Source organism: Podarcis vaucheri (assembly GCF_965113315.1).
Source record: "Podarcis vaucheri genome assembly, chromosome: 1".
Taxonomy (NCBI): Eukaryota; Metazoa; Chordata; class Lepidosauria; order Squamata; family Lacertidae; genus Podarcis; species Podarcis vaucheri.
Window position 1 is genome coordinate 51416236 of NC_138759.1, and position 271338 is coordinate 51687573.

Below are 271338 nucleotides of genomic sequence, written 5' to 3' on the forward strand. Positions count from 1 at the left end.
CCATCCATCTACTGCCTGCCACCTTATTCTCTGCTGTTAATAACTGTTGGCCAGGTTACAGCACGCTTGGAAATGTTTAAAAAGGAACTGACTCTGAAAGTCAAATTTCCTGAGCACCTCTTCTGTCAAACAAGCAGTTCAGTCAATGATACAGAACTTACCTTGAGCTTCAAAAGACCATTCAGACTGCTTGATCTGCTTTTACTTGCTTGCTTGCTTCATTTATTTATGTTTACTGCTTTGGGGATTATTGTGATGTTTATAAGTGCTACAAATAAATAAACGAATAAGTAAGAACCAATTCCTATAAATACACAGTAAGCCCTTAACACTCTTTAAATGCTGTACTACTTGCACAGATAAAAGTTGAAATGAGTTTACATTTAATGCAACCCCCCAAAGAATCTTGAAAACTGTGCATTAAACATCATTGAAGTTCATCCTAAAAAGGTTAATTTCCAACCTTAATTTCCCACTCTAAATCATGGGCTATTGCAGATGGAGAGTGGGCTGGGAGGGAGGCAGTGCAGAAGGTCTCAATGTCAAAACATGGGTAAGTTCCACTCGATGCTGTGGAAAGGGGAAGAGAGAGCTAGAAATGAAACTGCTACTTATTGCCTCAGTAACATGTTTAACACCACATCTAGTTTGGCCGAAAGACAGACTCCTTCAAGCAAGCATAGGAAACCTGTGGCCTCCCAGATGTTCCTGGACTCCAACTCTCATCATCCTTGACCATTGCCCATGCTGACTGGGGCCAAGATGAGTTGGAGTCCAGCAGTTTCTGTTAGGATTTTTATCTATCTGAGCTGCTCCAGCGAATGGTACTAGGATTTGTATACATCATGTGAGTGTCTGAGAGAGCGTGAGAAAGGAAGTCTGTATTATCTCCTCCTTCTGAGTACTATTGGAAGTTAGTTTCACTTCTGTGGGTGTCACAGTTTTCTGTACTGGTGTTCAGAGAGCAGAGACATACTGATGGAGTCTCTGTATAAAAGACTGCAAATAAAGTAGTTTTAGAATTACAATTGAGTCTTTCTTCTGCTGTGATATGCCAGAAGACTGGCATACTCTTTTCAGGAGAGAAGGGTCGCTTACTTCCAGCTACTCTGGACTGAAGAAGATTTACAGCCAGAGGGGGCCACCGGGGAATGCTCCGGTGGGGACATTTGCAGCCTTGGGACTTGGGACATTTGCAGCCTTCCCAGGGCATGTTTCCCACAGTTTCTAGAGGGCCACAGGTGCCTCATTTCTGGTTTCAGGGATGATAGAAAGATGGTCTACACATCTGGTTAGATGCTGCCCCAACAACAATCTCAAATTATGGGGAAAGTGTGTGAATCATACATCCCATTCCCAAGCAATGATATTTGAACATCAAGATCTGCACAGATACACAGACGCTGTACTTCCTTATATTAAAGTGTGCACCAATAATGTAACAACAGAGAGGTTCATTAGAGTCTGTGGGAACTGCAAACCCTGGATGGCTGCTGAAGTAAGGTCACTCCTGAAAGCTTGGGATACTGTCTTCAAGGCAGGGAACACAGATATATACAGAGGGGCAAGAACAAAGCTCAGGAAAGGCATTAAGGTGGCAAAACAACAATATAAGCTTAAGGTGGAGAATTGCCTAGCCGATAACAACGCGAAACAAGTGTGGCAGGGACTGCAGCACCTAACCAACTACAAGGGCAATACGAGGAACACGGTTAAGGCTGATGATTTGTTGGCAGAGGAGCTGAATATCTTCTTCACCCGCTATGAGGTAAAAAGATCAGGTATCATAGCTCCTGCCTGCCACCCTACAAACTCTCGGCCACTTATTCTATATGACCATCAAGTGAAAGGTGCATTGAAGGCGGTGAATCCCAGTAAAGCTGCTGGTCCAGATGGGGTGCTGGGGATAGTGGTAAAAAATTGTGCCAATCAACTAGCAGGGGTCCTGACAAGGATTTTTAACATCTCTCTGCAAACGGCTTGTGTTCCATAGCGTTTGAAAGCAGCCACCATTTTCCCAGTCCCAAAGGAAACAGCAACTAACTGCCTAAACGACTACAGACCTATTGCATTAACATCTGTAGTGATGAAATGCTTCGAGAGATTAATCCTTCAACACCTTAGGACATGTTTTCCAATGGATTTTGATAAACATCAGTTCGCCTATAGGAGAAATAGGTCAACAGATGATGCCATAGCGACAGCCTTTCACCTTGCAGTGAGTTATCTGAAGAGACCGGGGAATTATGTTAGAATGTTGTCTATTGATTATAGCTCGGCTTTTAATACCATCCTTCCAGACATTCTTATCAACAAGCTGGTGGAACTAGACCTTTCTTCTACCATCTGTGACTGGATTAAAGACTTTCTGAGGGATCGGACACAAACAGTAAGGATTGGGCCTGTTACATCTCCCTCCCTGAAGCTCAGCACTGGCACCCCACAGGGATGTGTGCTGAGTTCCTACCTGTACTCGTTGTATACATATGATTGTAATTTCATCTGATCCACTGTAATTATTAAGTTTTCAGATGATGCTACCATAATGGGTCTAATTACAGGTGGAGATGAATCAGCATATAGGGAGGAGGTTCAACAAGTCTCCACATAGTGCCTAGAGAACAACTTGCACCTTAATATCAGCAAGACAAAGGAGATGGTGTTGGACTTTCAGAAGAAGAGAGGGGTACTAGCCCCGTTGTATACTGGGGGGTGGGGGTGGAAAGAGTCTCTTCCTTTAATTTTCTGTGAGTTTACCTTAGTGAAGACCTCACTTGGAAAAACAATATAACTCAGGTGATTAGGAAAGCCCAACAGAGACTCCATTTTCTCAGGCTCTTGCGAAAGAACAATGTTAAACAACAATTGATGACCACCTTCTACTGGTCCACAATAGAAAGTGTCCTCTCACAGTGTGAAACGTTGGCTTGACAGTCACAGACAGAAAGTCTTTACAGAGGGTGGTGAACACAGCACATGGTATTATGGGCTGTCACCTGAGCCCACTAGATGACATCGCAAGGGATTGTTGTCTTAGGAGAGTGAGAAAAATTCTCAGGGACGATTCACACACCAGCCAGCACCTCTTTAATCTTCTACCCTCAGGCAGGAGATGTAGAAGTATAATCAGTTGTGCCAACAGGCTAAAGAACAGTTTCTATCCGTGGGCTGCTGAACGGAAAATAATATAGTGCAACTGACTTTCGGGGTTGGTGTGTTGTGCGACAAGCACACAGAGTGTAATGAGACTGAGTGTTTGGAGGGAAGCTCAGTTAATTTCATTGTACACAGGTTGTACATTGACAATAAAGGTATGATGATGATGATGATGATGATGATGATACTGTTACTGTTACTGTAACTGTATCTGATTAAAATTACTGGCTTTTTGTATGAGAGCTTTTGGCTTTGAGATATGATAATATGGAAAAAAATTGTATATATGTTTTCATTATTTCATTATTTCAAACCCACTATGTCAGGGAAGAAATAGGCCACTCCTCTTTTTTGTATGGAGAAGCATTCGACCATGTAATGACTCTCCTTCAGTCAGAAGTGATACGACGACAGTTTGAGAACACTTACCACATGTGCAGTACATGTAGTCTGGATCAATCACGGTGATGGTCCTCTGATCTGATAGAACATCACCCTCTCAGATTTTATGTGAAAGGTTGAGTGTTTGAAAGCATCCCCAGTGTGAAAACAAAACTCCACACATCAAAATTTTACTGCCTCACGGACAAAGTCATTCATATGGGATAAGTGATGGCCACATTAAAACTGCGGTGGTACAGTCAGTCCATACATGCAAGGACTGAACCACATAAAAATGAACATGTCAAGCTGGGAGGGAAGCAGTTTTGCAGATAGGCTCCCACCCCAGTGAAAGTAAGTTGGGAAAAGTGGAGAGAGGGTTTTTCAAGCCCGAATTGGTTTTGAATAGTAGTTTTAATATCAACATTTGCTGATTTGCCAAAAACAATCCCCTAAGTATCCAGTAGATGGTGGAAGGACATCACAAATGCTTCTCAGTTCAAATGGTTTTCTAAATGCAGCAGAGTTAAATATATTACAGCAATCTTCTCCCCTATCCATCAATAGACATGTTTTTATGTAAGTAGTTCTGCCATTTTCATCCTCTTCATTTAAATTATACAAATGTATCAGAATATACATTGTTGAATTGATGTCTTACTATATAATCTGATCCCATGAATATTGAGCTCTTACAACCCTCCTGGCATATGATATTTTGAAATCTTATAACCTTCCTATACACTGCACATATGTATCAATAAGACCCCTAGAGGACATATATGTGTTGTGGTGCTGTGAAAGAGAGGGAGGCTTGGTTCACAAGCACATCCTGCTACTGTGTGTGTGTGTGTGTGTGTGTGCGTGTACCATTAGATTGTAACAAAACTAAGCGGCTGACAAGAAATATTAAAAGTATCAACAAAAGCAGTTAAAAGCAAGTAACTAAAAACATTTTAAAACAATTTGAAAATGCAGTAAACTGAAAAGAGATTAAAACACATCGATAGCTACCTTTCTGGGTAGGCTTAACCAAACAAAAATGTTTTAAGCAGGCCCCCAAAAGGATACAGTGAAGGCACCTGCCTGATGGAAGCAGTTCCAAAGTGTAGGTGCTAACACACTAAAAGAACAATTTCTTACAAGTATGGAACACGTATTGTACCAGATCAAAGTGGTCAAGTGGTAAGGTGGTCCTGAAACTAAACAAATCAGCAACCAGTCCAGATCTCTGAGCAGTGTTAGATGCTGGCAGGGTCTTGCTCCTGTCAACAGCAGTGCTGCAGCATCCTGCACTATCTGCAGTACAGTCATACCTCGGGTTACAGCCGCTTCAGGTTGCGTTTTTTCGGGTTGCAGACCGCCGAAACCCGGAAGTACCAGAACGGGTTAGTTCTGGGTTTCAGCGGTCGCACATGCACAGAAGTGCTAAATTGCACTTCACGCATGCTCAGAAGCGCCGAATTGCAACCCGCACATGTGCAGACACGCAGGCGCAGGTTGCGAATACTGCGGGTTGCGAATGTGCATCCCACACTGATCACATTCGCAACCCAAGCATCCACTGTATCCTGATCAAGTGAAAGGGAAGCTTCACGCAGAGTCCACTGCAGCACTGAAGCCACCGCTGCCTGGCCTGCCATGGTAAAGCTCCTTCAGGGGCAGTCCAGGGAGGTTAATGGACCAATTGCTCTATCACATGAACCACTCGCTTACAGTGCCTCTGTCTTGCCAGGATTCAAGTTCAGCTTATTTTCCCTCATCCATCCCACCACTTTGTCCAGGTCCTGCACAGCCTCCCCTGATTCAGATGTTATGGAGAAATTCTAATGACAGCTTCCAGTGGTTTCATATAGATTTCGAACAGCATGAGAGAGAAAACGGCGCCCCGTGGAAATGCCTAGCACAACCACTAGGGGCCCCCAAAAGCACTCTTCCAATGCTTGAGAATAACCAGGATTTGTTCCCAAAGGCAAGACTGGAACCATGTGATTCAGTCAATGGCACTGTAAGCCACATGAGGGACGCGGGTGGCGCTGTGGTCTAAACCACTGAGCCTTGGGTATGCCAACCAGAAGGTTGGTGGTTCGAATCCCCGCGACGGCGTGAGCTCCCGTTGCTCGGTCCCTGCTCCTGCCAACCTAGCAGTTCGAAAGCACCTCAAAGTGCAAGTAGATAAATAGGTACCGCTCCAGCAGAAATGGCTTAGTCATGCTGGCCACATGACCTGGAAAAACTGTCTGCGGACAAATGCCGGCTCCCTCAGCCAGTAAAGTGAGATGAGAGCCGCAACCTCAGAGTCGTTTGAGACTGGACTTAACTTTACCTTTTTTTACTGTAAACCACAGAGAGGTTAAGAAGCAGGAGCAAAGTGACAGTCCCCTTGTCCCGCCTTCTGTAAAGGTCACCCATCAAAGCATCTAAAGGCACACACCTTCATTTCCAATCAGTACATATCCCACAGCTTCCTGATGAAATCCTTTTTGTACCATAGATGTTCCACTTTATTTTTGCCCCACTTTTGTTGTGCAGTACTGCCCCTCCAGACAGCAATAATGTGGTATCTTTGGTGAAGCATCAGAGAACATACGTACTGAAGCAGAATAAATCTACCACTAAACTAATGCACAGTGATTGTGCCAAGTATGCACCCACAATAAAACACCACTCTGGAGGGGACCTTAGTCAAATTTGTGTGGGGTTTTTAAACCCCCATCATTTATTATTTTACCTGCTTGGTAAAAAAATAATAATGTGTGGGCAGATTGTTTCTCTTTGTTTCAAATATATCCAACAACTTGACTTTTAAGACCTACAGATGACACCCTGCTGTTAATGCCCTGCTTCCATGGGGCACAGAGATTTTTTGTTGTAACTGCAGAACTCTATTATTCTGGTCTTTTGTCTGCAGCTTCTGATATTCAGTGCTATATTGCCACTGTACATTTAGCTATTGTCCCACTGATAGACCTAATATCCTCCATGAATCCCCATAAGCCTTTTTTTTAAATCCTTTTAAAATCCTTGTACTGTAATGGGGAGGAGCTGCCGTATTCTAAGTGAAACCACTGGCTCGTCTCACACAGTTCTGGCACTACTGACAGCAGCGTTCCAGGTTCTCAGGCAGAAGTCTTTCCCAGCTCTGCTACCAGAGGTTATTTACCCAGAGATATTAGAGAATTGAATGTCAAGGCATTGTGCACACAAGGCATGCGCTCTGTGACTGAGTTTGGGGCCCATTATACACATGCTTTGCATTTCCTTGGCCTGTGTCGACACAATAACCAGATCTATAATATCTAAAATGTATGTTTGCTCTAAAAATCATTCTCTCCACTGTGTATTCCATTTGAACAGCAATCATAAATGCATACTAGCAGCAAGAACAATCCTCAGAGTTTTTAGTTGGTGTGGGTGCCTGTAAGCCTTCCCCTCTGCAGCTAATAACAGCTTCAGAGTGGGGGGTGGGGGTGAATTTGCACTGGTGAATCAGTAAAACGACAACACCATTAAAAGAAATCACACAATGGTCCTGATCCGAATCCCACATGCACGCATGTGCATGGAGCTTTATTCATGGAACCCACACATAACGTCTACTGTGGCCCTCAGAATCTACACTGGAGTAAACAATGTTTGCTTACTCTTGGGTGTTCTTTGCAGGTAAACAGATTTTTCACATAAAAAGACACTAAAAGGACTCAGCTATACAGCTGCAAATAAAACGTTTAAAGTGCCGTATACAATGTGACACTAAATGGCGATCATGAGCCTTATGGAAAATTCAATGTATTTTTTTAAAACAAAACATTTTCAGAACATTTTTTATATGTGTATAGATTCCACCTATGAGAATTAGGGAAATTCCTTATATCCATCACAAAAGTACAGGGGGAGGTGTATGTAGATGATGTGCTCAATTCAGAGAGCCATACTTATTTTAAGCAAGTACCCAAACTGTAATCAGTGGTCTCCCAAAACAGTGTCTCCTTGTGACCACTGAATCACATATCTCACAGATGGCTGTGAGTCAGAAGCTGTATGTGTGTGCATGCGCATGTAGTGTGGTGGGGAGAAAGGCTGGGTGACTAGGATGGTGTGGTGTTTGTGCTTGAATAACCATTTATGTCTGAAGATAGCAGAGAGCTGCAAGGAGAATATCTGAAAGAATCTGCTCTCTGTGAGTGTAGAAATGGATGCGGAGTGACAAGTGCAAGTTGCAGGTTTACTTAACTGGAAAACTGGTAATACATCTAGAGTTCATGTTGTTATGTGCGGTTCCATAATAAAAGCCATGACATCTTTGAACAGATTTAAAACCCATAGGATCTGGAGAACTATTATTGCAGGTGAATAAATTGTCACCATCATATAAGCCGTCTTCAGCTGTCCATTTTTCCACGGGAGGAGGGGAAAATGAGAATAGCAGCACTCATTCTCTATCGCCTTCCATGAGCTGGAGGGCAACTGTCTCTGCAATGGGGAGTCAACACTGCAAGTGAAAGTTCCCCATGCATTTTAGGACCCTGGTTTTCCAGGACTTTAAAATGCACAGGTGATAGAGCAGGCTAGGAATGGACAAATCTGCTCATTTTTCCAATCTTAAGTTCAGATCTCTACATTTCTGCATCACTTGGTGAGTTAAAAGTCTTCATGAAAACCATGAATGTATTCAGTTTTGCCTAATATTTGCAAGCATTTCCCCCTAATGATGAGCTGCTTGTGCGTAAAATCGTAGTCCCTCAGAGTCTGTGCAAGTTCACAAACCTCTGTCTGTGACGGAGCCCCTCAGACATGGCTGCTCTAGTCACTTGCAGATTCCGACAGTGGTTGCTTTCGGAATCGCTTCCAGCATAAAAGCTCCTTAACGGAAACACGTCTTCTGGACTCGCGGCGTGACAGTTTCCGGCGAGGAGTGGGTCTCCCTATGGGAGGTCCAGAAACCTCCCCACTGTTCTTGCTGGACGTGTCCCTGAGCCCTCCCTCTTGCTCGCTTTCCCTCAGAGATCCACCTCTCCCCCTGCTGGTTCCTGCTTCAGCTGCTGAGTCTCTCCCAGCCTCCGTGAGCCCTTCCACCACCTGTTCCTCCGATGGCAATTCCCTGACAGTAATGCTTTAGTATCCACACCTCTTCCTAATACATGCATTTCTGTGCACATATTTTGGTTGAAAACTGCATGTCAGAATTCAGGAGTTGCTTTTCAGTTCATGTATCATCATGGGAAGTGCAAATTAGATAAGTCTAAATTAAATTGTGAGCCAAGCTATATTTCTTCTTCCATTCTTACTGCAGACATTCACCCTCCAACTCAACTGGAGCCACCCTTAGAAGTGTACATAGTGCTCTTGCTTGGCACAGCATTATCTAACCTCCCTATAACAAATCAGAATGAATGCTCAATAAATAGCTGGTGTCTTCTAACCTCCCTGCAAATTTTGTTCAAACAAATGATGAATGCTTAGTGAACAGGTCACCTGGAAATGATCTCAGGAGTTGTGAATATTTTACAATGCCACTAGTCTATTGGTTGGAAACCTTCCATTTGCTTCATTTGGATGACAAAGTGGAACTCATTTGGCTAATGAAACAGGGTTTCCACATGAACTTCTGGATCTGAGCACAACTGCTCCTTTGTCAGCGAGGTCCCCCTACACAAAAGCCCCCACCCTTCTCATTGTCCTAGAAGGGGTTCCTTATTGGTGTCCTTGCTATTGCCTAGCTTTGAAGTCTGGCTTGTTATTTAGTTATATCTCGGGTTGCAAAAAAATTGATACAGTTGATCCGGTTTCCATTGTGAGGGAATGATTTCATGTAAAGCAAGCGAAAAGGCACCAGTTTATTGGCTGGCTGAGTGGAACTGAGAGTGTGTTGCATGCAACGCTCACTTTAACAATGCAAATCTGGCACGATTCTACAGAGAAACTCAATGAACAGAGTTGAATCAAAACAAAAGTACCATATTTTTTGCTCTATAAGACTCACTTTTTCCGTCCTAAAAAGGGGAAATGTGTGTGTGTGTTATGGAGTGAATGAAGGCTGTGCAGCTATCCCAGAAACCAGAACAGCAAGAGGAATCACTGCTTTCGTTGCGCAGTGATCCCTCTTGTTGTTCTGGCTTCTGAGATTCAGAATATTTTTTTTTCTTGTTTTCCTCCTCCAAAAACTAGGTGCGTCTTGTGGTCTGGTGTGTCTTATAGAGCGAAAAATACGGTATCTCAGTCTAACACAAACCAAGAGGGATCACCTGGTTGCCAGGAGCTGATACATAAAGGAACTGAATCTAAACTCTTGTTATCTTCCTCCATCAGGAAAAACATCGTTTACCATATGATATAGGTAAAGGGACCCCTGACCATTAGGTCCAGTCGTGACCGACTCTGGGGTTGCGGCGCTCATCTCGCTTTATTGGCCGAGGGATCCGGCGCTTGTCTGCAGATAATTTTCCTGGGTCATGTGGCCAGCACAACTAAGCTGCTTCTGGCGAACCAGAGCAGTGCACGGAAATGCTGTTTACCTTCCCACTGGAGCAGTACCTATTTATCTACTTGCACTTTGATGTGCTTTCGAACTGCTAGGTTGGCAGGAACCATATGATATAAGCAGCGGTAAAACATGAGTGATTCAGTGTGCATTCAGATAAGGGTTGAATAACCTTAACCAATTAGAGAAACCAGTAATAATAATCACCAGCCTATTGTTTGGAAGAGTCCTGCAAGGCATCTCAGGAGGAAGGGGAGAGGGCAGTATTTATTTCTTAACTATTCTTTCCACAGCTGTTGAAGTATTAGGAATTTGGCAATCCTATGGTTCTACAGCTAGCATTTCTGGAACACAGAATTATGCTTTAAAAAATCCACACTGCTCCCAAAAAGTAACCAGGATTGGCTGAAACACATAATTTATTTAATTAGGGCTGGGGAAACCCCTGACATTGACTAGCATTAAAATGAGCATATGGTGTTGGCATCCTAGATCACTAGTAGTTTTTACATGAAAGAACCGCCCTCTAACTAATCTTCACTGAAAAACTGAGCTATTTACTGAGAGTGAAAACATCTATCTTTCCACCAAGAACTTTGAAACCAGATACAAGGTATAGGAATATGAACTTCTCATCTTTTGCATTTATCTTTAATACACCATGTGAACCCATAGCCTTAAGACAGCATCAGTCTCAAAGTAAGATTTTAGGTGACAAGCTGCACCCAACATTTTAGGCATAGTCCTTCCTTCTGCACTTAGGGCTCCACTAATGGAATTGGGGGTTACCAAATCCCCCTCCTTCTTGCAGCCCTCCACACCACTGCATCTGCAGTTATTGAGGATTCTTCTAGAACAGGTTTTGCGGGGAAATGGGACCACAGGAGGAATGGAAAATATCACCTTTCTCCTTCCATTAGCACAGGCTTCTGATGTATCAAAAGCCCTTCTGTGGACAGAAAGACTTTTTTCTGTTCATGGAAAGGCAATGTTGGATGCAATCCTTCAGCACCATTAGGCGGAATGGTAGGATACAAATTTAATAAATAAATACCAACATACATGAACACAAATACACTTTCTTCAATTTTAGTGAAATAAGTTTATGGTTTTGTGTTTGTCTTCCAATATGTGTCATCTTTCTGTCCTGAATGTTTTTAAAATTGCATGTGCCTATCCATAATTTGCTACTACTACTGAAACAAGGATTGTGGATGCATGTGAAGAGGATTGGGAGCCAGGATTCAAAGCTCCATACTCAAGTCTTTGGCCCCCAGAAAAGCTTAAAATTCCCCAATTCAACTGAAATTATTATTATTATTATTATTATTATTATTATTATTATTATTACCCCGCCCATCTGGCTGGGTTTCCCCAGCAACTCTGGGGAACAAAAGATTAAAAATACATTAAAACATCCAACATTCCAACAAAAGATTAAAAATACATTAAAACATCAGTCATTAAAAACTTTTCTAAACAGGGCTGCCTTCAAATGTCTTCTAAACATCAGATAGTTGTTTATTTCTTTGACATCTGATGGGAGGGCATTCCACAGGGCAGGCGCCACTACCGAGAAGGCCCTCTGCCTGGTTCCCTGTAACTTCGCTTTTTGCAGTGAGGGAACCACCAGAAGGCCCTTGATGCTGGACCTCAGTGTCTGGGCTGAACGATGGGGGTGGAGATGTTGATATTGCAGAGTCCTGTGCACAACGGAATGACGAACAGTACGTGTCACATGCTTAAAGTTGCTTTATTTTCAGTTCAAAGTTGAGAAATTACAAACATGCATCTTGCCTCTGCTGGAGCAGAGAAGCAACCGTCCTTCTCCTCGGAATAACAAAGAACACCGAGAGACAGAGAAAAAAAAAACAGGAAACCAGTGTACGTCACATCCAGCTTCCCATTCCCGTGGGAAAACCCAACAGTGCTCTGACTGTGGAATGTAAACATTGTCTTGTGACAAGCACTTCGCTGCACAGTGAAGAGAGCAGAAACCAACATCCTCCCCCTTTCTGTGAACATCACTGGGCAGCGTGTTCGTACAATATCAGTACAAACCCAACTTCTGTACATAGGTACAGTGTTGATCCCTTGATACAATCTTGGACAATACATCAGCAGGAATTTCATTACCTGGCATATAGGACACCGTTACGAGTCCCTTCTGAATATGTTCCCTAGCATGTTGCACCTTCAATTGCAAGTGCTTCGTGCTTTGCTTACAACCTTCCGAATTCAGCAAAGCCAAACATGCTTTGTTGTCCTGGTAAACTTGGATTGGACATTTGACAGGAATTTTCATGTCTTTGCACAATTGTAACAACCATTCACAATCCTTAAGTGAATAAGACAGTGCATTCAGTTCAGCTTCACAAGTACTTAAGCTAATTGTTGTTTGCTTCTTGCATGACCAATCAAATAGACCCTGATTGTACATGTAGCAAACTCCAGACGTACTTTTCCTGTCTGTAGTGTCACTTCCAAAACTTGCACCTGCAAAAATCTCAAGACCACCAGACTTCTGATTGTTAAATCTCAGTCTGTAATGCATAGTGCCTTTCAAATAGCGTGCTATGCGTTTCAGAGCTTTCCAATCCTTAACAGTAGGATTGTTAACTTGTCTGCTTAGCAAATTACAGCTAACAGCAATGTCAGGTCTTGAACATCTGGCAATGAAGTTTAGCTTGCCTAGCACACTTCTGTACAGTGTAGTGTCAGAAAATGCTTCTTCAGTGTCTTCTACCTGATAACCTGTTGTCATTGGTGTATCTACAGGGTTAGCATCCATCAGGTTTAGTTTGCTTAACACATCAGCAATTTTCCTTGACTGGTGTACTAGAATGTTACCACTTTGATCTTTCTCTATTTCCAGAGATAGGTAGTTGTTTACCTCACCAAGATCTTTCATGTCAAAGTGCTCTTTCAGTTGAGCTAGGGCGTTATTATACATTGTGACATCTTTCCAAAAGAATAAAATATCATCAACATAAAACAAACAATACAGCTTCTTTTGCCCCTCTCCTTTGACAAACACACATGGATCAGCTTTCCCTTGCTGAAAACCTAGAGAAAACAATGCTTCAGTGAGTTTTGTGTGCCAACACCGTGCACTTTGTTTGAGACCATAAAGGGACTTCTTCAGAGCACAAACAAATCCCTGTTTTACCTGTACGCCATCAGGTGGATGCATATAAAGTGATTCACCTAGAGATCCGTACAAAAACGCTGTATTTACATCGTGGTGACTAATGTGTAGACTCTCCTCTGCAGCTAGCTTGAGCATAAGCCTAATGCTCTCATATCTCACAGTGGGTGAGTAGGTCTCGTGATAGTCTTCACCTGGTACCTGTGCAAAACCTCTGGCTACCAATCTGGCTTTGTGTCTGACTATCTTGCCATTTTGATCAGTCTTCGCTTTGAAGACCCATTTGCTTCCAAGCAGTTTCATTCCTGGAACTACTGGAACTAGCTCCCAAGTTTTGTTCCTTTCTAAGGAATCGAGCTCAGCCTTCATGGCATTTAACCATGGCTCAGCTTCCTTAGAATCCAAATCCTGGATTTCTTGGAAACTTGAAGGTTCAAATACCTTCTTGGAGCTTTTAACAGCTGCTACTGCTGTTTTAGCAAATTCATCAGCAAATCTCTTTGGAGGTCTGCCTTTTGTGGCTCTTTGTGACCTGCGAATTAGCCTTTGGTCTTCAACACTCTCCTCTTCCTTCTTAGGAGAAAAGTGGCCTATTGTGAACAATGGTTCTTCCAATTCCTGATCAGAGCTTTCAGAGGGTCGCATAGAGGCTTCCGCACTCTTGAAATCCTCTGAATTATCCGATTCAGTTTCAGACTCAGAATCAGAACCTTCATCAGTGGGTGCGGGTTGTTGTTGCTTATCCTCAGTCTCATCACTGTCATCAGGATAACATTGGAAAATTCCCACGTTCTCCCCCCACTTGGCATTGTACTCAACACTTCTTGTGAGCCTAATTATCTTAGAGTCAGTCATCATTATTCTGTAAGAACCTTTCTGATAACCTAGAAAGATACCATGCAATCCACGTTTGCCTAACTTGGAGCTTTGTGGTGAGTGAATCCACATGTCAGAACCAAATATTTTCATGTGTTTGATGTATGGTTTCTTGCCAAACATCTTTTCATAGGGGGTACAACCAATCGCTGAAGATAACCTGCGATTGTAACTGTAAACAAAACATGAGAGAGATTCAGCCCAATAACTCTCTGGAAGATTAGCATCATGCAGCAAGGTTTTTAACCCTTGAAGCAATGGTTGATTTGCCCTTTCGCAAAGCCCATTCTGCCATGGCGAGCGAGGACTGGACAAATCGTGTTGAATTCCTTTCTCAGTCAGAAAAGCTTCAAACTGCTGAGAAATGAATTCTCCCCCGCGATCTGTGAAAAGAATTTTTATCTTCTTACCATGCACATTTTCCAACCAAGCACAGAATTCCTTGAACCTTGGAAAAGCCTCTGATTTCTGCTTGAGATTGTACACATAAATATACCTGGAAAATGCATCAATGAGAACCATGAAGAACCTATTGCCACCCAAAGAGGGCGATAGTGGACCAACTAAATCAGCATGAACAATCTGGTATGGTTCTGTAGCTTGCCTACTAGACACCTTACCTTTCGCAGCCATTTTCACCTTGTTTGCTGCGCATGCCTTGCACTTCATGTGGTACCTGCAGGGTTTAATAGTCATACCTTCAACCAAGGTAGGCATCTTAGATACTGCCTCAAAATGCAAATGACCAAATTTCCTGTGAAAATCATGAATACATCCTGCATGCAAACTTTTGTTGGAACCTGCAATGCAACAAGTATCATTCTGCACAACATCATCATAATACAAAACAAACAAACGATCAACACATTCAGCATGCAAAACATAATCGTCTTTCTTTGTGATGGTGCATTTCTTGTTCTTGAAGGAAACGTCAATGTTCCGTTCATTCAGCTGCATCACACTGAGAAGATTGTGTGTGGCATCTGGAACATACAGTACATCCTGTATCTCTAAGTCCAAACTGTGAAGAACAACAGTTCCGTAGCCTTGACTGGGGATCGTGTGGTCATCCGCCTGGTGAATCGCACCTTCCTGCGGTGTAAAAGACACGAACAGTCTCTTATCGTTGCACATGTGGTGGGTAGCTGCTGAATCAACAACGAAGAAAGATCTAGACGTCTTCTGGACCTTTGCGACGTTTGGAGTGAAACGTGAGACCATTGCCTTGTGCTGCGTTGTCCTGGACACTGGACCTTTGCCTTTGCTTTGGCCTTTTCCACGCGATGAGCTTCTGCTGCGCTGCTCTGTCTTGGCCCTGGGATATTTGCATTCCCTCTTCATATGGCCTAGACGTCCACACGAGTAGCATTTCACTGCCTTCAAAGCTTTGGCGCCCTCTGGTGGTTCCACTGCATTCTGGGATGACGTCTGTGAAGACTCCCCCTTACCCATGCAGCTAGCACCCCGGCGATCTGCTTCATTCTGGACCACGGCAGTAACATAGGCTACTGTGAGCTGAGCAGTTGGTTGAACAGCAATCTGAGTGGCAACGGACTCCCAACTTGGACCCAAAGAATGTAGTATCATAAGGGAATACACAGCCTCTGGAAAGTTGAGTCCTCTCTGTTGCAGCTCATGTCTCAGATTCTGCATCTCCATCAGGTGTTTACGCACATCTCCACCTTCAGCAAGAGCCATACCATGCAGCTTGGCATAGTAGTACATTGAGGAACCAGCTTCTGTCCTCAAGTGAGCCTCTCTTAAAGTGTTCCAAATTTCTTTGGCTGTGGTCTTGCCACGCAACAGACAGAGCTCCTCTGGGGATACTATCAACGTAAGCGTTCCCCGTGCTTTGGAATCCTTAGCTGTCCATTCAGCTGTAATTGGAGCTGGGGGGTTGTCTGTAATAACATTAAACAGACCTTCTTTCCGCAGAATTGCCTCTGCATAAAGTACCCACTCCGTGTAATTTTTCTTATTGAGCTTAGGAATCCCAAAAGCATCAGCCAGCTTTGCATTAGCCATCTCTGCTGCTTTAATCAAGCTTCCAAAAGCACTTGTAAAAAGTACTTTCGTTTTCCCCAGCCATCCATGCCTGTTAGCTTGTGCCTTAAACTGTATCGCGGCAAAACGGCTTTAAAAGTACAAAGTCCAGCCATAAAACCATAAACTAGAAACTGGCAGGCTGCTCCGGAGCATGAGCACATACCTCCATCAATCAAACTTGACGCGCAGAGCAGATAACGCGATCGGTGTCTCTGTACCTCTGCCGGCATTCCGACTCAGCTTCTCAGTTTGATTTTCGTCTTTCTGGGCCCGATAACCAAAATGTTGATATTGCAGAGTCCTGTGCACAACGGAATGACGAACAGTACGTGCCACATGCTTAAAGTTGCTTTATTTTCAGTTCAAAGTTGAGAAATTACAAACATGCATCTTGCCTCTGCTGGAGCAGAGAAGCAACCGTCCTTCTCCTCGGAATAACAAAGAACACCGAGAGACAGAGAAAAAAAAAAACAGGAAACCAGTGTACGTCACATCCAGCTTCCCATTCCCGTGGGAAAACCCAACAGTGCTCTGACTGTGGAATGTAAACATTGTCTTGTGACAAGCACTTCGCTGCACAGTGAAGAGAGCAGAAACCAACAGGAGACGCTCCTTCAGGTATACTCGGCCGAGGCCATTTAGGGCTTTAAAGGTCAGCACCAACACCTTGAATTGTGCCCAGAAACGTACTGGGAGCCAATGTAGGTCTTTCAGGACCAATGTTATGTGGCATCAGTGGCCACTCCAAGTCACCAGTCTAGCTGCCGTATTCTGGATTAGTTGTAGTTTCTGGGTCACCTTCAAAGGTAGCCCCACATAGAGTGCGTTGCAGTAGTCCAAGCAGGAGATAACTAAAGCATGCACCACTCTGGCAAGACAGTCCGCGGGCAGGTAGGGTCTCAGCCTGCGTACCAGATGGAGCTGGTAAACAGCTGCCCTGGACACAGAATTGACCTGCGCCTCCATGGACAGCTGTGAGTTCAAAATGACTCTGAGGCTGAGCACCTGCTCCTTCAGGGGCACAGTTGCCCCATTCAGGACCAGGGAGTCCCTGGTTCGGGTTGCGAACACTGCAAGTTGCGAACGTGCCTCCCGCACAGATCACATTCGCAACCTGAGGTTCAACTGTAGTAGAAGGTTATGGCAGTGTGCTTCTAACTGGAGCCCCCAGGTGAGCTCCCGTCATTTCTGACCATAAGTCTAAAAAGGTTGGGATGATGGGACCCAACGTTGAAGAGCACTGTGCAGTCCTGGTTATAGCTGGATTGCAGAGTTGAGAAGACCAAGAGATCACAAAGAGCACATGGCAATAGTCCAGCATCAGTACCTGGATTGGTACACCATGTGACCCAAAGGCCATGTCAAGGCTCAGGTAACCTGGAGCCAAAGGGCAGGTCATTTGGAGAGTCATCCCAGCACCAGACTAAAGCCTGATTGGGCTGCATTTGGAAAATGCATGCATTTCTCTGCAGAGTACTGTTCTGCATATAGTTGAATACAGAAAGGATGCAGGAATTGAAGAGATTTCACAGTGACTAGTTAACAGAGAATGAAGGCAATGAAAGTTACTATAGAATTCATCCGATAGAAGTTAATGTTTAAAAATGGTGAATCAATGAGCCCATTCAAGGTTATTCCCATTGAGGGACTAGAATCACGGAAGCAGACCATGAATCATACCCAAGTAGTATGGGTAACAGTGTAATAGAGAGGTAAATGAAATTATGATTCCACAGCTATGGAGCAGAGATCGACGAGGCAGCCAAAAGCATTATTGAAGATAGAGATCCTAGATCCTTTTCCAATTAGATAACTGTCAACTTGGGCAAAAATTAAACAGCAGCAGCATTTTCACAAATAAAGTCTCATTCCAAAAGTCTTTCCAGACATTTTTGTGGGAGGTATTCTGGAAAAAGGAAATTGGAATATCAAGCACAGCTGATTGATTAAATTACCATAACTGGCAGAACTGGAAAAGTCCCAAGAGTATAGATTGGATGCAGCAGGAATCACTACAGTGGTGCCCTCCAGATGTTGTTGGATTGAAAACCCTACCAACCCTGACTATTGGCCATGCTGCCTGGGACTGATGTAGCATCTGGAAGGCAACACACTGACCGCCTACCCCTGTGATACAAGGTGAGTAAGAAACAGGTCTCTCAATTCCCCCCTCCAGCCTTCAGGAGCCAACATGTAGGAGGAAGTCTTTCAACTTTTGTTGCCTTAATTCATGTAGAGAAGGAGGCCTGAATTACTCACAGTTTCTCCAGTTGGTAACCATCACTTTTAAAATTACTGAAACATAGTTGTTTTTTGTTTCCATGGACATTTTTCTCAGCTGGATGTGGAGAAGTAAATTAAAAATTTGTGCCATGGAGCAAAACGTGACATCCAAATCTATAAGGGCAGCATATGCTTGGTCCCACCAGAAAGCTGTGTGGTTGTACTTGAAGTAACAGATGGCATGACTAACCCAATGATATTCTGAAAATGTTAAGAAGAGAATTAATGTACAGTTCGTTGACAGAAAATACCTGATGCAAGGGACAAAGCCACGACAGAGGGGCTGTCTTGGCAAAATTGCATGGCTCTAATTGTATGGTATGTTTTGGTTTTTTGAATACAAGGAGATAATTATGCATTATAACAACATATAAGAATAAGCTTAAGTTTTCATGGGGGAGCATCTATATTATTATTAGCATTATTTATTTGAAACATTATACAAAAAAAGTCTCAAAAGTGTCTTGCTGTCATGGAATTCTACTCAGTATTGATCCACAGTAGATTCCAATGTATAGTTAGCAGAGTAACAACTTAAACATGTTGCAGGATTCCCAAAAAACAGAGGCAATTGTATTTCATCCAGCAAAGCTTTACTGCTACTGAAGACAAATGAGAATAATGGTCACAAATCCAATACATTCAAGATTGGCACTGTCCATAAGAAATCCAGTTGCAGTAGACTTAATTTAAACTTATAATAACTTATAATAAGTCTAAACTTTAACACTAAGCATACTATATACACCACACCAGAAGGAAGAGAGATAGAAAGAGAAAGTGGAAACCCGGGCTCCTTCAGGCCCTACTTTTATAGTCAGCATGACTTTGACTGAAAGACATAAGAGAACCAGTTTAAACCAGCTGTACTCAGCTTCTCTGAAGGAATAACCCAAACATCATGAACCTTTTACTTGTTTCTTTCATACAGAGAAGCTTCCAGAAGCTTCCAGAACCCTCTTGAATTAATTAGAATAGGAAAGATCTCTACACATCAGCTCAATACTTTCTGCACTAATAAATGCAAACTGACACTTACAACATCATAAAATTAAAAAATGCATAAATTAGTTAAAGAACAAGGAAATCAAAATAAAGTGAACAAATATTTCCTGGAGTGCCCAAGGACACATCCTACCTCACCCCACTAAAAGATGAGAACCACAAAAGAGGCCCAAATCATACTAAGTATCATCCAAAGCTAACAGCCAGAAGCCTGGGGAAACAGGAATGCCATAGCCTATAAGTTAATAATGATGTCGTTGGGTGTATTTTTCTAGGGAAAACATTCCACAGATAAGGAGCCAGCACCAAAATTGGCTGTTCCTGTGTTGTCACCTCCACAGCTCACCAGATCTGCTTCATCAGGTGTATATGAAGGAAATTCAGTTAACATTATCATCAGTTTTGTTCTAAAAGGAATAGCATGTGGAATGCTGGCACTCCCAACCTAATGTGGATGAGAACAGGTTTCTAGGGGGAGAAATTACTATAGAACAGGTATGGAGAAGTTTGGGTCCTCTAGACAGCCCCAGCAAGCAAAACCCATTGCAAGGGATATGGGGAGCTCAGCAACATCTGGAGGCCCCAAGGTTCCCTACATCTGTTTTAGAGAGTCATAATCCTGTAGAAGGACAGATCCTGAAGCTGAGGCTCCAATACTTTGGCCACCTCATGAGAAGAGAAGACTCCCTGGAAAAGACCCCGATGTTGGGAAAGATGGAGGGCACAAGGAGAAGGGGACGACAGAGGACGAGATGGTTGAGCAGTGTTCTTGAAGCTACAAACATGAGTCTGACCAAACTGCGGGAGGCAGTGGAAGACAGGAGTGCCTGGAGTGCTGGAGTCCATGGGGTCACGAAGAGTCGGACATTACTAAACGACTAAACAACAACAACAAAATCCTGTAGACTTCTGAACACAGCAGGTGAGGCTTCCCCTCCTTTGAACTAAATATTACTTATCATTTCTGTGGTGTTCATGGCATTCCTTAGGGCATATCTCTCTACACCACAGACTTAAATTTGTTTAACAGTTATTCATTCTCTTCAGGGAACCCTTGGAACTGTAGTTCTGCAAAGGTGACTGGGGATCTCAAAGAATTCTCAGCAACTCATCATCACACAATTCTCAGTATTCTTTAGGGAAAGCTATGACAGTTCTCCAAAAGCATAAAGCTGATATAATTTTGTAGTGCAAAGTAGAAATTTAGTGTCGTCAACTACAATCCAAGCAAGATCACCCCAAGAAAATGCATTGAGGGTTGAATCCAGAGGAGACCCACTGAAATCAATGGGGCTTAAGTTAATCGTGAATAACCTAAGCCCTACTGATTTCAGTGGACCGATTCCAATCACAGCGAAGTGTGAATCCAACACAGGGCTCTTTCCTTCTCTACATTCTACATCTTATCACTCTGTGTCCTGGTTAGCCATCAGAAACTTTGACGATGGAGTTCCTCATCCTTGCTTAAAGAGTCAAGAAAGATTTCAGATGGGCCCTAGAATTGCCTTTCCACTCCAGGTGTGCTGGACTACAACTCCCATCATCCATGACCATGGGCCATGCTGGCTGGGGATGATGGCTGCTGGGATCCAATATCTGGAGGGCCACGGACCTGTCCATCCCTGTTTTAAAAATAAATCAGAAAAATGATTAAGTGTAATAGAGAAGCTTTATACGATTGCTTAATTAGCATTAAGAGGGCACAATTTTTCTTCCTAAGGATGGAGAACAGCAGGATGAGCTCCTTATAAATGCATATTAATGGCATCAAGCAACATGATTTTATTATGCACTGTAGATGACCCCAGGAAAGCGAAGGAGTCCCATATGGTGTCTCAGCAAGAGAAGACATCATACTACTACTACAGAAGAAGTCGCAGTGACCCACTTGAGAAGGTAAACAGAGGGCAGGCAAGAAAAGAACTGGGTTCCCTACTTTACTGAATATGAAATGCAAGTCCTATGTGACACTTAAGGAATTGTCGTTTTATCAGTTATGATAAATAGAGCAGCTGGGAATGAGATTTTTTTAAAATTCCGTTTTATCCTTTTTCTTTTTATAGAGCTTTTGGGTTCTAGCACAATTGATCGGCTCCTTTGTATTTTGTCTCCAGCAATACCATCTTTGTCATGCGGGTGGTATTTGAAATAGGTTAAGTGCTCCATGTGGTGAACTTAATAATTGTTTCCGATGAGGTTGTTAAGTCACTTTGGGCAAGATAAAATGACTACCAAATCCTAGCACTCCATCATTTTCCATGAGTTTGTGTTGGGAAGTGATTGATCAGCTCTGTAGAGTGTATGTTACTGTTGAACACAGTGGCCCCTTGCTGGCTCTAGAGATAGGGGCTGTGGTCTCCAGTCCAGGCTTAGGAGTCTCCAGCATCTCAGTTACATAAGCAACTTGGCCTCTGGTGTCTCCTGTTCTGCAGTGGTGTTCAAGCCCTCCTTTTATGGAACCACTGGTCCTTCAGCCTTTGAGTGTGCCCAAGTGTGATCATGATTACATATGCAGGCAGACGAGCTAACATGGGGTGGAATGATGAGTGGGATGTAGGCAGCACAGGGGCCATATCCTATACTCCTTCAATCCACAGGCATGCCCACATCAGTAATACAAGCAGAAGTGTTGGTTAGCCAGGCTAGTGGTCCATAAAGCATTCCTCCCGACTGGCTCAGCTATGTATCCTGGATTTGAACCTGGGGCACCACACATGTGTAAAACATGTGCTCTTAGCTCCTCCTGCAGCCACTGTACCCCTAGCATCTATGGCCAGGTACTGAGGTGAGAGAGGCAAACAGCCTGTTATGAGTGTGATTTGGGTCTGCTATTGCGGTTGCGAGGTTAAGTAACTGCTCTGTGAGTTTGAGTTCCTTCTCTTTTGCCTCTGACATTCTGTTTGGTGAGTCACTGGAGGTTGCTACTCACAGTGTGTGTCTGAGTCTGCCCTGGCCCCTTCCTCCTGTTTGATTGCTTGGCAAAAGTGCATTTCCCTCCTTGGGTCGGCCTTGAACCCTTGTCCGAGGAAGACTGTGCGTGCTCTCTGCTGTAGGCATCCTGCCCAGAAATCTTTGTGATTACTCTGTGTTATGTCTTCCACTTCCCTACTTTTTGTCCATTATAAAAAAAGTGTTTGTGAGGAACATAAGTGCGTGTCTTCTGTGCCAACTTTTAAATGCCTGAAGAAAACTTTACTGTTCCACCAGGCCTATGCAGCAATTAAGAGTACATCGCCCACAATGGTTAACTGATGTTTCTTTTTAATTTTATTTTCTCTTTTAACTAGTTTTCAACTTTCTATGATTCTATTGTCTGGTTTTGTTTTTATATTGTTGTAAACCTCTGCAATATATTTTTATGATACAGTGGTATATAAGTATCTTTATAAATAAAAACAGATAAAATAAATTTGAACACCTGCCTTTAGGGATGACTGGAGACTGACAGTACAGATGGTTATTATCTTATTCACATCCCAATCTATCAAGGCCTGTGCTCTGCATTTGCATCAGTGATCTCTTCCTCATGTAGGCTGCCTCGTTTATTTTCATGGCTTTGCCCAGGAAAAGGAATATGCACATAAGAAATCTTTGAATTGAGGTTTTGTTATTCTCTACCCAGAGGCTCTGGGATGAAGAAGAACTACAATAGTAAATAATATTATTATACTCAAGGTATACCAAATTAGAATTGTCTAACATTCTAGCCACTAATCATATGTGACCAATTTAGAATCTAGATGAAGCTAACTGAATTTTTAATCACACATTAACAACCGTAATAGATGCACATTTTGGACAAATGATCTTTTGTGCTCACATTTGTCTGCTGTTAATTACAGTCAGTGTTTGCTCATCGATCATTGTACTTCTGTTACTGCATATTGGTTCTCTGCTGAAGCATAGTGGAAAACACTGTATTTTTGGCACCACTGAAACACCAGCAATACAGCAACACAGAGGGCAAACCTGTCAAACACACTCAGCTCAATTGACCAGAATAACTGCTTTTAGCTAGAAAATAAAAAGGCAAGCTCAAACAACACTGCTCAAGTAGTCCCCTTAGGACAGGGCAAAGGGCAAGCAAAACTCAGCTGCATTCAGGATGGACAGCAGGAGCAATTGTGCTATGTTCACACAGGAAATGACAGGCAGCACCAAAAGCAGGGAGTTACTGCTCCTGGTGTGCCATTTACCAAGATTTTCTCTCTCTCATGTTCTCACTCTATAATGATATGCAAGGGTTTCAACCGAATTTATGAGTTCAGGGTGCTTGGCTTCCACTCTGTGAGACAAACCTTTTCCGCACCTCAGTGGGAGCACTGTTCCTGGCATCTGCAGTTGCATGGTGCTACAAGGTGGTAGAGAAGGAGAAGCTTCAGCGGACCCCAAGGATGATGGCAGAACCACATTCTCATGATGGAGTTAATGTGCTGCTGAAGGGCTCCCCCTCAAGCGAAGTGGCTGTATTATCCAAATCACAGTCCTCCTCAGGTCAACACATGAGGCCTTGAAGCCGAGGACATGAAAATTTATAGCAAGGGGGTGACAAGCCCCTGGGCCAGATCCATTCCTTGAAGGCACTTCTGGTGGTCTGCCAGTCCTTGGTCAAAATTAGTGGGAAGCTATGGGGCCATTACAAAGAGGTAATGGCCAGGAAAAAGAAAGCCGCTCTAAGACTTTCTTGTAATGGCACCCCACCAGAATAAGGCAAGAGAGTGGGCAAGCTTTTCTGCCTCTGTTTTTCTACCCACATGGTGCTGTTGGGCTAGGAGAAGATCTAGCAACTGCTTCATTTGATATCTTAAATCTTTGGTTTTGATTCATTATTCTGATGGTCATAGGATCTTTGAAGGCTAGGAGTACAAAAACCCATCACAGGTTAGGGCCATCCATCCATCAGCCCCACACAAAATAACATGCACAATCTACACATGCCTCCAGTTCCCTGTAGTCTAGTATGTGGAAATTAGAACAAGTTAATAGACACAGATCCAGCACTCAATGACTGTGTCAGTCATTTCAAAGACAACGCAATAAAGTTCAAATGTAGACTGTCCATGATGCTGAGCAAAAACTAAGGTGTAAGGTTGAACAGAAAGAGTAATCTTGGGTGGATTCCTCTTTTTTGTAAGCCATATTACACTTGTGCAAAAGCCACAAGCATGATTCCCCACACAGCCACATGGCAGATGTGGGTAGTAGGTGGCACAGCAAAGTGCCATATACAAATAAAAGTTGGTCACTCATTTGTCTTTCCTTGTTCTCCTCCTTTTGTTAAAATGATGGCCTATTTTAAATGCTTGTGCAGGCCTCAGCTTTGCATCTCTGATAATCTGGAATAATAATTTTATTTTAAAAGTTCTACCTTGCAGAACTTCTTTGTTTCAATTTGCACACTAGATTTTGACTTTAGAGGGGCTGCTAACCGAAAGGGTTGTTAAAAGCGAGGACTGTGAAGAATGTAAGCAGAAGTTTGATCCTTAAGAACACTGCATTCCTCCTCACTCTGAAGGCTTCTGCATCAGCTGCTCCTACATGAATATTTTTGTTGGAACAGAATGCTGGACTAGTTTGGCCTTTGCTTTGAGGCAGTTTCCTTCTCTGTTTCTCTCTCTCACTTAGTTTGTCACCCTTTAACTTTTCTTGCCTTTAACAGCTGCATCAATAGAAATTCAACAGGTCCCACCATGATTACAAAGGATGTGTCAAGGGGTAAGGTAGGTAGCTGTTACTGCAAATACCATGTTCTTTCCCAGGCAGTGTAAGGTAAAAAGGTAAAGGGCCCCTGGACAGTTAAGTCCAGTCAAAGGCAACTATGGGGTGCAGCACTCATCTCCGCTTTCAGGTCGAGGGAGCCGGTGTTTGTCCGAAGACAGCTTTCTGGGTCATGTGGCCAGCATGAATAAACCACTTCTGGCACAACGGGACACCATGATGGAAACCAGAGCGCATGGAAACGCCATTTACCTTCCTGCCACGGCAGTACCTATTTATCTACTTGCGCTGGTGTGCTTTTGAATTGGTAGGTTGGCAGAAGCTGGGACAGAGCAATGGGAGCTCACCCCGTTGCGCGGACTTGAACTGCCAACCTTCTGATCAACAAGCCCAAGAAGCTCAGTGGTTTAGACCACAGCGCCACCCGCTCCCTCCCAGGCAAGGTGGACCCAGCTGCCCCTAAGGATTAGCTTCCCCAAGACCTGGATCTTGGGCATTGCCCCTCCCTTCCTTCTCCTTTCCAGAAGGGCTAGTCATTTGGTGGGTGGAGGCGGGGAAGGATACAGCCTCCTCCTCCTTCCCAAGGACCTGCGCTTGCTTTTGGCAGGCAGAAACCCCTCAGGTTCAGCTTCGCCCCCCCCCCAACGCCACACCTGTTGAATTTCTGCATCAAAGGCGCCTTCCGCAGCACCATTGGAAGGAGCCCTGAGGAAGAGGCACCCCACCACCCCCACGAGCAAGGCGCCGCAGCCATGACTGCCTGGCATGGGAAGCGAGACGCCGCGCCCCGCCCTCCGCGCGCGCCCTTCCTCGGCTCCTCCTCCGGCCCCGGATTTTGCGCCGGAGCCCCGCGCGCGCCGGCGCCCCTTCTGCCCAGCCACCCCGCCCCCGCCCGCCCGCCTGCCTGCCCTCCTCACAGCCGCGGCGCCGCTTCCAGAGCTGTCAGTGCAGCGGCAACAGCAGCCGCCGTCCAGCCGGCTCTCTCCCGCCTCCTCCAGCAGCAGACGGCGGCGACGGCCACTTCAGCAGCAGCAGCAGGTACATGGCGAAGCGCCACCTACAGCAGCGCCCCCAGGGCAGCTTCCATTGGGGGTGCGTGAGAGAGGCAGCCGCCCGAGGTTGCTTTTCCCACCTTTTCTTTTTCTCTCTCCCCCTGCTTTGATACAGTGGTCTCTCCTCCGGAGAGGGGGCAATGAATGCTGTATATGGAGGGTTTGAAAAGGAGGAGGGGGTTGTCCTACTGTGAAGCGGGAACGGGGGGTGTCTCTCTGTAAAGTATTATCCGGGGCAGATGGGATTACCTATTTGATGCATGGCTTATCTTTATGGAGCTTTGTTCTGGTCCGGAAGGGGGAGTCTGGATGGAGCCTGCGGGCTAAAGCCCCGTGCAGAATCCTGGCAGGGAGACGGAGACAGGGAGGCATTTAGCAAGATATAGATGGTGTAGCCCTGGATATAGATAAAGACTCCTCAGCCTTGTAGGTTTTCTTGATCAGCTCCACCCCCACCCCCATTCTAAGGTCCTTACAGGTGACCTCCTTTTCCAGGTGTCCTTCTCCCCACTGATCCACTCCCCCCACCTGTCACTGATCTAGGAAGCCGCCAGATCAAAACGTAAAAAAGAAGGGATGTTTTAGAGTTGTGTTTACTGAGGCGGGGACGCCCCATATTTTCTACGTAAATGTGAAAATCAGTTAATGCCAATGGAGCTAAAGGGATCGATTCATGTCAATAGAACCAAGGTCCAACCTTTTAAAAATGAAGGACACCTCCTCAGTCTGGGATATTTGACCCCCGAGATCTCTCAAGTGGAGCGCTGTTTTGCTAACCTCCTCTCTACACCACAATGATGGGATATCATCTGATTTCTCGTTCTATTTCTCATAATCTTTGGGTTCCCTGACTGCTTTCTCTAGGGTTAGAAACTGAGGCATACTGGAACGTATGTGTGTGTGTGTGTGTGTATGGGTGGGTGGGCATCTCAATTCATGACACAAGGTTATCTGGGAAGGCATACAGAGAATCTCTCTAGTCGGTCTCTGGAGTTGAAACCTGAGGACAGAGTTCTATTCGGCCAATTTTTTCCAGCAGGTAAGGAGCAGGAGGATGAGCAGGGTGTTAAACCCAGGAAACACGTTTTGAGGCTCATTTCTTAACATTTGTTTATTTGCCTCACATTGTGAAGCAATTGCCTTCTGATCAAGAGGCCATCCCGATCCAGGGCGATGTTGCCACAGTCCTTGCTGTGACCTCTTCGTGGGCCCTCAAAGCTCCTACGAAAGTGGGTCAGCTTCTCCTGAGAAATCTATCTATCCGGCACTTTCTTTGTGAGTTTCTGCACTGCCAGCTGGTTAGGAGGCTGCACTCTGGCCTCTGTGTTTATGCACATATTGAATGCGCTTTGCTTCAATTATTCATTTTTGGTGCTACAGTAATTTCCTGCAGCTTCTCTTCTCCAGGGAGCTAGTGCGTAACAAGATTTTAACATACTCTGCTTTTGAGGATATCATCCCATTTAGCCACATGGCAGCTGTCTTTATTTCTGTGCTTAATATCGGATACGTAACCAATAACAGGAAAATCATTCCAGATCTGTCTGAATACATCAAGGGTCTCAATCATAACAAGTGTGGGAGGGAAGTATCTTAGCATTTCAACGTGAGGCTGAATTTGAGGTGAAGTCACATCTAAACCAACCTTTTCCATCTTTTGGGCAGGGGGGCAGGATTACTGGACTCATTTGTATGCACGAATAGCCTGCTGTGACCGTAAAGCAAGTAACTAACAGTAAAACACCAACCAAAACACACACCCCCGCCCAGCCTTCAAACGTTACGACTCTTATATTTGCTGGCTTCACAATTTTGAATGACAGATTGCAAATTCAGTCAAGCTCTGTCCATTACATCAGAGGTAATGGAGGATTTTTATCAGGGTTCATGGGTGTCAATTCCTTTCTGTGTCTGCAATTTCAGCCATAATATATTGGTTGCATGCTACTTATACAAATATCCATTCCCATTTCTTCATCCGAAGTTTCTGCAAACAATGCCCTTTGTACATAAATCATGCATCCCTGAGTTCCAGGTTTGGTCTCCTGACTCGGTTATGCAATCAGATTAAATAGATGCAAATATTCTCAACTTCCTACATTCTGGTGTTTTGCCCATTTAGATTTTGACACTGGATCCATTTAAATTTTCTTTCCAAAGCAGGGTTGAATGATTGGGAATAATATGTGCAGGGAAAGAAGGAAGGGAGGCCATGGTTAGGGGGCTCAGCCATTGCAGAATAGCAGCACATGGGATCATGACTGATAAACTTCTGCTCATGGTGTGGAAGCCTCAATCACTGGCCACTGGAAGCCCCCACAATTCTTTCCTGATTTCTGAGGACCGAATCTAGACAATCTGGGTTGGTTTTGATGCAGTTGCAGTGGAAAAATACTCATCTCTTAATCCCCACATAGTAAAGAGGTGGAGTAAACAGTTTTCAAATGTAGGAAGGGAAGAACCAGGCAGAAAGGTAGCTTAATGGCTGGCATTTGAAACCCCCAGAATGGCGAGGGAGGAATTTAAATCATAAGCTGTTGCAATGATGTCCCAGGCACTGTCCCAATATCAGCCCACAACACCAGCACAACCACTCAAGTCTCCACACAGTATTTGTGCAAGAATTGTGAGACACACATCTTCAGCAACATTGTGCTGTTGTTTAAGCACTTAGAAAATGTGGTTTCTGCTGAAACAGATCAGCTCATCATAGGAAAAACGTCTGGATCGTGTATGGCAATCAGATTTCTACTCTACATTCTGCACAATCTGGGAAGTGCCTTAGCCGTTAGCAGATATTGCCCTCATGTTTCCAAGCCTTTCTTAACAGCCTTGTGGTCTGGACTCCCCCCCCCCCCCCACTCTCTCAATATAAAAGGTGAGATACTTTCGGAACCAAATTTTGCATTTCAACAAAGGAGTCTGTGGATACATGAAATATACACACCTGGCCATGCTTAGAGTGATGCAAACTGACATGGAACAAGAATGGATATTTTTCTCCCCTTGCCACTATAAAACAACACCTTCTAATCTGCCATTCCCTTTCAAAGGCAAACTAAATTATTCCAGGACCATTTCAGGCTACATTGTTGGATTTGAAAAACAGAGAAAGTCAAAGCTCGAAAACCTAAAACCAACATTTCATCATCAAAGCCAGAGTTTTATGGGATTCAAAGCTATTTGCCTACTTTTGAATTCAACAAATTCAAGCATCAGAGCTATGTCTGATTTGAATGTTATGTGTGATTTATTTCATTTACCACTATTTAGCAAAGAGACCCCCTGATAAAACATCATACTGGGGTAGTGCCTTCTCATCCCATTCTTATGCCTCTCCTGCATTAGTTTTGAAGACAGTCTATAATATTTTGGCAGAGTCAGTCTAAGAAGCTAAAGTCTGAACTCTGCTTTATTCCCTAGAAGTAACAAATCACAGGTTTATTCTTTCATTCATTCCATATATTTATATACTGCTTAAAACTTGAGACAATCTCTAATTGAGTTACAAAATGATATGTATACCATTAATGTGGCAAGCTCGTTAATCTCCACCCATTTGTTCTGTGCATCCCTTGAATATTCAGTTCTTAAAAGTAAAGACCAAGCATTTTGAGTGAAGGAATGAGGGCTAAAACAGACAACTAGTGACTATGGAGAAAGCACTATCATTTGCATGCCAGCAGTGGCACCTGCCCTGGTCACTGATCACTGGCATGTTAACCCTACATGAGTATGGGCCAACTCACATGGTAAGTGTGTTAGACACGGTAGTGCATGCATGAAATACTTGCATTGGAAACATAATGTGGGCACACACTTGGCTTATGCCCACTCTCACATCTGCTATCTGCCTCACTTTCTGGATTTCCCCAGAAATTTCAGAGATCACTTGATTGCAATCAGCAATCAGTAGAGGCAGAGATCCTGGCTCTTATATGTCTTAGAAGCTCATTACTCACTGAAAGCCTGAGCCTGTGGTTCCATTTATACATATAATCAGCCTATGCATTGCAAGGGTGAAAGAAGCAGGAAAACTTTTGCTCCGGCTTACCTGAAGCCAGGATACAGTTCCCACGAGGGAAGGTCAGGGAAGATGTACATCAGGAACAAGAGAGGAAGAAAGATTGGCACTGGCATCTGCTGCCCCTGTGGATCTTGCCACCTGAGGCGGTCCCCTCACCTTGCCTCATGGGTGGACTGGCCCTATAAGTGCCCTTATGCAACCCTTCTATGTTGGGGGCTGGAGGCAGTCGCCATAGCAGGACCAGCAGCTTCACTGATAGTATAAGTAAGTGTAGCATTAGAGCAAGGCCACAGTGCTGCAACTTAAGAATCCAGATACTGTACATGCAATGTTATGCTGCTTAACTTTTTTCACTGCAACTTGAGTACTTCAATGTTGTCCAACTGTTTTTATGCAGCCACATGTAGCCTGCTGGAAATTTCTCTCATCCCCCTTCTGTGTGTTCTTTCGTGTGCCAATTCTGGTAGCTCCATAGTCCTCTACTGTCTCTCACCAATGCTTTGTAAATTACTGGCATGCTCTAATCAGAGTAAAGAACAAGAGAGAAAATCCTTGCTGTGCCTGATCAAAGGATTGAGGCTTCCAGTAGGAATCACCCTGCTAGGAGCAGGAACTGATCACAGAGCCAAGCAGCAGAGATATCCATCTAGAGGCTGGTAATTGATTGCAAAGGCTAGAGGAGAGGAGCAGGGAGAGATGAGTTCGTGGTGGCAACCTCCCCCTCAGCCTCCTGTATTTGTCAAATGCTAGAATGTCTACCTTAGCAGTGCTGAGATGAAGACTCAAGAGAGGGGCAAAGAGAGACTGGCGATGACTGTAGAGAGAATATTAGCTGGAAATTACAGCCATTTTTGAAGCTATGCAAATCGATATCAGGGCTTCAAGGTATGATGATGTACTGCCTCTCCCACCTACCCTTTTCCTTGCTTCAGTTTTTCCTGATCCAGTTACAAAGGGCTGGATCTGTTCCAAGGGCATCAGAAATACAAAGCAGGTAATGTGGTATCTTCAAATCAGGGATGGGGATCCTGTAGCCCTCCAGATGTTGCTGACTCCCTTCAGCCTCAGCCAGCTTAGCCAATGGTCAAGGAAGATGGGAGTTGTTTTCAAGCAACATCTGGAGTGCCACAGTTTCCCCATCCCTGCTTTAAAGAGATCCATGTATTCTTACTGTAAGGGAAGCTGCTCCCATAAACTTTATGACACAAACGATATAATTACTTCCTTTGCATCTCTGACATGAATTTGAGCCTCATGTGATCCCACTGATCAGAGGGAGGCCAGCAGGTCAAAACCTTGTTTAATCATGTTAGGGAGATGATTAGTGAGATTCCAGCAGATTACATGTTGGAATTGTAACTGTGCGTCCTAAATCTGAAAGTCTCATCAGCCATGAACTCATCAAGTGGCCATGGGAAGATAACTTTCTCTGTTTTGATTTGTAATATTGGACAGAGAAATGGCAGCCACCTAACTCATAGGCTTGCTACTGGAGCAAATTGAGAGAGAATGATAAAGCATGTTGCACTCCAGAACTACTCTGGAAATTATGAACAGTCATCATATGGATATCTTGATTTGCCCTCACTGGAGGAACAGTTATGGAAGGTGTTTGCTGAAAAAGGAGTGTGAAGTCAATTATATTAACTGGAGGTATTGTGTCGTGCATATATATGTTGCCAAGGGAAAGTATCTTGATCTAGAAGGCATGCGATTAGTTTTTGGTTTTTTGCTTTCCTGAAGCATAGATGAGGAATGTGTCTGAAGAAGAAATCCCATCTGCACCTTTGTCAATATCAGCAAGACTTGTAAAAGGCATTAAAATGTGGAATGTGGAGTATTTTGAGCATTTCATTTTCCATTAAGACAAACCTGATAACAATTAACTGTGCATTGTGTCTTATCCATACTGCATTTTAAGGGCTCATCCAGATTTCATTTTGTGCTGCACTCCTAGACACAGGTCGCGGCTTAATGCTCCATGTTTCAGTGGTTTTTGTTTTGCCTCTGCACTTTCCCCAAGAAAACTCTCGTTTTGCCACTGAATCTGAGCAAATATCAACCTGCAGAGAACCCAATTGCCATTTGCTCTGATTCAGTTTTCCCAGGGGAAGCGCTGGGGAATATACCAAAAAGCTACTTGGAAACAGAGATTTAAAGCACAAACCTGTGCCTGGAAAGTGTGGCACAAAAGGAAATCTGGATGAGCTCTAAGTCTTACAAGAACAGTTACAGATAGGTAGCCGTGTTGGTCTGCCATAGTCAAAATAAAAAAATTCCTTCCAGTAGCACCTTAAAGACCAACTAAGTTAGTTCTTGGTATGAGCTTTCGTGTGCATGCACACTTCTTCAGATACACTGAAACAGAAGTTGCCAGATCCTTCTATATAGTGAGAAGGTGGGGAGGGGTATTACTCAGAAGGGTGGTGCGAATAGGAGATTGGCAGATAGCTGAGATGAGCCTGTTGACGACTCTTAACGACTGTAATAGGTCTTACAGGAAAAGGCAAGGGGTGAAAAGGTGAGAAATGGCTTAGTTATGTATAATGGGATAAGAATCCAATGTCTTTGTTCAAACCAGGTCTTTCCATGGATGTCACTATATAGAAGGATCTGGCAACTTCTGTTTCAGTGTATCTGAAGAAGTGTGCATGCACACGAAAGCTCATACCAAGAACTAACTTAGTTGGTCTTTAAGGTGCTACTGGAAGGAATTTTTTTATTCTTACAAGAACAGTGAACGTAAGATCAACTGACAATACCAATAGTGGAGCAGTTTCAAACCATGGTGTCACACTTAATACTCTGTTAATGAGTTGAAGCCTTCTTTTATGACAGATACCATTAGTGACTCGAACCATCATCTGGAAACTTTGAAGATTATCTTCAGAATGAAAATTCTACATAGTTCAGTTCCTCTTAAAATAAAAACCAAAGATTCCAGAGCATATGTTTTCAGTCTTTAAACAACAATATTATAACTGGAGAGATGCAGAATCTGGAAAGACTCAGAGCTGCAGCCATAGAGAACCTGAAGATATACAGACTGATCATGAAAGTTATTATGTTTATAGGAGATTCATTCACTTTGTATTTTTTATAGGAAATGAAGCCTGAGGATCACAGCCAGTCTCCCTCTCTCATGAATAAAAATCAAAAATTACATGCTAAATCTCAGAAAAGAACAAATCTTTATTGATAATATCAGCAATCAAAGGCTATCTGCATTGAGCGTATCATAATCCTGGCTTAGTAGAGGATGCTTGATGCATTTCTTAACAGAAAAGGAGACAAAATTAAACCAGCCGTACGAGGAGGAGAATTATGAGATAATATCTTTGTTGATAAGGCATATATATATATATATATATATATATATATATATCCTGACTGAGATCCTTTGACTAAACCCTGAAGACTAACTAGTCAAAGAGATGTCTTCTCTAGGTGGAACATGACTCAATAAGAGTGTGGAGTCAACAAATGAGTGTGGTTTAGTGGAAAGAACATTGGGAAGAATTCAAAATAATGTTCTTCAGCTTGCCAAATGGAACACCTGCCAATTCCCTTTGAATGCTGAGGGTTCTCCTGACCCCTCCCTGAACCAGTTTCAGGGGGTGGGCATGTAGGACAGGGGGGAGGGGAGCCCCATTGTGCAAGCAGAAATTCTTCCACAGTGCTTCCGCTGACGGGACCCATTCAGTGAATCGTGCCATTGAGTTCAGCATCATGCAGACTATTCAAGTTTAGAATTTATGATTAATTTACAAATAGCAGCAAGAATGTGAATCAGAAACAAAGGGGATCCACATTTAAAGAGATCAGCATTTGGAAGACAGGTATGGCTATCACAGTGAAACACGCTATCTTTGTGAGAACGCTGACAGCACAATGATAATCTTATGAATAATTGGTCTGAATAGCACCTTTTGAACCGTCAAATATCCTTGCAATTTATTTTCCATGTTGTAAACTCTGTTTGAATAAAAACACATTTGGACAGCCATAAGAAGCTCACTGAATCACTTTAGGCAAGTTCCTGTCTTACCATCTAATGTGGTTGCTGTGAAAATGAGATCACCCCAGGTATGCTGCTGCAGGGTTATTAGAGGAAGGGTAAGATACAAATAGGGTACGCAGGTGGCACTGTGGTCTAAACCACTGAGCCTAGGGCTTGTCAATCAGAAGGTCAGAGGTTTGAATCCCCACAACAGGGTGTGCCACCCTGCCCAAAGAAGCTGTAAATGTAAACTATGATATTATTGGGTATAGGGATGCAAGTGGTGCTGTGGGTTAAACCACAGAGCCTAGGGCTTGCCAATCAGAAGGTCGGCGGTTTGAATCCCTGCGACGGCATGAGCTCCCGTTGCTCGGTCCCTGCTCCTGCCAACCTAGCAGTTCGAAAGCACGTCAAAGTGCAAGTAGATAAATTGGAACTGCTCTGGCGGGAAGGTAAACGGCGTTTCCGTGCGCTGCTCTGGTTCGCCAGAAGCGGTTTAGTCATGCTGGCCACATGACCTAGAAGCTGTCTGCAGACAAACACCGGCTCCCTCGGCCAATAAAGCGAGATGAGCGCCGCAACCCCAGAGTCGGTCACGACTGGACCTAATGGTCAGGGGTCCCTTTACCTTTATTATTGGGTATAAAGTAGGGCCTTATCGGTTGAATACAGGTATTGAAATAACATGGTGATAAGTGTTTCAACAAGGCAATATACCGATGAACAACAGGCTTAACAGCTTCCCAGGAGGTAGCCCAGCTGGACCGATACTTTACAGATAATTTGCAGGCACCCTGGTCTCCTGCTTTGTTTGCTCTCTCCCTCCTCCCTCCTAACCTAAAGGATAAGAAGATAGATAAGAAGATAAGCCCTCACACAAACCAGTAAACACTTGCAGCTTCACCTGTATCTTTCCACTTAGGTAAACAATAGCAAATATAATAACACACACAAAAATTAACAAGATTCTCTGAAATATAACATATTCTCTGGAATATGATGTCAGTTTGCAAACATAATGCCTGGATCTGTGGCAGAGCCATCTAATGTGGTGTCTTCCAAATGCTGTTGAACTACACTTCCATCAGCCCCAGCCAAAATGGCCAATCATCAGGGATGGTGGGAGTTTGTAGTGGCCACTCTGGCTACCTCTGATCTATATATTGTTGCTGTTCATTGCTTTGCATTGCCTAATGGGTCATATCTGCCATTCAAAATGTCATGTCATATTTATGACATGAATAACATATAATATGGCAGGAAAGTGAACTGGGAAATCTTAGGATCTGTGTGAAGAAGGAGGTAGTGTAAATACAAAGGAAACAAGGCAGTGGTCTTCAGATAACTTGCTGCTAATGCCCACTCTAAGGTCCCAAATGAATTAGGCACAGGGGGAAAAATCATTTTGAGTACAAACCTGTTTTGATTTGTTGTTGTTTTTTTGAAAGGCTCTTGAGAGAGTTTGTAGTTTTTCTTCTGCAGGCATTAGCCATTTCCAAACACCTAAAAAGACAGCTCTGGGGGATGTTAAAGATCATCAGGTACCAGGAGGATGAGAAGTGCATTTCTTCCACCAGCCAAAAACCAGAGGAAATCTCTCTGGGACCAGAAGGCTGCAGAACAACTGCTGGAAAGGTGTTTTTTTTATTATTGAATGCACAACATAAACTGAAGCTGAGGAATTAGACTCCTATACTTAAGTCTTCTCATTGAGGCTTTGCCCATTTGACTGTGGCATATTAACACTGAAATCCCATGAGGCTTATGCATTGTTAGAATGCACAAAATTGTATGGAATATTCCCGATGTCATATTCTCTGGGATTTGTAAGACTATATTATTGGGGTGGGGCGTGCAGAAGGATCAGGTATAGTGGAATGGGAAACACTGTAATCATCATTCGTGCACCCCTCAAAAAGTGCCAACCCATATTACTATATAATCAACCTTGAGCTAAGTGTCATAGTGAATACCCTACCACTTGAAATAGAGTCCACATACTGGGTAGTTTTAGTGCTCTGCATTAGGGTGGGCATGCAGCTTCACAGAGGCCACTCTTCTATTTGAAGGGTCCAAGTCTGGTTTAAAGACAAAGAACCCTAAGAAGAATGAGCAAGAGCCTTGAAAGCAGAAGGGCTCTAACTTAGTGGCAGAACGTCATGCAGAAAGTCCCAGGTCCTCAGCATTTGCAGGCAGGGCTGGGAATGTCCCATGTCTGAACCCCTGGAAAGCCACTGGTAGTCAATGTAGACTATGCAGAGCTAGATGGACCAATAGTTGGACTTGCTATAAGGCAGCTTGCTATGTTCCTATGCTGCTGACCATCCAGGTAGGTACACAGGTCACCTTCTCATAGTCTTCCTCACTCAGTTCTAGTTATTATTTCTACAAATGGATCCATGCGTATAGATTGGCATAGGCAAGGCTTATGCAAAAGTGTGTCCTCTTTTTTGGCAATGCAGACAACCAGGCAGGCAAAATCTTCTACCACGAACAGAGCCTTAGTTTCATATAGATTCAGTCCTTCTAAGGTATAATTAACTTTTTCCTGTGATGATGCACGCAAATTATAAATTGCGTCATCATCTGATACTTGGGATCAGCATCCTGTGAATGGAACAGGCAGCACACAGTATCAGGGCAAATCAAAGAAAAAGCTTTATCACGTCTCTGCTAACCACAGGGCATGCAGGCTGCTCATTGTACAGGCTTTTGATGATTCATATAATTGAGACACTTGCAGCTGTCCTAAGACATTAGGGTGATGTGTTACAGTGCAGCCGGCTAGAAAGTACCAGGATTTTTTTTAAAAAAATGTAGCTCACAAGATATTGAGAAGTACTTATATCATTCCGTGCAGCTACATCATTTCATGTGAGTAGGCAGTTCACCTTTTTTCGATCATGGGTCTAATCCATTAGCCATATGTCCAAAGAGTCTGTGTTTGTGGAACATCTGCAGTGTCCAGATTAAAATATAGAACTATCCTGTGCCTCCTCATAAAATTCTGGCCTCATTAATTAGAAGAAGGCTCACCTTTCCATAGCCACAGATTCATTATGGACACCACCTGCAGTCTTAACACCATGAACATAAAAATGCAAGGATAAACTTCACCTACCATTTTGACTTTGCCAGAGGTCAGAAAAACTCCTCTCTAACCAATGTGAGGCTATTGATATTTGTTTCCCTGAGAAAATGGTGAAATACTTAATTTCTGAGAGGGGCTGAAAGTAGTGGCTGAATATGTGAACTGTTAAATGTTTCAGCTCTTGACTTCCCGGTCATTAATTTAATAGCAATAAGATGAGTCACATGTGGGTACACTCTGGGTGCTATAACCACATAAAAATTGCCATCTGTTCATGATTGATGGCCGAGAGGCTGACTTCATTAATAAATAACATTTACAGAGAAATCACCATCTAATTTATGTTCTGGACTCATTTATATCCTGCCTAGTATGCTTCAGAAGATATGCAGCTTTATAACCTGAATGTGGCTGTGTTGGCCCAAGGATTTAAGGTATGCTTTGCACCCTCAAGGGAGCACCTTAATTTGGAGGATCTTATGGATGTTCAAACTGAAATTTCTCTTCTCCTGCACCTTATCTTCTTAGATAATCCAGGCAAAGTGATCCTGCTGATGTCTGGAAGTGGGTTCTTACCTAATGATGGGACCTAGTAAATGCCTGGCTTAGCAGAGAAGGATCTAGTTGTTCAACTGCCTGATTTCCAACCCCTGGAGCAATGTGTCCACATGGAATCTCTTATCCCTTTCACTTCCATGGGAGTCTTCTCAATGGGACACACTACTACCAGAGCTGCACTTTATATTTAATTCTCTTTCTTTCTTTCTTTCTTTCTTTCTTTCTTTCTTTCTTTCATACTTTTTTATTGGGGGAGGGGAATGGATTTTGTACATTAACAACACAAGGATTGGTAAAATAGCCATCAAATGCAGTAAATACCGTAGCTAAATATTTCTAACCAATGTAAACAAATCACATAACCACTTTTACTTTTGTAAGTATTTTCTTATCCGGGGAACATTTGGGAAACTATATTAATATATGAGGACAAAAACCAGTGATACATTCAGATCTGGGTGAGCCTGAGGATAAATAGTGCCCTGGCCAAGGAGCACCTTGGTCACTGTTGCAGTCTTGCCAAGATGTTTGGCTTGGAAAACTGAACAGTGTTAACAGCTTCTCCAGCTTTTCCAGCAATAGCCATGAAAAACTGCTTCATTTCACCCCTAGCTCACAACATACAGTCAAAAAGCACCAGGCTTTGCTCACTGCTCCCTTCCAGTCAGCACACAGGGTGAGCCTGCAGCTCAGTCAGCTTAGAGATGGGTGAATATGTCAATGATGGTTTCTCCATTTTTCATTTTTCCCACTTTTGAATTCAGTTCCCCGCATTTCCACATCAGTTTGGGCTTTGAAAAAAGAAGTCCTTGTAAAAATTTATCGGCATTTAGTACAAATTTCTCCTAATACACACATCTTTGTATGGAATTTTACCTAATATAATCATTTTTGCAAAGCATATTTTCCCTAATGTAGTGCATGTTTATATGACATTTTCACACTTCACACTAGTATATACGCTTTTGTCCATATTACTTGGCCGGAGAAGGGCACTGCAAAATTCAGAGAAGTATGAATCTGAAGGGATGGCTGTGTTTCGGTTTCCATCTTCTTTCAGAAAGTGTGAGTTAAGTAGGTTGTCCTTTAATGTGAACTGAATGTACGCATGTACAAAGGCATTTCATGATATTTTTGTGGTTTAAAAATGTTTGCAGATAAAAGTAGCTCAATAGTCCCCTCTATTTCTGATGAATGACTATTGATTGAGACAGAAGATCAAACCATTCTGACACCTTTGTCAAAGGGAGATTTGGAATTCTGAGAAAATGCAAATAATTTGCTGACTATTTAGGAAGAGCTCTAATTCAAAATGAAACTAAGTGGCTACTTCATCCAAGAGCTGCTGCAAAGCGGCTAAATTTAGCCTTTTCTATAATGACTTTATCCGGAAATTAACACTGAAGCAGTAACAGGGCAGTTGTTGTTTCAGGGACCATGGGGGTCAGCATTCAGTGGAGACGTCTTCAAGTCTGCAAGCCCTTTTTGCATAGCAGCTACCAGCTGCCTCTCTGAGAAATGCTGAACCTGTCCCAGAGAATAAGACGTGCTTTGGAACAATGCTGGCTACATGCTGTCAAGCTCAGTCCTTTGCTGTCATCCCCAGCCTGAGTATGAACAAAGACATAGCAGCCCTCCAGGGCTTCAGTGCAATCTTGTGGCCATAATATCTGAATGCACTAAGGATCCACAGACTGAGACTGGAGACAGTTGAAGGTGGTTTGAAACAGATTGCTTCTCATGACATGTACATTCATCCCATTTTCACCTCTGGTAAACATGCTTTGCAGGGTTTTGCGATTGTTTCAAAGCACCTCTGCATACACACAGTCTTTCTCATACCACTTTTAATGCTCATAGAGACAATTGTGTGGCAGATACAAAGCTGTCCTTCTGCGCCATTCAGAGCTGAGTGGAGCCAGTTCCTGTTAAATGTGGGGCTTGTATTGGGCACTGAATTTAAGTCTCATGTAGGCCTCACCCCCACAATGCATTTAAAGCACTATGGTACCACTTTAAAGAGTCACCATGGCTCCCGCCCCCCCCAAAAAAAATAAACTCCTGGGAACTGTAGTATATTAAGGTGTTGAGAGTTGTTGGGAGACCCCGTATTCCCCCTGCAGAGCTACAATTCCCAAAGTTCTCTGGAACGAGGGATTGACTGGTAAACCACTCTGAGAACTCGGGAAAATGTTAAACCATTATGGGAGAGGAGTGTGGTGAGAGAGTCCCATTTCACGAGTGGAAACTGCTCACAGGATCTGGATTCAACCTTATAATATCTTAATTTAGAAGCAGTTACTTAGATAAAAACTGAAACATGTGGCTTTGGAGTAAAAAAGTGTACATCAAGCAGCTTTGAGTGAAGGCGTATTTTTTTTCCTGTTCTGTGAATGTGAAAATAGTGAATGTGTTTACTATTCTATCGTACCAGAGAATTGAGAGGAAACCTCCTGTAGACACAGTCTTCATAGCTTTGGGGTAATGAGCGTGCAAAGGTTTTACATGAAAGGGGTCTGCTCAAAAGCAGTTGCTGTTTGCAGCACACGGGGATAAAAGAGACCTGATATTTCCCTCTATTTCTAATTATGCAACTGTTGATTTAGACAGATCAAACCATTCAGAAGTCCAGATTTGTGCCTGGAATTTGAGACACAGGCCTGAGAGTAAAGACAACCAGGACTGAAATCCTCACGACAGTATTTTTTCTTCCTACCAGCATCTCTCCCTAGAAGAGGATCCCAACACCTGTAGGCCACTTGCTTTACTTCTGCTTGTGCTTCAGAGTTTCCAGACACACATACACACATGGCGAAGCGTATCTTTTTCATGGTATCTCTAGCACTTTGCCTTTGAAACCCTTTGATGCCAACAGCACAGCCTTCTAAATTAATAGGCTGCCACCTGGCAGTGGGCCAGCTCTGAAGTGACAGACAGTGCAGACAAGAGACCCCAGCCATTGAGCTCTCAGACTGAGTGATGTTTTAATGAGCACAAGAAAGAAAGGACAGTGAAAAGAGCTCCATGTCTGTGCCATGACTGCCAGGTTTGTTCTCAGGCTGAAAGTGCCAATAGATCATGCTTTGGCCTCTTGCCATTAGGATTATATATATTGGAGCAGGGAGGGAAATGCATTTAGTTCTTTCTCATCTGTGTTTCTCGTGGACCATCGATGGTTGTTTATGGTAGGCAACCCAATCTATTTCTATCCTGTAGTTTGGATCCCCCTCCCTTTCACGAAAGGTCTGGTTTTTACTGCTAATATAGACATTGTGCTTTGTGCTTTCTGGTTCCATCCCCTCCTGTGTGTGGAGCTGCATGCAGATTGCCTCATCCAGGGGGGTGGAACTGGATTATCTGTCTGGAGTTTTAGCCTACCAAATGATAAAATCAGGTTTGTGAACAATGGTGTATTCATTTTCATGTTGTCGTCCCCCCCCCCTCACTTTTTTCCTAATTTTCCCAGTGAAATGCCCCTACTGTTTGGCAGTGAAGTAGCCTTTCTGGAACCAACCAGGGAGCAGCCCTAGATCTCAGCAGCTCTGTTTACATTTGCCTACTCCAGAGCTGCTAATAGGCTAAGCAGGACAAAGCCCACACATCTCATCATCACCCAAACCCTTTGATGGGTGACCAAATCACATCCAGCCCTGGCATGCAAACAAGCAAGGCACCTTAGGAAAAGGAGGCAGGGGGGACTAGCAGTCAAAGTCAGAGTGAAATGGGAAATACATTCTAAACCAAGGAATTATTTATCACAATAATTATTATATAAGCAAACCCTCCAGAAATAAATCCTTAATAGGCTAAAACCTCTGCAATATCTTTGAAGATGAGCCAAACCCATTTATTTGATGCTTTGGTGGAGACCGTAAGCAGATTTGGCCTATTAAGGATTTATTTTTGGAGTGCTTGTATATATGATAATTTATTTTATTGTAATAAAGAATTCTATGCTTAAAATACATTTACCTCCACTACCACCCCAAGCTCTGTTTTTGAATCTAGCCCTGTTAACAATAGTTTCCGGACCTCTTGCTCTCAGTGGGCAAAGCATCTTGAATTAGCAATCAGTGTTCCTTAAAACCAGACAGCAGTGTTCAACTGAAAAGGGAGAGAAATGTCAATAGTAGGTTTAGGTGAACAAATACTGGTTAAAAATGGAGAAACAACTAAAATATTGGACAGAATTAGGTTGCCATAGCAACAAATAGAGCTCTGTTTAGAAGTCTGCAGGGCTTGTCTGCAGACACATGTTGAATGGTTGGATTCACATGAAACTCCAGCAGTCTCCTCCACTATCACCCCACCTTCCAACACTGATCCATGATGACTCATGTCACAGCTGGCACTTAAGAAAGTTGGCCAGCCCAACTTCCCCCATGCCACATTTTCCCACATCAAAGGGTATTGTTCTGGATGGTTTTGATTTTAAACAGTCAGAGTTGGATATGCCCTTGGAGTTCATTCCTGTTCATACATAAACGTGTGGGCTGATGCCAGCTGAGACTGGTCAAGGTATGGTAGTCTTACATGGATTGCCACAGGATCTTTGGTGCTTGGATTTCAAATGCTTCCCTCCCTGCTGATAATCTGTTCCAGTTTTGAGTGTGATCAAGCTGCAGCGCTGAACCTGCTCTTACCTTGTTTTGAAATACTTCAACTAAAATGTTGTCCCCTTCACTTTTTTAAAAAAATTCTTTAGATATGACGACTCAACTGAGAACCCAACTTTTGTTTGGCTTCCTGTGTCAAATCACCTGCTCCATTGTCTACGGCTTCCCTGCTGATTCTGGATCTGAGTTCCGGTCTGCTTTCTCCGTCGCTAGAACCAGCAGTATGGAAGGCAGCACTGAAATGGTGATCACCTTTGACAAAGTCTATGTGAACATTGGCGGGGACTTTGACCCCAAAGCTGGATTATTCCGATGCCGTATCCCTGGAGCCTATTACTTCTCCTTCACGGTTGGAAAGTACCCCAAGAAAAACTTGTCCGTCATGCTGATGAGAAACAAGAACGAGGTTCAAGCCATTGTATATGATGAGCATCACCGTAAAGAGCGGAAAGTGGCAAGCCAGAGTGCCATGTTGCAGTTGGACTACGGTGACACAGTCTGGCTGCGCTTACATGGAGATCCCAAATATGCCCTCTACAGCAATGTAGGTCCCTATACAACTTTCAATGGGTACCTCATCTATCCAGACACATCCAGCTATTTTCAAAACAGTGTCGGTTCCCAAGAGCTAGGAGAAACTTCAGGGCCTTCTTCACCTAATGTAATTCAGCAACTTTCAACGAACCAGAACGAAATCTCAGAGAAGCACCTGTTTTCGGACCAGCCCAGCAGATCGCAGGATACTCGCTCAGCCTTTTCTGCTGCCCGTTCGGAAAGCCTCCTGGGGTCAGATGAGAAGCAAACCCAGCACGAGCCAATCACATTTGACACAGAATTTGTGAACATTGGGAAAGATTTCAATTTCTCCACCGGCATCTTTACGTGTCGCGTTCCAGGCGCCTACTATTTCTCCTTCACCATTGGCAAGATGCCCTTCAAAACCATGTCCGTGAAACTGATGAAGAACCACAACGAGGTTCAGGCGATGATCTACGATGACAACCACTCCAAAAGGCGCGAGATGCAGAGCCAGAGCATTATGCTGCCTCTGCAATATGGCGACACCGTCTGGCTCTACAGCCACCAGCACGATGGCTATGGTGCCTATAGCAACCATGGCAAGTACATCACCTTCACTGGATTCCTGGTCTATCCCGAGACAAAGACAAAACCGCCTCCAGATGCCAACATGTCTCCAGGGTCAAGAATCTAAACAGATATATGAAAAGGGCATAAGAGAAGCCAAGATGCAGTAGGCTCTGGTGCAGGTCCTGGACGGACGTCATCTTTCACATGACAATGTTAAGAGCATGCTATTGTATGTCCAGTGCATTCCTTATGCTGCACGCTTGTGTTCTGACTGCAGAGCCATTGTTGTTTCTCCCACTCATTCATTCATAGAATGACCTTCACGGGATATGTGTGTTTTGTTCATTATTGATGTTTGATTTAAGCATAAAGCATGAGGTAGCTTGGGGAGTAGAAGAAATAGGGGCAGTGAAATGAGATGTGAATAAAGGAACTGCTTATGGGAATACTGGAAGAACTTATGAAAGACTCGGCAAGGCACTTGGGAGTTGATAACATCCACTGCAAATGCAGACCAACACTCTGAGAGATGGGTGTCTGTAATGAAAATAATGAACTCAATAAAATCCTGAGAGAAAAGGTACTGGGTTTCCTTGTCTGTTTTGATGTATTAGATTGATTTGTATTAGATTAGATATAGCTACCTCCATCACCAGTTCATGGAACATGGTAGTATGTTTTGAAGCTGCTAATTATTAAAGAATGTGAGGCAGATTGGTTACAAAGAGAGGTATCAATTAACTAACAGGCAATTGTTAATTTACATAAATTTTAATATTGCCAAAAACTCAATATTGAAGGAAGTGTGAGTTAATAAGCATTAACTACTTCCATAAAAAAACTGGAACCAACATAACCTTAAACCCAATAACACGTCTGCCCTTAGTTGGCCCCTGCAATTAAAAATGCCCCCCTCTAATTAATCAACTAAATAGGGTAAATCCAATGGTATTTATTCACTAGCAGAATACAGATGGTGGAAACGATTCCCCTTTCCCCTCTGTGCACCCCATAATCTGCTCTAGATGGTTGGGGCATTGTCCAGAGCAAGAATGGGAGGGAACACAGAAGACTGCATGAGAGACAGGAGAAGGGTGAAACTCCATCATGCATGATGTGGAATGTCACCCACTTAACACTTCTGGCCTCTGTGTGTGCACAGCTGTGTTGTTAACAATGTATTATTGGCTATTGCATATATTGATGACCACAGTTGGTGCCTTCAACAGATAGGTTAGGTGCCTGAAGAGCAACTCAGTTGTCTCCATATTAATAAGCTTTGGAGCTGCAAATGGTTAAATTCTGTTATTGAAGCCAGACATACGTCCACTGGGCAAAGCTATGCGGCTGCCTAGAGCCACTTTAACAGCAAATGAATGGTACCCAAACCCACTGAGTTCTGTTCTGTGGTATAAGTTTTTCTGCTGTTTTAAAAGCATTGTTTCCATGTTTGGGTCTGGGGCATCTATTCCCTGTATGCTTGGCCCTGGCATGCTGCATTTTGACCAATACAACTGGTGTAGGATTGGGATATTCCGGCACAGACACCTGCTGAAGCCCACTTCTGCATACAGGCAATGATTGATTAAGTTAAAAAGCCAAGGGCAACACTAAAGCTATTTCTTGGCTAAGACAATGCTGTCACAAGTATATATATTCACATTTTAAAAGGTAGCATAGCCCTTAAAAGTTTATATCAGGTCCCAACCAGAACATATGCAACACTCTAGTCTTATTTGCTTACAAACTCTGTTAACTAATCCCATACAGACAGCTCCCTAAACGGCACATTCCTTAATACAGTGGTACCTCAGGTTACATACGCTTCAGGTTACATACGCTTCAGGTTACATACTCCGCTAACCCAGAAATAGTGCTTCAGGTTAAGAACTTTGCTTCAGGTTGAAAACAGAAATCATGCTCTGGCGGTGCAGCAGCAGCAGGAGGCCCCATTAGCTAAAGTGGTGCTTCAGGTTAAGAACAGTCTCAGGTTAAGAACAGACCTCCGGAACGAATTAAGTACTTAACCTGAGATACCACTGTACATTCAAAATTAAATTTCCACAAGTGTTTGATACCACAATTCAGTTATGGCTTCCCCAGTGCACTGTTTATCACACAAAGCATATTTGATTCATATATTGAGCCAATCAAGCTTGCTTGCTTATGGTACATTCAGTGGTTAAAGTTGCAGGTCGTGGAACAGACTTACTAAATTTGCTAACTGCTTCCTTCAAATGGTCTGGATGCAGGGACATAGCAAGGGGGATGCGGTAGGTGCGGTCCGCCCTGGGTGTCCCCACTGAGGGGGGTGACAAAATGGTGGGCGACACTCACCACGGGGCCTGCAGTGCACCTGAGCCATGCGTCTCTTCTGGGAGTGACGCGGTGGCTTGAGCGCCCGCAGGCCCCACGCTGCCCCAAACAGTCCGCCCATTGCCTCCCCCTCAGCTGTAGGGTGACTGAGTGGGAGGAGGCAGGCAGACTCCTTGGAGGCCCCGCGGTGCCCCCATGAGCGGCTGGCCCCGCCCCTGGGCACAGGGCACGCGCGCCACCTCAGGTGCCCAATCGGCTTGCTCAACTGTTGTCTGGATGCCAAACCTAGTAGAACTAAACTAACCCTTTTCTGACATAGTGGCTTTTAGGGCAAATTGTACACTGTACCTGAAGACTTTTATGTTCTACAAGAAGAAACACTAAGCTGGAAGGACTGCCCCATTGGGCATTCAGTCTCATCACTTTCTTTCTGACATAAAGCCTCCTGAACTGATGCTTGTCCATAATTTCGTAAAAGCTCCCTTCTAAGAAGATACATGTTCTTTTGGTAAACAGTTCTTACAATTTGTAAGAGTTCCCTAGTGTTTAACATGGATCTGGTTTCTTGTAATTTTCGCTACACACAAAATTGCATTGTAACACATAAAAATGCCAAGAGCAGGGACATGTAACTCCATGTTCCTCAGTAACCCAATTCCAATCAACAGCAAAGTGCTGTCTGAACTGCATGTCCTATAGAGAGCGCAGGGCAGAGGCCTTGAACAACATGCTAATCATAGAAATCCAGTGAAAAGCTAAGCAGCAGCTACACCAGAGATAAGAAAACAGGAAGGGTGACACTTCTGTGCACATTGCTGGAGAATGAACCTAAAAATATATATTTGCATATTAATTTGGCTTAGAGGGACCAAGATTTCCCCTTTATGGATGAGAGGCTCTTTGGGTCCTGGCTAGGCTAGACCGGTAGAATTTCTTCAGTGCAGAAATATAGACAGGCATTTCCTGCCAAGGCCTAGAGGCCAGAAGCTGAACAGAATCCATAGATTCCTTCGAACAGAATCGTTTGCAGAGATCACGGAGTATTTCAATAACCAGCTGAGAGAAAAGGTTGATCCAGAGGTTTTTCTCCAGGCCTTGAATGGAGCGAATTTGGTAAGCACAGTAGACAGTGGTAAAGATGAGCTTCTTGAATTCCAGTGGAGTTATAGGGGTGTCAGACTGTGAGAGGAAGTCCAGGTACTCTTCAATCCCGTCTGGGTTTTTTGGAATCTCATGCTGAAAGACCCGGAGTAATCGCTTGGTGGGACGCAGAGAGGCAAACTCCTCATCCTCAATCCTGATTGTCTCATTGGCCATAATTTCAATTCCTCTCCAAAGTAACTGAAAGAAAAAGAATAGAATTGTGAGGATCAGCAGACAGTTTTTTCTCTGTGGTAAGAAGAGATCATGCTCGAGAATTAATTTTTGCTCAAGGCAGAGTGGCTAATGGCCAGGAGGATAAAATTTGTCTTCTGTTGTTGCATGTGACTTGGCTTGCTTACTTGCTTGCGTATTCTGGGTTGTGTTATTAAACTAATTCCTGACACCATTCAAATGGCTTGTTGTGGACTCTTCTCTATTCACAGCATCTACAATCCAGCTTAGATTGGCTCATGAGAAATAACTGGTGATAAAAAGGACTCTTGGCAGTCCTAGCTTTGGGCCAATGCAGGGATGGGGAACCAATATCCAGATGATGTTGAGCTATAGTTCCCGTCATCCCTAACCGTTGACCATTGGGTAGTGAAGTCCAACAACATCTGGAGGGTCACAAATTTCCATAGCTGTCAACGTTTCCCTTTTTTAAACGGAAATTCCCTTATTTCGAATAGGATTCGAAAAACAAGAAAAGGGAAAAGTTGACAGCTATGCAAATTTCCCGTGCCTAGAGCTAGATTAATTTTATCTCCATTCTAGCCCTGTGACTCCTTATCCAAAGTTTCCTTTGCAACATAGCCTGTACCCATCTACAGGCATGTTGTCAAACTTGGGTGTCTTTTAGACTGCTAGGCATGGCAGATGGAGTGAGGGATCATCAAGAGAATATTGTTCACAACGGCAGGATTGTGGAACTATCCAATACCACATCATTTCTGCTCCTAGAGGAGATTTGTTTCCTGCATTCCTGATTCTAGCTCTTCAACACAAATAAGGGCAGGAAATTCTGATACAGGCTAAGCAAAGCTCACGGACATTAAGTGAAGATTACTGCTCAGATACCCATCTGCATCTGGCTGCTTGAGACCTCAAAATGAATTGTGCTCCAATATAATAAACAGAGTTCATCACTGATATCACCACTGTTTTGGTGGCAATGGTGTGTGTGTATTTAAGATTATTTTTTAAAAAGGAAGGGTGTGGAAGGTTCACACATACAGAGGGAGAATAAATATTAAGCATGGGTTCCCTGTTGAAGGTTAACAGTGGGTTCCAATTCTGAAGGATGAAGACCATCACCTTAAGAAATACTGCTGTTAAAGAAAGTGGTGAAACAGCAAATGTTGGTAGCCCAGTACTGAATGTGTTCTCTTGTCACTCAACTGGGCTGTTGCACAATCAAGAGTTCAGAATCTTTCCATATCTCCTTCCTATAGCCCAGCCAGCTAGCTCAGTCTAATGAGCAGAAGTAGCCCAAGACTGCCATCTTCTGGACCATAGCTTACATAAACAGAAAACAGTGTTTCTCGGGAGTTCCATTTCTCCTCACTGAAGCTTCAACCGGTGCCTTAGCTGAAGTAAAAGAGAACCTGAAATCCTTAGTAATATGGAGCTGCTGTAAAAAAAGGGGGGCATTGTGGAGTATAATGATCTCTGTCGAAACTGAAGAGCCAAGAGAAAACAAATCGGAGCACTAATGTTATTGAGGGCCATTGCTACCATACCCTATACAAAAATTTTGAAATTTGCCTCAAGCATTGGTAACAGTAACCAATTGCTGTGGTAGAGAATCTGCTGGCAGAAGGTCCCAGATTTAATCTCTGGCATCTCCAAGTAGAGCTCGGAATGTCCCCTGCATGAAACGCTTAATATAATAAATAATAATAATAATAATAATAATAATAATAATAATAATAATACTTTATTTATACCCTGCCCATCTGACTGGGTTTCCCTAGTCACTCTCAAAAGCTGCTGCCAACTCAATACAGTGGTACCTCGAGTTACATACGCTTCAGGTTACATACGCTTCGGGTTACAGACTCCGCTAACCCAGAAATAGTACGTCAGGTTAAGAACTTTGCTTCAGGATGAGAACAGAAATTGTGCGGTGGTGGCGCAGCAGCAGCACCAGGAGGCCCCATTAGCTAAAGTGGTGCTTCAGGTTAAGAACAGTTTCAGGTTAAGAACAGACCTCCGGAACGAATTAAGTACTTAACCCGAGGTACCACTGTATATGGTAGATTCCTAAGCTCCTAGATGCACAGTGACCATCTTCACACCTAACACAGCCACATTCCTCAGTACTAAAGAAGGGGCAGAAGTGTGTCCTTGTTCCTACACAATGACAATCACACTTCTCCTCCTGGCACCAACAAAATGAAAGGTTGGATAGCTGTAGGCCAAGAAGTTGTGGCTGTTGCAGTGATATCGGCAGGCCATGCCAAAGGTGAAGGAACCTCACATCCTTTTCTTTGTGGATTTGCTTTTGCCTAAATTACCTCTAGTATGATGCCAGCATTCTCAACCCCATTTGTATCTGGAGCATCCTGGAGGTCAATTTGTTCATCTGGAAAAACAATAGAGAAAATAGTATTTAAATCAACATCTCTTCACCTATCCTCCTTCCCATAAATGCCTGATTTTCTGAGATTTATTTTATTGTGTTCAATATTAACCTGAGGTAAAAATCTCAGTTATAACACTTATTATAAAATAATCTTTCTTATTATTTTAAAAAAATGTATACCACTTTTTATATGAAGATCAGAGGGAGGTTCACAATATAAAAATACAAAATAAAAACACAAAATACATAATAAAACAAAAACAAAACGAATAACCCACTTCCCAGAAACACATTTAAAAGGCCATAGAATGTTAATCAGCCAAACAGCTTGTGAAAGAGAAACGTTTTCACCTGGCACCTAAAGGTAAGTAATGAAGGTGCCAGGTGAGCCTGCGGAGAGAAGTCCATAAATGGGGAGCAATAATGATACAATCTGTTTTGTTCTCTCGGGTACACCAGTAAAGACAGATGCCAAATTTCTTCAATATAATGTGGCTTCATTTATTTAACAATCAGAGCATAGCTTTGATATTTACTTCATCATGGTCTTGTTCTCTCCTAGCTCCCTCATACACAACTCCAACAGACAGTCTGCCACTGGCTGAGGCTCCATCCTTGCATATAAACCTCCCAGAGGGTTTCCCCTTCAAAATGTTTCAGGCCTTTTAAAGCCGGTTGGACTAAGTCAGGGGTTGGGAACCTCAGGCCCTCCAGGCCTTTTCAGCTGGCCTGAGGGATTTCCTCTAGACAATGGCTCCTCTCCAGATCATGCTCCTCACTTATCCTACTTCTGCACCCTTCTGGGTTCTTTGTCTGACTGGAGTGCGTTGCTTGATCTGCAATAATGCCTCATTCTCATCAGGACGGAGAGACATGTGAGTAGGGACTCTGGTTTTTGCAAGGCTGGATTATGCTGTGTAAAGCCAAGCATTACATCCATTCTTCCACCCACTTCTGCCTCTGACTCCACCCCCCCCCCACTGACATGTGACCCCCCCCCACCTTGTGTGTGGAACAGGAAAGACTGCTTGGCTTAGAGATTTGGGGGAGTATTATTATTATTATTATTATTCTGGCCCGTGGAGGACCTTAAGGTCCACAAATGACAACATTTTGGAGGTCCCAGGTTGCAAGGTAGTTAGATTGCTCTCAACTAGGGCTGGGGCCTTTTCAGTACTGGCCCCAACTTGGTGGAACGCTCTGTCACAAGAGACTAGGGCCCTGCGGGACTTGACATCTTTCCGCAGGGCCTGCAAGACAGAGCTTTTCTGCCTGGCCTTTGGTTTGGACTCAGTCTGACCCTTATGTTTCCCTCCCCTTATGGTCTTGATTTATCAGCTACTTTAAAACGAGGCTGCATTTTAAATTGCATTTTAACCTGTATTTTAAATTGGGGTGTTTTTTTTCCTCTCTCTTTTTCTCCTTTTATGTTTTTATTGTGATTTTATTGGTGTTAGCTGCCCTGAGCCCAGCTCTGGCCGGGGAGGGCGGGGTATAAATAAAATTTATTATTATTATTAGGCATTTTCAGTGGGAGGTCTGTGCCCCAGTAGCCCCAGTGGACCAGCCTCCGCTGCATGCTGATAAAGTTAATAAAGTATACTGCAATGATCACAGTAAAACGTAGAACTACTGTATTTTGTTCAAAAGGATGAAATTTGCTGTAAGTGAGGTAGCCTGTTTAAAGGTCACGGAACTTCCTCCATTTCATGTTGTTGTATATTGTTTTAACTTAACATGCTAAGTTATACTGAAGTCTTATCTCGTTATTTTATGTATTCATACTTAGCTGGTTCTGCATTTAATATTTTTCTCTGTTTAGGCATTATTATATATTTATTTATATCCTGCATTTTCCCCTGGCAGGGACTCATGCGCTCCATTGTTACAACCCGTAGGCTAGACCAGAAGTGGGGGCCCCGTGGCCCTCCAGATGTTGGTGAAGTACAACTTCCATCAGCTGCAGCAAACATTGTGAGTGCTCAAGAATGATGGAGTTGCATTTCACCAATGACCGAAGGGCCACTAGTCCCCAAACCAAAAAGTTCAGCTGTTCCCAGATTTCTTTGCTAGGGACTGTGGGAGGCAGCACCAGGCCATATTTTGCAAGTGGAGTTGCATACAGAAGCCGGTCTGGAGTGCATTATACTGTGGAGTCCAAAACTAGGCAAGTATCTTGGAATGGCGTACCAAAGATGAAGAGGTTAAAACTGTGATAATACATTGGGCTAAAAATTGTGGATATAATATTCAATTAGAATCATGGGAAAGGTTATGGAAGGAAGGTATTAATTTTACTGCATGCAGCGCACTTAAAGAAAATGTTATGAAAATGATGTATAGATGGTATTTAACACCAGCTAAACTTGCCAAAATGTATAAGACAAGAACTAATGAGTGCTGGATATGTAAGGAAAAGGAAGGTGTATTTTAGCACATGTGGTGGACTTGTAAAGAGGTAAAGGCTTTCTCGGAAATGATATATACCGTAATGAGTTAAAGAAATTGTTTAAAAATACTTTTGTTAAAAAACCAGAAGCCTTTTTATTGGGTTTAGTGAGTGAAGAGATACTAAGGGAAGATAAAAGACTATTTATGTATGCAACGAAGTACCAACAAAAGAAGAGTGGCAGTTGAAGATGATGGACTTTGCAGAACTCTGACAAGAAAAAATACTGACAGAAGCTGACAGGAAAAATTGAAAACCAACAAGATCAAGTGTTTCAAAAGGACTGGAGTAAATTTATACGATATCTGAAAGATTATTGTAAGCAACTAACATCACTAGCAGGGTTGTTTGAAGTCTTGTAATGAGAAACTTTCTACCTTTCCATATTTATTTAAATTTTGAGTTATTTTGTAACGTGTGTAATTAGAATCGGAAAACATACAAAATGCAATGATATAAAGGTTAATTCTGAAAGCCATGAGGTGGGAGGGAAGGAGGTTGACAGGCTCTAAAAAGCCAGGGACGTAAAGTGGAGTATAATAATATATATACCGTATTTTTTGCACCATAACACTCACTTTTTTCCTCCTAGAAAGTAAGGGGAAATGTCTGTGCGTGTTATGGAGGGAATGCCTACGGGTGGCATGCCTACGGATTTTCCTCCTCTAAAAACTATGTGTGTGTTATGGTCGGGTGTGTGTTATAGAGCGAAAAATACGGTAAACTAGGCAAGTACCCTTGGGAATAAGGCACAGGGAGGCTCAGTGTATTGTCGGAATGAAAAAGCTAGTGGGAACTCCTGATCTACAATATTTTCATTTTTGGCACAGATGTAAAAAGTTAAGGTTCTCAACTCACAGAGGCAAGATAAGAACTAAAATAGAGGTTAGGCTTGCTCTAGAAATGTATTTTCTGAATTTCATCATTGGGATTATTAGATTAAGCTAAGGAGGTGCCTGCAAGAAATATAACCTCTGCTGTTTCTGTAACTTTCCTTATTGCAGACAGCTTCCAGCTTTCCCTTCTAGAGTAATTCTCCCCAGAGTCATGGAGAAAAACTCACAGAAGTTGCTTGGAGAATGAGGCTGTGCACTTTTGCTTAGAAAAGATGATGCCTCTAGCCAGGTTGCAGTCTCCTGATCAAAGCCATCTGTCTTCAATTTTGAATTAAAGCTCAGATTGCAGCTGCATTTCACTTCTCCATAATACATAATTCAGGAAGTCTTTTGAGACTGACAGGCAGGAACAGAAATATTCCATTAAAATAACACTAATGGTGAAGGTAGTATAGTTCTCAACATCTGTTTTGTTGAGTTCACCCAAGTGACTTCCAAGCCTTTAAAAAGAAAAAAGGTTCTGTTGGCAGTGGCAGGCATCCTATGCCTTCAGTAAATGATATGAAAAGCCCTATTTTGTGCTACCTTTAAAAATATTGCTTTTCTCCTGGCCATTGCCACCCGAGGTGTATGTTTTTGGGACCTATCCAATTATTGTGAATGTGGTTTGTTTTAGACGGCTGTATTTTAAATTGTTGTAACTTAACCTTTAACATTTAACTTAATCCTTGTGGTGAAGTATAATAAATTAATAATAATAATAATAACTCTGACACTTTTTTTTAAGGCACAAGAGTTGCTTTCCTAACCAGGACCTGGCAACTTCACATTTGATTACCTTACCAATGCAATCATATCACTACGGTAAATTCAAACTCTTGCTTCTGAGAGTGAGGTATCAAGAAAACGGCTACGGAAATTCAGTATATAAATAGACCAGTCAGAAACTAGCCCTCTCTGGAATTGTTAGTCCAAAACCATTTGCCATTTTGTGAATGCAACAGTGCGAGCAGCAATTGGAAGCAGAATACAGCAACAGAGTAAACCACTGCAGAAATAATAATAAAGTCAAGATTTTCCCCACAAAGCACCTGCCTCATAGCTGCCACCTATGTTTGAAGGCTGCTGGAAAATTCCCAGATGATGTTAACATGCTATTAATTCCAAGAGAGAAGAGCTGCATGAGTGTCCCATACAAACGGATGCTTGTTTCAGAGATTAAACAGAGGAAGAGTCGTTGATACGTATAGCATTCCTTAGAAAGTATGTGAAAGGGGTGTGTGAAAACTCAGTAGAAAGTATCTGTGTCTGCACTCTAGCAAGATCCTGACTTATTTTCTTTGGCACAGTAGCAATCCTTTCTTGAGTTTTATCAGATAACCTTAGTCCTGAAAAAAGCCCATGAAAAACCCTCCACTGGCACTCATGCACAAAATATCCCGAACGGTTGCATTGATAATAACAGAAATATCTTGGCTGCCCACTGCAGAGCAGCCTTCTCCCGTTGTGGGTGAGCTTCCTACCTGTCTGTCTCCGGGATCCAGCAAACACACAGAGCATCAGAGCTGCCCACAGGCAGGTTCCAAAGTGCAGCTGCAACACCTGGGCCATGTCAGGAAGAGTCCTTACCCCTTTCTGCAGATAAAACACTTTGGGTGAACCTGAAGTTATTTACTGCTCTGTAGTTTCTTTCTCCTCTCTTTACAGTCCAAGAAGTTGCTGCTGAGACAGCTGGCCTTTCTCCAATTCCAGCCCAGGGCAGGGCTTCCAGTTCAATTCCCAGTTCCTAACAGTTAGTTTCCATCATAATGCAAAAGAAAAAGAAAAAAACTTTGAAGGCTCAGGCTCCAGATTCTCCAAATGCTCTGCCAATGCAAGCCCCATTTATTTCCACTTGGAGCATCGGGCTGTTCCTTATTTGGTTTTTGGCTCACCAGGTTAAGACTTTTATGATTCTACCCCTTCCCCCAACCAGCTGCGAGCTTTTAAGAAAAGAAAGAACATGCTCTTAATAACCAAGGATTTATACTGACAATTTGAAACGTGCATGGCCATAAACTACTCCTCCTTAGAAAGGCCCATTGATACTGCCTGAAGGACAGTGGAAGTGCAGCTTGTTTCATTTTGCTTCAAGTCATTCTTTTCCCCCTCAAAGTTTGCTTTCCAGCACTGAAATCCAACAGAAATTCTGACATGCCACAGGAGGGTGGGGTTGGCAAATCTATGCCAGAAAGTATTCAGTAGAGAGGAAAGAAAGGTCATTTCTTCAACTCCGTTGCTCTTGGAGGAGAAAGAGGAGTACAGTGACCTGTCAGAAACCAACACACACCCAACCGTCTCCATCAGCCAGCTATCTCCACATGGGAGGACCAGTTTTAAGAAGTTTGATATTATCATCCGTTTCAGCCATTCATAAGAATTTTCCACAGCACTTTCCTACCCCCACCCCTGGATTTCAGGAAAAACAGGATTTATGACCTATAACCCTGCAAATCCACTATGGCACTCCAATTGTTGTTGGGACTACATTTCCCATCATCCCTGATCATTGGCTGTGTGGGCTGGGGCTGATGGGAGCTGGGCCAACAACCGGAGGGCCTCAGGTTCCCCATCCCCTGCTGTAGGATCTCTCTCTTTTAGCACCATCCCAATGTTTTAAAAGGGTTGCTGGATTCTATATATTTAAATAATTTCATGGAGCAGGGGACTGGTAAGAAACTTTCTGCACCTACCCAGTCCCCCCCCCCTTGTACCAATATCAGAAGCTTATCAGGTTTGACCCAATGCTGTGGTTCAGTTTGCACAACAGACGTTTGCATGTGCAATGGAATTCCCCCTTCCTCTCCCCTGCAGCCCCCTCGTGCACCCTCAACATGTATCCCAGAGGGATGTGGGTCCTTCCAAAGCAGATAGGGCAGCATTCAGACGAAGGAGAGGAAGGGTAGTGCCAGTGTGCAAATGGCAATCCACTTGCGCAGTGTTGAAATACAACCCAAATCCCATATTGATACACCAATATCTAGAGGGCCTTGATGTATTTCAAAGCTATAAAGACACCTGCAGTCAAAACAGTATTGTTGCCCACAGTCCTCTTCATTTTCATCTTTCCCAGCTACTGTATCATTTTCAGGTTTGGGGCCTCCACAGGCTGAATCTCTTCTTCCTCTCATTAGGAAGAGAGGCAACAAAAGTGCCACAGTATCTTAATGCTACCCTTCTTTCCAAAACAGGTCTAAGCACACACTAATCCATGGAGTTTGATTCATTGCATCTAAGCCAGTTTTCTGGAAATTTTACCAAATTGGGTACTCCCTAGAGGTGCGTGTGAGGAACCTCTAGAACATGTCTTGTTGACAAAGGATCGCTGAAACATCAAAAATGGCCCTGGACTTGTCATTTAAGTTCACTCCAGTAATTCTTGACAATCTGCAAAGTGTTGCAAAGGCACAAATCCATTGAAAGGAAAATGGCAAATGCTCCCCATTATCTAGAAAAGGGGAAGATGTTTGGGGAGATTCACCCACCCTACTCCCTCCAATGCAAAGTGGAAAGCACTCTGTAGCTGATTAGCTCCACATGTGCTGAACTCCAGCTGCTCAAATCTCTGCAGTGAGCTTTGGCACAACTTCTGTTGTCTCTCAGAAATCCCCCATACTGCTGCAACGGCAGCTTTTTTTAAACAAATGAAATTTAACTAGAACAAAAGCTTAAAACATCTGGATTCCAAACATTGTTCTGGGTTCAAACCCTCAAGAAAGGAAACTTTCCATATAATATATCTGAGGTCAAATTAAATCTATTGTTTGCAGCCCTCCACCCGCTCATCCTCCCCCTTCTCTTATATCACACCCGGTCCTCTATGTTACAGCCTATGCTCAGGGATGGGGAACCTGTGGCCTTCCTGATGTTTCTGGACCACAATTCCCATCATCCCTGACTATTAGCCATGTTGGCTGGGGAGAACTGGGGGTCCAACATCCAGAAGGCCACAGCCTCCCCATTCCTGTCCTGAAGAAGAGTTTGGATTTGATATCCCGCCTTTCACTCCCTTTAAGGAGTCTCAAAGCGGCTAACATTCTCCTTTCCCTTCCTCCCCCACAACAAACACTCTGTGAGGTGAGTGGGGCTGAGAGACTTCACAGAAGTGTGACTGGCCCAAGGTCACCCAGCAGCTGCATGTGGAGGAGCGGAGACGCGAACCCGGTTCCCCAGATAACGAGACTACCGCTCTTAACCACTACACCATACTGGCTCTCAACGATCTATGTCTTGCTCACCATCCTGAGCCCTGCAACGATCTATGTCTTGCTTCTGCAGAGTGTTTGGCTCACTTTTGGTGCTTAATGTTTATTCTCAGTAGAGGGGCAACCAGAAAACCACAACTCATATTGCTCCACATTTCAAAGAGCAGCCTCCTTTATGGCCACATTCATTATTGAGTAACAAAGCCATATGCTTGCGGTCACATTTACTGCAGCATATTGGGGTGGGGGTCACAAATGAATTGGCAGATAGAGACATTAATAAAATGTATCCAACTTCATGGCCTAGAGAATTTCTCAATAACCCGCAGACACTGCTGCCAGTGTCCTCCAACAGCAGCTGCGTGACCACAACTTGTTTGAAGACACACAAATAGGCCTAACAATCCAATAGACTTTGTGTGCAGAGTTCCATGGGACTTCCCCTTCCTCTCTGCTCCCCCATAGCCTCAAAATCGGCTTGAGGGTCTTTCTGGATATTTTGAGGGTGGGGGGGCACATGGGAGAGGAAGGGAAGTTCCACTGTGCACGTGGAAGTCTGCTGCACTAGCAGCTGAATGCGACCCGTTTTGCTTGTTTCAACAAAAAAAATCAGTTTTCCAGCTACACAGAGTATTCAATAATTCTTGAATGGAGCCTTTTACCAAAAGTGAAAAAGCAAGGCTGGAACTTTGGTGCCTGCAGTGTCTCTGGGCAACTGAGGGTCTGTGCTTGCAAACAGTTGATGGTCATAAAGCATGGGATCCTTCTTTCTTGAGGCTTTTGTTTCTTTCCTGAAGGGAAGCAGAGTCTACTGTTCTCATAGTGCTCTTTTAAAAAACAAAAAACACAACCTCCCCAGTTCTTTGTACTCTTCCCTGCTGCTCCTTTGTATACCTTGAACCCTGCTCCAATCTTCTGGATATTAATAACATCTTATGCATGTTTCACAGCCAGTCTGAAAGCTGCATTTCCCACACATATCAGCCAGACAAAAAACCTTATGTCAAGTTTTTTTATTGATATTTAATATATATAAATACTTAGATCAAACAGGAAGGTGGTGACACAAGGATATCTCTGGCTTCCTCTCCTTCTTTTCTGCTGCTATTTCTCATCTCCTTTCTTCTCTCCTGCCTCTATCTTGATGGTTTGCGGAGCCTCGCGATAGGCAGGGAAAGTCTCCCAGGGACTGTTCAGATCAAATTTGCGGAACTCCTGAGACAGCTCCACAGGCTCTGCCACCACTCGCTTCACCTCATCATCATACCTGACCTGAAGGAGGAGAAAAGGCATTAAGATGAGCGATGGTGATGGCAGTCAACTACAAAAACATACCTGCAATTTTAGAATTAAGCTTCCTCCTCATTTGTAGGTTGCTTAGTATAGACCAACAGTCAATTTTCCAGTTAGGCGATAAAAGCAGTTATTTCCAAATCTACAACTCCTATCATGCCTAGCTAACAGGACCAGTGGTAAGGGATGATGAGAGTTGTAGTCCCAAAACATCTGGAGGGCCGCGTTTGCCTATGCCTGTGCTAAAGCTTCTCAAGTGGTTTGTGAGCCCAAAAGTCATAAAGTGTAGGATTCTCAGGACATTATATTATGTAGCATCAAAGGCACTTAATCAAAGGCATGTCTCAAAGGGTGCTTAATACATGGACTTTTGGTCACAGGGCAGGAGACCAGGCAGGAAAGAGTTAACCCACCCACCCACCCCAATCAAAAGCATTGCCAGCAGAGTCAATGTCCCTTCTGAGGATGAAGTTCCTCCCACGTCCAGGACATGACTTCATCCATGCAAAATAGGAACTCATAAACCAAGGGTACAACATGCAACAGCAGAACCATTGCCCTAAGGAGACTAATGAACAAATATCAGAGAACATATCCACAAACAGGTGAGCTTCCTTTCCCTTTTCTTGAATTCTCTATTGCCTGTACGGCAGAGTAAGACTTCAATGTAACTCAGTTATAGGGTTTGATGTTTATTTAATATTACATTTATATCCCACCTTTCAGCCACAGAGCTCATACATGCTTCTCCCCTTCCCTATTATATCCTTCCCACAACCCTGTGAGAATTAGGCTGAGAGCTGCTGACTGGCCTACAGGACCTCCTTGAGCTTCGAACCATGCTCTAGTCCAACACTTGAACCACTATGCCATACTGGGCCTCTGGAAGGATTCTGCAGTTGAGTCTAGCTTTTCCAAATGCTCATACCTCCACATATCCAGAAAGAGGGAAGTCCTTCCGGAAGGGATGACCCTCAAACCCGTAGTCTGTGAGGATTCGCCTCAGATCAGGGTGGTTAGCAAAGAACACTCCATACATATCCCAAACCTATGAATATGGGAATCAAGTAAAGAAACAGCAAAGTATATCAATTTTGGTCATATATATATTCAAATTTTACATTACAAATTAAACATATTTTATTATACCATACATTTATTGACTTCCCTCCCCTTCCAAGGGTCATTTAACTTTCTCACAATTCCTCCATATATTGATATATCCATCTAATTCTATTTTCCTAACTTACATCACTTCAAATTATACTGTTGAATTTACTTTAATACTGTCAGCGTTTTCAATTGTTCACAATTATTTTCAATATACCCGACAAAAAATTTCAATTCCTCCTTGAATACCTGTTCTTTTTATTCTCTTATTCTACTTGTTAGACCCAGTAACTCTGAATATTCTAACATCTTAAGTTGCCAATCCTCCTTGCTGGGGACACCCCTCACTTTCCATTTTTGGGCTAGCAAGATCCAAGCCCCTGTAGTTGCATAATTAAATATTTTTTTCTGTCTCCTAGGAACCTCTGTCTGAATAATTCCTGACAAAAATGCCTGTCCCCCCCCCCCTGGAATGTTGTTTTGAACGTTTTTTTTATCTCATTATATATCATTTCCCAATATTCTTTTACATTTTTGCATGCCCACCACATATGAAATAAAGTTCCTTCTACTTCTTTATATTTCGAACACAAATCCAATTCTACATTATACATTTTAGCCAATTTACACAGAGTTAGATACCATCTATGGATCATTTTCATAGAGTTTTCTCTCAGTGTGTAGCATGCAGTAAACTTCAAATCATTCTTCCAAAGTTTCTCCCTGGCATCTCCTCAGATTATATATTTTTTTGCCTTTTACAAAGCATAGCAGTTTTGACCGATTTATATGAACATTTTTATTACCTCACAAATACAAAGCATCAGGCACTCATTGCTAGCTGGCTGAGACACCTCATAGGCAAGGCAGCAAGTGAGATTCAATTGTATAACTGCTGAAGATTTAAAAATACATCGATCACTTGCTTAAACTCTATTTTACATCATTTATATGCTGCTTGGATAAAACATCTAAGTGGTTTCAATTGTCCTGAAATGGCAACAAACACTCTCCAAATAATGCCAAACAGAAGTTATCCAGGACCTTAAGGCCTATAGAATTGAGACCATGTCATTGGGAAGGAGTGATCACTGATCAACACCTAAAGGGCCATTGAGCCAAAAGGGACAGAATGTGATGTTTGCAGAAAAGGAATGTGGACACAGAAAACTGCGAGCAGCACCAGGCCCTTTAGGGCAACATGGACCACAGGGACTGTGTTCAACTCAAATTAAACAGTGGGCTCCCTCTTCTTCCAAGAAAACATACCAGATCTGTCCCCTCTTCCCAAATGTCAACCACCTTGCAGCTTACCTCTCTTTCATACCAGTTTGCTGCTTGGTGCACTGGGACTGCTGATTCAATGGGTGTCAATTCGTCAGTATATGTTTTCACACGAATCCGGGAATTATAGGCTATGGATAAGAGATTATAGACAATCTAAAAGGAAAAGGTAAAAAACAGCATTGTCATGTATTAGTACACATTATCAGATTGTGACATCACAAAAAAGAATAACACGTATGATTATAGTACAGCCACATAAAAAAAGACACATGGACTTTTTTTTAAAAAAAGTTCCTTAATGTTGAAATGATTTCCAAAGCTAACAGTATATGCAACAAAAGGTCTTGTCTATACATGAAGAAATGGCTACTTCTTATAATGATCATATACAGTGGTTCCTCGGGTTAAGTACATAATTCGTTCCGGAGGTCCGTTCTTAACTTGAAACTGTTCTTAACCTGAAGCACCACTCCTGCTGCTGTGCCGCCGCACAATTTCTGTTCTCATCCTGAAGCAAAGTTCTTAACCCGAGGTACTATTTCTGGGTTAGCGGAGTCTGTAACCTGAAGGGTATGTAACCTGAAGCGTATGTAACCCGAGGTACCACTGTATCTCTGGTTTATTTCCAAGATATACAGATTTCTTAAGAGCCCATCTGTCAAAGTTTGCAGCACTGTGGCTGGAAGTACTACAAACCCACAACATAGATGAAATGTGATACAAATTTAAATACTTTTTGTTCAGTTGGATATTGTATTACACTGATGAAACACAATTTAAACTAATTTGAGCTAGAGAAGAATTTGAATTGCTATATTTAGGTCAATCTATGAAGACATTTATATATGTGTGAATATTTTAACATGGTCGAGGCAAAGAAAAAAGAAGTTATAACTCTGTTGGACTGTACAGAGCTGTCAGATGCTGTTACTAAGAGGGTCCCACAAGTAAAATTATAGCTTCCCTTCTGTCAAACTAATATATTTTCAGGTATATTTATAAATATCCACTTCTGGAAACAGGTGCTGCGGCTTCCCAAGACAATGCTTGATGACTAAGCAGGTCAATTAGCTGTTTAAGCAACAGAATTCTCTCCCAAAACAAATGTCACTAACATCACACTGTTAAGCACAACCACCATTTCTAGATCAGCGACTACATAGATCAACAGAACAAAAACTGAGAAAGTAACCCAGAAGTAATATACTAGTAGTCAGTGAGCATAAAGCCAAGGCACCAACATGGGGGGAAACTAGGATACTCTCACATTCTTGTTTAGCCATGTGAATTTTTTTGGAAGACTGCGTCTTCCTTAGAATCTTCTTTGTAGCATAGCTTGAAGAGCAGCTCCTACCTCAAAGCGGTTCTGTCGAGATGGAACATCGATTGCCGTCAGATCAGCTAAGTTTTTGAACTGGGCGTTGGTGTGATCTTTAAGAAAGGTCAAAACTGGAATGATCCCATCTGGATGAATTAAGATTTCTAGCTCGTTGAAACATGTCACCTGTTAAAATGAGAAATAGTAAAATTTTGTATGGATCAACTTCATCCAAATTCTAAGCACACATACCTAGATAGAAATCTCATTAAAACCAATGAAATGACTTCCAAATAGATGTGTTGAAAACTGTAAAGCAGTTCAGGCTGCAGAACAGCAGACCAAGGAACAATTGTATACCTTTCCAGCTCCTTGTAGCACTCATTAGCTTTCAGAAAAGGCTTAGTACTGCCTATTACAGTTTCAAGAGAGAATGATACAGTTGATGGAACCCACCTGGACTTGTTGAACATACTTGGGCAGAATTTCAGCCACATATTCTCCAAAAGCACACAGCTGCTTTTGTGTCACTTCATCCTTTGGTCTAACAGTAGCTGAAAAGAAAGTTTACGGTGGTGAATTCTAAAAAGAACAGCACCAGCTCATAGCCAAGCCAGCTCAATGTTATTCCAACTGCTATCACAGGGATGGGAGCAGTTCAACACTGGTCAATATGGTCAGATATACCTATTGTACCATTAACTTTTCTGCTGTGTGTGGGGTTCTTTTTTGGAGGGGAGTGGGCCAATCAGCACGATAGAAAACATAATTATTCAAACTCTACAGCAGATTAGTGCATGCCTGACAGATAATATAATGCCTAGTAAGTATTCAGTGTCCACGAAACTGATAGTATTGTCTCAGAAATCAGGGAGCCTCTATAAACATTAAGTTTACCAGGAACTTAAGAATGAATGAGATGAAGTCATTTGCACATGTCCTTTTTAACATCAAACTTCAACTGCTTACAATCAGGTGGTACATAGTTTTCACTTAACAAAACTGTACTTACTGTAATGCAAAATAAAGGATGAGTTGATCAAACACTAAGCAAGTCAGACTTACGTTGAGTCACAGCAGTATTCCCTTCAAACCGAGCTTGCAGTAGCATTGCAGATCGCCCAGAAACTATAAAGAGTGGGGAAAGTGTTAAATTGCCATTATTTACAGCCATAGCATCTACTGATCTCCACAAAGAAGTAGCTTCAAATATACCATAAAAATGTACAAATAATAAAAGCAAGATGGTACATTAATATACATTTCTGCAAGGAGCAATAAACATGGAATTAAAGGTATTTAACCAGACCAATTGTGAGTGGAATTGCAGTCAAGATAATCTAGTTTAGAATGGAGTGCTGAAACATAGCATCTACAGCACTGGTCTTCAACTGGTGGACTAATCTGAAGTATATTACAATAGGAGCACTACCATCATGCAAATATATAGTAAAAGGTTAAGAAATGGGTCCCCAAATGACTGTTTGGGTTAAAAGTGCTTGCTAGGACTGAAAAGATTGAAGTCTACTGTTCGGCTCAGCAGGAAACTGCTGACTAGGATACACAAACTCAGGGCCCAAAAGAATACTTGAAACATCTATATCAGGCCTGCTCCACATTTTACTAACACCTATACATAAAATCTTTTCATCTTTTGATTAAGGGTGGTATAAATATATAAGAAATAAATGGATATACCTTATTTTATTTTTATTTCTTATATTCTTATACCACCCTTAAGAATTATTTTTAAATGGTTTAAAAACCTATGTATAGATTTTATTGTGTGATGACAGCACGTGTGGATTTCATATAGATCCCTTCCATGCATTTTTTTTTAAGTGGAGCGCTAATTACTGGGAACTGTAAAGGTAAAGGTTAAGAAATGGGTACCCCTGCCCGAACGGGCCAGTCTTGACAGACTCTGGGGTTTGTGCGCCCATCTCACTCAAGAGGCCGGGGGCCAGCGCTGTCCGGAGACACTTCCGGGTCACGTGGCCAGCGTGACAAAGCTGCATCTGGCGAGCCGTTTACCTTCCCGCTGGTAAGCGGTACCTATTTATCTACTTGCACCCGGGGGTGCTTTCGAACTGCTAGGTTGGCAGGCGCTGGGACCGAGCAGCGGGAGCGCACCCCGCCACGGGGATTCGAACCGCCGACCTTTCGATCGGCAAGCCCTAGGCGCTGAGGCTTTTACCCACAGCGCCACCTGCGTCCCTACTGGGAACTGTAAGTGGTGTCAAATGCTTGCAGGGTTTCTATAGGCATTTGGCTGATCAGTGTGAGAACAGAATGCTGAACTATAGTTGGGGCTTTAGACTGATCCAGCAGGGTTCTCCTTACGCTTGTAGAAAACCAAGGACTGCACTGTGAACTCACACTGAGAACTGTTTTATAAAACAGGGATCAACTGCAGTTACCAGTGTCCCTCCAGATGCTGCTGAAAAGTTTAAAACCAAAAACCCAGCAAGGGACTGCCTCGGGCCAAGACTGGTATTGACCCGTGCGCTCGTTTTGTGGTTTGTCCATTTATTTGGCATAACCTAAACCAGGATTTCGAGGAGCAAAGTGTGCGGCGGCGGCGGAGACAGCAGGTGGCGGTGAATCGATGGACAGAACGCCAACTGTTTCGCATCGCTTTCTCCATCATGGCGCCCTCCAAAGCATTCTGGGAACTGTGGTTTCGTGAGAGAGCTGAGAACACCGCAGCAAAGCCCGGCCCCCTCCTGACGGAACTACAGCTCCCAGGATCCTTTAGGAAGGAGGGAGGAAAGGAGGCTATGCCCTCTGCAGACAAACACCCCAGCGTCCCCTCACCAGCAACGGCCACAGCCCCTCCAGGCGGGAAGCCCTCAGTCTCCTCCCAACAGACCCCGCCAAGTGGCAGGCTCACCTCTCAGGCCGGCCCGAGCCAGCCCCAGCGCGGCCGCTAACATCTTTGCCTGCTCAGGGTCCGCAGCCGGAGCCTCACAAGGACACCGAGCGAACTCGTAAGGCGCACGCGTGCCATCGAGCGCTCTCTCCTATTGGTCCGACGTAGCAGAAAGCGCTGCGTCCCGCTCGCGCAAGCTTCCACCACCGGAAAACCAATCCGCGCGAGCGGGGCGGGACGAAATGATCCGGAAGTCAGAGGCGCGCGCCGGCGGATCGGGTAGTCGGCCAGCTTCCGGGAGCGCTTAAAAGAGTGGCGTCGGGAAGTGCAGCCCCTTCTGGCGTCCCCCTGAGCCATTCCCGGTGCGAAGTTCCGAGCCGGCGGAATGAAGGGAGGCGCCTCAAGTAAGAGCGGCCGCCCGCCGAGGCCGGGGCGCTTCTCTCCTCGGGGCTCAGCCCTGCCCGTTGCGGGGGCGGGAAGGTTCGGTTGCCGTCCGCCAGGGGGTGGGGCCGCGCACCCGGACGCCGGGAGGCGGCGCCTCAGGGCCCGGCTCGAGAGCGAGAGGCCCTTCGCGACCCGGCCCCGTGAAGGGCTGGGCTCGCTCGGGAGCTCGGCGTCGCCGCACTCGGTGCAGAATCGCCCGGGATCCCTGTTCAAGTTCTGTTCGTCACGATGTTGGGACTGGGCGCCTCCGCTCAGTGAGCAAAAGCATCGAGAGACCTGTTTCCAGATACCGACCCTGGCAACTCATTGAGCCCTAGCTGCTTTAAAGCAGATACCGAAACAGCCGCAGGCAATTTTAGACTGGGCTGCATTGCTATAGAGTACATTGCTTGGTCTAGGTCTCATTGTACTCTAGGGGTCTCACTTCTGAGTAGCCTCACGAAGAATTTCACTGCCTTGCTTTTGATCTGCCCAATGGTCAGCTTTCCCCTTCCATCAGCCTCGGTGGTCTTTAGGGCCTCTTCGTGCACCATAGAAACCAAACGTACCTTTTTAAAGATGGTGTATGCCCGGCAGTCAAACCCAACCCATCACAAACTTCCCGATGTCGGTGTACAACTTGTATACGTCTTTCAAAATGCACATTTGTCATTCTTCATATATTGCAGTTGTAATGCGCTCACCATGTAAGCAGAGCACAAAAGGCTTCTGAGCTTTTTAGTGTTCTGGTGATATCTGTACAATATTTTGGGGATAGTTTTTAAAACAACATAAACTTCCTGCAGTTCATGGGAAAAGGACCCTTGTTAAGAGTACTTCTCTTCAGGTTAGCCAAGTTCCATTGACTCATACTGGGGTGTATTCCCAGTATGTTCCTCATACTCTACGAAGTCTTGTAATCTGTGATTACCCACCATTTAAGGATTGGTCTAACTTTTGAGTTCTTGTAAATATGGTGCACTATGTCACATAGTACATAAATGACTTGATCCTGCTATGGTGTTACTTGGATACAAAACACTGGTACACAAAGAAGTAACACAATCTTTTGGCTGCTATTTCTACATGATAGGACATGTGTTCCTTATCTGTAGCATTTGTTTTTCCTTTCTTTTTCTTTTTATTTGTTTGCTTTAGTTGAGATACAGTACAGCACAAGTCTGTGATAAAAGAATCTCCAATGTCTGTTGTATTTCAGATTACTGGAGGTCAGATCTAAGTGGCAACATGGACTCACTGGAGGAGACTGGAGGTTCCTCAACAGAGGAAACTGGAAATTCCTTAACTGAGAACTACTTTGTAAATTACACTTTCACTGACCGTTCTCATTCAGGCCGTGTGGCCCAAGGAATTATGAAGTTGTGCTTAGAGGATGAGCTCTTTGCAGATGTCACCATCTCTGTAGAAGGCAAAGAATTCCAACTGCACCGGCTAGTTCTCTCAGCTCAGAGCTGCTTCTTTCGTTCTATGTTCACTTCCAATCTAAAGGAGGCACATAACCGGGTGATTGAGTTACAAGATGTTAGTGAGAGTGTCTTTCAGCTCCTTGTGGACTACATTTATTATGGAACTGTAAAGTTGAGGGCAGAAGATTTGCAGGAGACTTACGAAGTAGCAGATATGTACCAACTAACCGCCCTCTTTGAGGAATGCTCCCGTTTCTTGGCTCGAACAGTGCAAGTGAAAAACTGTTTGCAAATTATGTGGTTGGCTGATCAGCACAGTGATGTGGAGCTCTATACAGCTGCCAAGCACTGTGCCAAGTCATACTTATCACAACTTCAAGAAACTGAGGAGTTTCTGCACCTTCCTCTCCGTCTCCTGACAGATATTGTCTCAGGTAGGTAGAATGGTTACTGAGACCTGTGGTTACTAAGGCCTTTCTGAGAGAGATGGATTAGCACCACTGCATTTCAGTTTCAGACCTAGTTTTGAATCCGATGCCTTTGATTGCCCAGGTACATGGCTCTAAAGTGGACAGGAGGAGCACCTTCCTGTTGGATCTGCTGCACCTCTCAGAGGCTTTTGGTACAATAACTTGTGGTATTCCAGGTTATTTAGTGAAGATGAGGCTTGGAAGCACTTTTTAAACAGATTCTAGTCTTTCCTGGAGTAACAGTTCTTTAAGGTGGTACTGGGGCCTCCTTCTCATCTCTTTCGCTTATGAAGTTCCACTGGGCTCTGTTCTGTTCCCCGCCCCCTTTCCCAATTGTAATTTGTTTTACACATTTCTATACCCTTGTTGTTTAGTATCTACATGAAACCACTAGAAGTAGTGATATAGAGATTTGGAGGTCTATGCAATCAGTGTGCAGATTACATCCTACTCATTCATCACATTCCAGGGAAACTAGCAGTTTTAATAGAAATAGAAATCATTAATAGAAATGGGCTGGATGGCAGCTAGTAAATTGAAGCTTCAACTAAATACAGTGGTACCTCGGGTTAAGTACTTAATTCATTCCGGAGGTCCATTCTTAACCTGAAACTGTTCTTAACCTGAAGACCACTTTAGCTAATGGGGCCTCCCGCTGCTGCCGCGCCGCCGGAGCACGATTTCTGTTCTCATCCTGAAGCAAAGTTCTTAACTCGAGGTACTATTTCTGGGTTAGCGGAGTCTGTAACCTGAAGGGTATGTAACTCGAGGTACCACTGTAATAGTCAGTAGTATATCCAACCTAGAACTAGGGGGCAGTATCCACCAAAGTAGAACCACTAGTTACGATCTTAAAACCCTATATGGTTTGGGGACAGGATAAATTTCTCCTGTATTAGCTTACCCATGCATTCAAATGCTCTGCAGAGGCCTTTTGTTGGTTCTACATTCATTTGGTTGGAATGAAGGGGAAGGTTTTTTGTTGGAACTCCCTGGATGTTGATACTGCCCTCTCCTTGACCATCTGCTGCAGTGCAAAGCTTTCCATTTAAAAGGGCTTTTGGCTTTTAGTAGCTGCACTATACTACTGTACTACTGGTATGTAATCTTTCTGTCTCATATATATTTTATTGCTGTTTAATTGCTTTATTGCTCTTTGTTGGGCCTTGTTGTAGTTTATGGGTTATCTGCCTATGGGTGTTAGCAGATCTCTAGACATTGACTTCTGTTCATTCAAGCAGGGCAAACCCATAATCACCAATGCCAAGCAAGCATCTTGCTGTGAAGCCACTAGGCCTAGAATGCAAGATTGCTTGCTATGTCTTGCCTATCATATTTACACCTTCAGAAACCCCACAGCAGCGAGGTTATGAAAGCTGTTTATAACCCACAGCTCTAATTACCCCATCCCCTCAATCTCTGGATTAAGACCTAGCAGCTCTGTTTAGTGGTTGTGTGCTTTTCTGCTGTGGGGAACATGAAACGGACCCTTTGAGCTCTGCTCTGTTATCCTCTCGAGGGAGCTCTTTTTTTTTAGTCCGCTATCTCTAGGAATAGCAAAAATCCATTTTGCTTGCTGTTGAAAGAACCACCTACATCTTGATTCATGTTACCTAGGAGTATGTTTTGATAAGCTGTAAAATGTAGTTCAGAGTGTTTTGTTTTCTAGCTGCTTAAGAGGTTTTGTTACAGTCAAGCAATATGTTACATTTTGTCAAAATAAAATAGCTCCTTTTGGAGATAGGTTTTATAGTAGCCATGCATTCTTCAGTAATGCTATATACTGTTAAATCTCAAATTCTTAAGTTTTATGTGTTTCACATTTGAGTTTAACATAGTTCAACCCTGATAACCACAAATACCCTTTTTGTTACTAATGTTATAAAAATATTTCACTTCATGCATCTAATACACAGCTCTTATGTAGTAAGGGTGTACCCCTTTTCTTCTGCTCTTTATTTTTACTATCGCAAAATTGTTCTATAGGAAGCATTTGTGGACAGAATGCAGTGAACTTGTTCTGTCAGCGCAAGAATTTCTGCTTGTGCAACAGAATTCTCCTCTCCCCCGTGCGCACCCTGCACCCTCCCCAAATCAGCTGCAGAGGGCTAGAGAAAAACCCAGAACAGATTTAGGGGGCACACAGTGGAAGTTCCATTGCACAAGTGGAATTCCTCACACTGACAAAACAAGTTACTCGCATCCTGCCCTATATGTTTAGCCAGGCCTGTGGAAACATGTCAGGGGGAGCCAACATCACCTAATACGTTTGGCTGAGGGAAGGGCGAATTGTATGCAGCTCTGGGTGGTCATGCAAGAAGACAAATCATTTGTCAGTATATCTTTGTGAGGAATTGAATAAATCTGAAATTTGTTGACTGCAGCTCTGGTAAAATTAGCATTGAAAGGGAAATCCCCAGATCCACCAATAGTTAGGATAAATGTCCAGTTTCCTATGGCAACCACTTCTGGCTCTCTTCATCATCTAAAGGTCCAGCCACCTCCTATCTGGTTTTCTGATATTAATGTAGTTACAGAACTTCTTGCTGTTGGTCTTTGTTTTTAGCAATGTGCTCAATTTCTTTTTTTGCATCACTTTTCGTCCACTTGCATTTCTTTTGCTGAAGTTTGTGTTCCCCTTTTGCTCTCCTAATTTGAACAAGGCTTCCATTTTATAACACTTGCGTGTTAACCAAGTGGGCAACCTCTTGGCTCTGGTGGGACCTTTCTTAATCTGAGCATCTAATATAGTGATTTTAAACAACTCCCAAGGAGTAGCATCCTCCTTTCCATGACAGCAAAGGAACGGTCATCCTTGGAGCGTGACGAGCTATCACGCTTCCTGAAGGCCTTGTCCACCAAACTCTCTTCCTTTCTCAGACTCTCTTGGTCAGCTACTTTGGCCTCAAGGGAGTGAATCTGTTCCCTGAGAGCTCACTGCATCAAGAACAAACCCAATTTTTTACACCACATACAGGGGTCAGTAGACTTTTCCAGCAGGGGGCCGGTCCGCTGCCCCTCAGACCTTGTGGGGGGCTGGACTATATTTTTTGTGGGGGGAATGAACAAATTCCTATGCCCCACAAATAACGCATAGGTGCATTTTAAATAAAAGGACACGTTCTACTCATGTAAAAACACGCTGATTCCTGGACTGTCTGTGGGCCGGATTTAGAAGGCGATTGGGCCAGATCCGACCCCCAGGCCTTAGTTTGCCTACCCATGACATAGATGGTGCATGTGACAAATTGTGTAATACACTGGATAGCAACCCCCCACACCTCTGCTGGAATTCTACCTGCATATCTACTTTTGCAGTTTGTTTGGGTTTACTTTATTTAGAATTTGTTACGTGAGAGGGTGGAGGAACAGTGTGCTGAAGAACCTAGAAAGGGATTGGACATTACTTCCTGAATAATTACGTACTAGATTGAAATTGATTTAGAGACTGAAGACCTCGACACACAACTCAAAAATTCTATGCAGCTATGTACTCCAGGTAGTTTTTAATACTCAGTTACAAGGGTCATAATTAGTTACGATTTGTAACATGATAGTTATATTACAAAGTTTATTAAAAATTTAAACTGAGACAATACATTGCTTAGTCTTAAGTATTTATTTATTCAATTTATATCCCATCCTTCCTCCCAAAAAAGCTCAGGATGGTGCCTGATGTATGTAGTTTCCCTTTAAGCAACAGCTAATGCCAGAACTCAGAGCTAGAGGAAACTCAGAAAAAAGCAAGCTTAATGGCCAGCATTAATACTGAATAAAGTTTAAGATTTATCTGTTGTTTGGTCTACTGACCCACTTTTTCAACTGAAATCCCTATTAACTTCTGCTGGTTTCTACAGCCACTGATCTTATTACTAGTAATGGGATTAACCAAGAACCAGCTTTCCCACAGAAGCAAAGGCCTGCTATCCTGAAGAGCAGGAAGCGGAGTACTTAATTGAATCAGGCAATGGAACTGTATTTGACTGGACTTACATCATTGTACTGAAAGCACGGAATATTTAAAATTATTTGCAATGCAATGCAATGCAGTAACTTAAAACATGTCAGGATTTGTAACGTGGTTAAAAGTTTCTTTGTACTCAATACTGTCACCAAAAAATATACTAAATGTTCTGGTGAATAGCTTTTCTAAAATGACAACAAAGTTCATGTCTGTTGCAGCATCACTTCTTAAATGTCATTCTTTGTGAGACATATGACAAGAAAAAATTATTTAAAAAAAAATATAAAAAATTAAGCAGGACAAAATGAAGGCCTAACTGTTTAACTGTGGCAAGCAGAGAATGTAGTCTGGTCCTGTTAATAATCTTGAGGCTATGGTTACCAGATAACAATTTCATTAAGTCGATAGCCTTGGGCAGAAATATTTTTGCTGCTTCTGTAGAATAGGAATGCTAACATGCAAGGGCTCCTGCTCTTGTTTATACCAGCTAAACCTGGTATGTGTTGGGGGGAATGGGAATATTGTACTTGCTATGCCCACGCCATGAAAATTTTATACTTTAAACATTTTTTTTTATCTGCAACCATACAGATGGGGTTCCATGTACACAGAATCCAGCAGCTGCCATAGAAACCTGGATTGGCTTCAATAAAGAAGAACGTGCAGGTTTCTCAGAGATCCTGCGATCAAGTTTAAAGGTACATGACAAAGTAGTCTACTCGGTGTTTCAGCCTGCCTCCCTTAACTGTAATCAATGTAGAAAAGTTTCCTTAGTTAGAAACGTGGGCTGCTCTTGACACTAGAGTGATGTAAGCAGTGGCAATTAGTCTGATGTGATAATAGAATTGTAAGTTCATTTTCAACAGGGGGTGGAGGAGGATCCACTGCTGGGTTGCTTCTCCTACTTGATCCACTAGGCAGAATCAGCCCTGCCCTTTCAGTTCCAGAAGGTACAACAGCTAGCTGTAACAAACCCAAGAAGGAAAACAAAATACCCCATGAAACAGAAGATTAGAATTGCAGAAAGTTAACAACTGCACTATCATAACCTCATTTCACCCAACCATGGATACACTACTGTGGTGGTTCAGAAAATGAACCTATCACTGTAAGTCCAGTGTTCGGTTTTCCTGCAGTGGAGGACGGGATCTGTGGTTGGGATATAAAACAGCAGTAGCCAGGAGGCCACTGCAGGGACCTCCTACCTTGGCACCACTTGCCAAAGCAACTTCCTGCCAAAAGACAACACAGCAGAATTAAACGTAATCCTCATGTAGCGCTTCAATAATGTGAAAACAGGTGGTCATTGCTGCTCTGCAGATGTCAACTCAAGGGGCATTAGTGCTAAAGGCAGCAGTCAAAGCACTCCTGGTAGTGTGATCCAGAAGCTACATAGCACTTAGCTATGCACGTCCATATCCATCAAAACAGAGTTGAGGAGACATTTTTTCTTGCAAAGTGCTTGGCTAAAACAGAATCAGACTGTCTCAACTCCTTTCCTCATCCTAGGTAAATTCACACCAGCCTATGAACATCTAGTGACACTACTTTTCCTTAGGACCTGGCCAAAAATGATGCCAATTAACTTCCTGAGCCCTGTGAAAAATAGAATTCCTTTTAGGAATGAATGTAGGATGAAGACCATTGAATCTGAGTGGAAGATACAGAGTTCTTTCCAAGATGACAGGGCTCTCTGCTCTGAAATCCTTACAGCAGAGGCAATTAACTACCAAGAAAACCACCTTATGGCTCAGACACTTTGAAGGCTATGGTTATAAAACTTGAAATGTGATTTTGCGAGGGCCTTGTTTAGGTCCCAGGTAGAAAAACGATATACCAGGGGAAGTTTCAAGTAACTCCTTATAATAAAAGGATGTGAGGATATGCAACCCTTGCATCCCTGAGACAGAAGAGAGAGCTGCCACTCGCCTTTTTGGAGTATTAGGTGTCAAGCCCCAATCCAGACCATTCTGAAGGAAAGTGAACACCCACTTTGATGTTTGCATGCAATGTGTCCTCATCTTTTCCTGCACCACCTCACAAAGGTTTTCCACATTTTCTCATAGGTGCAACGTGCACGAGTTTTATATTAGTTTAGAAAGGTAATGACTGCTCTGTAATCAGAGCCTTTATGTTCTAGACCCCTCCTCTTTCAGTTGTTAAACAGCAAGGTACAAGGTCTGGGTGGAGAAAGTGTCCCTGGGATCTCTCTTCTCTCTACCAAAAGGATCCCAGTCCCATCAGATTGGAAAATCAAGCCATGCTGCCCCAGAAGGGAGACACAAACAACTATCCCCCCCCCCATACACACCCTTCAAATAACCCTTTAGATCATGGCTGTGGGTGGAAATGTTTATAACCTGCTCACCTTGGAAGTTGGCTAAGGACACAAACAAATTGCCTATATATGGATTCCCTTCTCAGCTGCTGGAAAATACTCAATTGAAATGCTAGTTTAAACTTGCTAGCTACATAATTCAGTAACTGAACCTGCATTTCTTAACTGTTTATCTAGTTTTCATCTTGCTTGTAATATAGGAAGTAGTCTGTAATGATTGACAGCAAGTCTCAAAAATTTCAGGCAAAAGTCTTTTCCAGCTCTCCTTGGGGATGTTAGGGATTGAACCAGAGGCTTTCTGCATGCTAAGCATTGGCCTGGAAAGCTATATACATTATGGTTATAAAATGAAATGAAAAAGTAAGTCACAAAAGACTTCAGTCCCGGCATGTCAGCTATCAGTGGCCTAATACATTGTGGTAAGTGTGGAATAGCTTACTAGTAATTTGAGCTGTGAAACCCCAAGCTAATTTGCCGTAGGTATGTCTTTGCACTTATCATTGGCCTCCTCTTGACTGAATTTCTGCATGCATACCTATGCACAACTTTAATCAAATTTTGTTTTATTGTTTAGGAAATTGGAGAGAACGTTCATATCTACCTGATTGGAAAGGAGTCATCCCGTACACATTCTCTTGCTGTCTCACTGCATTGTGCAGATGATGACTCCATCAGTGTTAGTGGTCAGAACAGTTTGTGTCACCAAATCACTGCAGCTTGCAAGCATGGTAGTGACCTCTATGTTGTTGGAGGATCCATTCCACGGCGCATGTGGAAATGCAACAACACCACAATAGACTGGGAATGGTGTGCCCCCCTGCCCCGCGACAGGCTACAACACACTCTGGTTTCTGTGCCCAGCAAGGATGCGATCTATTCACTGGGGGGCAAGACACTGCAGGACATCCTCTCAAATGCCATCATATACTACAGAGTAAGAGACAATGTATGGACAGAGACTAGCCAGCTGGAAGTTGCAGTGTCTGGGGCTACAGGTGTAAATCTCAATGGTGTCATTTATTTGTTAGGCGGGGAGGAGAATGACCTTGATTTCTTTACCAAGCCCTCTCGGCTTATCCAGTGTTACGATACCAATACAGAGAAGTGTCATGTAAAGCCTTACGTGTTACCCTTTGCAGGCCGCATGCATGCTGCTGTGCACAAGGACCTGGTGTTCATTGTAGCAGAGGGGGATTCGCTGCTGTGCTATAACCCTCTGTTGGATAGCTTCACGCGGCTCTGCTTGCCAGATGCCTGGAGCTCAGTACCATCTCTTTGGAAAATTGCTAGTTGTAATGGCAACATCTACATCTTCCGGGATCGTTACAAAAAGGGAGATGCCAACACCTTCAAACTCAATCCAGCCACTTCTGTGGTGACTGTCACCAGTGGCCTCAAGGTGCTACTCACGAATTTGCAGTTTGTGTTGGCATGAAGGAAGAAAGGTGCAGTGCCAGAACGAAGACATTCCTTTAAACAGCTCAGAGATGTATAGACCCCATAGCTCCAGCTCCTTGAGAAAGATCACAATACTTTAGAGAGTTCCCTGCCCCACCTTCCAACTCCTGCTCACAAGCAGCAGCATTGTAGCCACACATAGGCGGCATCCACATTCTGTCTGGATTACTGCTGTCACTGTGGTCCCCTGCTGGTCAGCTTCTTATGTCTCAGAACCCCACAGCTAAGAGGCTTCTTGGGCCTAAACCCTTTACCAACAAGCCCTATGCAAAATAGATGAAGTATTTATACTGTCTTATGTTGCAGGCTATCTAGTGCAGCAATCTGTCAAGGTACAAAACATCCCTTAGAGCTGCAGCTAGCAGATAAAAGTGAAGGCTCCCTCCTTTATCAGGGCTACGAAGGACAAATCTAGCAAGAGGTACTGAAAGTAACATTAGCAATGCATTGGATATGATTGAACTAGGAATAAAGGAGGCAGCTATCCCTTGACTGTGTTACTACCTGGCAAAAAATGGAAAGCTTGGACCCTTGCCCTCATTTAGAGGGCTCATGCTGTGACATACGGGGGGGAAAGACCATGTTAAAAGAGGAGAATCATGTCAAACCTATTTGTTGATACTGTAAGATCCTTGGGGTGCAAGTCTCAATAAAGGCCTTCCGGAACAACACAAGTTGTTTATAATTGCTTGTATTGGAGAGGGAGCAGCGCTGGCAGTGGTCCCATGCTGGTGCACTGAGATAAGTAGTAAGAGAGACCAGCAGTAGAGGCAAACCATGTTCAACTAGCAGTGATAAAGCTGGAAGCTGCCAGATCTCCTTTGCTCTCATGCTTCAAGAAACTTTGTGGTAGCTGAGACAACAGTCTACCCCTAAACAATATGTTAGGAACCAGATGTTTTCAGTGGACGGTTCTGCACGTTGTGTGTTGGCTTGTTCTTTCCTTGCTGAATCTTTGGTGGCTCTTGCTGTGCAGGAGTTCCAGCAGTTACACACGTATGAAAGTCCTCCAGCAACTTCATTTGCTTTTCACGTATGATTATATGAGGACGTATCTTAAGAATTGTGGCTATTGCTTGTTGAGGGGTACAGTGGTGGAGCTGCAAAGGCAGAAAATCCAAATGAAAAACTATCTAAGCTGGGAACTAACTAGCTTAAGCAGTGGAATGGAAAAACAGATAGTGAGAAAGGGAAGTTCAGAAACAATGCCCTCACATTTAAAAGAATCCCAAATATTTGTTGTCATTTGTGAGTCTGTTGGCTAAAATCTGCTTTGTCTGATCCTAGCAGATTACTCAACAACTGTTATACTTAACTATCTCTTTTTTGCTCCTGCTGGAGGAAGAATGGCTGCTGTATTGCTTTCCATTCAATCTCAAAGCATAATTGATTATATTTGGGCTATATGCTCTAACACTATCCAAGTATCCCAGCATGATGAATGTATACAAGCCTAGACAAAGATCTTATTTTCAAAACTAAATGATGTACAACTGGTAAGGAAAAAATGCACTAATAGTCGTCTATCTAATATCCTATCCTACATTTTCTCCCCACTTTCCAGGCAGCAAGGGGCTTGCAAGTGCAAGCATTTTTCATTCATACTGCCAACTTTAATACAGAAGTGGAAATGACTCCCAAGTCCATCCCAGTCACAGGGAAGCTGACAGTCATACTCATTTTCTCTCCCAGTGAGTACTAAATGAAGTGCTATAACCTAATTAAAGCCAATAAATTAAGACTGTGTTGGAAGCAGAGTAGCAGTCCTCGGAAGAGTTCCGCTTCTCTTATTCTTGTTTAACAGAAGCAGTTTGTGTACAATTGATCCATTACCACTTTCTCAGTGTATTGGAAGCTTTCTTACCTGAATTAAATATGCAGCAACCATAGTGGCACTGCGAAAGCGGCCAGCTTTGCAGTGCACATATACTGAGTTCCCTGATGCACGATGCTTCATCACAAACTCAACACCTTTATGCAGGTTTTCCAATGATGGGACGCCAGTCAAATCAACAGTACTAAGGCGCAACTGTTCTACACCCATTTCTGCCCATTCCTGCAATTAACCCAGAAAACACAGAATCATCCATTTGGAAAAGAGAGGCAATGACCACTGTCACCTTTTCATTGGGCACAATGAAAGTCAAGGGAAAGATGCCACAAGAAAAAATTGCTAATTTGGGCTGCAGTTATCTTCTGAACCCTACTGAACTCCATGAGACTTGGAGTAGACACACATACAATTGCACTGTTAAAAGTTATCGAGGAAAGCTGAAATAAAGACTGCAAAAATGGGACTAAGAAAATAATGTGGGAGACAAAATGGTAAAATTAGGTAGTACAGTGAGGGTAACTAAGTGGGGAAAGGGGGAAATTTATCTGAGTATAATTCCCACTGACCTCTGCATTTATTCAGAAGTATGAACAATTATGTTCAACATGCCTTTCCACCAAGTAAACATGCACATAATTGCAGCCCAAATCAAGACGTTTCAGTGAAAACATGGCCTGAGGCTTGCGCACCATGGGAGGGCAGTTTGGTGCTAATGCAGCAGTTTGCCTTCACCCCCAGAGGCGCACTCCATTGTCTCTCAAGACAGACAGGTGCCAACAATGTCTGTGTAAACATGCACAGATATGGTAGCATAACATGCAGTTCTGATTCAGTAAGATTGTGGGCTGTCCTGTATCCCCCTCAGACAGCATTCTATACTGATGTTTAAATATTCCCTTCTGAGGGAGCTTGTCAGTTGGATCCCCTCTTTTCTTGGACACAATGGAGCTTGTGGGGGGACTCACCTCAGAGGAATAACACAGGAAGCGAGTCTCATACTCTTCGTTCATGGTGACCACTCCTCGGACATTCTGCTCCTCTACCAACTGCAGGAAGAACAGACAACTAAGTCCAGGTCTCAATATATTTCATTATCTAGCCCATCCTCTCCTAATGGTTCTCACTCAATATGTGCCATAAAGAGAAGTTTGCAGACAGAAGGCCATAGAAGCAGGTACCCACTCCCTTTTTTAACCACTTTTGTTGGAATCTAAATTGTTGCTCTGGTTTTAATTTATGCTTTAGTTTTGTCAATATGTTCTGCTCCCATTTTAGCTATAATTTTTGCATATTTTATTTTGTTCACTATTGTTCAGTTTTCTTCTATATAATGTTTTATACATTTATTCTGGAAACTGCTGTGTGATTACCATACAATGAATAGCAGTCTATTATTAATTATTATTATTATTATTATTAAATTTATATACTGCTTAATGCCAAGATGGCTTCTGAGTAGTTTACACCGCATAAAAACCAATTGTACAACATTGTTAAAATACACAGCAAAACAATCCCATAAAGCAATAAAATATAATCATCCACGATGATTGAAATATGCAATCAAACAATTCCATTCAAACAGCACAGCAATTAAAACATGTATCTTCTAAAGCAAGTAGAATGTCAATACAGATGGGGGGGCCTCTTGTATTTCTGCAAGGTATACATGCCTCAGGACTGATACCAGCAGTTAAAAAGTCCATCTCTGCATCATCACAAGCCAACAATCATCAGGTTGTGGCAGGACTAACTGGAATCTTAATGCTTTTACCCGGCAATGGAGCAGAGGTCCACCAGGTAGCCTGGTTCAGGGCTGTTTAGGGCTTTATATCTATCAATCAATCAATCAATCAATCAATCAAAAAACTAAAAACTGGCTTGATAGCCAACAGGCAGTAAGTGTTGATCCCTTCACAGTTGGCATGAGGTGTATCCAATATGGGGCACTACTTGCCACCTGGATCTCAGCATTCTATACCAGCTGCAGCTTCCAAAGCAACTGTCAGAAAAGTTCACAGTGCATTATAGTAGTCTAAACATAAGGTTACCAGTACATATGTCACAGTGACCAAACTACATTGTCCAGACTCCAGGAAAGTTGACTAGGTGCTCTTCACCAGCGAAGTCCCTCAATGCTATTCTCTGAGATCCATCATGCAAGATGGAGCAGAACCACCACAGAACAGTCTATAAACCTGATTTATAAATCTACCGTTGCAGGTTACAAATTGATTTATACCATTAATGGCAAGGGATAATTTATTCCTTCTGCTCAGTGCTCCACTGCAGTGGGCCTTGACCCAAGAGGGGCAGCTGCCCGCGCTTGAGTTGAACCAAAGCTAGAGAAAGCCTTGCTCAGGAACTTTTCCAGGGCTCACTACTCAGCCCTTCACATGAAACAACAGAAGCCAGGATACATTGTAGCTTGTGTGGCCCCTAACGAATAGCCCCAGCTGTTTGCTGGGTTCGAATCAGGATGGGCTTGCAAACCTTGAGCTTCTGTCAGATTTCAGCCTCCATCTCCTTCCATGTTGACAATCCTACACCGGCTACCCTTTTGTTGATGGGGTCTTGATCACTTTTGCTGGCAGATACCTTTGTATCTTTCAACAGCAGAAATCAAAGAGGTAAAGCCACAGAATCTACCGAGCGTGTCCAGCGCAACGCTGCACGTGCCTACTCGGGAGTAAGCCTGCGCCGAGTCCAACATAGCAGCGGGCGCAGGGCTAAAGCCTGAGTTTCTAAAGGGAAGGACGCAGCTAAAGAAGCAGAATCCTCGTGCGCCGTGGGAGCTATTCCGAGGTACCTCGCTGCTCCCCAGCCGAGTGACCCGCGGAGCCAGCCTTGGGGAGAAGGCGAGGAAACGGCGCCTGGCGCTGAGCCGTAGCTCCCGCCCGGCAGCTGAAAGAGCACCCGCGGGCAAGACGCCTGTTCCGCCCGGCCCGGCCTTCCCGTTACCTGGCGGCTGCGTCCCCGCAGAGGCAGCGCCCCCAGCAGCACGGAGCGGTCGACGCGGCTGAACCAGGGCCGCTGCGAGCCGGGCAGCCACTCCCGCACCAGCGTGTACAGCAAGGTCGGGTAGAACAGGACCCGCGCGGCTCCGGGCCCCAGCGCGCTCAGCACCATCGCCAGGCTGCCGGCCTCTTCGGGGCGGGGAGGGCCGTTAGGGCAGCTCATTGCGCTCAGCGGAGAGGGGGCCGGGCCGCAGGCATCTCGGCGGCGCGGACGTGCCCGCGCGTCCAGACGCAGCTACAACTGTCGCGCGGGTGGGCGGGGGAGGGCAGCGAGCGTGCTCATACGCGGACGGAGGGGGCGCGCGAGCGGGGACGAGTCCGCTCGTTCCCTCGCGCGCCTTTATCTCGTTGGTGCGCCTCCTGCCCCTGGGATGGTCTTTCCCGGAAGTGCCGCCATCTTGCGAAACCGGCCTGAGGCGGAGAGAGCCGAGCGGGGCGCGGGCGGATCCCCCGGGGCAGGCGCGAGGGCGGCGGCCGCCAGGAGGAGCCCGGGAAGGGCAAGGAAGGGAAGGCGCGCAGCCGACGGTGAGTCCGCTCAGTCCAGCTCGCCGGCGGCGGACGGGACGTCCATTTCTCCACCTTATTAGGACTCTTCACCCTCTTTTAATTGGGCCTCGTTAGGACCCGAACGACTTTCGCTTCCCTTCCCCGCTGGCGAGACGGGAGTTTGGGCGGCGGGGGGGGGAGGGGAGGCTGCGCTGTCTGCCCCTTTTCTCTGCCTCACAACGGCCACTGTCTTGACGCTGACGGGCCGCCAGCTGCGCGGGTTGCTTGCCTTCCGCGGGTGGCGGGGCGGGAGCGTCTCATGACCAGCCGGAGACTGTCCCAAACCCGGGGGGGGGGGGGGTTGAGAAGAAGGGAGAAGCGGCTCTCAGGCCCTTGGGTGGCGGGCAGCGGCGGGTGTTGACGCTTGTCCCTTCTGGTCTTTGCGCTTCTCCTGAAATAGTTGCTGGCGAGACATTCCGGGGTGGGGGAAGAATTTCGCAGGCTCCGGGGCAGCGCAAGCCGCTGGCGTCGCCATCCCCGGGCCCAGGGGGCGGGGCTCGCCTCCGGGAGACTGAGGGTCTGACACCACACGTCTGTGTCTCTCGCCTCCGTTACGGAGCTCCGCTTTACCTTTGAGATATTACTCTCAACTTCCACTCCCTCGCCGGCAAATTTGATCCCCCGGGCCGTGATGATGACCCGCTGGAAAGTGATTCCGACGAGGGACGGGATGTACGATGTATTCCTGGCGGTTTAATGGACCCCAAGTGGAAGGAAAATGAGGAGGTCGGAATCCCTGGAAGATCGGCCACGTGCTGCGATTTAATGACGACCCCCTGACTCTTGTGAAACGTCTCCCTGGCTTATAATGGCAGCCCCCTTAGCTCTCCCCCGGCCACTTGACTCAGTCAGAGTAGTGCACCACAAGTAGTTGGGGTGTTGTGTTTCGAAAGGCATTTTGCCAGTAGGGGAGAAATAAACGCAGTAAACTTAGAGCAGAGGCAGATGAGTGAAAAGGTAGTCAGTGAAGTACAAATGGAGGAAAGAGGGACATGAGGGAGATGCTTTAAAAAATAAAATAAAGTACGGGTTGTACTAGTACTTTAGTCACGTTATGTGGGTATGGTTCAGTGCTAAACTACACAGATACTTGCATGGTTCATATATGTGCTTTCTTGTGTGGGAATTGCTGTACTGCACTTTCTCCCATAAATTTATTAACTTACTCCTAGGATACTAGTATATGAGAAAATACTGCATGTATATGCTGCTTCCTTGTTCCATGTACTGCTCCATTGCAGGAACATACAGTACTAGAACAGTTTCTCTTGTTGCAGAAGAGGGAAGTGTTGCTGGGAGACCATTTTCTGTACAGTTTTACATGGTCTGGAATTTACTTCTTTCAGTTTGCTATAGCTTGGTCTTTTTTCTTCTTCAAATGCTTCTAGAACTATTCACTTTTGCCACTTACATAAAACATTCATGTAGTTCCTAATGTTTCGTTTCCTTACTATGTTCTGAGTACAATAGAGAAACAGCATATTGGGAAGTGGCTGTCAAGGTGGACAAGAAAAGAGGGCATTGTCTATCCTATGCCTCTGTGTAATGTGTTTTCATTGCAGTATACTATACTGCTATGATGGCTGCTGCTTGCTTTGCCCCTTGATGGGGCGGAAGCATACTGAAGTTGGCTGTCAGACAGAGTGGTCCCTCTGCTTCCTCCAGGGTCACACTACCTGTTTCAAGGCAAGGGGGAAAGGTGTAGTATTGAGGTAGATGAACAGAAAGGATAGGGCACAGAATGGCTTGAGAAACTGATTTGAGGGGGGAAGGGATGGAGTGAAGTGAAGGGAAATAAGGCAATGAGCAAAGAGCACTTCCTCCACCCCAAGGGAAAATGGGATATTGGTTCCTATTTCTAAAAGTGTCTGAAACTGGAAGTGTACGGTATAAATTCAATCTATCAGTCAATAAAAATGCAACACTTAGATATATTACTGAATGATGGTGGAGACTGGCCTCTCTCCTGTGGGGAGGGGATAGAGTTCCTTAGTCCTTCCACTCCAAAATCATAGACATTCTGCTAGTTGATTGCTATACCATTTTGTGGTGGCTTTGTCCACTATTCTAGAGTTGGATTTTTGTAAACTGTAAATGCCCAATTAGTCACTTGATATACATTTGCTTGTATTTGGCAACTGAATGTTTGTGCAGATTTTTGCTGCCCTTACAAATTATTTGTTGTGATTCCTGACTGCATTTTTGTGTGCATCTGGTCATTAGGTTTGTTCTTTCCATACTTGTTTCATCTAGTTAGAACATTAGTGGAGTGTTAAAAGTTAAAACACACTGAGCTGATTTGCATATCATGTTCAAGCCAGGCGTACCTAATCTGTGTCCTCAATTGTTGGTTGACTGCAGTTTCCACCATCTCTAAGAACATAAGAATAGCCTGCTGGATTAGACCAGTGGCCCAACTAGTCCAGTATCCTGTTCTCACAATGGCCAATCAGATGCCTGTTAAAAACCAGGATTCTAACAACTGGTATTCAGAAGGATTGCTGCCTCCTAACTGTGGAGGTGGAGCATAGCCATTATGGCTAGTAGCCATTGAGAGCTCTCTCCTCCATGAATTTGTCTAATAATCCTCTTTTAAAACCACCCAAGTTGTTCACCATCATTGCTTCCTGGGGGAGTGAGTTTGACTATGTGCTGTGTGTAGACTTACCTTCTTTTATCTGTCCTAAATCTTTCAATGTTCAGGTTCATTGGATGTTGATAAGTATTATGTAAAAAGGTAAAGGTACCCCTGCCCGTACGGGCCAGTCTTGACAGACTCTAGGGTTGTGCGCTCATCTCACTCTAGAGGCCGGGAGCCAGCGCTGTCCGCAGACACATCCGGGTCACGTGGCCAGCGTGACGAAGCTGCAGCTGGCGAACCGGCACCAGAGCACCACACGGAAACGCCGTTTACCTTCCCGCTATAAAGCGGTACCTATTTATCTACTTGCACTTAAGGGTGCTTTTGAACTGCTAGGTGGGCAGGAGCTGGGACCAAATGACGGGAGCTCACCCTGCCGCGGGGATTCAAACCGCCAACCATGCGATCGGCAAGTCCTAGGCGCTGAGGTTTTACCCACAGCGTCACCCGTGTCCCTGTAAGTATTATGAGACAGGAAGAAAAAAAATTATCTGCACTTTGTCCATTCCATACATAATTCTATAAGCATCTATCATGCAGCCACAGAAAGCCCTCTCCCTGGTTCCAATTTAAAAAATATATATTGGTGGGAGCAGAAGTAGGACCAGAAACAAATACACAATCTAAGTCCATATTTGTTCCTGCAGCATGGATTAAATAATGTGTCTCTGTTTTGCTTTAAATGAGGCTTGATTATTTTTTGCTTGCTGTCATGCATAGCTGTCAATGCAAAGATAGAGGTAATCCAATCTGTGTCTCAGAATGAAGGCTGATTGGTGGGTTCATGAAGGGATTTTTGTCCTGTGTAAAATGTGATACACCAGAGTGTGTATCATCCCTGGCACATTTTAAAGCATATGGAATCTGGTGCTTTCCATGTGCACTTGTCCTTAATAAATTTCTTGCTGTAAAGTAGCTGCAAAATTGGAAATGCCCATTTTGTTTAATTCAAAAATGCACTGTCCTGAAGATGTCTTCATTACTTCTTCATCTCTGGATGATCTTACAGATGTCTCTGGACACTTTTTTCCAGACATATGCTATTCCACCACCATTTGTGTTTCTGGGTATCTGGGCAATGCTTATTTAACTTACCGGTAAATACAGTACCATTGTTTATAAAGAAGTCAGCGTAGTCCTTGAAGGCCTCTTCTTACCCAGGGTCTAACTTATTTAAGAGCCCAACCATATCAGCTTAAATCCTGCCTTGTTTTTCAGCAATTTTTTCATGCCTACCATCCACTTCCTCTTTTCCCTAGTTTGAGCGTGCTGCATAGTGATTTTCTTGCTGCCTGTCTCTGAAGCTGAGTTTCATGGCAGTGATAACCTCATTGCAAGGCCGAGAACATTGCAAGGCCGAGACTAAGGCTGATACTAGTACAGGCCCCAGAACTAGTATCCTTAAAAGTATTATTATTAAAAAGAATCACTCATTTCTTAATTTTACCATTGTGAAACTGCAAAATATTTTTATGCTGTTCAACCTAACTTTATTTTTAAATTTATGCATGTGCTAAGAAAGACAGTTACCTTAATTTCTGCCCCCCCCCCATTTATTTTTCACAGGAAAGTGAATATCATAATTCCCAGACCAAGCTGTCAAAATTATGCCTGTATTTGTCACCTTGCTCCTGAATTTGTCTGTATCGCTCTGTCTTTTTTATGAATGTAATTATAACTAGTCTGCATGCATGCAGATCCTTGTCTGTTCCATTGTTCAGAAATTTTCTGTAGTATCCACTTGTCCATTAACATTTGAAAAGTGGGTGAGTTTAACACATTTCCCCCTGTCAATTAAGTTTCCTTGCATCTGTTCATGGCATCTAGATTTTTGGTTATATAAACTGGACATTTTCTTCACTAAACATATTTTGCTACATTTCTAAATGTGAAATAGCTTCGTTAACTCTCACTGGGTATGTATATATTAGTGGGCAGAGCAGAATGCTAGTTTCTCTTAGCAACCATGTAAGGGTAAAACCGCTGAATTTTTTGCTCCTCAAGAGAACGTGGAGCTAAAACAGTTCTTCATGTCTTCTGTATTGGTACAAATGCTGCAGACTAGCTTGCAGAGTGGATGGCCTTGTGTGTCGCATTGTATTTCAACCAGGCTTCCAGTCTCTGCATTTGCCAACCTGTTAGTTTGTATGCATTTTTGCTACAACTGGGGGCCCAAGCAAAAGATGATAATATTGGTCTCTGGCAGTGCTAATGGCCTTGGAATATATCTTGCTGATAAAGTAACTAGTCTGTGAATGGGTTAGCTCAGAAGATCAGAGTTTTAAACCTTGAAACGATGTATATTTTTCATCGGGGGTGTTTGAAGACCCTGTCATTGGTTGGGAGAAATATATTTATGAAAGGGCATTATAAATTCTGTAATTATTTGATAATGTGGGCCTATAAACTTTGAGTTGGCATACACACCAACCATTATTATACTTAGAAAACTTGGGAGAGGGGTGAATTTGTGCTTGGGTTGGAGCTACCAAACCAGGGAGACTTGTGCTGCTTCTGCCTTTGAAGTCCAGTGCAAAATGAAAGGCACTTCCCCTTAGGACACTGCGTTCTAAGGTTTTGCACCATATATTTTTACTGCTTGCTTCCTGTGATGGTATCTCAGGAATATAGTGTGCTGCATTTTGATGCAATATTATCTCCCAGATAACCAGAGAGATTTAACATCCATGAGCAGTTCAAAAGCATACTGGCTCGACTAGATAACTAGGTATTACTGTGGCTGGAAAGTAAATGACATTTCCATGCACTCTGGCTTCCATCATGGTGTCACGTTGTGCCATAAGTGGTTTACTCATGTTGGCCACCTGACCCGGAAAACTGTCTGTGGACAAACACTGGCTCCCTCGGCCTGAAAGCGGAGATGAGCATTTCACTCCATAGTCAAATTCAACTGGACAATGGTCAAGGTTGATGGGAGTTCTATTACTACTACTACAGTTTATTATCCCCCCCCCCTTTATCCTAAGATTCCAGAATTAAAATGCAACATTAATATTCATACACTGGTACCTTGGTTTAAGAACAGTCTGGTTTAAGAACAATTTGGTTTACAAACTCCGCAAAACCGGAAGTAGTGTCCCAGTTTGAGAACTTTACCTCGGTCTAAGAATGGAATCTGAATGGTAGAAGGGCACCGGCGGCGGGAGGCCTCATTAGGGAAAGCGCACCATGGTTTAAGAATGGTTTCGGTTTAAGAACGGACTTCCGGAACGGATTAAGTTCATAAACCAAGGTACCACTATACACGATTTTCCACAATATTAAAAACAGTTTAAAACAACTTAAAATTGCGCAAATAAAATGTGTCCTTAAAATATACATCAATTGTCAAAAGCAAGGCTAAAGAGGTGTAGTCCAGAACATATGGGGGACACCAGGTTGGGGAAGGCTGCTCTTTTCCCACTGTGTGTGTGTGTGTGTGTGTGTGTGTAGACAAACATTCACAAACATGCACACTGATTACTTTCCTCACATCTTTTCCCCTATGTTACATGTTAACTGGAAGACAGTAGCCTCTGGGAGGGGCCAGAAGGTTTAGCCTGTAAGCCTTGCCCATGAAAAATAAAAACTTTGTTATAGCTGTAGCTGGTGTCCAGGAGACAGTTCTGTTTAGTTGATTGCTGTTGTTCATTGTAGATCAGTGGGGTGGCCCCAAAGAAGAGATTGCCCCTTTGGCTTGGGTGTGTGGTGAAGGCAGTTGGGTGTGGATGGGCTTGCTCCTACAGCCCTAAGTGAGAGATTCAAGCGAGGCAGGAGGGATGGATATGAATGTACTGGCTTCCAAGTTAGAAATGCAATGCTGGGGGACTTCCGGGGTGGCGCCATCGGTAATGGCGGACTCCCCCTGAACCGGAGGGACCAGCTCCGCGCGAAACGGGTCTTTTCCGCTGCGGCGAAGCGGGGACCCTTTCAGAAATCACAGGCGGATGAAGCCTGTGACCGTGGGACTCGGCGGGCACCTTTAGCGCCCCCCCAACCCGCAAAGGAACCCACTAACGGCCCCCGAAGCGAAGAGGGGGAAGTGGCACGGTGCTGTGAGTCAACTGCTATTTCTGTGGAGTGAAGCCGCACAGCCGTTGCCAGAGAGCGCTGCCTTTTTCCTGGGGAAAATTGGCATCTAAAGTAATCACCCGTGAGTACTCAAACATTGAATAATTGGACTTCAAATAAGAATTGGCGATTAGAAAGGAATTGGACTTAAAAATTTATCTTAATTTGGTACTGAAACGGGAAGGTCTAAACAGGAAGTCAGCCTTCTGTTTCCTTGTAGTCAGAAGAAAGCAAAGACAACGTAAACTAGAGCTTAGAAAATTACTTTTAAAGGATTGTTTTTCACCATCTAAAAGCGTTGAACCCCACTTCGGTAGCAAGAGAAGAAGGGGGATCTTTTTTGGACTGTTTAAACCTGCAGAAGTGAGTTTAAAGTAAAGTAACTTTCCACCGTCCTGACCCTGGAGTGGGGTGTCAGAATTGACATTTTGAAGCTCATTGACCAGAGACAAATGTTTTTGACAGATAGTTAAAAGAAGAATAACATTGTGATCCTACTGTTTCCTTTCGCATTTTAAAGGAACAAATATTGACAAAATATCTTAGAAAAAGAAACTTTGTTGCAATTGTTCTTGGAGGAGAGAGCAACCGGAGGTTTCCCCCTAGAGGGGGACTGTGAAACTGTAACCAATTCTAGGGAGCTTGCAGCTGCCAGATTACAACCATGGGAAAGGACTTGTGACCTTGCAGAACAATGTTTTCAGAAGCACTGTTGGGTGCTTTCTGTAAAATAAATGCCCTATTGAATCAGTTAAGTCAGAAGACGGATTTGATGACTAATGCGGCCAGAACATTTGAACAGGTAGTGGGAAATTATATGGAGCCCACCCAGGAACTTAAACAGGAGTGTGTCCTGACAGAGCAGATGATAGAAGAGGATGTTGCAGAATCCTGGGTGCCAGAGATGGGGGGACTTTGGGCACAGCAGGAAAATGAGCCTTTGGATTTGACAAATGAACTTGGAAAAAACCAGATTTGGAAAGACAAAGTTTGGATTGACTTGGAAATGGGGGGTTGGACTGACCCCCCCCCCCATGCAGGGAAGTTTGGACTTTCCGAGTCTGGCAATGGGCCGTCAGAGGTTTGGAGCTGTTGGGACTTCCAATTTTGGAGGGAATTTGAAACGTCTTAAAATACCACATGGAGTCTAGTCTGGACTATGGGAAAGGGGCTGATTTGTTGAAAAGGGTAAAAAACACTACCAAGCTGGAGTTCCCACGAGTGATAGGAAAATATGAAGAAGAGCTGCGGAAGGGACATGGAAGAGATTTGAAGGCCTCGGATATAAGATCACCAGGTTAATGTGCCAGACCAATGGGACAAAAAGGACTGACAATCCCGGGACCGGGGGGAGGGGACGCTGGAAGAAGATTGGATTGTTTTTATTCTCTTTTTTATCATTAGAAATGTCTTATGAACGTTGGAAAAATGTTGAAATGAAACTACTTGGCTCTTGTAAAAATGTTTAAAGAATTAGGTAAAAAGGTAATGGTTATGAGAAGCTGGTAAAAATAAGATTTAAGTTTTAAGGTTTTTTATAAGATAAGATGAAAATAGAGTAAGGTAATGTAATGACAGAATATTATGAATTATGGAAAGGATTTGCTGTGGCAATTATTAATCAAGATACAAGAGATGGGAGGAGGAGGAGGTCATGGAAAGAAGGTAATGAAAGTGGAGAATTTGAAAATGATGGTTTTATTTTTTCCTTTTTCTATTTTCTGTTTTTGTCTTTTTTCTTTGTAATTTTTTAAAAAATTCTTTTTTCAATAAATATCATTTTAAAAAAATAGAAATGCAATGCTGGGGAATTGTGTCTGTTGTGAGAGCAGATTGCACCTGTGTTATTGGAGATATTTGTTGATATTGTGATCTTATATTGTTTGGCATTTACAGTCGTACATTGGTTTTCGAACAGCTTAGTTCTCAAACATTTTGGCTCCCGAATGCCACAACCGCGGAGGTGAGTGTTCTGGTTTGTGAACTATTTTTGGAAGCTGAACGTCCGGCGGGGCTTCCGATTGGCTGTAGGAGCTTCCTGCAGCCAATCAGAAGCCATGGTTTGGTTTTCGAATGTTTTGGAAGTCAGACTTCCAGAATGAATTCTGTTTGACTTCCAAGGTATGACTGCACAGTACCTTTATACTTTTTTTGAATTAATATGCTGTTCATCACATCTGGGGCTTTCAGATCAAAAGCTGTTTATATACAAATCATAACATGAATATTTGCACACAAACATGCAAGCATTCACAACCATGAAACTTAACAACATCATAACTTACTTTCAACACTCTCCATACCCAGTGCATCTGGTTGAAGGTATGTATGAAGATACAGAGTGCTCTGTGTGTGTTTATACAAATATTTGCCTTCTACATACCCAGTTTGAAATGTTTTATCTCCCTTAAACAATACAGTCATACCTTTGCTTACCTAAACTTCAGGATACGTAAGCGGCAAACTCGGAAGTATATTTCCAGGGTTTTGCCACATGTGCAGAAGTGGTCCCTCCAGTTGCGGAAACTTCGGGATCCAACCGGAGCTCCGGAACAGATCCCGTCCATAACCGGAGGTACCACTGTAGAGAATTTTAACTAGGTCAAATAAAGATGTCCTGTTTGGGTGTGGCCAGTCTACTACGTGACTGGCAGTCTTATGTTATACCATACACACTTGCCTGGAAGTACGTTTCCTTTGAGATCAATGGGATTTACTTATCAATTAGTATTGCACTGATACAGTTATCTACATTACAGTTGTATTCCATCTGAGGACCTTAGTGTTCTAGCTTCGCTAGTTGTCCTGAGAGATGTGAGCTCCTTGTCCCAGTAAATTTCATAAGCGAGTGACCCACTTTCTCCAGCCATAGGCACTGCCCTGCTAGATCACCATCTAGTCTAGTCCATTATTCAGTTTCCAGGAAGGAGAAACAGGGAAGATGGAACAAGCTTTTTCCCCTGCTATTCCAGAGGGTAGGAACTGAGCGATTGGATTCAAATTACAAGATTCCAACTAAGCATTAGGAAGAACTTTATGATGGTAAGAGCTGTTTGACAGTGGAACTGACTCCTTTGGGAGGTAGTGGACTCTCTTGCCTTGGAGGTTTTTAAGCAGAGTTTGGATGGCCGTCTGTCATGGATGATCCCAGGGAGCTGAACTAGATAACCCTTGGGATACCTTCCAACTCCATGATTCTATGAAACCAATTGAGTCCTAGGAAGATTGCAAGCAGCCTTCTTGTATTATTAATCTTCTAGTCTCTGGCATCTTGAGGTATGTTTCCTCTGTCTATGAAAAAGCTGCTTAGCTATCATGGCTGAATTCTGTTAATTTTAAATTATTTTTAAAAGCAATCTAGGCTATTGACTATCACTACGTTGTAATGAATTCTATAAGTTGTTGATCCATTGTGTGGTATGCTGCTTTTTCCATTGGTGACAAAACCTGACCTAGAGTTCTAGGGGAACTCCCCAGAACAGATTGGGTTTTTTGGGAGGTTTCCGGGGGGGCATAAGCAGATTTCTGTTGTGGAAGTGGGTGGACATCATTGGTCAGCTCACATTTTCTATACTGAGATGGCTAATCTGTGGCCGTCCAGATTTTGTAAGGCTACAACTTACATAGGGCTTGTGTGCAGCCAAATCATTTTGCATGTCAAACAACTTCTGCAGGTGCAAAGGAACTTCCATTCCCTCTTCTCTCTGGTGTGAAGCCCCAGTCTGATCTGGGGTTTTCCCCAAGCCTCAGAGCAGATTTGGTGTCAGTGTAGGGGGAGGAAGGGGAGAGGGAGTTCCATTGTTCTCACAGAAGTTGCATACACAGTGATTTAGGTGGAGTCGATCTATAATTGCTGACCATTGTCCATGCTGGCTAGGATTGATGGGAGTATGAAGTCCATCAACATGTGAAGGTCACAAGTTAAGGTCCCCTGTCTACATTATTTGAGTAATTACAGCAGGGCTGTCTTTAGCATATGCACCGCCGGGGTGCAAAGATCTGCCCAGCTCCCCCAATTTTTTTAGGGGGGGCGAACTCAAAGTTGTTGAGCTTTTTTGGAAGCCAAAGTTGGGTAGGAAATAACTGCTTTTGTTTCCTGACTCGTTGGGAATATTTGACACTAGGGGGGGGGAACTTTCGCTCCATTGCTTTTCAGTGCCACCGATCGAGAGAGGGACCGGTATACAGTTGGTATGCATTTGGCGCTCCCCAGAATTCGGTGCCTTGCACCCCTGGGTAAAGACAGCCCTGAATTACAGCTAGTTTAGACACACTTCATTGTATGTGTGAAGTTAGGATTTTTTGCTGTAATGAATATCCCTTTGCTACTCATTTGCTATTTTGTTGCCCATTTAGTATGTGTGAAATTTAGCCAAATCACTGGGGGCTTGATAAAATTGCTGCAAATGCAGGATGTGATCCATGAGCTATCCGTTGACCCTTCTTGCTATGTATTATAAAAGCATGAAAGAATGATTTCTTTGGCATTGCCCAAACCTCATAGGGGACTGTTAACACAAACAACCTGCCACATGGAGCCATACCCACTTGGTTGAATTGCAGGTTGCCATCTTCTTTAGTTTTTGTACATAAACAAGCCATTATCTCTTGTGCACAGACATGTTCCTACGCTGCCAAGCATATTGGACTGAGTGTTGCATTCCCTCCCCCTTTAGTTAAGTAAATTTAATAAGCAGCAGAGCTACTGTGGCTTAAAGGATGTCTAGAGTAGTTTGTAAACTAAAGTTGTAGACTACCATGAACCAGTGTCAGGAAAGTGACTTTGGTTCTATTATGAGAGGTCAGTTCACTGGATCTATAGGTTTTGGTCTCAGAGAGATGGCTCATATATCACAGAGAAGCACACTTGTTTTCTATTGTAACATGCAAAGTGGGACTCTTATTTACTGCTTTTGCTGCAGTTAAATATACTCACCCCCCATTTTGCATGTAATGGCAGAAGCACAACCAATTCATCCTTCTGCTTCCCCCCTCTTGAGTTTAGAATCCTCTGTCTTTAACCTCAATTGCTGATTTACACACCTCAAAAGAGAGGAGTATTGAGTGTGATGGGGGGAAAGATTTAAAGAAGTTGGGTTACATAATCATAACAACATAAGAGACTAGCTGGATCAGACCAAAAGCCCATCTAATCCAACTTTCTGTTCTCACAGCAACCAACCAGACGTCTGTGAAAAACACTCAGGCAGAACATGACACATAACAGCACTTCCTACTTGTGTTTCCCAGCAACTGATATTCAGAGGCATATTGCCTCTGATAGTGGAGATAATATAGTTATTTTGAACAATAGTGATTGATAGCCTTATCGTCCGTGAATTTATCTAATCTCCTTTTAGAGTCATCAGAGTTGGTGGTCATCACTTCTTCAACTTGTACAAGTGAATTCTGCTGTAGAAAACAGTGATTTTATCTGCCCAGAATATCCCACCATTCAGTTTCATTAGGTGACTGGATTCTGAGAGGAAGGAGATCTATTTCCATTTTCTCTACACACTTTAACTTTACACACCTCCATCATGCCCCCCTTATTGCCATTTTTTAAAGCAAAAAGCCCCAAGCCTAATCTTTCCTCACAGGGGAGATGCTTCAACCTCCTAATCATTTTGGTTCTCTGTGTTCCCATCTTCAGTTATTTTTATTGAGGTAAATTGTACTGACTCATACTTCAAAGAAATCCATAAGCGGTTAATCATCTATGTATAACTAGTAAGTTTGAGCACTACAGCTTTAGGACAATGAGCACGCAACTGCCTTTAACATGACAGTCATTCTCCAGAAGTGGTTGTTGAAGCAGTAAATATAAGCCATCATATTACCAGGCACTTAGCTTCTGACCTGGTTTACAAGTAAGAACAATAGAAGTAATAGAGACTAGCCAGGAAATAAGCAAGCTAACTAAATGGAGATTGGTACATTCAACAGGTATCAGAATTGATTTCTACGGTAGTTCAGAATTAGCCTTGAAGGCACCAAGGAACCCGAACTTCATATGAAAGAAGACACTCCATGGTAGGTGTAGGAAAGTTAATATGCATAATTTACCCACCTTTTTTTTTAGAACTTTGTGTCAGTTTGGTAAAACTTGCGTCTGAAGAAGGTTTTAACTAATGTGTGGGAAAGCAATTTTGGAAAAGGAGAAAGGACTTCAACTTAATGCCAGAGCTTGAGAGTTTAACACTGTGAGAATTTCAGACTGAATTGTGTATTGCAGTGAAAAATGCTATTGATGATTTTTTTCGTATCTTGTAGCTAGCATATTAAGAAATGACTTCTTTGGCCAGGAGTCTCTAAATTTCACCTTGTTTTCCAAGTGAAATTGGGAAGTTTACCAATAGGTTCAATTAGGATTTCTCCCTGTTCTATATGCAATACTCAAGGCTGAAGTGAAATGTTGTTCTATTGAAGGAATTAGAAATCTTGCCCAGCCCCACATAGCAAGCATGTTGAGCCTGGTTATATATATGTTGAGCCAGGATTTAATAAGCTTCCACCATCTCATAAAATGTGATTAGTTGACCTCAAACCAGGAAAGCAGTGTAATGATGCTTGGTTTAAGAATATTCTACCTAAAGAAATATTTAAGGGCTCATACTTTTGTGGTAGTGAGTTTGATTGGAAGCTATGAAGCTAGTTTGTGTTCTTTTCTGCTCTGTTGCACACAACTATCTTCATGGATCTGACACTCTGTTTATCTGACAGTGCACTCAGTACTGCTTTGCCAGGGAAAATTGCACAAAACAAGCCCAGTGCATCAGCATTTTCATTGTGTACTGAGCTGAGTCTCTCTTCACATGGTCACATCCCCTTTTTAATCCTGGTCCTCATGTTTCTTTCCCAGTCCAGCCTGTTTTTGTGGTGTCTGTTGCTGGTCTCCCCAAGCTTGTGTTCTTGTGGTTTGAGTGTTATTTTGTGTGGATCACTGTGTTAAGACTCTCAGAAATTAAGTGGTGGTGTTCAATTGGTTCGACAGGACAGTGATCTAGCATTAGTGGTTTGTGGTAAGCAGAGAAGTGATGGCTGCTTTTAAGTTGGATTTCCTCCCAGAAATGATGGTGGATCATTGCTCCTTGAATGCCAGCCCTATGTGAGTATTTTGTTTTCATAGCTAATCTACATTAATGCTGATTGCTTTCAATTTGTTCTTTTGAAGGTAATTGGTGGGGAATTTTATTATTGTTCTGTATTAAGGGAAGAACCAAAAGGCATATAAGACCCTAGAGTTAATTTATGGAAGAGAGCCTAAAAAATGCTTGGAGCTGATACTCCATGAACAAGAACTCAATTGGGGACAGTATGTTAAGTTTGTACCCAGCATAGGATTATGTTCCAGGGTGAGTTAATTTTAGAGAAATACACTTTATTGTTCACATAGCCCTTAAGATACAAATAAATTAAATTCTGCACTATATGTGGCACATCCTTGCAGTTCAGGAGGGAATGCCAAATACATTCTTGTGAAATTTCATAGCTTGATTTGTAACTATTGTACTTTTTTAGCATGTTAGATTTGCAGTTTTACACATTAAGATAATTTTCTGCTCCTTGTATGTGCAGACACCTTAATATACTTCAAACACAATAGTAAAGTTTACTGATCAAAATTATATGGTATGGATGCATGTAGCTATCAAAGCATCATTCAGAGGCATTTAATGGTCGTGGTATTAGCTTCATTGGAATAAACTGTTTTCAGGTAAGTGTGGGACATCTATTTTCTTGATTTTAATCCAGAAAGATCCCAAATGTGTGTTTTAATCCCAAAGGATCCCTATTACAATTGCATTGGGGCTACTTCTGGCCCCTTCGATATCTAACTTTGCTCTGGGATAGCAATTTAACATACATAGTAGAAAGCGACTAGCATGGTTGGTTGCACCATGTGTGTGCATTGTGTTTCAGAGTACAACGGAACAAACTCTACATAGAGAACTTACAAACACTCATAATTCAACACTAGGTGATGATGTAGTGTATTCATTGGAGTCTGAGTGCATGGGGGGAAATAGTATTATTTCAGTAACATGTATTTGGACTTGGTTACAAAAGGGCAAGGAGACACACCTGTTTATACCTAGATCCAAACATGTTGTTTGGGGGTTGTATCCAATTAATTATACTTGGAGTAGACCCATTGAAATTAGTGAACCTAAATTAGTTATGTTTATTGATAACTTTGGTTTATGTTTCATTCGTAACTCTTAGTAGTACCTGCATTGGATACAACCCTGGGAGTCTGAAATCCAGTCAGTTTTGCACAACTGACTGCACTTCTTAATCTATGGATGCCAGAAATCCTGATGCACAGGCCTTTTAAGAATCAGCTATCTGTGTCAGCTGCACTTTTGAAAAATAAGTGGCCTGCCTTGTTCTGATATTTCTTGATTTTACATAATCTTACTGTTCTCTTAGGTGTGGAATGGTGGGTAACCATTTGAGGTAGCAGTGAGATCACACAGATCCAGTTTTCGGAGCATGTCCTAGAAGTGGGATTGAAGGCAGTCCACAAACAGGCAATGCGTGTTGCACACCCAATCCAAATTTGGTTTTATTCTTCTCTCTCTCTCTCCCTTTCTTAAAAAATCTTTTAAAGGTGTGGGTCCCATGAGGAGTCACAGATAGTTAAATGAAGCATATCCACACTTACTGATACTTTCATACAACAATATCTACAGCAGAGTAGCATACAAGTCCATAAAACATACTAGCAGTAAAAAAGGATTTATTTCAGAATAAATCCTTTTTTACTGCTAGTATGTTTTATGGACTTGTACCTGATTATTTAATTTTTTTAAAAAAAACATACAGTCACAAACCCTTTAAAAGCAAAATAAAACACCAGAATCATACCATTTTTGATAGGAAAGGGGTTAAAAATAAGTTACATATATAAAATAAGAAAAAGAACAAAACCACCCAAATCTCTTTATAAAACTTTGCTGTGGAAAAGATAAATCTACATAACCTATAACAGTAGCAGCCTGAAAGAAACATAAATGCTTTTCACTTTGTAAAGTCTTGCTGTCTGGTTGCCTGGAGGCAATTCTTAACTTTCAGTATTGGAGAAAACTAAAAACATTTTTATAGAGTTTATGAATAAATGGGTCAGCCATCCCCTGATAATAATCACTTGAAAATAATGGCACTTAACGTGGTTCACAAGAAGGAAAGTGACAAAAAAAACCGACTGAAGTTAAAAATGTACAAAAAGTTACTCCCTTGCTGTTGCAGCTTGACTTTCAGATTCTGCAATATTAGCTCTGTGTATGTTGTATGAAGTTGGATTGAACAGTGTATGCCTTTGGGCAGCATGATGTTAATACAAGTCTACCTCCTGTCCCTTCACCACAACCTTATTCTCCTTTTTCCTCCCTGTAGCTAGACTGTAAAGCAGGGATGAAAATATGTGTTTCTTCAGATGTCATTGAACACCATCTTCCATCAGCACCAGCCAGCATGGCCAGTGGTCAGGGATGTTGGGAGATGTAGTTCAGCAACAGATGGAGGGTTGCAGATTCCCTAGTCCTTATCTAGAAAAACCACATATGCAAAGGAAAGCTTTGGCAGTTTTTTGGTGATCTGTGGTCCAGATGCCTAATTAGAATCATAGAATCATAGAGTTGGAATAGACCACAAGGGCCATCGAGTCCAACCCCCTGCCAAGCAGGAAACACCATCAGAGCACTCCTGACATATGGTTGTCAAGCCTCTGCTCCAAAGAAGGAGACTCCACCACACTCCTTGGCAGCAAATTCCACTGTCGAACAGCTCTTACTGTCAGGAAGTTCTTCCTAATGTTTAGGTGGAATCTTCTTTCTTGTAGTTTGGATCCATTGCTCCGTGTCCGCTTCTCTGGAGCAGCAGAAAACAACCTTTCTCCCTCCTCTATATGACATCCTTTTAGATATTTGAACATGGCTATCATATCACCCCTTAACCTCTTCTTCTCCAGGCTAAACATGCCCAGCTCCCTTAGCCGTTCCTCATAAGGCATCGTTTCCAGGCCTTTGACCATTTTGGTTGCCCTCCTCTGGACACGTTCCAGTTTGTCAGTGTCCTTCTTGAACTGTGGTGCCCAGAACTGGACACAGTACTCCAGGTGAGGTCTGACCAGAGCAGAATACAGTGGCACTATTACTTCCCTTGATCTAGATGCTATACTCCTATTGATGCAGCCCAGAATTGCATTGGCTTTTTTAGCTGCCGCGTCACACTGTTGGCTCATGTCAAATTTGTGGTCAACCAAGACTCCTAGATCCTTTTCACATGTACTGCTCTCAAGCCAGGTGTCACCCATCTTGTATTTGTGCCTCTCATTTTTTTTGATACTGAGATCCGAAACTCAACTTCCTAAACAATAAGTCCATGGTGGAAGCAACATCTAGTAGGGGCAATCAGTATGTTCATACAAAATTCCACAGAATGGAAGAACCTGAAAGTCTCAGTAAATATATTATTTACAGTCTGTTCCAGTATTCTGAATAGTGCTTCTTCCTTTGTCTCAAATTCACAGATTATCAATAGGATTGACAAACAGTCAGATGACTGACTGTTGTTTGACTTTGATCCAGTAAAGCTAAGAACACCACTGTGGGTTTTGTTATTTTAAATTTTGCAACTGTACACTGGCCCTGGCATTCTATGGTAAAAGTCAAAAGACAAAAACTGTTCAGTGAATTATTTCAGTCAGTAGAAATCATACTTGACATGGTTAAAAGTTATAATAATTCATTATTATTATTAAAAATCCAATGTTTTACAATAACAATTTGTTTTTATAATTAATGTAAGTATTAAATGTTTTGATGATGACAGTTAATTACTAGGTTGAATCTGTGTGCCTTCCGATATTAAAGCAAGGTTGCTATTTTTCTTCTTGTTCAGTTTTGAAAAAATATGTCACAGTGTCTGTGGATTATGAAATACAGGTTTAAATAGGAAGACAATGAATGCCTATAAGTGGAATGATCAAATGGGAAATTCAAATTCCTTTGTACAATGCCCTGCTCATTTAAACCTGAAACTCAGCAATCTACCATTGTAGCACAATTACCCTAAAGTGCTGACTCCTGAGGTTTGGGGCTAGGGGAGCAGGAAGGAAGCTGCTCATCTAGCCACAAATCTGAGTGGTGCAGCGCAGTGAATGAATGTTCCTGTTTTCTTCTCATCCTCCCAAAATATGCTGCCTTTAAGCTTGAAAGGTGAAACAAGTTTGAATGTGCACCTTATAGTGCAGGGGTGGGTAACTTCTGCTTAGCAGGCTAAGTTTGGCTTGCTGCTGGTCCAGTTTGGCTCATGAGGCCGTTTCCCCAAAACCATGCCTGCCAGCCCATCTTATCAACATCAGTTGATAAGCAGGAGGACAGGATTTTATCCTGCATTGGCTGTGCCACTCTAGTGTCTGCAGGGAACAAATCACGCTGCTGAGGCAACAGGATTTAATATCAACTCATTAGTTGACATCACATGACTGACAGGTGGAGAACCCTTGCTGGAGCAGTGTGAAAATGAGGGTGGAGGTGCTTCAGAGAGCAGTTGGCCAAGCCACTCTCTGCCTCTCTTCAAAGAACAAAGGGTCTTAACCTTTGCCCAGCAGCTGATGGGTGAGCCTTGGCTGCACAAACCTCTTCCCAGCTCCCCACCTCTGCCATAGGGGCGCATCTGTGCCCCATCTTCCTTTTTTCTCTGACACTGAATTGATCTTCACATGTCATTGCTCCTGGATGTCTGCTTAGTCCATTGAATTGCCAAAGTATACAGACACAGTTCAAGTTTGTGCAAATAGTAAACTCAGTGATCCTAAGTGACCTATCAAGGATGATGCTGAGTTTGGTATTAGTATAGATATGTGGCACCTGCATGAAAACGTTGCAGTGTGTTGTCACTTCTGAATATGAGTGCTTTTCAGAGTTTCAGCTGGTCTTTTCTTCCATGCAGAGTATTATACCCAAACCAAACCATTGGTCTATTTTTACGATTCCCATTCAGGAATTTTATTTTTATGGTTTTTAAATGTTTTTTTTAAAGTTCTATATGTCTGCAAACATTGGGTTCTCCCAGGCAGGTTGACACCTCCCTTTTGTTTCTCAATGGCCCTGTTTTGGCTCCCATTTTTGTTGACACTCAGCACTTTAGTTTGCTGTTAGAGGGATTGGTGATATTTTTTCATCTTTATACTTACTACTAAATTCATTAGTTTTAGGTACACCAACTTTTAGCTCAGTTTTCCTTTTTCAATAAACCATTATTTACCCTTTATACAAGACTATAATACATTCTATTTCTAAGATGCTAACGTTTCTGGGGGAGAAAATGGCAAATTCGTCTGAGACATTTGAAGGCAATCAAGTCTTTGGAGAAGTGTCTCTTCTCTCTTCCCACCACGTGCCTGGTTTTCAGTGGACAGAATATGTTCTCTGAATATCTCAGATAAGCAACACTTTGAGTTTTAATTATTATCTTTCTAATACATTTGAAGAAGGGTTGGTTGGGACAGAGTCTAGGAGGACCCTTACCATATGTTTCTCATTGACTCATGCAGCTCAAAGAAAATGAATGGCACACTAGACCACCCTGACCAACCGGACATTGATGCCATCAAGATGTTTGTGGGCCAGGTCCCACGGAGTTGGTCTGAAAAAGATCTGCGAGATCTGTTTGAACAGTATGGTGCTGTCTATGAAATAAATGTCCTGCGGGACAGGAGCCAAAATCCTCCTCAGAGCAAAGGTGAGAGCCCTCTCTTTTCTTTTTACTGGAGGTTTTGGTCCAAGATGATTATGCGTCTTATTGACACTTATTACTCTGAGAAAGCATGTCTTTGTGTTGTTTTGATATCACGATCCATGCATGAGCTTCATGTTACTGCATTTGCTTTGGTAGCAAGAAAAGCAGATAGTAGGAAGGTTAGTTTAAATGTCTGTTGTTCTTCACATGCGGATGCAAACTTGGGCATGTCACTACATGTTGACAGTTTTATCGTTGAGCTGTACCTGCATAGTTTGCTTATTTTATAGGTTTTCTCCTGAAAAAGCATAAATGTGTGAAGTAGCCCTAAGTTGGGGGCATAATTCACATAATGTTATTCCATTTGGGTGTCTTACTGATAAGATTCAGAAGCAAGGAGTGTCCACTTGATGTCCATTGAAACATTTTCTACAAGATTGATCTGTCTTTTGACCTGTGCAACTCAGTCTCAAAGTGTGAAACAAGGCTCTCAAGAGTTTCAGGAAGTTGCCACAAAAGGTGCAAGCTCCTGACCCCCCATCTACTTCTGCCTTGAACTATTGACCAAGCCAGGAGGTAAGACTGTAGGAAAAGGTTTACTCTTAGTGTTACTAATAAGCATCTGATGAGGTGAGAATAAGGTGCAACCATCAGCAGTTAACTTGCAATAGTAAAAAAAGGGTTTTATCTGCTGTATTGTGAATTCTGAAAACTAAAGAGTCATGCAGTGGAATGAGACCTCAAAATCCAAATGTCCATAGTGAAGGACATTGCTTCAAGATGCAGATAAAGGGGACTTTTTTTTTTTTTTTTTTGCTCTCTCACTTAAAAAAAAGCTCCCTGCAAGTTGGGAAAAGATACTATTGTATTCGGGATCCTGTATCTTAAAATACAGAGGCATCACCTTGCCAACAAAGGTCTGTATAGTTAAAGCTATGGTTTTCCCAGTAGTGATGTATGGAAGTGAGAGCTGGACCATAAAGAAGGCTGATCGCTGAAGAATTGATGCTTTGAATTATGGTGCTGGAGGAGACTCTTGAGAGTCCCATGGACTGCAAGAAGATCAAACCTATCCATTCTTAAGGAAATCAGCCCTGAGTGCTCACTGAAAGGACAGATCGTGAAGCTGAGGCTCCAATACTTTGGCCACCTCATGAGAAGAGAAGACTCCCTGGAAAAGACCCTGATGTTGGGAAAGATGGAGTGCACAAGGAGAAGGGGACGACAGAGGACGAGATGGCTGGACAGTGTTCTTGAAGCTACCAGCATGAGTTTAACCAAACTGCGGGAGGCCGTGGAAGACAGGAGTGCCTGGCGTGCTCTGGTCCATGGAGTCACGAAGAGTCGGACACAACTAAACGACTAAACAACAACAACATTCAAATGAGGAATAGTTGATTTCTTGTTAGTTCAAGTTCTGCATGCCTCCAGCCTTGGGTCTTGTGAATACGTAAGTCACTTATATAATTGGGGCTGAAGTATGTTAAATAGTGAAGGCATTAGAAACATTAATTTTGATATGAATCATATCCTTCAAATATTCAGACTTCAGTTAGTGGCACCTTTTGACTTAATGCATTCTGCTATCAAATAATTTATGCTGGAATGGATTATTTTTATATTTTATGCATCATGTAACTTGTTTGCATTACAGGATGCTGTTTTGTTACATTTTATACCCGTAAAGCTGCACTAGAAGCACAGAATGCTCTTCATAACATGAAGATTCTCCCAGGGGTAAGACAATAGGCATCATGTATTTAATCTGTTCTTTCAATATTTCTGCATGAATCCACACTCAGGATGCCATCTTTTCTGGGATGGGGTATGTGGAGCCCCTTGGCTTGACTAATATAAATACAGGCAACTCCTCACCTACATGGGGGTTACATTCTGGGCCCCCACGTGCACAAGTGAAAAAACACATACAGTGGTACCTTGGGTTACATATGCTTCAGGTTACATACACTTCAGGTTACAGACTCCGCTAACCCAGAGATAGTACCTTGGGTTAAGAGCTTTGCTTCAGGATGAGAACAGAAATCGTGCTCCGATGGCGCGGCGGCAGCAGCAGGCCCCATTAGCTAAAGTGGTGCTTCAGGTTAAGAATAGTTTCAAGTTAAGTACGGACCTCCGGAACAAATTAAGTACTTAACCCGAGGTACTATTGTAGTTGGGAGTACTCTCTCAACACCCTTTAAACACCTTCTCTGCTGCTCTCTCTTCAATCGGTACCAAAAATAATGTATCCACAGCTAGAATTGAATCCCTGGGGCTGGCAGGAGGACATACGGGAAAGGGGCAGCTGCTGTTGAGCTATCCTGCACATCAGCTGTTAGGTGGGAAGGCTGAGCAGCATAAACAAAGTCCTGCTGCATTTCAGGTCTCTTCAGGTGCTTCCTCTGTCCTCACTGACATCCTCTTCAGGATTCAGGGAGGGTCTCCACGAGGACCCTCCTCTCTCCCGCCATTTCCGGGTTTGAATTGAATTACTGAATTATTTCCCGGCACTTCGTGTGAGTTGATTGTGCAGAAGTGGGGAGACGCCTGTACTGTCTTCTCTGTCCTCTGAATTAGTCTCTGTAAAAATGGACTTCTAAGTTCCCTGGTTACAACAGCTTTGAAAGGAATGTATAGTTGTGGCTGGAGGTGATTTACTCCCCAAAACTTGATTTCCACCTCTGCACCACTCCCAATCCTAATTGCTTTATCTTTGTTACAGATGCACCATCCCATCCAAATGAAGCCAGCCGACAGTGAAAAGAATAATGGTAAGTGTATGTAAAACAGGCTTTTTTCAAATTAAGAAGTCTGTTATATGGAAAGTTCATTGATTTTGACTTAGAAAACAGCATCCAAGTTACCAAAGCATCCCATACTACTACTGCCTTTGTGCATTCATTGCCTTTTGCTTTGCACTTAAGAAGTGAAAGAAGCTGATCCGTCTCCCTTGGTTGAGGAAATGCTAATAATACTTCTACAGGTTCAGCTTCAAGTTCTATAAAAACATATTCATTGCAAAGGCTTCATTGTGATCCTAAAAGAAAAGGGGGAAAGCAATATATTTGCTTTCTCAGAACGATTTTGTTACCTTTGCTGCCTACTGAATGAAGATAATCTCTGGCATATAGTTCTGCATCTAGAATTACAAGGCTGCTCTATATACACAACTTTCTCTTCTCTTACTATAAACCCTTCTGTTCTAAAAGAAGATTATAGTCTATTACCGTATGCAAAGATTTTTATTTTTTTAATGGAGCATTGTATTCAGGCTTGCAAGCTTGTTTCATACTGGAAGTTACTTTGTAAAATCTACCTATGTTAAAGGAGAAATCACTGTCTTCTATTTATATTGAAAGGATGATCAATTTCTCAGTAATAAAAGCTGGTCAGTATTTTTTGCACTGTAGACTACTTAAGCTTTTCATTTTCTGTGGTTTCTGCACCATGAGTGTTGGGGAAGGCCGCTCCCTCCTCAGGCTAATTCCACCAGGCCTAGGGGGCGGGGCCCAGACTCACCTCCGCCACAGCTTTAAGGACACTGGTGCTGCTGCAGCAAATGTTAAAAATGTTTTTATATATTTTAAAATGTTTTAAAGGTGTTTTTACTTTTTACTTTGTTGTACCACCGTGAACAGTGGTTTTTATCTATGTATTTTTATTTTGTTCCGTTTTATTTTGGTTTGGGGTTGAATATTGAGTGGGGTGGGGATTGGTTTTGTTTAGGTATAATTGTTTTTGGTTTGGTTTGTTTTTCTATTTTGTAAATGGAGGCTAGTATGAGGCTTGGGATTGCTACTGTGGAGGGGCGAGGGAGGTATGGCGGTGGGGGCAGATGTTATAGGCGAAGGGGATCGAGATACGGATATGCTCATACCCCTTCCAATCTGCACCCCATCCCGAGGGACGAGGGTAGGGTGAGCAAGGATTACTCACCTCCGTCACTGGTGTTATGCAATGCCAGGTCTATAGGCAACAAAACTGCCACCCTGCGAGATTTCTTTACCTCGCAGGGGGTCGGCCTGGCTTGTGTGACGGAGACCTGGGTGCGCGAAGTGGAAACTGTTACCTTATGAGAGATGGCGCCCCTGGGTTTCTCCGTCCTCCACCAGTCACAGACTGTGGGCCGGGGGGGAGGGGTGGCATTATTAATCCGGGAAGATTGTTCTTTCAGGGCTCTACCATCGCCATCGATCCCCGGCATTGAATGTGTTGGCCTAGTGTGGGGCTCTGAGGAGAGCTTGGCTGTCTGGCTGGTATACCGGCCACCTCGCGCACCAGCAGCCACCCTGTCAGGCCTATTGGAGGCGGTGGTTGGCTGGGCCTTGGAGTTCCCTAACCTATTGGTATTGGGGGACTTCAACATCCATGCTGATGCCACTCCCTCCTCACAGTCTCTGGACCTGGTGTCTTCCATGGCGACACTAGGGCTCTCCCAGTTTGTTTCGGGCCCCACACATCAAGCAGGCCACACGCTGGATTTGATCTTGGGCGTCGGCATAGATGTGATCATGTCTCCTTCGATGAAGGTGCCATGGTCTGATCACTACGCTCTGAAAGCCAGGATTGACTTTCCACCCCCACCCTGCTTAGGTGGCGAGCCAATTTGGGCTCGCCCGCAGAGGCTGATGGACCCTGATAGATTCCATCAAGTCTTGTGGGACCTTGCTCCCCCTGGCGACTCATTGACTGAGCTTGTTTTTTTTTTTATAATCATATTTATTAAAGTTTCCAATAATAACAGAATAGAAAAGATAAAAAGGATAAAGAAAAGAAAGAAAAAGAGAGACTAGCTTAGACCCTTCTTTTCATAACCTTCTTTCTGGGACTTCCTCCTTCCCGTCCCGACTGTATTCCCCTTTCCCTAAGTTGGTTCCACAAGTTCTCATCCCCAAATTTAAGCCTAATATATTTTACTCATAAACCAATTTAAATTTACACAATCTTAACATCACTCCTCGTCTTATAATAAAACAAAATTTTCCCCCAAGATCAGCTCTCATTCCTTCCACGAGTTCCCCCTTTCTAAAAAAGAAAAAAAAAAACGAAAACATATAAGATCAAAGTTATAAAGAATATAAGATAGAATATATAGAAAAGTTCAAAAAATTGGTTACAAAGCCTTTGGATTCTAAGGTTCCCCCTCCCTTCCCCGGTTTTGATTCCCCATGTCCATTTGTCTGTATGTTGTCGGCCTGGAGATCTTAAGTCCACAGCCGAATTTTCTCAGTCCATCTTGCCGGTTTCTTCAAATTTGGTTGTTTTAATAATATTTAACTTCATAAATCCAGTCTAATAGAGGCCTTTAATTTTCCTTAATCTTTTGTTGCTCCTCCCGTTGTTCTTTCCGTGTCGTATTTAGTCATTTACTCTTTTGCTTCTTGTTTTCTCCGGTTTCTGTCTTGTTCAGCTGTCAAAACATTCTTGTTTCAAAACTTAGTGACTCTACAGAGGTTTGTTATTCAGGGACAAAGACTTACGTCCAGTTCCTTTCTTGCTTCAATAGAAGATTCTATTGTATTATGATCACCTCTGTAGACAAAATAATATTTCAGTTCTGCAGCTTTCCCAAGAGATAAGAGTATCCCAGAGTAGTTTTCCACATACGACACTTGTAATGTCCCGAAACCCCTCTAGGGGGATTGCAATAACTTTGTATCCTCTAATCCAAAAGTCAATTTGTTGTTTCTTTTTCCCCGACAGTTTATATCCATATTTATGTCAAATTGTAGCTAAATTAACCAGCAAAGAAAAACTTGTAGCAAAGTCCTCTTTATATTTTCCAGCTTTGACAGCTCCTTTGGCAGCTGTCAAATTCTCCATCTCTCTTCGCCAGGCTCTCCGAATCGCCCCGGTTCCCAGGGGGGGGGGGTTGTCTTTTTCCTCTCACCCTCGACTCTTCTCCTCCAGCACAGTTCTTATAGTTCACATCGTGGAGTTAATAATTTTTGTCATCAATAAACTTCTGAATCGATCTTGGTTTCTCAGTCCTTGTTTTAGCATGTTTACAATCAGGGAGGGGACTGACTTCCTTTTTGGATCCCCTCCCGCTCGTGCCAAATCCGGAAAAAAATTTCTTTTTTCCTCCTTTTATGCCCGGTTACCCAATTACTCACGGGTTGTTGTTAAATGTCCGAATTTTCTTTGGAAGAAGCCAGCGCTCTCCGCCGGATGGCATGCGGCTGCGCCCGGCAGGGGAAGCGGAGGACTCAAAGCACCACGCCACTCCCCGGCGCCCGATCCGTAGCCTTTAAAAAGGCTCCTTCACAAGCCGGGAGGGCGATAGCGGTGCCAGCCGAGTCACCATGTCCACGGGATCCGTTCCCGTGGTTTTTGAGGGTCCCCGCGTCGCCGGCGCAGTAGGACCCAACCCCTGCCGAGCCGACTCCCTCCGGAGCTCGGAGGGAGTCCGCCATTCGGCGATGGCGCTAACCCGGAAGTTCATTGACTGAGCTTGTTGAGGGCTGGAATATCCAGCTCCTGGCAGCCATCGATGAGATCGCACCTAAGTGCCCTCTGCGACCCCACAGAAACCGGGCTCCCTGGTTTACTGAGGAGCTTCGGAAAATGAAGCGGGACCTCAGACGGCTAGAGCGAGTATGGCGGGGTGCCTGTGATGGAGCCTCAAGAACATCTTATAGGGTTTTTATGAAAACCTATGAGATGGCAGTGAAGGCCTCTAAGAAGTCTTACTTCTCGGCCTCCATTACATCCGCTAGCTCTCGCCCAGCACAATTATTTAGTACAATTAGGTCTTTAACGTCCCTTGAAGGACAGCCAAATTTAAATAACAATCCGACACACAGCTGTGAGGCATTTGTGAGCTTTTTTGCGGAGAAGGTCCTGTTGCTCCGCCATGACCTCCCTGCCAATCTGGATACATTAAAGGAACTGGAGGCCCCTCGACTATCCTCGGGTCCAGTATTGGACCACTTCGACCGGATATCCCCAGCCGATGTGGACAGACTCCTCCGAGCTGGAAAGCCCACCACCTGTCCTCTTGACCCATGCCCGTCTTGGCTGATTAGAGCGTGTCCAGACGAGGTGCGGGCCCCCCTGGGGGATATCATCAATTTGTCCCTTGGCACCTGGATATTCCCAGGGGAACTGAAGGAAGCAGTGGTGCGCCCGCTCTTAAAGAAAACATCATTAGATCCCTTAGATCTATCCAATTACCGCCCGGTTTCGAATCTTCCATTCCTGGGTAAGGTGATTGAGAGAGCGGTTGCTGAACAGCTTGGCAGGTTTCTGGATGAAACATCGGCTCTGGATCCATTCCAGTCCGGCTTCTGTGCTGGTCATGGGACCGAGACGGCTCTGGTCGCCCTAACAGATGATCTCCGCAGGCAGTGGGATCGAGGCGGGTCGGGGCTGCTGATTCTTCTAGACCTGTCAGCAGCCTTCGACATGGTCGATCACGAACTCCTGGACCACCGCCTTGCCGACGTGGGGATCCAGGGCACAGTCCTTCAATGGCTGCGCTCGTTTCTCTCTGGTCGGGGACAGAGGGTGGCGCTTGGGGGGGGATTGTCATCGCGCACTCCTTGGTGTGTGGAGTGCCTCAGGGTGCGATACTCTCCCCGATGCTTTTCAACATCTTTATGCGCCCCCTCGCCCAGCTTGTCCGGAGTTTTGGACTGGGTTGCCATCAGTATGCCGATGACACCCAACTCTATCTGTTGATGGATGGCCATCCTGACTCGGCCCCAGACACATTGACCAGATGTCTGGAAGCTGTGGCTGGATACTTACGTGGGAGCCGGTTGAAGTTAAATCCTTCGAAGACAGAGGTCCCTTGGCTGGGACGGGACGATATGGGATTGAGAGGGCAACTCCCATCTCTTGCGGGGGCGCAATTAGTGCCAGCACCGTCCGTTAAGAGTTTGGGTGTAATCTTCGATACCTCCTTCTCTATGGAGGCACAGATTACAGCTATAACAAAGGCGGCATTTTTTCATCTCCGCCAAGCTAAGCAGTTGGCTCCTTATCTCTCCCACCCTGACCTAGCCACTGTGATCCACGCGACAGTCATCTCCAGACTGGATTATTGTATCTCGCTCTACGTGGGGCTGCCCTTGAGACTGACCCAGAAACTCCAGCGGGTGCAGAATGCCGCGGCGAGACTCCTTATGGGGTCTTCGCTGCAAGATCACATTCATCCGGTACTATACCAGCTGCACTGGCTCCCGGTGGAGTACAGGATCATGTTTAAGGTGCTGGTTTAAACCTTTAAAGCCCTATACTGCCTAGGATCCTTGTACCTACGGGACCGCCTCTCCTGGTATGCCCCACAGAGGAACCTACGGTCTGCAAATAAAAACATCCTGAAGGTCCCAGGCCACAGAGAGGTTAGGCTGGCCTCAACTAGAGCCAGGGCTTTCTCGGCTGCGGCTCCAATCTGGTGGAACGCTCTGTCACAAGAGACTAGGGCCCTGCGGGACCTGACATCTTTCCGCAGGGCCTGCTAGACAGAGTTGTTCCACCAGGCCTTTGGTTAGGGCGCAGCCTGACTCCCTCCTCTGGCAACCTGCACAGAATTTTGCTTAACGGTTGCCATCAATTTGATTTTAATTAATTTTTATAATTGAAATGTTTTTAGAATGTTGGATTATTTGATTGTTTGATTACTTGATTGTTGTTAGCCGCCCTGAGCCCGGCTTCGGCTGGGGAGGGTGGGATATAAATAAAATGTATTATTATTATTATTATTATTATTATTATTATTATTATTATTATTATTTTATTTATTATTTATTAATGTGTTACAAATTATGTAATTATATAAAATACAAATATGTGCTCATTTGTCTATCAGCTTGTTAAAGAATGAACAAGTTGTTCATGGTTTAAATTCGTGGTTTAAATTTTAAATATGGTTTTACATTTTTGTGTACTGGAACAGCTTATTAATATTGCCAACAAAAATATGTCAAGTAGCAATGTACAATGAGAAGATCTCTCTATTTAATCAATTCTTAATCTAAGTGACGGTATCCGGTGTTCCTGTTCTGCTAGTCGATTTACACTACAGAACAGAACAGAACTTCCTCTCCCTTACAGCCCCCCTGCCCCCTCAAAATCTGATTCAAGGGCTTGGGGGACCAGATGGAGAAAATTTTGGGTTCATGCGGTGAGGGGTGTGTTTGTAGATAAACTGTGAAGAAATCTAATTATATAATTTTACTTACTTCTTTAGTCAGGGCAGATAAGTGACTTCCCTTTTTGTTCTTCTCTTAGCTGTGGAAGACAGGAAACTGTTCATTGGGATGATATCAAAGAAGTGCAATGAAAATGATATCAGAATGATGTTTTCCTCCTTTGGGCAGATTGAAGAATGCAGAATTCTACGGGGTCCTGATGGCTTAAGTCGAGGTAAGCATGGGGAGCTGGTATGAAACTGTTGATCGTTTTGGATATCTCTCACACCCAAAGTATCTTACTGGAAAGCATTTTAAATCTTTGAAATCAGCAGAATGTCCGCTTTTTTTGTAAAAGGTTTGTGTAAACTTAGCAAGTGAATTTGATCCTACTATCTTCCCAGGATGTGCTTTTGTGACTTTTACAACAAGAGCTATGGCACAAACAGCAATCAAAGCAATGCACCAAGCACAGACCATGGAGGTAAGAAATGTTATTTAGAGTAACTGGGATAGTTTGCATTGGGATAGTTTCCAAGCCTTAACGGTTGGAAAGAGCAGAAGGTTCTGTAACTCTGAGGTTTTCTAAGTGTTGTGGTATTGTTTCTTGGTTTGAACCCCCGCTATTGGCACGCCCACACATATCTCCAATTTTATGATAAATTAGATAAGATGCATTAACTTTAAAATATGGGAAACTGGGCTAGAACTCTGGAAGCTAGGAGATTGCTTTAATAAGATTGGTGTATTTTTCTAAATGATCAGAGTTATTTGTGGCATTTGGAAGTAATGTATAAAGTATAACTATGTGAATTGATATTGCAGGGATGCTCTTCTCCCATCGTAGTGAAATTTGCAGATACCCAAAAGGATAAAGAACAGAAACGAATTGCACAGCAGCTCCAGCAGCAGATGCAACAAATCAGTGCTGCATCAGTTTGGGGAAACCTGGCTGGACTGAACACACTTGGACCCCAGTACTTAGCAGTGAGTTTCTCTGGCGGTTTCTGTGCAAAATCATTTGGTTTATCCACAATAATTACTTGTAGCAGAAGAATCCTTGTGCTGATGTTCTGTTGCAAAACTCGGTGTTTCATGGGCAGGTTGATGAGTGTAGGTAATTAAGTTGCTACCATTTAACAGCATTCATGTGCTCAGGTTGGTGAGGAGGGATCTGTCACTGTTTCATGAGGACTGAAGTACTGGCCTTCTAAAGGTTTTCATTTGGCATAAATACAGAAAGGATCTGTGTTATTTTCTGTGTTTAGTATGTGCGTAGTGTTTTCTGTGGTGTGAGGCATTTTTGCAATTACACAATCAGTGGCACACTAGCCATAAATTGAGAGAGAACATTTTGCATGCAGTTGTGTGGGCAGTGAGATTTCACCCTTTTAATGGTATTTGGGAATGCTATTGCTTTGTGTGCTGCTTGATATGGTCTGTTTGAACAGTGGCTATTCCACTTAGGACGGCGCTCTGGCTGTGGTGTAGTGCAGTGTCTCCCAGCAGTGGAGCCAGCCCTCATTCTCACTCTTGTTCTGTTTTTGGTGTAATGTCTAGCTTTATTTACAGCTCCTTCAGCAGACAGCAGCTGCCTCCTCTGGAAATCTGAACACACTGGGCAGCCTCCACCCAATGGGAGGTGAGTGTTTTCTTTCCTTGTCCCTTGGAATCTCAAAGTAGGTTTGATGTCATATTGAAAAAGAATCATGAGAAGGCTGTAAAGAAAGTGTGGTATGATATACTAATGTCAGTGAAGATGGCTCTCAGTTGCTTGTGACAGAGAAGAGTCCGGAGTTGAATTTTTACTCTTCTCTCTGCACTGCCTCTTTATTATTTCTAGGGATTTTATTTCAAATGTGCAGGAAGTGTTCTAAATGCAGAAGAAGTAAGAAGTACAGTTGCAGTTAGGTGACTGTCCAACTCATGTTCCTCATACTCAGGCATATTTAATATATCTACTTTTCTATCTATTCTGGAATCTTTGTAATGGTCAGACAATAATAGGAAAAATATTGCTTCACTTTATATAGTGAATTTCAAGCTGTGTTTAATTTTAGAATCTACATTTGTCTAGCTCACTAATATGGATTTTTCGGGGGAGGGGAATCAATTGGAATTAATTACTTTTGGGGCGGAGGGGGATTCAGTTTGCAATAGAAAATTTACTAGAGTAACTTAATTTGGCATGCTTGGTTTTAGTTGTATTTCGTAAGTATAGATATAGCTTTAAAAAATAGAAAGTGGCACCCATTCATTGTTACTAATGAATCTGTAAAATTAAGAATATTCACAGAAAAATAAAGCACCAGAAAACTTCAGAATTTTTCCACCTCACATCACTTGTCTAGCATCTATGCTTTTGTGTTTGAGCAATCTTTTTGTTGTATCTCTTACAGCTAATAGCTTCTCTTTTTTTAAGAACGGAGAAAATTAGCAAAATAAGGCAAACAATTCCTGTCCCAGTACCTACAATTTACCATCAGGGTAACAAAAGCTTTACATATTAAATGTAAAGTAATTTTTAAAATACTGCTTTTGAACAAGAGACTACAATCATCAGTGAAGAGCCACAGCTATCTTTAATAAGCTTTCCATTTGAAAGTATTAAGGGTAATAGAGAAGAACCACATGGAACAATATTGTAAAGGATAAAAATGTATAAAATTAGATGGTGCATACCTCATACACTGAATTAGAGGTGGGATGACAGGTTAATGTCAATACAGTGAATAAGGGGAAGAACATACAGCTGTGGTCAGCATTTTTACTCTTCTCTCTGCACTGCCTCTTCATTATTTCTGTGTTTAGTATGTGCGTAGTGTTTTCTGTGGTGTGAGGCATTTTTGCAATTACACAATCAGTGGCACATTAGCCATGAACTGAGAGAGAACATTTTGCATGCAGTTGTGTGGGCAGTGAGATTTCACCCTTTTAATGGTATTTGGGAATGCTATTGCTTTGTGTGCTGCTTGATATGGTGTGTTTGAACAGTGGTTGGACTAGATGACCCTTAGGATCCCTTCCAACTCTGCAATTCTATGAATCAGAATAATTTGAATTCTGCTTTTTCCAGACAAGATACAGTCATACCTCAGGTTGAAGTAGCTTCAAGTTAAGTATTTTTGGGTTGCACTCCATGGCCACCCGGAAGTAACGGAGTGTGTTACTTCCGGGTTTCGCCGCTTGCGCAGACACTCAAAATGTCGTTTTATGTTTACTTCAGAATGCGAACGGGGCTCCGGAACGGATCCCATTCATATCCAGAGGTACCACTGTACTACAGAGTCCCTCTTTAACATGCTGCATTCACATGGATTTCAAGTCATTGGCAGTTGTAACTGGGAAATGTAGGACAGCATGATCAAGAACTTCACCATTTAAGTTAAGTCCCTGGAGAGGTTATGGAATCATAGAATTGCAGAGTTGGAAGGAACACCAAGGGTCATCTAGTCCAACCCCTCGCAATGCAGGAATCTTAACTAGATCATATATGACAGATGGTCACCCAACTGCTGCTTAAAAACTTCCAAGGAGAAAGAGTCCACCAACTCTTGTGAGATTCTGTCCTACTGTAGAATAGCTCTTACCATCAGAAAGCTTTTCGTGATGTTTAGGTGGAATTTTGTTTCTTTTCACTTGAATACATTGGTTCAGTTCCTAAGCTTGTTCTATCTTCCATGTAACTGGCCATTAGATATTTGAAGATGGCTGTCATATCTTCTCACAGTCTCCTCTTACCAAGCTAAACATTCCCAACGCCCTCATAATGCTTGGTTTCCAGACCCTTTATCATCTTGGTCACCCTCTTCACATGATCTAGCTTGTCAGTATCCTCCTTAAATTGTGGTGCCCACAATTCATCCTGATTTGCTTGCACCAGGCTTACATAGCACATAGTTAAAATATGTAACTCACTCCCACAGGAAGTAGTAATGGCCACCAACTTGGATGACTATAAAAGAGGATTAGACAGATTCATGCAAGATAGGGCTTTCAATGACTACTAGCCATGATGGCTGTATTCTGCCTCCATGGTTAGAAGCAGTATACTGAATCCCACTTGCTGGAAACTGCATGAGAGGAAAGTGGTGTTTGCGCTCCGGTACTGCTTGCAGGTTACTCACAATCACCTGGTTGGCCACTGTGATAACAGGATGCCGGATGGAATGGTCATTGGCCTGATCCAGCAGGCTCTCCTTATGTTGTTGCCCTGTAAGTGAGATTATTATTTTAAAAAAATTCTTGCATCAGGAGGTTGTGGTGCTTGAGAATGTTAGGCTTCACTCTCCTCCATAAAGCAACTTCTGAATGCTGTTGCATTCACTAGTGATTTAGTGCTTAGTGGTACCAGAACAGAAACACTATTCATTGATGTGTTGCAGGATTGAATGCAATGCAGTTACAGAACCTAGCTGCATTAGCAGCTGCAGCCAGCGCAGCTCAGAGCACACCAAGTGGTACCACTGCACTCAATTCTTCTAACAGCCCTTTAAGTGTGCTCACCAGTTCAGGTAAGAGAGCCATGTCTTGGTATAATACAGTTTTGCATATCTTAAGGCCACATGACAATGAGCCGGCTACTCATTAAATCATAAGCTTTTTTGTGGGGAGACTTGATTAGTCCTGCCTCCCCAAAACACATTTCTGCTGTTTACACAACATGAAACAAATCAGTGTAGGTGTCTTCAGCATATGTGATAGAAGTGGGTGTATGTTGCATCTGTAAATAAAATACATTTCTGCTTAACATGTGAAGTAGTCCTCAAACATCGATGCCATCTTCCACAAGAAGGTGTTCTTTTTCAGAATATAGTTGATCTTCTCTCCTGTGTTGTGATTCTCCAATTTTCAACTTGCTTTAGAATATTGCAGGGTCAAGTAGAATTGAGAGAAGGGTTGCATGTCATAATTAGTTGGGAGAAGATAATTTGCATTCTGGTCACAGATGCAGGCACACCAGGCCACGGATTGGCGTTTCCTAAGTGCAGTGCTGTACTTTGATACATGGAAATGAATGGTGACTTTGAAGGAAATTAAGGGATTTCATTTAAGGACTTCATGAGAAAGAATGGAAACTAAAGCGGTCCCAGTTATCTAGCAAGTCCGATGCCAGAGTAGGAGTGGGAAACGTTTTTCTACCTGAGGGTCACATTCTCTCATGGGCAGCCTTCTGGGGCCTGCAAAGCGGTGATGAGTGGGATAATGGATGTGACTCTTTACCTTTGTACAGTATGATCAACTACTGAGCAGTCAACTGTTCTGAGGTAGTAGAACTCAAATGTCAGTAATGCAGCATGGTACAAATTCATGTCAGATCAGCTTCCATTGGGCCTGCATCAACATGTCTAGCTGCCAGTTGATCGGGACAAGTGTTCCCAGCCTCTGTTGAGCAAGGCACCCAATACTGTGTAGGTCCCTACCCAGAGGTCTCATTTCTACTGTGGTTTCTAAGCAGGTTACCAAACAACAAAGGTCCCTTCTCAGCAGTCCTGCTGGTTTTTTATTTTCTCCACACACCATACAAATGAGAGAGACTTTCATCTCCCAAGGCATCTGTTCATTTCAGAGATTCTGAGGAGGAAATTGGTGATGACCTCAAATAATGGCTGGCTTGTAAACTATGCCAACATTTGTGGACCCCTGCCTGCCTTAGTGTCTAGGCACAAGGTTAACAGTGAAACAGGCTTTGAGGTTTGCACCCCCAAAAATACACTGCTGTACACAATTGGGGAATTTTAAGTTTTGGTATTTTAACTATCCTTGGTATAAATTACTGAAACCTTCGATGCAACATATTTTAGTGCACATTTTGGAGAAAGTAGTGAGATGTGATTGCGTTGGAAGCAGCTATTGGTGTCTAATGCTTTCATTTTAATAGCAGGATCATCACCCAGTTCCAGTAGCAGCTCCTCTGTTAACCCAATGGCTTCTCTTGGAGCACTGCAAACACTGGCAGGGGCTACTGCAGGCCTCAACGTTGGCTCTTTAGCAGGTATGTTTAGCATGAAGAAAAGAATGAGCCCTTTGTTCCGGTTGCCTCTCAGCTTCCCTTAATAATAACATATGATTTTAAAACTGGTTGACAAATCAGTCATTGACATTTATTCAAATTTTCTGCTTAGGAATGGCAGCCTTAAATGGTGGACTAGGCAGTGGTGGTCTCTCAAATGGCACAGGGAGCACTATGGAGGCCCTATCTCAGGCTTACTCTGGGATCCAGCAATATGCCGCTGCAGCTTTGCCCACACTTTACAACCAGAGTCTGTTAACGCAGCAGAGTATTGGTGCAGCTGGAAGTCAAAAGGAAGGTAGGTGAAAGACAGTGGCGGGAAGGTTGGTTCTCTAAGAGCTAGAGTCCTGTACTTTTGCAAGAGAGAGAAACAATAGAAACTACAGACAAACATTATGTTAAAATATCAAATATTTTGGCTCCCTGGCCTCAAATGGCTAATGTACATAGACTGTTTCTAGTAGCCTTTGGCTACTAGATTGTTACGCATCCAGGTACACATACACTGTCTCTCTCTCTCTATATATATATATATTCCTTTCACTGCTGCATTTAATTTTGAAAACCTTCATAAATTTTGTTTTTATCCCTTCTTTTAGAATCTTTAACAGTTCCAGATTCCTGGGAAAGTGGGGAATGGTTTTCATATTTCAAGCGGTGCATTTCATACACAATAAATTCTGTCTGTACAATAGTCTAGTAAGGTGGTAGGACACTGACTTTATTGAGAATGTAGAGAGCACATTGGTGTGCTCATGATAAATGCATCATTGATGACTGGCTTTGAAAGGTATAGGAACTTGGAAGCTAGTTTTGTGCCCACATAATTAGCTGTAAAGATTCATTTCACATTTGTATGAAGTTGTGAGATTTCCCCCCCTCCCCGCCTGCTGAAGACATGATTTAGAAACTAAGACTGAGAAGACACACTTTTAAAAGCTGCAGTTTTTTGGCAGGAAGTGGACAGATTTTTCACTGACAGAGCCAAGTTTGAGTTGAATGACGCTTAGTACTCTGGAACCATCTCTAGCTCTTGAGAACTGAATGGGTTTTGATCTCTGCTTCAATATTAATAGCCAAAGAGTTGTGCTTTCTTTGAATTTTTCTCTAAATGGATATTTTCAAGGTCCAGAGGGAGCCAATCTGTTCATCTACCACCTCCCCCAGGAGTTTGGGGACCAAGATTTGCTGCAGATGTTCATGCCTTTTGGGAATGTTGTCTCCGCCAAGGTTTTCATTGACAAGCAGACTAATCTGAGCAAATGTTTTGGTATGTTGGGTATATTTTGCAGAAATGTTCTTAATTCCTTTCCTTAAGATAAAATAATATGAAATCAACTTTTGTGTGCATAGCTCTTCACTGCTGTGTGAGCATGATAGAATCACATGAGCCACTTGTATCTCTCAAAACCTAGCTTAGTGAGATTCAGACCATGAAGATTTGTTTTGCTACCTTGTAGGATTTTGCCCCTTCATGAAGTAATATCTGATGAAACTTCTTTGATAACTTGATATTCACCAGTTCATTGATATCTTTGGTAATGAGGACACTCCTGTGCAGCTTCATACTCACCAGTGGGAATGCAGCCCACAAACCATAAAGCTTGGCCTGACCTATGCTTGACAACCCATCCCAATATTTCTTCATGTGTTTAACTTATTTCAAACACATGAAACACCTTTTGTAGATGTATGAGTCTTGTTCTGCCGATTTTGAACCAACTTATCACATCATTGCCTCCCCCTTTCTGTTCTAATGTAGATTGTTTTGACACAGTGGCTTATGTGTAGATTCATTGTGGAGGCAGGTGATACCCTCCAGTATGTAACATAACTTATTATAGCAGAAGTAAACATGAAAAGAATAGTTAATAATTGGCACATGTTTCATATGACATCAAAACTTTATCCTAGTTACCCTTTCAATTACCTTAATACTAGAATTTCTTTGCTATCAGACAGGTCCTCTTTTTGGCATTTTCAACACAATTCCTAGCTTTTTCCAGACCTAGGTAGGTAGCAAAACAAGGTTTATGAAACCATTTTGGATCAGGATATGGTGTTCTGTGTTTGCACAGAGCTTTTCAGTTCCTTCCATCCCACAGTAGTCCGTCAGAGGCCTTTCAGAATGGCACTCCAGGAGGCACCAAGGGCCACTTCCAAAAGGGAAAATAGACCCCACCACCATATCTCACTCGCACTGACACCTCACTCTACGTAATAAACAGATAGTTTTCTAATGCAGTGCACTACTGGCTTAACATTATCTTATAATCTTGTGGCTTTGAGTCCTGACTACTTAAAAAGTTCTACGCAATTCCCATTGACATTGGTGTGACTTGTATGTATTTAACTGGGTATATAATTGCAGGCAGGTATATTTAGTGTTGATGTGTTTTGCCTTCCTGGGAACAGAATTTTAAATTCAGCAGAAGGGAACTTGACAGAATCCTCCTATGCTCTGCAATTTAGTGATTAAAGTGCCTATTTGTTCAATCTCCAAACACACTCTACTCGGTTGTAGCCTTTAGCATTGTACTGAATTCAGCCGTTTCCCTATTTATACTCACTAACACTTTACGTTTTACCAGCTGTCTGCCACTAGTCATCTCAGCTCTCCTTAACACAGCACCCTGTCTGGTGGTCACAATCCCTGGCTGTACTGGGCTAATACTGTACTGAACTTAATGTTTAGAAGCAGCTGGAGCAGAACTTCAAACTCGGCAACTTACACTTCACATAAAATATCACTGTTATGTAAGAAGTCATTTACTATAGCTCAGAAAAGCACCTGCGTACTCTTTCGTTTGAGTCATAAGGAAACTGGCCTCCCTTGTGATTTTTTTAATAAAAAAAAATCGTAGCCCTCTTATATTCTCTAAACCTATGAACAGTTCATACACTTCATGGTTGCAGTACCAATGCAAGCACAGATGATGATGTCAAGATACAAAAACAGAATGGCTTATTCCCATTCCAGTCTGACCATAAATGTTTTAAATGTATGTTTTCCTTTTCTTAGGTTTTGTAAGTTATGACAATCCAGTCTCTGCACAGGCTGCCATCCAGTCAATGAATGGATTTCAAATTGGCATGAAGCGACTGAAAGTACAGCTCAAGCGCTCTAAGAATGACAGCAAGCCATACTGAGCGCCCCTCCCCTCTGGAACTGGAGTGAGAAGGATCTTCTGGTAAGTTGGGGAGGAGTGTGCCTGGTGATTCAAAAACTCTTTAAGGCTGTATTTTTACAGTCACAGAAGCTGATTGATGTCATTCTAACTGGCACATCTTCCCCTGAAGACTCGGCTGCAGCCTCTACTGGGAATTCTTCGGATGGAGGACGAGTTTGTGATTCTGTTTCCAGTGTTTTACTTTGGAGTTTAGGTGCCATATCGCTGATTATTATTATTTTTTTTAAGTTTGCTGTGTTTGTAACCAGTGTGTTTTGAGAAGGACCAATGCCAGCCACCTTGGGGAGATGGGGAGATACCAGGTGCAATTGGAACTGACATGGCATGACTTAGACTTAAGAAGGAGAAAAGACCTATTGCCAGGCCCCAAGTTATATTCATGAAAAGAGGGAGGGAGAGAATCTGAATCCAAATCACTTGGTGGTTGGTTAGTGAACAGACCCTCAAGGAACATTGCCAAATCCTCATTTGCCCAGCTTTACTTAATTAATGCCTTATGGGAGAATGTTATACTGAATCAGTCACTAGGGTGGGAGAAAAGTAATTGGGCGAACAGATTCATGTATTAAAGGAAAACTGCAGTAATTAGGAGTGTGTTGTCAGCTTACAAAATGATCCAATTGTGTTTCTAGAGCAAACATTTACAATCCAGCCAGAACAACCTTTAAAAATTGGATACTTCCAGTTTTCCAGTATTTGTTGTTTAATGGAAACTAGGCAATTTATAATGGAGGTATACATCTTAGCCCCACAATTTGCTCACGATCTGCTGCAAATTCTGTATGTCTTGATTGAATTTCCTTTGCGGCTTCTGCCCCAGTTTTACAGCTTGTACATAAAGATATTACTAGAATCAGTGTTCATAAAGCACTATTTAAATCCTAAGTACTAAACTGACAGATGGCTTCTAAATAAGCTCATGGTTCTTTGATTCCTGACATTCTGCTTTTTTGCGCACACTCTTTAGCTGAACATTCAGAATAATACTGCCCCAAAGATCAAATTTTTTGCTTATATAGTTTGATTTTTCGTATGTTGCTGTTTTGCCACATTGCAGTTTTCCTTTGAGTGCATGGGCCAATATAAAACACAAAGGGCTGAATCTGCTGCACAGGATCTTGATCCTTCTATTGTTTATCACCCAATATATTTTAACTCACAACTCAGAATTCTTCCCCTTCTAATACACACTTATTTTTTTCCACACGTATGAATTTGCCAAAATGTTAAAGGGTGGTTTGTTTTTTTTGTACACACTGATGACATGGGACTAAAGGGAACTTTGACATTCTGGCCTCAGCCATGGCAAGAAGTCAGTGTAGAAGCTAGCTCTAAAGCTACAAAAAGCCACCTCTATCTGTGAGGAAATGAACGGTGTTATATATAGATTCACTGCATTCCTGTGTCCTCAGTTTATTCGTCTCTTTGGCCCTATTTTATTATTATGTTTTTTTCACAGCACCCCAGTCAACCCACAAATTTTGTGTTTGGGAATCGTGTTTAGGGGAGCAGGGAGCAGGTTTTTTTTAAGAAAAGGCTTTCAGTTCACTCTGTCAGGAAGCGCCACAAGGCTTGTTGAGCCTGAAATGCCATTTAAGAATGTGCCAGAAACTTGGAAATCAAACATAACCAGGGACTGGGTCCCCTGGTGTATCAAACCTCAGAAGTATAAGATGTATTGGGCCTTCCTTCTCAGGTTCAAGTAATATTTTTCTTGTGAATTTGGAAGTATTGTTGATGCAAACTGTCAGTATTATAAAGCACACAGAATGGTGGCAAAAAAGGTTGAATGGTCAGATTGCCAAATTTCCCATTTATGCTGGCATATGGTACCCTTCTGTGTTCAGTATTTGGGTCTATTCAGAAGCATATGCATACATTTAGGTGAACTGTATACATTTGAATTTTGTGCACTAGGAAAAGTTGTGTCCTGATATTCTGGGGGGGGGGGGAGTATTGGAGTGTTGAGGCTTCCAGAGTTGTCATGGGATTTTTTTAAAAAAATAAATAATATACTTTTCGGGGGGCGGGTGTCATGGTTGGGAGCAGCTGCTCCATTTGCAACCTGATATAACCAAGAATGTTGTTTCTATTTTTATAGAAGTTTTATACTGCTCCAGGGTGGAGAATATTTATTATCTAAATTATTTCACTGGAAAAAACAGGGTTTTGCATAATCCTGAATGTGATTGTGTTACACATACATACAGCAATGTGCATGATTGAAACTACTGACTTTCAGTGACCTGTCTGCAGTTGGAAAAGCTGCTAAATAGGAAAAGAATTAATGCTGTGAACTAGTGGAGAGGGAAAGCTGTGCTCAAGTTTCTCTATAGTCACTTCTCCCAGTACTTCCTCTCCCCTGCTCCCTCCGTTACATTTTTGTTTTTGTTTTGACTACCCAAATTAGTTTTCTGTGAATTATCTGTTCGCTCACCCTTTTATTTAATGTCCATAATATTCCTAAACAGCATATATGCTCTCATCATGGAAACTGTGAGGCAAATCACCTCCTGTTAAATTAACATGACAGCAAGTGGGTATAGATGGTTTTATAATCTGAGAAGTATGATTTATGTGAGTGCTCTCATCCCACCTGAGAATTGCCAAAGTAAACTTTCCAGGTTAAATTCCAGAAATCAGGACTCTGGTGGCAAAGTTGCTGCGCCTTCCGTGCTGGTTCTCTGAATTACTTTTAACTAGAGGAATTTAACCCCATATTCCTCTCCCCTCCCTCAGTTTAATTCTGATCTGCCCATTCATGTTTTTCAAAACAAGTAATAAAACTAAGTCTCTGGAGTAGGTTCTCTATTGGCAAGGAAATCGCGCGCACAAATTCAGCTTTCCACTTGTAGGATTACGGCCTATTTGTCACATTGTGGGTTGTTCTGCACAGTTTTTAATTTCCTCCATCCTTTTTCTTTTCCAAGTTTGAACAGATCCTTTGACATAAAACCCTGAATGTTACCTTTTTGCCTATCCCTCTGTAGGAGACCAGTTTATTATCTATGTTTGATCCAATATGACAAAGGGATCAAATTGGGAAGCACAGCCAATTTTAGTTGTTCTTTATTAAGAAATACAGGCTGCTATGTATCAACTTAAGTTGTATTTAACCTAAAACAATCATAGATGTATTTTAGATTAAAACAAGTTCTCAGAATAAATTGGGTGTCTGGTAACATGCAGAGACAAATCTGTAATCAATAAAAGAAGAAACGTTGAACTGAAAAGTATTTTGGGCTGACTTTGGCATTCCTGAGGCATATTCCCCCCCAAAGAAAAGCCTTATTCTTGTAATTAAAAAAAGGCTCTCAACAACTGCTGATGAATTTGCCTCACAATAGTGTGCATTTCCTCTGTAACATTTTAACTTGAGTAAATATATGTATATCCTTCAGCCTTGTGAGTGTGTCCTGGGGGCTGGGAGAGAATCTACTTTTCAGATTCTGCTTGATGTACATGTTAAGATCAAAAATCTAAGACAGTAGAATAGCTTAGCACTTGTAAACAGAAGCTCAGTTTTCATTTGGGAATTCACACACACAAATAGAAAAATAAACTTTTTAACACTGAAATGAAATGCAACCGTATGTTTTAAATCAGAATATTATATGCCTTTAATTGTAATTGGAATAAAAGTTACAGTAAACCTAACAAGCCTGCTTTTTCCAGTAATCACATGCTGCCTCAGACAGTTTTCCATGTCATTAACAGAATGCTTAAATGTATTTGTCATGCAAATCACATCTCTTGTGTTGTGCCCTTATTGGAGATTCTATCAATTCTGAGAAAATGTCAAGATACTCAGACAAAATTCCTTCCACTCAAACTGGTAACAGTGACTGTAGAACTTATGAGAGCCCAGAATTCCACCTCACAAAGTCAGGGAGAAGGATTTATTTATTGAAAAAGTTGCAAACGTTTATTTGTAGGTATTAAATAAAAAGGGCTCAGCTGAGGCAAGTCTTGACTTGCAATAAAGTCTTAATTCCTTCCTATTTCAATGGGTTTCACTTCTATTTATGTATCTTATGTCATTTTTTGGTTCTAAAACCAACAGCCAGTATCCTTGTTTCCTAAAGAATAGCTGAAACAGAGGATGGATTTCTTAGGCTACTACTGCCTATGTATGTCGCATGATAGGAAAGAAGAAAGTATAATCAACCATCAACCCCAGTGGCTCCTCCTGTGTCCCCCCATCTCTTAAAATCACCCTGGAACCACATTTTATGGATTCAAGATCTAACAGAGGAGGAGTTCTGTGTTTTCTTCCTCAAGCAGAGGTAGCAGGAGCACTGGCTCAGGGCTGTGGTGACTGCACAGCTGTCTGTATGCCACTAAGCCATACTCCATTCTGTAGCTAGTGTCTAAAGGAAATCCCAGGCCTCTACTTCTATCTGGTTTCTGGTCGTTTTGATATTTATTTGGTGTCTTATGCACTTCAACTTTTACTTGTTTGTTGTTGGCATGTGCTGCCCTTCCCTGTCAACTCCCCTCCCCAAGAGGTCTCATTGTACAGTGCCCATTCTTGTTCTCTCTTTCTCACTCTCACTCTCTTTCTCTCTCTGTTTGGATGTACTGCTCTGTGTAACTCAGTGGGTCTCCTTCTTTCTGGTTTGTTTTTTTTCTAGATTCCTGCCGTTTGTTCATCGTTGTGCCTAAAGCATGTCGATGTGGCGTTCAAGTACATCGTCCAAATCCTTGTCTCTTCAGCTTCTCTGATGCTTGAACTCTCACCTTTGACCTTGTGTTGACTTTTTGATGCTGATGTGTATTTTTATTATGTTTGTTTCTTTTCTTTTCTTTTTTTTCTTTTTTGTGCTGCCAAATTGGTTTTGCTAGAAAGACTGCTGAAGGGGAATATTTAAACTTGCATTTGAATATAAAAGAATTCTATTTTTCTAGAACTTCGTAAGATAACCACTTGATTTTGTGATTCTGATTCTTTGTAACTGTCTTCAGAGCAGCCTTGCTAGCATACCTCGTGGAGTATTGTATTTCTGTGAACATACAGCCAATCACTTTCTAGGCTTAGTTTTTTCTGTGTGCTTAGTTTTAAAACAAATCTTTGAAGGAAAAGGTAAAATGATGCGACTTTAAAAATTTAGGAGGCTTCTGGTCACATTTTGCTGAATCTATTTTCTGTGCTTGAGGAGACAGCATGTATTCTTTGACTTGTGTAGCCTCAGCAGAAAACACTTGAACAACACTTTCTCCTGATTGTAGCTGCATTTTTGCCCTGGCACTTACTGTTTTTTTCCTTCCTGTGTGATTATCAGCCTTTGTCTGCAGTGAAATTTAATCAAAGTTGATGTTGTATTTTGTTAAACCCTAGCATGCTTAGTTTTTTGTAACTACAGTATCCTCATTAAAATGTGAGATTTTGTTTTTTTTTCCCCTTTAAAAACTCAAATAACGCCCTTGTAAACGTTTTGCATGTTTCCTGCTGTGTTCTTCACAACCTTGTGTATATAAACACCCTTCACCTCTGTTTTCTATAGTTTGTGCAAAAACTGAGTAATTCAATAGGCTTCAGCTCTATCCTTTTTTTGGATGCCAGACTTGTGGTCATATGTCACGTAATGACATCTCCTGTGCATTTAGACTGCTTTACACGATATCTGCACCTTGCTCTATCATCACAGCTATTGAAAGGTCTCAGGGGGCTTGATTGCACTGTTCAGGTGGTGGTGGCGGCGGCAGGGATAGAAGGAAAGGTGTGGGGTGTTTGCAGTAATATTGCTTCTAAGATCCATTGGAGCGAAAGCTCTTTTGGGGTAGCCTTAATTTGTACCTCTTGTTTAATATGTGGCTTGCTTTGTGAGGTTTAGCACCATTAAAGCTCAGTGGATGGAAGCTTGATTGCTCTCCAGTCTTTACACTTGAAGTATCATGTTCTGCATATCCCATAGAAGGAATCTGTAAGTTTAGGCACAGAACTGCTGACTCTTTCCCCAAGCGACAAGCACAATATAACAGCCTAATAGCTGTTGCCTGAACAGGGTACCAACCCCGGCTCCTTTTCTCAGGGGCCTTAGCTGGGGGATGATCTCTACAGAGATTTTTTTTTTTTAAGTTCTTAAATTGGGTAAGGAGTCATGCAGTCTTTCTTTCTTTTTTTCTGGCCTGATGAAGAAATAGCACGGATTATCCTTCTCTGGGAAGCATGCATCAGCCTTCCTGCATAAACGACCTACTGTAGAAGCTGAGACTTAGTACTGGGTTTCACAGCACCTGCAAGAAACTCCTGTGGTAGGTGCCTAATCACAAGGGGCAAAGGGTTGGGGAAGCTATAAAGGAACTTCAGACAGGAGAAAGGAATGTGAGCAAAACTTCATAGAGTAGGGATGTTTGGGAGACCTGTCACTAGGCCATATGGAGTGTTCTAGTCTTTAGGACAAAAAGAATTCCTGCTCCATTGCTGGGTGGGTAATATTTCTCCATGCTTGTTAGATAAATATGCATAGGTAGCTGTTCCCTCAACCTTGTGATCTTCAACTTTTGAGGGTGAGAGTTGCTTGCAAAGAGATGATTGCAATATCTGGGTATACAGCTGTGAGATAGTTGCTCTTAGGCTCACAGTCGCAATGCACAGGGATGTCTGATGGCAGGGAATGTGAGACCCTGCAGTGTATTGATTAATTTTGCCAATACATTTCTTTACAATGCGCATATAGTTTCATGAGGAACTCTGGGGGAGCCTGTGGAAACAAAAATCTCTGGAGAAAACCAAAATGCCAAACGTTGGATGTTCCTTTTCTTCTTTCCTTTCTTTCTTTGGTTGTTTTAATTATTCTGTGGTGGTTTTAATGAATTTGAGACAGTAACGCAGCAGCTGCCTTTTATTTCTGGCTGCTTTTTGTGAATAATTTAAAAAAAGAAAATTTACATTTTGGAAACAAACCTGTGGGCTTTTTTATTGGTACACACATTGTATTTAACACTAGGGGTTTTGTACAGTTTTTTGGGCTTTTCTACTAGAAAACAATGTAAAGTGATTCACAAATGTGACAAGAAAACAAATTGCCACTATGACCAAATGTAGAGTCTGTTCTGCAGTAACAGGATTTAATCAACTCAAATTTGTGATTCTGTTGTAGCAATGCTTTTCTTTCCTTGTTTGAGCTGTTCCTTTTTTCTTGTTTGATTTGCAAAATGTCCTTTTTGTGTGAAATTGTGTTGTACTCTGTAGAAAATTATGGCTTTTACTTTAATGGTTTAAAAACAGAAGCACATGTTGCTTTTCTGATCACGGAGTTTGTGTAGTGGATTTAAAAATGAAAGTTTTGTTAAGTTTGGAACAAGCGAGTATGTATTAAGGAATTTTCTTCCTTTTGTGTGTGGTTTCTTTTTGTCCCACTGGGGAACCTAATGCTGTTTTAATTGCACAGACACACAGACAAGAAGTCATTTTGTATATGCCAAGTGTGGTACCTCCCTTTGTTTATTTGCTATTAAACTGTTTGAGAAGAATTTTCTGTGTCATTCTTGTTTTTGCTTGCACATGACTGGCTATGTGGGTACATGAATTCTAGAATATGAGAAGGAGGACTGCTCTGACTGCCAAGACTAGAAGATAGAATAAAATTTCTTAATTGTATAAACATGGGCATAGCCAGGATTTTTGTTAGCGGGGAGCAGTCTTTTGTTAGGGGGGCAGAACCTCAGATATAAATTGAAGTTTATTGATTTGGATTGATTTAGGGGAGCAGCTGCCCCTCCCCTTGGCTATGCCCATATGTATGAAACAGTGGCCTAGTGTTCGTAGGTACACCTTGTAATCTGTCCTTGGTTCTTTATTTTTCCTTGTCACCCTCTCTTAATTTAAATTAACCTCTTGCTGATCACCTTTCCTATCTGTGTGTGAGTTTTACTTCCTTTCATGAATGGTAAGTTTGTCAGACTAAGGATGAGTTCTGTCTAGGCCTTTCTGGAAAGCTAGTACAGTCATACTTCGGGTTACGTATGCTTCAGGTTGCGTTTTTTCGGCTTGCGGACTGCTGAAACCCGGAAGTACTGGAACGGGTTACTTCTGGGTTTCGGTGGTTGCGCATGCGCAAAAGTGCTAAATCACACTTTGCACATGCACAGAAGCACTGAATTGCAACCCACACATGTGCAGATGCGACGCTGCAGGTTGCGAACGTGCACCCCTCACGGATCACGTTCTCAACCAGAGCGTCTACTGTACATCAAATGCAGTCATACCCCAGAGTTTATTTGGAGGGATACAAAGAACAGCATTGCTCTTTGCCCACAGCAGTTGGAATACTTGGTGTGAGTGTGATCGCATATACACTTACACACTTACATTTCCCTGTCTATATGCCAGATTTTTTCAGTCCAGTGATTCATTAAGCCTTGGCATTTTATATTCTGACAATGGCTATTCCAGTGCCACAAAGAAGTACATATGTGAAGCAAGATGGTGCTATTTCCTCCTTTGTCTTTCATCTCCACAGCCTATTAGAAATGGGCATAACATTTCTAAATATAGACTTTGATAGGGCTACGTACAAGCTACCTCTGCTAGTAGTCACTGATGTATCTGTTCTCCATGTTTTGTATTAAAGCAGTTATAATAGGCCATCACAACATTGCTTGATCGCATAAGGCAGTATTTTTTCAAATATGCTGGTTATGACTAATTTAATGTCCTAACTCTTATGGTCTTAATATTCTCATTAATGTCTACTGATGATTTTATAACCATCTAAAGTAAAATGTTACAGATGCTTAAACCCTTACTTATAAGAAAGTATACTCCATCCCCTGATCATCCTAGATGAACTCTGCTGTAACTTTTTTTTGTTAGATAAGGCCATGTATAGCATAAGAATTTCTTCGCCAGTTCAGGCATCTCTAACAAACAAGCACATCCTTGGTATGGATACACAATAAACTTGTATAATGACACTCTGTTGCTTGCTGTTTTTTCCCATCTATTCCCTCATTTCAGATACTGCGTTTTCTTCTTGTAATGCCACAGCAACTCATATTTGTTTTCAGAGTGCTTTCTACTATATCTCATCTTTAGTATTTGCCAGTGTGGTGTAGTGGTTAAGAGCGGTAGTCACGTAATCTGGGAAACCGGGTTCGTGTCTCCGCTCCTCCACATGCAGCTGCTGGGTGACCTTGGGCCAGTCAACACTTCTGTGAAGTCTCTCAGCCCCACTCACCTCACAGAGTGTTTGTTGTGGGGGAGGAAGGGCAAGGAGAATGTTAGCCGCTTTGAGACTCCTGAAGGGGAGTGAAAGGCGGGATATCAAATCCAAACTCTTCTTCTTCTTCTTCTTTAGTAAGTAGTTAGCCAGTTCATAACCCCTATCAGTATTCATGTACAAATAGGAGCATTCATCCTGGAAGTGAACAATTCTGATTTGCATTGAATTTGTCGGTCTGGAGACCACCTGTATTTTTATTGTGCTGATTACTGCACCCTCTGCATCAAATCACTACCAAGTTCTCAATTTATTGAAAAATGGATGTTAAACCAGCTGTTTTCTTTTACAAAATGGCTTTCAGTACATTGTAGGTGCTCCCCAGAAACGTAAAGCAAAGTGGACTCTTTTGCAACAAAATGACTTGCATAAAAATATGAGTATTAGGCAGAATTTCATTTAGAAGCCAGTTGGGACATAAGGAATCATGCTCTTAAGGAAAGTACAGCTAAAATGAAACATCTTACTTTTCTTAGAATCAGGGTCTTCTTGTTTGAACAATTTAGGAGGTATGAATAGCTTTTCCTCTTACTGGATCAACACCTTTAAACATTTTTAAAGCAATGTTGTCAATTTAATTACTGTAACAGTGACTGTAAGGTAGCAATTATTCAGTATTGCATTCCATCCAGTCATCCAGTTCAGCCTTTTAAGCATACCGCAGATGGTTGTATCGCCTTTTTGTGGTACACAAAACAGCAGAAAAACTAATAGCTGTTTAAAGTCCAAGAAGGGTGAGTAGAAGATGGAGGAAGCAACTGAATGACCCATTTCCCTTCAGTGAGAAATGGGAACAAAGCATCATTATGCTCCCTGTGTGTTATTACCAATGTGAAGCTGTATTGCTTGTATAAAAGAAGATCAGCTGAAACCAGGCCTATGTATTAAAACATTCTGGCTGTAGTATTCATTTTCTGTCTGGCTGTAGTATTCATTTTCTGTCGTCCTACCTTGGCTGCATGTTCAGTCCTTCCGAACCTCAAGAATTATTGTTTTGTTGTTCACGGTTGCTCTAGCTATGGAGAGATCAAATGTGTTCCCTCTTTCTGATCTACAAGCAAACAGTTGTCAGAGGTCAAAGGGGCACATTGGTTGCCTGATGTGAATTTTTTTTCCAGCTCTCCTAATCCACTAAAAAAGAAAAGCACCTTGGAGGCCACAAAAAGATTTTGGAGAGGCTATCTGGCCTATAGGCTAAGAGTTTGCCACCCCTGCACTACGGTAAAGAGTTCTGCATGTACATAGCACCACCTACTGAAAAAGCTGGCCTTCACAGTTCAGCCATTTTCATTAATGAAGCTGTGCTGTGAGAGATGGAGAAACTTGTGTCTTTTTCTTCTAGTTTCTTCTAGACCTATTAGTATAGTTCTCTCTTGTGAACATGCTACTAAGAATTTTCTACCACTATGCATGTGGCCCTAATTCACCTAGTAACTAGTCAACCACTAGAGTCCAAGAATTCCAGGATTTTGCTCACAGGACTATTAGATCAGACCAAAGGCCCATCGAGTCCAGCATCCCTTTTCTCACAGTGACCAGCCAGATGCCTTTGGGAAGCCCACAGTCAGGACTTGAGCACAATAGTGCCCCCTCACTCATAATTGCAAGCAACTGGTATTAAGAGGCATACTGCCTCAGATATGATAGTCATAGCCACTATAACTTGTAACCACTGACAGCCATAGGCTCCATGAATATATCTCATTTGTATTAATCTGTACACTAATATGCCACCTTCAGTAAAATATGGATGTGCCACAATCTGTCATGCTGAGTACCAGTCATAGCTATTTTTGTCACGTGCGTATCTGTACTTATATAAAACAGTTTTTGTAATGTAGGGTTTCCCCCCCATGAATGCATTCATTGAGAGGCTGATAACAGGAACTGACTCTTCAGTGTGCACTGGGCCAACCAGCAGTTTCCGCATTACAAAACACATGCTTTCATACAAGTATGGACCGGAGAATACCGAAATACAATGTGAGGATTGGTGCCAAGTTCCCTAAGCTCAGCTTTACACTTGCATGAAAAAGGTCCCAGTTAAGTTCATAGCTGGCAAATAATGTTTCAGAGCCACTTCAAATGTTACACTTTAAATGTACATCTAAGATAAAGTGTGTTCCTAAGTATTAAGAGGATGAGTGCCACAAATACACATAGCAGAGACGTTCACTCATTAGGGAGCTGTGACTGTCAACAGCCCTCTTAGGAATGTATGTTATGTGGCAATCTGAGGTTTGCTGCTGTTTAATGTGCGAAATGATCCTCGGTGTTAAATTCTTCTGCATTTAATACTCAGATTTCCAAGATGTGTGTTTGGAATCCTAAAGAAGGCAGCGTTCTTGGCCATTGTGCCAAGCACCACACATCTCATTTCACGGTTAGGCTACTCATAAACCCTTAGTGCTCTTAGAGTCTGTTTAATGCTAGAATGGAAATGGATGAAAGCCTTAATTTGCTATACCACAGCAGCAAAGGAGGCCTTCTCTGGTATATTTATAAAAGCAACGTAGAGGGAAGGACAGCGGCTGCCTCTGGCTTGCTTTCTGACCTTGGGAGTTACCAAGACTGGCATTCCTGTGAAGTCATGTGACCAGGATTGGCGGGCACAGCTGTCACCAATGGAGGGGAGGGGCACAGGAGTGGCCATTCCGATTGAATTTCACTCCAGCCACTTGAGATTTTTCTCTTCTTTTCTTGCAGTGGTTTTTTTTGTCTTCCGCCTCTTTTGTTCATTGATTTGGGTCTTAGGAAGTTCTAGCAGGACAGCAGCATCCAAGATGCTAGCCTAGAATATTAGGATGGTTGCCCTAAGACCTTGGTGGCCACACTTGCCATCTCCTGCTGACATTCCTTCATCTGAATCGTCCGAGGTTCCTGTGGTCCAGAGCTTCCGAATGGTAAAATCTGCCTTCCAGTTTTAGCACCAACTTTATTGTGTTTCACGGTGTGTCTGCTGTCCTGGCAGGTTAGTATATGACGCTCTTGAGCACAAAGGAGATGGGTCAGGACCAGACAAAGCAGCAGATAGAAAAAGGACTCCAACTTTACCAGTCCAACCAGACAGAAAAGGCCCTGCAAGTTTGGTTGAAAGTTTTGGAAAAGAGCACGGATGCTGCTGGCAGGTTTCGAGTCCTGGGTTGCCTCATCACCGCTCACTCAGAGATGGGCAGGTACAAAGACATGCTAAAGGTAAAGCAGATTTCACGCTGAATGCCTGCTCTTTTCTCTCACTAAAAAGGGGGTGGGAGCTGTGGTGGGCAAGCAGGCTTTGGGGAGCAGTTCAGCAGACAAACTGCAAATACAGTGAGCCTGGATTTGGTAGAATTGCTCTTGAAAGGTCCTGTAAATTGCTTATATTTGTAAATTGCCATCCTGCATCTCTGCTCCCAGTTCTCCATCCCCAGAAATTCTTAGATTGTCCGTCTTTGATGTTTAATTCCCAGGAACGTAATTGTGCTAGCCAAAGCATGTTGTGTTATTGTAGAAGATTGTTCAGTTTTGCAAAGCATTATTTGCGTGTGAAAGTGTGCATAACTGTTCAGGAGGCAATGCCCTGAGGCTATCCTTTGATTTCAGTGACTCATCTGTCATATTATGCAATCTTCAGAAGAAGGGGGTTATACAAATTAAATAAATCAGCAACAATAGCCAGACAGTCCTTTCTTGTTATCATTTTACTAGCATTTATGGTCTGGTGCCAGTAAGGCAGTGACTCCCCAATGGTGCTTCGTCAGGGTTGCCAGAACTTCCCCTAAATGTTCAAAGCACCCTGCATACCTTCTTGTGATGACCTAACCAGGGGGTGAGGGGTAAACAAAAGACGAGCCCTTATAGATCAGACCAAAGAGCGATCTAGTCCAGCATCCCCTTTCCCACAGTGGCCAATTAGATGCTCCTGTTGTTGTTCCCCAGCAATTAGTATTCAGAGACGTGCTGCCTCTGATCCTAGAGGGAAGCTATACAACCATCATGGCTAGTAACCACTGGGTTGTAAGTGCTTTGCAAAAGGCCATCCAACGAGACGAGACTGGAATTCAGATCTTCCAGAATCTCTGTTCTTATTGGCCACTACATGACACTAGTTCTTTTGAAGGCAGGGGTGGTGAATCTGTGAGCCCTCCATATCTCATCAGCCCCAGCCAGTGTAGCTGATATGTGGGGGCTGTAGTTCAGTGGCAGGGAACACCCAGCCCCCAGGCCTCCCCCTTTGGCCTGTGGGGCAGTTTCAGCCAAGCCACAGCCACTTGCCCTGCACTTACGTCTTTTATGACTACAGTGTAGTTCAGCAACATTTGGAGGGCCAAAGGTTAAGTCACCCTTATTTTAAGGCAGTTGTAGGAAAAGTGCAGTGTAGACAGTTGTGGGAGGATTATCTGTATATCGTGGGTTGGGTGCTGGCCAGTGTACCTTCAACAGAGACTCAGCTCCACTAGTGGTCCCTTCAGTAAAATACTTGGGAACCTAATTTCTTGCTAGTGCAGCATGTACTAGTAGCATCTGCAAGTGTTTCATTTGAGGGTTCACTGAGCCCCAAGACCAAGTGATAGCCACACAAGAGATTCTATAGAACCAAAACACTAAAGTCTGAAACATAAACATGGGCAGGTGGATACAGCCCTGCCCCAGAGAGCTCACAGTCCAAATAGGTATGCACACAAACTTAAAAGAGGGGCTGCAGAAGAACAACAATTAGCCACCCCAACAGTTGTTTAATGTCCTTTCCTCAGTTTGGTTTTCATGTTTAATCTTGTCACATCTTCCACAAAGCCAAGTGCATTAATCTCTGTGCAGGCCTCTGAGTGATGCAATCCATCTTGAAGAGCTCACAGCCAGGTGCTTCTTAGGTAAGAACAGATGCATTGGATGAGGAGGTGCTTAATGATGCTCAAACCCATACACAGTGGCCAGGAGCATTCCAGTTTGCAAAGGAGCGCTTTTCTTATATTCTTAAGTGTTCTGGGAGGGCATTCCAGGACAGCAAGGGGGAAAGGGGGAAGGCATTGCAAGGAGCAGGCTCCCTTTGGATGGCTGAGGGTTGTAGGAATGGATGAGTGAGGGTCACAAGAAGGTACATGTTTGGAGATCAGTGCAGAGGGATAGGCAGGAACAAGGCGATGGAGGCTTTGCAGATAAATGGAGAGCAGGAGAGTTCCAAATTGACCAAAATATTGACAGGAGCTTTTAAAGGTTTAATGTCAGGGTTTCCCAAATTTGGGTCTCCATCTGTTGTTGGACTACAACTTCCATCATCCCTAGCTAGCAAGACTAGTGGTCAGGAATGATGGAGCCGCAAGTTTAGGAAATACAGGTTTAAACCACAGAAAAACAAATGAGTCAGCAGGCTTGAAATGACACAGTAGAATCCAATGTTGTGCGAGCAGGCTTGCACTTGAGCAAGGAGACTTCCCTTCCCTCCAATCTCCCCACCCCCGTTATACCCCCAAAATCTGCTCTGGAGGGTGTACCAACTCTTTAGAGCAGATTCTGAAGGTGAGAAGAGCAAAGAAGGTGAAGTCTAGTTGTACGAGTGCATGAGTTCAGTACACACACACACAGAGAGAGAGGGGGGGGAGTGCGCGAGTGCATGCACAAACATGCATGGACAGCATTGGCTTATATCTAATATTAAGCCTTAAAATAATAAACAGGGACGATAACCTGTGAAACATTTAATTTAGCTAAGATGACTTCATCTCTAACGTGTGCTTCATCAAGATGCTGGAAATGATACAGATACCTTGCCTTGAATACTTCAGAGTCTAAATTAAGAGACCTGGACCTAAGTTTGGAGAACCTTCTGGAATAAACAATTTATAAATGGAAAGCCTTGCCAAGCACTTCTGTTCATCAAGATGGCGCTTAATTCTTTGCCTCAAATCTAGGATGGGAGCTGGTTTTAATTAGCTGGGAAAGGACATAGTTGCACCTGTTTAACACTAAAGGAGAGACCACAGGCAAAAGTTCTGGATGACAAAAGCTATGTGAGTTGAAGAGGGGCTGGTCTAGGGTTCAATTCCAGGGATCAGCATCCTGCAATTAATCCCTTTCTTAATGATACACAGAAGGGAAGCAAGTTAATGGAAAGAGTTGTTAGGACTGCTTTACCCAGGACGCGCTTTTCGCTATGGAAGGAAAGCAGCCCACAGTAAGGAGATGTAGCAGAGAGAGAAAAAGAGTTGGGAGTGGTTTGTTTTACTTAATTATATTGCATTTGGGTTTTGACCAGCTTAATTTAAAAAATCAAGGCAGCAATATCCTACCATTTCTGACTCACTTCTTATACAAGAAAGCCCTTTCTTCGCCCAGCGTGCTTCCAGATTACCTGCTTATTGAGCATTCATCCTGATTTCTTTGCAAAGGAGATGAGGCCATGTTGGCTATTTAATGAGCATTCTTTCTTCTTTGCTTGTGGGGAGGTTAGATGTTACCGCATCCCATGTTTCTAGTCACTTTTCTTGCCGCAAAAAGTCCAACCTTTTGGGGAAGCACCTTTGTTTCACCAGATCTCTAAATCAGCTTTAGTTATACCACTGAATTTGCTGGTAGCGCCCTCTGCCCTCTTAGCTTCCCCACACATAACAGTTTTCTTCAGCAATTAGTCCTTTATCCCCGCTAACCTCCACTCAAATAATAGGGTTAAAGCAGAAAGCAGACAGAGTAGCCATGAAAACGATTAGTTTTTCAAGCCAAAAAGCAGCAGACTGCAGTGCAATGGGAAGACTGAGCCAGGGAGGCATGAGAGTGATCGGATATCACAGTGTTTAGTGGTTGAGAGTGGGACCTGCACAGCTATTTAATTATTTAAGAAAATTAGTTTCGTTAAAGCTGTTCAATATTTCATGTAGTTGAAAATAAGCCAAAACAAATTATTTAGGGAGCAATTCAGTCCATTCTCATACTGCTGCCATCTTTCTGAAAATGCCAGAACTGAAATATAAAAAGACAGGGTAGGAGATGGGTAAGGACTCTCGATTTTTTCTGAAAGATATCTTTCCTGAAATTCCCTCACACAGAAACTCTGGTAAGGATAATTGAGTAGGAAGAAAACTGACCTTAGCTAGCAATAGACTGAATGGAATCATTGGAGTTTACAGTAGTATAGCTGTGAGGAATGGGGATTAATTATGATGCCCATTGAGATTCATAAAATGATAGAATCATACAGTTGGAAGGTTCCCCATGCAATGCAGGAATCTCAAGTAAAGCATCCATGACAGATGGCCATCCAAGCTCTGCTTAAAAACCTCTAATGAAGGAGGTTTAAATTCCTCCCTCTCTCACCTTCTGTCTCCTCCTGTGACCATTGGCTTCTCCTCCGTATACCTACTATTGAGGCTTCTTTGTCATGAAGGTCTCCCGCATCTGCTTAAACCACCACCTCTGGCCTTAATTCACCCAGTGTATCATACCTCTGTATTCTTAACTCCAAGCTCCTCAGTGCATCATGCACCTGAATGCATCAGCGGTATCTTTTCTAGCAACAGAGATGGTGTTCCTTAAATGTTCTGTTCTCTGCTGGAAGTTTGCAGTTGTGCAGATTGACACAGCCCGGGAGCTGGAGGATCCGGACTACCTTACAGAGAGCTACCTGAATCTGGCTCGGAGCAATGAGAAGCTCTGTGAATTCCAAAAAACCATCTCCTACTGCAAGACCTGCCTGAACATGCAAGGCACCACAGTGAGCCTGCAGCTCAATGGCCAAGTCAGCCTCAGCATGGGCAATGCCTACCTCGGCCTCAGCATCTTCCAGAAGGCTCTGGAGTGCTTTGAGAAAGCCCTGCGCTACGCCCACAACAATGACGACAAGATGCTGGAGTGCCGGGTCTGCTGCAGCTTAGGGAATTTCTACACACACCTCAAGGTGGGTACTGCTCAGGCAGGAGGTGGAGAGGGACTGCAGTTAAGAGGCTGGACAATATGGCAGGAGCAGAAGGAATTTGAGGCATGCGGACAAATGTCCATGGGCCTGTCCAGACTGTGGTTTGGTCATGTAATGTGCAGGATGAGGTTGGGAAAGTATCCTGGTGACAGGCAGCTACCTTTGCCCCCTCTTAGGCTGCCCCACAATGAGTGTGGGGAGCCATCATGCAGGCTGAAAAGATCCTGACAACCCTTGCCAACAATAACAGGAGGAGAAAGGCACTGATTGCCTAGTTAGCAAAGGTGGCAGTGCCAAGTTGGCAGTCCTTAAAGAAGGGCTTGACTTTGAGGCTGCTCCATATATTACAGTTTTGGTATAGAAAGCCTGCAAATTACGCAGGGGTTACATTCCAGCAATCACTAAACCAAATTTTGGTCTAAACAAAATCAAAACACATTGGGTGCAGTGGCGGGTGGGATTGCCAAAGTCTTTTCCCCCTGGACAGCTGCCCCCTTTCCATCCCCCTTTTATTTATTTACTTATTTGCCAAGCAAATAAAGCTGATTGTGCACAAGGTAAATGTGCTTAAGGGGGACTGTAACATTTATAACTTACTTACACTATCATTTTCAAGGTATAACTGCAGTTATAGCACCTTTTGGTCATGTGGTGTGGTTGTGTCTGATTAGTTGTCACATATAGAATTTTCTGAGAAAGTGAATGCAGTGCCCATCAACATGGACAATGTTTTATCAAATAACTCAATAAACTACTGCCTCACTTGTGTGAATGAATCCCAAAGTACTAGTACTTTTCTTCTAGAAGAAAAAGTACTCGCCATAAAGTTGTTAGAGTAAGTGCCACACTTTTAATAAGTGCTTTTCTTCTAGGGGGAAAAAGGTGCTGGTACTGCGTACCTTTGAGCACCCCCAGGGGGGGAAAGCACTGCTAGTGCCAGTGTTTTCCATTGGAGAGGGTTTGGCAGGTTTCCCCCCTAAAGCTTTACATTTCTGAGAAGGAAATTCTCCCAATTCTGGGGAAAACAAGCATATTCCTATTCTGGGGCAATAGCCCCCCTGACCCTGGGCAACACTTGTTTTTAATGCATTCTCACTTTAAATTTGGGGATTTGTAAAAGACTCAAACCCTTTCCCCAAACTGGTGCTCACTAAAATCTGTACAATGAGATGCAAGTCCCTTTGAAGAGCAACAGCAGTGTGCAGAGTAGGTGGGTTTCCCTAAGTTACTGAAAATAGTTGAGTTTGTAAATCTGCTAAGTTTTATCTTCTAATTTATGAGAGGTCGTGGAATTAAGAGATTGATCAGAAATAGGCATGTCTGCTGTACATACCATACAATGCATGCACCTTACAGCCTGACTGATTAGGGACTAGATTTCAGCCTGCTTGCAGAACTGGAGATAGGTGCTCCCATTATTACCTTGACAGGCTCTTTGCTGCTCCACAAGCAGTCTTAAGGGTCTCATGCTTCTCTCCCGCCCACCTCTGTCCCTGCTTTTGTCTCTTATCTTTTTAAGGACTATGAGAAAGCCCTGTTCTTTCCATGCAAGGCTGCGGAGCTGGTGAATGATTATGGAAAGGGCTGGAGTCTAAAGTACCGCGCGATGAGTCAGTACTACATGGCTGTGGCCTATCGGAAGTTGGGGCGCTTGGCCGACGCAATGGAATGCTGTGAGGTACAAGGTGGTGAGGCGCTAAAAAAAGAGAATGAGAGGTCTCTGCAGGTCAGCAAGGGATGGACTGTAATTCTGTGGCAACAGACCTGCTTTGTGAGCAAAGGATCCCAAGTTCACTCCCTGGCATCTCAAGTTAAAAGGTCAAATAGACCCTAGAGAGATTCTGCCAATCTGAGTGGACAGTATTGAGCTAGATAGACAAACAGAAGGTCTGACATAGTGCAAAGTATATTCCCACATAGATAAAGGCATCTATTGCAATATATGCCCTGTAGCTCATACAAGTATACTCCTGCTTTCTTATTGCCAGCAGATAACATGGGTGAGGGCTCTCCAGTGCAAATGGGGCACAAGACCAATATACAATATATGAACACCCTCACCCCCAAGTAGATGCAAAATTCTTAGAGCAAACTAGATCTATGGTGTGGTTGACAAGGTTTAAATTCTGATTCTGTGACATTTTCTTGCTAGGAGTCAATGAAGATTGCCCTTCAGCATGGAGATCGTCCTTTGCAGGCACAATGCCTGCTTTGCTTTGCTGATATCCACCGCAGCCGTGCAGATATACAGGTATGCAGGCCCATGCGGAGTGGGATGGGGGGCAGCCAGGTACACTTGCCCACGACTAAGCCAGCTGAGGTGCCTTGCCAGAGACCTACTGCTTTTTTGTTTGAGTTTCTGACTTTATTCTAACAAGACTCCTGTCCTGGGCCTCAGACAAGCTCTGCATGCTCCTGCAGGTATGAAACAGGCAAAAGCAGTCTGGAGATGAAGTTATAAGGCTTGGAGAGTGATTGACCTCTCTTATACTGCAGACAGCATTCCCCCGTTACGATTCCTCAATGAGCATCATGACCGAGATTGGGAACCGTCTGGGACAGATTCAGGTGCTGCTGGGCGTGGCCAAGTGCTGGGTGATTCAGAAGGAATCGGACAAGGTCAGTGATAGGCTAAACTGAAAAGCTGAATAGATGACACTTGATTCCCCTTCGATCTCTTCTGTTTCAGTTATTTCCCCTAAATCCCAACAACTTGGCCCTCGCAGTTACCACCTTAAATATTATTCGCACTGGTAAGGCTAGCCTGTACCAATCCAATGTTCCTGTGGCCTGATTTTTATTACATGAATTAAGAAGTAGCCTAAGACACCAGTGTAGCAAATGGGGAGCAGAGGGGGATTGATGCTTATCACCATGGCACTTTATTTCTTCAGTTCTATGCTCATTTTATAGGAAAGTGTAACAGCCAGTTCCGACCAAAGATCCTTGGTTGTGGCTGGGGAAATTCAAAAGTTCATAATAAGGGCAATCTGGAGATAACCGTGAAACATTAAGATTACCTGTTCCCATAATAGATACAGTACGGTGGTTTTTCTTTCAGGGTTAGTGAGCATGAAGAGACAGAGACAATGCCTTCCTGCTCAGATATGTTCACGGACCATTCACAGAGAGTATGACTAAGGATTCCTTCATGGCAGGGGTAGATGGGAAATCTGCAGCTCTCCAGCGTGGGAGGCAGCAGTTACAAGTTACCAGTTTCTGCAGCCACTGTGGGCGCTGTGATTCTCCAGCGGTTTGAGTTCGCCCCTAGAGACGCACTCCATTGTCCCTTGAGACAGATAGATGCCAACAGCGATAAATCAGATGTGGCAAGCAGGACCATGTAGCTGCACCGTAGATTTCCACAAAAGGCCTTACCAAATCGACCATCTTAGTTTCTGTTCCTTCCCTAATAATCTCTAGGGTGGAACTAGGCTTTTTCACTGCCACTGCATGGTTGAGTTGAAGTTTTCAGTGAGCTATCCAATATGAGTATATATAGGAGAAATGCACACAATAGATTGTAATAATTTTTTTAAAAAAATCAAGCTAAAGCCATAGCCTTTTCACCTGAGGTGTGTTTCGGCATGCAACATGAAAGCTGCATAAAATGGATTTATTTCTGTCTCATCTACAGTAATATGCAGCATAGTGAGCTTGTTTCATTTCCCACAGGCGCTAGAAAGTATCGAGAAGGCTTATGAGCTGGCAGAGGGACTAGGAAACAAGGTAAGTCTTCTCACTGCCAATTCCTTGTGCCAATTATGAGGTAATCTGCTCTATTTATTTAAAATATTTGAGTTGTGTCCATCTAAGTCATATGCTGAGGAGACTCGCTGAAATCAATGACCATTGACTTTGATGGGTCTACTCTAAATAAGAAAGGATATAAAAAGTTGAATCCAGCTTTCTGCTTAACAGGCCTCCAAGGCAGCTCCCTAGTGAAAATGAATGCACAATATCACCATAAGAAGACACTTTTAAAAGGCCCTGGTGCTGATGGAAAACTATAGACTTGTAATTGGTTAACAGTCAATTCCTTTCACCAGGGTCCTTTTGAGGGAGCAGGAATAGGAATTCCTAACAGAAACTGCAACACCTCACCAAAATACAATTCCCAGGATTCTTCAGGAGAACACTTTAGTGTAAATTGATAATGTAAGCTGCGCCCTTGGTGGAGGGAGGCCATCTTAATAGAAAAGGAAGAAAAGAGCTATTCCTAGCTTTTTATAACTTTCAGCTTAGCATGGTAGCTACTACACTGAGGAGAAAAAAACCACTCTCGTTTTACAGATGGTTTAGGAGAGGCAATCATTGTAAATGTCCATAAACTTCATTGGGTCTCCTCAGAGTATGGTTAATGTGGGAAATTGTCCACTGAACCTGAAAAGAGGGACATTTTCATCAAGCTTGATTAATATGTATGTTGTAAGATTTTCACCTTACAAAAACAAGAGTTCTAGGTGAGAGAAGACTAACCTGGCAGATGGTAGAGGACAAGGAGGAGCACAAGGGGAGACACAGGAGGTGATAGAGGTGTCAGAAAGTTGTAAAAGAGAAAGTTTTATTGTTGATTAAGGATTCAAATGGCTGGATCCGCAGAAAGCCAGGCTAGTCCTCTGTGATGCCCTTTCCGTCTTTCCCCATCTCCACACAGCTTGGCCTGCTGAAGGTTCACTGCCTGTGTGAAGGCATCTACCGCACAAAGGGACAGCAGCGGGAGCTTCGCAACCATGTGGTGAAGTTTCACGAATGTGTGGAAGAAATGGAGCTTTACTGTGGCATGTGTGGCGAATCCATTGGAGACAAGAACCACCAGCTCCAAGCTTTGCCCTGCTCCCATGTCTTCCATATAAAGTAAGTAACAGGAAGGGATGCATCAGATCATAAGTGATAGAGCTGAATTGACTGGGGGATGTTGGTGAATGAATGAATGAATTCTTTATTAACTAATGAAGGTCTGCTGTTAATGACACAACTCTTGTTTTGTAGTGAAGTTGGTAGGGAGGTATATTGAAGTTTATGACCCAGTAGGAACTAGGTCATATTGCACCACAAACTAGTCGCAAAATGTGGAGAATTGGAAGAAAGGATGGATTGTGCTTGATGTCTACTCCAAAATGAGCAATTAGAATAATAAAATCAGGAAGTAGTTGAAGGTCATCTATTCCAAAATGTTGTCCAAATTTAGCATATGCTGTGCATTAAAAAAGGAGCAGAAGGGGTAATCTGTCGCTGTGAGTTACTAAATGCTGCCTTACATGGTGGGAAATGCAACAGGCAAGTGGGGAGAGCGAGTGAATGGAGCAACTCCATGCTTTGCAGAAGCATGGAATGAAACTAGGGGAGTTCAGGAGTGGTTTGGAAGTCTGATTGTAAACAAAGAGGTCCTGGAGGCCAGCATCAAAAAGAAAACAGCAAATGACCTCATGGATGAGAAATCTTGGCATCCATAATCTGGCAAGGCTAACTTTAGCATGTAGTAAATAGCAGATCAAATATTAACAAATAAAAAAGAGAATGTAACAGGTTGGTAGCATAGCCATGGCTAATGGTTAATGTGAGTGGATAAAACCCACAAATTGCAGCAAATGAGTTGCTTAGTTTTCTTCAATGAAAAAGAAAGCATCCCTGTAACAGATTTGGAAAACAGTGAGTGACTAAGTTATACTCTGAGTCGATACATTGAGATCAGTGGGCTTATGTCCTTTAATTTCAATGAGTCTACTCTGAATATTGATTTGTGTGGCTGTGTTTTTTTAATGGTACCGTTATGTGCCTTATTCCTGTATCTTAAATACTGTACTGAGATAGCTCAGTTGGTAGACCATGAGCCTCTTATTCCCAGGGTGGTGGGTTTGAGCCCCATGCTGGGCTAAAGATTCCTGCATTTCAGAGGGTTGAACTAGATGGTCTTGTGGTTCTTTCCAATGATTCAATTATGAGTATAGGTAATTAGTAATTATCAGGTCCTATTCCTCCCTAAGGACTAGTTATTTAAGTTAGGACCTCCTCTACACTCCAGCTTAAGGTGTTCTTCTTTTTCACTGCAGGTGCCTTCAGACCAATGGGACACGTGGTTGCCCCAATTGCCGGCGCTCATCTGTTAAACCAGGATTTGTGTGATCCACTGAATCCATGATTTAAGAGAGCTCATTCGATAAGTGTCAAATAGCTGGAACATTTTAGGCTCATGGTATGGAGATGGGGAACCAATGGGTAGGAAGAGGGTCTCCTGCAGACTGGATGCAACATGTGGACCTAGTTCTCTGCTCCCTGATATTCCACACATCTGAGTTGTGGATGTCTACCTGGAGTTCTCTGACATCTCTTTCCTCAAAACCAGTTATCACAACCAATATGTCACCTCTGTTCTTTGAAGGGAGTTGGTTAGCATGTCTTCCTGTGATCCCAGTCCTCTCATTCTCATGTTCTGCTGCTTCTGGTAGTTTCTACCAGGTCCAGTTCTGACACTCATACCACACACCTTGTTTTTATTCATTCCTTGTGGGAAACAAAATTATCATGACAACACACTACTTGGATGATGTAGCTATGGAGAGGTACCAGCCATTTCCCAAGTACCGCTTTAAGTTACTTCCTCATGGCATGTATTGGATGCCTAGCAGCAGTTCCCTGTATATACTTTGGGAAATGTATATGATATCCGTAATATAAAATAGGATCCCTTGATGAGCTTACCTGACTTATCAAATTCAAGCTTCTTTTGCCTTAGAATGTTCAGCTCTGTGATGTCTCCACCTGTCCTTCAGCAATGTGTTTGTGTCTGCCACAGTGTGCTTGGGATTCTGCCCAGAGTATTGGATTTATTTGGCTTGAGAGCCACTCTGTTCTGCTCCTGCAGAAAATCCAGTTGCTGCATGGGACTACAAAGAGAAAGCCTCTTGGGCCCAGGGTGAGGGAAGGTGTTTGTTGGGGGGATGTTTCTTTTGTTTTATTCGTTTGCCATAGTATTGTGATGTTACACAAGCAGAAGCAGTTATCTGTCTGCAATTATGTTGTCTTCAGTATATTTATACATTCGGTAAAACTATTTATACTGGAATCAATAAAGTTGTATCAGCCAACGACTCCGTATTTTCAAATTACCTTAACACTGTTCTCTCTCCCATCACCACCGCCCACAAACATTAAAAGCAGTTTTTAACCCAGTAATGCATGCTGTAGTTAGCATCATTTTTTATTAATATACTGTTGCATTTTGTGTTCCTATCAAAACAACAACAAGAAGAAGAAAACCAGAATGTAGAGAGAAGAGAATGGCATTTTTAATGCAAGACCTATTTGAGGAGAATTGGAAAAGGCTTGTGAGCAACCCTAAGTGCAGATGAGGGATTAAATCAGTATGTTTGTTAGGGTTTTTGTGGATTTCTTATGCTACGTGTGTGCAGAATCTTAGCAGATTTCCTAGCATGGGTTGTGGAGGCAGGAGAGCTGAGGCTGAGGGTGGCTTGCAACCATCTCTTAGCATGATGTCACCCATTATTAATAATCCATCTTGCCGATGTGATGGTGGCATGCTGCGAGAGACAGTGGCTTATGTGACAACCCTCTAATGAAGTCCACTTTTAGCATCCCTATATTGCAGACTGCGTGAGAATTTTAACCAAGTGTGGGTCACGATCTCCACCTATCTGATGGGGGACTGAGTGAGAACGACTTGGCAGCGGTCTTTATTGTGGAAACATGACTCAGATCCCGGTCTCAACTGCTCTATTACACAGTAAACACATTTTACGTAGATAACGGCGATTGCAAAGGAGAAGAGCGCTAAGGGTGTTCTTTCGTCTGAACCACCTGACGTTGAGCGCATGGGAACATTGAGACGCTGCCAATTAACTGAGCACTTTAAAGGGAAAGTTCACAGTTAATTGACTGCCTGAATATTATATCCCTAAAAGGCTTTAAAGCTAAGCTGGCCTCCGTACTCATTCTTCCCTCGTCTCTCTCCTTCCCTGTTGCTGGCCCCCGTTTTCCAGCCCTGCCAGCAAACGGTATATAATAACCTCGTTTAATGAACTTGTTATGTCAACCACACGTTTTGGTGGGGACGAGGCAGCATACTGTTAAGAATAAAAAGCTTGCATCAGGTTGTTATAGCTAAGGAAAACCTAGCTGAGCTGTCCATTCCTTCGTTCACATACGCGCAAAATAATACATACCAGGCGCATTTGTGTTTGTTTACCCGCATTCTGAAACGGGGTGTTTCCCTCCTCCTCCTCCCGCAGTGTAAAACCGAAATCGAACTGAGGACTAGGGGAAGGGTGCTCCTCCTGAGGTTTTTATCTCTATGAAGCTAAGTCGTCCGAGGTTTCCGCCGCTGCCCTAAACTAAGATGGCAGCGGAACCGCTCGAAGTTCTACTAAGGAGCTAAGGAAAGACCATCACTCAGCGAATTTGAGCGCGTGGTCACATGACTCCAGTGTAGGGAAATCGCCTATTCCACCTGCTTCGGCAGATTCGACTTTCCCATGTTTTCTCGCTGGGTTAAGGAAAAGGCAACTGTGGTAACTCAGCTTTAAAGAGAGACGGGGAACATTGAGAGACGTCGGTCACCACTGCAAAGAGAGTCATTATCGCTGCTCTCGCCAAGCGCGTCGAATCTGCTGCTTCGAAGGCGGAGCTTGGCTAGTGTGGCTAAAGAAAGATGGCGTCGGTCTGGGATGAAGCGGAGGTGAGGAGATGGGGGGACGGACGGATGAGGGCGCAGGGGGTGAAAGGGGACCCCGTGGTCTCGGTACTGTTCGGCGGCAGAAGCTCCCCCGGTCGGGCCGTCCCGTGGCTTCCGCGGAAGGGTCCTGGGTGGGTGAGGAGAGCCGGGCCTGAAGAGACGGGCTGCTTCTGGCCATGACTCTGTGTTTCTGCCTAGGATGGGATCGGCGAGGAGGTCCTCAAGATGTCCACGGAAGAGATCGTGCAGAGGACCCGCCTGCTGGACAGCGAAATCAAGGTGAGGTTGCGCTGGGCTGGGCTGGCAGAGCCGGTGGCTCCAGGTTGCCATTGTCCCTTTTCAGTCTTTTCTGTTTAGTTCCTGTAATCGAGACACACACACCCGGCTCGCCCTTCCCCTTAAGGCCGTTCTCGTCACCTAGCATACCTGTTCTTAGGCCTGCCTTTCGAGGCAAAATGCCCAGTCACTTAAGTGTGACTTAAGTCCTGGCTGCACTATACATTTAAAGCAGCACCATACCGCTTTAAACAGACATGGCTTCCCCTGAAGAATCCTGGGAAGTGTAGTTAACAGTCCTGAGCATTGTTAGGCCATCCCTATTTCCCTCACAGAGCTACAATTACAATTACTATTAGTCTAATAGTAAATCTGTCTTCCCAGGGAGCTCTGAGAATTATAGCTCTGTGAGAAGAATTAGCTGAGAGTTGTTGGGAGACTGTTCCGTTTTCTTCTACTATGGTCAAATGATTTTTGCTGCTTCTTTTTTTCTCAGCAGATTTGTTTCCTTTTATTTTTTGTTTAGTTGTTCCTCTCTAGACTTGCATGAACATACTTACGCTGATGCTTGTTTTTTGAAGTAATATCTTACTTGGAATTTACAGATCATGAAGAGTGAGGTGCTGAGAGTAACCCATGAGCTGCAAGCCATGAAAGATAAGATCAAAGAGAACAGTGAGAAGATAAAAGTAAACAAAACACTGCCATATCTTGTTTCCAATGTCATAGAGGTGAGTTTCTTATGCCAATAGTAAAATGGATGCTGCTAAGATTGATTGTTTCTTATTTGTGCACATGAGACGATCCTTTGGTGCTTTAGAAGATGGCTTAAGATGGTAGTGCTAAACAGGTTCTGCAAAGAGAACATGGATGGAGTCTGTGGAGAAAGCACTTGGCCTGTTAAAATATGTATGTTTGTTTTAAAAGGCATTATTTCTAATGTTGTCGTTGCTGCAGAGTTCCTTTCATAGTTTTCACTAGCTCAGTTTGATTTCTTGATGCAACTTTTTGGCTGCAGTGCTAAATAAATTTATTAGGTAAACCCCACTGAAGACAATGGAACTTAACTTCCAAGTATATATGAAGACAGTTGTCTCTCTCCCTGTGCTTTAATTTGCTAGTCTGAAAAATAGTCATAAATGAATCAACTGCAAAGAGGACCTACATTTCTTGGCAAAGGCAGCAATCTGCAGTCTCCCTTTGCATTTCTAATGGGGACTACTTTTCATTTTAAAACTTAGGGGAAAATACTGAGACAACTTTTGGACACTGGTTATTAGCTTATATTTTGCAGTGACCTACCCTGGGAGCTGTTTGGCTAAAGGGTGATATAAGTAAATGCTTAATAAATTAAATGGTGTCTGCCTATATTACACAATATTTCCTAGCTGTTGTGCAATAGGCGAAACTGCCTACTGACTTGTACCTATTGATTTCCCCTGCAAAGGAGTGATGGACCAAGATAATTCTGGAGGCCTCAAAGACTCTTAATAGTTGCTGGATAACTTAGTGCTTCTTTCCATTGCTGTGTGTAATTGTCAGCCAGGATTATGATGTGATTAATTGTGGTATGCTTGCACTCCTGTTGGTCTCTTTGCACCTCTAGCTGCTAGATGTTGATCCCAATGACCAAGAGGAGGATGGAGCAAATATTGACCTTGATTCTCAAAGGAAGGGCAAGTGTGCTGTGATCAAGACCTCAACTCGTCAGGTGAGAACAGCTTCTTGAGAGTGCTGTCATTTATACACACATATATGAAGCTACCTTAAACCATTTTAACCGGAGGTGCCAGAGATTGAATCTGGGATTTTGTACATGCAAAAAGGATTGTTGTTTTATTATTTATTAAATTTGTTAGTCACTTTATTTTGCTCAGAACAACCCAAAGCAGCTTACAACCAACCAACCAAACAAACAAACAAACGGATCCATTGAACCCATTGAAAATAGCTATTGAATTTTGCCCCCCCTCCACAAAACACTAAAGATCATGACATTACCTCCCAATAGAAGCTTACCTGGCATATCTTTTAAACCTTTTTTTATTTCAGCAGGCATTTTTAAGCTAGGGCTTTTTTTAGGTTTTAAGAGTGCATTTTAGATTTATTTGTTGTGTTGAGCATTTGGAGAACTGATGGCACCTAGGTCAATACTTTGTTGATGTTAATACTTTTGTTAATGTTAATACATTGCATTTTCTTCAACAGACTTATTTCCTGCCTGTGATTGGGTTGGTTGATGCTGAAAAACTGAAGCCTGGAGATCTGGTGGTGAGTAGTTTCTGCTCTGCGCAACCATAAGCAGCCATTTGTTTTTCATGATATACTGTTGAGGGTAAAGGTAAAGGGACCCCTGACCATTAGGTCCAGTCGTGGCCGACTCTGCGGTTGCGGCACTCATCTCGCTTTATTGGCCGAGGGAGCTGGCGTACAGCTTCCGGGTCATGTAGCCAGCAGGACTAAGCCGCTTCTGGCGAACCAGAGCAGCGCACGGAAACGCTGTTTACCTTCCCGCCGGAGCGGTGCCTATTTATCTACTTGCACTTTGACGTGCTTTTGAACTGCTAGGTTGCCAGGAGCAGGGACCGAGCAACAGGAGCTCACCCCATTGCGGGGATTCAAACCTCCGACCTTCTGATCGGCAACTCCTAGGCTCTGTGGTTTAACCCACAGCGCCGGATAGTTTACCTTAAATGAGGTATCCCTAATTGTCTTGAGAATTATTATGACATTTTAGTAAACTGCCACCCCAGGCAATCTGTTCAGCCAATATTTCTTAGCTGTTTGATTTAAGTCCATAGTAGACTTCCCTTTTAATGCAGCTGAGGTATGTGTGAATGCTGTACAGCAGGGGTGGCTAACCCAAAAGTGGCCCTCCAATAATAATAATAATAATAATAATAATTTATTATTTATACCCCGCCCATCTGGCTGGGCCTCCCCAGCCACTCTGGGCGGCTTCCATAAAAACCAAAAATACAATAAAATATCACACGTTAAAAACTTCCCTGAACAGGGCTGCCTTAAGATGTCTCCTGAATGTCAGGTAGTTGTTTATCGCCTTGACATCTGCTGGAAGGGTGTTCCACAGGGCGGGCGCCACTACCGAGAAGGCCCTCTGCCTGGTTCCCTGTAGCTTTGCTTCTCGCAATGAGGGAACCGCCAGAAGGCCCTCGGCGCTGGACCTCAGCGTCCGGGCAGAATGATGGGGGTGGAGACGCTCCTTCAGGTATACTGGACCGAGGCCGTTTAGGGCTTTAAAGGTCAGCACCAACACTTTGAATTGTGCTCGGAAACGTACTGGGAGCCAATGCAGGTCTTTCAAGACCGGTGTTATATGGTCTCGGCGGCCGCTCCCAGTCACCAGTCTAGCTGCCGCATTCTGGATTAGTTGTAGTTTCCGAGTCACCTTCAAAGGTAGCCCCACGTAGAGTGCATTGCAGTAGTCCAAGCGGGAGATAACCAGAGCATGCACCACTCTCGCGAGACAGTCCGCAGGCAGATAGGGTCTCAGCCTACGTACCAGATGGAGCTGGTAAACAGCTGCCCTGGACACAGATTTGACCTGTGCCTCCATGGACAGCTGTGAGTCCAAAATGACTCCCAGGCTGCGCACCTGGTCCTTCAGGGGCACAGTTACCCCATTCAGGACCAGGGAATCCTCCACACCTGCCCGCCTTCTGTCCCCCAAGAACAGTACTTCTGTCTTGTCAGGATTCAACCTCAATCTGTTAGCCGCCATCCATCCTCCAACCGCCTCCAGACACTCACACAGGACCTTCACCGCCTTCACTGGTTCTGATTTAAAAGAGAGGTAGAGCTGGGTATCATCCGCATACTGATGAACACCCAGCCCAAACCTCCTGATGATCTCTCCCAGCGGCCGCATGTAGATGTTGAAAAGCATGGGGGAGAGGACAGAACCCTGAGGCACCCCACAAGTGAGAGCCCAGGGGTCTGAACACTCATCCCCCACCACCACTTTCTGAACACGGCCCAGGAGGAAGGAGCGGAACCACTGTATAACAGTGCCCCCAGCTCCCAGCCCCTCAAGACGGTCCAGAAGGATGCTATGGTCGATGGTATCGAACGCCGCTGAGAGATCCAGCAGAACTAGGAAACAGCTCTCACCTTTGTCCCTAGCCCGCCGGAGATCATCAACCAGTGCGACCAAGGCAGTTTCAGTCCCATGATGAGGCCTGAATCCCGACTGGAAGGGATCCAAATGGTCCGCTTCTTCCAGGCGTGCCTGGAGTTGTTCGGCAACCGCTCGCTCAATCACCTTGCCCAGGAATGGAAGATTTGAGACTGGGCGATAGTTGGCCATCGTGGCCGCATCTAGAGATGGTTTTTTAAGAAGCGGTTTAATAACCGCCTCTTTCAGCGGGTCTGGGAAGGCCCCCTCATGGAGGGAAGCATTCACCACCCCACGAAGCCCATCACCCAGCCCTTCCCGGCTTGCTTTTATTAGCCAGGATGGGCAAGGATCCAGGAGACAGGTGGTTGGTTTCACTCGTCCAAGCAGCCTGTCCACATCCTCGGAGGCAACAGATTGGAATTGATCCCACTCAACTTGACCAGACAGAACTCTTGCACTCTCCCGCCCCGGCCCTGCTCCCACGGTGGAGTCTACTTCTTCCCGAATCTGAGCGATTTTATCTGCAAAAAACTTTGCAAAATCATTGCAGGAGAACATGTGGCCCGTACTGGGCCCCGATGTTGCAGGTGGTTCCGCTAAATTGTGAACCACCTGAAAAAGTCTCCTGCTGCTGTTTTCTGCAGATGCAATAGAGGCGGTGAAGAAATTCTTCTTCGCCGTCGCTATCGCCACTTGGTAGGCTCGACGTTGAGCTCTAACCTGTGTCCGGTCAGATTCGGAATGAGTTCTCCGCCACCGGCGCTCTAGCCGTCTCAACGATTGTTTCATTGCCCTCAGATCCGTGGAAAACCACGGGGCTGTCCGGGCTCCATGCAATCGGAGAGGGCGCTTCGGAGCCAAACAGTCAATAGCCCTGGTTAACTCCACATTCCAGCGGGCCACCAGGGAATCAGCTGAAAGGCCATCAACATGGGATAAAGCATCCCCTACCACTCTCTGGAAACCATTTGGATCCATTAAGTGGCGGGGGCGGACCATCCGAATTGGTCCCACCTCCCTGCAGAGGGGATGGGTCGCAGAGAAGTCCAGTTGCACCAGGAAGTGATCTGACCATGGCACTTCTTTCGTTTCGCTTTTACTTAGTGTCAGATCACCAACATCCATAGAGGTAAACACCAGGTCCAAGGCATGTCCACGGCTATGGGTTGGGCCAGACTTATTCAGGGACAGCCCCATGGAGGCCATGCTTTCCACGAAGTCCCGAGCGGCCCCTTGTAAGGTCGTGTCGGCATGGATGTTAAAATCCCCTAGGACGACCAAGCTAGGTGTCTCCAGGAGAACATCCGCCACGACCTGAAGCAGCTCGGGCAGGGAATCCTTGGCGCAGCGGGGAGGTCGGTACACCAAAAGGAATCCTGTACTGCCCCTATTGCCCAACTTCCAGAACATGCACTCAGAAAACTGGGTCTTCCCAATAGGACGCCTGGTGCAAACTAATGACTTCCTAAAAATCACTGCAACCCCCCCTCCCCGCCCACATGACCTGGGTTGCTGTGCATAAGAGAAACCTGGTGGACAAGCAGCGGCAAGAACAGGCCCATCTGCTTCATCCAACCAAGTCTCTGTTACACATGCCAGGTCAAATCCTCCATCCATGATCAAGTCATGGATGGCAGTGGTCTTCTGAATCATTGACCTGGCATTGCACAGCAGCACCTTCAGGCTATGTGGTATCCCTTGCTGATTCTAGTATCCGTCCGGACAGGACCAGACCCGGAGGCAGGGATAGTCCTCAGACAACGACTAAACCTGCCTCCTCTGTAATGACATGGTCTGGTCTTAGCGTAACTCCTCCTCCTACCCGTGATCACTGAGATCGGTTGTCCCAGTGCATCCCCCCCTGTGGAACATGCCCCAGCCATTTTGTGGGCTGGGGCCCACTCCCCGGCAGCCCTGACCCCTCCCCCTAAAAACAAAATAACACCTTAAACAAACAAACAAAACCAATACAACAATACAAACAAAAAATATAAAAATTACAAAAACATCAAAATAAAAAAATAATAATTCCCCAAGCCCAACCAAACATCAATCCCACCCCCCACATACAAAAATCCAGAAAATTTTTTTTATAAAACATTTTAAAAACACTCTGTGCCTCTCCGGCAATAACAAGAGTTTTTTGTAGCCTATCAAGACCCCCACCTCCCCCCAAAAGAGAATTCTATTTAAAGAAATATTGGATACTTATGAACACTGAGATTCACTTCACAAAAGTACTGCTTGGTGTCTTATTACGGGGTTCTTGTTTACTCCTCTGATGCTGAATCTTGGTGCATACAAGAATTATTTTTCTTATGCCTCAGACTAGTGGTTATAACATGACTTATGATGACAAATATTCCTTTTCATGAATGTCCGTGGCTGTTCGCTTTTCACAGTTTAGTAACTATTTTCTGCTTTAAAGTAAAGACTAGTCTCTTGTTTGATTTCAAAATGGAGTCCAAAATTAAACCAGTGCAACAGTGCTTGTTGGTTCATCTAATGCCCAGAAATAGTAACTCTAATGTTTAATTGACAGATTCTTGATGGATTTGCAACAATAACACAAGAGAATTTAAAAGGGGGGAGGGGCAGAGAGCATGACCTGAGTATGAAGATGTTGGTTTTGGAGTAAAGACTAATTCCTGAACTTATATCTGCAGGGAGTGAACAAGGACTCTTACCTGATTCTGGAGACCCTGCCCACAGAATATGACTCACGGGTCAAAGCCATGGAGGTGGACGAGAGGCCTACAGAGCAGTACAGTGATATTGGGGGACTGGATAAACAGATCCAAGAGGTGAGAACAAGAGGCGGGGGGGGGGGCAGTCTTTTAAGCTGTAAGCCTGCAAGCAGGGATTGTCTTGTTCTTAATATGTCTGCGGCATTGGATACATTTTAGGTGCTTTATAAATGATAAATAATACCTGTCCTGGAGTGTGGATTAATGGGCAGCATGATCCATGGTAGGGATTCATCATCTCTTTCTGTCTTGGCAGCTGGTAGAAGCGATTGTCTTGCCAATGAATCATAAAGAAAAATTTGAAAACCTGGGTATCCAGCCTCCTAAAGGGGTCCTCATGTATGGACCTCCAGGAACAGGAAAGACACTTTTAGCAAGAGCATGTGCTGCACAGACAAAGGTAAGATTTGATGTTGAATTCCCAAAGTCCAGGAACTGTCTTAGTATTGGGTAGGGGTCTGTATGGTGATTCCACAGCTGCGTAGTCCATGCTTCAAATCCAAATCCTTTCATACTGCATTTGATTTGATTATTTTATTTCAATATTAGTTTTTTTAAGTTGTTTTACTTTATGGAAGTGTATACTGTTAGGATGCAAAATACTGTATTTATTACAAAATATGTTTGCCTGGGATACCACACTTGTGCAGAACCCACAAGCCTGCATATACTTTCCTTTTCTGCTACCCACTCTCTAGGCTACATTCTTGAAGCTGGCTGGCCCACAGCTGGTGCAGATGTTCATTGGAGATGGAGCCAAATTAGTGCGAGATGCCTTTGCATTAGCCAAGGAGAAAGCACCTTCTATCATCTTTATTGATGAACTTGATGCCATTGGCACAAAAAGGTAAGATCTTGGGACTGTATATGATTTGGAAATCATGCCAGGCTCCTTTGTGAAGCCAAATAAGACTGTAATGTACAAGCATTGATAGAATCGTTCCTGATTTCTGTAAGAATATATGTTAGATGAAAAGATGGCTGAACTTTTGTAGTCCTAATTGAGATCCATGGTAGCTGTTGAAAAACCACCCTCCTTATAAGCTAGCTCCGTATACAGGCAACAGCAGATTTGCATGGGGTTTCGGTTCCTGACCCCTGTGTGCATCAGCAGAGCATGCATAAGTCCATTTTGCCCCATCAGGCCCCCTTTTCCATCCACTGCTAGGTTGCTGCGTTCCTAGTCACACATCAATTGGTGGTTGCCTGTACATCAACTACAGCTGTTTTTGGACAGGAATAGTCTGGCCATAGTGATTCATACATTGCTATAATCAAGTCTTGAGGTTACCAATGTGCTCTGAATGGGGCTACCCTTGGGCCTGGTCTGGAAGCTCCAGCGGGGGCTAGACTGTTCATGGGGACAGACTTTCACCAGCACAGAAGTCTGGTGTTCAAAAGCTTGCATTGGCTGCCTGTAAACTACTAGGTCAAGTTCTAGGTTCTTGTATCAACCTTAGCAACTTGGATCCAGGAGACCACAAGAACTGCCTAGTATCTCTGTCCCATCAATGAAGTCTTTGGGGTTATCACTGTTAGTGCTTCCCCATGGCTCGGATGCACAACTTGTATCCACCGGGAGCCATGTGTTCCGCATTTTGGGCCCAAATTTGTGGAACTTCTTTCCACTTGAGGTCAGACAGGTCCCCTCCCTGTTGAACTTCCAGTACCTACTGATGATTGTTGTTACAGCAGGCATTTTAATTGAAGTCAGATAGAATTGTCCTAAATCATACTACTGTTTCCCATGTCAGCAGCATAGACCCAATCACCTATCTTGATTAGCCCATTGATATTGGCCTATTAACACTGGCACAGTAACTAATAGTATGTTTACATGACACATGCAAAATCCATGCTTCTGAAGGTTCAAATGGTGGTTGTGCTACCAGGCCATAGGGGAGTCATTTGCTTCACTGACTATGATGACATTGCAGTAACAATTAGATTAGGCTTATACTTGTATGGTGAACAAGAAAATAAGGTTTCTGCAAGGGATATGCTGTGTAACAAAAGTTGACTTTATACCATGATTTCTTCCAGATTTGACAGTGAAAAGGCTGGTGATCGGGAAGTACAGAGGACCATGTTGGAATTGCTGAACCAGCTTGATGGATTCCAACCTAACACACAAGTCAAGGTAACTTTCCTTTGTTTGAGGGTACGAGGTGGGCATGCTGCAAGCAGAGATTACAGAGTGGCTTTCGGAGCCATTTTGATGAGGAAGATGTTAATAGGTTCACCTGCATCTCAGAGCACTAAAATCACTGTTTCTGGGTTCTCTCTTATCCAGGTGATTGCTGCGACTAACCGTGTGGATATCCTAGATCCTGCTCTACTCCGTTCAGGACGACTGGATCGTAAGATTGAGTTTCCAATGCCCAATGAGGAGGCTAGAGCCAGGATTATGCAGATCCATTCACGCAAGATGAATGTCAGGTATTAAAAAGGAATGAAGTCAGCTTGTGGAAATGGCTGGGTTGCAGGCAATAGTACTCTTCTTTTATTCTCCAGGCCTTGTCATAAGTAAACTATAGAGTGTTCTTGTCTTGGATTCAGTAGGAGCACAGGTTATGCTATTGGGCTTAAGAATCTTGACTTTCTCAGAGCTCAGTTCTGATCTTTATGGCTTTAAACACATGTTAGCGCTGGGTGGTACTTGCTGTAATCTCAGAAATCTAAGAGACAGCCAAGCAATATTTCCAGTGATCAAGTGGGGCTTTAGTACCCCTCATTGCTTCTTTCCTTTCCCTGTGACTTGTCAAATCAGAATAATTAATTCAAATTTAAATACAGTAAGTGTGCTTAATTTTATACAGAGGGCAGGTTTTTTGCTTTATGTGGTGCAGAAATTAATTTTTATCACTGAACATTTCACAGCCCTAGCTTTCACGTTGAAGCATTCTCAGGAAGTTTTTGTGTGTCCTTTCCAGTTGAGTTCTTTTCCCCTTTTTAATTTTGAAAACATAATTTCTTTCTTTGCAGCCCTGATGTGAATTATGAAGAGCTGGCTCGTTGCACAGATGACTTCAATGGGGCACAGTGCAAGGCTGTGTGTGTGGAAGCGGTAAGTAGATCTACCCCACCCCACCCCCAATGTTGCTTCCTTTGAGAAACTGTCCTCGGCAGCTGATGCTGAACTGGGGAGAGTGCCTTCAACACAAAAGAGTGGCAATTTTCTGTGATGCATTATTAGGTTTTTTTCCTGAGCCATCCTTTTTCTCTTTGGATCAGGGGATGATTGCCTTACGGCATGGAGCTACAGAGCTTACCCATGAAGATTACATGGAAGGAATCTTGGAAGTCCAGGCCAAGAAGAAAGCCAATCTACAATATTATGCCTGATTCTTGCACCTGAAGCTTATTATTCAGGCTTTGGCTGAGAAACCAGGATCAAGAGTTGGATCTGGAACTTTCTTACTTTCTATTATTACCTGATGGGCTAAAATAAAGCATTTGCTTTGACTAAGGCAGCTGTTATGTTGCTACACCTTGAAGAAAAAGAATTACCTTCGTGGAATGGTACCCTTATGCATGTATGAGGCATATGTCTTTCTTTTAACCCCTTAAAAACACAAAAATTTGCACACAGAACCTAAATTTGTCACTTGCTGTTTATGTGATTGAATTCTTAATCTTTAAAAAAATTACTCCTTCACCACAGCATTCCAGTTCCTGCTGATGTATGCTTACACCCCCTACAGAGCACTTAAACTAAAGGCACAGGTATACTAAAGTCCCCTAGAGGGTGTAAGGTTGCACCAATCAACCTGCTTATTCTCTGGAAGTAATTTTTATTTGAGGCAAAACTTGTCCCATACACACATTAGGCTTTGTGGGCAGGAACAAGATCAACAGCTGGGATTACGAGGCTGGCTGCCAAATAAGTGACATTCCTGTCTCCCTGCATGACAGGGTTTCTCCAGCAGCTGTGATTGTGTAGAAGTGCAGAAAATTAATGTCAGTCTCTCTTAATGAGATCCAAAAGGCTGAGAATCTCCAGCTTCTCACTGGACCCAAGCCTTTTAATTTAATGCCTCTTGAAACTTACAACTTCCATTTAAAAATCACACTTTCCATGAATACATTGACTTTAGCACTGAGTTATTAATTACATGCCACTTAAAAATACAATGTAAACAGCCCTCCAAAAAAGGCTTCTGTGTAGTCTTTTGAGGAGACAGAAAAGGAGTACAATGAGGAAAGACCAGTTCCTCCCCTTCAGCACCATTGTTGATGTTCCTGAGTTAGGCCCAGCTCTCGTTGTTCACGTGCGTACTGAGTCCATTTAATAAAAAGTGCTTCCTTTTCTGTTAGAAGAGGATGCTACCAAGCGGGCTGTCTTTTCAAGTTTCTGTGCTCATTATCCAAAATGGTAAAGTTCTACAGCCTGGAAGGATTTGAAGCAGCTTGCAAATCTCATTTGCCTATTACAGCAGTTGCCATGACAACATCATTTCTAGGATGGGAGCCCTGGTCCACTTTCTTGCCTCAACCAGAAACCTGTTGTTTTGTTCTTTGTGTTACTTCAAGCAGGAATATCACACGTGACTAAATAACTTAATTAGGTTCAGCCACCCCTGCCATCCCCAAAAATGCTTTTCTGTATGCGTGTGAGTTATCTTGACACTAACTCAGGCCTGATGCCTTGGTGGAAGAATTCCTCAAGCACTGAAGTCTCATTTATTTGCTGCTTGCTCTAACTCCCTATGTGTTATCCCAGAAGTAACCTTTCATGAGCTACTGCTATACATATTTGGCTCCCAGAACTGGCATAGGTTAGATACTGTGTGGTCCAGAGGAAGAACTTGCTAATGTTCCTGTCTGAATGTCTATAAAGCCCCCACTTAAGCTGGTGTCAAAGGCTGGAGCAGTAGGCTGTGTTAAGCCTGTAACAGCATCAGGTCCCTGCTGCAGAAGAGAATCAGTAGGATAGCTCAGTTGGTTAGAGCGTGGTGCTGATAACACCAAGGTTGCGGGTTCAATCCCTATATGGGATGGCTGCATATTCAGGTTGGACTAGATGATCCTCAGGGTCCCTTCCAACTCTATGATTCTATGAATACTGAGACTGGCTGGATTTCCCTTTGGTCTTTACCTCTGACTGGTCCTCAAAGATTCTTGGAAATGGAGTTCCCTGGAGTCACAAGGATGCCAAAGGGAATTCACAGTGGCTTCTGCTCCTAGCAGAAATCTGATTCAGCTTAAATGGTACACAGATCCTACAGCAACACACCCTATTTAACAGAAAAGTTCCCTTTAGGCAAGCCAGGAATAAAGAATTAACCTGATTTGGTTGGTTGTATCAGACAGGCAGGCTGAAGAATCAAAGGAAGGGAGGGGTTCCCCCCAAGTCTTTGACATAGCAGCTGAATTCTTTCGTTTGTTTGCAGTGGGAACCTCCCTTCTTCATGAATTTCAGATGCCCCCACTATTGGCAGTAACCCACTGCCGGACCTGGCCTGGCCTGTGCTTGCTAGAGTCCTTTGCTCCCTTCTCATCACACAGTACCATTTTCCTGTCTGGGTTTCTGTACGACAGTCCGGGGGCTATTGAGAGAGGGGGCCAATGTGCATAAGAATCCTGCCAGAAGCGTCAGTCCCAGGCCTCCCCAAGCACAGAACATGGACCAGCCATAGCCATGACTGATGTCCTCTGGTAACCCGTAGACATAGCGAGGGTAACGAGACAGCTCAAAGTTTATCCCAGCCACACATGTGCAAAGGGAGATGATGCAGCAGGTACCTGAAAAAGAAGAGAAGAAAGATAAAGCCAATATTTCTCAGCTTCCTTGCAAAGGGCTGCCTCAAATATGTAAAGCTCCCATTTTTTGTGACTTGAGGAATTTTGTTGTAGAAGGAAACAAACTTTCACAGCCTATTATCCACAGCATCTGATTCTCAGATTCAAGGGCCTTTTTCCTGCCCCTTTTCAGGCTACTGTCAAATCTGAACTATGCTTTCACATTTGTTTTGATCTCGCTGTTTGATCTCTACAGAGAAAAGAAATCTGTTTTGAATATCTTCTTCCTCATCAGCTGCTTTTCTCTCTAAAGGTTATGCTGCTCTTTTCATGTTGCACTGTACAAGGAAATGGAAAACTAGCTCCTTTGGAAGAGCAGGATATAAATTTATAAAATACATAAAAACCATTAGAGGGTTTCTGGCTTCACCTAAAACCAGTTAAATAAATAAATAAATAAATGCAGTTTTCTACTAGCACACCTATGAAGTAGCCAGTCACATAGCTACAAGCACAGCAGTGGGTATGCTGTGCGCCAGACCCTTATCAGTATTTGACAGATGGTCAGTGCCACCCACTGGTCAATCACATGCTGCCACATGAATGACAGGTGGGTTGTCCTACCCATCTGTCACAATCCCTCATGGGGGTTTCCCAGGGTAGAACTGGTCCAAGAACTGGGTAAGTACCATTATCTGACACATGTTTCCATCCCGGTCCTTTTTGACATTTGAAAGACTTATCACACATTTTAAGTTCATTGAGACAGTCGAAACAATTATATCACCTGTTCCCTAGTTCTTGTCCTGTGAGCCCAGCCCCCCCCCCCAAGGCTTTAATTCATTACATATAGGGCACAATACCAAATGCATTTCTTCAGAAAATGGCTCTCAGCCTATGAAGAAAAAAGAACTCTCACCTCCCATAAGGAAGAGCAGTCCAGCTACATATTGCATGAGCTCATGCTGTTTACAGCAGCCCAGCATACCAATGATCCACCCAAAGAGAATGATGGAAACTGCCATACCAATAAAGCCAGCTGTCATTCTCCGCAGATCTGAGGAGGTGTTGGTGCAAGGAAGAAAGAAGATGGAGAAAGAGAGAGAGAAAAGAGAGTCTGTGAAGAGTAATTTGGAGACCGCAGAGGAAATCAGAGGTGGAGGCTCACATTTGCACCAGTGATCCATGAATATGAGTGCTTCCATCTTGTGAAATCTTATAAAGCATTTAAGAAGGCAAAGTCTCAGCGCTTCCTAAAAATATCATGCCTTTCCGTAAGAACCCCCAAGTCAAGAACATAATCACTTTGGAAAATGAGCCAGATTGTGGAAATTTGCCTTCTATATTTATTACAAGTGGTTTACACTGTGCTTTTATGGCTCTTTACAAGAAAGCACATAAAGAGGCAATCTCTTTGACTATCCATGCCATCAGGCTCCCATTCAGAAGCATGATGTGCTCCTGGCTTACACAGACTGCTGATGTGCTGCTGTTACAGGAGCAAGCTAGGTTGCTATTGACATGTGTCCTCAAAGAAGTCTAGAAAAGTATACATGAAATTAGGCAATGAAGAGGAAAGGGTTAGATACTCATTAGCATATGGCTAGTGGGTTGGTGGAGCAGGAATGGCAGTGAAGAAAGGAAAGTAGTAATTAAAGTACAAGGTATGATACCACCAGAAAGAAAAGCTATATGGGGAACCAGCTGTTGAGTGGCAGTATTTAGCATTGTAAGGGGGTTCCAGTTTGGAGCACAACTGTAGGAAAGCCCTGAACAAAGCTATACAGAATTAAGGTTGTCTCACTGGCTACCATAACTGTGTAGCTCAGAGGTCAGAATAACCACCACTCCAAGAATACCTTAACCGTGTTTTTGATTGCATAAACTGATGGGAAAGGGACGAGATCTTAATTTGGGGCATAGATGGCCTTTTGATCCCTTCTGGCTTTAGGAATATACGAGTAACAATGTCAAAGTCCTCCTACATGCAGCGATGTAGCTAGCCACTCAGGTGCTGGGTGCGGCCTGTGCGTTCTTCAGCCACCCATGGGGGCAGGGCATGCTGCATGGAGCCTCTCTGCTGCCTCCCCCTCAGCTGCAGGGCGGCTGCCATTTCAGGCAGTGTGGAGCCTGCAGGCGCCTAAGCCACTACGTCACTCCCAGGAGAGATGCGTTGCTTGGGCACGCTGCAGGCCCCGCCGTGTGGCACCCAGTGTCAGCCGCGTTTCATTACATTTGTTGACTGAACTAAAAAGTTTTGTAAGCCCATTTAAAAAAAACCCACAACTTCATATTTTTGTCACACACACCCAGTGATGACGCCCGGGGCAGCCCCCACCCCTTCCTCCGCCACTGCCTACATGACCATTTCAACTTTTTAAAGGATTGGCTGACTCAGATTCCGCCTCCCACCCCCCAAGCTATTTTCAGTTCCACAGTGGTAAACTTGCAATCCAATAGGAACATACGCAGCACCTCAGTTACATCAGCACCCAAAACATTGTTCCAGTGCAAAGCTGCTCAGTTCAACTTCCTCTCACTTAGACTGGAATGGAGAACCTTTGCCAGCCTGAGAAAATGCTGGGAGAACTTCACACCAGCATTGGTTGGGTCCAACTGAAACTAGATGTGGTGCAAGTGGGCAGGGTTAGAGTTGGTAGTGGCTAACACTATTTGTTCTTCCATTCAGTTCTCTCTCTCTCTCTCTCTCTCTCTCTCTCTCTCTCTCTCCCCTCTCTCTGACACACACACACACACACACACACACATTCTCTCAATGTAACCTTCCTGCCACCAGCTGCAGTTTTGCATGAAAAAAGGATCCTATTTTAGGAGGCTTTTTCCAAGCCTAACTGCAGTGTGGGAAGTGTTTTCAGCAGCTGTGACCCTCTACAAAACACTGCATTTAGGCTTCAAAAAAGCCCTCCTATTGGAGCCAATAGCAGGTAAAATTCAAGGCTAAAATAAATGAATACAAGGCATGGTGGTCTTGGGTGGGCTCAGAAAGTATTTGTTTACTCCTGTGTATCAAAAAGACCATGTACATGGAAAGCTAATGTGTCAAGAAGAAGGCTCCTTGATATGCTAGCTTTCATGTGCATGATGCTTTCAACAGGAATAGTCAAACGTGTGATTTACCCCACCTGCATTCTGAAGCAGTACAGTTCCAGGAGGTACATGTGATTCTCCTGAACTTTGATGAATTCTGGTAACAAAGATACAAAAGAACTATGTTCAGCGAGTACTTCGGATACTCACGGAGGGCATGCCACTCATCCTGGCGAATAGTGTTGGTAATATTAACAGGCAAGTTGCGTGGCAGGGAAGATGAAGTGTAGTGATACTTCACAGATGTGCAACGCTGTATGACTCCTGAAAGAGAAAAAATGACAAACAGAAACACTATATATCTGACGTTAGGCTTTATTGACATTGCTTTCCGTTTACTGCCTCCTAAACTATATTAGGCTTGCTTTAGTTTGTACTCATAATGCTAAGCCATCATTCAATGCAGGGCCAGGTTTAGGTTTGATGAGGCCCTAAGCTACTGAAGGTAATGGGGCCCTTTATATGTGATATTTTAGGGAGCAGGCTAGCAGGCAGGGGCCATTACTTACATCATAGGACACAACGACACAACACAAAATACTGTTGCTGTATGCATTTTTTTATTTTTATTTTATCTTATATTTTGGAAATGTACATCCAGTTGTTTTTTCCTTTAAATTTTTAGGGGCCCCCCAAAGAGAGTGGGGCCCTAAGCTATAGCTTGTTTAGCTTATACGTAAATCCAGCACTGATTCAATGTGAACCATGTCACTTAATTTCACCTCTGCCACAAATTCAGTACAGAGTATTAGGCAAACCACTGATTCTCAACAAAAGCCCAGCATCTGCAATAAGGGAGCTACAATACAGATCCTATTTATAGTGTTGTAAGGATTGCAAAAAGATAATATATGTAAAGCACTTTTAATATTCAGATTATGATGTATTGTGATTATTATTATTATTATAGATATTATTGTTATGTTTATTACTAATTATCACATTTCATTATTAAAGCACGGCATCAAATAATCAGCAGGACCTATAGTAATATACTCTTTTCTAGGTTGATGTTCTGGTTACAGTGGACAGGAACAGAATAACAGAACAAGATTATTTCTACTATGGAAGAAACACGGAGAAGCTGAAATGGGACCTGAAGTTTCTAAAAAAACTAACAGGATGAAAATTGTGAAGAAAAAATTAGAATGAATATTGTGACTGTGGCCTTTTGAATCACTGTTCATAACCATTAAATAGAGGCAACCTCTCCACAATGTAATCCACGAGTCCCTCCTCTTATATCACCCTTAAGTGGCCTTTCCATCATTTTAATCATAATGATAAAATCTCTATAATATTCCATAGCACAAACTAAAGAGTTATCAATTCATGATTTTATCATTATGATAACAGTGAATTACGTCTTTCAGATAGACCCCCAACTCAAGTCAGTTTCTGGTGTCTTCTGTAGGCTCCCAGGGGATTCTGTTATCACTTGCTAGAGCTCTTTGAAGATTTGATTTAAATAACTGAACTTCTCTTTCCTGAATTTTCATTGTATTTATAATTAACTGCTTAGCCATAGGACAAGGCAAATATGTGCTTAAATGTCTTCTACCGATTTTCACCTGCTTTAGGAGATTAGGGAGTATCAATTTCTTACCCTATCTTTATTGAGACATCAAATCCAAGGTAGTCTCTGCAAACCTACTTTTTATATTGGAAAAAATATTGCTTTGTGACAAGCAGTTCTCTCTCTCTCTCTCTCTAAAAACTCACTTTTAGGAGCTTGAAGAAAATTGTGAAAAAGAATAAACAAGGTTGCATTCTCCCCCCATAGTGGTTAAAAAGCATATATTTCATAGTTCAAACAGGTAAAAATTAATCCTTGCCAGTTTTTCACAAGTAGGAACTGTCACAGAAAATTGATGCATTGCATTTAAATAGCAGAAGTTTAAAAGATGGTTGCATCCATGCTCACCATGGATAAACTAAAGCTTTTAAAGAAAGATACTTCAGTATTGCACAGCAGAATAGGAGACATTTATCTCCAGCCATAATGTAGTGGTAGATCACATGCCTTGCATACAGAAAACTGGCATCTCCAGTTAAAAAAAGAGAGCTGGAATCAGGGAGGGAAAGCCTTGTGCCTGTGATCCTGGAGAACCACCACCAGCCAGAGTAGAAAACACCAGCCTAGCTAGACAAATAATATAAACTGGCCTATCTAATCTCTTATATCTTCTCCTATAATAGGGCCTGTGCATGAAGAAGCAAATAAAGATTCTCATGCCAGCTCAAGGGACCCAATCACAGAATAGGCTTCCCACTGCTTGATCCACTACTCCAGTCTTGTCTCCTTCATCCAAGCAGCCTCCAATGCAGGCAGATCATTCTTCCAGGTCTCTGCACCAAGTGCGAGTGGCTCTTTCATTTACACCTGATGCAGAGATGCAACAGAATTACCTGCCCTCAGAAGAGGCACACTCAGAACAGTGACTCACAGGCATACCTAGCAGGGCTACACTGAAGAGAGATAGTTCTTATCCTTACATGCCTTGGATGAGATCTAAGTTTCCTCTACTTCCCCCTGCAGCCCCACATGAGCTCAAAATCTAGAGGGATCTTCCAGAATAGATGGAAAGCTGGAGAGGGTAAAAAGAGAAATTGGAAGTCCAGTTGTACAAGTGCACTTCTATTGCACAAGTGGTCAGAAATCATTAGAGGTTGATGTTTAGAAGTAAGCCTTTTCAAATGTAAGAATGAAGTATGCCTACAAGTTTATTGATTGATTTATTTTTAAGTGCCTGAGCCATCAGAAGTTTGGAGCACACTGCTCTAGTGACTATAAGTACATGATGAGACACACACATGAGCTCATTACTTTGAATAAGTATTGTTGTTTATAGAGGAACTGACATGGAAACGGAAGATAGGGAAAAGTTGAATTAAGAGACTAGAAGAAGTACAATAATTAGCAGTGCGATACCATACATGCCTACTCAGAAGTATATCCCAATGCAGTCAATGGGGATAGTTGCAGGTAAGTGAATATAGGATTGCAACCTGAAAAAACAAGGCTGTTTTCTTTTATGTGCAAATATATCCACACACAGAAAAATATTAATTATGGCAAAAGACACAAACTATGACCATGAAGAGTTATTTTTGAAGGCATACTAGCCAGGAAGGATGCTGGCCCTCCAAGCCATAAGACAAAGGAACCCATGAAGGCATTTAGGCCACAATCCAACACAAGGGACGCGGGCGGCGCTGTGGGTTAAACCACAGAGCCTAGGACCTGCCGATCGAAAGGTCGGCGGTTCGAATTCCCGCAGCGGGGTGAGCTCCCGTCGTTCAGTCCCAGCTCCTGCCTACCTAGCAGTTCGAAAGCATCCCTAAGTGCAAGTAGATAAATAGGGACCGCTTTCTAGCGGGAAGGTAAACGGCGTTTCCGTGTGCGGCGCTGGTGCTGGCTCGCCAGATGCAGCTTAGTCACGCTGGCCACGTGACCCGGAAGTGTCTTCGGACAGCGCCGGCTCCCGGCCTCTTGAGCGAGATGAGCGCGCAACCCTAGAGTAGGTCACGACCGGCCCTGATGGGCAGGGGTACCTTTTACCAACACAACAGCATGCGTAATCCCACTGAGTTTAATGGGTTTACCCAAAACTAGCTCTGTCTTAGATTGTAGCCCCAATGTCTGACATGAATTAACTTTTCATAAAAGAGAGAACATGCTGAAAACAGTGTTAGAGAACAAGCAACAGAGTTTGTTTTCAATCCTTCTGGAAATAACAGTGGGAGCAGAAGGCCTTTGGCCAAAGTGGAGGAGGGAGAATCAAAGAGATGTAAAACAGCATGATCCATGACAATACTAATTACTATAATGAAGTAAATGAACTGCTTTCAACATGGAAACATAAAAATGCAAAAGATGGATTCTAGTGAATTAAATGCAGGAAAGCAGCTGTGATGTTACAATGGGTTCTGTAAAGAGAATCTACATCTATATCTTAGACATGATACAGGATCAGAAACACCAGGTTAGCAAAATAATATAGCACCATTCATGGACATCAGGCTTCACAAAGAAGAGTTTTGACAGGTTCTCAACCCAATGATGTTCACAACCTAAAAAACATGCTGTGAAGCCTTAACAGAAGCGGCAAAACAGAGGTTAGGATAGGGCATGCTATTATTTTAATTACATGTTACACAATAGTCTATGAGCTGTTCCAAAGGCTTTCTGGAAATGATGAGTTTTGAGGAGAGACCTGAAGGAAGTAAAGGTGTTTTCAGGGGCAGTTCTAGGTGTAACGGGAAGCAAGGGAGTAGATAGTTTATTGGTGTATATATTCAAAGACTTTTAGAGCTAGAACTCTACCTCAAACCATCATCTTGCCATCTCTATATGTATCCTTAAATAATCACTGAGAAAGAGATTTCTCAAAATGCAGGGTATAAAATACATAAATAATTTTAAAACACCCCAGATGTTTCTCCAACAGGCTTTCATTGTTACCAGTTTTAATGAGCAACATCTTTTACCCTTGTTGCTGTTTTTTTAATTTGTAAGTATTGGTTGTAGAATATGTTTTTTGTCATTTTTTTCTAAATTCATTGCTAACTGAACTTTTTACTGATTATGCTGTATGTCATTCTTTTAGCAGACGACTGAAATATATTTTTATTGAGTGATTTAACTATTTCCTATTGTGAGATGGAAATGCCACAATCTCTGCTATTAGCAATTTCTTCAACTGCCTGGAAGACTATACTTGAAATGTAAGGAAATGGGCTGAAGCATCTTGTGCTGCCAGCATCGGAATATTATATAGCTCATGTTTATTGGAAGCATGAGCTTCCATCCTGTTGCAATTTCCACAACTGTTACAGGTAAAGGAAATCCTCTGGAAAAGGTGTGAGATTCAACCACTCTATGTCCAATGCAGCACAATGAAGACAACCATTGCCAAATTTTAGAAGGGTAAAGCAAGAGCTGATTTCTATGTGCAGTTCCTGGGCATATGTCAGGAATGCCAGGTACATTTCTTAGCCTCTCATGGTGGAAAGTGGAACAACACATAGCAGCCACAAAAAGATTTTGCCTGACAATCAAGAGATATACCTGACAGTGACCTGCAGCTGGATATGGTGGAGCCATGTGGCAGTAATGGCGCCCAGCATTCAGGTTTGTCACTCATATATAGACAATGCCACTTACAAGGCAACAGCCCTTTCTGACACCACACTGCACGACTCCGGAATTGTGCATAGCTTCCCTGGAAAATGAAGGCATGTTTTCTTTTGGGGCAATCCTATGTCTAAAGCAAGATCTTCCTTGTGCATAAAGCACATCCCACCCTGGCCAAACAAATTGCACCTCTCACCCAGGTGGGTACAGCACCCCCTGCCCATTTATTTATTTTTAACTGTGTGCACTGCATTTTGTTTGGCAGACCTGACCACCTTTGAGCAGGTGGAAGAATGCATTCCCAGGGAGAAATGAATGGTGATGGACAGCTGTGAACAAGCATCACTTTCCCCAATGGCTCCAACCACAGAAACCCTGGCAGGTTGTACCCATGCCCAGCTGGTTCACCTGAGGTCTTCCAGAGGAACATATACAGGAGGTATCTTGCCCGGGTTATTCTCATGCATAAAGAGGGCATTGTGAGCGTTTGGGAAAGGACCCTAATCCCTGGAGATCTAGGCCGGCGGAGAATCCAGTGGGAGACATGGAAATAACCACCATTTTAGGCAGCCTTGACTTGAGAAAATGCAATTGCCCCCCCCCCTTCCAGCTCTTGTTGAGCCCTCTTGCCACCATGGAAGGAGGAGGAGGAGGAGAGAGCCTGCAAGGCTCTGGGACACCTGGCGCTTGGCTAGAAATCTGTGAGGAGAGCGGGTGAGGAGGCTGCCCTGAGGCGGGGACTCGGCCCCACAGCCCCAAGGAGCTCAGCAGAGGAGAAGGTCCCTGGAGGCGTCTCCCTCCCTGGCCTGGGCGGGGAAGGCAGCTCTGCAGACTCAGCACCCTGGACAGCAGCAGCAGCAGCAGCACCCACCCCACCGACGCCCCTCGAAATGTTCCCTCGACGGGAGCGAGCTCTCTCTCTCACTCCCGCGTGCGCGCGCCCTCGACCCCCGCCAGCGCAGCCCTCCCTCGACCTGTGGGGCGCGGCCGCCGCCCCCTCCCCGCGCACCTTTCTGGATGAGCTCCTCGCTGTCGGGCTCGAAGCCCGCGCGGTGGCAGCGCCGCCAGAGGCCGGAGACGGTGGAGTTGAAGCGGCGGCCGCAGTGCGATTCCAGCGCCAAAGCGGCGGCGGCGGCGGCGGCCCCGGGGAGCAGCAGCGGCTGCGCTGCCGAGGGCGGCGGCGGCGGGGTTTGCCCGGGGAGCAGGGCCCTGGGCGGGCGGGCTCGGAGCGGCAGGTGCGGGCTGGGCGCCGACATGGAGCCGGGCGGGTCGCTGTTGTTGTTGTTGCTGTTGCTGTGGGCGTTGCGCTTGTGGCCGTAGCCGCGGCAGCGCTCGCGGTGTCGCCGCGCGTCCGTCTCGTACCAGGAGTCGGTGCCGATGGCCACGGCCAGCAGCGCCAGGGCGGCGGCGGCCAGCAGCAGCCCGGAGCAACTCAGCGCCTGAGCCGCGGCCGCCATCTTCGCCGCCGCCGCCGCCGCCGCCTCCTCGGAGTCGCGCCGCCCGCCACTGCTCCCCCTGCAGCCCGGCCGGGGGGCCGCAGCGCCAGCCAGCCTCGCTCGCTCGCTCGCTCCTCGCCTCCCGCGCTCTGCAGGAGGCCCTCGTGGCTGCCCAGGCCCGGCCGCCCCTCGAGCAGCGAGCCGGCCCAGCACGGGGAACCCGAGGGGAGGCGGCAGAGGGAGAAGCACGGGGAACCTGAGGGCAGCGACAGCGTGTTCCTGGTCTGGGCTCTCCAAGAATTACTTGGGTTTATTTTGTTCGCAGTCTCAGGGCTCGGCTCTCGGGGTTCATTTTTCAAGCCTTCCTAGTGAATGCTTCCGTGCACGTTTATTTCTCGCGGGTCAAGCCCACGTTTTCCTTCAGGGAGGCCTACCTGTTTCTCTCCCTCCTGGCACAACAACCCTGTCAGGTAAGTTAGGCGGAGAGGCAGTGACTGGCCCAAGGTCACCCGGTGATATTCGTGGCCCAGCAAGGGCTTGAATCATGGTCCCAATCCGACATTCTGGCCATTACACCACACTGGCACAAATTGCATCTTTCCACCACCCCACCTGTCTTGGTAAGAGTTTCAAAGCAGTTGCTGAGGAATTAAAACACTTTCTATGCTGGGCATGTTTGCTGCTGTACTTCCCGGAGCAATCATGTGAAAGGAGAAAGATGGATACACATTCCTAATGGAGACACATGCCAAGAAACTGGTGATCTGTGGCTCCTTGGCATTTCTGTTGTTTCAAGAGCAGGGAAAGGAACCTGTGGCCCGCCAGATGTTCCTTGATTACAATATCCATAATCTTTGATGCAAGTTGAAGTTGGTGGGAATTGGAGACCTCCAAATCTGGAAGGCTACAGGTTTCCTGGCCCTTGTTCTAGAGCAGGCATAGGCAAACTCGGCTCTCCAGATGTTTTGGGACTACAACTCCCATCATCCCTAGCTAACAGGACCAGTGGTCAGGGATGATGGGAGTTGTAGTCCCAAAAACATCTGGAGGGCCAAGTTTGCCTATGCCTGTTCTAGATCCACTCAGCTTTGGGCAAATTCCCTGACTAGGAAAATGAAAGAAATATGAAATGATCATACTTAGAGTCACGAGGGATTAGACCAGAAGCTGTTTCTTCTTGTTCCTTCCAACCATTGAGTAATGGCAGAGATGGTTCTTTCCATGATTTGTCGTTTTTTTCAGTGATATACATTCTGGAGTCCAATAAAAGGGTGAAAACATCTATGCTGATGAAGAAGAGGCCACACTCAGTTTTCTTTATTTCATCTCTCCTGCCTCCATGCCAAGATCAATACAGATGAATGAGAAAATGCACAAGAGCTAGTGCAAAACAAAGCCAGAAAGACAGGATTCTCTCTGCATTTCCTGAAGTGACAAATAGTGTGGAGAAATTAACTGTACTCCCCCCCCCCGCCCCCAATCCCGTACGTAACACTGGGGTTGGCCTCTTCCCTTGGACCCTGAATGGCCACTTTAGGCAAAGCTTCCCAAGATCTGCAAACACAGTCCAGCCCAGGCAGTCTGGGCCGCAAGCCAGAAGCAACAGCTCACAGAGATTAATGAGTCAATGTCACCCACTTTGCATTCCTGAACTGTGATCAGAAAATTCCTGCTGCAGCTTGCAGCCTACGCCAAACCGAACCCTGATGCAAATAACATACGCTTCTGGGTACTCCCTCTTGGGTATGCACCAAAGCCTCTTACCAATGCCAACTGGATTTTTAAGGACAACAAATATCCTGGAAAAATATATTGGGTACTTTGTCTTCCATGGTAGCTTTCCCTCCTTCAAGCCAGGGCTTTGCTAGTCCGCACAGAAGCGTGGCAAATTAGAGTCCTGGAGCAGCACTAACTGCCTAACAGTGAATAATCACACAGGATGCCTGGGAATAGGAAGGGTGTCTGTTTTGGAACAGTGATGTTCTGAAGCTGGATGCCTAACAGCTGACAACAGCTGTTAAAGAAAGGCTACTTTCCATGGGCAGATCAAGAGAGACAGCCTTTTTCATGATGAGAGTCAGTGAGGCAGACCAGATGCATTCACTGCTGCTTTCTGGAAAATATGTGATTGAAACTTTCCTCTACATGGGTACTATAGGCAACCGTCCTTCAGATAAAGCCACCAAAATAATGCAGAATCACAGTGTTCCCATCCCTGCAGATTTAAGGCTGCATAAGCAACAACATATGTTTCCACTACAAAGCAACAGGGAGCAGATGTTTAAATTATTCTCCATGCCCTGCTTAAGCAGAGAGGATGGTGCATGAGGTGATCCAACAGTGGATGTTGTTCCTGCAGCTTATGCAGACTACAACCAAGCAATTGTCCTAACGATTGTTCTGGCATCCCATGACTCAGTAGCACATCAGATGCATATTCACTGTGTCACATGTGAGGTTGAGTTTTGAGCTGCAAGCTGTGCAATCATACAGAAACACCCACCCACCCCTCAGGATCTAGACAGAGTCCCCAAGGGGCATCTCACCTTTAGGCTTCACTAGAACTCACCAAACAAATGATCTGAGGATTGAAAGCACTGAGGAGTAAAAGCATGTTCAAACCCGAACAAAATTCAAGAACTTAATACAGTCTGAACCCATCTGACCTTTCTTTTAAACATCCTAAAACAGGAATATAACAAAAAGACTTGTCAGGACAAAAAACTGCCAGATCATTTGCACTTCCCCACGTGTAATTAGCAGCACATCCACGCTACTGAATTAAAACAAACAGCACATACAACAGATGCCTGGAGTGGAGAATGGCAGCAGAGTTTTGTGCTAATATTCTCCCAGTAGTGTTTTTGAAAGAAGAAGAAAAGTAGATAAGAAAATGGTCATCCATTTGCTGGAGTCAGGATGCAGATTTAGCTGCTGCCGTGGAAACTACTGTTTGTTCTAGGGCTGCTTGTGTCATTGGTGCAACACTGTAAAATGCTGAGGGCAGCTCCCAGGGAGAAGAGAAGCTGGTCATTGCTACAGTCAGGCAGCTTTTAAATGCTTTAATAACAACATATTGAATTCCCAAACCCTTGTGGCACAACGGGTCGGTGTGCCTGGCTGTTAGTCAGAAGGTTGGTGGTTTGAGCCCACCCAGGGATGGCTGTAGGATTCCTGCATTGCAGGGGGTTAAACTAGATCAGGGACGTCCAGCTCCCAAGAGATTGCAATCTTCTCCCAGGAAAAAAAACACCATGGGGGGGGCAGGTCTAAGTTGTTGAGCTTTTTTGGAGGGGGCACCAAATTTGCAGTCCTAATTAGTTAATGGGAATGCTGAAAAACCCTCATCAAAAACAGGGCCAAGCAACGAGCTTCTGTTTTAGCGATCTTGTGTGAATGAATGACACAGAGGGGCTGGGGCCAGTAATGAGCAAGTGTTCGACCAATATCACCCGGGAATCAACCTGTCGATCATGGTCGACTGGTTGGACATCCCTGGACTAGATGATCCTCATGATCCCTTCCAGCTATACAATTCTATGATTCCAAGGAAATGCCTCCTTAGAGGCCCAGTGATAAGCAGGCCTGTGCCCATTCCACAATTTGCTTGCTGCACTATGCAAGTACAGAAAAAAGACACACACGCACAGATGATAAAAAGTTAGGACTACAAAGAAAACCATACATATCTGCAACTAAAACTGTAACTATTCACAGAAAACAACATAACTTCTACAAATAATGATAAAACATTTATTTATAAACAAGTTCAAATAACGAAACAGCTCGTTATATAAATGTAACATCATTGTATTCTTTTATTTTGAAGAGCACATAACCTCACACACAATTTACCTTTGTGCCACTGAAGACAGCTTGGTCAAAATGCATTTGACAACTGAAAGTGCTGTTTATTTGCAACAAGACCATTTAGTCATTTGTTCTTCTGTCTTTCAATACACACGGAATCTCATTGCTGTTTTTAGACGCCATTTCATCTCACTGTTTGGCAACTGAAGGGCCTATTCGAATTAGGCTGTCAAGCTGCGTTTACTTCCATTTTTAAACTAGAAGTTATAACACTTAGTTTACTTGACAGTCCTGACTTTAATCATCTGTGCTGATGCTGACTGGCCAGAAGTCATTCCTCTTTGTTTAACCCTGCAACAGTTGCACATCCAGAAAATCTTCCTTTTCCTCTATTTTTGGTAAAGCAAGCCAGCTCACTCAGCAAGGAGCTACCAGGTCAGCCAAAAGGAATGCAAAATGTGTCACAGGGGCTGAGACAGATCCAGAAAGGCAGAGTCTGCTGCTTCCATACTACCTTACGATTTGAAAGCATGAGGAACTCTTCCCAGTTTAAGCTGTACAGCCGTAAACCAGGCATTATAGCCAGGTTCTTTGGTTAGAGGCAGGCATTGAACAACCTCTCCAAAAGTTTCCAGCGTGAATACTGATTTCAGCTATAATGCTTCAACCCAACTGGATCTTCAGTTACTGCTTAGGGAGAGGCACAGGATCAGGCAGTAGCAGACCTCATCCTAGAAGGTTCAGAAAGCAATTTTATGGCAGGGTGGGAGAAGGTTTCCATAGCTCAAAGGTAGCACTTATGATTTCCATGCAAAAGGTCTCAGATTCAATCCCTACTATCTCTACTTTGAAAGGGATCTTGGGTACCAGAGCCTTCCTTGCCCAAGATCCCAGAGAGCCACTGCAAGTCAGAGTACATAATGCTAGGCTAGAGGGACTAATGTAAGTCTGACCAGGTATATTGTGGTTTCCTATATGAAACAACCAGGTATTTTGGCCAGGGATGGAAGATAATTCTTTCATCTCTATGCTTACATTGCAACCTGCCTTTTTATTCTAGCACACATCAAGTCCAAACTGGCAACACTGCCCCTTTCAGCAAAAGCAGTTCCTCTCTTCATTGCTGGTTGTTGTTTTGTGTTCATTTAAATTATTATTTTTTAACCACACACACACACAACTTGAAAAGAAAAATCCAGCCACCCCACTTTCTTTTCTCAATACTTTGGAAGTCCTGGCCTGTGAAGCTTTAGAAACAAGAAATGGAGTCCAGAACCAGGCTTCCCTGATTTGCCTCTCGTAGCAGCAGCCAAATCCACAGGCACACAAAAGAAAAATTCAATGGTGTCCCTTATTGCTCTGTAACAGTTCAGAATGAAGGCAGCTTTGGGAAGCAGCAGAAGGCAGCCGGAGCAGGAGTCGCTCATTCGGTAGTGAATGAGAGAAGCACCATGACAATGATGCCAGTACACAGGAGGAGTACTTGTTGCACTGAGTTCCTAGGCAAAGGAAAAGAAGAAGAAGAGAGGATGGGCTGAAGATCTGGCATGAGGAGGATCTGGATCCTTCCACCCCCCACATTCTTATTCCTCCTGGGACCCTCAAGGCGGCTTATAATGGCTCCAAGATCAGGAATGGGGAAACTTTGGTTCTTCAGAAGTTGTGTGACTCCAACTCCCATCAGCCCCATCAACACAGTCAATAGGGATGATGGGAGTTGTACTCCAACAATATGGAGGGCCACAGATTTCCCTTTGCTGCCCTGGAAGTTATGCATGGGGTGTTCGCCACCCCCACAAGTTTTTCTTCCCATAAGTAAGATGTGGTGAAGACACTTACCAAGGATTCTTCTCTTCTAAGAGATCGGGCACAACATTTACCAAGGCGATGTATAAAAAGCCCCCCGAGGTAAATGGGAGAATCCAAGCGATGGTTTCCCCTGTGTAGATAGTGAGAAACACATCAGTGAGCAGGAGGTGGCAGGAGAGAACTGTATTTGGGTAAGATGGGATAGATATGTGGGTCTCTCATTCATCCCTTCTGCATACTCCAAGTCTTACCTGTCCCTTTAGGTGACTGAGCACAAATTGCAAAGCAAGCACCGAGAATGCCTCCAAGGGCCGTGGAGAGCTGTAACTTGGCTGCGCTCCAGCGATCAAAGCCAGCACGAAGGAGGATGACAAAATCTCCCACCTACAGCAATAAAGCGGGGACAAAAAAAGAGAGAACTGCACAGAAGCTGACAACAGTCCCAAAGCATGGCACTGCAAGCTCTTTTCCAGAATTGCCATCTACAAAAAGTCCTTTCCTGAACAGATAACTAATTCCAAGCCGCAGAGTTAACAAGTGAGGAAGTCAAACATGGAACATAGTCAGTTAACTCATTTATTCTAGCCTCATAGGGAGGGAAAGTATTCTTTCCAATTATTTGGTTGGCAATAAGTAATTCTAAGCAAACAGAACATTCACCATCTGCTGCCACCACCACCAACACGTTGGCTGAGAGAAAGCCTAAGGATGTGCAAATATACAATATTTGCTTATCCCTTGTCTCTCCCTTCCATTCCATTTACTTCATTCATTGTCAAAATTCAGATTGTAAGATTCTTGGGGCAGGTACCTTTTTGGATTTTGTTACTCTGGAAAGTTTTGTGTATTATTGGTAGTGTGTGTGTGTGTGTGTGTGTGTGTGTGTGTGTGTGTGTGTGTGTGTATTAGAGAGTGTGTATATTACAGAGATTTGCTCACTCTTTCAAACAAAGCCCTGGCCTCCCGCTCAGACAAAACATTGAGACAACTTCCCAGCAAGCCTATTACAGATCTTACTTACCTCATGGGGAATTTCATGCAGAAGGATTGCCATAGTGGTCAGGAGCCCAACCTACAGCCAATGGCAGAAACATGTTAAGACATTCCATATCACTCAACAGGGACACAAGTGCAGCAAAGCAAGACTTTTCTAAACATTTTTTTCCTGGGGGAAAGGGGAGATGCTGACCCTGTCCCCCTCTGAATGGTGATCTGTGCAGTTTTAGTGTTCAAAGCAATTGCAAGGGCTTTTAGTGTTGGGTTTTAAGGAAGAATGTGGAAAAAGCTGTATCTGAAGAAGTGTGTATCTGAAGAAGTGTATCTGAAGAAGTGTGCATGCACACAAAAGCTCATACCAAGAACTAACTTAGTTGGTCTTTAAGGTGCTACTGGAAGGAATTTTTTTATTTTGACTATGGCAGACCAACACGGCTACCTATCTGTAACTGAAAAAGCTGTAGTTATTTAATACATATTATATAGATATTCTGGAGAGTGAAAGTGTTAGGAAAATGCTATAAAGTATTAGGAAAATGCTATAAAGAAACAGCACAGAATTGCTTCTTATTTGTCTATTTGCTTTTAACACCAACCTCTGGGATCTGAACATTAGGGGAGAGTCAAACAGGTCCCCTAAACAGGGAACTTACCTTTCTGCTAACCAAAAAGCTGGCTGCCACTGCCAGGCCATGTGTGAAATTATCTATTGTGTTGGCCAAAAGATTGAGGTATCCGCTGATCTACAGTGGCAGGGGAAAGAAAGAGAAATAAAATCAGAGCATCTAACACCTGAAAGACAAGGAGACCACAGACAAAGGCCATTTTCACAAACAAAGGTAAGAATGCCAATTTTATCCACAAGGTAGCTTATATCAAACTTGTGAATGTGGTTAACGAGGCACATAACATAGTAAGTAGCAGTCTTTAAAGTGACTATCGTATTCTAACAACCCAATGGATGTGGGTTATCCTGTTTTGACAAGCAGATGCAGAAATTTAAAATATGGGTTGTCAGCTGTCAAACAGGAATGCAGCACGGGGCTTTTCTCTTAGTGGATGTGGTCCAGCTCTCCTCTCCTGAACTGGAAAATGGCAGTTATGTTCTTAAAAACACAGAAAGATGTTGAGAGGTGGCATTTTTGTAAAGACGCGGGAATTTTGTTTTTAATGATAGAAACTTTTAAAGAAAGCAGCTTAAATTCAGGTAAAGACTGTGTACATAAAGGATCAAGGAGAAGGCAGGTGAAGGTCCAAACCAAGCAGGCGATGATGGAGTTGAAACCATCATTCAGTGGTAAGATCCAAGGCTCAATCCCTGCCAATTATGTGGGACTGGGAAAAACCTCTGACTTTGACTCTGGACAGCTACTGCCAGTCAGAGTGGATGGGGCTAGACAGCCTAACAGTCTGACTCACTATAGGGAAGATTCATACATGTTTAAGAGGAAAGCATCTGCATGCCTGATCTCCCCTAAAAGTGGGGGTTTGGCTATTTTTTTTTTAATACTGCCTGCCATCTTTGCTTTCAGGAAGTTATCAAACTTCCTTTTGAGTTGTTTTTGCTTAGACACATATCGCATTTTCTCCACTGGCCCATGGACCCCACCCCCACCACCAAATGGTTTACCTTGATCTTCTGGGCTGGTAGCGAAGACAAGTGAGAAGAACCATTACTCTGAGCTGTGCCCAACTTCTTTCTTGGGACTGGACTGGCTGCCTCCTGCACAGCAGAGAAACTGCTCCCATTTGGAATCCGTTTAGCAGGTGCTTTGGAATCACTGACCTAAGTCACGGAGAAGCGGCTGGTCTTTGTCCATGTCCATCAAACAGTGGCCCAGAAACCTTTTCCCATTCCCTTCATATAGTGCTATCCTAAACTCAAAGAAAACTATAGCTACTTCACATCTGATGAACTCCAAAGCAGAAGAATGTTTGCAAAAAAAGGACACAGAAGCCCAGAGGCTGTCATTTTAAGTGGTTTGTTAGGCAAAGTCACACAAATCAGACAAGGACGACCTCCACTTTGCTCATGCAAGGTTGACAGGGAAGCAAACAGATATCCTGCTTTCCTGACTCCCTAACTCTAACCTAAACACACAATTCAAAACTTGAAAATCCCATACTTTGTATTTTGCATAATGTATTCAAATACCATATTGAAAGCATTTATGCCAAATATAGAGGAAGTTATGCCAAGTACAGAGGAACTGTGCACATGGTGGGGGCGGGAACTCATATAGGATAGGGGTGGTTAAATTGTGGCCCTCCATATTTTTGGGGAGTCTAACTCTCATCAGCCCCAGCCAAATGGTGAAGAATGATGGGAACTGTAGTGCAACAACATGTTGGAAGGCCACAAGTTAACCATTCCTGCCATAGGGCATTATGGAGCCCTTCTGTTCTCCTGCTGACCTTCACACCATGAGTTTATGTCATGCCTCCTGAATCACCGAGGAGGCTACTGGGAGGGATAGGAAGTTAAGCTTCATGCTGCGTTTCCAAGATCACATGGCAACATCACAAGTCATAATCAAACTGGGATCTTGTGCCCCTCTCAGAATCCACTCACCAAGCTGGAGCTTCCTTCCTTTCCACTGTCTGGGAACATCTTCTGGAGGCTCAGGAAGGTCAGCAAACCAATGATCACCCAGAGTCCCAGGAGCTTCTGCTGCTGGAAACTCTGCCCTTCTCCTGTAGAGGGGAAAGAGGTAGAATGGACAAGTCTCACCAGAACTTGAAAATCAGGAGTCCCCAAAACCATTTTCCCCACCCAAAAGCAAACAAATTAAAACACCCCCCCTGCTTCATTCACACAAAAGGCAAACTGGTTTCCAGAAGAAACATACAAATCTGGGGCCAGTGCACTCTAGAGCAGGGTTTCCAGACTTGGGTCTCCAGCTGCTTTTGGACTACAGTTCCAATCATCCCTGACCACTGGTCCTGCTAGCTAGAGATGATGGAAGTTGTAGTCCAAACACAGTTGGAGACCCAGGTTTGGGAAACCCTGCTCTAGAGTAATATCAGTGCTGCTGGCGTAAAGTAAGAACCCACACACTCAGCACACGTCTCTGATAAAGCTGAAACAAAAGAGTCTAAGGGTGCTTCCACATGTCAGCTATAGTGGGGATGCCAACTGACCCAGAGCATCAATCACCTGTAAACAACACAGGTAGGCAGGGGAAGGATGGATGAGCTCTGTGCATGATGCTGGAATGGGTGAATCTATAATAAACTGACCCAGCAAAGCTCTTCTGTTCTCAAGCACTCTTCTCAAGTGTAGAAAAAAGAAGCCTTGAAAATAGAAGAGGACTCTGTAGCAAAGGGTGGAAGGGCACCTGTGCTTTCTATAGCTCCCTCTTCCTATGGCTAACACACTCTGTCTCTCGCTGTATATCTCTCCCCACCCATCTTTTCCTGGATACCTTCACGTTCCTAGCTCCCTGCCAACCCACTTCCCGTGACAGAATGTTGATTCCTTGAAAACTCAAATCCTGCAAGCTGGAGATGCTTTACTTGCAAATTCATTAACTCTGAATGTTTTATTTGGAGAACAAAACTGGATTATTATTTTTTTGTGCAAAGACATTAGCAGCCCCTGGTTACAGCCACACGTTTACCAGTCAAATTCTGAAGCTGAGCCTGCCTAAGCTGCGTGCACAGGCATGAAGTCTGTGCTCTGGAGAGCTCATTCCTCCTCCTCCTCCCGCCACACCCTGGCAAAGTTCTTTGCCTAAGGACAAAAGATGTCCTTTTTGATTAGATGGAGTGCGGTCAGCTTCCCACACGCTGTTGAGACTGGCTGTAGGCAAGGGAGAATGACAGGCATGTGTGGGGTGACGCAATCCTGAAGCCCAAAGGCCAGATAAAGGCTGACAAGGCGGGGGAAGTCTTCCAAGGTCACATTTTCAGGAGGCAGCAACACCTGCGGACTCAAGGCAGGCAGCAGCGCAAGGGCAGGTGCCCTTCTTATGGAGGGAGACCTATGCAGACCTTCAAGATCAGAGGAAGTTGTCCTTTACGAATCAAGCAGTTAATTGCAGGGCTGCATGGAAGAGCACCCTTCCTCAAGAGAGGCAACAACATGCTATTCAGAAGCAAAGGCAGCCGTGTTTGTTTCATCTCTTGCATCTATAGAAGAGAATTCCTTCCTCAACCTGGTGCCTGATTGTTGGACTACAGCTCCCATCGACTCCTGCCATAGTGGTCAATGGCCATGGAGAATGGGACCTGTCCAACAACATCTAGAGGGCTACAGGTTGGGGAAGAGGGACAGGGCATTTTCCCTATGATAATCATCCATGAAACTCACTGTGTGACCTTGGGCCAGCTGTTCACTCTCAGCCTAACCTACCTCACACGGTGGTTGTGAGGATAAATGGGGAAGAGAAGAACTATGTTCACCATCTTGAGCTCCTTGGAGGCGAGGTGGGTTACAAGTGCAACAAGTTAATGAGCAATTCATTTGACACAGCTTTGGAAGAAGCATGACTATATTATTAGTATTATTAAGAGTCAAAGCATAGAACAGAGAGAAAACAAGCCCTGGCGTCCAGGCGTCCCCTTTGAAAAGATAACAAAGACCCTAAATGGAACACAACAATCTGTGCAGAAGCAGGGAAAGAAATGGCTGTGGCATGCCTTGCAGATCAGTGCCTGTGTGGTTTCAAGGCATTTGCACAGTTCCAGGCATTACCTGCAGTGGCACTGCAGGTGTAGGCCCAGGCCTCTGGGAGCAGGTGCAGAAAAACATTTCCCAGGAGCCCACCAATGGCAAAGCTCAAGAACTGCTTCATCCGATGGGATCCCTCTGAAAAGACAAAGAGCAGCCAGTCACCAAAGAGCTTGATCTCATCTTGCTATGCTACTTATGGGAAAGCTGAGGGAACAGTCATCTCTTCCCCCATGCATAGGGGTTGCTGCCATAGCAGCTGATCAGGATGCTTTGTCTACTTCCAAGAAAATGCTGAAACTGGGAAAGCCAGTTGAAACACCTAGTACATTGCTCCCACCCAATGGGGCGGTTGTGAACTTGCAAGGAGAGGTAGGGCCAGTGGGAAAACTGTGTCCGCCTAGTGTCTGGAGAAGAGAGCAGGGCTGTGTTTATTCCACAGTTTTGAGCCTGCACCACACAAACACACAACTTAGTGTAGAAGTCAATATCCTGTTTCTAGCCCTTAAGAGTACAAGGATAAAATCAAAACCATGCAAGTGGCGCCAAGGGAAATCTCAAAAGCCACAGAAAGGAGGCATTTCCAACTGGATTTCCAGTGGCCAGAAGACAGGGCTTCATTGTTATGCCTGATGCTTTGCCCTTTCCCATGGCTAGTAGGAAACAAAGGCTTACAAAATACTTATACCTATACATCAGTTACACAAGTCACAGAATCCACCTCTCTTGACATGAAATTTGGTTTACTACTAGAGGGTGAAGGTCCTATTTTAGAAAATCCACCAGCACATGCTCAACACCCTAAACTTAGCCATTGTCCGCCCACCTGACTTCATGGAATGACTTGATAAGAGCATATTGCTCCTGTATTACAATAAAGCATGCCGCATCCAGGTCTTGCATTTAAAAGCTGTGTTGACTGGGATGCTGAGCCAGAAAAAGAAGGCAGAAATCATCAGGGGGTGCTTACCTTCTGACTTCAGTGCTGCCCCTGTCTCGAGAGGAATCACCAGCAGGGGAAGGACCCCACTCAGCCCAACCATAACTGAACCAATCAGAGAACAGATCCAAGCATCCAGGCGCTCCTCGCTGAATATGGCCCCCCAGGACTCAGTCTCCTTTTCACACAGGGGACTAGCCTCATTGTCAGCCTGGGTCAGTGGAAGGTCGTGGGCCTGGCAGGCAGCCGTAAGCATCAAGAAGGAGAGAGTTCCATGGAGAAGCAGTCGTTCCCCCATCATCACTGTGCAGCCTCAGCCTGGCTGATCAATCCCTGCAAGAAAGAGAGAAAAGATGAACAGTCCATGCCTAAGACCCTTCAGTGCTTCTCCTCTTCACCCATCCCTTTTGAAAGTCAGTCCCAAGACATTTGTTCTTTTTTCCCTCCTGAACTGAATTAGTCTTCCCATTGTTGACTTCAGGGGCAGAAAGGATGAGTCATACTTCTTTCTCTCATTTTTTTACTAGATGGAAATCTCATAACGAAGCGAGATGTCCCTGCAACACCTAGGTAGCTACTTATTCTTGTATGTGGGATCTTCATATTGTGAAAAAGAGGTATCAGCATAGATCTCGGCAGCCCTTTTCTGTGACTGAGCTTCACTTTCCTCACATTGGGGCTGTGTGGTTCTGAACCATTCCTAAAAGAAAATTCACATGTCTCCTGTATGTATATACACTTATTGAGCTGGTGGGATTTTTTCTGGTGTGGCCTGCTGGCCCATTTAAATTTGGCCACGTGGCCCAGTTAGACCAAACAAAGGTTCCCCCACCCATTCCAAGCATAGGTGCCAAGGGCATCTGGCAATATACCAACCAACCATCTGCGCTCGTGACAGCCATGGAATCTGAGGTGGAGTGGCAACCTGACCAGTTCACCATGGGTGGCTTGAGGCAACATGCTGACTGATGAGGACATTACAAGGACAGCAGCCCAGCTGGAAACCCATCAAAATGGTAGTACAAAACTAGACCCAGAGTTTAATGGCTTCTGCAGATACTAAAATTATGTAAAAGGGGAATTCAACATGCCACTAAGCAGATCTCTGTCAGCACAAGTATTTCTGCTTACCTAATGGAATGATCCACTCTCATCCCCCACCATGCCATACCCTCCAGTATTCCTCAGATGAAAATAGGGACATTTTCATCTGAGGAATGTCGGAAGGTATGCTGCCCCTTCGGCACCTGTGTTTCTGCTGCCACAGCCCCAGGAGTTCTCACTCTCCCCCAACTGACCCTCATTGACCCCCACTTTTTATGCCCCTCCCCCCAGCCCTCACATAGAGCATTTCCTACCAAAGGAAGTGCAAGTGCCACCACCAATACGCAAATGGATGTATTGCCCTCCACCATCCTGAAAAAAAACCTTAATCCCGATTTTGTTTTGTTTTATTCTTTGGTAGATTTATAAAAATAAAAACACACACCAAAAAATAATTTGAGGGAGGGAGGGGGAAAGCCCCATTGCTATAGCAGAAGTTCTTGCATAGGCTTCTGCTGGCAGGGCCTGTTAGTTGAATCCCACCCTTAGTGGTTAAAGATGTTGGACTTTGCCTGGGGAAGCCCATGTGTAAGTGGCTGTTGATAAGCAACTCCAATCTCCAGACTGCTGTGGCCTCATCATGGCCAAGTATAAACACAGACCTGGGGGATGGGGATAGGAGTGTCAAATCCATCCTTATCAGCAGATGAAGACTCAGAAGAACAGTGAGAGGGAGATGCAGCAGCAATATAACTGGGAACCTCCACAGCCTACAAAGGCAAGCAGCAGGAAGTCTTTACCACCTGGGGGAGGAAAGGTAATGAAAGAGAGAAGAGGAAAGAAAGAGAGAAGTATTCCAGACCCTGAAGGGTGGTGGTGGGGGAGTCAATCAGAAACTGTGAGTTATGGAACACCAGAGAATCAGAGAGAGAAAGTAAACTTTGGAGCTGTATAAGAATTTTAACAATATTTGAAACTTAAGTTCCTGCTGATCAGAAGAGGTTGGGACTACATGTAGGAGAGGGAGACCTTCCCAGCTCTCCTCTAGAATCCTGAGGCCTACTTGAGTCTCTGAAGGAACATAGGCTGCCAAACGTTGCTGGACCTCTCTTGAAGAGAAAGGAAGCAGTAACACCATAACAGATATATTGCAAGTGTATCTTCATATTTTTGTAATCTGGTCAGGGCTGACCTGCTTCCTCCCGCTTTGCCCCTTCTATGCACTTCCAGACAGGTTTGTGGTGGTGTGAGAGAGCCAAGCAGCAGCCAGTTCCACAATGTATGCTCTGTCCTGTCCTGACACATGTATATCCAAGACACCATGTGGTCAGGAAACACCTTTGGGGAAGTCACCGGAGCAACCACTCAGAAACGACAGCTCAGGGGTTTAAGGCTCTTCAACAGGGATAGCCGCAGAATTTTTAAATATTTTATTTAGCCCATCTGTTGGCCCTGCAGTTTGAAGCTAGGAATTTCTGGTCAAACTATTTCTTCAGCCAGTCTGTCCTGTCTACTCGAGTCTGATTGGCATCAGCTTTCCGTGGTCTCAGGCAAAGATCTCTTCCGGTCCCACACTTGCTTTGTAGTTATTCAGTGGAAGTATTTATATCTTGCCTTTCAATCATACTAAAAAGGCAATTAACAACATTTTCAGTAACCCAAGATACTCTTGGCTTGAGTTGCCAGAGATTAATCCTGAGACGCTTTTTGCATGCAAAGTGTGTCCTCATCCAATGAGCTCTAGCCTTCCCCTCTCCACCCTCACATCCCTTCCTCTCCTTCATAGATTTGTATTCTACAATTACTTTCTCCCCAAGGTTTTCTGCAGGCAATGCAGTCAATCTCTCCTGCTCCCCCCAAAAAGTTAAGCTGGCAAACATGGGACTCCCTGCCCCTCTGCCTTCAGAGCAATCCTGTGAGATATGATTAGAATCAGTCACAAGCCTTATTCACTCAGTCTCCCCACCTCCTCCAGCCAATTACCATAACACAAGGGGGTGAGCCCATTCGCTTTGGCTTCTCACCCCTGGCACTGTTCCTACAGCCCCCAATATGCTGAGGACTAACTTCTGCAGTGAAGAGGCTGTCCTACTCATGGGGTCTCCCCATCATGTGATCTAGAACCCCAATCTTCTTAAGACTTCTTAATTGCATGGGGAGCTTTCTGCCAGTGCAGTTTGCCATCTTTTGGGGTTCCTTTTCCAGTCAGCAGTGTCACCCAGAAAGTCTTCCAGAATCTTCCACTTCACAGTTTGGCTCTTCTCTTGGTGAACTCCCATGTGGGAATAAACACCTCACCCATTTTTGTTCTTCTTAAAGTATTTATTGTCGAAGTAACACTACAGTGTATACAGTTACCAGATTTTTTTCAATGAATCCAGGGACACCCCCCCCCTTTTTTTTGAAGCTCAGTAGCAACAGGGAGTCAGTAGTGGGGATGGTGAGGCGAAAGACCCTGGGCCCAAGCACACATGCATACTGTATAAAGGTGCAAAGCCCTTCTTTCACACCCTGTGAAACATAAATGTGCAGAGTTTTTTAAAAACTGGGCAATGGATGCCCGCCCACAGCTCCCAAGCATCCCCCAATCTGTCAAAACAAAGGGGGGAAAGGGGCTCGGGAGTCATGGGCAGGCGGTGCGCCGTTGCCCAGTTTTAAAAAAACTCTGCGCATTTATGTTTCACAGGGTGCGAAAGAAGGGCTTTGCACCTTGCCCAGCAGAGAAACCACGCGCCTTGCACCCCTCCTGGGCCATGGCTGCCCGCCCGCAACTCCCGTGCCTTCCCCATCAGTCAAAACAAAAGGGGAAGGGATCAGGAGATCTGTACCACCACCCGGTTCCCCTTCAGCAGTGGCGGCGGCAGCGGCAGTCACCAGCCCGGAGCCAGCCACAGCCAACTGAGCTACCAGTTGCTGAGGCTTCCGCTGCCACATTTTCCGGGGACAGATTTGCAAATCTGGGGACATTCCGGGGACGGAATTTGACCCGGAACAGATTTGCAAATCCGGGGACTGTCCCTGGGAACCGGGGACGTCTGGTAACCCTAATATAATTTGTACAGCCATACCTTGGAGGTCGAAGAGAATCCGTTACAGAAGTCTGTTCGACTTCCGAAACATTTGACTTCCAAAGCGCAGCTTCTGATTGGCTGCAGGAAGCTCCTGAAGCCAATCGGAAGCCACAGAAGCCCCATCGGACATTTGGCTTCCAAAAGAACATTTGAAAACCGGAACATGCACTTTCGGTTTTCAGTCGTTTGGGAGCCAGAACATTCGACTCCCAAGGCGTTCGGAGTTGAGGTACGACTGTATAACTACTGGTCTAATAAAGTAAAATAAAACTATATGCAGATAATCATCCGGCCATCTGGCCAGAGCAGCAGCCTCTACACCACACACACACTTTCTCATCCAGAGCTTGCCTTATAAAGAAACCTGTTGCTAAGAGCAAAATTTGTTGCTAGGGCAAAACTTTTCAAGGATCATTTCAAGTTATTGTTTAGACTACACTAACACTTTCTCAACATTATGCTCCAACATATGGGGCTTTGCAGGAAAGATAATGAAGATGATGGCAGAAGAGATCAACAGGATGGATGGATGGATGGATGGATGGATGGATGGATAGGGCTACAATTACTGTTTGAAGATCCCTCAGGGAACTTTGTGGCTGAACCAGGGATTTGATTCGAGGTCTTACTCATCCACTGCACCCTTCTGGCTCCAGTGGTTTAAGAGAGGCTTGGAAAGAAACACTCGCCTGATATTACAGAAGAGTAACTACTAGGCAAGGCCATTCTGTCATTTGGGAGACAGCTCTCTTTTCCAGTCTACTCACATCTGCCAAACATAGGACATGTGAACAAGCAGGCAAGGACAAACATTTGTGGCTTAGCAGCCCATATGCACTTGCTTGCAAGGCCCATGGTGGAATCAGTGAGTTATGGAAAATTCCTAGAAGGCAGAGTTCCAGGGCGCTAGAAGGCCTGGGAAAACACTGGGGAGCGGGAGGGGACAGAGCAGGGCTCCCTTAGTCATGCCAGTGCCAACTAATTTGGGGGACCTATGTAAATAACTCCATCTGAGACATGTGAGGTATCAAAATGCCTCCCGAAATCCCTTCTCTGAGTCATCCTAGGTTGAACCTGCATGTGATGCTTTGAGTAATCTGTTGTCCCCATAAGAGCATAGGAAGCTGTCTTATACAGGTCCATCAAGCTCAGTATTGACTGGATGCAGCTCTCCAGCGGTTGAGACAAGCGTCTTTCGGAGCCCAGATGCCAGAGGCCAAACCTAAACAACCACATTTCGCCTAAAGTCAGCACACCTGCTTTCTGCAAACCAAGCAGCACCAGGTGCTCAGCCCACAGAAGCTCCCTGCTCCCTGCATAACATATGGGTGAAAGAAAGCAAAGCTCATGTGGGGAACACACTCTGCACTACTCAAGTTTCCTGCAGGATTCCCTCCAACCATCAGAGCCTTTTTCCTCCCGGGGAATATTTCCCCTGTCACACACACACACTTCTTGTTTAGCAATAAAACGGAACAAGGAAGCACTATTTTTAACTACCACAACGGAAGATGCCTATTTATAAAAGGATTTAACCAGTTCATGGCAGAAGATGTTGATCAATGGCCATTTCCCATTACAGCTCCAAAGGAAGTTCCATTTTCAAAGGGAGTGTACCGGATCGTCAGATGTTAAGGCCAACTATCGGAAGATTTCTATTATGTTCAGGACCTGCTTGTGAGTTTTACACAAGCATCTGGCCAGCAGAAAAAGTGCAGAACTAGGTCAAACGCAGCAAATCAGTTCTTACATTCTCAAGTGGCAAGTATGGGAATAAGGAACCTATGGCTCTCCAGATGATGTTGAACTAAAATTCTCATCCCTGACCACCAGCCATGCTGGCTGGGGCTGATGGGAAATAGAGTCCAACAACACCAGGAGGGCCCACAGATTCCCCAGCTCTTCCCTAGGTGTTTGCCTAGTGACTGTTTGGAACTCTGAGCCAGCGTACAGGTTTTATGGTGTTTTATATTTTGCTGGAGGGATGTGGGTGGCACTGTGGGTTAAACCACAGAACCTAGGACTTGCCGATCAGAAGGTCGGCAGTTCGAATCCCTGCGATGAAGTGAGCTCCCGTTGCTCGGTCCCTGCTCCTGCCCACCTAGCAGTTTGAAAGCACGTCAAAGTGGAAGTAGATAAATAGGGAACCTCTGGCGGGAAGGTAAATGGCATTTCCGTGTGCTGCTCTGGTTCGCCAGAAGCGGCTTAGTCATGCCGGCCACATGACCCGGAAGCTGTATGCCGGCTCCCTCGGCCAGTAAAGCGAGATGAGCGCCACAACCCCAGAGTTGGCCACAACTGGACCTAATGGTCAGGGGTCCTTTTACCTTTGCCTTTATATTTTGCTGGAAGTCCCCCAGAGTGGCTGAGGCAACCCAGTCAGATGGGTGGCATATAAATAATAAAATTATTATTAAATTATTATTATTATTATTACACTTGCCATGAGGTTACCACCCAAAGGCAAGTGATCTCCAAACCAGCAACCATATATAGTAACAGGTTTTAGGTGATCCTCAATGGATCCCCTTTCCACTTCTCCAAGGTACCGCTGCCCACTCACTCTCCCTCTGTGCGCAAACTGAACAGCCTCCAAGGTACGGACAGTGATGTGCAAGGGAAGTGGAGGGTGTTGTTCCATTTCCTAACTCGTCATTGCTTGCCCACTTGGAGAGGACCGATGAACAGGCACCAAAGGCAAGTAGATGGACCAGCAAACTTCAGAGCATGACAGTGGACCCTTTCCTGGAGTGGGGTGGTACCCAAGGATGCCACCTGCTTCTGCCTGGAACTCCATTATCATATTGTGAGCCTCCAAACCTTCAAACAATGAACATGAAGCCAGGGGAGCAGATAGTTCTACATATTATGACAGAGAGACGGAACATTTGTCATGGAAATGAGGGGGGGGGGCATTTTTGGCAACATCCCTCCAGAGCTTGAGTGATGAGGGCCAGCACAAAAGATTCTGCATCTCTCCTCTCCTGCAATTGCAACATGTCACATTAGTAACATAAAGAGGCAATGTGTTTGTGGGATTGAACCATCACAGGTCAGGCACCATGGTCAGAACTTCCATAACCTCTCACAACAACTCAAACTCAATGTTTTTCAACTGAGTAAATTCCCATATCCAGCTATGAGCCATCAAGTATTAAAAAACCTATGTTTTGTGTGTGTGTGTGTGTGTGAGTCCTAAGAAATCCCCATTATTTATTTATTCTTTTAAAAAAGAACTCCAGTCCTTGGTAACTTAGGGAAACAGCTTTAATGCAAAACACATCTGGCCCAGTGACCCTTTCATAATTCCCAGCGAACAGGATTGAGGTCATGACCCACACAATTTTTTTAAAAGTAGAAGCTTGACTCAGAGCACATTCCATCCATTTGGGGGTATTAGAAGTGAGAATTGTCCTAGAGGAGAGGAGACTCTGCTTGCTAGTGAATAACTGTGTTCCCTGGAGGATTATCTAAATTTCGAGGAGCTCCTGAAATAGCAACTGGAGGATGATTGATATACGTAAATTTTTTCCCCCCAATTCAGAATGAGATGCTGCAGGAAAGAAACCCAAAACCAGACAACAATAAACAAAAAAGTCTTTTCATATGGCACATGTAGATGATTGGGGTTGCTATCTGAAAAACACTTCTGGTTAAGCATGCTTAGGATTATATTAACACTGTGAAAAGTCTGCATGCCTCTCTAGACAGGAGACCTACACCCACTCCATTCTCTTGGATGGTAGAATCGAGAGCCAGTGCCACTTGAAATATAAACCTACACCAAGAGAAAGAGAGAAACGGAAAAGGGAAATAGACCAGAATGTTTACTTGAGACATTTCTGAAACTGCTTAGTCTCCCTTGCAAGAGATTTCCAGTCTATTCTAGAAATGGCCTTTATCCAATGCACCTGGAAAATCCAGCTCAGCTCTCCCCACAGCAAGCTCTGTGCAGCGGTCAAGAGTTTCTTCTGCTCCTGCCTCCTCCCCTGACAGCCAGCAGCTTTACCCTTTTGCTGACCACACTGTTCCAGCATTTTTCCAGTCTTGTATCCTACCACCATGCCACTCTTAAAATATATATATTCAGGCATATTCCTCTGGAAGCCCAAGGCTCATCTCTAATTATGCCAGAGAGCCCAGACAAAATGTCATCCTATTCCCCTGCAACGGAAATAGAAACAGCAATAAACAAACTCTCTTCCAGACCCTTTTACGAGTCCAGCAGCAGCAGCAGTAAACGCCTGGAATCCTACTGGAAATCCTGACCTTCTGCCAACAGCTACAAGGCTTCACAGCTCCCAGCCGCACCAATTCCGCCACTGTGGGGTTTGAAGCAACCCACTCACCCTGGAGTGACCCATTCAGAACCAAAGTGTAGCCTGATGCTGGAAGCAGGTCTAGCTGTAGTCTGTGGCTGGATGTAAGTTTGCCTGGGAGCCTCGTTCCCATGTCAGGGTTCCATGATAGAGCTCTGTTAAATAAACAAACTTCTATCCCTGCAGAGACAAACTCCTGTCAAAGAACATACAGATCTGAACTGGAAGAAACATTACAGCTGTTGACATGTTTTTGTGCCACTTCTAATTTTGCAAAGTGCTCCAGATCATATTAGAGTATACAACTGCCTTATGAGGTAGGCCATGTTCCCATTCTACAAGAGACAAAATGGGAAAAACAAGTTTGATTTGTCCATCCAGTGAGTCCATGGGAGTGATGGGCTTGCCCAACATGCTACTTCAAGAGCCATCATGGAATTCTCAAAGCACCTAATTAAAGCCCACCAGGAGCATGAGTCAGTCACAGGTAGGACTGTGTGGACCCTGTGCTAAAAAATAAAAATAAACTTCAATATCCCAAGCAATTCTGCACCAAGAAAAGCAGAACTATCTTTCTTACTTTACCTAATTTATTCTTCAATACTTCTTCTTTTGCATAATTTATTCTGGTTCTGCAGGTCACTGAAACGCAGCCATTGGAAGCCTTATTCAACCAACTCCCTGACTTCTGATATTTCAGCAGACATTGGCTAAACAATCTGAAACATTTTTTGTAGCCATAAGGACCCGAAACTTAAATGGAAGCTGAAGGGAAGGTGGCTTCTGCATGCAATATCACATTATGTGTTTCCCCTCCACTTTCACAAAGTCACAGCAACATACAGGCTTGACTATTATTAGTGTGGAATTTTTCAGCAAGTGGAGACATCTATGAACTCATCCTATGAACAGAAGTGCAGCTAGCAATTCATGAGGGGATATGTTCTGCACCTATTCAGCAACCTCTAAAGGAGGAGAAGACGCCCCCTTTCTCCAAACTGCTCTTTGATGATTCTTCTTCTTCTTCTTCTTCTTCTTCTTCTTCTTCTTCTTCTTCTTCTTCTTTTGCACCTTATTTTGCTAGCAGCGTTGTCCATTAATTTCTCTAACCCCCTTTTACGGCCATCTCAGACAATGGCCATTATCACAAGCTGTAGCAGTGAATCCTATCAAGTGATTACACACTGTGTGAAGAAGTGCTTTATGGTGCCTGTTCTGAACCTAAAAAAGTTCACAGGAGGACCCAAATTCTAACATTATGATGGAGGAGGGAAAAGGTTTCTGTGAGTTTTGTCCACACTATTCATAAACTTCATTGATGCCCCACCTTTACTCTAAAGAGAAGCAATTATCAAATCACCACACCAGCAGTCACTAAGAGAGTGAGAACATAACGAGGCAAATGACAGGTGAACTTGCTCCTACTTGAAAGAGGATCAAGTCATGAGTCCTTCATAATTTAAAACATTTCCACTACATGGGTCCACCATTCACCAGTATTATACAACCTCCATGAAGATACAGCTAATCACAGATCTTTGAACGGCATGTGTCCTTACTTAGCCTCAATGCAGATGTTCCACTGTGTTTCTAAAAACTTGTGTAAGGTCACAATGAAGTATAGTGGGTCATGCCTTCCATAAGTTAATATAAACTACTTGTGACACAGTAACTACTCTGCACCAGACCAAATCTGCCCATTCCAGTTTCCTATCCTATTATAGGTAATCAACTTAGCACAGCTAGGATGATTGGGTTAGCACCCATAACTACTATTGTGAATGGATCACTGTGCTCATCTTATATGCATTTGAGCTTTAACAGACTTGTCAGAAGCTTTTTGCATTTCACGGCCCTTTGATCCCACTTTTTACATTCCACCCTCCCTCCTCTACATATTTATGTATATATTTTATCTGTCAGTTGAGGATAATACATTATGCATCTGGTGAAGTGAACTCCAGGTCACAAAAGTTTATACATGGGTGGATAACCTGTGGTCCTCCAGCTGTTGTTGGACTACAGCTTCCATCATCCCTGACCATTGGCCATACTGGCTAGGGCTGATGGGAGTTGGAGTCCATCAAGATCAGGAAGACCACAGTTCCTGATCCGTATAATTATCAGAAAGGCTGCAATCCCACATGTACTTGGCTGCAAATCAGTCTTGTTGAACTCAGTGGGATTTACTTCTGAGTAGACTTGCAAAGGCTGACACTGTAAAAGTGTCTGTATTTAAGATGCCACAACACACTTGTTTCTGCCTATAAGAAGTATCCTAACTCTTACAAGACCCAATTCTAGGTGGCCAAGACATAAAACTTCTACCAGATGGAATACACTTCCTTTTTTTTTTATAAAATTTTTATTAGTTTTACAAAAGTTTTTATAACAAACAAACATAAAAGAAAAACAGACAAACAAACAAATATAATTTCAAAATATCCTTTCATAGACTTCTTTCCTCGGACTTCCCCATACCTCCCCTTTCTGCATCCTCATGTCCAAATTTTATAGCAACTTATAAATGTTCTTTCCCATCCTAATTCATCATAGTCCTTTCTTAATCTGATCTTATATTACTGCAACCCTTTCTCTCTGTAAAATCTCGACATTCTAAGCTTCATCAAGTTTATAATAGTTCTTAAGATAAATCTTAAATTTCTTCCAGTCTTCTTCCGCAGTCTCCTTTCCCTGGTCACGAATTCTGCTCGTCATTTCCGCCAATGTCATATAGTCAATCACTTTCATCTGCCATTCTTCCAAGGTGGGTAAATCTTGTGTCTTCCAATACTTTGCGATCAGTATTCTTGCTGCTGTTGTTGCATACATGAAAAAAGTTCTATCCTTTTTTGGCACCAATTGGCCGACAATGCCCAAGAGAAAGGCCTCTGGTTTCTTAAGGAAGGTATATTTAAATACCTTTTTCATTTCATTATATATCATCTCCCAGAAAGCCTTAATCTTCGGGCATGTCCACCAAAGATGATAAAAAGTACCTTCAGTTTCCTTACATTTCCAACATTTGTTATCAGGCAAATGGTAAATTTTTGCTAGCTTAACTGGGGTCATGTACCACCTATAGACCATTTTCATAACATTTTCCTTTAAAGCACTACATGCCGTAAATTTAATACCAGTGTTCCACAACCTTTCCCAGTCAGCAGACATAATATTATGACCAATATCCTGTGCCCACTTAATCATAACTGATTTAACTGTTTCGTCTTGTGTATTCCATTTCAACAGCAAGTTATACATTCTTGACAAGTTCTTAGTATTGGGTTCTAACAATTCTGTCTCAAGTTTTGATTTTTCCACCTGGAAGCCAATTTTCCTGTCTTGTTTGAAAACCTCCATTATTTGATAATAGTGGAGCCAATCTTGTACTTTGGGTTTTAGTTTTTCATGGCTCTTTAATTTCAGTTTCTCTCCATCCTGTTCTAAGATCTCACAATACTTTGGCCATCCGTCCTCCATATTAACTTTCTTGTGGGCCTTAGCCTCTAAGGGTGACAACCATCTAGGGGTTTTGTTTTCCAACAGATCTTTATATCTCATCCAAACATTGAACAACGCTTTCCTTACAATATGATTTTTAAAGGCACTATGCACTTTGATTTTGTCATACCATAGATATGCATGCCAGCCAAATGCATTATTGAAACCTTCTAAGTCCAAGATATCTGTATTCTCGAGGAGCATCCACTCTTTCAGCCAGCAGAATGCTGCTGCTTCATAGTACAATTTTAAGTCCGGCAGGGCAAATCCCCCTCTTTCTTTTGCATCTGTTAATATTTTATATTTTATTCTGGGCTTTTTGCCCTGCCAGACAAATTTCGCAATATCTTTCTGCCACCTCTTGAAACAGTCCATCTTGTCAATAATCTGCAAAGTTTGAAATAAAAATAACATTCTAGGCAATACATTCATCTTAATCACTGCAATTCGGCCTGACATTGACAATCTCAAATTTGACCATATTTCTAGATCTTTTTTAATTTCTGACCAGCATTTTTCATAATTATCCTTATACAGATTCAAATTTTTAGATGTTAAATTAACCCCTAGATATTTCACCTTCTTAACCACCGTCAGACCTGTCTCTTCTTGAAACTTATTCTTTTCCATATCTGTTAGGTTTTTCCCTAAGACTTTAGTTTTTTGTTTATTCAATTTAAATCCGGCTACCTGCCCAAATTGTTGAATTATTTCCAACACTCTTTTTGTACTAGTGTTTGGCTCCTGCAAAGTCAATACAAGGTCATCTGCGAACGCTCTTAACTTATAGTGTTTAGTTCCGACCTGTACACCTTTAACTTGCTGGTCATCTCTAATCATGTTCAGCAACACCTCCAGGACCGAAATAAAAAGCAATGGGGAAATTGGGCACCCCTGTCGTGTTCCTTTTTCTATCTTAAGTTCCTCAGTTATTACATTGTTTACAATTAGCTTAGCTTTTTGTTCAGAATATATTGCACCCATACCATTCTCAAATCCTTGTCCTACCCCCATCCCATGAAGATTCTTTTTCATAAAACTCCACGAAATATTGTCAAAGGCTTTCTCCGCATCCACAAATATCAAAACTGCTTTAGTATTTATATTCACCTCTAACTTTTCCAAAATGTCTATTATGTTCCTAACATTGTCTGAGAGGTGTCTTTTTGGGAGAAAGCCTGCTTGGTCTCTGTGAATCTTCTCCATCAATACTCTTTTAAATCTTTTTGCTAAAATGTCTGCAAAAATTTTGTAATCCACATTCAATAATGAAATTGGGCGGTAGTTCTTCAGTTGAGTCTTTTCAGTCTCTGTCTTTGGTATGAGTGAGATATATGCTTCTTTCCACGATTCGGGTGCCTTTTTTCCCTCTAAGATCTCGTTACAAACTTCCTTCAACGGTTGTATTAGCCATTCCTTTAAAGATTTGTAATATCTGGAAGTCAGTCCATCTGGCCCTGGAGATTTGCCCAATTGCATATCCTGAATGGCACCCTCTATCTCTTGTTCTGTTATTCTCTGGTTTAGCTCCACCTTGCTATGATGAGAGATTTTTTGTAATCCATATTTATTAAGGAATTTATCTATGTCCTCTTCATTTTGTAATCCTTGGGAATAGAGTTTTTTGAAATAACTCACAAAGCAATTTCTTATCTCGTTGGGTTTAGATATATTTTTTCCATCCACTTCTAGACTTGTAACTGTATTTAATTTCTGTCTTTTCTTAAGTTGCCATGCCAGAAGTTTACCACATTTGTCTGCCGACTCAAATGTCTTTTGTTTCATTTGCTTTATTTTCCATTCTATCTCTTGGTTCATCAATTCCATATATTGTGTTTGATACAACTTAATCTCCCTCAAAATCTCCTGGGACTTTGGTTTTGATCTTAATTTTTTCTCTCCTTCTTTTATCTTTTCCAAATTTTTTTCCTTTTTCTCATTCTGTTTTCTCTTCTTTATTGAGTTTTGTTGAATCAAAAATCCTCGCATCACAGCTTTACTTGCGTCCCAGATCACTCTTTTTTCCACATCGCCCTTTAGATTGATTTCAAAATAGTCCTTTAGAGTTTTTTGGGCCTTCATGTGGATCTCTCTATCTCGAAATAGGGTGTCATTCATTCTCCATCTAAACTGACCAGTTGTTGTAAATTTCATTTCCATCTTCACGGCATTATGGTCGGAACAGGTTTTTGGGCAGATTTCTACCTTCTTAATCTTCGGAGCCATTCCACTAGTAACCCAGATTTGGTCAATTCTGGTCCAGGTCATCTTTGCAGATGGAATACACTTCCATTCATCCCCAGTGCAAGTGCCTCTATGTACCAAGCCATTATTTTGCCTTTGAAATTCTTCTCTCCTCATCTCCCATTCTAATTTGTCTGAGCTGGAAGCTATAGCTTTGAGTGGGCCAGCTAATATGCTAAAGCTGTCACCACAGATGTTCCTTTATTAAAACACGTGTCTATTTATTAAGAGGCACAGTGGGACATTATCTAAGAAATTGTTCTATGCAGAGTTGCCTTGGGAGTAAACCTCATTAAAATAGCTTCGGAGCAAACATGCAGAGTCTATTTAGCGGCGACTTCTACTGGAAGGAAAACTGGTGGAGGACCGGAGAAGTGAAAAGCCATTGGGTTACGTGCAAGGCTCATTAAGCACATCAATATGGTCTGCGTGCCGTATGGATCAGAACTCTATATTATGGCTATTTTCCTTCTGAAAACAAAATTACCAGGCAGCTCTTGCTCCTTGGGAGAGAAGAGCGCTACATTATCCTAGTATCACCCACTTCTAGGAAGCCGGTAAAAGGAAACCCCTTCTCTCAACAAACCATACCGAGTCTAGGAAACACACAGTCAGAAGATCTCAAAAGCGCAGCAGTTTAAAAAAAGGAAGAAAGTGAAGGATCAGGCTATAATTAACGGCAGAGACAACGAAGCTAAATGCAACATCTGTCAGCAAGTGATTAAAGGACATGGGGGACGAAGAACCGAGTTTCCCCGAGGCATCAAGTAACCCACCTGGTCTATGAAGGATACCCCTCCACACACGCACTTCAATCCCGGGGTGCTCTTTCTTTTCCTATTGCTGCCCGGGCACAGGGTACCACTCGCGCCTCCTCTGCCCTCGCCTCGCCTCTTCCATCCCGCTCTAAGCCCCGGCCGCGCTCCGCCCGCCTCTCTGCTTCAGCCACCCCGGAAAAGTTGGGCTCCCTCGACCCCGGGGGTGGAGGGCAGGGGTGCTTCCCCCCCCCCCAGGGGCAGCTCAGGGGCTGGTTCGTTACCGTGCGACACCGGGGAGCTCCGGGCTGCCCCTGCCATCCAGCTGCGTCTCCGCTCGGGACTCCCCCCGCCTCTTCAGCCTCGGCTCCGCCTCCAGAAGCCAGCCACGTCGGTCCCATTCTCCTCGGATCAAAAGCCGCCGCTCCGGCGGACGCTTTAGCGCGCGGCACCGCTTCCGACGTGTCCTCCAAAGGGGGACCGGATAGCGAGAGCACACGCTTCTTCTCCTAGAAACGCTAAGGGAGCCGGCGGGGAACAGGACATGCTTCCGGTCAGGGCAGGATGGGGGACCGGAAAAGAGTCTTACTCTGCCGTACAAGTGACAGAGCGCAGGTCTAGGGCTGCACGGCTGAGTCTTCACCAACGCCAGGACTCGCCGGCGGAGGTAGCCGCGCAGAGAAGCTGCCGTTGCTTTATCGTGCCCCACGCCTCCCTCTGGGACATCGTTTGTGTTAAAGACTCAGGAAGAATCCCTTTTTGGGTCTGTTTGGTTGATAGACATCCGGTGCCCTTTTAAAATGAGTTTTGGAAGAGGAGATTCTTGTTTTTATTGTGTATTTTGTGTTCTTATGTTGTGAACCGCCCTGAGACCTGCAGGTATAAGGCGGTATACAAATTTAATAAATAGTAATTGAAATATCCTCGGAGTCGAGAGTGGATTTCATGCTCTTTATTCAGCTCATAGTGGTGAGGCAGACTGGAGTTCCCCCAGACTGTCTGCTTTATATATAGTGGTAACTCTGGTTAAGTACTTAATTCGTTCCGGAGGTCCGTACTTAACCTGAAACTGTTCTTAACCTGAAGCACCACTTTAGCTAATGGGGCCTCCCGCTGCCACCACGCCACCAGAGCACGATTTCTGTTCTCATCCTGAAGCAAAGTTCTTAACCCAAGGTACTATTTCTGGGTTAGCGGAGTCTGTAACCTGAAGTGTATGTAACCTGAAGCGTATGTAACCCAAGGTACCACTGTACAGTATTTACACAATGGGCCCCACGTGATTGGCTAATTCTGGGATTCTCCTGTAGGCCAATCAGGTTGCGGATTCACTTCCACCTGGAGCTGGATTGGGTGGCTCCTGTGGACCAATCAGACTGCTGCATTCTGGATCCTATTGTTCTAGGACCAATCAGACTGCTGCATTTTGGATCCTATTCAACTCAGTACATAACAGTAGTAGTAGTAATAATAATAATAATAATAATAATAATAATAATAATAATTGCAAACCTTATAAAGAAGCCTTCCCCAACTGGTCCCCTCCAGAGGTTTTGGACTGCAACTCCCACTGGCGGGTGTTGAGGGGATTCATGGTTCAAAACCTCTGAAGGGCACCGGGTTTTGGAAAACTCTTCTAAAGAGTGGCCAAGCACATTTCTTGTAACCTAGAGTGCTTTTTAATTTATTACCTGAAACTAGTTCTCTGTGTCTATTCTTTGATCTTTAAAATGCTGGAACTGGCTAAGACTTTCAATTGGGTTAAAGCAGGGATATGTGTAGACAGCAACCTGTGTAGGTTGTTGCAATTAAACTTTCAACAAAACCTTTGTTTTCAAAGTGCCTGCCTTCACAAAAGCAATGTCTGAATGATAATGCAAATCATTGAGGAGTGAACATGAAAGGTTTGTGAGGGCAGAAAAGATCTGAAGGTTGGAGCCACTGAAAGCACGGAGAGGTTTAACCTGGGTGCTGGTAATGACTGGAAATTTCTGAGGGTTATCAGATGCCTCCAGGTGTTTGTTTACAAAGTACAGTGGTATGTAGGTTTTCGACCATAATCCATTCCAGATGATCATTCAACTTCCGAAACATTCAAAAACTGAAGCATGCATTTCCGGAAGCATTTCCGTCTGGAAATCTCAATACAGAAGCCACATGGCGCGTTTGGCTTCTGAAAAGCATTTGAAAACCGAAGCAGTTATTTCCAGGTTTTCGGCGTTCAAAAGCCGAAACGTTCAACTTCTGAGACGTTTGAAAACCAAGGTTCCACTGTATCTCCCTTCATAAAATGATGCTTGAACAATAGCACACACTATTATTTATTTATTTGTTTATTTAAATTTATATACTTTCCTTCACCTGTAGATTTCAGGGCAGTTCGCAACATAAAAAGATAAGATAAAAAACACAAAATACATAACAAAAATAAACCAATAACCCCCCTGCCCCCTAGTTTAAACAGCTGCACAGTTTAAACACTTGCATATTTCTGCACAGTAGCCTATGTTGGTCCAATGAAAGGTGAGCTTTCACCTGTTTTGTATCTCCTCAGAGTTGTTAGCAGCACGAGAAGCAGCCTTACATCCTTACAGTGCAGTCCACTGAGTTAAGTGGGGCTTACTGCCTGGTAAGAAGGGTTAGCATTGCAGCTTTAGTAAAATAGTCTGAGTTTGCCTATCCTTCCCCATATGCATCCCTCCTTTTCAGGGGATGAGCAAGGACTGGAAAATACCATTATGGACTGATGGGAACTGCTTCTAAGAGCCCTGTCGATGTTTCCTAAATGGAAGCTAAATCGTTAGGATGCCTTTCTTTTGATATCTGATCTCTCTCAATTGTTCAAGCTTGGAGGAGTTGGCACCTGAACCACCACCACTCTGTGGCAGTGTGGATATTATAAAGTATGCATTCATGAACAGGAACTAGAGTTAGAATCAGCATGTGAATTAGATTAAGGCTGGAAGCATATTGTGCCCATACAGGACCTCTCTCTGGAAATCTGAGGTAGGGTTGTAGATCTGCCCGCTTTGAAGGAGTGCTTGCTGTTTGCCTCCTCTTGTGTTCTACATTTATCTAGTTTTGTAATAAATAAAGGAAATAAATTTTTAAAACCGTCTTCTCCAAAGGAAGTAAATGCCAAGTAGAACAAAGCTTCTTGTGACACTTTAAAGACTAATAAATTTTCTTATAACATGATTTTGTGGTGTGGATTGGAGCCTGCTTCATTAGATAAAAGCAGTGTGATCCTCAATTGTAAAGGGGAGAAACATAAAGGTTGATGTTAAATGGCAATGGAACGCAGAGATACATTCTGTGATTATTTAATCAGAGCTTGCTTGATTGCGAAATGTCCTGTCACAGCAGCAGTGGCATCATAATGCAGTCATCTTAGTACAGTGTAAAGTGACGATGCAGCTATAGCTTAAATATATCTAAATGAGCACAGTGACCCTTAATAACAAGAATGATTGGGAACTGTATTCACAACAACATAAAGAGGTTTGCCACTTTTGTATTATGGCAAATCATAGAGAGATAGGCTGTGTACACACCATAAACACATTAAAGCACATCTGCCCCCAAAGAATTATGGGTACTGTAATTTGTTACAGGTCCAGGGAATTATAGCTCTGTGAGTTATAGAGTTCACAGGATTCGGGGGCGGGAAGTAGGGTGCTTTAAATGTGCTTTAGAGATATTGTATGTAAGCAGTCATAGACCCATTCACAATACTCAAAGATGAAGCCTCAAACAAGATTTGCTTAAAGTTTATTTCGTTAGTGAACCAGCACCAAATGGGGAACATGTAGATAAATGGTGCCTCCATGTGGCTATTCTATGATGCTACAGTCCTCAACTTCCTATTTTGCTCATTCAGTGGAAGTCAGAGATTGTAACTTCATAGAATAACCACATGGAGGCACCATTTATCTATATAGTTTTATATCCCTAACACTTCTTTTTTTCTCTTCCTTCAAAATATTTGTATTATAACAATGCTAAAATATAACAAGTCAAAGCCACCAGCAGATTAAAACTTCATACAGATAACTCAGTCACATTTCAACTTGTGTAGCATACTCCCTTTGGGACAAACCGTTGCCATAGTCCTGGAAACGTGCAGAATTTATATACAGTGGTACCTCGGGTTAAGAACTTAATTCGTTCTGGAGGTCCGTTCTTAACCTGAATCTGTTCTTAACCTGAGGTATCACTTTAGCTAATGGGTCCTCCCGCTGCCGCCGCACAATTTCTGTTCTCATCCTGAAGCAAAGTTCTTAACCCAAGGTACTATTTCTGGGTTAGCGGAGTCTGTAACCTGAAGCATCTGTAACCCGAGGTATGACTGTATTTATGCGTTGCAAGTTAATTGCTTCTACAGTTGGGAGTAAGGTATACATGATGTTTGAGTATCTAATGTCTCTAAATTTCTTGGAGTAACTTTCTGTCTTTAGTCTCACTGACATGACCCAGTCCCACTGTTCCTGTTGGAAGAGCTGGGTGATGGTTTGATCTGTGTAAGCAGGGTTTGTCCAGCCTGCACTAAGATTGCATTTCCAGAACCCTAAACATTACTAGCCCCCTTCGCTCACTGTTCACTTCAGGAGTCGACAAGAGTGCAAAGGGGTTGTTTGGCTGTGCTATTCCATGGGTTCTTCCAGCTTGCTAACTTGTTCAAGGGAAATGCCAGCAGTGAGGAGGATTCAGACATCTCTGAGCTCCCTTCTCCTCCTAATCCCCCTTATTCCCACCTTTAGCATAGGCTGGCAAGGGTGGTTACCTCACCCTCCCACCTTCCAAAACTACATAGAGCTGAAGGAGGAAGCTGGAAAGGTGAAACTCCTTTCCCCTTCATCTTTCACCTAATACTAACTGAGCTAGCTAAGGTCAGGATCTTGCCCAGCCTGACCGCTTGATATTGGTCTGGACCTACACCTGGTCTACATCTACCAGTCTGAGGATTCTTGTTTCTAAGAGAGAGGGTTAATGAACCTGAAACCAGGTAGGTTTGGCCCAGATTCATCCATTGCTAGATCAGTCAGAGGTGGTAGGTTGTCACTGGAGCTGAACAGTAGGCAGATGACTCTTAATGGTCAACAAATATCTGAATGGGGTACCTCTTCTCGCCTCCCTCAGGAATGTTGTAATCTAAGTGTGTGTGTCAGAAAAGACACAGCCAATAGCTTGAAACAGACTCTGTAAATTTTGGGGGATTTGAAGGTGCTGGCTGTTCCCCAGAAGACCTGATATGGGTGCAGGGAACTCCAACGATGATCAAGCCACGTACTTGTAAATAAGGACAAAATTTTACAAAACACCATATAACCCTCCGGTGACCTGCTTTCAAAGGAAACCAAACCCCTGAAACTTCTCATGACTTAGAGAAAAAGTGGAGTGAGCAAAAGAATATCCTTGAGTTGGGGTTGCCCAAACTGAAACTAGGCTCTCACTCATGCACATCATGTGATCTTCCATAGCCTTTGTCCAGGATACACTGCCTTTCTTTCAACACATACCCAAAAAGCACCACAATTGAAAACGAGCTGGGATGGACTCCTAAGTTAGTATTCATCAAACCCTCTGCTTCCCATTGCTCAAACTTTCTCTTTCCTCTACATGGCTTATCTAGAAACACCCTACCCTTATCCATCATTCTTTAAACACTCTTAAGCTTATAATTGACCACATAAAGTGATTTCTAGAGACTGGTGTAATGAGCATTCATTTTGATTTGCTTTGGGGAGACTAGTCAACTTGTGCCAAGCAAGTATTACCCCAGACTTTCCAGTGCATCTTCTTGTCGCTTTTTATGGCAAAATGTCTGATCTTCTGAGGAAGAGGGTTTGTTTCACAAGAGCTCCAAATCAGCTTTAATTGCTCAGCCTGAGTTTGTTCAGCTATAACTAAATCCCACCTGAAAAATAGCGACAGTCTGGAAGCAACCTTGTTGGTAGGATGGGAAACTAGACAGAAATAAACTGTTACCCAAAGTACAGTTTGGAGAAACAGAAAATTCAAAATTCTTCCTATTTTGCTTGAAGTTGTCAGAGCAGCAAGATATTCATATGTGCATGGGAAACATGTGAATTAGAGAGAGACAAACCTGTGGTTTCTCCAGTCTTAAGTTCAGTTCACCCTATTTCCACATCAGTTGGCAAATTTCATATTTAAAGTCCCCCACCCCTCCAAATGTCAGCATTATCTTAATGTACATTTCTCCTAATACACACATTTTTGTATGCAATCTGGCCTAAAATGCACACATTCACACACAAAAAACCCTTAATATAATGCATTTTTATGATGTTATATATATATATATATATATATATATATATATATATATATATATATATGCAGGTTTTGGTGTCTTCGGGTGTCTTCCCGTGTAAGAGTCGGGGTGTCTGTGCGACGTTTCGACGAGGTCTCACTCGTCATCTTCAGGCTGGTGCTTTCGGCTTCTTGTTACTGGAACTCGTTCCAGTAACAAGAAGCCGAAAGCACCAGCCTGAAGATGACGAGTGAGACCTCGTCGAAACGTCGCACAGACACCCCGACTCTTACACGGGAAGACACCCGAAGACACCAAAACCTGCATTCCTGTACCCGTGAAAATCTACGAAAGCATATATATATATATATATATATATATATATATATATATATATATTCAGACCTCACTTTCCCCTAATATACAAGAGAAGAGGCCTGCTGGATCAGGCCAGTGGCTCATCTAGTCTAACATCGTTTTCTCACAGTGGCCAACCAGATGCCTGTGAGAAACCCACGAGCACCACAGCACTCTCCCTTCCTGGACTTTCCAGCACCAGATATTCAGAAACATGTACACATTTTGGTACACATTTTTTTGGCTGGAGAAGTGCATTGCACAATTTTGAGAAGTACAATTTTTAAAGGATGACTGCATTTCAGTTCACATATTGTTTTGGGAAGTTTGAATGAGTTACGTATGTTTACATATAAATGCGAACCGATCCAAATTTCTCCCCTAATGTGCACCATTCAGTGATGTATTTCTGAAGCAAGTCACCGCTTCCTGGAAAGAATCCCAACATGCCCTTTAAAAGTAAACTGCTGGTCTTAGTGGAGTCTGAGAAGGGCCTAAACAAGGGGCAATAAGTCGTTCTAAAGCCTAGAAAAGGTTTGTGTTAGAAAAAGTATAATGGGAACAATTGGAAGTTATTTTTTACAGAAAACTTTATTCTGAAAATAAATGGCATGACAGAAGTGGAACATGAGTATGCAAATGTCTAGCACCGTCTGAATCCATTGTGATTTGTAATGGGTAGTTGTATGCAAATTATTCAGAGCTCTTAGGATACATTTTCTTGGCGTTTCCAAGTACTGTGCAAACTATCCACTGCTTTGTAAATAAAAATAGACATGTGCCAACTTGTAATCACATGGAGGACCAAGAGGGAAAGGATGCAGAAAAAGTCAGGGAACTTTGTTATGCTTGACATTTTTGAGCAATGATCAGGGCATCTTTCCCATAAAGGAAGATTGCATAAAGGAAGGTATAGCAAAGGATACTGTTAGGACTTTGTGAGTGGAGTGTAGGCTGTATGCCTGAGCCCCCTTCAAATTCCTGGATCCATCAAGGGTTAATATCTGTAATGGGTTTAGGGGTTCCTCGTGCGTAAGTTGCCGCCACTCCTGGCGAGGTTACCTGGTTGAACCCTTTCTGACTGAACAGCCTCCAGCATCGTGACTGTCTCAGTCGCTGGCAGAATCCGTCAGTGGGCGTTTCTTGAACTTCTTCCAGCACAAAGGTTCTTTGACGCCTAGTCTCTGCCTAGTCTCCCTGCGCAGAAGCCTTCTGCGCAGGGAGGGTGTGGGCAGTGGAGGACCCGTACTCTCTCCGCTGGTCTCCGGTGAGGAGTCTTGGAGCCTCCTCTCCAATTCCCCCATCTGCCCCCCTTCTCCATTGGTGTTACGCTGATTTCCTTCCCCAGCAGATGGGCTGCCCCTCTCCCTACTGGGACCCTCTCCGGCATCCCTCTGGAACCTTCCCTCCGCCTCTAGCTCCGATGGCAGTTCCCTGACAATATCTAAGCAAGGATTAATATTATTGAACGAGCCAGACAACTTTTGTGGTAAGCACCATCTGAGCCATTAATGTAACAAAAGAAGTGGCTCTATGCCAGTTGAAAATTGGGTGGGTCCCCTCCCTCAGCTCACTGGTAGTCAGAAAGACAAAAGCCAGAATAGAGCTGGTGTGTGTGTAAGCTAGAATCTGGAAGCAAGGCTGCAGGCTGAAGCCTGTGAGACAGAGCCATGCTGGACGTCTGCTGGAACCTAAAACTGTGGCTATGGGAGAAGAAAGCCCCTCTTGGGGTGTTACTGCTGTGAGCCCCTCCATTACACGCTCAGGTTGTATATATGTGTAAATAAACTATATAGCCTAAAGACACCATAGTCTCCACTGTCTCTCATTCTGAGGAAACTGAATCCTGGGTAAATGCCTGGAATCTCAGAGATTGGGATGGTATGTAACAATACTCTCAAGTGTTTGCCAGGAACCAACATGATACGATCCGCAATCAGATTTCCTGAGCTTTTAAGAAACAATCTCAAATGTAGCTGTGAGACGCTCTGCATTTGATCAGATCAAGCGGGGACAGAGAAGTCCTGATCAAAATCACACTCATACACCTGACTGTTGTGCGTCCAGCAAGGCAGGGTGGGGAGAATATGTTTTCTCTTGCTAGGCATTGAGGTCATGCCATTGATTGAGAAAACATATACTGTACAGGGAAAGGATTAAACCTGAGGTTTTCAACCTTTTTGAGTCCATGGCTCCCTTGACCAACTGCATTTTTTCTGTGGCACCCTTGTGGGGCTCAGGAGCCCAGTTATGTCACCGCTTGCCGCTGAGCTGGCAGCCTCTTGCCCTTTTTCGAACACCCTCCTTTGTGGAGTGTTCCCTCAGCCTCCTCTCCCCCCTCCTTGGGAGTCCTTCTGGCAGCCACCACAGCCCCGCCCCCCATCTCTGAGCTGCCTCAGCTCCTGGCTACCTGTGCCCCCTGATCAGCCCCAGAGGCACCATTTGCCTGGGCAGCTTGCACCCATGGCTGCTGCAACAAACAGCTGTGCAAGCTTTTTGGGAGGCTCGACGTGAGAGGGCATCAGAGGAGGGGGGGGAGGAAAAAGGAACAGAGGCTAGCGTCACCTGTGACACCCCTGACCATCATTCAAGGCGCCCCAGGGTGCCACAGCCCACTGGTTGAAAACCACTGGATTAAACACATCCATGCTACTTTGATCAAATTCAGAGACGCCCGCTACCCATCACCACCAACACAAAGCTTTGGGAGATCCAATGGCAGGTGTCCCAGACAACCTGTAGTTTAGCAATGAGCCCTGGGGAGCAAATTTGTGGGTGCTGAGAGAGCAGAGTGCCTGAAGATCATGGGTTGGCTGTGCTGTTCTGACTCATCCCAGGATGCAGTTCTGCAAGGCACAGCAGAAAAGCAGAAGTCACTGCTGGAGAAGGAGGAGGGTCCTTGCCCCTTGGAAGCACAAACCAGGGAATTTTAGTCTTACTCATCATATTATTTTTATATCTGGTTTTTCAGATGTAAACCTCAAGGCTTCTGTCAGGGCATTAACTCTTGAGTTGACAGCCACACACCCAGCAGAGGCCTTGATTTCTAATTCCTAGTACCTTTGCCAGGGCAACAGATATACAACTGTTAAATAATCTGCTGTGGGGAATCCAGAACGCTTTCCTCAAGGCAGCTTCTGCGTTACGGGGATTTGTCACATTTTCCCTAGCGCTCCGAGCACAATATTTTGTCACTAGGGGAAAATACTTATTTCTCCCTGCCCCCACAGCCAGTTCACGCTGAGGGCTGTGAGGAATGTGGCTTTGTGAGTATGAAGGGCATCTCCCAGATGGTTGGTTGTTTATTTAAAGCATTTTAACTTTGGTCTCTCGAGTGGCTTAAAAAATATCAGAACTACAATCTAAGGCTGCATACAAAGCACATCTCCCCACCCCACCCACGAGTTCTGGGTACTGTAGTTTATTAAAGGATGCTAGGAATTAGAACTCTGCGAGGAGTAAACTACAGTTTACTACTTGTACAACAATAGTAGAAACAGCACGAAAAGAGAGAGAGGTGTGGAACCATGGAGTGCTTCATCAGACAAAATTAATTTGGAAAATGGGTATGTTTAGCTTTGGAACTAGGTCTTCATCACAAAGGTGACTTTTCCATGCAAGGACTTCTTAGTGTGTGAAAGAACTTCCTCTCTCTTCCCCCGCATGCCTGTATGCCGCCCCCACCAAATCTGCTCCAGTGGGTTGGGAGAAAGGGAAACCCAAAACACATCTGGGGGTCAGGTGGTGGGGGGGAGGAGAGGGAGGGGAAGTCCCGCTGCTCATATGATGACTTCGCTAGATACTATTCAGTGTTCTTGTAATAATCAGCTGAAATGAAAATAATTCGGGGGGGGGCAAACGTTGCTGGTCTCTGACAGAGGGGCCTTGTAGTGCTTAAGGTGGTATGAGATGCAAGTAAAGGTCAGGCTGCTGTCAGCAACTTCCACGGCCAGTTGCCCAGGAACATACAAAGACAAGGAATGTTCTTACCATCCACTTTTAATTCAGTATTTACAGAGAAAGGCTTTAGAACCCAGCCTCTTGGATAACGGTGTCCTGAGTGAATCTCCCTCCCCGCTGTCTCTCCCACTTCTTCATTCGTCATCCTCCACTTCCTCTATGGGTGCCATAGCTGTCAACTTTCAGATTTGAAAATAAGGGATCAGCAGCCTCAAAAATAAGGGATCTGCAGCCTCACCTGTCCCGGGGACAGTCTACGGGATATCTAACAATCTGGGATAGCAGTGGGAAGCAGCGGGAAATGGCGCTGGAATAAGGGAATTTCCCGCAAAAAAAAGGGAAAGTTGACAGCTATGATGGGTGCTGATGAGTGCCCTCGGTCTGTGAGCTCTTTGCTCTCCTACTTTCAATGATCGCTGAATTCTGGGAGAGGGAGGGTCTGGAATACTTTCTAAAGACACGTGTTTGTCAGCTGTCACCACCACCCCCAGTGCTTCCTCCTCCTCCTCTCCCATTATTTCCCAACTTTCCCCCTCATCTACCTCTGAGCTGTGACCTCCCTTAAACCCCTGTTGTAATTCTAAACTGTCTTCCTCTTCTCTGGAAGGGTCAGGCTTCGGAAGGCAGTCTCCATCATTCTTCCTCTGCTTAGTCCCTGACAGTAAAGCAGTAATGCAGGGGGGTTTTATACAGCAAAGCACATACCAATGAAAGATAAGAGAGCAGGAAAAAACAAGAAATTTTGCAAGAAATAAAAAGAAAAGAAAAAGAATCAATACATTCTCCTCAAATAGAGATGGTGATCAGGGTATCAAGATGTTGCAAATGCAATATTCGGTTATAATAAACCAGGAAATAGAGCTGAAAATTAAATATTTGAAACAGAAACAATTTGAACAGGTTAACAAGCCAGGGAAACTATAAGCTTGGCAAAGAAAAAAGAAAAAACCTGCATTAATAGAATAAATATAGGAGGCAGAATTGTGGAAAATCAGAAAGAAATAAGAGATCAATTTGTGAGTTTTTATACATAACTATATTGAGCCAAATGAGGTACCGGTAATTTAGAAGAAATGGGTAAATATTTAGAAGACAGTGGACTACCTAAGATACCAAAAGATAAAATGTAATTTCTGAATGGACATGTGACAATGATGGAATTACAGCAAGCAATTTTACAGGCAAAATTAGGGAAGGCACCCAGACCTGATGGACTTTCAGCAATCTATTATAGAAAATTACAAGATTACCTAATACAACCTTTAAAATATATTATGACTATAACTTTGAATACAGGAGTTACCAGAATCCTGGAAGAGTGCATAAACAACTCTGATTCATAAGCAAGATAGAGATCCAGAGCTGGTTAAGAACTATCAACCTATTTCATTGTTGAATAACGACTATAAACTGTTTGCAGACATATTAGCTAGTAGGTTGAAAAAATGTATTAAAAAAGGTATCCATCAAGATCATGCCGGATTTTCGCCGGGCAGACAAATGAAAGATAATATTAGAAACATAACTGATGTAATAGAATATTTAGAAGTGAGAAATGAAAAACAAACAGCTTTAATGTTTTTAGGCACTGAGAAAGCATTTAACACTTTTATAAAAGGAGTTAAGACAATATATACTGATCAATCAGCAAAATTGTTAGTAAATATTGTATTGAGTGAGAATTGTAAAATAACTAAAGGAACTAAAGGCTGTCACCTTTATTGTTTATAACAGTTTTAGAAGTTTTGGTACAAATATAAGATATAATCAAGAAATTAAAGGAATAAGGATGGGACAGAGACAATATAAATTAAAAGCTTTTGCAGTTGACGTGGTGATATCTGTAGAGGAACCAATAGAGTCAATCTCAAAAGCACTGAAAGAGATTTTTAAAAAATCGGAGAAATAGCAGGTCTTAAAATTAATAAAGATAAAACCAAGCTCCTGGTAAACAATATGAATGATGAGAGTAAAAATAAAAAATAAATTACAAAGTTTATCAGGCTTAAAGTTTGAAAAGAAGATTAAATATTTGGGTGTGTTGTTAACAGCAAAGAATATAAATTTGCATAAAGATAATTATTTAAAAACTTGGGAGGATATTAAAAGAAATTTGCAAATATGGAGTAGAATGAAACTTTCATTACTGGGTAGGGTGTCAACCATTAAAATGAATGTATTACTAAGGATGTTATTTTTGTTTCAATCAATACCAGTGATTGTCAAGACAGATTGTTTCAGCAAATGGCAAAAAGATATTTCTAAAAATATCTGGCAAAGGGGGGGGGAATTGAAAATAAAATATAAAATATTCATAGATGCGAACAAGAAATGTGGTTTCTCCCTGCTGGATATGAGATTATATTATGAAACATCTTGTCTGTGCTGGGTGAAGGAATGATTATTATTGAAGAATCCACATATTTTAGATTTGGAAGGTCATGATAATATTTTTGGTTGGCACGCTTATTTGTGGTATGAAAAGGTGAAAGTACGTAATGGTTTTACAAACCATATAATCAGGAAAAAAATTGTGGGATAAGTATAAAAACTTGTTGGAGACCAAAACACCACTATGGCTTTCACCTTTGGAAGCCATAGCAATGAAAAAGAAAAAATATGATGGAAAATTGGGCAACTTATAGAAATTTATTAAGAGAAGAAGGTAGAGAATTTAAATTAAAAGAATTTAAGGATTTATCAGAGGTGATAACAACATGGTTACAATATTATCATTTGAACGAAGTATTTAAAAAGCTTATGAAGTGGGAGTTTGGGGAGCAAACATCACAATTAGAAAGAGACTTGTTAAATTGTAATGTTAAAGTAATATCTAAAATGTGTAAGATGTTATTGGAATGGGAGACAAAAAGTGAATTCTTCAATGATACACTGGGTAATAGATATTGATCATGATATAGAAATGGATGCATGGGAATGTTTATGGAATGTGGATATAAAATTTACAGCATGTTATAATTTAAGAGAAAACTATATGAAAATGTTATATAGATGGTACCTAACACCTAGTAGGGTTGGGATGTGGGTGGGGTTCGGATGCGGGAGGCACTGTGAGTTAAACCACAGAGCCTAGGACTTGCCGACCCGACCAGAAGGTCAGCGGTTCGAATCCCCGTGACGGGGTGAGCTCCTGTTGCTTGGTCCCTGCTCCTGCCAACCTAGCAGTTCAAAAGCACGTCAAAGTGCAAGTAGATAAATAGGTACTGCTCTGGTGGGAAGGTAAACGGCGTTTCCGTGTGTTGTTCTGGTTCACCAGAAGCGGCTTAGTCATGCTGGCCACGTGACCCGGAAACTGTACGCTGGTTCCCTCAGCCAATAAAGCAAGATGAGCGCCGCAACCCCAGAGTCGGCCACGACTGGACCTAATGGTCAGGGGTCCCTTTACCTTTAACACCTAGTAGAGGGACACAGGTGATGCTGTGGGTTAAACCACAGAGCCTAGGACTTGCTGATCAGAAGGTTGCGGTTCGAATCCCCGTGACGGGATGAGCTCCCGTTGCTCGGTCTTAGTCATGCTGGCCACATGACCCGGAAGCTGTGCACCCACCGGCTCCCTCGGCCAATAAAGCAAGATGAGCGCCGCAACCCCAGAGTCGGCCACGACTAGACTTAATGGTCAGGGGTCCCTTTACCTTTAACACCTAGTAGATTGACTAAAATATATAAATCCAAATCAAATATACGGTGGAAATGTAAATAGAAAGAAGGTACCTTTTTTTCATATGTGGTGATCTTGTAATAAGATTAACGTTTTCTGGGAAATGATATATAATGAACTGAAAAATATGTTTAAGATAACATTTATTTAAAAAAAAAGCTTTTCTTTTAGGAATTATGGGATCAGAACTACCTAAACAAAACTGCTGTTGCAGAACCTGATATTTCAGAGATCTAAAATAACATCCTTGTTAAAGCTGCATACATCTCTCTCTCTCTCTCTCTCTCTCTCTCTCTCTCTCTCTCTCTCTCTCTCCTGCTTGTCTTAAAATGTGAGAGGAACTATTAGGGTACACTGGGTGGGGAGGGATCTGATTTTCAGGTTTTATAACATTAAGAAATCTTATACTGGAAAACTACACAATAAAAAAAATGAACACATACACCTGCTGCTTGCCAGCACCACAAAAAGTTTGACCCAATACATGGATCCATGAGCCCAGTTGCGGCTGGGCAGGGTGGGATATAAATAAAATTATTGTTGTTGTTATTATTATTATTATTATTATTCATGTTTGCCTAGAATGTCAACAAAACTACCCTCAAATCCTAGAACACAGATGCAGACACAGAAGTGAGCTATGATTTAATTGTGGTTTTGAAGGGACAGGATACCCAAATCCTGTCTGAAATCACCCCAGGCTTCAATAATCACCCAGGCCTCAAAACTGTCCAAAATGCCTTTTGTCTTCTAAAAATCCAAAACAGCTTTTCTCTGCTATTCTCACAAGATGCTGTGCATAGGCAAAATGTTACTTTTAAAGGCTAGTGAATAGGCTCTGTCATTGCCAAGAATACTCAGGCCTGAGAAACGAATCTTATCTCATTCCAGTTGCAACACATCTGAACATGCTGAACGCAAGGCTCTCACCCCCCTTTCCTGGGAAGGGTGCCAAGAGTCCACAATAGTCCCAAGCCAGCTTTCTGTTCATGCTCAGAGGAACTCATGGGCAGGACTCTGGAAGAAGGAGGAGAAAGGGGGAGGGAACTGGAATGGGTATATATATACTCTGTGCACATGACTGTGAACTTCTGCATGCTTTTTGTGAACTATCACACTTGCTCCTTCTACCAGTTCATGGATGGTAGAAATAAAGCTTTTTCTCTGAAACTATTCCTTGAGTGTCTGTTGACTCCCACTTCCCTTTCCCGGGCGCAATATTTTTCCCACCCGAGGGCAAAGCCTCATAAGGCTACAGTTTCGCAGGTAATCCAGTGTAAAACTTAAGCTGTATTTCTCTCCTTGTGTCCCTCTGGCTGTAAAGGTTCGCCAGCCTTGCTTTAGCAGTTGATTTCTCCTCAGGATTCTAGTTTTGAAATGGTTTGCTTATGCTGTTTTCCTATTTACAAAACAAAGAAGCTCTGCACTGTAGGATTCATAGAGAGCCTAGATGGCACCATGTTGGGAGTGGCAAAATATAACTTTATTGTACATATTTCTCTGCTTGCAAACCTTAAACCTCCATCTGCACAGTGCCACCTACTGGCCCTTGTGCATCACACACCCCTTTCTAAAGTGGTAACTATGACAACATCAACACATAAAACCCATACAAATGAACTTAATAAGCGCAGTATGATTATTATACTGTCCCGTGAATGTCAGGGATGATTCTGTCCTATGGACAATCCGTTACTAACTTTTTCTTTTCTTTTCTTTTTTGCGGACCACCCAATGTTATGTAATCTCTCAGGAATGCTGGTGGTTTGTCTGAGAGGAGCAACACAGGGTACCTGAGCTATAAGATTCACAGCAAAATTAGGGTTTTTGCAGAGAAAATGCCTCCACTGTTAATGCCTTCATTGCGTGGTACGCAAGAGCCAACCCGTGACAGGCTTCTCTTCCCCCAATATGGCTCTTTTTGTTGAGTAACTGATTGATTTTGCAAGAGACAATGACATGAGGAGATGACAGCAGATTCACACATCCAGGTTGCCATCATGAGTAACAGAATTTGTGGGTTTTCTTTCATTTCTTAGAATTTCATCTTTTCTCGGATGATGAAGGATCTGGAACAGACAGGGCTAGGGGTCACTTTCCTCCTTGCCTGCCCTCAGCCCAAGTCCACTCCATGGATTGCAACACCCAAGGTCAAAGGTTCTCACATCCTCCTCTCTCTCTGCATTCTGGAGTTGGGCTACGCAGCTGCCCAGCACTCCTGACAGAGCCCAGAGGAAGTTATACAAGAACACTTTGTCAACACTCGTTCCCATACAGGCCAGCTCTTGTCTCCCTTGTTACCGTAAATTGGCACAAGAGCTGCTGAATCATGAGATGAAAGAGTCTCAGAAAAGTTATGAGATCTTCTCTCCCCTCTCTACAGCTCAGAGTTTCCCTTTTGTCTAGAAGTAGAGGGCCTGAGTTTGCCTTTCAGACCCACCTCCCCTTCCCACACAGTTTTCCACCTGTGCAACTCCTTCTTTATAAGAGAGCCATTTAAGGGTTTCTATGGACAATTACGGTACTCTTGAGAGTCCCATGGACTGCAAGAAGATCATTCTTAAGGAAATCAGCCCTGAGTGCTCACTGGAAGGACAGATCGTGAAGCTGAGGCTCCAATACTTTGGCCACCTCGTGAGAAGAGAAGACTCCCTGGAAAAGACCCTGATGTTGGGAAAGATGGAGGGCACAAGGAGAAGGGGACGACAGAGGACGAGATGGTTGGATAGTGTTCTCAAAGCTACCAGCATGAGTTTGACCAAACTGCGGGAGGCAGTGGAAGACAGAAGTGCCTGGCATGCTCTGGTCCATGGGGTCAGAAAGAGTCGGACACGACTAAACAACAACAACATGGACAATTAGTTTTCACAGAATCATAGAATTGGAAGGGATCCCGAGGGTCATCTAGTCCAACTCCCTGCAATGCAGAAATCTCAATGCATGGTCCTCCATCCAATTTGAAACCATACTGGACCCTGCTGAGCTTTGCAAATGTGTTAGCCGTTTTATTGCTGCACCACTAACACAAATGTGTAACTCCTATGTTATAAGAAATGCAGACACCTCATTTTAAGGTTTTTGCCTCTGTTGCAGGAAAACGGCCTTTTTCTATAATTCAAACCACAAATTGTGGTTGCCGGGAAAATACAATTCTCCTTCCACAAGCAGGAAAAGAGTTGTGCAACTGGTGTTAACTTAGTTGTCTAGAGTGTGAGTCAAGAAGTCCCCCATTCAATTTTTACATCTGCTCTGAACTCGCTAGGCAAGTTGGTGTTAGGATGAGATATGCACTCACATAAAAGGAACAATCTCATGTAAAGATCTGCCTCAGAGGGCTTGTGTCATGTGCCCCCACCATCAGATGCACAGTGGGTGATTACTGGGGCAGGGCCTTCTCAATGGTGGCACCAAAATGAAATAATTTCCTCCCTAGGGAAACATAAAAAACAAAGGCAGCCATACTGATCCAGAAGACACCCCTGCAAAAAAATTCAAGTTTGCTTTGTGTCTTACCAGGCACTATTTCAGATTTGTGTGTGGGGGGGGGGGAGGATCCTCCAGTTGATTGGGTTTTTAGTTTTTATGATACTTTGTGATTTTGTTTCTTTTATGTCATTACTGTTTTATAAATTTTCCTCAGGAGCATGGGCATAGCCAAGGGGGCGTGAGGGGCAGCTGCTCCCCTTAATCAGTAAAAATCAATACAAATCTGAGGTTCTGCCCCGCATAACAAAAACTGCCCCCCTAACAAAAGTTTGCCCCCCCCAACAAAAATCCTGGCTATGCCCATGCTCAGGAGCATGTATTTGCTAGAGCATTGCCAGTACTGGTCATTATCAAGCTTATACCATGTTATCCCCCCATTGTGCAATTGATGTAAAACAACTGAACCTATTTCCTTCCATCAGTGCTGATACTCAAGACTCCAATAAGCTCCAGTGCATGACAGTTTGGAACCAGCCAGTTCCTCTACACTCTGTGTACACACCAGAATGTCCATGTTAATGTCCACATGAGTTGCACAGAACCAATTTTTCAGTGTGCGATTTCAGTAGAACTCAACGGGTGGAATTCACTATTGCCCTGTTCTTTGCAGCTTGCCAGATGGAACAAACCCCTCTGCTACCCCACACTGTTCTTGGGGTTCTCCCAATCCTCCCAGAGCCAATTCTGCGGCATGTGGATGGGTGGGGGCACAATCTGCTGCACAAGTGGAAATCCTTGCGCAGGGCTTCAATGACCAGGCTTGTTAGGTCAATCCTGCCCAATGTTTCCTCTCCAAACTAGTGGCTTGTGTTTGATGGGATGCATTTGCACTGTGTGCCGTTGTCCCCTCCCCTCACTTAGTGCTTCCACAACCTCCCTGAATTCCAGTAATCTAAGGTCCATTGTGTGCACAAGGCCATTAAAAGATAATAACACTGAGGTACAAGTTTTCCAATATACCAGACTTGCACAAAATTTCCAAAATACCAAACTTCCACAAAATAATGGGTGAAAAATTAAAACACCCGGCCCCACCAACAGCTCACTGAGGAGCACCTCACCATTGTAGGCAGAAGGTATGATGATACATGATAGATGGCACAATGTGTTTTTTAAAAAAAACACCTACCAAATAATGCACATAAGTTGTTTTAAACTGTTTCTAATACAGTGGCACCTCGGATTAAGTACTTAATTCGTTCCAGAGGTCCGTTCTTAACCTGAAACTGTTCTTAACCTGAAGCACTATTTCTGGGTTAGTGGAGTCTGTAACCTGAAGTGTATGTAACCGGAAGCGTATGTAACCTGAAGTACCACTGTACTGTGTAATATTGTGTTTTAATATTAATGTGTTTTAATTGTTGTAACCTGCCCTGGGGCCTTAGATTGAAGGTCTAGAGTGTTGTAATAACAATAAAAATAACAGAAAAGGTAGTCTAGAGTTGGGTAACATGCAATTTTATGTTGGATTCCTGCCCTGCAGATCAGGGGAAATCTGAATTGAACAGGAGAAAAGTAGAGGCTTCCATTTGGATGAAGGCAACACAAAAAAACATGTGCACGTGGTATGCATGGTAAACTGTTGTGTGTACACAGACTCTCTCACACACAGCCTGATCATCTATGATGGCATGCACTGTATGCCCTCATCCTCTCCTGTACCCATTGGAGACAGGCCTCTTGCCACAGTGCTTGTGGGAAAGGGAGGAACTGGAAGCTGTCTGAGAGAGATAAGAGGCTGAGGTTAGGAACAGACCAACTGTTACACCCCAAGGGATTTGCTGCTCTTTGTATAACCTTATTGTGGCTAAGCGATACAGATCAGCACTATTTTGATAAATTCCTTCCACTGAGGCAACCAGCAGTACATTTCCAAACCCTTTATCCCCTCAAGATATTAACGCTGGACTCCAGAGGAGCAGTCCTGTCAATCCACCACAAGGAAAAGACAAAGAATATGACAACACCTTAAAGGTTCACCTTTCTTGTTGCATGGATTTCTATGGCAAGGGGGTGTTTGTGTCTCACACCTACATTTGGATTGAATAACATTTGATGAAAAAATTGGTAGTGGGTGCTTCCCTGTATTATTATTGTCACAGCCTGCCTTTTAGGGTGTTTACCTGTAAAGGTCTGTGCCTCAATAAACTAATTAGTCTTTACAATATCACAATTTTCTGTGCCCCCACCCCCCGTGAAAAGCTATCAAGGTGAAAGAACTAGGGATAAGAGAACACACAGTCTGCGGATGCGTCAGAGAGAATTAAGTATGTAGCCAAACGAGAGACTATGCTTTGTTCACTGAGAGGATGATACAACAGATGTGTCTGTTATAAGAAAAAACTGCTCCTTTTCCCTTATAGGGTACCCAAGAGCCTTATGTAGGTTCTCTATCAATAGGAGAAAATAACAGAGGCCAACCAGAGAATATTGAGAAGCAAAGCAGCTAGTAAGCCTGATCTTTATTAAACTGTTGCAAGAGGGTGCTTACCACCCCACACAGGAGGAAGGAGGAACCCAGAACAATGGTGTGCAAGCTCTTATATAGACTTTTGAAATTGCCACCTTGTAGCTCAAGACCATCCCCCAATACATCATACATACATCACAGAAGAGGCAGTCTACAGCAGAATCCTATCTGCCAGGATACCTGATAATGGTCACCGATTGCTTTTACCAGGGCATCCTGGCCATTCTTTTGTGATGGTAAATACTCAGTTCCTGAATCCAGGTCACATGCTCACCCTATTCATACACAAATACACTGTTAAGACAGGATTTGTGAGCAAAGAGACAATGGGGAGGCTTTCCTATTTCCTTCCTCCTTGCAGAGAAACATTTGAGGTCAATTTGGGAGAGTCAAAATGGTTTCAGGACTGTCTTGATGTACTGTTTCAGACATGTGGTTTATATATTTATGTACGTTTTTGCCTTGCACATTTATGAACCTTTAATTTATATATTAGAGACCTTAAATTATTATAACACGTCTATGCAGCTGGCTTGAAGTGGATTGGATGTAGTCACAAGACATCAGTGTCTTTAGCTCACACTGTTCCTCTGCTTGTCCTTTCCAGTCCTAATCATAGTTTAGAATGCCTTCTTTGGCTGGGAAGAGCACCCTTTGACCCTGTAGGGTCAACGGATGGGTGTTGTCTCTCAGATAAAGAGTCCAATCAAAGCACTTTCTTTCTTTCTTTCTATCTATCATCTATCTATCTATCTATCTATCATCTATCTATCATCTATCTATCTATCTATCTATCTATCATCTATCTATCTATCTATCTATCTAAAGTGGTTTAAAAAAATCCGCTAGAACAGATCAATTGGTATACATATTCAGAGGGAAACAGTTTTCTATTCTTTTCCAGCACACCTTTCTGCCCTGCCTAACATATTGGCCCTATGTCAACTCTGTCATTAATAGGAGGGCTGGTCGTTTAGACTGGGCGAGAAGTGAGATCACACTTGTAACAAAGCAGGCCAGTCAAGTAACAATGGCCTGCTCGTATATTGTTGGGAATGACACTGAAAAATTCAGTTGTGGAACCACGAATCCTCTAGAGCAGGAGTCGTATTTTCACCATGACAGTGTGTGACCTATATGGGAGTGTGGAAATGAAGTTTATAATTGTGATGAAATTATGTTTGAGGTGATACTTACGAACAAAACAGATGTGCTAGCCGGCAAGGATGTCTCCCATTTCCCCCCACAATACTGCAGTTTGCGTGCTGTGAAAATGTGGCCTCCCTCACAACAGAACTGTAATTGCAATGACCAGAAAGACTCTCATATGCTATTTGGCAATTTCACAGTACCACAGATGTTGTGTTGCAACTTTCTGATGCTTCAGATCAAATTAACTGACAGAAGGGGAAAATAATAATTAAAACTTTCCAAAGCACGTTCTAGTAAGAGCCTGATGAGGTGGATCAGCAGAGAAAATAAGTAATTCTGAATTACTGATTCAGTCTCTGTTCTGTAATTGATTTATTATTTACAAAATTTCTAACCCACTCTTATCCCAGAGCAGACCTGAAAGCAATATATTTTATTTTGAAGCAGAGCACAGAATAAAAAGCCTCCCGAGAGTTGTCATAAATCCTTCTCAACTGTAAACAAGAGCCTGGCTAAAGAATGATGACTAGAAGCCATTCCCAACAATCGCCTTTTCCCCCAGAGGACATCTTCTCATTTGTTGAACACGATCTCACCCATCTTCCTTCAAGACTGCACTTCTGCGGTGAGGATAGGACATTCCTTATCAAGGGGGGGGGGAGAGTCTCCCTCAAATTCTTTGACCATGGAGAGGTGGGTTAGGAGTGATTTAATACAAAAAAAGAAATGCATGCATTTAAAGTACATTTAAAGTACATGGCTTCGCCCAAAGAACCCTGTGAGTGGTAGTTTAGCCCTCACACAGCTAGAATTCCCAGCATCCCAGAGCACACTTTCCTCCTCTCAGGTGCCAGGGGTGGTGCAATCAGGATAAGCAGTCGGGGGGCTTGGGGAACAGATGGCAGGTGTTGCAAAGTCCTCTCCTTGTTCCCACTTCTCTGACTGTCCGTATTTCTCTGCTGTTGTCAGGAGGAGCTGCAGTGCATCTCCTTTTACGGATGGAACCTGGATGTGATGATGAACATCATTCTATCCACCCAAATCCCATGTACCTTTTTCTTTTTACCATTACACCACCCCTGCACATTTTCAAGGTTTTCCTTCCTCCATTCCTCATTTCGTATCGCTCCACCTACATGAATATAATTGCTTTCCCAACATTATTCACTATTATCACACTATTCACTGCATTCTGCAACGATTCTCCTGTATGGATTTATTTAATTGTTTTAAATGCCTTTTGATGATTACCTTAGTAAAATTATTATACACAAAGAGAAAATCTTCTTTCTTATCACTTTTGTTTCTGTTGTCCTGGTTACTCTTTGGGCCAGTAGTTCTCCAAACAAAAGATGACATCATTTTGGTTTCGAATATAACACAATGTGCTGTTGGGTAATTAACAACTGAGTGTTCTTTTATTATTGACATCCTAATGAAGGATGGACTCTTTGGACCAAAAAAGAATGACAATGCAGCCTTATTATGAGTAAAAACAAAAAGCAGACCACAAGAAATTATACAGAACCCCAAAACTATATGTGGTGTTCAAATATGTTTTACTCAGAGTAGAGCCACTGGAATTTATGACCAGAACTAAGTTAGGGCCATTAACTTCAGTGGGTCTACTCTGAGTAAAATTCACCTGACTACCATCCCATGCCTTTATTGACAATACAAGACAGGTATAAAAATGAAGAATGGAGCACAACTGGTGATAATTTTATAATTGTTTTGATACCAGGTCCAATGAACAGAGTACCACCTGTCAAAATTTGACCCTTGAGGCCAGTCCTGAAAATAATCTGAGCCATGGAGCCAAAAAGGTCCACCACCCTGGTCAATGAGGATATTGTAGCATTGGGAAAGGTGTAGAAAATGGCAGTTAAAATGATCAAGGGGCTAGAGCAACTCACCAGTGAGGAAAGGCTTTTTAGCTTAGAAAAAAGGTGAGTTTAGCTTGGTGTGCACAGTGTGGAGAAAATGCACATGGAGAAGTTTTTCCTCTTTCATAATACCTCATGTCATCCAAGGAAGTTGAATGCCAGATTCAGGACAGGCAAAAAGAAGCATTCCCATCCCCCAATAATAATGGAATTCACTACCACAAAATGTAGCAATGGCTGCCAACGTGGACAGCTTTAAAAGGGGATTAGACAAATCCACAGAAGGAAAGGCTACCAGTGGCTATGAGTGATCATAGATGGCTGCACACAATCTCTATGATCAGGGGCATCATGCCTCTGAATACCGGCTGCCGGAGGACGGTAGCAAATATCAAGAGAGGGATGGCCATTGTGATCATGCCCTACCTCATCCTATAGGCACCAGTTTGGCTACTGTAAGAAATGGGAGAAAGCTGTACTGGACAGGCCATTGGACTGAAATGTACCTGCTCTTTTGTTCTTGTTCTTGTTTTTATTATGTATTTTGTGCTTGCTTTCTTGAATTTTTATGTTGTGAACCACCCTGAGATGTACGGATGAAGGGTGGCATACACATTTAATAAATAATAATCAATAATACACAGCAAGCGGGAGAGCAATCATTTTCTAAAGCGATGCTCTTTACACCATAGTGGAACTAGAAGTATGGTGAAAATTCTGAAATATCATTTTAATTAAGTCAAAATGTATATACTGGCTAAATGCAATAATTCAACAGCCTGAGTGAACAGCCCTGAGCTTTGTTAATTAAGAAGCAAAAAAACCCAATGAAGCTTATTCAAGTGACAACAATCTGACCACATAGATTATTACGGGTCTGAGGAGTTGATGCCCGGAATTGCACAGAGGCTGATGGGTCAGCAGATTTCTCATTGCTTTCCCTCTGGAGCTCACCAAGTGTTCTGTTAGCATTTTGCAACAGGTTCTGCAGCTCAGTTCACTGGGAGGGTGTAAGAGCCCACTGCTTCCTGTGGTGGTGGTGCTTCCTGTTTTCTCAAGACTGATGGAGACGAGCTGGCGGGGCTGATGATTTTGAAACCAGGACAACTGCATGATCGCCTTGTGAGAGTCAAGATGGGAACAATGAATCACCACCATCATCCTCACAAAAAAGTCCAAACTTGGAATTTAGAAGGTGCAGAGCCTCACTTTCCAATATCAAAGATGAGTAGGGCAATGATGACTGTGGCTAAATCAACCAGATATACATTCTGTCTTGAGCTGTAAATGCACCTACCAGAATATTAAGGGGATATCTTCACCCACTGGAAGGAGCAAGACAAACACATTTTCATGTGAATGCATGTGGCTGCAACTATGGTTAAAATCTTAGTTCCTGTGGAGTTTCCAGTACCATCTGCTGCCACCCAATCCCAAAAATCTGAACAGGACTTATTGATGGACAAAGCATAAATTAAAGGTTTACCCAAAAGGCTATTTCTCAGTTCCAAACCAACAGGACTGCTGGAACTAGCGCTCTCTCTCTCTCTCTCTCTCACACACACACACACACACAGAGAGAGAGAGAGAGAGAGAGAGAGAGAGGAGGAGGAGGAAGAGGAGACGACGAAGAAGAAGACAGGTCCCTGTCCTAAGAGCTTAAAATAAAATAAAATGAATACAGTGCATCCAAGAGGAAAAGAGCAAGAAAGCGAAAACAGAGGTAAACAAGGAAGCAACATCTCATAGCTTAAGTGACACATGCTTAGGTTTATTTTCAGGGAAAAGATAGGCTACTGTTCTGCCCTTGTCACATTTATTTATTCAGTTCTGTAGTCCACCCACACGCCTCTGTCCCAAAGGCCCATGGCAATTAACACTAATTAAAAATAGACAGAAACATATGCACCAGATCACATAAGCACATATTTATAACAGAGGATGGGCAGAAGGCATTTGGTGCAGATTCATCTGTCTTTTCCCCAGCAGACAGACCGGTGGAGGCAGCCTGAGAAGAATTATTTCTGGCAAGGAAATGGCCCAAGAGGAAAGGATTAAGAAGCCCCTCTCCATCCATGCCAATCTTCTGCATCAGATTACAGTCTCCACCGTATAAAATACAGTTTTGGATATAAACCTTGGAGAAAGCTACATGTTATTCAGAGTGACTTTTAGTTTGGCCCTGTGGTAACAATATGTGAAATGCTTTGAACGTTTCCCCCTCCCCCTTTTTACTCTTTTTTTAAAAAAACCAACAACACAAAAAACCTTATGGTGTATCTAGTATGGCTGAATGCCCACCTGTGTTTTGAAATTCTATCATGGGCCCTTCCTGACTGTTCAGAAAACAAAGACTGTGAAAGAGAAGCCTCCAGTTTCCTGTTGGTGCAACTCAGGCGTTCCACTTTCTCCTCACCTCATTCACTAAAGCAAACCAGAAGCACTCTTCATCTAACTTAGCTTTCCCTCCTGCTTTGTTAGAAGGCAAAACATGGTATGATAAAGGAGGGTGAGTGAGGAAAGAGTTAGGCGGGAGGGTGAAAAGTGGCCAAGATGAGAGATACCGAGGAAGATGGAGGCTGAATTTCCCCACACAAATGGAGGTGAGCACCCTACAACTTCCTGTGGCAGCGCAGAGAACTCTAAGGAACACCTGACATACATTAGTAGCATTGCGTTCATAATTAACCAGTAGCCATAGGGGCCAACTCTCCCCAATGAAGTATTTGAGGGGGCCGGCCCGCTCCAAAGTTGATGGGCATTGTCATTCAAATAGTGTGTGTGTGCTGTGTCTTGTGATCGATTATGCGGGGCGGGGCTTACCGGGCCCCAAATTTTTTATTCAAGTTGGTACCTCTGCCAGTAGCACAGGTTTTGTGTCTTAAGAACAAGCATATAGCTACACAGTCATTCACAGTACTCTACTACTGTCTAAGGTGGGATAGGAATCACTGCAGTGCAGGAAACAGCAAAGCGGGGTGATAATGAATTCTGAAGGGTTATTGTGGTCCTCCCAGGCTTGCCAACTCTAGGAAGCCATGGTGGTTCGGCACCCTTGATATTTGTTTGAAGGGGTCCTGGCCCCCTCAATGTTGAGGATGTGATGTCCAGTGGCGTAGCGTGGGTTGTCAGCACCCGGGGCAAGGCAAGTAATTTGTGCCCCCTAACCCGTGGATTTGCGCCCCCTAATCCTAACCCCCAGATGTTGCGCCCGGTGCGGCCGGCCCCCCCTGCACCCCCCACGCTACGCCACTGGTGATGTCACTTGTCGGGAGACCACATGGGGACTAATGCAGCCTAGCAGAAGGCTGCACCAACCTGTGCGGTCTTGGGAGGCGTGAGTGATGTCACACACATGCAAGGCATCCTGGGCCCTCTCAAACCTGGGGGCAACCTGGCGCCTCTATGTCCTTCAGAGTCCAAAGAAAAAACAACTCAGAATCAGGGCCATTTAAAGGCAATATGTTGGGTTTTTTTTTTTTTCCTTTTCATTTGCCTTGGTTGTCACTTCCTCTTTTCTCTTCACCAGCTCAGCAGTGCTAGTAGCTTTTTATAAACCATGATTCCTACTGCTGTCAGCTCAGTTAGCAACTCCATGTTCAGTTGTGTTCTGTAGTTTAAAGTGCTCAAAAGGGTGGGGAGAGGGAAGAGGAGAGCAAGAGGAGAAAACAAATTCATCCGTTCTGTGCATTTATTCCCATATGCCATATAATTCAATCCTCTGTTAGCACCACTCTCCACCTGCATATCATGTAGAAATTACATTGGAAAGCCAGAATGAGATGCTTCATCAGTATATTTCATGGTAAACCTACAAGTCTCCTAGTAGGTCACATTATGCTTCTGTGGGCCATGCTGTCTTGATGGATGGATCAATGCCCTCTTTCATTCCTGGTGAGGTCTCATCACTGACAACAGACTGCACCTTCCATAAGCATCTGAAATATGAGGCACTTGCCCAAGGTGGAAGCTGAAACCAATCTTTGCTCAGGCTGGCAGAGCTATTAAGAGATTTTGGGGGAGAAGCATTTTTTGCTTTGCAACTTCTGCTGCCTATCTCTGTCCGTCCCTCTGGAGTCTCATTATCTCTACTTATTCTGTTCATTTGTAAATAAACAGACCTCTTGGTAATTAGACATGTCAGATCAGATTGTGCTAACCATAGGCTAGAGCCAGCACTATGGGTGGATCTCCCAGACATATAGTAGTCAAACCATAAAGGTAAAGGTAAAGGTACCCCTGCCCGTACGGGCCAGTCGTGTCCGACTCTGGGGTTGCGCGCCCATCTCGCTTAAGAGGCCGGGGGCCAGCACCGTCCGAAGACACTTCCGGGTCACGTGGCCAGCGTGACAAGCTGCATCTGGCGAGCCAGCGCAGCACACGGAAACACCGTTTACCTTCCCACTAGTAAGCGGTCCCTATTTATCTACTTGCACTTTGACGTGCTTTCGAACTGCTAGGTTGGCAGGCGCTGGGGCCGAGCAATGGGAGCGCACCCCGCCGCAGGGATTCGAACCGCCGACCTGACGATCGGCAAGTCCTAGGCGCTGAGGTTTTACCCACAGCGCCACCCGCGTCCCTAGTCAAACCATAGTTTAGAGCTATTTGGTTGGTTTCATTTTCCACCTGCTTAACACTTAGCTATACATACATTCCTAAATTCACATCATCTTCATGGCACAGCAACCTCTTGAAACAGACCAGTGGCCATAACTGTGAATTGTCAATGGTTGTTGTTGTTGTTGCTGCTGCTGCTGCTGTTATACCACCATTCATAATAAGATCTCAGGTTGGTTCACAAGATAAAAATACAAGCTAAAAGCACAAATAAATAGTTAAAACGAAAACAACAAAACACTACTCCTCCCAAAAAAAACACATTCATTTAAAAGGCTGTAAATATTAATCAGCAAGGAATGTTTTCACCTGGTGCCTAAAGATATATAATGAAGGCGCCAGACAAAACTCCCTGGGGAGAGCAGTCCACAAACAGGGAGCCAGTGCCGAAAAGGCCAGTGCTCATGTTGCCACCCTCTCAACCTTTTGTGGAAGAGGCACATGAAGAAGGGCCTCAGAAGGTGAACAGAGAGTCTGGGTCGGTTTATATGGGGAGAGGCAGTCCTTGCGGTGTTGCAGTCCTGAGCCATGAGTTGACGTGTTAGGACATGAAACAAAGCATGTCATGGCATCATATCTGAATGCAGTTCTGAATTCTCCAGAGCAATGTCCTCCAAGCCAAATGTGACACTGGCTATTTCATTTGTTTAAACCAGGCTTCCTCAACCTAGGCCCTACAGATGTTTTTGGCCTACAACTCCCATGATCCCTAGCTTGCAGGACCAGTGGTCAGGGATGATGGGAATTGTAGCCTCAAAACATCTGGCGGGCCGAGGTTGAAGAAGCCTGGTCTTCTTTAAATATGCTTAAATTTGGAGGATCTGGTTTTTACAGCAAAAAAAGGCGCACTGGTAAGGCATGCTAATTATGTACCCACAGCTTACTCCTTTGCATTCTGTTCTCAGCTGAGCTGCAATATACCAAAAGCAAGCATGGCTAGAAGAAAAACATTTATGAGGAGAGGCTACAGGGAGGAAAGTGTAAAATACAGGGACCATTCATCTGCCCCTTAACCATGCACTCCTTTTGGTCATAAAAAGTCAACCCCACACCGACTTCTGCTTTAGATATCTGAATAACCAAGTCTGTGGTGTCATGTCTAGTTTGATTCTAAGCTGACCATGCAAAGTTTGCTCTGAACTTTCCACCGCTTGAGGGGAAGGGGTGCACCGGGGCTGCCCCTAGATCATGAAGGAAAGGATTTGACACCCCCGCCCATTCCACATGCAAAAGTTGGCCAGACTGCCAGATGGATCTTCCATTGACAATGAAAAAGGGCAGTGTCCCCCATCACATCAGAGGGCCAGTTTAGGAAGTACAGGGGAGGTCACGTGACACACACAGCTCTATCTATTCCCCACCACTCTACATTTGCCACCAGAGGTGGCTGCTACACTTTGGGGGCCCTCCACACATCCCTTTTATTATAGCACTTCATGATTATTTGCACTCACAATGCCATTAGGACGGTCACGTGCAATCCTGCTTCGAATACTGTTTGCTCCTGAAAAATGTTTTGGAGTGGTCACACTGCTTCACTTCCAATCAGTTTATATCTCAGATATAACACAAAGCACACAATGTTCTGGTTTATTTTTGTCCCGCCTTTGCTGTTCTGTAGGCCGTGCAGACAGCAATAATGTGTTAACACTGGGGAAGCATCTCAGAACAGCTGATAAATCCACCACTAATACACTATTATTGTGTGAAGAACATGTACAGGATCATAGAATCATAGAGTTGGAAGAGACCACGAGGGCCATCGAGTCCAACCCCCTGCCAAGCAGGAAACACCATCAGAGCACTCCTGACATATGGTTGTCAAGCCTCTGCTTAAAGACCTCCGAAGAAGGAGACTCCACCACACTCCTTGGCAGCAAATTCCACTGTCGGACAGTTCTTACTGTCAGGAAGTTCTTCCTAATGTTTCCTAAGGATACCCTTGGAAAAACAACAACTCCAAAACACTCATCTGGAGGGGTACTCTATGTCATGGTAGGGCCTGTTCCAGGCCTCATGAAACAATGCTCTCTTTCCAGAGCTTCTCCACCTGTCCTACAGTTTTGGAACTAAAGCTTTAAAAAGCTAAGTGTGGAAGAAGCACCAAAAGTCTGAATTTTCTTCCAGAATGCATACAGCCCTCAGCCCTCAGTTTCATATTCATGCTGTTGCATTGTTAAAGGAGGACTTTTTCTCTTGCTTCATCCTGGAACTCACAGGACATGGTTGTGCAAAAATGTCTACAAAGCAGCCACTCAGGCTTCTTACATAGCAAGAAGACTGTGTGAAGTTATAGTATCTTGCTTTCCCAGCTGCATGACTGTTGGTCAACGTCACTGATGCAGAAGAATACAGTTCCATGTTAATGAACACATACCAGATAGCTTCTGGCAAATTGTTATCACCTGTGGAGGAACTACATGTGACAGTGGCAGACCTGCTTCTTTGAAGCACTCAGTCAAGCAGCAGTAAAACACGGGTTAGGATTTCCTCTAGAGCTGTTGTAAGTGGTTGGGAGGTGCTGAGCCCTTCAGCCAACTCTCCTTCTCTCCCCAACTGTTTCTCTGTTGTTCTCCCAGTCTGGAAATTAGCCCAGACAAGGGAAACTAGGTTGTGGGGAAAGATTTTGGAGGGAAGATGATGGGCTGAGGAAGGATTTGGCACCCTCACCTCATCCACCACTTTCTGATTTGAAACAAATCTCCCTCAAAAAGGACATAGGTAAAGGGACCCTTGACCATTAGGTCCAGTCGCGGATGACTCTGGGGTTGCGGTGCTCATCTCGCTTTACTGGCCGAGGGAGCTGGCGTACAGCTTCCAGGTCATGTTGCCAGCATGACTAAGCCACTTCTGGCGAACCAGAGCAGCGCACAGAAATGCCGTTTACCTTCCCACCAGAGCGGTACTTATTTTTCTACTTGCACTTCGTGCTTTTGAACTGCTAGGTTGGCAGGAGCAGGGACCGAGCAACGGGAGCTCACCCCGTCATGGGGATTCAAAATGCCGACCTTCTGATCGGCAAGCCCTAGGCTCTGTGGTTTAACCCACAGCACCACCCGCGTCCCTCAAAGAGGACATAGAGACCAACAAACTAGAAATCCTAAAGGGGGATTCTTCCACAGAATCATTGTGGGTGGTGATAAGGAATTTAGCGTTGTGGACATGCTGTCATTCCCCTGATGAAAATGCTCAGGGTAATCTTGAGATGGAGAATGAAATCAAGGAGTTATTCAAAAGAGGAGATGCTGTAGTTATAGGTGACTTCCATTACCCTTACATAGACTTAGTATGATGTGTGTTCTGCTCACAACAAAGAGGTAAAATGTCTAGATATACTAAATGACTGTAGTCTATTAGAGACAAGCTGTTAGAGACAAGAAGATTTCATTTAGAAAATGGAGATCTCATCTGCATGAGGGGAAGAAAAAGGAACACAAACCCTGGGTAAGCATCTGAAACCCCTGGAATCTCACACTACTTGGGAGAGTGGGATGACGTGCAACAATATGATTAGTAATAAATGCAAGGCATGGCCTGGTTCAGAACTTGTGAGCATCATAGAGGTTTGCCTACATAAGAACCTTTCAGCAGAATTCAGGTTGGTTTTAAAGTGTGCATTCATCTTCTTCTTCTTCTTTGGTGATCACTCGTAGCCAAGTAAGATTGTCTTCCATAAACATGGTTTTAACAATGAGTCTGTAAGTGACTGTGGAGGCCAATTCTGGATCCACACGTCCTTCCACAGTGGGGACATAGGTTTCTGGGTGGGATTTGATCATGGTAAGGGTTTGCCAAGCATGCCTTCCTCTTAGCGCATTTCTCCCTTTCGTCCTGAGTTCGAGGGTCTTCAAAGCCCATGATAACTTTGGTAAAGGCTGTTCTCCAGATGAAATGCTCGCAGACCAGTGTTTCCCAGTTGTTGGTGTTTATACTACATTTTTTAAAGTTTTGCCTTGAGAGAGTCTTTAAACCTCTTTTGTTGACCACCAGCATTAGGCTTTCTATTGTAAAGTTCGGAATAGAGTAGCTGCTTTGGAAGACGATAATCAGGCATCTGCACAACATGACCAGTCCAACGAAGCTGATGTTGAAGAATGCTTTGACACTTTGCTTCTTTCAGTACACTGGCATTAGTTCTTCCCAAGTGATGTGTAATTTTTTTTGGAAACACCGTTGATGGACTCTTTCGAGGAGTTGGTGGTGGCGTTTATAAGTGGTCCGTGTTTCACAAGTATACAGTAAGGTTGGTAGTACGATAGCTTTGTAAACAAGCATTTTGGTTTCCCTGCGAATGTCCCGGTCCTCAAATATTCTGCAATTAAATTGGGAGAAAGCCGCACTCGCAGAGCTCAGGCGATGCTGGATTTCAGCATTAATGTTAGCCCTTGTGGAAAGATAACTGCCCAGGTAGGAGAAGTGATCAACATTTTCCAACATTACACCATTGAGTTGAATTTGTGGCGCTGCAGACGGGTTGTTTTGTACTTGTTGGTGCAGCATGTTGGTTTTATGGATGTTGAGCGATAGACCAAGCTTTTTGTTAGGATGGTTTGAAGGTCATCCTCTGAATGTGCACACACTACGTTGTCGTCAACATACTGATGATTCATAATGAGCCATTTGCAAACTGTTTTCAACATGCCCAGCTAGGACTTAGTACTAGTTATGGAGGAAAATCCAAAGAGCTTCCTAAAGGTCACCCAAGAGCTTGGGCAGACCAAGTGGGCCTATTGACCTTTTCCCTTTGAATGGCATATATCTCCCACCCTTCAGTTTTAAAAGAGGTTTCCCCGTGTTTCATGGCAAGCAAAAAAGAAATATGAGTCCAAAGCTCCCTGAGGCGTGTCATACTAGTCATGTGGTTATTTGGATGCAGACCTGATGGTTGAATTTGTGTGTGGACAAGGCCTACCCAAACAAAATGGAGAATACTAATTTCTTTAGGATTAACTGCTGAATACTGCAACAAAGAAGGTGACTAAAAAAGGTCTTCCCTAATGACCTGATTAACAGGAATTCTGCCTTTGTACAAGAGAAGCCATAAGAATTATAAATATACAGCCTTGGTTTTGTTTTAGTGTTGGCTCCTCCTCGTCTCCTACCACCATCTCCTGCTATGAAACAAACCATTTCCCTTTTTTCAGTGACCACACACATCATTTAGGGAAATTCCAGAATATGCTGTGCAAATTCTGATTCACTTTTACCCCCACAAGGATTTAACTCATTCTGGGAATTGCCACAAGCGAATCCAGTCCAGCACGCTAAAGATATCGCGACTTCCCTTTTCTTTGTTTGATTGTTGTCAGATTTCATGCAACATCTTAATGTCCCAACTTGTTGTCACCCAAGGGCCTGAGCACGAGGGGCAGGCAAAGTGACAGGCCTCTCTGGGGTAGTTTGAATTTTCACACCATAGCAAATGTAGAACCAATAGATACAACACCGTGCACACAGGTCAGGTTGTGGGTCCTTTGTACTATTTTTTTATAAAAACCACAAAATTCCGTAGCAATGTACTTAAATTATTCTCACCAAGAAATTTAAAAAGTCAATAATTTAAAATGACCTAACATGCTACTGATCATATATTTAATGGCCTTGAATTAGGGATTTAAAGCAGGGGGACCAGCGCTGAGATGAAATGTAAAAGTGAGTGCGTGTCTGACAGCAGGAAACACAGAAACATTGAAAGTAATAGTGTACCTGTCTATAAGTTCAACTCAAACAGCAGGTCAGGAAGGTAGCAGAGCAACATAATTTGAACAGAACGGAAAGGGAGGTAAAGAGAAGAGCAATCAAGGAGCATGTTCCATACAACTCCTTACTCCTCTCCACTTGACTGGCAAAAAAAGCACAATTTATGTTCGTTAAGCAAATAGGCTTCAATTTCACAATTTATACATGAATTTTAAGTTTCTTGCTGGAGAAGAATTTAAGTACAGTACATCAGCGGCGTAGCGTGGGTTGTCAGCACCCGGGGCAAGGCAAGTAATTTGCGCCCCCTAACCCGCCGCCGCTGCCAGCTTCTTCTTGCTGCTGCCTGGGCTGGTCTGGTGTGGTTCTCTCCCGCGCTCAGCGCTGCGCTGGGCGGCCGCTGCACTGTCCCTCCCCCAGATAGTCCCTCGCTCTCTCTCCGCACCTAACGCCTGGCACCCACCCCCTCCACAGTGAGCGGCGACCCAGCGGCTCGGATCGGATTCGCACAGCCAGCACTGCAGTGAGAGAGAGTGAGTGAGCCAGGTAGGGGCAGAGAGCTGCGAGTGTGAGTGCGAGTGCGCCCCCCCCAGATGTTGCGCCGGTGTGGCCGGGCCCCCCTGCACCCCCCACGCTACGCCACTGCAGTACATTGCTACAGAATTTCAGTGCAACTTCTGCGTAGCACCCAGAACTTTGTATGCCCTTGAATAAAAATTGGGACAGTCTTATCCCCCTCCTCTTTAGGTGGGAATGTGCACTACTAGTTAACCTACTTCAGAATGTGGTAATGGCTGCTTACCCAGTTCATGGGTGAGTAGTGGTTGCGACTCAGCACAGCGCCTCCTTCATCCCCCCAAAGCCACACCATTTTTTGTGTGGCTGTTGGCCCCTTCTCCCTGGCATCCATAGTGCATCCTGGTGCCCGCCAAACCCAGATTTCAATTTTTAACCAATCTGCAGTGGCCTAGAGAACAGACCTTGCTTCCATAGTCTTCACTCAGGTCTGCTTCCGGTGTATTTAAGCAGGACGGAGTGGCCTGACTCCTGGGGTAGAGGGTGCTGTGACTGGGTACACAATAAGCCAAACTTGCTGCCTTTTGGGCCTTCTTATTCACGCTTCTTACTAGGGCTCTAGACTGCCACCCCAAAAGTCCTGGAGTTGGCCCCACTGTAATGAATTACCTCTGCACACCAGTCTTGAGTTTTATTCAATGACATACAAAGTTCTAGGTGCTTTACAGAAGTTGCACTGACTTAAAAACACACACACTTTACGATGAACAATTTTATAAATTTCAAATATACCTTCCTTGTCACTCATGGCTGTCTGCAGCAAGATTTTTAAAAAGGAAACAAACATAAGGACAACATAAAGCTGCAATAAAACATCAGCAGGAAGCATAAATGACCTACCACACAATCCTATATTACAGATAGACATCAAAATACATAATTTCATAGTAGTAGACAACATTGCAAATGTTTACTGAAGTGAGCCTTGTATTTCTTCCTGAAAGTAAATTACTAAATGGCATTTCCATAACTCAAGAACGCCAGCATACAGAGGATCAAGACACACACAAAGCTACCAGCCAAGCAAGCACCAACTGTAAAAAGTAGAATGACGTGTATTTCACAGATGTTTCCTGTGGGGTTGGTGAGCCAGTGTTCTCCACATCCAGAAACTAGCAAAATAGCAAGTAAAAGTTTTTTTTTGGGGGGGGGGGGAGGGCAGAGGGGAAAGGACATATCTACAATATAGACTTAAAGTGATTTAACAGTCATTTCCCACTTCCTGGGAGAGGGAATTCCAGGGACTATAGTCCTGTGAAAGGGTTGGTGGTCTATGGACATTTAACAGAGAATTCCCATCACCCTCCACAAATGACATCTCCCATAATTCTTTGAGAGAAGCCATGACAGTTAAGCCACATCTGCATGATACATTTAAAGCACCATTATACCACTTTAACTGCAAAGGCTTCCCCCAAAGAATTATGGGAGTTGTAGTTAGTTAAGGTTGCTGAGAGTTGTTAGGAGACTCTCATTCCCCTCACCCAATTACAATTCAGAGTGGTTTAACAATGGATCACTTTTCCCAGGGAACTCTGGAGAGCAATAGAGAAGCCCTTTTGTATAGAACTCACTAGCTGAATCCTACCCAGTGTTTTCCTCTTTCCTTAAAAACTCCAGTATTCCTCTCCTCCCTCCGTCATAAGAGATTTAGAACCCTCATTCAAAAAGAAGGTTTTCTTTAAATCCTGGTCTGTTTATTGGCCTACAACAGCAATTCCTATATTTGGCATAGAGAAGCTTTTGCCAATCTGGTGTGTGCTAGATGTTTTGGACTACAACTCTCATCAGTCTCAGTCACCATGCCTATGTCGGCTGAGGCTGATGAGAGTTGGAGAGCACCTAGCTGATGAAAGCTGACATACAAGGGCCAACAATTCTTCAGAATCTCAAATTTGCACGTGAGTGAGGAGGAGTTTCATATATGACTTCACATTCATTATGTCAACAATCCTTACAACAGCCGTGAAGTATTACTGTGTGCGTACTGCAGTTGTGGTGGAAAATGTTACTAAGAGATAACAGCTTACCTAAGATCACCTACTGAATTTGTGGCAGAGATTTCTATATATTTGAACAGGGGATTTCATGGATCACATGTCAGTTTCTTAACCTTTATGCTACAGTAGCTCTGCAAGAAGCATAGTATAAGGGGGAAGACATACCATGATCTAGCCATAGATCCTGGGAGATTTAGGCTGATATGCTAAACACACTCACATGGGAGGAAATCCCATCAGTTAAGAAGGCTTCTGATAGACTGGAACATGTCTTGAGGAAGGTGCATGGATCAGAGATCAACTTCTATCAGGAAAATTTGAAGGAACTGAGTATGTTTAACTGGGAGAGGAGATTATTAAGAGCTGATATCATAGCCATTTTCAAATGGCTGAAGGGCTGTAATAAAGTAATACGATGGAGCAGATCTCTTATTTGCAAAGCAGTGGGTTCAAATTACAAGAAAATTGGTTTAGACTAAATGTCAAGAAGAACTTCCTGATAATGCAAGCTGTTTGGCATAGTGGAGCAGATTATCTTGAAAGGTGGTAGGCTTTATTGGAGATTTTTAAAGCAGTGTCTGGGTGGCTACCTATAAGAGATGTTGCAGAAATAGATTTTCTGCATTGGTAGATGGTTAGACTTCAATGCCCCTTCCAACTGATTCAATGGAGTAGATTACCTTTGATGTCCCTTCCAATTAAATGACTCTATGAACTGAAGGTGACTAACTTCTGAGTAGGCATGCACAGTGTTGTGCTGCACTGCTGCAGTCCTACCCACATACTTAACTGAGATTAAGTCTAATGGAGCTGGATGGAACTTAATTCTGAATATATATACAGTGGTACCTCGGGTTACATACGCTTCAGGTTACAGACTCCACTAACCCAGAAATAGTGCTTCAGGTTAAGAACTTTGCTTCAGGATGAGAACAGAAATCTTGCTCCGGCGGCGTGTCAGCAGCAGGAGGCCCCATTAGCTAAAGTGGTGCTTCAGGTTAAGAACAGTTTCAGGTTAAGTACGGACCTCTGGAACGAATTAAGTACTTAACCTGAGGTACCACTGTGTGTGTGTGTGTGTGTATGATAAAGTCTCTCCTCCTCCCGGAGGGGAGGGGTTGTGAGCGGGAGACGATTCCCGTGTCATGCAGGGGGCGTCAACTTCATTGGCTGGCATGCCACGCCCCCGGTTGGGCACCCAATAGGGAAGCTCTGCGGGGGCGTGGCTTGCCGCTCAAATGTGGCCGCGCCATCCATCCCTGCCATTGCACACACAATTTTCTTCAAGTCACCCACCCACCACTCCCTTTTAGAGTTTAGCTTTTCCTGAGACTTTGCTATGGACCTTTGGTTGGTCGCCCTGGTTGTCCAGGGGGTCTGGTAGGAGTTTTTTCCAATTGGCAAAATTGGCCCAGCCTCTTGGTTTTTTTCGCCTACCTATAGCAACCATCACAACTTTCATGGTATTTGGCGGTTAGCCATTGGAATGTGTTGTTGGTGTTTCGGGGGCAAGGTGTGGCCATCGCCTACCCCATCAATTTTGGGTATTCTGCTAAAGGAATCAGGTGGTCGTGGATCCTGTCCGATGCCCGTGTGGCGGGCGGCCATGGCACGACCCTTGGTGACATCAGGAGAGTACCTATAGTTGTATTAGCATCAACAGGCTCCCCCTCCTGGTGGTTAACCCCTCCTCAAACTCACCCCTCTCCGAGTGGGTGGAGTCTAATGTTCCGTGGTCCAATGCCTAAGCCAATACATTCTCACATGCTGTAATCAATAAAGTTGTGGCCTTTTCTTTGCCCATTAACCTTATATACTGTGTCCATGTGTCTTTATTCCCCAAGCGGGGATTGGGTCCTCAAATCACAATCTTATATTCAAGATCACTTCCATGCATGCAGTCACACACACATGCAATGAGATTAAATGTAATTTTTTGTCTGGAAATATATCTTTGCAAACCATGTCAGTAAAAAGTGACCTTCAGGATGCTTTGGTCCTCTGCACCTTAACTGTCTTGAAATGTACACATTTCCTTTCAGCTGAGAGACATGTAAGCAAGATTTGAATGAAGATGAATATCTGTGAAAATGATGAGATATGAGGAAAATCTCTTCATTCCTATTCCTTTGTCCTGTGACTTGTTTTAACTGTCTTAATACTGTGTTTTAAATTGTTGTAATCCACCCTAGGACCTGCTGTTGGAGGCCAGGTAATAGTAATAACAGTAATAATCGTAATAATAATGAATGAGAATTCTGCACTGTGCAGAGAATACTTCTATTCTAGCACAGAGAAGGCATGAAAGAGGCAAAATCTGATTGTTAAGAAAGTAACTGAAATAAAAATCAGATAGGTGATAACTGATGTGGTTTGGTTGGGAGGAAAAAGAAAGCACCTTAAATTGTGTGCAGGACTTGAGGGGAAACCACCTCAGTCTGATGTGGCTGGCAGCTATTGGGAGGGGGTAGAAGAATTGCTCTTCATTTCTGCAGTGGTATTTGCTTCTGATGTGCAGCATCGGATCATAACTATTCAGTATAGTGATGTTGAAGGAATATGATGTTCCTCCACACCAAATCTAACAACACAGGTGTCAAAGCTTAGACCACTTTCACATGAAACACATCTGCATCATAAACATATATTGGTTTTATTCCAGCCTAACTAGCATGGTGTTTCTGACAGAATCCTGAAAACTATAGTTTACTGAGGGCGTTGAAACCTCGCCATTAGAGATATGCAGATTGGTTCAGAGTTCCACACTTACTAGAGTTACCTTGACAGAAGTTATAATGAAAACAGAAAATTTAAAAAGCACAGAATGGAAAGAGGTAAAGTACTGGGTGGGGGGGCTCATCACTAATGCTGCCCCACAGGCTCTCACACTGACACAATCCCATGTTGCACAGCACTCTATAACAGCAATGTGTGAACTCCCTGCAGGAAGAAGTGTAATAACAAATATATTAATGTACCAATGTCCCCAGGAAGCTACAGTAAGGTAGCCTCTCTTATACTTCCTGTCTAAGCTTTCCTAGTTCCTTCCCTAATACCTCCCTGCATATCCCTGGAAGCTGAGTCTTTTGACATAGTTCCATCTTTTCTATTTTAAAAATGCATTAAATATATAGAAACAATAAATGTCGCTGAGGGACGACGACGAATGAGGAGGAGGCGGAGCTAGCATCACAGCATTAAGCTGCTACACACGCCCCCCGGAGGCACCTGGTTGGCCACCTCCGGTGGGCGTGGGTGCCAGCCAGGTAGGAGGGGAGGGGGCTAATGCCCCTACCAGGGGTGGGGCTCGGTCTCCCGCCCACAACCACTCCCCTCTCTTCCAGGGAGGAGAGTCTTTCTTGCTTGGGATGGGCAAATCTGTGACTTTCAGTTTCCCAATCTTAGTTCAGTTCTTTACATTTCCACATCAGTTTGCATTTTTTTAAAAAGAAGTCATCGTCAAAATTCATCAGCATTTGAGTGTGAATTTCTACTAATGTACACATTTTTGTATGCAATTTCCCATAATATAAATACACCAGCAAAACAATTTCCCATAAATAATGTTATTTTTGCTAACATACATTTTTATGGTCACTTTACCCCAGTGTATGCACTTTTGTACACATTACTTGACTGAAGGACTGCACTGCAAAATTCAGAGGAGTGTGAATTTCAAAGGATATCTGTGTTTCGGTTCTTGTATTGTTTTGGAAAGTGCAGATTAGAGAGGCTTGCCTTTAAAACCAAACTGAATCAAAATTCCCCGTCACCCCTATTTATGGCCCAACCCAGCACAGGCTTGCTAGTATGTAGTGGTTTTGCTTTTGTTTTGCTGTTTCGTTTTGCTTCAGCCAACGTCTGGTGGCCACCATTTTATTTTCCTCAAATTCCCCCACTGTTTCATGATTCCAGGGCATTCGATGTGTGGGGCAGAATTGGTATGGCAGGTGTCTCCAAAAAAATGGCAGCAACCAGTTCCCCTTTAGAATGCGCTAGAACATCCTTTCTCCAACTTGGTTCCCACTGGAAGTTTTGGACAACAGCTTCCAGTAGCCCCAGCCTCCATGTGCAAGCACAACATTATGGGCATTCTAGAAAAAGAACATGGTGGCTTCAAGGAAGCAGCCAATGATATCAGCTGCTACCACTGGAAAAAAGTAATTCCCACTGCTGAGTAAGCTATTTATGTGCATAAATGGGCGACAAAAAACCCTCATGCAGACTCATTCATCACTCATGACATATGTTTTGAATAGTTTCCATGTTAATTTTTTTTCATTCAGAAGGAATGAATGTGCACAACTGCTAGCACTAAAAATTTCTCAGGGCGGCCCTGATCTCTCTACCTAATAATAATAAAAATAATTTATTATTTATACCCCACCCATCTGGCTGGGTTTTCCCAGCCACTCTGGGTGGCTTCCAACAAAACACTAAAATACAATAACCTATTAAACATTAAACGCTTCCCTAAACAGGGCTGCCTTTAGATGTCTTCTAAAAGTTTGGTAGTTATTTTTCTCTTTCACATCTGGTGGGAGGGCATTCCACAGGGCGGGCGCCACTACCGAGAAGGCCCTCTGCCTGGTTCCCTGTAACTTGGCTTCTCGCAGTGAGGGAACTGCCAGAAGGCCCTCGGCGCTGGACCTCAGTGTCCAGGCAGAACGATGGAGGTACCTGATACTTCTTTAGATACACCAGCATGCACTTGAACCAGCAGTGATTTGTGGGCTGGCACAAGCAGGGCACTTGTCTTTCCAACACTAAGTGTCACTGCTGCTTACCAAGAGTAGTGGGGCAAGGAACAGTCGGCTCAGTGTGGCACAGTGTCAGGAGTGGTAGACTGGCTCTGCCACTGCCACTGCCCCTGCACCATGCAGAGCTCTCTGTGCCTCACCACCCTCCTTTCGGGTAAGCGGCAGCGATGATTGCTGCCAGGAAGCCAGATACGCAAAGCCACCCTACCTGTGCCACCCCACTGACCACTGCTGACCGCAACCATTTAGGTGGACCGAGGAAAGGTTTATCTGTATTGGTCTCAACTGATTTGTAATCAGAAGGAACTATTGTGTGGTGTGAAATGTACCAGGAGAAACACTTCATTTGATTGCCAATTACATCTTTTCTTTCATGCGCACCATTGCTCTGTCTCTGATCAGGATCTGCTTATGTATTCAGCTGGTCGCTTCTGTAACAAGACTGCAATCTCTTTTCAGATGCAAAATTGCTTCTTCTCCTAGAAGATTTGTTTTTCCACTTAGCTGCATTATTGAAGATACAGAGAGTAGAAATTTGATGAACATACTGGAATATACTGAAGAATCTCAGCCAAAGACATCAGGAGTCAGTTTCTCTCACTCACTCATAGTTACTAACAGGTTTTGTATGTTGAAGTTGGAATCCTAAAAGGGATAATTTTCAGTACAGGAAGGAGATAAAGGCATATGGGAGGAATGCGCGCATTTAATGCATTAACTGAGGAAGGAACACAAAAGATCTCAAGGTCTCCTCAAAAGTTTGCATAATTCTCACTTCCCATGGAATTATGGCAGCCTGGGAATTGTAGTTCTGTGAAGGAGAACCAGTGCTTTTTCTGGGGGGTCTCAGGGGTACGCATACCCCTAAACATCTTGTGAATCTTTGTACTTTTGTCCATTTACTGTATTTATTTTTACTGATTTGAAATATAAAATGGTGATTTTCTTGAGTCAAAATGAGAGTACCCCTAAACATTTTTTTTAATTAAAAAAAAAGCACTGAGGAGAATTACGATTTTTAACAGATTTCAGTATCCCAAGCTGTCCCCACCCCCTTTTGGGGGATAGTGTGGGGAGGGAAACCATGACAGTTGAGGTGGCATAATTCAATATATACTCGCAGTGTAAATAGATAAGGTCTCACTCTTCATGGCTGTCTATTACGATTATGCAAGTTTCCCTCACCATTGTTTGTTAGCTCTCCGAGGAATATTTATTGGTGGATGGCCATATAAATTTAATAAATAAATATTCAATAATATTATTCAAATGGTTCCTAACAGGGCCTCACAGACCCAAGGCCTCTTTCCAGGTCTTAATACACAGTATGATAAATGTTAATTACCCATTCACCAAGTTTCTTTCTAAATTCTTGCACAATTTTAATCACGTTTTCTGTCTTTTATCACCCTGGCAGAACAGAATCACAAAAACGGGTTCATGTTCCTGAATTCGTCCTATAGACAGTTGTCACAAATGACAGCCTGCCTAACTTAGTTATTCTGGAGAGAAGTGCAAATATCACAACATAAACTCATCATGGTTTCATCTAGAAATGTTATCTATCTGTACCAAGTTGCTAGTTCTTGCCTGGACTGGGCAATAATGTTTGCTGTTGGTTATGAAGCAAGTACCCGATCAAGCTGGCGACAGACTTCCTGTTAACAACACCACAACTCCTTAAATGTAATTTATGCAAACTGGTTGAAAGGCCGGGTTTTGTTCTGATGTCACACTGGGCTACAACAGCTCAAGGGCTATCTCCAGCCTACAGATATGTAGTGAAATCAGGAACTTCAGATACGTCGAAGGGAAGAACTCACCTCCAGACCTTTTGAGGGAAAGTATGAAAACTAATTAGGGTCCTTCCTGTCCTGAGGTCAATCACTGCAAAGGGCCTTCAAGGAGTTCTGTTTTAATTTTAAAAACAGGATCGATGTTTTAATTTTTATTTATTTTTATTTGTTTGATGTCTTTTTACAAAGCTGGATAACTGAAATTAGAAAATTAGTTCGCAAAGAAGTTGACTGAATGTTGCAAACTTGCAAGATGGAAGGATTTTCCCTCATTTCCCCTGTGAGTATATGGCATTAATCCCAGTTTTGTGTCTTTGGCTTTGCCAACAGACTGCAAAACAAAATATGTATGATTTGTTGTTGAAAAAATGTCGCTCTTTTGTTATTTATAATACTAGAAAGTTTTCTGCTGGCTCGTGGGTGTATAAAATTAGTGATTTGTTATTTAATGACTGGATGGGAAGTTAGCATTTCCCCTCTGCTTCTTTTATCTCTTCTGCCTTTCACTGATATGACCCCATACAGTATTAGTTTATGGGTATAATAAGCCAGCAGGCATCTAGGGGGGGAAACTTGGCTTTGTGGTTGACTGTTGGGTTTTGTGTGATACTGCAGGTATATTGTAATCTATAGCTAAATATAGGTTTTGGTGTTCATACTATATGGTTTTAGGCGACAAGGGAGAAAACAAAATACAAAATGTTCTAAGCATTTTAGGATTGTCCTCTCTTTTTAGGGACTGTATTTTCTTGTCAGTATCCGGATATTTCAGAGGAATTTCATATCTTTGTTTAGAACTCTTAGCTGTTACATTAAACAGAAGCAAAATATCTTGACCTCATCTGGTTTTCCCAACTCCTCCATCTTAAATGAGACAAAGGGGCAAGACTTTCCTGCTTAGGTTGATCAGATGGAATGTTCAGGGGATAAAAGCCATTCTCTCTCTTTCCCCTCCTGCAGACTGAAGCATTCATTAATATTTTACTATATGCTTGTTCCAATATTCTTGGTCGTTTTTATTTTTATTTATGTTAATTAGTATCAAATTAATAATTAATTTGGTTGGCATTTATAGTTTTCTAAGCACACAAATGCTGTCTTATATATTTGGAGTAGATTTCATCCGTGCTTGGAAAACTGGCAGGCCAGAAGTCCATTGAAATACGACCCATTGCTAAACATGTTTTCTCAGAAATACGTCTTTCTTGATCAAGTGGGACTTCCTTGTAAAAATATTGAGGTTTGTAGAATTTAAACAAATGCATATTTAATTTCAAAGGTGCCAATGAATCTTGCTTAACTGTGTAGGAGTACATATTAGGAAAAACAAGATAAGCAAATTTGATTTTTTCTTATCACCTGACATATGGCTGTGTGGTTGAGTAGGGCAGGCTTGTTTTCAGTTGCACTTTAGGATGCAGTGAAAGTAAGCAGAATACTAAATAATTTTGGATGTATCTTCATCAACATCTCCATCACCACTGTAAAGTAGTTAGACTATGTAGAATACTAAATCATTTGGCATATAGGTAAATGCATTTGCAAAACCACCCCTTAAAAAGTCAATATGAACTACTTTGCATTATCTCAGGCTACAATTTTTGCACACTTAGAAGGAAGCCTCACTAAAATATGTGGGCTTAACTTCTGAATAACCATGTGTAGGTTTGCACTGTAAATTACTTTTATTACAGAACATTCTACAAGTTAATATATCTCATTGCACTATTTGCCAGGATGGGAATACTCCATGAATACCGAGAGCCAACAAAACATATACCTAATACTCTGTGTTGCTGGTTTACTTGCCTACTTGGTCTTCAATCTTCAGTCTCTTCCAGGCAACTTTTTTTATCGAGCATTCACCCTGATTTGTTTGGACAAATTTTGCATTGAAGTTATACTGCACCACTGTAGTTGTTTGTAAACTTATTTTATTTAAATTTACTGTTCATGGAGCATTCATTAAGACTTGTTTGTGCACTGCAATTATCCCACTCTGTCCGGTGCAATTCCCTATCACTTTTCTCATCACAAAAGTTCATGTTTGTTTTTGGTTTGGGTTCTTAAAAAGCACTACATGCACCATATTTGTGCAGCATCTGATTTAATCATACCCACAAAATAGTGGTAGTTTGGAAGTGGCCTTTGAGTATTTTCACAAAGGATGCTTGGACTGCAATTGTATGTACACTTATTTGGGAGTAGGTTCTATTCTATACAGTGTTATCAGGTTGCAGTAACTGCTTTGTAATGCAACATGTGCCGCTTATGAATGGTACACAAAATACATAGCATGACTTTTGAAAATAAAATGTACATTCTAGTCAACGTAGAGATCTCATGGGCAAATGTCCCATCCTGGACCCCTCCTTTGGAAGTGTTTGATTTAAAAATTGTTATTTATCAAATTTATAAGTTCAAGCCATTCCTTGCTACAAAGAAAAAGTTACAGAATGCTGAAAAATTAAATAATGCTTACTCAGTTTAAAAATGCCAAATTGTGGATACAGTGGTACCTCAGGTTAAGTAGTTAATTCGTTCCGGAGGTCTGTTCTTAACCTGAAACTGTTCTTAACCTGAAGCACCAATTTAGCTAATGGGGCCTCCTGCTGCCGCCGCACCGCCGGAGCCCGATTTCTGTTCTAAACCTGAAGCAAAGTTCTTAACCTGAAGCACTATTCTGGGTTAGCGGAGTGTGTAACCTGAAGCGTATGTAACCTGAAGCGTATGTAACCCGAGGTACCACTGTAGTCACGACTGCCAATTGTGACAGCTACCCATGGAATGACAATTGCATATTGGGATTTTCCTGATTTAAAGATGATTGGAGCTATATTCTGATGAGAAGTTATCTATAATTCATAATTCCCAACATCTTGTAGCCTTGCATTCATTTACCCTAGGTTGGGGTTGCAAATTCTTGTGTGTGTGTTTGTGTCCACGTCGGATAAAGCAATATCCTGTTTAACAGGATGTAACCAGAAGCAGTCATGGGGGTATATGATATAACTCTTTCCAGTTAAGTGTTACTAAAGTTGCAGCCCTATGGACACTTACCAGAAAGCAGGGCCAGCTCAAAGCATATCACCACTAGAGGCAGGACAGCAAATTACACTCTCCCCCAAGTCAAAGAAGTTAATAATACAGAAAGTTAAGAACATAAAACAAACCTGCTGGATCAGGCCAATGGCCCATCCAGTCCAGGATCATGTTCTCACAGTGGAAACAGCACTCGACTCACCTGCGATTCCCAGCAACTGGTCTTCAGAGACATAATGCCTCTGACAGTGGAGGTAAAGCATAGGCATTGATCCCCTTATACAGTGGTACCTCTGGTTATGAACTTAATTCATTCTGGAGGTCCATTCTTAACCTGAAACTGTTCTTAACCTGAGGTACCACTTTAGCTAATGGCGCCTCCCGCTGCCGCCGCATGATTTCTGTTCTCACCCTGAGGTAAAGTTCTTAATCTGAGGTACTACTTCCGGGTTAGCGGTGTCTGTAACCCGACGTGTTTGTAACCCGAGGTACCACTGTGCTGCATGAATTTTTATAATCCTTTTTTTAAGCCATCCAAAATGGTGGCCACTACTGCCTTCTGGGAGAGCAAGTTCCATAGTAATTGCATGCTATGTGAAGAAGAGCTTTCTTTTATCTGTCATGAATCATCCTACATTCAGCATCATTGGATGTCTATGACTTCTAGTGTTGTGAGAAAGGGAGAAAAAGCTTCTTGACCGACTTTTTCCATGCTATGGGTGGCCAATTTATTTTTCATCTGAGGCAGAGAATTCCACAAGCACCTTTCCCTGGCAATAAAAATGAACGTGTCTGAAATCTTAAAAATTGCTATCCTTTCATGATATCCAGAAGGTAGCTGCCCAACTTTAATCTTTGGTAGGTTTAACCCTGCTGGAATGTAAGTTCCACTAAGTCACTGTAACTTACTTCTGAGTAAAAATGCATACACTTGGACTGAGAGAGCTGTATGGCTGCCAAGACAGGTTTTATGATGTGCCATTACAATTTTTTAGCTCCCTCTAAAGATTAAGCATGTTTCTGTGCACTTCTTTAAATGTATTTTTTGTTCTTGTTGTCATAGGGGTGTTTAAGTGACTCTATGTGCACATACGTGTAGAAATGTTATGAGAGAATTTGCATAACTCCTCCTGGGCAGATACATTTTTAGAACCCTAAATATTTGTTGAAACCTGTTCACAGATTTTCACTGGAAATGGGACGTAGGCAACCAATTTCCATGTAGTGCCATTTTGGCTAAAAGTTGGGAAACAAATGTAACCAACAAATAAAACAAAGCATCTGAAAAAGCAAGCTATAGAGCTTGTTTCTGATTTTGCAATGAAACTCCTGTTTTGGTGCTAGTTGAGGGAACAAAAATCTTTTTCTTTTTCTTTTTATAACCGTTTCAGTCTTTTAAAAAGGGATGCATAAGAGAGCAAGGGCAAGGGAAGGCCCATAAACTGTTTTCCACAATCCCTAGTGTATCTTTTTTTGACGTAGATAAAGTACAGTACTACAGAAAAGGACAGGATAAAGCACTGAAGCTTCTTTGTGGGGGAGGGGAGGGATTTGACTCTTGCACCTTTAACAATTGAATGACAAGCTATACCTGCTGAAATCCCATCTTTTACACAACTATTAAAAGTGCAGGACCTCTGTCCTCTTTTTCACCTGGCCACCCTAGTCGCCAGTAACACATAGGTGCAAACCCTGCCCTTCCAAATTGTTGCAGCCCCAATAAAATGACAAGCTCCAAGCTTTCTGCCATACAAATGCTAGGTTAATCCTACAGCCCTAGTGTAAAGCAACCCCATGGTATATGAGGGCAAGAGTGGTTCTGCGTATTCCACTGTCAGGTGGTTGACATGGCTGACACATACCCTTGTTGAAGTAGTGCAGATAATTTAGTTGACAGGAGTCTTCTGGGGTGGGTTCCTGCCTTTTCCAGGGATATTCCCCACACTCCCACTTTTATTAGGACATGAATATCTTCATTTCCCCAGGACAGCCCATCTATTTGTCATTAGACCTTACGAGGGTCCTTTGCCACCCCACCTGTCAATGATTAGGGCCAGGCTAAGTAAGTAAGGTGACTGGCCACAAGCCACACATTTGAGGTACCATTAAATAGCAGTGACTAGTCAATAGGAACATAGGAAGCCACCTTGTACTGAGTTAGTCCACTGGTCCACCTAGCTCACTAGTGGTTACACTGACTGGTAGCACCTCGAGGACTTCAGAAAGGAGTCTTGCCCAGCCCTACCTTGGGCTGGTAAAGGTAAAGGTAAAGGACCCCTGACAGTTAAGTCCAGTCGTGAACGACTCTGGGGTTGCAGCACTCATCTTGCTTTACTGGCCGAGGGAGCGGACGTTTGTCCGCAGATTTTCCGGGTCATGTGGCCAGCATGACTAAGCCACTTCTGGCGAAACCAGAGCAGTGCACGGAAACACCGTTTACCTTTCCATTGGAGTGGTACCTATTTATCTACTTGCACTTTGACGTGCTTTCAAACTGCTAGGTTGGCAGGAGCAGGGACCGAGCAACGGGAGCTCACCCCATCGCAGGGATTCGAACCACCGACCTTTTGATCGGCAAGCCCTAGGCACAGTGGTTTAGATCACAGCGCCACCCACTGCGCTGGTACATCCTCCTAATTATTTAAGTTTATGTAGTACTATATTTTAACACCACTGTATGTGACATTTGGCTTTCCCCTGTCAGGCACCAAAATGCCTTGGCCAGACTGTGGCTGGGTCACAAACCAGAGTAGTGGCTCAGTGTTAAAAAACAGTATTGCCAGCAAAGCTCCCCTGGCTTCTCCTCATCTGCCTTCTCATTTGCCTTCCACTGTTTAGTTAATAACTTATTTGTTCACTGGGGCTTTAAAAAAAACACCAAGCAGAAGTTGCTCCCCTTGTTCTGCTGCTATTTAAATGTTACTTATATATATTTTTAATTTTGCTTCAGTTTATTTTTTATTTTCCTTTATTTTTATTTTATGTATTGTTTTTATTGCAGAGGTTAATGGTTGGTTGCACGTTGCCATTTGGCAACTTCTTGGGAAGATGATTTTGTACATATCATGCAAATGAAATCAAATTAATGTTTTTGGCTACGTGCTTCAGCACTGAATCCTACCTTTCCCTGATAAGATGTTTGGAAGTGCTGCTCATGCAGTCAGTATCACAGGCACAAAATGTAAGAGTTAGCAGGGAGGAAAGAAATCCAGGATGAATGATGAGAGATGTGCATAATAAAGAAATAATATCAAGACGTCAGGGAGGCTGATATGCTCCGAGAAGGAACATTTAATATGATCTTCTAATCCTTTCTAAAAACCATACAGTTATTTTGTAATTCTTTCCAAGGAAATGAGGTTAGGTCTGTCCGTTAAACCAGCCTCAGCTGTGCATCACGGGGAGTCATGTTGGGTATTTCTGAATCATCTGCCAGAGAAAATTCATATCATAATTTAAAATAGCAAGATTAAACTGTGGTGCATTTATGGAGGAATTGGAATTGGCTGTATCTGGAGATGGAGAAATCTCTCAAGTTCAGCTCTCCAAGTTTCTCATTTTTCAGTTTTTGATTCAGTTCTCAACATTTCTGCAACAATGTGTAATTTTAAATTCTTCATGAAAATTCATCAGCAAATCTTAGTGCAAATTTCTCCCAATAAACCTATTTTTGTATGCAGTTTTGACTAATATACAAATTTGTGCAAGCACTTTCCCCTAATATAATGCATTTTGTACTCTTCTTTCACTAATATATGCATTTTGTGCACACTTTATCCTGGTAAGGTAAAGGTAAAGGGACCCCTGACCATTAGGTCCAGTCGTGACCGACTCTGGGGTTGCGGCGCTCATCTCGCTTTATTGGCCAAGGGAGCCGGCGTACAGCTTCGGGGTCATGTGGTCAGCAGGACTAAGCCACTTCTGGCAAACCAGAGCAGCGCACGGAAATGCTGTTTACCTTCCCGCCAGAGCAGTACCTATTTATCTATTTGCACTTTAACGTGCTTTCGAACTGCTAAGTTGGTAGGAGCAGGGACCGAACAATGGGAGCTCACCCCGTCGCGGGGATTTGAACCGCTGACCTTCTGATCGGCAAGTCCTAGGCTCTGTGGTTTAACCCACACCGCCACCTGCGTCCCTACTTTATCCTGGTATATACACTTATTAGTTCAGATTTGTTTCCTGGAGAACCTCATTACAAAATCTGAAGACGTGTGAATTTTGAATGGTAGTTGTGTTTCGGTTTGCATATTATTGTTATTTTAAATGGTAGGTTCACCTTTAGATGTGAACAGAATCAATTTTCTCCCCAGCTGTATCAGATGTTGCATAAGTCATATATTGTTGCCACTCACTGTCTCCCATAGTTATGATCTTGACTAACGTTCAGATTGTGCCCTAAAAAAATCTTCTATATTACAATTTCTCTCAATGCATAAGAACTGACTTGCAGACAAATGCTTTTTAAAAACATACAGTCACAAGTCATTGTCATAGCTATTGGGAGCAGGGAACTAGCTGGGTTTTTTTTGCCCCAGATGAAGTCTCCAGAGGATCACCATTGAGGCTCCCAGCCTGTGTAAGCAAATCTGCATGGGTATGTGTACCAAATTGGGTATTTGGCCCGGGTAAAATAAAGCCTAGTTTCGCCCGTGCACAACATAATATGGGATTCCTGCCTGATAGTTTAAGGACTACCAACTTAGAATAGTGGTAGAACAACTAATGCCAAAAATAAAGTGAATCTGTACTATAATGTTTTATGCTCTGGTGTGAATCTAGGAGATTTATGAAGCATGCAGTAGAGCTAATTCTGTGGGGAGGGGCTCAGAGCTCCTGAAAACAGGATTGACATCAAAATAATAACTCCATTTGTACATAAGAAAATAGGAGCCTAGGAAGAGACCTTCTGGATCAGACCAAAGGCCTATCTAGTCCAGCATTCAATTCTTGCAATAGTCAACCAGAAGTTTACTGTCTCCTTCACATGCCGCTGCAGAAAGTACTCAAGATGATTAGCAGCCATTGAGAGCCTTTTCCTCCATAAATGTGCCCAACAATCTTTTAAAGCCATCCATCATGGCGACTGTGTCTACAGTCTTGTATTCTTGTAGCTCTGTAATCTGGTGTATGAACTTAAAAGGCTCCTTCAGCAACAGCTAGGATGTTCTCACTGAATAACCTCCCAGCTTGCACTGTCATGGGGTTCCAGTATGAACTTTTTACAGAGTCACTTGCATTCCAATTCATTTCCTTGCCAGAATGGCTGCTCGTGCTGTTAATAAGGCTTACAATGAAAGAAAGAAACCTACAAGATGGTTAAGCGTTTCACCTTAACTCTGCTTCTTAATGACAATAGGGTCATATGATTTACTTTACTGTTCGTCACTGTAAAGTACTTTATGGGGGAAATACAAGCAGACCCCACCAAGACTAGAAATATAAGCAAAGAATCGGGGGGGGGGGGGGTTTAGAATGCAGGAAGCACAGTTGGTGCAACACTTCAGAGCAAAAAACCACACCAAGCATTACTTTCTTTCCTTTTTTGCATTAGAGAAAGTAAAATCACATGGACTTTAAAAAACTATTATCACAATAGGATGCCTTCTAGATATATACTTTCTTGTGATCTGAATAAGAACTGAGATTTAGTTTATGGTAGGAGATGGCTGTTGATCTGCAAGGACCAAATACACAATAAATACATATTTGTATTTAATATGCATATTTTTTAAAATGCAAATAGCCACTGGCAGGAGCCCGGTAGATAAATGTTTGAGACTGCAGCATATGTGGAGGGAGTGTTTAATTTTTTCCTGCCCTCTTGTTATTCAGATGAAAACTGATCTTCCAAAACTGCACTTGCATTGGGATGGAAGCTCACATGCGTCTCTGTATGCAAGAACCCTGCTGAATCAGACCAAAGGTCTATTTAGTCAAGAATTCTGTTTTCTAACAGTAGTCAAACATGCCTCTTGGAAGTTGTGGCGGGACTATATTCTATCCCTATGTGTAAGCATAGGAAATGTTGTGCCACTTTGGGGAGAAGAGCCATAGCTGAGTGTCTCTGATCGCGATTTGTATGCAGGAAATCCTGGGTCCCACCCCTGCCAACTCCAGGTAGTTCTGGGAAAGACTGTTGCCTGAAGACTGGGATAGCTGCCTCCAGTTAAGAGGAGAAGAACCAATGGCCCAATTTGGTATAGGCCAGCTTCCTATATATTGTGAGAATGCCACAGAGCCCAGGTTGCACTCCACTGTGCCCCTCTTGTGTCTTGTGGAGTGTTGCCAGCTCTTCTCCAGTCTGGTAACTGGAGCCAAACCCTCCATAAGATACAGGAAGTTTCAAATATAGTGTAATATGCATAAAAGTGGCACCCAAAGGCTGCCCACCCACCAATGGTTTCAGAGGTATCATTTTCCAGGAGTCTAGATGTTCAGGGTGTGTGAACTCCTGCTGGTTCCTGCCTGTCCACCAGCTGGCACAGATATGGTCCTGTCAGCAAGGCCTTGTGCTGCCTTCGGGGTTTGTTTCCTCAGCTTGTTACAAGGTTGCCCAATGAGAAAACAGACTTTTCCCCAGCGCATTTCCTGAGCTCCTAGTGAAGGCGTGAGAAGCCTCCATCTGGATGAGCCCATAGTCCACAAAGACTGGCCACAAGACCAGAGAGAGGAAACAGCAGGCAACTTTCAGATCCCTTTCTGACTTACAGTTCTTTGAAACGCACATAGGCTTTTCTTTTCTTGGCATTATAAACACAAATGTTGAATGGAAAAAACCTAAGTGGGGACTTGCAGGAGGGTTTTCAGGGCGGACTTTTTATCACCCAACCTCTCCAGTTGTACCTATTTGATTGCCATTGCATCTGCTATCTAACTTCAGTGGTGAGTAGCACGTTCTTAGCATTTATTTGCAGGGGTTTACTGTCATATTCTTAGGCTGAAGGCGCCTCTTCTTGCACAAAAGGAGTGCGTGCTGCTGACCCACACCTGCAAAAACATGTGACTCACCAAGCCAAATACTGCAATGTACTGTGGTCCACCAGGTGTTAAGCAACCTTCCTGCTTACACAGTCTTAGTCAGACAGCATGCACAGGTGGTTTCTTGAGCTCCTTGTTGGGTGCTGTGCATGGACTGATGGCCTCTGTTCCTCTTGTTTGGTCATGATTTGTACATGCCCACTTTAGTGCCTGTCACTGCAGTCTGATTGAGCCACGGAGCTGTGAATAAAAATTCCACTTCAAAACTGCAGAAAAATGCTCAGGGCCTTTAAATAACTCATTTCTCCTAGAATTACATAGTTACTTTGGACTGGAAGGCTGTAAATTAAGTTTCTGTTTTGGTTCTAAGACCATATGGTATCATTTTAAAGTCTTAGACTGGTATATCACACTGAAATTACACAGAGAGTGCTAATGAGATCCACTTTTGTGATACCCCAGAGGGCTCTTCTGAAAAATACCAGACACAGGTCAGTTGGAAGCTTATAGTTTCAAGGCATGAGCTGCTTACTCCATGTGCAGAATGGCTTCTTCAAAACTGCTGCATACTTAGGAAGCCCAGCTGATCTTTCTATATTGAACAGGTTCTTACAAGCATCTTGTAGACAAAGTCTAGAAAAGCCATGTCAATGCCAGTGCTTGAGCATGCTGGCTGGGGTGAAAGGGACTGCAGTCAAGCAACTTGGAACACCTTTAGTTGTCCCTTTTATTGTGTGGGGGCGGACCATGTGGATCAGCCCCACCTCCCTGCAGAGGGGAAAGGTCATGGAAAAGTCTAGTTGCACCAGGAAGTGATCTGACCATGGCACTTCTTTGTTATGCTGGAACTTAGTGTCAGATCACCTGGTCCACAGAGGTAAACACCAGATCTAAGGCATTTCCACGGCAATGAGTCAGGCCAAACTTATTCTGGGACAGCTTCATGGAGGCCTTGCTTTCCAGAAAGTCGTGAGCAGCCCCTTGTGAGGTTGTGTTGGCATAGATATTCTAGAGCATGAGACATCATTCGCTAGGTGTTGTGGATTTAAATTCCTCAATCACATCATTGTAACTAACTGACAAAGCCAATTCTTGTTCAATGTACAAAATCATGAATGAAGGATGGTCAGGGTGGGGTAGACAACAATGCAAACAAATAAGGACAAGAAAGAGGTAAAGAGGCAAAAAGCTAACAGAGCAACCACAATAAACAGGGTCAAGAAGCCAAAACAGGAGACCAGAGGCAGGGCATATCTGGAGGGATGAGGGTGGGATGGCTCCTTCCCCCCTGTTTCATGCTATAAAAGCAGCCCCTCACCCACAAACAGTGGCAAGCAAAGCTCAGATGGAGACAGGGCCATCAGACAGACATAGACAAAGGCAGAACAAAAAGGATGGAAAGAATCTGCCGCTGCCGCCTGTGCCACTTCCAGGGACAGCAGAAGATGCAGATCCATTCCAGCCTTTTCGTTCTGCCTGTGTCTTCTTCCCTGTGAGTCATGCTAGGTGAAGGAGCTGGGTTGCCGCTCCATACTCTGTCCTTCTCACCATGATTATCAGGTTGCTGTTGTTGTTGTTTTAAAAAAACTTTGTCAGATGGTCTAAGGCAGGGGTGCCCAAACTTTTTCAAAGAGGGCCAAGATTTGATGAAGTGCACATGCGTGAGGGCCGACCAAAGTTGCTGAGCTTTTTTTAGGCCCCCAAAACGGACTTTGGACATGCCTAAGGCCAGGGTGAAAAAGTGTTTCTTCAGATGAAAACTACATAATGAGGATGCCAGACACACTTCTGTGGGGAGCAAATTCTACACCTTAGAGGTGATGACAGAGAATGCCCCCTCCTGGACTGCTACCCCCCCCCCAGCTTCTAAGGGTGGTAAAATGATCAAGGCCTCTGCCTCCCTGAGCCTCTAAATGCTTATAGTTTCTTATTGATTGACAATTGGGTTGGGGGATGCACATCATGAGATTAAATTCCCCTTCCTACATGATACAGGGAGTTTCAAGAGGGAGGAAAGAGGAAAGAGCACTTTCCCACCCTCTAGGACTTCCCCTTCCACACTACATAGAAATAAATCAAAAACTCAGATTCAGGGCTGACACTAACAGTCACAAACCTGAGTCCCAAGCCCAAAACAGTCCCAAAACAGTCCCATACCAAGGCAGGAGAGGTTTCAGAGCAGGGGTAGGAAAAAAAGTATGTTCCCCCACTCTCTTCCCTAAAACTTTTTTGCCCCTCTGCAAATATCCAACAGTCCTTCAAAATTGCTGTTCCACGATGACTGGATCCTGTTAGCGTCTGGGAAGTACATTGATATATTTTGTGGTATTTTGTGGTTCCCCTTTGTGTGCATTTGCAATATTCTATCATTTTGTTAGCCTTTTATGTTACTGTATCTCCTTTTTAAATCTTTGCTTTTTAATAACTTATTTGGAGTGTCTATTGCTCCGACACACACATCCTTTTTTCAGCCTTTGTTCACTTGCCTTCTATGGAGAAATCTAGATATTGTCATCATCATCATTTATTTATTTTTATGCTGCCCCAGCCACTCTAGACAGCTTCCAACAAATTAAAACATCAAACTTCCCTATACAATCAGCACCATCCAACGTTTTCTGTGTTTTCTCTGAAGTGTGGCAATTATTTTTCCGCACAATACAATTGCAGCACCAGCCTGTCCAGTGTGGGCAGGGAAATATACATCTCAGGGCTTCTGTGCCTTTAATTTAATATCTCCTGTTTGCAGGTCTAACCTTGCAATTGCTTCTCCTGCAGAGGATTACTCCAGAACACATTCCCAGAGGGGAGGCTTTGAAAACTGCTTTCTTCTCAGTATTCTCTTTTTGTTTTTCCTCACATAAAACAGAACTACACTGTAAAAACACACACAAAAACTTGACAAGGAAAGCAGTTATAAAGACCTCCCCTCTATATAAGAACAGAAATGACTTTGCTTCAAGTAACAGAGGTCATTCAAGAGCAAATGAGACCCTATTCTTCATTAATCCCACCCAGCCACAATCAATACTAACCATCAATCAATAGGAACTCTAAAACAGGCAGGACCTGCAGGAAACTGTCTTGTTTCAGGCTAGACCCAGACTGGTGAGGATCCACAGCAAGGTGTGCAGGCAGTCCAGAGACTGAGTATACAGCAAGCAGTGCAAGCAAAGTGAAGAGCCATCTCAGTCTGGCCACACAGTGGTAGTAGTTCAATCAAGGGCCCATAAACAGTAGGCCAAGCTAAGTGTCCAAGAGGAAGGCACAGGGTTGATGGGAATACAATGTTCCAGGTTACTCAAATGCTGGATCTAGACACATCAAAGAAGCGTTTCAGTTAAACACGTTGCAAACTTTGTATGAGAAATCAGGTTAGCAAAACCAGAACTCCAGAGTACCATCTGGTGCCACAGTGTTAGAATGCATAAACAACGCATATAAAGCACTTTTTCTTTGCCAGTGTAGCTGAATCCCAAGACTTGTATCGAGGCTTTTAAGGCAGGGCCCAACCCAGAGCCCAGCTAAAGCCCAAGGTTTCTGCAGAAAGCCCTCCTTATGAGGAGAGCCCTACTCTTGAGGAGCCTTTTACTCACAAGGAGTCCTTCTCTGCAACTGAGCACTCATTACTGTGAGGACCTCGATGTGCCTCTTGCGATGCTATTGCTCTCGGGGGATATTCTGTCTCTGCTTGATAAGAGGAGGCATCTAATGTGAGCATGACAGGCAATGATCTTTGGCTGAATGGAATTTAGAAGTGAGCAAACATAACAGAGGGCGTGGGGGCATGGAGAAAGTCACTGCTGGATAATAAAACTCCAAAGTGTGTTGCGGGGCCTCTGTTTTAATTTCACTCTCAATTTTGTAAAAGCAATGCCTCAGCAACATTAAAGAGCTTTAACATGGGTGTAACCAAACTGCTATACAGACGCAGTATACACTGTTACTCATTGCATACGTAATACCAAATCTATTTATCTATTATTGTTTCTGGTGAGGGCTAAAGCCATAAATTGAAGATTTTTGCTGTATACCCAATGTGGGCATTTGTATGCTATTCTTGTTTTCATAATTTGAAAGCTACAGTGTTTCCAGATCAGTAAAAAATGTCCTTAAAAAAAACTTGTAGCAGGTAAATATAGAAATCAGTTTCATAATATTCACAATATTCCAAGCCTTTCTATAACTATTGAAAAATGCTACATTTCTGCATTCAGCTTCTAACTTTTAGTTTAGACTAATTTAGCAGCTCTAATAAAATTGCTCAATAAAGAAAGGTTTTCCATTGCCAAGCATCTGAACAGTAATACTGTTGGGTTATTTCAAAATCTTTGTTGAATTCTGAACTAAGTCCATGCCAATTTTGCATGGACAAGATATTGCAATATTTAAAATGGAAAGAGAATTGGAGCATTGAAAAGAGAATTGCAGAAGAGCTAAAATTTTGTGGTAGTTACAAACATAAATCATATTACAAAACCAAACACTGTTTGGGAATTGTGTCTTACTGGACAGAAAGTCCCAGAAAACACATACTGTGACAATTAGCTGTCTACAGAAGCACCAGGACCAAATTTCAAAATACTCAGAGAAATGCAGTGCACTGACTGAAGGATCAAATTTTCAATTGCAGAAAATGAAATGGTTTCATTCATCCATTCTTTTTGATTCTCTGCCATCTCAAAAATGTTTCCCCAAAAGTTGAAAGCCAGTTTGAATCCTATGTTTCTAAGAATGTCCTGTTTCCATGAAGTGAAAGATAACACGAGCTTTTTGCTGTTGTGTTCTGTTGGCATAAGAATAAGGAGATCTACAAGTGCTCTGTCAAAACTGGGCTGGGACAATCCCCCAATATACTTCCATGGTCTGATTTACTGGTACTTATTAACCCCCTGCATCTGTAATACCAAACTGCTTTTTAATTTTAGCTTGGATTCTGTAATCTCCCTAATGTTGTTATAGTTTGTACCGTTATACCCTTCTGATTGTGGTGATGATACATATTCTGCCCCCTACTGTATTTCTCCCTACTAATACCACTCTTGTGTTGGATCCCTAAAAATTGCTGATACGCCCCAGCTAAGGCTCTCAACTATTCTAAGGTCTAACCACATCGGAAAGATAATGTTTTAATGCTTTCCAATCACTGCTTCAATACTTTCTCCACCATTCATGCTGATATGTATTGTTCCAGCCGACATACATATCTGCAGTGTTTTGCTCTTCCCCAATCCTATCCTTTTCGATTGGCAGAGGACATAATGTTGGTCTTTGAATGCTCATGTCTAACAATTCCTCCCTCTTGCAGCCCTCTGAAGATCTGATATCCTATGAGTCAGACATCTACAGGCAATCCCATGACAGTTACCAGTATCTGAACAGTGATGCAGATAGTCATGGCGGTAAGTGAGCTGTAAGGCCTCTGGGAAGAATAGAGTGATGGGTTTGGGGACATTTGGAGGAGGAATGATGTGTCTTGTCTATTAAGCACATTTTTCAGTAATGATGTTTCATATGCTTAATGCCAGCACTGCCACTGAGTTAAAGCAATTCCAGACCACTTGGATTACATTAAAGAACACAAGTAACTTTCAGGAAGTAGTTAACTGTTGCACCATCATCTCATAGACCAGGTGCAGGGAATCTTTAGTCCTCCAGATGTTGCAAAACTACAACTTTCATCAATGACTAGGAATGATCTGAGTTATAGATCAGCAATGTCTAGGGAGTCAAACGTTTCCTGCTCCAGTCATAGCCCATAAGCTAGATTGTTTGCTTATTTTCATTGCAGCTCCCACAACACAATATATTGGTGACAAGGGATTGTTTGCTGTAAAGCGGGCATGGCCAAACTTGGCCCTCCAGATGTTTTGGGACTACAACTCCCATCAGACCTAGCTAACAGGACCAGTGTTCAGGGAGGATGAGAATTGTCCAAAAACATCTGGAGGACCGAGTTTGGGGGTGCCTGCTGTAAAGGCACCTCTGAAATTGTTAGAACAACATTCTGGAGTCAGACTAAAGCTGCATACACACAAAATTTTATTCTAGAATCCATGGAATCCAAGTCCACACAGTCTAGATCTATTGCAGGCATGGCCAAACTTGGCCCTCCAGATGTTTTGGGACTACAATTCCCATCCTCCCTGACCACTGGTCCTGTTAGTTAGGGATGATGGGAGTTGTAGTTCCAAAGCATCTGGAGGGCCAAGTTTGGCCATGCCTGATCTATTGTATATATTTTTGCCCTTGAAAAGCACATACTGAGAAATTATTAAAACTGATTCTGTATTACTCAGCAGTGTATCCATTTGAAAACCACAATAGGGGGCGTATCCACACCTGTCCAATGGCATTGTTGGTGGGTATATACCAAGATCACAATCACCACTTCCTTCTTTATTCACCTGGGGCATGTTCAGGGAGGAAAAGATGTGGATAATCTAATCAAGAGGAGATTTTTCAAAGGTGTATCAAGAAGCCATAAACATCCTTGTAGATGGCACATCTAGACTCAATCTATTTTTTTTAATAATATTTATTGAAAATTTTAAAATTACAAAAAAGGAGGAAAAAACAAGGAAAAGAGAAAAAGAAAGACAACAATAGATAAAAGTAACAATTAAACAATACAAATCAATAGAAACCAAAATCAAAAACAAAAAACAAAACACACAATACAAGACAGTCAAAAAGCAAAGATATACAACAAATTTAAAAACAAATCCAATATTCCCAAATCGTTAACTTTCATTAATTTATTTCATCGACCTCCTCACACCTCCCTTTTTTGTATTCTAGTTGTTAATTATCTCAGCAAATCCTTTCCATCTTTCGCAATATTCTGTCATTAAATTACCTTAATCTATTTTAACCTTATCTTATCATAAAAAACCCTAAAACTTAAAACTTAAATCTTACTTATACCAAATTCTTTTAACCATATCATATTCTTACATAATTCTTTTTAACATTTCTGCTAAAGCCAAATAATTTCATTCCAACATTTTTCTAATACTCGTTTATTTTACGATACTTTTCTAAATAGATTTTTAAAACTTTCTTCCAATCTTCATCCATCGTCTCTTCTCCTGGTCTCGGGTTTTGTCAGTCCTTTCTGTCCCATCCTTCTAGTCCATCAGCCTGGTGACCTTATATTCGAGGCTCTTAGGTCTTTTCCATGTCCCTTCCGCAGGTCTTCTTCATGTTTATACCTGTACTTTACTTTGTCTTCTGCTCCTTTCACTCTGGGAGACTCCAACTTGACAATACTTTTGTCCCTTCTCGACAAGTCAGCCCCTTTTCCATAGTCAACACTGAAATCCATGTGATACTTAAAGGCATGTTTCAAGGCCCCTCCAAAATTAGGGGCCCCCACAGCTCCGAGCCCCCCCCCCGGCCTAAAGCCAGACTTGAAAAGTCAAAACATCTCTGCATAGGGGGGTCCATCCAGCCCCCCATCTCCAAGCCAAGCAGAACTCCATCTCTCCAAGTCTGACTCTTTCCAGGTTCATTCATCAAGTCCAACGACTCATGTTCCTGCTGGGCCACAGCTCCCTCCATCTCTGCCACCCGAGGTCCAGCAACAGCCTCCTCCCTCATCTCATCTGTCAAAGCGCATTCCTGGATTAATTCCTGAGTGGGTTCTATATAGGTACCCACTGCCTGTCCAAAATTTCCTATCGCAGCTGTCATCAAATCCATTTTCTCATGTAACTGTTCCAATAAAGCACTTGTCTTGCAAAAGGCAAGCACCAAAGCCTCTGAGCACATTCTTGTTCAAGGTCGAAGTCTGGTCCCACGATCTTTAATCTTTTACAGCTGCAAAACTCCCCAGTTCAACTTTAAAAACAGTTTCACAAGCTCCCTCTAGGGGAAGCAATTTCTATTTGTATCCGTCTTTTTTTCTCCTCTTTTTTTAAAAAAAGGCAGATTTAGCAACAAAGTTTTCCTTTTTCAGATATTTTGTCAATATTTTGTTCCTTTTAAAAGCGAAAGGGAACAATGGAATCAATATGTTTCTATTCTTTTAACTATCTGTCAAAAACGTTTGTCCATAGTCAATGAACTTCTCCAAAACGTCTGTCTTGACACCCCACTCCCAGGTTCAAGACGGTGGAAAATTACCTTTCTTTACTCTCTCTTCTGCAGGTTTAAACAGTCTAAAAAAGGTTCCCCCCTCTTCTCCTGCTTCCAAGGGGGGTTCAGTAATTTTAAATGATGAAAATTTAGTCCTTTACAAACGACTTTCTGAACTCTAGCTTGCCATGTCTTTGCTTCAATCTATCTACAAAAAGTGGAAGGTGGACTTCCTGTTTAGACCTTCCCGCTTTCGGTGCCTAATTAAAAAATTTCCACAGTCCAATTTTCCGTTCTACTCACGGGCAGTTGTTTGAAATCCAATTGTTCACACGAAAAAGTCAGCGCTCTCCGGCAACAGCAATGCGGCTTCACTCCGTGAAAGAAGCAGTCGATTCAAAGCACCGCGCCACTCACCCCACGTCGCTCTGGATCCCCAAATCAGGGTTTCCCCGCGAGTGGAGGGGGCGCAAAGGTGCCAGCCGAATCCCACGTCCACAGGCTTCTCCCGCCTGTGGTTTTTGATGGGTCTCCGCCTCGCCATGGTGGTTCAGACCCTGTTTTCCACGGAGCGGGTTCCTCCCGATCGGAGGAAATCCGCCATTGCCAGAGGCGCCAACCCGGAAGTCACACCTAGACTCAATCTAGATAGAAAGCAGCATGTTGAGGACGAACAGGAATGATACCGGATTGAGAAAAACTACATTTTTTGTGTGTGCTACAAATGGATTAGTGTGACTGCAGCCTATGTCTGTTAGAAAGGAAGGGAAGTGTTCCCCCCGCCATCTCCACTATGACTAAAATGACTGCATTAAGCAATATTTGAAGTGAGTAGGCCAGCTTCTTGTGACTATTCTCCTGAGTGGCTTTCCTGTTTCCAAGAAGCTAATGAATGCTATTTCTTAGGAAGAAAAAAAATATTTTGACCATTTAGCCCTATTTGGCATTCCCCTCCACAAAACTGTAACTTTATTGAGAGGGAGAACAGAACTCAATCAACTAGAGTTGACCCCACCATCTTGTTCCCTTCTATGTTCCTCCACTCCAATGGAGGACACAATCACATAGAGGATAAGAGAGTGAAAAGGCCTAAAGTGGTGCCCAAACATTTGCCATTGCTAGTTCCCTTTACAGAGCCTTCACGAAATTATAAAGACACAACACAATTTTATTTACTGAAGAATCAATATATTGCCTTTCAAAAGAGAGTTTTCTCAAGGTGGCCTGCAATTAATAGAAACATCTAAAACTGATTTCTAAAAATATTTAACTTAAAACAACAGCATATAACACATTCTAATCAGCCAAAAAGCCTTACATTGTTTTAAAACAGATAAAAGACATATCAGATCCCACCTCATCATTTCAACTGATTTGAAATAAAAAAGGCATTTCAAACCCACTTAAAAGCAAACAGAGACGAAGCACACATTTCTAAACTGGCAAAAATAGCTATAGCCAACCATCTAATATGTAGATTGTTGTTGTATCTAATACTCAGATGGTGGTGGTGGTGTCTACAATTTCTTGGCCTTGTGAAATAATACAGGTCCTGCCCTTATAGAAGAGAATAGGGAATGGAGCTCTAAATTATGGGCTGTTTCCCCATTCCTGCTAAGGAATAATGCATGTGTTTACAAAAAAGAGCAATCTCTTAATTTAGGTGTTCCTGGACTACAACTCCCATCATCTTTGACTCTGTTGGTCGTACTGGCTAGGGTTGATGGGCACTGGAGTCCAACAGCATCTGGAGGGACGCAAGTTCCCCATCACTGCCTTAATTGGTTCATCTTTAGCTGTCAGACTAAAATGGGTTTATCTGCACGCTGTTATCCTGATTGTAAGGAGTCAAGCGTAGGTTAGCAATAAAACACCCGGTGTCAGTGAAGTTAACTTTTTATTCAAAGAAGCCAAAACAGCACAGGCCTAGTGATCACAGCAACTCTTCCCAGTATGTATTGCTCCAATGGGGCAGTTGTGAGGACTGAAGGTCCCAATCTTCCCACAGCTGCCTAAGTCCCCTCCTCTCCAGCATTTTCCCCAAGCAGTCATAAATTGCGACTGTGTACAACCAATCTCTTTTCATTTCTCTGCGTGTTCTAGAACACCAAGGGGAAGAGGAGCTTGTTGAGGCAGGAGGGGGAGACTCTCTGGCTTCTTCAGCAGCTGCCTCATTGCTGCCTCTTGGCCCTCATCCACTTCTGCCTCTGAGCCTGGACTGCTCTCTGCCACAGACTCTTCCTGCTCACTAAACCCTGTTGCCCCTTCAGCTTCTGACACCTCCTCCTTCCAGACTTCTCCTACTGACCACTTATCATTGTCCCACAACCAGTCCCCTAGATCTGAGCCTTCTTTCCCTGGGGGTTCCCTTGGGGGTTCCCCAGCTGGTGCCTCCCACCACTCCTTTGTATCCAGTCAGCCCATAAGACTGATGTGTACAGGGACATGAATATATGAACCTTCTTAAGTGCATGGAAAACAAATCCCAAGAAACCTACTGATTTTTGTCACTGGAGTGCTCCCCACCACAACCAATGGAAAGTATAGAAAAACATTTGATGGGAATTCTCAGACAAACTTAATGTATTCTGCCACCACACATGTGGATTTGTTTTGAGACATTTTACTGTTCTGAGATGCATTTAATTTGGCTTAGGGTAGTAAAATGTCCTCAAACACTATTTGTGTAAAATATTTTGCCCTGCTTAAGAGGCGATATTTATGTACTGCCACTTAGCAAAGCTTCTGGGGGGCTTACCCACACACCCACACACCCCAACTCCAATCTCCTTTGCCCATAACAGCTGCCCTGTTAATTAACACATGGGAGAAACAAGCCACCTGAGCTGTTCTCTTGTCAAATAACTATGATATACGCAGAGGAACTAGACTTCTTTGAGGAAAGAGAAAAGAGAAAGGTCCATGCTAATTTGTATTTCTCTCTTTTGTTGTTGTTCTTTCTCTTCCCACTTTCTGTATCCTTCAGTCTCTCCTCTTGGGTTAAATCTTGTTACTATTGTCAATATGAAAATCTGACCAACTTTTGTTTGAAGTTCCAAAGAAGGAAGGAAGTGGGTTACAGAAACACCCCGTGTGTAGCAGTCACCTCAAAAGAGGGAGGGGTAGGCCACAAAGAATTTTGCCGATCATACCTGACAACAGTCACATTTTGATTTCAGATTGTTTTGTAAAAATCCTGTGTTAAAGTTTGATGAAATCAAGAGTGAAATATAAGAAATATGGGTGATTTATGGGTAGCTAGTGGCTAATATTTAATAAAAGACAGACACATGTAAAAGTCCTCCTGTATGAATGATTTTCTATGTTGCTGCGGACACACTGTACCTTTAAAGCACATTCAGAACACATCAATAATGGGTGCAGCAGTTTGTTAAGGGTTGATGGGATTTTTAATTCTCTGAGGGGTAAATTACAGTGCCCAGAATTATTTGAGGGGAAGAATGGGCTTCAAACATACAGTGTGTACACAGCTGAAGTGGGGAGCAAATATACCACCACTCTACCCCATGGGTAGAGATAGGGGAAGTGGGTCTTGTCCTTCCTTTAACCTTTCACTATATTAGACAAACACTTTCCATGTCTCTACAGCAAACAATTCTCTCACATCCTCTTTCATTTCACATGACTTTTCTCAGAATGACTCTGGCATTTAAAAGCCACCCAACTCGTATGGATATTTCACTGGAGAACAAACAAACAAAAACTTCACCCTTTCCCCACACCATCTTTAGAGCTGGACATAGGAACCAACTTCTAGAGGCCGTAGGGGCTTCAGCCCCCACAATAAAATATTTGAGGGAGCTGGGGCCCCCACAAAGTTGATGGGCATTGCCATTCAAATAGTGTGTGTGTGTATCGTGTGATGGATTTTGTGGGGCAGGGCTTACCTGGGCCCCCACAATATTTTATTCAAGTTGGCACCCCTGGAGCTAGAAGCGAGGGAAAACAGACAACCACCCCCACTGAACATTTGTGAATTGCAAAGAATGTGTAGGAGTGTAAGTGTCATAGCTTAGTAGCAAAACACTTTTGCATGCACAGGGAGTTCCAGATTCAGTCCCTAACATCTCCAGTTGGAAGGATCTCGGGACTGGAGGGCTGGGAAAGAACCAGAACTTTCAGTTGGGTTTGGAAATGAATCAGGACCCAGCAAATATAATAAAGTACTGGCATAACATGTTTCTAATATCCGATGTGTTAGCACGCTTGCAGCCACATTGTGTACCAACTCAAGTTTCTGTACCATTTTCAAAAACAGTCTAAGTGAATAACTCCAACCAGAAGGTTACAAGGTCATGGCTCACTGAAGCCAGGCTCTCTTTGCCTAGATCAGGGGTAGTCAACCTTTTTATACCTACCACCCACTGATGCATCTTTCTTGATGGTAAAATTTCCTTACTGCCCACCAGTGCTCAATGGAAGGAGGATTCAACTTGTGGCATAGAACCCCCTACTGCCCACCTAGAATCCTGAAAGGCCCACTAGTGGGCGGTAGGGACCAGGTTGACAACCCCTGGTCTAGAGTGGTAATTGGCATATCACTCTAAGCCAATAAAAAGTGTTCTGAGCCTTCTTGTGTCTCTAGGGGCCAAGCAGCTCCATACTATGAAACTCCTCCCTTAAACATGAAACCCCCTCTAATATGTTGTACACTACCCAACCAAGCAGACAGATCACACAGTTATGGCACCTATGCATTGACTTGGGTTTTGCCATCACCCAATCCATTACCATGGGCAAGAACTGATTTAGCATCCGACCTGAGTGGAATGAAAAAGAGAGATAAGTGTCATCCATCTACACAAGACAGTGCATTCCAAATTGCTGGATCAAAACTGAGATCCAGGCACTGAGTGCCTGTCGTGCTGCTCCCTGTACTTCCTTGGGCCTACCAAACAAGGATTGATCCAGTGGAGAGTGATGGTGAGCCCACTGCCTTTTAAATGTCCAACAATGCTCCAGAGTGGCACTTTATCAGGGCACTGTGGGGAATTTTAAGTGGTGAGCAGCTCACAGCTGCCTGCTGATGATTGCAGTGCTGTTGTTCACTGCCAACAGTAAGTCGCACACGCACAAATGACTCATTGCTCTGAGTTTGTGTTTCAAACCTGTTGAGATCTGCAGAAACCTAAATCCTGCCCCAGATAACAAGATCCAGTTCAAATTCCACGTGTTTGTCTGGAAACAAGATCTATGTCGAATGATACTGGAAAGAGTTGTAGCTAGCTCCTTGGTACTGTTCATAAACAGAGAACTGAATGATTTGCTTCTGTGTTTAGCAGGTGAATTGTTTTTATGTCCATCAGACCACTGCTGGGAATATCACCCCCACCACCTGCACCCGGAGTTTGAGACCTTTGGGGACAACCACTTTGCAGAGCTCCAAAGCGTCCAGCCACCTCAGTTGCAGCAGCTGTACCGGCATATGGAGATAGAACAGATGCATGTTCTAGATCCTGGGATCCCTGCCACACACTTTGGGATCAACCACAACCATCAGGTACAAGAAGCACCTTGTTATGTACCTCTGTAGAAATGCCTTATCGCTTTTCTTTCTTTTCTTTTCTGAACACCAGGTTTCAGTATGAGGGAGAAGAGACCCTGGCAGGAAAGGTTATGGAAAATCTGATCCACAGTAGAAACTGTTGCTGTTCAATCAAACCATGATACTGACATAGATGAACAGAGATACCAAATGAGGGTTGAGATAGATGTTGCCTGTAGTAGTTTGTAGCCTTCCCTTGACTTTAACAACAACACAATACTTCAAGAGCCTAATTAAATGCAGCACTTGAAGTTGCATACTTTTTTTTTTTTACTAGAAACAGTAGGAATGAGGACATTAGGACCCAGACTCTAGGGCAGGCATGGCCAAACTTGGCAGGCCAGCTGTTTTTGGACTACAATTCCCATCATCCCTGACCACTGGTCCTGTTAGCTAGGGATGATGTGAGTTGTAGTCCCAAAACAGCTGGAGGGCCAAGTTTGGCCATGCCTGCTTTAGGGCATAGAAGTTTTAATAATCCCTTTCTTCCTTGCTGTTGTCCCAACAATAATCACCCCCCTGATGGTGCTATTAGCTCCAGAAGGGAAGTACCCATTGCCTCCTTATGGGGAAATGACAGGATGGAAGGAGTTGCATGACATTTCTTTTATCCAATCCAAATCCCACACACTGCTAAGCTCCCCCCCCCGCCCTCTCCATGCCTTCCCTTCCTACCCAGCCTTAGTAGGCCTGCAAAGAGAAGTAGAATGTTTTGCCCAGTGCTTTTTTCCTAAAAAAACACACATTTAGGGGTACTCTCATTTTCCTACTCATATTGAAATACTGCCCCCCCAATGAGGCCAAGCTTAGATTCACAAAATGTTGAGGTGTATACATACCCCTGTGCCCCCCAGGAAAAAAAGCCCTGGTTTTGCCTACACGGTGACTCAGAGAGCAGCTGGATTCAGTGGCCACTATTGGGTGTAACCAAACTGTTATGGCTACTCTGTTGTAGAGATGGGAGTTTCCTTTCCATGGCAGAGAACACCAGCTCACCAAAAAGACGAAAGGCACTAATATTTTTGGACCGTAAATTGAAATGGATTTTAAAAAGAAAAAAGCAGAGCAGAAACCTTATGAATGAATGAATGAATGAATGAATGAATGAATGAATGATATGAGCACACAAGAAGAGCAGCTAGGCAGGGCAGAGTTAAACATCCTTTCCTTGCGCGATGCAATCTTGAAGGAAATCCCCCAGGCACCCAATTACCTAGAATCCCTCATGATGTAACGTAACGTAACCACTTCAAGGTTTCAACTACTTTGAGGATTGTTGTCTTTTTTGCAATCAAGTAGCATATAAATTTTACAAAATATATAGTAAAATAGCATGTAGGCCCTCAGAAACTGGCTGTGTGTTTGTGTGTAAATATTACAAATTAAAACAGAGTTTCTTAACTCCACACTCACTGGATCCTCTTGTGCCTTAGGGCATCATACTAACTTTATCTGCACTCCTTCCCATTTGCGTTGCTGGTGAAGGAATACATTTTCATTGCCTCTAAGAGCTTTCATAGGAAAGCAGATCTGCAGTTCTGTGTCAGGGAGAATAAACATGTTACTCACATGGCACAGTTACATTATCTTGCTGCTACTTAGCCCAGATGTGAAACCCACAATAGTTTTAATTGAAACCTCTTGAAAATTAATATTCCACTTGCTATCACCTTAGTAAATGATGCTAGAAGGGGAAAAGACAGGCTGGCTGCATGAGGGGCAAAATTTCACAGGCAAGATTGTCTTCCCTCTTGGCAGAGAAATTATTATTATTATTATTAAAATCATTATTACACCCTTCATCTGCAGACATATAGAAGCATATATTAGTTAAAATAACTTACACAAATGAATGAAACTCTAAACTTCCCTTGCCTCTCTACTACACAAACACACACCCCATCTCTAAGGCTGCAGTTTTGTTTAACTATAAGGTGCTGAGTGTGACTCAGTGGATAAGGTCAGTAGTTTTACCCTTGAATATTTGGCAGGAAATGTGCACACACAGTTACCCAATCCCAGCCCTTCCAACCTTACTCATCTCCAGACAATTTGCCAAGTCATTAACCGCTTGTTGCTGTGCCCCTGAAGCAACATAATTGCACATTCTTTACTGAGGCATTTCGGAATAACATCAACAGAAAAACATCAGATGTCCAATGCCTGACCTACTGGGCAACCGAAGTCATGGGCAAAGTTCCATTACTTATCTTTCAAGGTGCCCTTTCTGTCCCTCTTTGTTCCAAACACACTTGTGACATATTTCTTGTACATATGACCAAAGACAAGGATCAGGCATTTGCTTTTATGGACAAATGAAACAGTTCTCTCTCTCTCTCTCTCTCTCTCTCTCTGTTTTCCCCAGCGAACACTACTGTGCCTTTTTTGCAGGTAAATGCACCTGTGAGTTGGCACTCCAATCAAAATTACATATTTCTGAACTGCTCATGAGTTGTTTGTAAGAAAGGGCCACATCTACACTAAGAAGAGAGCTCAAAGCATGCTTACAGTGCTACGAGAGCCTTTTAGTATTATAATATTTTGTTGGAAGCTGCCCAGAGTTGCTGGAGAAACCTAGCCAGATGGGTGAGGTATAATAATAATAATAATAATAATAATAATAATAATTAGTGTTTGTCTGTATGGATCCTGAGCATGGTAATGAAAAGAAATAACTTAAATGTGATTGACTGAGAGTTCTTTAATTTCCCATGTCACTCTTGCTGCGACATCCACCTTCTTTAATTGGAGTATTTTCCATTCCCACCACACTCCTTTATCCCCAATACTTTTTTTTTTTTTGCATCTGACAGGTTACATTTGTGCCTCGTACTGTGTGTGTGTATCCCTCTCACCACCGCAGTTCTGATGACGAAGATCCAGACAGACAGAGCCCACCACTGGAAGTATCAGATGGGGAGGCTGATGTTAGGGAACCTGGCCCTGGGATTATAAGTGGAGAAGCAGGTAGGTGTTCAGCGCTAGGGATGCAACTCACTGTTGTGTACCAGTTCATCTTTTGGTTGCTTTATCATTACTCTAACTTGGTCTGTTGTGGTTCACATTTCATCAAATCTGGAGTATCCCAGCCTGGAATGGTGTTTTGCAAAAATAATATTATTTGTTATTCTCTTGACAGTAGCATGTTCCCCTTTTACATAATGGATATCATTATATTCCTATATTTTTCACTATTTACAATACTGCTACTGCTATTGATTGCCCATTATCAAGCAGCCATCCCCTGTCCCCCCCCCCCAGCAGTTTTACTTTAAGCCTTATTTACTTGGGGTGGGAAACAAATCTAAAGATTTAAAAACATTGCCTGCATGTAAATGACAGAGATCACTAGCAAGACATCCCTGATGGGAATGGGCATTGTAACACAGTAACAAATCTCTATTGACTTCCCTTCCTCACGCAGAAGAAAAGATGGCAAGGCAATTGCTGCAAAATGCAAAGAAAGAAGCATTTTAAACTGACCTATATTTTGGATTATGCCATGTGTGCAGCGGCGGAGCTTCATGCTCTGGCACCAGGGGGCAGAGAGCAGGCTGGGGCATGGCTGGCGCGCATCCCGGGGGTGTGGTGTGCCACCTGCAGGGGTGTGGTGCCCAGCACGGGTGGGGCCCCACCAGGATCGCGCTGCCAGAGGCGGTGCACTCCCCCTGCCCCCCTCTTCCTCCGCCAGTGCATGCGTTTGAGTCTGGTACAGAATGTTCATTGATGATGACGAAAGGAAGGATACAAAGTACACAGATGGGGTAACGTCTCCCTCCGCCCAATGAAATGTTGCAGAGGCTGGATGGGTGGGTTTTTCCTTAGCATTTTGCAATAGTGAAACTAACATAGCTTTTGTGCAGCAATGTATGAGACGCTCGGAGAAACTCAGAGAATAATCATTTATTTTTAAAAAAGAATGCATATGTGTTTATAAAACTACTCCCATTCAATGTTATTACTTTAACTCGCTGTCCAAACATTCCCACACACAATGATGCAATGCAGAACTATTTATTAGGGAGACAGGGTAAGAAATACAACAATGAATGTTAATGGCTACCATTGTCACCTCAATAAAATAGAGTTCAATGGGAAATAAACTTCAGCATTTCTGAATTGCACAACCAAAACAATGACAGTAAAGAGAGTAACGTTAGTTTAATAAATAATTGTTCAATATGGCAAGGTTTTAAGGAAGCAGCATTGTTCATTCCATCAGTGTGTGTGTGTGTGTGTGTGTGTGTGTGTGTGTGTGTGTTATCAATAAAAACAACCTGCTTGCCTGGTAAGTGAGTGAACTGCTGCAGAGCTTGTGTCCCTGTTTGATTATTGCAAAATTCCCTACCATCCCTAATCAACACCTTGCCCCGTTCTACCTTTCTGTCCTTATTTCCTTCTCTAGCCTGCCAATGGCCATACTTCCCTCTTCCAACTCATCTATACTGAAAACCTCCTGTTTTCTTGAGCAACTCCCTTGCCATCCCTCGCTGCACATGCAAAAATTCCAGGTTCAATCCTGGCATCCTTACGTAGGGCTTAGACTCCTGTCTGAAACCCTGGAGAGCTGCAGACAGTCATTTTAGACAACACTTCAACAAATTGTCTCATTTGGTATAAAGCAGTTTCTAAGGTCCTCACTAGAGCTGTGTGCAATTTGCCTCTCAAAATTCCCCACCTCATTTGTGAGGAGAAAAATTGGGGGGAATCATTTAACTGAATTACCTCAGCATGAAGAGAATTTCTCTAATTGTTTCTTGAGGGTGGTGCTCCCCATTCAACAATGGCAATAATATTGTGCCATTCATTTTTTGTAAGTTTCTGTGTTTGTGCATTGCTGCAAGTGGAATCAGCAGCAACTATGATGGCAGTTTGGCCACCATTTTGCAGCCTCTTCCAGTGTTCTGAATCTAGCGTTGTTCTGGGCTAGGGGTGGTGGATAGCAGCAGCCACAAATATGTGGCCTTTTTTTCTAAAAGAGGGAATGAGAAGAAGAAAAATCCCAGGAATCTTCTTTAAAAGATGTGAAGTTTGGCTCCTTTTCAGTCTTCAAACTGCTTACTTTATTTCTTCCTACAGGCAGCAAAAAGAAAATCCGACTGTACCAGTTTCTTCTTGACCTGCTTCGAAGTGGAGATATGAAAGATAGTATCTGGTGGGTGGATAAGGATAAGGGCACTTTCCAGTTCTCCTCCAAGCACAAAGAAGCACTGGCTCACCGCTGGGGCATTCAGAAAGGCAACCGCAAGAAAATGACCTACCAGAAGATGGCACGGGCACTGAGAAACTACGGCAAGACTGGGGAGGTCAAGAAGGTCAAGAAGAAGTTGACCTATCAGTTTAGCGGAGAGGTGATGGGAAGGAGTGGTATGGATAGGAAGCACTATAGTCTTTGAAGGAGAGACCCTGGAATAATGAAAAGCCAGATACTAAAGACACATGAGTTGGACTTAGCAGCAGAGGTTGCCAAACACATCTTTTACTATGCTTCCAAAGCCCTCATCTCTATCTCATTGAGGCGAAATTTCAACAGTGTTTCTGGTACGAATTCCCTTCTTCAGCTTTGAAATTCCTACAGAACCCAAATGCAACAGGTTGGACACCGCAGGGATTTTCTTTTTTTAAGGGAATGTATATTATTTTCAGAAAATATTTCATTGTGCTGTAATTAAAATTTGCAGCTGACGGAAGTTTTTTGTCCTTCACAGGCAAGTCGCATTTCACCTTCAAAGACTCTGCCTTAGCTTACAGCTTAAAACTAGCATTAATACAGGCTCTGCTATAGTTCTCCATGGCTAGAGAGAAGTTTGCAGATCTTGGGAATATCTTACCGTGCAAATATTAATAACGTGTAAATATTTAATAAAATCAGGTTTAAGAAAAGCGCATTCCTGTAGTAATCTGTAATGGCTCATGAGTAAGTCATGCAATCACTGAGTATCTATCCACAACACAGACTTATTATTAATCTGTAATGGTGCATATCTGCAGCCCAGATTTATTATTAATCATTCAAGTATAAAATGGTTAAATTGTAATGTGGAATTATGCATTTACTTAGAACGATATATATGATGATTTCAGGTGTTATTTTCACAATTTCCTGATATATGATTCATCAGTGGCAAACTTCAGGTTGTTAAAGTGTTGGTTTAACTCTCATATTCTCCCCTTTCCCCCCCCCCCCTTTAAAAAGACTGTAGAGGAAAAGTGATTCCCAGTAATACCATAGCAATGAAAGATCCATAAGAACACAGGGAGTTGACTTATAGCATACCAAGTCAAAGCAGTGGTCCAATACCAGCAATATTGTGTACACTCTTAAGGGGTTTTCCAGACAAGGCTCCTTCGCTGCACTGTCTGGACTTGGAGATAGCAAGGTTTGTACCTGGGGTTTTCTTTTTGAATGTTCAGACCCAGAAACCTCCCCCCTAAATAAATTCACACTTGACTCAAATTTTGGTTTTGGTTTTTGGCAGAATTTAGGCCACAACTTTATTGATTACATAAAGTGAATGGTTGCATAGGCTCTGGTTTGACTAGCTCCCTGCAATGCAGGTAGCGCTGACCCAGGGTTCCAGCATAGGTCAGCCGAGGGTGAACACCTGGATAAGTGGAAAGCCGGGAATGGGCTAACTCTGCCACCCAAATGTCCCCCTGGACTCAGGCAAAACCCCCTCTTAGGGGTTGACCAAACCATCAAGTCTCTGGATTCCTTTAGCGGAACACCCTTCAAATAGGGATGGTGAGAGCATTCTCCCATCCCTGTCACCAGAACCAGAGCCTATTCTCAACCTTACAAGTTGTGACAATTTGCTACGCAGTAGACAAAACCCAAATGGCAACAGCCAATCAGCAAAGTGGGGGAAATTCCTGCCACGCCCCTGTCCCAACGACAGATGACACACGACAGCATAGCAAGGTCAAGCGCAAAGCCCTAAAAATAGAGAGAGGTGGTGGGTGTTCCGAATGCATGGGCCGAAAGAGGAAGCTCTGGGTCATGTGCATGGGTATAAATAGGTCACTCAAACTGTTTGGACTGTGTCCCATTGGCCAGATTGCACCCAGCTACAAGGGACCTACCAATCGGGTGTTGTAGCTGACCACTCGTGCCCACCCACAACACAGGGAGTCGGTTGTCCAGGTCTCACATGCCCTCTTTAAGGGAGGACCCGATGTGCAGAACATGTGCTAAAGACCCAGCCCTCAGGCTGTATACTCTTCACCATTGTACCATGTAAGTATGACAAGCCAGAGAAGCCTCAGCAATAGCAGAGCTGGAGCATCTTTCCCACCTGACCTTACAAGTCTCTGTTTCATGCAAACATCAAGATTTCTATATTGTTTCATTCCAATCTTCCTTTCCATATATAGGGTGAGAGTTAACACCTGCACTCTTCCCTCATGCCACTGAGTGATATATTTTGGTAAAGGGGTGCATAAAAATCAATATATTAGTAAAAATAACATACAGAAAACGCATTCTATGTGGGAGAAATTGCATGCAAAACTCTAGTACATGCAAAAATGTGTTCACCAGGGAGAAATTCACACTAAAATGCTGAATAATTGTCATGGTAATTTCTACAAATAAAACATGCAAATTGCTGCAGAAATGTGGAGAACTGAACTGAAGACTGGAAAAATGAGAAACTGGAAGCAAAATTGGCAGGATCTTTCCATCCCTTGTTTTCACTCATTAATATTGTTTCACTGAAAGTAATTGCATTAGGGGAGGGTGGGCACTGCGACGGGTACCGCAATGTCAGATTAGAACAAGCAGACATTTTATGATAGAACACATTAAAAATAATTGTGGATATAATTTCATTTTCATTTCAAAGATTTTCCCCCTCTTCCTCCTCTTTTCTAAAAATACTACATTTGAGATTAGTTAGAGTTTCCACCACAGCTGTGAAGGGAGCCTCATGCTCTATCCAGCTGCATTTATCAGTATACATTTGTTTTACACACCTGCATTTTTCCAGACTGGCAACCGTTCCATCAAAGCTCTGTCACTGTGATCTAGTACTGTAGTTCTTTATCCTTACACACACATTCCACTCTCCTATACTCAGGGATTCCTGTTTTCTGTGTGCACATTGCTACTTTAGAGCACAGGGAAGTTGTCATCCCACCCCAGCAGTGTGTTTCACAGATCTTTCTCTCCCAACTGTTCACATCAGCACGGCTTCATTAGTGTCAAATTTATTTCTGTTTGTGTACAAACCAGGGAGTGTTGATGGGGCAGGGATGTCTTTACCCTGTGCAAAGGTGTCCACACCTTGACTAGAGATTAATTAGGAACCACTTAAGGATTTCAACTGGAGCAAAGCTTGTTTGAGAAACAACACATCAAAAAGTTTACACTTATGTGAAACAAATGTTAAGGACAAGCAACACCCCAGCAAAGTGTTTCCTGTGTTCTTAGAGCACCTGGTGTCTATTATTTTCACAATTCCCATATCACACATTGGAACAAACAACCATTAAATGATTATGTTTCAGCCTTATTGAGGAAGACCTTGGGGTTATAATGGATTACATGTTACGTATGAGTCAGCAATATAAACTTCTTCCAAAAAAGGCAAATGCCTTGTTCAGTTGCAGACGTAACACACGCATGATACAGGAACTGTGAGAGAAAGGCTGAAATCTAACCCTGAGGCAAGGACTTCCTTTCACCCTGCTGTTGGTAAGGTTAGTTGAGAAGTAACCAGAATGCAATTTGCAAGCTTTTAAGATGGGTATAAACAAATGGAATGAAGTGAGCCCCACTGAATTCCATGAGATTGCTTCCTGGTAAGTATGTACAGGATTGCAGCCTCAACAGTTCTCAGACTCTTGCAAGTGTAGGAACCAACTCCTAGGGGCCAAGGGGGCTTCCCACACAATAAAATATTTGAGAGGGCTGCCCCCCCCCCCAAGTTGATGGGCAATGTCATTCAAATGGTGTGTGTGCAGTGCATCATGTGATCGATAGTGTTGGGTGGGGCTTACCTGGCACACCCCCCCCCATATTTTATTCAAGTTGGCACTCCTGTTTGCAAGTGTTTAACTGCAATTCTTGCAAAAGGTTTGAAGCAAAGCACTGACCTCTGCTGCCCCCCCTTCTACCAAACCCCCAAACTTACCCTTGGGCAGATGACTACAGTGGAGGCAGGCACTGCCAGAATCTGCCAGATTCTCAATTTCTACAAAGGCTTGGAATCTGTGGCAAAAATTATAAAAGCTAGCATCAGCTTCTAGCCAGGAATTCTGAGACTAGCCCCAGTGCCTGGTAAAAAAAAAGATGATTTGCTGGGATCCTGTATTGTTGTAACCCCCACTACCTGGGTAAGCTATTGGTTTAGGGGAAGGGGGAAAAGGACTTACAGGATCCATGTAGTACCATGGGATCTGCAGAACCATACTGAAATGCAAAGAATACTGTATAGGATATCTAGCCAAGTCCAACAGACAGCAAGCAATTGCCAACTCTTCTCACCTCTGAGCAGCCGGACTGGGCCTTTCCATCTGTTTCACCTGGCCTGTGAGTAATAGCAGGAGGCCCTTGTGCCCTGGGGGTGGTGATATCAACTAGGCTCTGCAAGCTCACCTGCTGCAATGGGAGTGGCAAGACATTGACAGATTTGAGCTAGGCCCCAGAAGATTAAGGCTCAACCCTAAAACCTACTGCTTCTGGTGGCTTAAGAGTCATTTTCTGGGAAGTTAGGGTCACCACCTTGCCTGGTCTGAGTTCCTGTTGCTGGCCATTTTGGACATGGTAGTCCAGCTCTTCGACTCCAAGCGTTTTCTTATCTAGCTGATATGCTGTTCCCAAGCAGCTTTGCTCTTTACATGACAGCCTTTTCTCACCTATAGTCCCCTGGAAAGAGTCCTACTCCAGGGGTCTCCACCAAACCAAGTAAGTAGGGTAACCTTTTTGGTAATAGCACTCTATCCCTGGGAGTTTTGTCTGGCACCATCTTCATTGACTTTTCAGGTGAAGCACTCTTTATTCACTCAGGCCTAGGCCTCTCTGTTTTAAATTGAGTTTTAAACTGTTTTCATCGTGTTTCAGCTTCTCAAAAATAATTTATTATACTCCCCCCCCTTATTTTATACTGTATTTTAATTTAATGTTGTATTCTTTTGCTTTGCGGCAGATGTTATGTGGCAGCTATATAAATGTAATAAATAAATAAACATAATTTTATTATTATTATTAGTATTATTATTATTATTATTATTATTAGTGAATAAATGTATACCCCGTCCTTCCCGGTTCAGAAAACCAGGCTCAGGGCGGCTAACAACAAATTTAAAACACTTAATTGATGCAATAGTAATAATTAATAGCAATAATTCCGTAAAAATTTACATCACTTTCAGGTGCTCAAAATGCCTCATATGCACTATCTACTCATAATCCTTAACAGCAACAGTGTAAGGTGAATCAGCATTATTAACCCCCCCCCCCATTTTTTATTTTTTATTTTTAGGTAGTGGGGTTGAGGCTGGGGATGAGTGGCTTGGAAAAAGCCACTGAGTTCCTGACAGAAACAAGATTTGAGTGGGGAACTTTGAGATTCATAGCTTAGTCTCTTAGCCGTGATAATATGCCACTATGTGTGGTCAATCTCTGGGTGGCAAAATAAATGTTATCCATTGCACCGAGGCGGAGTCTGATGGCTTGAAGCAAACCTTATAAAGTTCAGTGTCCAGTTAATGACCTCAAAACTCCTTACAAAGGGAGATGAGTGAGCTCTGAAAATTGGAGTATGTCTGTGAAGGAACATAAAACTCAGCACAGACTGGGTAATATGTATTATCATTACAATGTGGCCATCTGGTAGCTAGCAGCACAGTAGCAGCGGGGGCAGGGGGGGCAGAAATCATTCCTTGTCCATGTGTTCTTTGAGCATGAGGGCGAGATCTGAGCCAAAGAAATAAATATGTGTTTTAATACAGAACAGCTGAGAAGTTTATATAAGAGCCACAAATATGATTGGGCTGCTTGCCAGTTCCCAGCCCAATCTTCATAAATGAGGGAGGTGGAGTTAAACTATTAAGAGGAGTCTGCATTGGCAGGGTAGATATGAAAAAACCCCTAACTCAGTCCTAAGCCACGTTTTACAGGTTCACTTTAAAAAGAAGAAACCTTATGCTAGGCAAA

General features: G+C 43.3%; 11 protein-coding genes and 2 long non-coding RNA genes across 32 annotated transcripts; 7 read left to right on the top strand and 6 right to left on the bottom strand.

Moving 5' to 3' along the window:
* Positions 1-25985: 25985 nt before the first annotated feature.
* On the top strand, positions 25986-44110 carry C1QTNF4 (C1q and TNF related 4). Of its 2 annotated transcripts, none has more exons than XM_082225948.1 (2): positions 25986-26212; positions 42528-44110. In XM_082225948.1, the coding sequence occupies exons 1-2, from the start codon at positions 26137-26139 to the stop codon at positions 43649-43651; spliced, it is 1200 nt and encodes a 399-aa protein (XP_082082074.1). In that variant the 5' UTR covers positions 25986-26136; the 3' UTR covers positions 43652-44110. The 2 variants fall into 2 exon arrangements, with proteins under 2 accessions (XP_082082074.1, XP_082082073.1); XM_082225947.1 differs by lacking the exon at positions 25986-26212 and adding an exon at positions 42190-42229.
* Positions 44111-44463: 353 nt separating this feature from the next.
* On the bottom strand, positions 44464-54945 carry FAM180B (family with sequence similarity 180 member B). Its single transcript, XM_082227015.1, has 4 exons — positions 54379-54945; positions 49503-49570; positions 45565-47184; positions 44464-45320 (listed from the first exon to the last, which is right to left on the bottom strand). Exons 1-3 carry the CDS (start codon positions 54464-54466, stop codon positions 46726-46728), a joined length of 615 nt encoding a protein of 204 aa, XP_082083141.1. The 5' UTR covers positions 54467-54945; the 3' UTR covers positions 44464-45320; positions 45565-46725.
* A 3152-nt stretch (positions 54946-58097) lies between these two features.
* On the bottom strand, positions 58098-65155 carry NDUFS3 (NADH:ubiquinone oxidoreductase core subunit S3). Its single transcript, XM_082226834.1, has 7 exons — positions 65001-65155; positions 63173-63235; positions 62564-62661; positions 62144-62293; positions 60817-60942; positions 59321-59440; positions 58098-58371 (listed from the first exon to the last, which is right to left on the bottom strand). The coding sequence occupies exons 1-7, from the start codon at positions 65041-65043 to the stop codon at positions 58204-58206; spliced, it is 768 nt and encodes a 255-aa protein (XP_082082960.1). The 5' UTR covers positions 65044-65155; the 3' UTR covers positions 58098-58203.
* Positions 65156-65208: 53 nt separating this feature from the next.
* Positions 65209-75733, top strand: KBTBD4 (kelch repeat and BTB domain containing 4). 2 transcript variants are annotated; one of them, XM_082225317.1, is made up of 4 exons: positions 65209-65383; positions 66622-67263; positions 71855-71961; positions 74176-75733. In XM_082225317.1, exons 1-4 carry the CDS (start codon positions 65365-65367, stop codon positions 75034-75036), a joined length of 1629 nt encoding a protein of 542 aa, XP_082081443.1. In that variant the 5' UTR covers positions 65209-65364; the 3' UTR covers positions 75037-75733. The 2 variants fall into 2 exon arrangements, with proteins under 2 accessions (XP_082081443.1, XP_082081444.1); XM_082225318.1 differs by lacking the exon at positions 65209-65383 and adding an exon at positions 65532-65677.
* Position 75734: 1 nt separating this feature from the next.
* Positions 75735-80179, bottom strand: PTPMT1 (protein tyrosine phosphatase mitochondrial 1). Its single transcript, XM_082226973.1, has 4 exons — positions 79855-80179; positions 77859-77939; positions 76924-77115; positions 75735-76159 (listed from the first exon to the last, which is right to left on the bottom strand). Exons 1-4 carry the CDS (start codon positions 80071-80073, stop codon positions 75944-75946), a joined length of 708 nt encoding a protein of 235 aa, XP_082083099.1. The 5' UTR covers positions 80074-80179; the 3' UTR covers positions 75735-75943.
* Positions 80180-80281: 102 nt separating this feature from the next.
* CELF1 (CUGBP Elav-like family member 1) lies at positions 80282-125732 on the top strand. 11 transcript variants are annotated; one of them, XM_082225419.1, is made up of 16 exons: positions 80288-80435; positions 93115-93201; positions 94163-94276; positions 99731-99918; positions 101570-101652; positions 102638-102686; positions 109153-109287; positions 109457-109536; positions 109878-110039; positions 110613-110694; positions 113438-113566; positions 114934-115047; positions 115178-115363; positions 116192-116335; positions 118088-118256; positions 122891-125732. In XM_082225419.1, exons 3-15 carry the CDS (start codon positions 94206-94208, stop codon positions 118213-118215), a joined length of 1551 nt encoding a protein of 516 aa, XP_082081545.1. In that variant the 5' UTR covers positions 80288-80435; positions 93115-93201; positions 94163-94205; the 3' UTR covers positions 118216-118256; positions 122891-125732. The 11 variants fall into 11 exon arrangements, with proteins under 11 accessions (XP_082081549.1, XP_082081544.1, XP_082081550.1 ...); XM_082225415.1 differs by having other exon boundaries at positions 118088-125732; XM_082225420.1 differs by having other exon boundaries at positions 114937-115047; positions 118088-125732.
* LOC309535138 lies at positions 94283-95975 on the top strand. The gene is made up of 2 exons (XR_014221027.1): positions 94283-94885; positions 95602-95975. It is a non-coding gene; the product is annotated as an uncharacterized lncRNA (long non-coding RNA).
* A 4727-nt stretch (positions 125733-130459) lies between the features above and the next one.
* RAPSN (receptor associated protein of the synapse) lies at positions 130460-142536 on the top strand (the record flags this gene model as incomplete). 2 transcript variants are annotated; one of them, XM_082226043.1, is made up of 8 exons in its annotated part: positions 130460-130675; positions 134973-135347; positions 136885-137043; positions 137518-137616; positions 137862-137984; positions 139041-139094; positions 140023-140222; positions 141419-142536. In XM_082226043.1, the coding sequence occupies 8 exons, from the start codon at positions 130460-130462 to the stop codon at positions 141489-141491; spliced, it is 1299 nt and encodes a 432-aa protein (XP_082082169.1). In that variant the 3' UTR covers positions 141492-142536. The 2 variants fall into 2 exon arrangements, with proteins under 2 accessions (XP_082082169.1, XP_082082168.1); XM_082226042.1 differs by having other exon boundaries at positions 135009-135347; positions 141419-142532.
* A 1355-nt stretch (positions 142537-143891) lies between these two features.
* PSMC3 (proteasome 26S subunit, ATPase 3) lies at positions 143892-154812 on the top strand. The gene is made up of 12 exons (XM_082225973.1): positions 143892-144060; positions 144256-144336; positions 144939-145064; positions 145940-146044; positions 146542-146604; positions 151138-151275; positions 151475-151618; positions 151917-152065; positions 153262-153358; positions 153512-153657; positions 154204-154285; positions 154453-154812. The coding sequence occupies exons 1-12, from the start codon at positions 144034-144036 to the stop codon at positions 154561-154563; spliced, it is 1269 nt and encodes a 422-aa protein (XP_082082099.1). The 5' UTR covers positions 143892-144033; the 3' UTR covers positions 154564-154812.
* A 377-nt stretch (positions 154813-155189) lies between these two features.
* LOC309534410 (transmembrane protein 178B-like) lies at positions 155190-166669 on the bottom strand. 2 transcript variants are annotated; one of them, XM_082226629.1, is made up of 4 exons: positions 166215-166669; positions 160219-160332; positions 157880-158017; positions 155190-156963 (listed from the first exon to the last, which is right to left on the bottom strand). In XM_082226629.1, exons 1-4 carry the CDS (start codon positions 166660-166662, stop codon positions 156719-156721), a joined length of 945 nt encoding a protein of 314 aa, XP_082082755.1. In that variant the 5' UTR covers positions 166663-166669; the 3' UTR covers positions 155190-156718. The 2 variants fall into 2 exon arrangements, with proteins under 2 accessions (XP_082082755.1, XP_082082756.1); XM_082226630.1 differs by lacking the exon at positions 157880-158017.
* Positions 166670-170380: 3711 nt separating this feature from the next.
* Positions 170381-194229, bottom strand: SLC39A13 (solute carrier family 39 member 13). Of its 3 annotated transcripts, none has more exons than XM_082226311.1 (10): positions 194087-194229; positions 178899-179201; positions 177953-178066; positions 175829-175950; positions 174887-175042; positions 173910-173999; positions 173282-173332; positions 172512-172644; positions 172291-172390; positions 170381-171950 (listed from the first exon to the last, which is right to left on the bottom strand). In XM_082226311.1, exons 2-10 carry the CDS (start codon positions 179167-179169, stop codon positions 171875-171877), a joined length of 1113 nt encoding a protein of 370 aa, XP_082082437.1. In that variant the 5' UTR covers positions 179170-179201; positions 194087-194229; the 3' UTR covers positions 170381-171874. The 3 variants fall into 3 exon arrangements, with proteins under 3 accessions (XP_082082437.1, XP_082082438.1, XP_082082439.1); XM_082226312.1 differs by lacking the exon at positions 194087-194229 and adding an exon at positions 193824-194079; XM_082226313.1 differs by lacking the exon at positions 174887-175042.
* Positions 194230-236450: 42221 nt separating this feature from the next.
* SPI1 (Spi-1 proto-oncogene) lies at positions 236451-266063 on the top strand. Of its 4 annotated transcripts, XM_082226743.1 has the most exons (6): positions 236524-236560; positions 236702-236792; positions 251844-251937; positions 259915-260135; positions 262994-263147; positions 265260-266063. In XM_082226743.1, exons 2-6 carry the CDS (start codon positions 236748-236750, stop codon positions 265574-265576), a joined length of 831 nt encoding a protein of 276 aa, XP_082082869.1. In that variant the 5' UTR covers positions 236524-236560; positions 236702-236747; the 3' UTR covers positions 265577-266063. The 4 variants fall into 4 exon arrangements, with proteins under 4 accessions (XP_082082870.1, XP_082082871.1, XP_082082868.1 ...); XM_082226744.1 differs by having other exon boundaries at positions 236451-236792; positions 259918-260135; XM_082226745.1 differs by having other exon boundaries at positions 236451-236792; positions 259942-260135.
* On the bottom strand, positions 242708-270081 carry LOC309535091. Its single transcript, XR_014221011.1, has 3 exons — positions 269668-270081; positions 269315-269391; positions 242708-242983 (listed from the first exon to the last, which is right to left on the bottom strand). It is a non-coding gene; the product is annotated as an uncharacterized lncRNA (long non-coding RNA).
* Positions 270082-271338: the final 1257 nt, after the last annotated feature.

Coding starts and splice junctions, on each gene's coding strand:
- C1QTNF4 (XM_082225948.1), top strand. CDS start 26,137: ATGGCGAAGCGCCACCTACAGCAGCGCCCCCAGGGCAGCTTCCATTGG. Junction 26,213..42,527: donor GAGAGAGGCAGCCGCCCGAG/GTTGCTTTTCCC, acceptor AAAATTCTTTAG/ATATGACGACTCAACTGAGA.
- PTPMT1 (XM_082226973.1), bottom strand. CDS start 80,073: ATGAGCTGCCCTAACGGCCCTCCCCGCCCCGAAGAGGCCGGCAGCCTG. Junction 77,940..79,854: donor TGCGGGGACGCAGCCGCCAG/GTAACGGGAAGG, acceptor TTCTTCCTGCAG/TTGGTAGAGGAGCAGAATGT. Junction 76,160..76,923: donor TTGCTGCATATTTAATTCAG/GTAAGAAAGCTT, acceptor CTGCCTTTGCAG/CTCCACCACTGTACCCCTCA.
- LOC309534410 (XM_082226629.1), bottom strand. CDS start 166,662: ATGGCGGCCGCGGCTCAGGCGCTGAGTTGCTCCGGGCTGCTGCTGGCC. Junction 160,333..166,214: donor CGAGGAGCTCATCCAGAAAG/GTGCGCGGGGAG, acceptor TTTCTCTTTCAG/GAGTCATACAGCGTTGCACA. Junction 158,018..160,218: donor GGATGAGTGGCATGCCCTCC/GTGAGTATCCGA, acceptor ACACCTCCTCAG/ATCTGCGGAGAATGACAGCT.
- SLC39A13 (XM_082226311.1), bottom strand. CDS start 179,169: ATGATGGGGGAACGACTGCTTCTCCATGGAACTCTCTCCTTCTTGATG. Junction 174,000..174,886: donor TACCAGCCCAGAAGATCAAG/GTAAACCATTTG, acceptor CTGCCACTGTAG/ATCAGCGGATACCTCAATCT. Junction 171,951..172,290: donor TTAGAAGAGAAGAATCCTTG/GTAAGTGTCTTC, acceptor TCCTTTGCCTAG/GAACTCAGTGCAACAAGTAC.
- CELF1 (XM_082225418.1), top strand. CDS start 94,206: ATGGCTGCTTTTAAGTTGGATTTCCTCCCAGAAATGATGGTGGATCAT. Junction 99,919..101,569: donor AAATCCTCCTCAGAGCAAAG/GTGAGAGCCCTC, acceptor TTTGCATTACAG/GATGCTGTTTTGTTACATTT. Junction 102,687..109,152: donor CGACAGTGAAAAGAATAATG/GTAAGTGTATGT, acceptor TTCTTCTCTTAG/CTGTGGAAGACAGGAAACTG.
- KBTBD4 (XM_082225317.1), top strand. Junction 67,264..71,854: donor CCTGACAGATATTGTCTCAG/GTAGGTAGAATG, acceptor GCAACCATACAG/ATGGGGTTCCATGTACACAG. Junction 71,962..74,175: donor TCCTGCGATCAAGTTTAAAG/GTACATGACAAA, acceptor TTTATTGTTTAG/GAAATTGGAGAGAACGTTCA.
- NDUFS3 (XM_082226834.1), bottom strand. CDS start 65,043: ATGTTAGCGGCCGCGCTGGGGCTGGCTCGGGCCGGCCTGAGAG. Junction 63,236..65,000: donor GGCTCGGGCCGGCCTGAGAG/GTGAGCCTGCCA, acceptor CACTCTTTATAG/TTTCTGGGCGATCTGCAATG. Junction 62,294..62,563: donor AGTATGTTCAACAAGTCCAG/GTGGGTTCCATC, acceptor TCATTTTAACAG/GTGACATGTTTCAACGAGCT.
- SPI1 (XM_082226742.1), top strand. CDS start 236,748: ATGTTGCAAACTTGCAAGATGGAAGGATTTTCCCTCATTTCCCCT. Junction 236,793..251,843: donor GATTTTCCCTCATTTCCCCT/GTGAGTATATGG, acceptor TCCCTCTTGCAG/CCCTCTGAAGATCTGATATC. Junction 263,148..265,259: donor GATTATAAGTGGAGAAGCAG/GTAGGTGTTCAG, acceptor TTCTTCCTACAG/GCAGCAAAAAGAAAATCCGA.
- FAM180B (XM_082227015.1), bottom strand. CDS start 54,466: ATGGCCCAGGTGTTGCAGCTGCACTTTGGAACCTGCCTGTGGGCAGCT. Junction 49,571..54,378: donor TGGATCCCGGAGACAGACAG/GTAGGAAGCTCA, acceptor TTGTTTTTCCAG/ATGAACAAATTGACCTCCAG. Junction 47,185..49,502: donor ATGCTGGCATCATACTAGAG/GTAATTTAGGCA, acceptor TTTTTCTTTCAG/TTACTTTGGAGAGGAATTGA.
- PSMC3 (XM_082225973.1), top strand. CDS start 144,034: ATGGCGTCGGTCTGGGATGAAGCGGAG. Junction 146,045..146,541: donor TCAAGACCTCAACTCGTCAG/GTGAGAACAGCT, acceptor TTTCTTCAACAG/ACTTATTTCCTGCCTGTGAT. Junction 153,658..154,203: donor TCACGCAAGATGAATGTCAG/GTATTAAAAAGG, acceptor CTTTCTTTGCAG/CCCTGATGTGAATTATGAAG.